This window comes from Eulemur rufifrons, chromosome 23 (genome assembly GCF_041146395.1).
Source record: "Eulemur rufifrons isolate Redbay chromosome 23, OSU_ERuf_1, whole genome shotgun sequence".
In the NCBI taxonomy this organism is placed as follows: Eukaryota; Metazoa; Chordata; class Mammalia; order Primates; family Lemuridae; genus Eulemur; species Eulemur rufifrons.
Genome location: NC_091005.1, coordinates 26,052,789 through 26,341,146, shown reverse-complemented (window position 1 = coordinate 26,341,146; position 288,358 = coordinate 26,052,789). Strand labels below are relative to the sequence as shown.

General features: G+C 38.2%; 2 protein-coding genes and 2 pseudogenes across 9 annotated transcripts; 2 read left to right on the top strand and 2 right to left on the bottom strand.

Annotated features, from left to right (window-relative positions):
- Positions 1-18,763: 18,763 nt before the first annotated feature.
- On the bottom strand, positions 18,764-19,232 carry LOC138373921 (mitochondrial carrier homolog 2 pseudogene; annotated as a pseudogene).
- Positions 19,233-43,646: 24,414 nt separating this feature from the next.
- CHD9NB (CHD9 neighbor) lies at positions 43,647-43,873 on the bottom strand. Its single transcript, XM_069497748.1, has one exon. The coding sequence runs from the start codon at positions 43,853-43,855 to the stop codon at positions 43,697-43,699; it is 159 nt and encodes a 52-aa protein (XP_069353849.1). The 5' UTR covers positions 43,856-43,873; the 3' UTR covers positions 43,647-43,696.
- Positions 43,874-52,172: 8,299 nt separating this feature from the next.
- On the top strand, positions 52,173-283,953 carry LOC138373898 (chromodomain-helicase-DNA-binding protein 9). 8 transcript variants are annotated; one of them, XM_069456533.1, is made up of 39 exons: positions 52,173-52,246; positions 138,370-139,985; positions 172,866-173,197; positions 186,169-186,280; positions 190,037-190,183; positions 191,899-191,967; positions 192,051-192,106; positions 193,092-193,209; positions 196,416-196,502; positions 196,680-196,817; positions 203,059-203,180; positions 206,653-206,896; positions 210,725-210,901; positions 212,530-212,673; positions 212,777-213,032; positions 214,007-214,217; positions 216,310-216,505; positions 218,924-219,091; positions 219,807-219,986; positions 225,835-225,945; positions 230,791-230,987; positions 231,428-231,627; positions 236,495-236,654; positions 237,082-237,171; positions 242,710-242,813; positions 243,665-243,782; positions 244,639-244,696; positions 247,674-247,716; positions 248,643-248,862; positions 251,475-251,677; positions 257,425-258,333; positions 259,219-259,379; positions 260,129-260,353; positions 261,141-261,309; positions 270,012-270,151; positions 270,464-270,685; positions 276,546-276,674; positions 279,703-279,807; positions 280,476-283,953. In XM_069456533.1, exons 2-39 carry the CDS (start codon positions 138,531-138,533, stop codon positions 281,349-281,351), a joined length of 8,652 nt encoding a protein of 2,883 aa, XP_069312634.1. In that variant the 5' UTR covers positions 52,173-52,246; positions 138,370-138,530; the 3' UTR covers positions 281,352-283,953. The 8 variants fall into 8 exon arrangements, with proteins under 8 accessions (XP_069312634.1, XP_069312633.1, XP_069312632.1 ...); XM_069456532.1 differs by having other exon boundaries at positions 260,129-260,401; XM_069456531.1 differs by lacking the exon at positions 52,173-52,246 and adding an exon at positions 103,927-103,959 and having other exon boundaries at positions 259,216-259,379; positions 260,129-260,401; positions 280,476-282,929.
- LOC138373985 (pachytene checkpoint protein 2 homolog pseudogene) lies at positions 252,175-254,055 on the top strand (annotated as a pseudogene).
- Positions 283,954-288,358: the final 4,405 nt, after the last annotated feature.

Sequence of the window (288,358 nt, the reverse complement as noted above, 5' to 3'; positions counted from 1 at the left end):
TTTGATAATAACCTATCAAATTTTACACACCTTTACGTATGGCCCAGCAATCCCAGCTCCAGGAATTTATCCAATCCTGCGTCCATGTGAAATGACATATGTACAAGATAGTCATTGCAATATCTAGCTTTTAATTACAAACCCTAGAAATACCCCTAATGTTCTCCATACAATGCAGCTGTGAACAAGAACCAAGAAATTATGTGCTAATATGAAAAGATCTCTAATATAAATTGTTCAGTGAAAAACACAGGATGCAGAACACGTATATAATTTGCTACCTTTAGGTTAAAAAAAAAAAGAAGAAGGGAAAATAAGAACAGATTTGCTTAAAGAAAATGTAAGAACATGTAGTAAACCAGTAAAAGTGGGTTCTTTTGTTTTTAAGGATTGGGAACTGGGGAGATGGTGACAGAGGGCAAGACATTTTGCCATATAGTTTTTTGTGTTTTTATTTTAAATTGTAGGAATGTATTCAAAACTTAATCTTTAAGAAAAGACAATACATGTAGAAAGAGCATTCATGGCACATGGTACAGAAATAAATGGAAGTCATTTTAACAGCATCATCCTCTAGACCTGCAGCGTCCAACACAGGAGCCACCAGCCACATCTGAAATGTGCCGGGTCCACATGGAGAGGTGCTGTCGGGGACAAAGACACAGCAGAAAATTAAAGACCTACCAAGAAGAACAGGCACTAAAACTATCACAGAAACAATTTGTATGTTGATTACACATTGAACTGAAAATATTTTTGGTAGATTGTCTTAAATAAAATATCATTGCAATTCATTTCACCTTTTACATTTTTAACAGGCCTACTAGGAAATTTTAAATAGCCTGCATGGCTCACAACTGTGGCTTGTCCTGTATTTCTATCAGAGAGCACGGCTTTATTCAGTCGAATACTGGGACTCATACATGGGAGAAGCTTCAGATATGTTTGTTAAGACAATGAGTGAATACCTATCCGGCGACAATCCTGTAATACGTAACAGGAGCATGGCAGGGAAGACTCAGTGCCGCTCAGATTGCCTCTTTAGGTTACCCATGAAAGCAAAAGCAAACTCTCCTCTCTGTCAGGGCCACCAAGGGCTGTCACCACGGGTATACACGTGGGACTTTAATTGAACACATTTAAATGTTCTCTCAATTATAATCAGCAATTACTCAGTGGGAAGATTACGTGTTTGCTTCTTTCACCCTGGATTGTTTGGAGTTGTTCAAGCGCAGCTGCTTGGAGAAAACGCTCACCTTCCTCTAGGGGTTTGTGACAGCGGAAAGTACCTACAGAATCCCATCCAGAAACACATTTTACTTTCCAGTTCAGAAAATGAATCCATCTTGTAAAACTCAGCTGGCAACACACATTACCACGTGGTGGAGCAGTGCGGTACAGGAGAAAGAACGGCAACTTTGGAGTCAGACGGGCCTGAACTCAAATTTGGGCTCTATGTTAGGTCCTTAGGGCCCCTGCAACAAAGTACCACAAGGTGGGTGGCTTAGGCAACAGAAATGTATCGTCTCACAGTTCTGGAGGTTAGAAGTTCAAAATCAAGGTGTTGGCAGGGGCTGGTCGAGGTGGCTCTCGCCTATAATCCTAGCACTCTGGGAGACCAAGCTGGGAGGATCATTTGAGGTCAGAAGTTTGAGACCAGCCTTGAGCAAGAGCGAGACTGCATCTCTACTAAAAACAGAAAAATGTGCCAGGCGTGGTGGTGTGTAGTCCCAGCGACTCGGGAGGCTGAGGCAGGAGGATCGCTTGAGCCCAGGAGTTTGAGGTTGCTGTGAGCTATGATGGTGCCACTGCACTCCAGCCTGGGCAACAGAGCGAGACTCTGTCTGAAAAAATAAGTGTCAACAGGGTTGGTTGCTTTTTTTTTAAGGCTAGTTAACTGAAGCTGTGGGAGTGAAGAAGGAACAAAGAAAGCTGGTTGTGATCAATTAGTTGTAACAACACTGCACTGAGACCAGCCAGGGTTGGTTCCTTCTGAGGGCTGTGAGGGAAGATTTCTGTTCTAGGCCTTTCTCCTTAGTTCATAGGTGGCCGTCTCCTCCCTATGTCTCTTCACATCATCTTTGCCCTGTGCATGTCTCCAAGTTTTCCTTTTTTATAAATACACCAGTCACATTGGATTAAGGCTCACCCCAATGGCTTTATTTTAATTTAATTACCTATGAAAAGAACTTATCTCCAAATAAGTTCACATTCCGAAATACTGGGGGTTAGGGCTTCAACATAGGAATATTGGAGGAGATAGAATTCAATCCATAATAGGCTCTGCCTTTCCATGCTAGCTGACCTTTACTAAACTTTTCTGAGCCTCAGTTTGTTCACCTGTAAAATGGGGATGATAATAGGTACCTGGCAAACTTGCACTGAGAACGGGAGATTATATATGCAAAGCTAAGCTGATAACCCTGGGACAGGCAGTAGTCATCTTCGCCACCACTTGGGGTCATCCTGTTTGAAAATGAAGCCAACATCAAGAAAACCAGAGATGGAGAGAGACGGTTCCTCATATCAAGCCCCTGAATCCTGCTATGACTGACGTGTGACTCCATGGAGTGCTCAAGTATATAAGCAAATATGTCTTTTTGGCTTAAAATAAAAATTAACAAATGTTTGGGAAAAAAGAATTTCCCAGCCTTTATAAAATGACATGTATTTTTCATGCCTGAAAACCCATTATTTCTCAGAAGCTGTTATAAGAACAGGAGTATCCTTGTCAGGCCCTCCAGAGAGGCGGTTAGGGAGTGACTTATGATAATTAAACTATACTTTTAAGGCAAAACTCCTCACTGTGGTGTGGCTCCACAATGGCACCAATGTTATTTGCGTTTCAGACACCCTTCAGAGGACCCAAAACCTTTGCCTGGAAAAGCGGATTATTTGTCTCTATTTGATGCCTTTCTCTTCCTTCAACACACCCTCCACGGCATTCAGGAACATGCCATCTGACCTCTCACCCTAATCAAAATCTGCTTACTCCCCTCTTTCATGGATCCTAACAAATAAATCACTGCTAGCCACTTCAAATTTTCATGGAAGTGTAAATGACCAATAGATCCTCTAGAGATATGTGTATCTTCCTAAGAATCAAATCCCTGAGTCTCTAGTGAGAGACCTGAAGGCAAAGACTGGGGGAAACCACTGATGCATCAAGAACTTCCTGGTTTCAAAAGAAAAGGTAAACAAAATTAACCAGCGTTCTGCACTGTCTGTGAGCCACGCCCCAGGATGTTTCACAAACATTCTCCAATTCCATTTTCACACACACATTTTTTTAAAGAATCCACAAAGTAGCTATTATGCCCATTTTACAGGTATAGAAACAGCCTAGATTACATAGTAGAAGAGCAAGGATTTGCTATCGTCAGATCTTTCTGACTACAAAGAGCATCTCAGCTCATTGCCCAACTCTGATGGTTTCATGGCATCGTGGCCCCTGCTCAGCTCCCTAAAAGACAGCCTTTGTCCTGAGTATCTGGAGCATTCTGAAAACGTGCAAATGCAAGACACCCATATAAGACCACAAATCAATTTCTCAGATCACATGGCATCTCTGTTGGAATTGGTGGCACCGCTATTGGAATTGGTGACCCTTAAAGTCTCTCATAGGCCTGAAATTCTAGAGCTGTAAAGTATATACTTGCAAAGAAAAATCCTGTAACCATGAAACCTACTTCTTTCAGGATGCTTTCAACTGTAAGCAACAATGATTTCAACAACAGAAGGAATTTATTAGCTCCTGTAATGAAAAGGCCCAAATGTAGATTCAGGAGAGACTTGATGCTGGGATTCAGCCCTGTCACCAAGATCTGCTGTCCTTCTGTCTCTCAGTTCTGCTTTCTTCCGTTCAATTTTGTCCTAAGACTGGCTTCCCCTCTGGGCCTACGTCTTCATTCATAGCCAAAATAAAAAAAGAGTCTTGTTCCAGAATTCCCTGAAAGGGTCCTGAGATTCATTGTAATTGGACAGCCTTAGGTCGCAGACTCACCTCCTCACAGATCACGATGGGCAGAAAGAAGAAATGCAGGCCGGGCGCGGTGGCTCACGCCTGTAATCCTAGCACTCTGGGAGGCCGAGGCAGGAGGATCGCTTGAGCTCAGAAGTTCGAGACCAGCCTGAGCAAGAGCGAGACCCCCGTCTCTACTAAAAATAGAAAAAAATTAGCCAAACAACTAAAAATAGAAAAAATTAGCCGGGCATGGTGGTGCGTGCCTGTAGTCCCAAATACCCAGGAGGCTGAGACAGGAGGATGGCTTAAGCCCAAGAGTTTGAGGTTGCTGTGAGCTAGGCTGAAGCCACGGCACTCTAGCCCAGGCAAGAGAGTGAGACTTTGTCTCAAAAAAAAAAAAAGAAGAAGAAGAAGAAATGCAGCAGTTGGCTTAGCAGGTAGGAAGGAGTCTTTGACCTCAAAATTGCCAAATAGAAATTAGGGGCTGTTGGAAAGGGGGGAAGGAAAAGATGATAGAAAAGCATTAAGTATCCATTAAGTATCCTTTGTGCCCCTGTGTGTCCGCTCTGAAGCCTTTAAGGGTTAGCCCTTCCTATCCCATATACCTGATTTGGCAACTGGTTTGGAGCATCCAGAACACCCTGCTCTCGCCCCTAATTAGCTGGATTGCACCAGATTTTACCATCTAGACTTCTGTTCACTGAGCACATCAATCCTCCACTTACTAATTTTATGATTCAAATTAGTAAGACCCTTTCAATAGCTTAAATCTCTCCGCTGAACAAGCTTGTCTGTTATCTGGAAATATATGGTCACATGAACTTATTCAAAACACAACATTTTCTCATTATAATGAGACATGGTTATTAATGGCAGAGTGCCCATCAGAAATGAAACTAATCCTTCATTTTGTTCAAAATAAATGTACTCAAAAAGGTACAGAGATGGTAAAATTAATTTGAGAGTAATCAATTCCTGCATTTTAAATGAATGTAATTATGTAATCATTAAATTATTTAATGGGCTTCATTAAGCTTATTTCTGGCTTGGGTGTCACATTTTTCATCCCAATTAGCTCAAGTGCTAGAATTAATTTTTTATTACTGGTAAGAGTACTAATCCGAGTCAGGATGAGCATAGCTGGGGTCTGCCCAGCTCAACCTGGAGAGTAAGATAGGCCATCCTTCCCCTAACAATGGGGTTTGCTGAGTCAGTACAAAGACAGCTGACCAGGTTCAAAGAAACAGCCCAGGTGAGTCCCTGGCAAATGTCTGAGCTGCTCCTAACCAGACAGGACACTCTGCCAGATCCGACTGGGTATTCCAAGCCTTACAAAGGAGACGTCTCCCAGAGGAAACGTGCATGGAAGCTACATCAATGCTATAGCCCAGAATGGGCCTAAGCACTAATTAGAACAAGAAAAATCGGGGCATCTCACAGACCTGGGTTCAAATCCCAGTTTTGCTAGTGGTAGACTGTGTGACCCAAAGTTATTTATGTAACCTCTCTGAGCCTCAGTTTCCTCATCTGTAAATGGGGATGATGAAGTAACTAATTATTTCTCAGAGTTGTTTGTAAGGATTAGCAACAATATGTACAAAGTGTCTGGTATAAATATTCACTCACTAGGTGGTAGTTGTATTCTTGTTGTCACAATCAGACATCCACAGATTTAATCTTTCAGGATATTAAGGTTAAGACACAGACTAACTTTTTCAGCACGAATGCTGACAATAACCCCATAGATAGCAAGGGATTCTGCTGGGTGAGAGTGTTGTAAAAAAAAAAGAAGAGATACTCCAAAAATTATTATTTTAAGAAGACATTATACAATAGAGGTGTTTACGATATGAAAAACAGAGAAGCAGTAATGCTTGGGGTTTAAGAACATGGGATCTAGAAGCAGACTGCCCGGGTTCAAGTAAAATAACTACTTTTTAGCCATGCGTCTTGGTGCATGACAATCTCTCCAAGCCTTGGTTACCACAGCTAAAATTGAGGACATACATCCTTTCCATTGTAAGGCTAACAAAAACAAAAATAAAAAAAATAAAATTGAAGATAATAATAGAATTGAGTTGTGATGATTAAATTATATAACATTTAGGCCGGGCGCGGTGGCTCACGCCTGTAATCCTAGCACTCTGGGAGGCCGAGGCGGGTGGATTGCTCAAGGTCAAGAGTTCGAGACCAGCCTGAGCGAGACCCCGTCTCTACTAAAAATAGAAAGACATTATATGGACACCTAAAAATCTATATAGAAAAAAATTAGCCGGGCATAGTGGCGCATGCCTGTAGTCCCAGCTACTCGGGAGGCTGAGGCAGTAGGATCGCTTAAGCCCAGGAGTTTGAGGTTGCTGTGAGCTAAGCTGACGCCACGGCACTCACTCTAGCCTGGGCAACAAAGTGAGACTCTGTCTCAACAAAAAAAAAAAAAAAAAAAAAAAAAAAAAATTATATAACATTTAGAAAGCTGAACAACTAGCACAGGGTAAACACTTAATACTTGTTATCTATTGTCATTATTAATTAGCAGCAGCAATATTATGGAAATGCAGGACACCATGAGATACGTTTCTTTAACTTTAAGAAAACAAAGATTTTAAAATTCAGACAACAGATTTGATCCATTAGCTTAAATCCTAAAACAAACTTCATTCATTTAACGAACATTTATTGCTACCCACTATGTGAAAAACACCGAATTTACACCTGCAACACGAGAAATATTGTGGAATTTTTCAAGCTTAGTATGCTAATCTGGTTTTTTATACCAAACAAGTTAGAAAACTTTTCCTAACATCTTCTCGGGAGGAGGTGACAGAAAAAGGTCGTGAGCACATCATTCAGGTGGGAAGCTACCTTCCCTGCTCACACATCAGTTCAGTCCTCGGGTCACAGCTAGAAATGTAAATGAGGGGCTCGGTGTCACAGCCAGCGTGGCCTTTCAGGAACTTGACATAGCCACACCAGGGACCAAGTACCTCTGTGTTCCTGCACAGGCTCTCTGTTTGTCTTGCCATATTGCATCCATTATGGATGTCTACCATTGAAGAGCTCCATCAAAATTAAAATTACACACAGAAGCCTAAATAGTAATAGTCAATCTCTTCTTTCTTTCTCTTTCTTTTTTTCCCCCTTTTGTCCTTTTTTTTTTTTTTTTTTTTATGTTTTTACAGCCAGAACTGCTCTTGGAACTCAGATGAGATTCCCTGAATCAAATCAGATGCAGATCTTGGACGGGCTGGCTCGTCCTTGTACTCAGAGACAATGCACAGCCAGACAGACATTGCCTAACACGGGCTCACCCCTCCGCAGACTCCACTGTGATCTGTGATTTAGCAGAAGAAAGACTGAAGCTCTGTCCAGTTGACCTGGGTTGCCAGCAGTCACATCTACCAGCATTAATCAAATAGACATTCATTAACAAAGCAGGCACTAAGCACTTCATCTGATCAATTCTAGGGCTTGAAGAAGCCATAGCTTTCTGACATTTCTGGTGCTCCGATCTGTCCCTGTATGAAAGTTTATTCAAAGCAGATTAGAGCAGGATTCTATGATTGCTGGTTAGAATCCTGCAATCAGAAACCTCCTAAACCAATGGTTGGACACAGGACTGATTAAGGATCCCTTTCCAGTTCAAGTAATGTCCCTAAAGACACAGGCTACAAGCCTTGCTAGGTTCATGCAAGGCAGGAGAATGTCTCTAAGCTACATATTTTAGCCCAAACTGCAAATCTGAAGCTCATTTTGAGCATTCATCAAAATTAACAGTCACTAAATTTGCCAATAAAAATCCATTTTTGATACCAGTGTGCTAATTAGCAAATCCTTTGCTGGTGATCTAGAAAGGACGGAAGAAAGATTGCAGTAGCCCCGTCTGTCAGGAGTCTGGTTCCACGTGATGGAATGGCAGCTGTCCACCACAGACTGTGCGTGCTGCTGGTGTGTTACCTGACCATCAGGTAAATTAACGGGCACCTGCCTACTCTCACACTAATTGTTCTAAAGTATTTTAAAAGGCATTATAATCACTGTAACACGCTATAAGGAAGAATGTTGAAATTAGCATGGAGCAAACCAGGTAGAGAGAATAAGCCCCAAGATCAACTCCATCTGTGAAATCTGAAGTCACCAAGTTGTAATGGCAGAGAAAAAAATGTCCCTGCAGCTTCTTGAGGGATTCAAGAACTCACGCAAGTTTGGAAAGGAACCTGGGGCCTTTTTCTACTGGGCAGACATGGCATCTGTTACTGTCCTACCACGGGATTTGGGGAAGGGCACCACGTTCACAGATCGGCTTCAGAGGCTCTTTCCTATTGGATTCATAACCTAAATCCTTGTGTTGCCAAATGAAAAGTCACCGGGATGGTTCTAAAGAGGTTCCCTGAGGACAGGCCCTACTGCTCAGCCCCCAGGTACTTTTCCTAGCCTGATGGAACAAAGTCCACAAACACCGCCCTATGATCACTGTGTTAGAGAACAGAGTCAGCTGAAAGGAGGGTGTCTCGGTCTGTTTGCGCTGCTATAACAAAACACCGTAGACTGGGCAACGTATGAAGAACAGAAATTTATTTCCTGACAGTTCTGGAGGCTGGGAAGTCTAAGTTCAAGGTGCTGGCAGGTTCAGTGTCTGGTGAAGGTCCAGGATGGTGCTTTCTTGCTGCGTCCTCCAGAGGGGAGGGACACTGTGTCCTCACACGGCAGAGGAGCAAAAAAGAACAAACCCCTCCCGCAAGCCCTTTTATGGGGGCCCTAATCCCATCCATGAGTGCTCTGCCCTCAACGACTTCATCACTTCCTAAAGGCCTCACCTTTTAATACTGTCACAGTGGTAATTAAGTTTCAACACATGAATTTTGGGGGACACATTCAGACCTTAACAGTGGGTCACATCAGAACTAAAAGACATTTTTTTCTCTTGTTCCACTTTTATATGTAAATACTCTGGCTTATTTTAGCCCTGTTCTTATTCCTGCATCCTTTGTTTTTCAGGAAAGCCTTTTCTATGGGAGACGCTGAGATATTCCATTAATTTAAAAGCCACATAGATTGTCACTTTTTTTTACTTTCTTCTAATTTTTAGAGACAGGGTCTAGCTCTGTCGCCCAGGCTGGAGTGCAGTGGTGCTATCATAGCTCACTATGACTTTGAATCTGTCTCAAGAAATGTTAAGTAAACATTTGTCTATGGACGTGTTCCTCACACTTTTATTGATAATCATGACAAATTAGGAACATTTCAAATATCCAATAATAGGAAGCTTGGTAAATCAAGTATGGCACATTTATATTATAGAGCCTTAGGCACTCATTAAAATCATCTTTTTAAAAAAAAATAATGACATGAGAAAAATGCTTATGAGGTAATATATGAAAAAAATCAGTATATAAAACTACAAACTTGGCACGTTCCCTATTTTGTACTAATAATTTTTGCACACATGGTACAGATAATTTTTTAAATATTAGAAAAGAAAATATCCCCACATGTAAACAGTGATCAATCTGGAGTTATTGGCGATCTCTCTTTTCTTCTTATGTTGTTCTGTATGTTCCAAATTTTCTCCCATGACATGCATTTTATCATTTTGTATATATTATATACATATGTGTATGTTTGTGTGCCCGTGTGTGTGCATGTGTAAAATATCTTGTTGAAATGGTTATTCCCTTCGATGGAATAATTCTAGGTCTAAAAACACATTCTGAAAAAAAATAAGAGATACAGACAAAGCTTATGTCTCCCTAGGTCACACCCTGCATTGCTATGAACAAAGACTATTGTGCTGCAGATAAATTATACGGACATTTTTAATAACAGAGGACTCTGGCTAAATAGAAAGCCAGATAGTAGAAACAAGTGATATCTTCAGAAGGCCGTTGAATTTGCTGAAACATAAAAATTATACACCTTGGAACTGACCGAGGCCCTAGAGATCACCTACTCCAGTGGTTTCGAATATTTTTTAACCATAGAATCCTTAGAATCTTTAATGCACAAAACGAACAACAGAGTGGCTGCTTCTGTTGAAGTGAGGGAGGCAGATCTAGAACTCCACCCGTGAGATCTCGCTCTGAGGAACCGAGCGGTTCTGCAGAATAGCATTTGAAAACTGTTGGAGGCAGGATAATTCATCGATCCGTTCACTTGCACTTGTTCAATTAATATTTTTTCTGTTTAGCTGTTTTAAGCAGAGAGGCAGATCCTTTTGCTTCCATGGGAGTAGATGTTGGAAAGCCCAAAGCTGACGTTGCCCAAAAGACACTTCTCTTCCTGGACTTTGTATAATAAAAAGCCCTTTGACAAAGTTACACCGAGAGTAGCAGGAGGGAAGTACCAAGAGAGGGTCCCCAGACTGGGGACCAGGTGGAGGTCCTGGGTCCAGGGCCTCAGATCCTGTTAAACCCCAAAGAGGAAGGGCTATGAGGGTGCACCAGGGCGCCTGGGTACCAGGCACAGGGGTTATCAAGACCACCAAGATTCCCTGGCTGCATGCATGGCACCACAGGGACCACACTGGCTGGGACAATGGACATCTCAAAGGGGGCATTAGAGACCGATGCTGTGAAAACCGGAGCAGGCTGCCTGAGGAGTGTGCATTCTGGGATGCCCTGAGCTTGGAACAATCGGGAACGGAGAAACCTCCACCTAGCAGAGTGAGAGCGATTTTCCCCCAGCGAGCAAGGTGGGGGCTCAGCAGCTTCCGAGTCAGATCAATTGAATGAGCTCAATTAAAAGAAAACCAAGGAAATGGTGATTTTGCACATCTGAGGTTGGGTGCCGCATGGTAAGTCCAACCCCTTGTGTTACAGGTGTGGGCTAGTTCTTACCCAGGATGACACATGGGGCACGTCCGTGGCAGTGACAGGCCTGGAACCAAGCTCCCCCCATGCTCCACACCGGCTCAGGGAAGTTCATGAACAGGACAAGCATTTTTTAAAAGAAGGAAAGGAGTAAACAGTGTGGTAGGCAGGATAATGGCCCCCCAATAACCACGTCCGAACCCTGGGACCTGGGGATGTGCCACCTTCTATGGCAAAAGGCCCTTTGCAGATTTTGAGACGGAGGGATTTCCTGGACTACCCCGTTGGGCCCAAGGTAATCACAAAGGGCTTTTATGGGAAAGAGGGAGGCAAGAGAGTCAGCGAAGACGTGACAATGGAAGCAGAGTGATATGAAGGGAACCCCGAGTCAAGGAATGGGAGAAGCTTCTAGAAGCTGAAAAAGGCAAGGAAACAAATTCTCCCCCAGAACCTCCAGAGAGGAACACATCCTGCTGACACCTTGACTTTTTAGCCCAGTGAGACGCCTGACCCACACTGTAGGACAATAAATTTGTGTCGTTTTAAGCCAGAAAGTTGGTGATCATTTGTTACAGCAACAACAGGAAACGAATACAGAGAGGAAGAAAGAGGGAGGGAGGGAACATGGGAAGGGAGGAAGATGAGGAAAAGGAAAAGTCCGTCATGTCTCCTTGGGGCTCTGCAAATGTGAGACGTACCCAACACCCAGCCTAGAGCCCGTGCTCGGGCCACAGCAGGCACCGGGTCCCCTCAGAGAAATTAGCCAGCGCCTGCATGGCCCTCCTGACTCGCCAGGCGCTGTCCTAAGTGCTTTATTTACACGAACCAGGTTAGTCCTCTCAACAACACTATGAAGTAGGTGCCATTGTTATTCCCGGTTTACAGATGAGGAGACTGAGGCAGTGGCATTCTGAGAAGCTTGGCCAAGGTTCTGCAGGAAGGGGGTGGCAAAGCCAGGTTCACACCCAAGCAATTTGTATCATGTATTACTATTGCTTCTAAACTGAGAATGGAGGAAGGAAATGAGGGGAAGAGGGAGGTAAAAAGGGAGAAAAGATGGAGCCTTTTTTCCACCGGTATTTCCCACTGTCCACCTGGTTTCGAGGGCAGTCTCCACACTAGGCCCGGTCCACCCAGCGGTGCTCAGAGTACGCAGGTAGGCCAGCCACCTCCGAGGGTCCCACCTCGGCACCAGCTAGTATGCACTGCCTCTGTCCGGCTGCCTGCCAGGGACTGAAGAGACCCCAGCACCCAGCTCTAACGAGCATGGCAAAATGGATGGGTCACATATAAGCCAATTACAGCTGGCCGCCAACTTTGGGGAAATCACTTTCCCTGGAACCAATTGGGAGCCCGTTCTGGAGATAAAAGGGACAGCACATTAGTCTCTGTGGTCAGAAGCAGCTTTCATGCATTTCACGGAGCAAAGGAAATCTGAAACGTTTTGAAATGGGAAGATAGGGTCCGGCCAAATTGCTCAGTCAAGGCATTTAAGGGGTCTTTAGTGTGACATTTCATGCAGGACCTAGTAGCTCGTTCAAGCATGCAGGTAGAAACTAACATCAGTGTGTCCAGAACGTGTGTGCATCACCTCCCCTACATGCCTCCACATGCATTTAATACTATCATCATTAAGGCAACCCATCATGTATCCATAGAAATGAGGAGTAGGGAAAGCCTGAACTATGGAAATTCCCAAATAAACTGAAATCTCATTATTTGCAATTAGTTAAACCTCCTTTTCCATTCAAGTTTTTTTACCAGCATCAGTTTCAGGAAGTTAAATGCTAGCACCTTAGAAAGAAGTCTATGTCACAAGAGTCATGGAATCAGAGAATCTAATACTTGGAAGGAGTTTAGAAATCACAGAATCTAACCTAAAGGTACACCCAGACTAAAATGCAAATCTGGTACAGGACCAAAATGTTTGGCTTAGACACGGTTTTTCGTCTGGGAACACTGCAACATCTATAAGAAGTAGTCAAACAGCCTCTGCTCGAATGCAGCCAGTAACAGGGAACTCACTACTAAAGATGACTCAATTCAATTCCATGTATGTCTAACCCAAAGAAGAAATAAAAAGCCTTTCTTATATTAGACCCACATCTACCACCTTGGATGCCTCCAGTGAGGCTGTGACTCCCTGAGGACCAACTGGCTTTCCAAGGGTGTCTCTAAGATGTGCCTTCAGTGCATCAGCCGACTCAAGGCCAGCAGCGCAGCCCTCAAAACACACACGCACGTGCGCACACACGATCTATTCACTGGCCTGACATCTTTGCAAATGACCGGCTCAATTATAATATCAAAAGAAGAGAAAGAGATGAGAAAAAGGAGAAGGGGAAAGAATAGAAAGAGGAAGGAAGAGAAGAAAGAAGGAAAGGAAGAAAAGAAGAGCCAAGAGGAAGAGGGAAAAAAGGAGGAGGAGAAAGAAAAGGAGATGGAAAGGAGGTGGGACGGTTGGGCACTAGCTGTTTTGCCCCACGGAGGAGGAAAGTTACATCTGAAAGTGCTGCCGCTGTACACAGTCAATGGAACGCCTTCCAGTCTTTTAAAAAAATCAAGTCGTTGAAGAGCAAATGCTGAAAATATTCACAATATATTACCAAGTGAAAGGAGGTTATAAACCATGTAGGGCATGATTTCATTTCTCATTGTGTTAGTTATTCCTCTCTATAGACAAAATAGATATTATTTATCAATGAGTGTAGATTCATCTATATATGTAGTGGCTACCTCCACGTGGGGTAATAATACAACGATCTGAGTTTTACATACACATACACACACACACACACACACACAGTCATACACCACATAATGACATTTCAGTCAATGACGGATCACATATACAACAGTGGTCCTGTAAGATTTTTTTACTGTACCTTTTCTATGGTTAGGTATATGTTTAGACACACAAATACTTACCATTGTGTTGTTAATGTACAGTAACATGCCATGCAGGTTTGTAGCCTAGGAGCAATAGGCTGCATCATACAGCCTAGGTGTTTAGTAGGCTGTATCATCTAGGTTAGTGTAAGTACACCCTATGATGTTCACACAACTATGAAATTGCCTAATCATGCATTTCTTAGCACATATCACCATCGTTAAGCAACTCATGACTGTATATGTGTGTGTGTTTAGTATTGCTGTTCTTTGTTTTCCAAATTTTCTGCATTGATTATAATAGTATTACTTTTATAAATAACTTCTAAAAAAACAAATTTAAAAATTATACCAAATATCTCTCTGGTCCTGAGACAGACATTCTGGTCTTCTATCCTACTTGCAAAGACGATTTTGAAATAGGAAAGTGGGGTATGACCATTTGGGGTCATTTCTAAAAAAAATTGAAGAATTTTAGTGGTGCAAGAATTTTTAATTAGATCATTATGATCTGCATGCCAGCTCATGATGATCTAATTGAACCCTTTCATTAGAAACATTGGGAAACTGCATCCTAGAAAGATAAATGTTGTGCCCAACTTACAGCTACAGTGACTGGCGAGTCTGTTGTGAAACCAAGGCTGCAGGTACAGAAAGCCAAAATAATTCTCCCAACCAAGAAACTTGTCATAAATTGGATTCATTAGGTATAGAGAAGGCTGTAAACTCCAAAAGACAGAGATCATGTCTCTCCTGTACACCATGATAGATGAATCAATGGATGGATGGATGGATAAATAGATTGATGGATGTATGAATGGGCTTCCCCAAGGTTACAGGGCATATAATGTCAGAGCAGAGACTGAAATCCAAACCCTCCAACTACCATCCCAGTTGTTCCCATTATTTTAGAGTCAAACCTCATTTATATTCAGGAACAACGTCACACATGTTGATAATTCACTGTGTCAAAACATTGACTTCAAATGACTATTGGCTATTTCCAAAAATGAAATCTACCTGGATAAAGAATTCCTACTCACTAGATTTCCAAAAGAAATATACTTTTATTCATTCATTCAACAAATCCTTGACTGAACAGCCGGGTTCTGTAATAGGCACTTGCCACGTTTTGTCCCAACAAATGTGCCAGTGCCCCACAGGTAGCTGACGCCTCATGACTATTTGGAAGGGTATGTCCTAGGGGAAGATCCCTGTCACCTGGGTATCACCCACACTAATGACCTGCAGCACTGGACTTTCTCTGAAGAGTGGAGCTGGCACCGTGAGGTCCCAACCCTGCCTGCTTGGCTCCCATCCTCCTAAGACTGACTTACACTATCCCACCCACACCTTCCAATTTCCCTAGCTGCCTTTTACCCAAAGTAGACTTTTTCTTGCCTGGCAAAATGTCCACATGGTTTATAGCAACCTACCTGAACAAAGCTATGCAAGAGATAATAGGAATATATGTGTCATGTTTTCAAGACTGGGTAATAGTATTAGGATTACATATGATGTTGTTTTCATTTCTTTGTTTTCTAAAAATTCTATAATGTAATGTGTTGCATTTATAAATGAGAAAAAACCTTTAAAAGAACATTCCATATGCTCTGACATTTAAAAATTTTTCAGAGTAATAGCAATATCTTGAGAGTGGTAAGATTTCCAAGTAACTATTTTGGAAGGCAAAATTCATGTTGATCAGTAGGTACTGATTTGAGTGTAGAAAATAGATTTCATGATTTTAGACATATTTATTAACATAATGTTCTGAGTGCACATTACAGCACTAATGTCTTTCTTGCACTTAAGACCAGTCCTTCCTAATTCTATAGAAAGAGCCTCTCTCAGAAGGTGCCAGCTTGAAGCCAACAGCAGGAGCGTTAGGACTCTTAAAGGGAGCAGCAACTGCTGCCATTGACCCCGAGCGGTCAGTGCCTATTCTTGCTCACAGAGATCTGACAGAGGGAACGTGCATTTTTCAATCAATGGTTTAAGCAATGAATTAATGAATAAATAAATGAACAAGTGAATTTCAAGAAAATCAAAAGTGATTTAAGGATGCCAGAGAGGTCTTCTGACCAACTGAATTCCACTAATCTCCTAAAAAATAATCTCTCCCTGCATTTCTTCCTTGATATCTGACATCCCACCATTATAGCCCCATTGCTTTAGGTAACGGTTCGGCAGACAACAGCCCGCAGGCCAAGTTCATCCCACTTCTTGCTTTGTAAATAAAGTTTTATCAGAACACAGCCATGCCATGTGTTTCCTTATTGTCCACGGCCGCTTTCACATAATACAGAAGAGATTCTGTGATCTGCAAAGCTGAAAACATTTACTAGCTGGTTCTTTACAGAAAAAGTTTGCCAACCCCTAGTTTATTTTCTTCCTGTTTTTTTCCAGCTCTATTGAAGTATAACTGACAAATAAAAATTGTATATATTAAATGTGCACAATGTGGTGTTTTCATGTACATATATATTGTGAAACAATTACCACAATCAAGGTAATTAACATATTTATCACTCATATAGTTACTGAGTTTATGCACGTGTGTGCATGCTTGTGTTGTGAGAATGAAGACTGAGATCTACCCTCTTTGCAAATTTTGGGTATACATTATTATTAACTATAGTCCCCATGCTGTACATTAGTTCTCCAGACTGATTCATGGGAGAAGTGCAAGTTTGTGCCCTTTGACCAATGTCTCACCAATCCCCCCACCCTCCACTCCTGGTAACCACCCTTCGACTCTGTTTCTATGAGTTCAGTTTTCTTAGATTTCAATGTAAGTGAGATCATGCTATATCTGTGTTCCCATATTGGGCTTATTTCATTTAATATAATGTCTTCCAGATTCATTCCTGTTGCCATATATGACAGGATTTCCTTCTTTATTAAGCCCAAATAATATTCTATCATATATAATATATTTTATATCATATATTATATATAGCATATATGTTATGTAATACATGTTATATGTTATATATGTTAAATGTTATATAATATGTGTGTTAAATATTATATGTAATATTATATATGTGTCATATATTATATGTAAATATACATATTATATTTGTATTTATATATATATATATATATATATATATATAAACACTCACCCATTCATGGACACTTCAGTTGTTTCCATATCTTAGCTATTGTGGATAATGCTCCAATGAACATAGGAATGCAGATATCGCTTCAAGATAGTGATTTTATTTCCTTTGGGTCTATCCCCAGATCTTTCTTTTTTTTCTTCATGAAGATGTTTGTCACTATAAACATCCCTCTTAGAACTGCTTTTACTGTATCCCACAAGTTTTGATGTGATGTGCTTCCATTTTCATTTGTCTCAATATATTTTTCATTTCCCTTTTGATTTCTTCTTTGACTCATTGGTTGTTCAGGAGTATGCTTAATTTGCACAATTTGTGAATTTTCCTGGTTTCCTCATGTTATTGATTTCTAGTTTCATATCATCATGGTCAGAAAAGATACTTGATATGATATCAATCTCCTTAAAGTTGTTAAGACTTGTTTTGTAGTGTAACATATGATCTATCCTGGAGAATGTTCTATGTGCGCTTAAGAAGAATGTGTATTTGCTGCAGTTGGATGGAATGTTCTATACATGTCTGATGGGTCCATTTGGTCTAAAGTGTAGTTCAAGTCCAATGTTTCTTTATTGATTTCCTGTCTAGATGATCTATTCATTGTTAAAAGTCGGGTATTGAACTCTCCTACTATTATTTTATTGCTGTCTATTTCTCCTTTCAGATCAATTAATATTTACATCACATATTTAGGCCCTCAAATGTTGGGTGTATACATATTTACAAATGTTATATCCTTCTGATGAATTAGCCCCCTTTATTACTATATAATGACCTTTTTGTCTCTTTTTACAGCTTTTTACTTAAAGACGATTGTCTGATATAAGCATAGTCAGCCCTACTCTCTTTTGGTTTCTATTTGCATGGAATATCTTTTTTCATCCCTTCACTTTCAGTCTACATGTGTCCTTAAATCTGAACTAAGTTTCCTGTAGGCAGCATATCTGGGTCTTGCTTCTTTAATTCCCTTCAGCCACTCTATGTGCTTTTATTGGAGAATTTAATTCATTTACATTCAAGGTAATTATTGAGAGGTAAGAACTTACAATTGCCATTTTGTTATTTGTTTCCTGGCTGTTTTGTTGATTCTTTGCTCCTTTTTTCCTCTCTTTTGTCTTCCTTTGTGATTTGATGATTTTTCTTATGCTTTGATTCCTTTCTCTTTATCTTTTGTGTATCTACTACAGGTTTTTGATTTGTGGTTACCATGAAGCTTACATTAAACAATTTATGGTTATAACAGTCTATTTTAAGCTAATAACAACTTAACTTCAATCACATACAAAAACTCCACACTTTTACTCCATACACACTCTTTTGATGTTTATAATGTCACAGCTTACATCTTTTTATATTGTGTATCCATTAACAAATTATTTTAGCTATTGTTATTTTTAATATTTTTGTCATTTAACCTTTTTACTAGAGTTACAAATGATTTACACAACACTATGATGGCATTAAGTATTCTGAATTTGACTGTACACTTATTTTTACCAGTGAGTTTCATACTTTTATGTTTTTTGTTACTAATTAGCATCCTTTCATTCCAGCTTGAAGAACTCCCTTTAACATTTCTTGTAGGCAGGTCTAATGGTGATGAACTCCCTCAGCTTTTGTTTGTCTGGGAAAGTCTTCATCTCTCCTTCATTTCTGAAAGACAGCTTTGCCAGGTAAAGTATTTTGCTTGGCAATTTTTTCTTTCAGCACTTTAAATATATCATCCTATTCTCTCCTGGTCTGCAAAATTTCTGCTAAGAAACTCACTGAAAGCTTTATAAGGCTATAGTATAAGGAGTTTCCTTATACATAAGGACCTTCTTTTTTCTTACAGCTTTCAAAAGTCTTTGTCTTTGATATTTTTCCCAATATTAAGTGATTATTTTAAAAGTGTGCCACATTGTATAAAAATCAGCCTTCTCTCCCATAATTCTGTGCACATGGGACTATAGAAATGACACTGTCCCTGCCCCACATCTTCAAATTAACATTCTCAGGTCACAACAATAAGTCTTCCTGAAGAAGACCTTCCAGAAAAACAAAACATTTCTTCAGCTCATATTTCCTCTTTTTGTAGCATGCACCAGCAATCTATCCAAGAAGTATACATTGGGGGGTAAGGAGGAGATTCACCAGCAAGCCCATCATTGTTGACAGCCATAAGATTAGAGACAAGCACAAAGAGATAGGTCAATATACTAGCAAAAAAAAATCCTGTGACAGCTTAGGAATAAGTCTTTATTTCATTCATGGTAGAAATTCCACTGTCCAGTGCATAGATGTAGTGAGGTAAACCAGTGAGTTACAGAGCCACAGAGAAAAGATGTCACCTAAAGGGTAAGGAACAAGACCTATAAAAAATCCTAGGATGCCCTCTTCCTGATAGATGGTTACTATAAAGTCACAAAGTCCACAATACTTGGATTCTGTACCAATGAATTGTACCATAGATCTCAGAGTGTTCACCTGGAAGGAATTTGTGATGAGGGTAGCAGCAGAATGAGCAATCACTTCTTGAGTTGTCACCTTGATAACTCGACCAAAAGAAGATGAGATTTCTTTCTGTATATTTCAAGGTCTTAACTCCTCAATCTTGTCACCTCCTGGTAATGCTGTAAAACTTTACCATCGGGCATAGTTCCAAGAACTCCTAAACACAGTCTTGCCGTTAAGCCTATGAACAACCCATGCCTCCCATCAATGTTCTCCACATGCTGAGTGTAACAAAAGAGACCAGGAAGTTGACATACTTGCTACTCCAAAATATGTTGTCCTATCGTTGGAAGAAGGGGCTTATATCCCACCTGGAAGAGCACTTCCACATACGTGAGAGGTGAGACCAGAGCCCAGAAGCACCTGACTGTCTGCATCCACTGTAACAGTATCTGCAGATGGACTTGTCTTTGATTTTTGACAGGTTGATTATAATGTGTCTTGGTGAAGTCTTCTTTGGGTTTAACCTGATTGGAAATCTTTCAGCTTCATGTACCTGGTTGTCCATATATCTCCTCAGATTCGGGAAGAGAACAAATGATGCCTCATTTGTCACGATTTCTATCTCTTTTTTGAACTTCTCATTTGCTAATATATTATTTTTCTGATTTTGTTAAAGTGTCTATCTGTGTTCTCTTGTAGCACACTGAGCTCCCCTAACACAATTATTTTGAATTCTTTGTCAGACAATTCGTATATCTCCATTTCTTTAGGGTTGGTTGCTGGAAAATTATTGTGCTAATTTGGTGGTGTCATGTTTCTTTGATTTTTTGTTTCTTATTCCCTTGCATTGATACCTGTGCATTTGATAGAGTTGTTACCTCTGTCAGGCTTTACCAACTGGTTTTAGTGGGGGAAGATCTTCACCTGTGGGTGGGTGCTTGGGCTCTAGCTGAGTGGGGTGCAGAACTTCCAGATCTGGTGAGGGCACAGCAACATAGTTTTTGTGCAGCTCTGTCACCTGAAGTCAGTGTTGGCAAAGACTGCAGGAGTCCTTAACAACCAAGGCTGTGGGTATCCACAGCAGCAACAAGGACTGCTGAGATTTTCAGTGGCAAAGGCTTCTGGGGTCCTCATAATCTCTTTTTCTCCCGTGGAGGAAATCATGGCTAAGGGGATCCCTCTTGGCACTGGGTTCAGTTCATGGGTGCGCTCCCATTGGAGGTGGCACCAGTGGTTGATGTACAATGCCAATGGAGCAGCCACAGATCTGGGTCTGGAACATGAGCACATGTTGAGAAACTGTGGCTCCAGGGTCTAGGACACCACGCTAGCCCATAGCAGTGGTGGCTCCAGTGTCGGAGGCATAGGCATGTGCAGAGTTGCTACAGCTCCAGAATGCAAGGCATGCATAGGCTTGGGGGGAGGGGACCCTCAGTCCTGGGGCAGCACAACGGTAGCTCATTCTTGGGGGGAGGGTTACAGCAGCATCTCCCTCTCCAAAGGGTGTGTGGCAGTGATGGCTATAGGTTACCTCAATAGCAAAATTTGCCAGTGTTCTCTATGGATCAGGCTGCTGAGGTCCACAATGACAAACGCTAAAGGGATCTCCACTGTGAAAGCTACAAGGAATTTTTGGCTGCTGCAGGGATTATTGAGGTCCTCAGTGGCAAAGGTTGCCTGGGTCTTCTGCAGAGCAGGTCACTAGGGATTGCAGTGGCACCTACTGTGTGGCTAAAACTGGTAGCCCCCACCATTCATCTTTGTTCCTAGCCATCTCCAGATGTATCAGTTGTGCTGATCTCCTTAGTGATCCTGTCTGTACAGTTATTCTCTGTTTTTTCTCCACTGTGTTGCTATAGGTTCTATAGCAGCAATATATACTCAGGGCTATTTTTATTCATGGGTAGCTAAATGGTGTGTGTGTGTGTGTGTGTGTGTGTGTGTGTGTTTGAGAGGAGGGTGGAGGCTGGTATTTCCTACTCTTTACCATATTACTCTGTTAACCTCTGCTTTATCCTTGGAAATGGTAACACTTTGAGCCTATCAGTCAATTGCACCCCAGTATAAATTAGTTTATCCCAAGGGCACTTATCTGTTTGGTAGATAAAAGGTAAAAGGACCTGAAGGATGCTAGGCTTTTGGTGTGTCAGGGAGAACATCTCAGGGCAGAAAATGAGCACAGAAAGGAAAAAAATGGGAGAGAGGTAAATAGACTTCATTTATTTTGCAGTTCATCTTGACCTGTGATTAAAATGGAGATGAGGCTAAGGACTAAGGACTGACAAGTTTTGAATAGTGAGAGTGTCAGACTTTCGAATCAACCCAAATAGTTCTCTTTTTCAATTAAAAGAAAACTCAATATTCTAATTTTTCCTCCACCTAGCAGTTTCCTCTGCTTTCAGACATGTCACTTTGCCTTCCTTTCTCTGTGGTCTGAAGAGTTAGAGGAATTGTTTTAGATTCCACCCAACCCAAGTTATGCACTTCTGATTTTTTTTTCTCAACTGACCTCATTTAGCAGGGTGGAAGGCAGCTTTTCCTAGTCTATTAAGACTTCAATAAAATCATCCATTTCTAGTTAACTGGAATAGTATTCACATTTAGACCTGCATATTAATTGGCTGATAACGAGATGATAAAGCTGCTTTTCTCTGCAGGTGTACCAATCAATTTCAATGAAACAGAAAAAATGAGTTCTTTTCTTGTTGCATCTGAAATTAAAAAGTGATTTATATTTTCTAATAAAGTGGTTTTCATTGATCTCCTTCTGAAAATGTATGGTTTCATTTGCACCCTTTTAAATTATAATAGTTTCCGTTTGTAAAATAATGATTTTCCAATATCATTTCTGGCTTCCAATTGATGATTAACTTTAATATGAATTTGAAGGGGAGTGTTTGGGGGGTATTAAGAGTCTCCATCTCCCAGCCCCCCGAAAAAGCCTGCTCCTTTTAATGACCTCAATATCCTCAAACTGCAGAATTTTTTTCCTAAATACAGTGTTGTCAAAGGAAGTTATGTTTTTTCCCCCAAGAAATCTATTTTTCTATTTCACAAGTTTCCTTTTGTCATAGAATTTTATGCCTGTGCCAATTGTTTTCCATTTCTGTTGTGTCAGCCTGACTGCAGGGCAAATGTGGAAAGGAGAGTTTTGTTTCTTTCTTCCCCCGTCACCAACAGCAAATTCTTACTTGGAGATGCTCACAGAATCCTGTTGTTATCAGCTGAATTCTGGCAGTGTGAAAACTGGCAGAGCAATTACATTTCACTTTAATTTAGTATTATGGTCTTCTAAGCCATAATATTTAAGCAGCCATGAAAGGAAGCTATATTCTGAACATGTGATGGAAAACTGCAGAGTCCAGGGTCGGTGTGGAGGGAGCAGTATCATCTCATTTCTCTGTCACCCAGAGGCATCTGGATTCACACTTCAGCTGCAAACAGGTGTTGAGTGGAGTTAAGGGACCATGTGGGCATTAGACCTAATTTAAAACAGATACCAGGGGCTTTGTCTATTTAACCACACAGGAGATGAATGTGGGCTGATAAATGAATTAATGGATGGATGGATGGATGGGTGGGTGGCGATGAATAAATGGATAGATGGATGGATTTATGGACAGGCAATTTGCAGCTCTCGTGCAAAGATCACCTTTGTGGTAAGATTTGGATGCCCCCTACACAAAAATATTTTCCTCCCTGTAAGCCCCACAGTGCCTGAATATTCTCCAGCAGTACCAAATGTGTTTGTCTGGATTAAATATTACCCTCTTCTAAATTATTTTGTTACATGTACTCTGAAGGGGCAAGACTTGGGTGGATAACAACACTGCAGCGTGGACTGGTTCATCACCTGCGTCCCCATGTCTCAGGAAACTGAGGACTTCATAATGACATGGGCTTGCTGGCATAGCCAGACCAGGGTAAATAAGGCTAGAAAAAGTGTTGTGTGCGGTGGGGGGTGATGAAGGGAAGCCCCTCAGCTCTGCAGAGGACCCTGTTTTTAGTCACACTCCCAGGTACGTATTTCTCAGGTCTCCAGCCCAGCCAACTTCCCCTTCCTTAAACTTGCAAAGAATAATTTTTCAAGACCAGCCAGGGTTGAGGATTGCTGACTTTTCCCTTAGCTTGAAAATAAAAATAATGATAAAAATAAAAAGGTGGATTGCGCACCTTGTGTATGCCACGCACTTTCCATGCGTTACCTAACCCACCTCTGTGCCCATTTTACAGTGGAGGACACTGAGGCCTGAGGGAGATGGGCTGCTTTCCCAGGGATACACAGCAAGTAAGGGGCAGAGCCGGGATTCAAACCCACGATACGCGTGACTCCCCAAAGTCCACACTGTATACTTCACTCTACCTTCTACTTTGGGCTGCTAGTAAAAATAAATGCTTTGGGGAAATTCTACAAGGCCAATAACTCAATCTCTTCAAAAACTAAATTGCAATGAAAAAAAGAGGAAGGAGAAACTTGTAAGTGAAAGAGACTTTAGAGACCTATCATCAACCAAATGCGATATATGTATTTTGCTTGGATTCTGATTCAAACCAATGAATTGATTTTTAAAAAAAAGAAAAAGAGGCTGAGCACAGTGGCTCCTGCCTATAATCCCAGCTACTTGGAAGGCTGAGGAGGGAGGATCACTTGAGCCCATGTGTTTGAGGCTGTAGTGAGCTATGATCTTGCCACTGCACTCCAGCCTGGGTAACAGAGTGAGACCCCATCTCTAAATAAATAAATAAAATTAAAAGAGAGAAATTTATAGTATGGGAATTATATCTTAGTAACGTTTTATTTAATGATCTAAACAAAAGATGTTAAAGTAGATTAAAGTACAGCCAATTACATCATTTTCCTAATTTTTCATGGAATACCATTTAGTAGATGACTTTTAATACAGGAGCACACACATACTTGGGGACAGAGTAAAGAAACCAACTTTGTCCTACTCTGGCCTTTTTATCAGTTCTGGAATGTTACTCAGATGCTTTGGCACACACCGTCAGGATTGTCTTCAGGAACGTCATGTAAAACATTTTTAAACCACAAAAGCAAATGAAATGAGTAAAAGCATATTCCCCTTTCCTTCCTCTTCTAGAAGGGAAAAACTGGTGGAGACTTGCTGTGCTGTCCCTGAGATTCTGTGAGGAGAGCTGAGACAAGGAGGAGACACCGTCCAGTGCATGAGGCCTCCGTCCCCAGAAGAGCTGCACACGTACCCGGCCTCGAGAGAAGCGCCCAGCCTGCTGGAGGAGGGAGTTGGCCTTTGTCTGGTACAGCCTCTCCTGAGGTTCCCATCTCCTGCCCAGGGACAAGAAGAACCTCCTGACATGTGTGTCCAGTTGTGGCCGGAGTGCTCACGTTCCGCACCATTGCACTCCAGGCTAATGAACGCCCTTCGGAGGGTCTTTATTGCTCCCAAGATAAAGACCAACAGCACAACTGTGGCCTAAAAGACCCAGCCTGGTGTGACCACTGTCTCTCCAGCCTCATCTCACTCCCAGGCCTGTCTCTGAGCTCCAGGAACGCTGACTTTCTTCTCCCAGTAGTTAAAGGTCCTTCCACTACAGGGCCTTTGCACACGCTGACGCCTCCATCTGCTTAATACCTACTCATCCTTGAAATCTTGAGATCTCAACTCACACAAATCTTTCCTTAGAACCATCTTCTGTGATGTGTCAGAGTCAAACTCCCTATTACTATCAATAATCCCAAAGCACAGTTGGAATTTTACATTTATTTGATTTCATCAGAGTCCCAACTGGGCTATGTGCTCCATAAAGAATGAGACTGTGTGTTTTATTGCTGACCACTGGATCCCCCAGAGTCTCCCCACAAAACCTGGTATACAGTAGACAAATGACACTGGTCAAATAAAAAAAAATGAATTTATGAAAGAAGAATGAATGACGAGATGGATCCATGAAACCTCCAAATTCACTGACCTTTGCAATCACTGTTTAGGAACTGTATAAGTTCTGTACAGGCTCCATGAAAGTGTGTCCTCTTGCAAATTTGAGAGTGTTTTTCAAAGATACCTTTTATAAAAATCCACCTACAAAACAATGCACTTAAGAAGAATTTACCAGCTGAGTGTGGTGGCTCATGCCTGTAATCCCAGCACTTTGGGAGGCCAAGGCAGGAGAATCACTTGAGGCCAGGAGTTTGAGATCAACCTGGGCAACATAGCAAGACCCCATCTCTAGAAAAAAATTTCAAAATTAGCCAGTTGTGGTGGCATGCACCTGTATGTAGTTCCAGCTACTTGGGAGGCTGAGGCAGGAGGATCACTTAAGGCCAGGAGTTCAACACTGCAGTGAGCTATGATTGGGCCATTGCCCTGCAGCCTGGGAGACAGAGCAAGACCCTATTTCAAAAAAAAAATATATATATATATATATATATATAGCCTCTCTAGCACAAATCCATTTCATGGAAAGAATTTTTAGTATTTTAATGATGCCTTTCTGCCCTACAGCATATGACAATAAGGAGCAATTAGCTCTACGACTAGAATATGAAAAGGGTGCAATGCATTTAAATTAGAATTGATTTTTGAGTAATCTCTGTTTTCATGGGCAGCAATCAAGTTTTTCTCAGCCAGCTCATTATAAAGGACAAGCTGATGGGGCTGAGAGGATGTTGAAACTCCTCTTTTCCAGTAGAAGGGCCAGAACTCACCTTCATCCTAGCATGACTTTCCCTAGAGTTATTGTTTTCCCCACAGGTGTCCCCTGAACTTGGATCTCAACCCAGCTCAGATGTAAATGTCTGGTCTCAGGTGTGTACACCCCTTCCATCATGTATATGCCCTGCCAGTGACTTACGTCCTGCCCAGGGTCATTGGCCTCAGGAAGTATATCTTTGTCTATAAATTCCAGAGTATGGCACTGACACAATTGAGTACTTTAATACAGGCTGGTTTCTGCCAAGAATGATGACCAGGGAATAGCTGTGTGGTCAGGAGTCATGGCCTCAGCTCTGCAAATAGTTTCTCTTTGATCATCTGGGTAATAAAAATTTCATTTTTATTTTAAGAGACAGGATATGGCTCTGTTGCCCAGTCTGGAGTGCAGTGGCGCAATCATAGCTTGCTGCAGCCTCAAACTCCTGGGCTTAAGCGATCCTCCCATCTCAGCCTCCCAAGTAGCTGGGACTACAGGTGCACACCACCACACTCAGCTAATTTTCTTATTTTTTGTAGAGATGGGATCTCGCTATGTTGCTCAGGCTGGTCTTGAACTTCAGGCCTCAAGGGAAGCTCCTGCCTCAGCTTCCCAAAGTGCTAGGATTACAGGCATCACCCATTGTACCTGTCCTAAAAGTACCATTATGTGCAGAGGTTTTTAACTCAGCATGTGCCATGGAATCACTTATGGAACATCTTGAATATGTCACAGAGCTCCAAACCAGACTTTCCAGGGACAAGGACTGGGCATCTGTGTTTTTAAAGTACCACGGTCGTGCTGATGCAAAGGTAAGATTGAGAGCCTCTGATGCAACAGCACCCTACAACTTGCAAAGAGCTTTTGCTCTAATCCTAAAGAGTTAGGCGAGGAAAGTAATAATCACCCCCAACATACAGAGAGGCTTAGTGACTTGCCCAAGGACACACAGTACACAAGTAACTAACCTAGACTCAAACAAAGGTGTCAACCTCAAAGTCCCTTAATCCAGAATGAATGGAAGGTGATGTATACTTGGTGGCCAAAAAGAATGATGATTAAAGGCAATGTAGCCTGAGACTACTTAGCTGAGTTGGGAATGGGTTGGTAGTGCTTTTCATTTATTTTCAAATATTTTGGAGAATAATCCAGTGCATCCTTCTGAGGCGATTCCTTCCATAAAGTTGTGGTTAGTGTTGTGTGGCCTTGCTACCCTGTCCACACTGCTGATCGCAGCAGGCAAACAGAAGGCTGACCAATGGCCTCTAAAAAGGCCACTTATAGCCAGATGCATGGCAGATAATGTCCTGATCACTACCTGGTCAGCAGCTCGAAACAAACCTTTAGTAAGGTGTCTAGGGGTGGGGCTCTGGCGAGGGGCGGGGGAAGTGAAGAGGCAGCAGCTGGAGGTCAAAACCACAGGGAAAGCCACTGTAAGTCCAACAGCATCGCGAGATTAGGGGCAGCAGATGCCCATTTAAAGGACAACGAGATTGCCTGGTCACTATTGCTGCTTTGAATCCTGAACCCATTGCAGATATTCATTTTGTGCAGCTTCTTGGACAACTTTCTCTCTCCTTCACATCCCTGGGTATTTCCTGAGCTGTCCTCCTTGCACCTGAAAAGCACAGTGACGGAATGGCAATAACGAGGCATCTCCCTGCTTGCTGGGTGTCCTCAAAGGACATTTCTCTGGCCTCTGGCCTCCAGAAAGACGCCTGGATGGCTCTGGAGCTTCCCAGAATCCTCTGCACGTCTGAGAAACTGCGGGGCGTCCTCTGTTCTCCCGGACCGCTGCCTGCTGGAGCTGCTCTTCATTCCTTTGCCTCTGTTGCCCTCTAGTGCTCACTTCCTGTAGTTGTCTTTAGATAACATTTCTTTTTTGCTAGTAAGTTTAAGAATTTAAAACCAGGGTGCGGGGAACTACTTACAAGTTTATCCATTACTTCATGGAAACTCATCTAGCGATAGCCATATGATGTGTTCACTTTTCTGTGTGCTCATTAAGCTTCAGTTAAAAGTATTTTAAAAGCCTGTCCATGCATGCATCTATCAAATATTCACTGAGTGCCTACCACGGAGTAGATAGGCCCCCTTTTAGATGCTACAAAATACAGGCCTTGCCTTCGCGGAGACCTGGCTAAGGATACTGACAATAGATTTCATAAACAAATGTGAAATGACAATACGACAGTTGTGGTGGTGCTGCAAAGGACAGGTACGTGAGGAATCCACTTGGTAGGGAGGTCAGGGGAAGCTTCCCTACGTAAGCGAGAACGGCCTGAAATATGAAGGAGGCCCAGAGTTACAGTGTCAAAAAGCCCAAGGTGAGTGGCAAGTGCAAGACCTCTGGGTCAAAACAGTGTGGGACGTGTTTGAAGATGTGAAAACAGGCGGTGAAGCTGGACTGTTAAAAGGAGTCTGGGGCATGGCAGGAGAACTGAGGAACAGTCCTTATGTGGGCCTTGTCCGCTACACAAGAATTTTGGTCTTTATTGAAACAAAGAGTGCTTGTTTTGTTTTGTTTTGTTTGGAGAAGAAGGTAGGTGATCAGATTTGTGTTTTGAAAAGATCCCACTGCTTGTGGGTAGAAGATGGATTGAAGCTGGACCATAGCTTTGCAGGAGACTCGATCAAAGGCAATTGTGAATGTAGCCCTGGTGGAAGATGATAGGGACTTGGCCTTGGTGACAGTGACAGAAGTGGAAAATAAGAGATGGAGTCAAGGGATATAGAGGATAACTCGACCTAGAGGTAGGATGGATATGGGAGGATGGAAAAGGACAGGGATGTGTCAAGGATGATTTATGATTCTGGTTTGAGTAACAGGATGGATAGAGGGTCATTTCCGATGGTGGGGAACACCAGCAGAAAACATATTTCAGAGGGTCGGGGATGAGAAAAGCATGAATCTGGTTTTGGACAAGTTAAGGTTAATGTGCCTTTGTGACATTCAAATGAATATATCAGCCCATTAATTTATTCAACAAATACTGAGCACTTAATATGTTTCAGGCACTGTTCTAGGGTTTTCGCTTCATGGAGTTTACATTATAGCTCATCTTTTGCCTCTGTGTAGAGCCCTGCCTACCTGTCCTAGCCAGAAAAAAATCCACTTAGTATTCAATAAGCTTATGCTGAGAGCTGACTACATATGAGACACTGAGCTCGGCGCTCTCTTGATTGGGAGACTCTATTTCTCACCTTCACTTACTGCCTTGCCAAAGTAACCCTGTCCTGGTGCCCTCCCTGACGTTACTCAAAAACCAAACTGGGTTATGCTGGGTGGGGACACCGTCGTGGTGGCTATCTCCATTTATCCGGACATTCCAGTAAAACTGTTCACGTGGGAAGCAGAAGAAATATGTTTTCCTATTTTCTCGTCTATTCAACTGATGGTCTGACCTAGAGAAGCATTTCTCCCAGCCGATCTTCAGGTCCTAAGATTCAAGAACTTTGAGGAGCTGATGAAGAAAGCCCTGAGCATCCTTAAGCAGAGGAACCAGAGAAACAGAATCTTGAGGAGGAAGGAAATGTAGAATCCATCTAACCAGTCCTTCCCAAAATGAATTCCACGGAACACTGGCTCCTAAAGATGACCAGAAATAAAATGATACCACGATTCAGAAAGTTGGAAAAATATTTCATGCTTTATTGCCCTCTTGGAATTTTATGATTGAATGGGAGTGGTGAAAGGGGGAGGAGGAATGCCAGGTATGGTGGGTCATCCCTGTAATCCCAGTGCTTTGGGAGGCTGAGGTGAGAGGATGGCTTGAGGCCAGAAGTTAAGTACCAGCCTGGGCAATGTAGCAAGACCCCACCCTTACAAAAAATAAAATTATCCAGGCATGGTGGCATGAACCCGTAATCCCAGCTACTCAGGAGGCTGATGCAGGAGGATCAGTTGAGTCCAGGAGTTCAAGGCTGCAGTGAGCTATGGTCATGCAGGAGGATCAGTTGAGCCCAGGAGTTCAAAGCTGCAGTGATGCAGTGAGCTATGATCATACCACTGCACTCCAGCCTGGGCGACAGAGTCAGACCCTCTCACTGAAAAGAAAAAAAAAGTACTTCATGATATACATTAGAACATTAAAGAATTTGAAAAGTCCTACAGCAAAGGAATCTGTTTAAATTCCGTGGAACATGTGTTCCCAAACTTATTTGATCACCCAACCCTTTTTCTCATAACAGCTATCAACATGCCTGGCATTATATTCTGTTAAATATATTCACTGATATAATGGTTATAAAAATGGCCATTATTACTTATTACGTATTCTATGTTATATACATCTCATCATCTCATTTTAATACTCAAACAACCTGATATTATTACATAATATTATATTTGTATATCTGAAATTAAATAATTCAAACTTAAACCTGTTAGAACTTTAAATTATTCTGAGCCTTGAGGGCAATGTGGCTATGCAGCCTGTGTCACAGAGCATACAGCTGCAACTTTTGCTTCTCTGATTGTAGATTAACTCTGACAACCCAAAATAAGTGACTGAGGCAAAGATCTCGATCAATGAAGGTTTATTAAACCAAAATTTGAAGATGCACCTGGGAAAAACACAAATCACGACAAATCTGTGACTATTCTTCCAAAGGGGAATCTGGAAATTTAGGTAGTTAAGGGAAGGCATATGGGGGGGGAAAGGAGACCAGGTGCAGTGGCTCACGCCTGTAACCCTAGCACTCTGGGAGGCTGAGGTGGGAGGATCACTTGAGGCCAGGAATTCAAGACCAACCTGAGCAAGAGCAAGACCCTGTCTCAAAAAAGGGGGGAGGGCAAAAGTGGGGGGTGAGGTAAATGGTTACATTCTTGTGAGGCCCAGAAAATCTACATTTTACATGAGATAAGATAACTTGTTAGAAGAGAAAAAGGGAGTGAAGTAAGCATCAATAATGTAGATGTCCTTGCGTAGGTGAAAGAATGTTTAATCCTGTCTTGTCTCTGTTTAGCACCTGAGAAGATAAACTTATAATCAACATTATTAGTGTGGAATTGAACAGACTTTAGTTTTAGGAACTAGACTTAGCCTGCAGACCCGAAGTTACAACTTGCACGCTCTTGTTTATGGGAAGCCAGTAAAAAACTTCCTTATGAATGATCTGTGGGGGCAGTCATTTGCATAAGTAGTTGGGAGAGTAGTCCTGAGATTTTTATTTTCCTTTACAACTCTCTTTCTTATTCTTGTACTGTACTGAGAATTAGGAAGGCCAAGTAGCACCAAAGATAAGACCCTCTCAGATTATTGGCACTCTTCACAGAGTAACAAAGAAATCTTTATTTCTTGGAATGTAGCAATCTGTAACCAATCAAATTGCTGTAATGTATGCACTGGTCTTAAATTGAAAATGTTGCAATCCCACTAAAATTACTCTGTCTCTGCCTATATAAGTAAAACATTAACTTCTCCATTTTGGAACACTGACCCCATTCATTTGGAGTTGGTGTTCCCTGGTTGGCTATCTTTAAGCTTTGCGCTTGAATAAACTCTATACTTAAGCATATTTTATGAATCTTATTATTTAAGGTTGACATGTACATATAGTGCATATATGTATATTATGCAACATTTAACAGGTGAGAAAACTGAGGCTCAGAATAGATACGTAATTTCTCCAAGGCCACATAGCCGGTAAATGGTGATAAGGTTCAGGACACATCACCCAAAATATGACTATAGGAGACCAGATTATGCCACCCCAAACATGGCTTTTTGGCATAAAGATTATTTTGAGTTGATTATTTTTGGAAACAGAAGACACAGGAGAAGTTATCCTTTTATAAGAGATATTTACATGTATAGAGTAAATCTCCATTTGTGTGTCTCCCTCTCTGCACCAGGAAGAGAAGGATGACTAAATCACCAGAGACTCTCATCAGTGAAGAAAGCATTGGCTTGATCTGGGTAATAAACCTTGCTCTTATTTACCCTACTTTTCCTGACCATCTTCCCATAACCAGCTTTTCCCAACACCCTTCTTTCTTTGTTTCAGCAAACTATGGTATTTAAGCCTGAAGTTTAAACTACCCCTTTGAGATTTACTCTTGACAATTTTAGTCTTTGAGAATTTCCTGAGTATCTCACATATACACAGGAGGTATAGATGTTATTAAACTTGTTTGCTTTTCTCTTAATAATCTGTCTTTTGTTACAGAAAGTCCCAGCTAATAACTATAGAGGATAGAGAGAATATTATTCACACACACACACACACACACACACACACAGAGTGGTCAAGTCATGCTTTGAATGCAGGTCTGAACCATTGCTCTATACTGCTTCCCATCTAGTCCAAATCCTATCCAAGGCTTGAACAGACTCACACTATCATGGCAAAGAATTATCCAATCTTGGGAAGTTTAAATATCCCCAAGACAGGAAACTCATTATTTCTCAAGCTAACATGTTTTATTATTAAATATCTTTAAGTATTTAGGAAGTCCTTTATATTGAGTTAAAATCTGCTTTTTTGTAACTTCTACTCATTATTTCTGATTTCTACTTCAGGAATGATAGAGATTAAGCCTAATGCATTTCTGTTACTGAAAGATTGGCACTTGTCCTCCAGACCGTGTCAGAAGAACAAGAACAAGTGGTTTGGATAGAAAGAAAGAGAAGTTTATTACTTTGCCGGCAAAGGAGGAAAATGGCAAAGTATTATCTGAAAATCCAAATTCCTCTACATAAGCAGAAATACAGAGCTTTTAAAGGGAGGGCCCTCAATTCTAGGCTATTGTTGTTGTACTACAGTTAATGATTCTAATCTCCCATCTCTGCCAAAGACAAAGCTGTGATCTCCGCCCACCTGAGAGCCAGGCACCCGGCCTCCTCGTCCATCTCCCTTCCTGTAGTGTAAAGAGCAAAACACCCTGACCCTCCTGACCACTGGCCTGAGACAGTGATGCAGGTCTCAGTTTCCCAAAAGAGTGTGGGAAGTTTTAAAGAAACGGAAAATATCTTTTGCCATTTTTTTTTAACCCAGGCCATTCCCTCTGTTACATACGCCCCACTGTCAATTTTATGCTTCTATATCTATGGGAGGAGGAGAGACTACTCTGTTACATTTCCATAAGGGCACGATTCAAATATTTGAAGACAGCTATTAATATTTCATCTGCTTTCAAAAAGATAACCAAATTATGATTACATTTTTAGAAATGGACTGTAGTTAGTGTGTAAACTGGGACTTGAACTTGGTCTCCAAAATGTTTTGTGTAATTCACATTGTCTTGAAAGATTTTCTAATTTCCATGGTGGCAAAAAGATTTTTGCTTTAATCATGGGGAGACGAGAGAGAGAACGACATTGAGAGCGTGTGTATGTGATGTATGTATTCAGATGCACTTTGGAATAATTGTATACAAATGCATTTGATATTTAGCAATGTTTAAAAAGAAAGAAAGTAATCTTGGAACAAAGACAAATTATATAATTGTGTGACAGGAGCAAAGTTATGGAAGTGTGAGCACTCCCAACATTTCTCCAGTGGAGAATTCTTTGACAGATTGGTTTTGGGGATTTTTTTTTGTCATATAGAGTCATAAAAATGATGCTACAGCAGAGGAGTGGGGATGGAACCGTGTCTTACTTGCTCTTTTTTGTTATAAAGAATTGTTAATGAGCCAAGGAGAAAAGAAACTTTTTTTAATGGCAAGGCAAAATTGATCTACATAATAAAGAACAAGGAGGGGGATAGGAAGAGGCAAGGAACTGAACAGCCACAGGGGCTGGAAGTTGGGGAAAGGGTTTGAGGGGCTTTGATAAGAAGCTTATAGGCAGTTCTGGGTGTGAGAGAATTGGGGAGGAGAAGGAAAGGAATTTTGATAAGTTTTGCTGTGGGTTTTGAAATGGATCCTGTTTCATGTTCTTTAAGAAAGGAAGAAATGATTGAAATTCCCCCTTAATTAATTTTGATTGGTAGATTGTGGTTCTGAGGCTGCAGAATTTAGAAGGATTACAGTTGCTTTTGACGTTCCTGTTTTCAAGTCCTGTATGCACTGCAGATGGACATTAGTCCAGAGCATTAACAACAAAAAACTGCACGCTACAGTCTGAAACAATATTTACCAGGATATTGTAAATGACTAATATTAAATGGTGGGATTTAGGATAATTTCATTTTCTCTTTTGTTTATCTATTTCTCTGAATTCTTCATAATGAACATGTATTATTTTTAACGAAAAGAAATTTAAGTTCATGTAATAATGGAGAATCTGAACATTTTCCTTGGCATGGTGAGGGTGTTTCCCCATGTTTTCTTTAGGTGCTGTTGGGGGGTGAGGAGGGAGTGGGGACAGGGAGGTGTTCCAAAAGGATTCAGAAGGAAAAAAAGAAGAGTCAGGAAGGTCTATGAGATTTTTAAGTATCTCTGTTCTGAAGCTTAATTGCTTTGCTGCTGCTTAATTCAGGATGTCAACCAGGCACCACGGTATGTTCACCTTACTCTATTGAAGGCTAGCAGGATATGTTACCCCAAAATATGCCACTGTGGCATATTGATTGTTTTGAGCTTTAGACAATGGAGAAGAAAGAGATATAAGAAAAACTCTCTGTCCTCCCCCTATTTGCCTCAAAGCAGGACATAAATTTGTAAAGATATCCCCCTCTTCTCTCTCTACCAGAAAGGACAGAAATTAATCACTGGAGACAACTCTAGAAACTTTAACCCAATGAGGGCACCAGAGGAATCTACATAAATCTTGCTTACTGGCCCTTATCTTCCATTAATATCCCCCATATTTTTATCTTCCCTCAATTTGCCACCCTAAACACTCAGAGTCCTTTTTCTTTGTCTTGTCATTTCTCAAAAACTTATTATTCTCTTGTTAAGATGCTGTATAAGCCCAAGTTCTATCCACCGCTTGTAGTTACTTATCAATGAATACACCCACGTGTATGTGGGATGCGTGCATTAATAAATTTTTACTTGTTTTCTCTCATTAATCTATCTTTTGTCAATGTCCATGAAATAAAGATGGTAAGGAAGATTTTTATTCAGGGGGATTACTATGATAGGATTTTGTAGTAGGGGAGAGAGATTAGGCTCAACTCAGAACACAACAAGGAAAAGTGGAAATTCATAGCCAAGGAGCAGGTTGGGGGTCCGCGCATGGAAAATTACTGAGAGGAAACATCAGAGGCGAGTGAGTAGTCTCGCCAGACCAACTCCACGGCTTCTTGCTGAAAGCAGGTCAGGGTGATCAGATATTGAGGATGGGGGAGGAAGAATTTGATCAGATACTGAGGGTGGCGGATTTTTTGCTAAACTAGACTCAACAGGCCAAAAACAGAGTCCAAGTGCAGGCCCTTGAGGACTTAGAGGAGCCTGACCAGAGTTAGGTCAAATTAGTCTTTGTTACAGTTGTTCTTTGGTTTGTGGCAGTGAAGCTCCAATCTCTGCCTCCATCATCCCATGGTATCTTCCCCTACGTCTTCGTGTTCCAAGCTTCCCCTCCTTTCTCTTATGAAAATTCCAGTCATTGGATTTAGGGCTCACCATATCCAGCATGACCTCAACTTGATCACATCTTCAACTCCTATTGACAAATAAGGGCATATTCTGATGTCCCCAGTAGACATGAATTTTTGTGGGGATACTATTCAACCCACTATTGTGGTTGAAACCATGGCCTCTAGTGCTTAAATTCTTATTCTGCCACTAACTAGGCGTGTGAACTTGGGCAGTCCGTGCAACCTTCATAAATGTGTCATCTCACTCATCATGTGTGGATTTCACCTTCTTGTGGAGCTACTGTGAGGAGCAACTTAGATAACATTTGCAAAGCATCTTTGAGCACAATGCTTGGTTGGCGCTCAGAGAACGATGACCCAAAATGAAGCCTCAGAAGCAGCCTCAGAAGCAAAAGGTTTTTTTCCTGAAATTCTCCTGTCCTCCTGCCTCGCAGTCCCACTCTCCCCTGAGGCTAGCCATAAAAACTAGGACCTCTCTTCCCCAAGGCAGGTCATAAAAACCAGAACCCCTTTTCCCAAAAGCCAGCCACAGAAACCTAAAATTATGCTGTGTAAAAAGTGGCCATAAAGAAATTATCTGACCTACCTTGTTTGACTGTAGGTCATAAGACCCCCATTCCAGTGAGGGCCCTGCCCTCCACCGAGAAGGAAGGAATGCATGCTTGGAGAGGCCAAGAAGAATCTAGACAGGCCAGGCATAGTGGCTCATGCCTTTAATCCTAGCACTTTAGGAGGCCAAGGCGGGAGGATTGTTTGAAACCAAGAGTTCAAGACCGGCCTGGGCAATATAGTGAGACCCCATCTCTACAAAAAAAAAAAAATTAAAAGTTAGCCAGGTGTACTGACATGGGCCTGTAGTCCCAGCTACTCTGGAGGCTGAGGCATGAGTATCACTTGAGCCTAGGAGCTTGAGGTTGCAATGAGCTATGAGCATGCCACTGCACTCTGGCCTGGGAGACAGAGTGAGACCCTATCTCTAAAAAAAAAAAGAATCTAGACAGATAGGACTTGCTGTGCTCCCCACCCAGTCGATTAGCATTAGATAATACCCTTTTGTCCAATCGTATTTCTATACTGCAGTCCATACTTTATTGAACCTAAACATAAAAAAATGGACAATTTTCTCCAAATCTTTGGGTCTTTATTCTGAAGTCTCCCGTGCATACGCATTAAACAAATTCTTACGCCTTTTCTCCCACTAATCAATCCGCTTCATGTCAGTGATTTTTTCAGTGAACCTAAAGGAGGCTAAGGGCCTTGGTCCCTTCACCTGGCACGTGGTAAGTGCCCCACAAGTGGAAGCCACTGGGCACCATAGCCCATCATCTGACCCCTAGCCCTTCGCTGGCTCCTTTGTGGCTTATCCACCCCACCTGCCCTGCACCTCTCGTTTTTTCCAGAGCTTTGTCCTTGACGGGGGCTCTTCCACTTTGGGCAGCCCCTCCCCTCAGGGTACCCGTGTGTGGGGAGAGGATGCAGGCACCTCATCTACTGCAGGGTGAGAAAGAAAAGAAACTTTTTATCTGAAGAGTGTGGGCCCTTTAAATTATCAGGCCCAGAGAGGCATTGAAAGGTGACAACAGTCACATTTGACTTGCACCTTGGGCTAAGTAATGACTTCTTGAAGCCACTTGCTAAGTGGACTCGAGACTCACTGGACACGTAACTCACACCCTGTAGTTCAACAACGTACAGCAAATCATAATCTCTGTTATTTCTGTAAACCAATGAGAATGTCTGTCGAATGACTTTGTGTCATCCCCTTCCTTGTTCCCTTTGCCTTTAAAAACCTGCCCGTAACACAGGCTGAAGGGAACACCTCCCATGGCAACTTGGAGGGGTTTCCCTGGCAGCTGCCCTCACTTTTGCTCAACTCTTTAAAATATATTTTGTGCCTCAGCTTCTTCCTTTAGATGACTCTGTTGGGAGGAAAATTCTTCTTCCAACTTGGGTCCAAGGGTTGGGGGCCTCCAAATTTAACTGACAAAGGACAGATCAACAAGGTTTTTCCACACTTCATACAGGAGCTTCCAGTAATGGGAAACTCATGTAAAGTAAAGGTTTATATTACCAGTGTAACAGAAGAGAAAAGTTTTTGGGGCTTTAATGGGAGAGTATGGAAAGTTCTATTTGGATTTTTGATAATATTGGATGGGCAATCTGTCTTCTTGGCAGCTGAATCTGCAGGAAACTCCTCCAGAGGCAGATTAATGGAGCTGTATTTTTGGGGAGCTCTGCTTTAGTCAGATAAGGGAAGTTCAGATAAGATTTCCTTCTGCATCTTTTGTAGGTCAAATGTTTTCACTTTAAAATTACCTGGATACCAACTCAAGGTCAAGAGAGTCCCCACAATTCCCAAATGAATTTTCCAAGTCTCAGCTTCTAAAGCCCAACTGTCCAGTTCATGCTCCTGCTCTGTCCTTGAGAGCTGAAAGGCCTGGTGTGAGTTACTTCACCATCTGTGTCAGTCAGGGTCCTCCAGAGAAACAGACCCAATAGGATACATGGAGATGTGTCAGAGGAGATATTGATGGGAAACGGCTCACCTGGTTGTGGAGCCCAAGAAGCTGCACGGTATGCCTCTGTGAGCTGGAGACCCGGGAAAGCCAGTATAATCCAGCCTGAGTCTGAAAGCCGGGAACCGGGGGAAGCTACAGTGTAACTTCCAATCTGAGGCCAAAGGCCTGAGAAGCAAGGAGGATGCTGACCTAAGTCCTAGAGTCTAAAGGCCCACATACCAGGAGCTCCAATATCTGAGGGCACGAGAAGATGGAGGTCCCGGCTCAAGAAGAGTTTAGAGAGTGAATTCTCCTTTCCTCCACCATTTGGTTCTCTTAGGGCCTTCAACTGATTGGATGATGCCAATCCACGTTGATGAGGGCGGCTCAGTCTACTAATGGAAATGCTGATCTCTTCCAGAAACACTCTCACAGACACACCCAAAAATCTACAAAATGAGGAGGATAGGGCGGTGATGAGAATTAAAGGAGCCTATATGTAATGCATTTGGAATAGTGCTTGGACATAGTAAGTGTGGTGGAGATGTTTACTATCATTATTTGTATTTTGTCCCTTGAGCACCTCAAACTGGACTCCTTCAAAACTCAACCCCTCATCCTCCCTTTAAACTTGTCACCCCTTATACCTTTCTCCCCTAGGTTGCCTCCTAAGTGGTATTCATGCTCCTAGCTTTATTCCCCCCTCCATCCTCCAAACAGCTACCAGGATGCGCTACCTGCTGTATAATACGAATCTAAACTGATCTGTCTTGCTCAGGACTCTTTGAAAATGACAGACACTAAATTCAAGCCACTCTAAACAAAAACGCGTGAATTTATTGGTTCACATAAATCATCTAGGGGTGGTATTAGCTTCTGGCATGGCTGGATCCAGTTGCCCAAACAAGTTCATCAGGAAGATGTCGCTCCTCTCGGCTCCACTCTGCTCTGTGGCTTCATTCTCAGGCAGGCCCTCCCGGTGGCTAAGAGTTTCCAGGCTTAAATCCTACAATTTTATTAATTCCAAAATAAGGTGAATATTTCTTTCTTAATTTCTTCAATAAAAAGTGCAAGGAAGATTCTCACTGGACTAGTTTGGGGTGTACGCCTGCCCTTGAACCTGCTGCTTGGACTGGGGCTACACAGTGCACTCGGCCTGAAGTTCAAAAATGGGATCAGCCCCAGCCAATCTTGTCAACTCAGAGCGGATAAGAAAAGGAGCCCCACAAGGGGTAAAGATGGGATTTGTTACCAGAAAGCAGGATACCAGGCAGTCAAAATCAACTGATGTCCTGGCATTATTGTTCTGCCTAAAGCCCCTCAGTGGAGTTTACACTAAGTCCATTGAGGATAAACTCTCAGCCTCTTGGTATAAAATCCAAGGCTCTTCACAATTTGATCCTTTTGCCTTGTCTAGCCTCACTTCCCTGACACTTTGTGATGTGCACTTCGGGCTCCTGTAACATTGCATATCATGCCCCACGTAGCTCCTTGCATCCAACCCTGAACCATGCATTCCCTTTCTGAAATACCCATCCTCTTTCCCTGGCTAGTTCCAACTTGAAGGCTAAACGTGGGTCTCACCTAGACTGGGACAATCTCTCTGGAACACCCTGTTCCAGCCTGTGCTTCCTCAAATACAGCACTTCAAACTTGTATTAACACTAAAGAGGTTGGCATAGAGTAGTTACCCAGTAACTCCTGAATTAATGAATGAATAAAGGAATGAATGATAGCGTAGGAGCTCAACAAGTATTTGTTGAATGAATGAATTGGTTTAAAAGGAGAAAGTTATTGCCTCATATAACTGAAAAATTCAGAGTAAGAGCTGAATATATGAATAAATGGATAGATGAATGGATGGATGAAAGGAGGAATGGATGGAAGGAAAAATGGATGAGTAAGAGGAAGGATAAAAAAAAACAAACTTTGTAAAATAATTGAAAGGTTTATTCTGAGCTGAATATGAGTGACCACTGCCAGGAGCTATGCAAAAATCTCAAGAATTCCTGAGAAAGTGCACCCAGGTGGTCGGATTACAGTTTCTTTCATACATTTTAGGAAGACAGGAATTACAGGTAAAATCATAAATCAGTACATGGAAGATATACATTGGTTTGGCCCAGAAAGGCAGGACATCTTGAAGTGAGGGGAAGCTTACAGGTTATAGATGGATTCAGAGATTCTTTGATTTATAATTGGCTAAAGAAATAAAGCTTTGTCTAAAGGCTTGAAATCGGTAGAAAGGAATGTTTTAAGTTAAAATAAGGAAATCTGCTAATCAGAGAGCAAGCCACAATATACCAATTGGAAGTGAGCTGTTAAGCAAATTGATGGCCTGCAGGCCTGATACCTTTTGCCTTGCATGGCTGTAGGTCTTGTTTGTAAGTCAGTGCCTTATTGCCACACAGAGTCTGTTTTGTCAGTCTTATGATCTCTATTTTAACATTAATGCTGGTCAGTTGTGGTGTCTAAACTCCAAAAGGGAGGAGGTATAAGGAGGTGTGTCCAACCTCCCTTCCCTTCCAGGCCAGAGAACTCAGTTTTAAGGTTTCTCTGGGATCCCCTTGGCCAAGGGGGGGTCCATTCAGTCAGTGGGGAGCTTAGGACTTTAAGTTTATAGAAGAAAGGATGGATGAATGGAAAGATAGATGCATAGATAACTTAAATAATAAGCAAACCCCTCCTCTTCCAGCAGTTTGGGAAGTGGGCTACACCAATGAATTTCAAATCAAGGACACAGTCTTTGCAGACCTGTTTTTCCAGAGGTTAAAGCTATATTTGAGGCCGGGCGCGGTGGCTCACACCTGTAATCCTAGCACTCTGGGAGGCCTAGGCAGGCGGATTGTTTGAGCTCAGGAGTTCGAGACCAGCCTGAGCAAGAGCGAGACACTCCCCCCCTCCCCGTCTCTACTAAAAATAGAAAGAAATTATATGGACAACTAAAAATATATATAGAAAAATTAGCCAGGCATGGGGGCGCATGCCTGTGGTCCCAGCTACTTGGGAGGCTGAGGCAGGAGAATTGCTTGAGCCCAGGAGTTTGAGATTGCTGTGAGCTAGGCTGACGCCATGGCACTCTAGCCTGGGCAACAGAGTGAGACTCTGTCTCAAAAAAAAAAAAGCAGCTATATTTGAGTTGACATAAACCTAAGCACTTTTTCCAGGCACGAGGAATTCCTGAGCCTCACAGGGAGACAGATGAGTGATATCAGGCCCCAGTGGAATAACTGGAACGTCCTTAAAAAGAAAGTGGGTGCTTTTTCCTGTTACAGATTAACTTCCTGGCAAATTGCAGCATGCCTGCCACAGCTGGAGGTGGATGAAGAATTCTGTTTTTAATAGCCCTCAGAGACCTTGAATTTAATTAAATGAGCATTTTATTTCATTCCAAAAGGAAGCAAAACAAACCACCCTGTTTCTGAACTTGTAAGGACCCGGAGCTTCCTTCATTTGATTTGGTGAGAAGCTGAGTGAGTTCTGCCCCTCAGGAGCTAGTGAAATAAGTGCAGCCTCACCACCAGCTGAGAACTCTCTCCACAGAGGCCTAAGTGTGGATGTTGTAAGCAGCTCTCACCAGGCACAGTCCTGTTTTGCAAGGTGAATTTCCATTAGGAGGGAGGAGGGAGAAAAAGAGTTGTCTGGAAAAAAAAAATTGAGCGCAGTTCCCAGAACTTGGCCTGTCCCCAGTAAACTGTAGAAAGAGGCCCCAAACTTCCTGATCCCCAGCTGCAAGCCCAGGCCCATTTCCTGGCCCGCTGAAAGCTTAGCAGCCCCAGGGACAGGGCAGGGCTTTGGGCCAGCTGAGGGAGGCCCCCATCTCTCCTGCTCCTTCAGGCTCTGCTGAAGCAAAAGTAACCTTTGTAGTCAACTCCAGGCTGCATTGCTTTATTTTTTGTCCATCCTTCCTGCTTTTCTTCTTCTTTACCACCGTCTAAGCTCAAAAGAATCCTATGTAGTTTCTCAGGTTTTTATGGCCAAAAAGAAGGGTTTTTCCAATAGCTTAGTGCTTCTCTCCCCCTCCCTCCCTCCTCTCTCTGCCCCCTACTCCCTCCCTCCTCCTTCTCTCCCTCTCTTCTCCCTCTCTCCCCCTCCCTCCTTCCCACTCCCCTCCCCTCCCCCACCACTAGAATAAGAATAAAAAGGCCCTGGGTGCATCACCCAACCTGCAGTGGGGCAACTCGAGCTGACCAGTTACCTCCTTCTCAACAGGCAGGTAGGTCCACATGAGTAAAGAGAAATGGCCCCCACTAATCACAGGCAATAAAGGGATTTGGATTTCAGTTTACTGAGACACTTTGCTTTAAGCAAGACTCTCTGCATGCGTTCAGAAGCCACATTGCAGCTGGGCTCCGTGGCTCCCTCCTATAATCCTGGTAATCTGGAAGGCCAGGTGGGAGGATTGCTTGAGCTCAGGAGTTCGGGACCAGCCAGCCTGCGCAAGAGTAAGACCCTGTCTCTAGTAAAAATAGAAAAATTAGCCAGGCTTCATGGCACATGCCTATAGTCCAAGCTACTCGGGAGGCTGAGGCAAGAGGATCTCTTGAGCCTAGAAGTTTGAGGTTGCAGTGAGCTACAATGACGTCACTTACACTTTACCCAGGGTGACAGAGCAAGACTCTGTATCAAAAAAAAAAAAAAACAAAAAAACAAAAAAACAAAACCACCACATTGCTTTTTTTCAGTGTGGCTCAAATCCAAGTTCAAATCTTAGTTCTGCTCCTTCCTGGCTGGCCATCCTCAGGCAAGTGACTGAATCTCCTCCATTTCCTCATCTATAAAATGGGGGCAGCTGGGTTGCATGGAACCATCTAGATAGGAAGCTCTCAGCATGGTGCCTGGCTCTCTTTTCTCACTTCTGTTGTACAGAATTACACCCACCCTTCCCTGCTGATCCTCTAATCTCAGATCCCCAATTCTGTCTTTCAAATGTGTTGTGTCATCATTTATTTGCAAACATGTCTATTTGATTTCAAATGAAAATTCTTTTGAGTCGAATTCAAAACAAACCACAGGCAGCGGGGAAGAAAGAAAGGCTGACAGACGTGTTAGTAAACAGCGAAATATTTTTGAAGGCTGGATGCAGATATAGCTCAGAGGCTGGGAGGTTCAAATTGACAGACTTTTGATATGAGGAGACGTGTGACTATTAGACAGAGGCACATTTTTCAGAAGATTAGAGAACCAGGAGCGTGAATCCCTCCTCCTTTCCCGCCAGGGCTCCACTTCCCGGGTGACCGAGGCCTTGCTGCCTTCCATGCGTGTGATCCCAGCCTGATCCCGATCATCCTATAATTCATTAACAACACTCCAAGTTGGCTATTAAATTATTCATACAAACAGCACAGAGCGGGCCAAATGCAAAGCCTTCCCATGGGGATGTTGGCTATGCATCCAGCCGTGGGGGAAAAACGGAGAGAAAGACAGAGAACAAACTGAAATTCACACACCCCAAACCACCTCTGGCCACAGTGCCTTCAGAGTATGTTCCGGAAAGGGAGGCAGATAAGCATCACTGGATGTTCACAGCTCAGCAGCAAACAGTCCCTGGAGCGAGAACAGTCTGCTCTCAGGCTCGTCCAGGTCCAGCAGTGGTCCCAGGCTGTGAAGACTTCTGCCCTCTCTGCGGGGAGAGCTGGCCAGACAGGACCCGCACAGCCTTCTCCTGCTGGAGGTAACTGCTCAAACCTCGGTCCCAAAGCAGGGACTTCTCTCTCCTCCCTCTATTCGTAGCTTCTCAGGACGGGGATTATCTTATGTGTCACAGGCCAAAGGCAGTTCCAGGAACAAGGTGAGGGTCTGACTCCAGAGAAAAGCATCTCAGCTCTCCGACTCCTGGCTTCCGTCCTTCAGTGAGACGTCCTCGCTGGCCGCTGCCTCCGTGCAGGCCTCCAGATTGCGCTCTTCTCCCTCCTGCTCTTCTCCAGGCTTCTGAGACTCATCTGCCACCTTGGTGCTCTTGCTGGAGTGGCACCCCATCTTGGTGGGACGCAGAGGGCCTAGTGCCCTTGGACAGACTTCTGAGAGGAAGAAGGTGTGTGGGGCTGATCCTCAGGTGCCAGCGTTAAATAACCCCCCTCGGAGCACTGTTGAAAAGAGAGCCGGCTCTGTTCCCATGGCCACAGGGAGCTGCCCCTGGTGCACACAGAGCTCCTGTGGGGTGGGCAGGGCCTGGAGGGCTGCCCTTCCTGCTAACCTTGGTAATTCCAGGCACTGTGCCCCATTCATTACAGCAGAAGAATTCCCTTTTGTTTAACCTATAACTTCGGTACAGATAACTTCCCCCAACACCTAGTAACCTGTAAACACCAGCCCCTATCTTCGCATGCACAGAAAGACATGTTACCATGCAACGAGCTGTGGCCTCCCTCTGTATCCCAGGGCCACATTCAGTTCCCAGAACTCACAGACCCCCCGCTTGGAGGCCACCCCTACCCTAGAATGTCGACTCCACCCCGTGTTGAAGAATAGGGAGTTCTGAGACCATGGACTCCTGGGGTTACCCAAGCATGTAAATAACTAAAAGAACCCATAGATACTGGCTGCTACTCTGTGCCAAGTGGAGTTCACATTCATTATCTTGTTCATAACTCTAAGAAGTAGGTTGTATTATTTAATCCTCATTTAACAGATGGGAGACACTGAGGCCCAGAGAGACTGAGTAATTTATCTGAGTTAGTTTCTTTCTTTCTTTTCTTTTTTTTTTTTTTTTTTGAGACAGAGTCTCTGTTGCCCAGGCTAGAGTGCCGTGGCATCAGCCTAGCTCACAGCAACCTCAAACTGCTGGGCTCAAGCAATCCTCCTGCCTCAGCTTCCCGAGTAGCTGGGATTACAAGCATGCACCACTATGCCTGGCTAATTTTTTATATATTTTTTTTTTAGTTGTCCAAATAATTTCTTTCTATTTTTTTTAGTAGAGACAGGGTCTTGCTCTTGCTCAGGCTGGTCTCAAACTTTTGAGCTCAAAGGATCTGCCCGCCTTGGCCTTCCAGAGTGCTAGGATTACAGGCGTGAGCCACCACACCCAGCCAGTTTATTTTTATTATTATTATTATGTTTTAGAGACAGGGTCTAGCTCTGTCACCCAGGCTAGAATGCAATGGCCCAATCATAGGTCACTGTAACCTTGGACTCCTGGGCTCAAGCAATCTTCCCACCTCAGCCTGCCAAGTAGTTAGGACTACAGGTGCAAGCCACCACACCTGGCTAATTTTTTTTTTTTTGGTAGAGACAGGGGTTGGGTCTTGCTATGTTGGCCAGGTTGGTCTTGAATTCCTGGCCTCAAGCAATCCTATCCAAGGTAGTTTCTAGCAGCCACAAAATAGTATAGCTGAGATTCAAACCCAAGTCATCTGACTTCTGCTCTTTATCACTAAGCTAATCTCATCTATTTTAAAGGCCCCATGGAGCCATCTTCACACACCATTACAGATGTTATCAGCTGAGCAGGCTGTCACTGCTTTTATCTGGGACACAAGGGTAAAGGTTTCAAAGCTGTGAGTGATCTCTGATGTGAACGCTTCTGGAGTGAAGTCTCACGTGCTACGGAACTGGAGTTAGGAACTCCTGTGCTCTATATTTGACCCCTATTTTATTTTCTGATCACCTGTCTTTCCTTTTCTTAACTCTACCAGGGGCCTGATAATCTTGACCCAGCTCCTGGGAAGCCGGAGGGAGGATCAAGCAGGTCTGTGAAGTGGCTTTTCAGAGAAGTAAAAAATATACATTGATTTTTGTGCATGCACATGGCAGTCAAAGGTGACAGACATCAACTCCGGTTCACTCGTACCTAACTCCTTACAATCACACAGCTTTATAAGGAAGTATTATTATTCCCACTTTAGAGTTGAAATCATTGAGTCCAGAGTGCTTAGGCCTATCCAAGGTCATGAACCTGGTAAACAGCCAGGTCAGGAGCAAACCCAGGTCTTGCTATCTCCAAAGCCTGTGCTATCTCCGTGCTGAGCCCCCTTCTGTCCCTGTCTCCAGTTAATACCATTCCTCCTCCCTGGACCAGGACATTCAGTGATCTGCAAGAATGTGGTAAAACTCCCCTGTAAATCATCGTTCTTTAAATAAGCCTCTTGCCAACTGGGCCTGGCAGAATGACAATTAGGAAGACATTGTGATGCCATCTATTTACCTCTCCTATATAAATGCCAAAGTACACTTTGGGGCTGTCAGGGTAGAAGAGGGAGGTTCATTTACCATCCAATTAAGATGCCCTAATTAAGGCAAATCCACATTTGGATATTGGGATCCTGGACCAACAATCCTCTCGTGAAGCCTCCAAATTAATCATGCTTAACCCAAATCAGCCCAAGAGGCTGCAGCAAAACCCAGGAGCCAGGTGAGAAACTCTCAGACTGGGCTTGGATCAGTGTCAAGGCATGGTCCTAGTGCAAAATACAAATGTGGGCCCCTTGTTCAAAACTTACTGGGAATTTCAAGATGGCAGCAGCAGAACTTTGAATGAAGCACAGGGCCCATGAAGCCAGCCCTGCCCACACCTAGCCTCTTCCCTGACTCCCAGAAATGGATTTGCCTCTGATGAGGATTGTTATTTGCCAGATCCACTAGCTGGCTCAGCTCAGGGGACGCTGCCCTAGGAACAGAATGAGGCCAGAGGACAAGAAAAGAGAAATGGGGCATAAACAACCCAAAGGTGGATGGGACCTCGGTAGAACACATTTAAAATGTTTTCAGCTTTAAACTATGATATTACCACCTACAAAACATAGCATGTGCACACACACACACACACAATCAACATAAAAAACACAAAAACTACTTGGAAAAAATATTGACAATGCCATATGTTGGCAAGGATGCGGGGGAAAACAGTTTGGCAGTTTCTTAAGAATTAAACATACACTTACCGTAGGGCATTTACCTATGTTGGTTGGCTCCGGATACCATAAGAAAATACCGCAGACTGGGTGGTTCACACAACAGATATTTATTTTATCCCAGTTCTGGAGGCTAGAAGTCCACAATCAAGGTGCTGGCAAACTCGGTTTCTGGTGAGGGCTCTCTTCATGGCTTGTCGATGGCTGCCTTCTCACTGTATCCCACGTGGCCTCTTCTCAGCACTCTTGGAAAGAGAGAGCTTTAATATCCCTTCCTCTTCTTATAAGGACACCAGTTCTATGGGATTTGGGCCCCACCCTTATGACCTCATTTAACCTTAGTTACCTCCATACAGGCCCTGTCTCCACACACAGTCACATTGGGGTTTGGGACATCAACATATAACTTTGGGAGTGGGGGAACCACAAAATTCAGTTTATAATGTTACCCAAAGGAAACGAACCCCTGTGTTCACACAAAAACCTGTACACACATACTGACAGCGGCTCTATTCATAATCAAAAACTGGAAACAACTCAAATGTAAAAGAACAAATAAACTGTGATCCATTCACACAATGGAACACTATTCAGCAAGAAAAAAGCAATGAACTATTTATACATGCAACAAATTAGACGAAACTCAAAGGCATTATGTTAGATGAAAGAAGTCAAGGTTGCCTACCGTTTGATTCCATTTATAATAATATGATATTCTTAAAAAGACACAACTATATGGATGGAGAGCAAATGGTATCACTACAAAGTGATACTTGGAGAGTTTCTGGAGCGAGGAAACCATTCTGTATCCTAAATCATGGTGGCAGTTACACACACTATGTGAAATAAAATCCATAGAACTGAACATCGAAAAATTTAAATTTACTGTATACTAAGAAAATTTAAAAAATTTTTAAAGCTCAAACAAAAAAATAAATAAAAACAGTTTGCCAGGAGCCTAGGGGCTTATTTGCCATCTGGTTCTAGTTTTCAAGATCATTTAAAATCCTTTTTCTCTGACTTCTAACTCACTCACTCACTCACTCACTCAAACAAACAAACAAATAAAAACACCTGCCTCCAATTTACCTCAACAGCTCTTTACTGAACCACACCATACAAGGTTCCATTTGGGGTATTGTGTGCAGTTTACAGAAACTTAATGTATCCAGTTAAAGAGGCCTGGACCTGGTGGCAAGGAGGGGCTTGTGTGCAGAGGGTAACCTTGTAGCTAGAACTGTAGGTCAGGAGAGTGGCCGACCAAGACACCCTGCAGAAGGGGAGCTGGGGACACACCCACCCAACCTCACTCTCCTCCCTCCCTTTGGTCTTGCCCAGGGCTCCCACTGGCCACACCCAACTTGAAGCCAGTGGTCATATAAGCCATTGGTATTGCCCATTCAGGTCAGCCTCCAGGAGCACAGAGCAGACTAGAAGTAAATACAGAGAAGCAAATGGAAGATATCTAACACCATCCACCTGGCCCCTGTCCACAAGGGGCATAGAATCTGTTGGGGGATTCTTACAGCAAATTATACTATGTAGCGGCATGCAGTAAATGCTCTAATACAGAGAAGGAGTCACACTGGAAATAAGGGTCGGGAGGCCTTTCTAGAGCAGGCCACAATTGAGCCAGACCTAGAAGGACGACCAGAATATTCAGTGGTAAAGGAGGGAAGGACATAGTGGCCAAAATGAACAAATACACATCCCTCCCTAGGAGTTCAATTTAATTCACCAATCATTTATGAAAAGTCAGGAAATGGTCATGGTTAGAAGCATCAGTTTCAGCATGAGAGGAACCCGGGATTGAACACCAACTCTACAGTGTCTATGCTGTGTGGCCCTCAGCAAGTTGCTTAATGTTTCTGCCTCTGTTTCCTTAATCTGTAAGGTGCAATTAATAACTGTTTTCTGGGACTCGAGGAAAGAGTCAATGAGACAGCATCAGCATCATCCTGCTATTACACCTCATAACATCCCAGAGGGTTTGTGGGTACAACCCTGGACTAGAAAATGACCAGTCTTATTCCTGCCAAACATAGACACACTGTGACCCCTGCCATTCAGTGACAGGGCCAGCCTCACAAGACCAAGTGTCCTTCCTGGGATGGGCACCCAACCCCTTCCCCCTTGGTCTCCTTGGCATTCCTGCCACCTTCCTTCTCCACGCCTCCTGCCACGGTCCTGACACCATCCTGCCCATGACCCTGTTGCCCCCATTTCTAGCTCCATCCGCTCTGGACAATAGAGGAACCTCACTGTCTTGAATGGAGCATCATTCTACAAGATAAATACACCCTTTCCTACTAAACAATAGGTCATGTCTCATAACATACCTTTGTGAATTTATTTTAAAAACCAAAATGAGGCTGGGCGCTATGGCTCACGCCTGTAATCCTAGCACTTTGGGAGGATGAGGCGGGAGGATCGCTTGAGGCCAGGAGTTTAGACCAGCCTGAGCAAGAGCGAGGCCCCCTCTCTGCAAAAACAGAAAAATTAGCTGGGTGTGGTGGTGTGCTCCTGTAGTCTCAGCTACTCAGGAGGCTGAGGCAGGAGTGCTTAAGCCCAGGAGGTTGAGGTTGCAGTGAGCTATGATGAGGCTGCTGCCCTTCAGCCTGGGTGACAGAGGTCTCCCTTTCTCCAAAAAAACAAAAAAAAGGGAAGAGGAAGAAAGAAATAAAATTTTCCCTTTCAATGAAAGGATGGCTAGAACAAGTAAGCAAAAGCAATAAAAAGGAGAGGACGTTGTCTATCCTGTCCCAAATATAAAGCACAGTGTTCTGCAAACAGTAGTAAACAGTGAACAGTAGTGAGGTGCTCCAGGGCGTGTGCTGTGAATTAGGTAATCCAGATTCAAGTCCTGGGTCTCTCTCTTGCTAACTCTTCCACCTACGACAATTTACTTAAACATTATGAGTCTCAGTTTCTTCATTGATAAAATGGGAAAAATAATAGTGATAAGGAAAACCCCCATCTATTACTTAGCACAGCAGCCACCTGAGACCCCCACCCGTCACGGAAGACCCGCATCAGCATAATACTAACCTAACACCTGGCCCATCAACTGATCTATTACCTGGCACATCAGCGTAACACTAAATCTATTACCTGGCGCATCAGCATAACACTAAACCTATTCCCTGGTGCATCAACTACCCTATTACCTGGTGCATCAACATAATACTAACCTATTCCCTGACACATCAACTAACCTATTACCCGGCAGGCATTAGTCACCTGAGACCCCGCCCCTTGGCTCACCCCAACTTAATGAAACTGGGAAAATTTGGGTAGACGGGGCTCAGAATTTGGTGGCGAGACCCCTCTGAGCCCGCCGTCGAATAAACCTTGATTCTCCCACTCTCCGTGTGCCGCTCAGTTTGTCCTTGCGACCACTCGCTGTAACAATAGTTACACTAAATAGTCAACCTAAAATTCTTAGTGCCTAACACATTATAAAATCTTAACAATAATATTATTATTATTAACGCTACTTCTGCCTGTCAAACACTGTGCTGTGCCCCCAGGAGACCACAATTTACGGGGAAAACAGACTTGCTGATAACTGCAGTTTCTAAAACACTGCGACCAGCAGAATGAGAAAAATGCTACAACTCAGAAGACAAAGTCATTAAGAAGACTTTAACCTCATCAGGTGATGTCAGGATCTCCAGCCTGTAATCCAGGACTTTGCATGGGCCTGCTCTGGGGCACAGTGGGAGGGAGGGAGTTGTTCCAAGGACGAGGCAAGAGTGATCTGGAAGTGACTCAGAGACACCCATTCACCTTCACCAGGGCACTAGCCTGCAATGAGTAGGCAGGGGCTGGCTCCTGTCAGTGACACCCACCACCCCTTGCCCTTCCAGGCATTGCCCACAGGTGACACCACTTCCTCCTCCTCCTCTGCCCTTGATGTTCACTTTGACCAGATTACCTGCCCCAGGACACAGAGTCCACAGATTAAGCAGGCGCACACACATACACACACACACACACACACACACACTGGGTGAGCTAGAACAATCACCTTCTTTTGGGGGGAAGAGGGGGAGGCAAGCCTCATCTTCACAAATAACCTCAAATTTCCACTGGTGACCTCATCTCCAAATATTGGCATAAACTACCAGGGTTCAAAGAAGTTCCCCACGTAATTTTGCAACACTTGTATCCATCACCCGGCCTCTCTACCTTCAGTGCCCTATAAATAGATATTTTTTATTTATTTATTTTTTTCCCCACGCCCGGTAAATAGATTTTTTAAAAATAAATCCTGTACTGATTCCACAAAGAGCTCAATTACACTTGTGTATGTGTTAAAAGTATTACTGTGTTACATTCAATGCAAATCCAACAAGGGCAGAGATTTTTGTGTTTTGTTCTTCATTGTATCCCTTATTTGTAGAAAAGTGGCACATAGTAGGTCCTCAGTTAATATCTGTTGAATGAAGAAATAAATGAAATGTAAACACGCTAAATACTCCACCGTTTGTGCATCCGTTTTGGCACGTCATCGTGTAATAAAAAAATACTGGGAAACTCAGAAAAGGGAAGTGGCTAGGGGTCCCCACGGCTCTGAAAAGCCTGACAATGAGACTCTCCTGGACATTACACTTCCTTAAGTGTCATGTGATGTTGAGTACCAGCTAAGAAGGTCTCAGCCTGGAGCAGCTCTCCCTCCATCCTGGGAGACAACTGGAAATATCAAGAGGTGCTTTGGGGGGTCACAACGAGGAAGGGCGGCTGCTGGCCTTTCCTGCGAAGGAGTTGGGGATGCTAAGTGACCCGCAGGACCAGAACAGCCCCATCCAAACAAAGGCAATGGCACAAGGGCGAGAAACACTACCTGGCTTGCCAACTCCTGACAGATCTGACTGTCTCTGTGACTCTGCGCGGGGTCTGACCAGACCGGATGTGCAGAGGGGATGGATGGAGCTCGGCCAGAGTGAACGGGGAGAGATCAGCACAGGGGCAAGGGGTTTGGGGTCGGCCAGAAGAAAGGGTTGCGGGCAACCCTGGGCTTGAGACAAACTCAGTCCTTTCCATCATTTGATGGTCCCTGCGTATCTAAAAGAGAAACTGCCAATCTGGGGTGCATCGGAAGCTGCTGGATGAAAGAAAAGAATCCTGAGTCAAGCCAGGAAAATCCCACCTTGGGTCCCAAGCCAAGGGCCTGACAGTCCCCCTCCTCCTTCCCTCCCCCCACCCGCGTGCCCCCAAGAGAAAGTTCAGCAAGATCAGGTCCCAGTGCCCTGCAGGGGATCAGGGCGACCCCGCCCCAGGCCGGATCCGAGCCCTGGGGCTCCCCGCGTGTGGGGAGGCCGCCCACGTGCGCAGCCCTGTCCTGTCTGCATTTCCGCCCAGCCGCGCTCCCGCTGCCAGGCCTGGCCCTGCGCCGCCACCACGCGCCCACTAGGTGGCGCCTGCGCTCCAGTGGGCGCCGCTCCGGCGCAGGCAAAGGCGACAACTCCAACCTGAGCACCAGGATTCCGGGGACTGGAGGGCACCGCCGGCAGCCAAGGTAGGATTCCTGAGCCCTGGGCGTTTCCCCGGAAGCTGCGTGGTGGGGGTGGGCAGCTGGGCGGCCGCGGAGCACCGCTCGCGGTCTGCAGAGATAACCCGAGAAGTCGGAGCAGCCGCACGTGTCATTGCCGCCTAAGGGGGCCCGGAGACCCGCAGTCTCCAAGCTGGGCCTAGGAGCAGAGCAGAGCAGAGCACCAGGTCGCTGGCACACAAACATCTTCCACTGGTCTTTGCCTCTGGAAAGCGTGCCCAAACCCCCAAGACAACAAGTCCTAAAAGCAGAAGGAGCTGCGTTGCTGATAAGATCCAAAACACCACTTCTTAAACTTGTCTGCACGGTGGCATTGCTTGGGGAGCCTTAAAAAAACGCTCATGCCCCACTTCCACCCCCCAGAGACTCAGACGTAACTGGTCTGGGTTGAGCACTGGGCGTATGGATATTAAAATGTTCCAGGAGATTCCAGCTTGCAGCCAATTTTGAGGACCCTTGATCTAAAGAGTTAGAGAAAAGCTGAGGACATTTGTTTGTTATGGCCCAAAATGCTGATGACTCCCTCCTCCTTTCCCCCCTCCCCTCCCCCCACTATTCCTCCTCCTGCCCCTCCTCCTCTTTCTCTTTTTCCTCCTCCTCCTCCTTTTTCTTGTGCCTGTGCCTTTGTGAGGTCAAACCCAAGATAACAAACCAACACCCCTCCTTCCCCTCCCCCCAAAGGGCTGGTTCTGAAGGGACTGAACTGGAAAGTGAGCAGAGAACAGAGAGACACAAGTGTGGAATGTGAGAGAAGACTATTTATATAACAGCACTATTACCAGCATGGGCTTGGAGTCCCTGATGGTCCCTGATGATCCCCGATGCCCACTGAACCACCCTCAGCTTCAGTTTCTTATCTGCAAAATGGTTATGGCAGTATAAAACCCTAAGGGGCGTCATGGGAATTGTTAACAATGAAAGCTAGAGTTTACTAAGGGTTTGCCGTGTGCCAGGCACTGTGCTAAATGCTTTCTGTGCATTGCCACATTGACTTTTTTTTTTTTTTTTTTTTTGAGACAGGTCTTCCTCTGTTACCCAGGTAGAGTCCCGTGGTGTCAGCCTAGCTCACAGCAATCTCACGCTCCTGGGCTCAAGCGATCCTCCTACCTCTGCCTCCCAAGTAGCTGGGACTACAGGCGTGTGCCACCATGCCCAGCTAATTTTTTCTATTTTTAGTAGAGATGGGGTCTCACTCTTGCTCAGGCTGGTCTCGAACTTCTGAGGTCAAGCCATCCTCCCGCCTTGGCCTCCCAGAGTGCTAGGATGACAGGTGTGGGCCACTGCGCCCCACGTCTGCTGCCACACTGACTTCTGACCAAAACCCACAAGCAGCACTATAAGTACCCCATTTGACAGCTGAGGAAGCCGAGCCTCAGAGAGACCCAGGAACTTGCTCAAGGTTATATAATTAATAAGAGGCAGATGCCATGCTTGAACCCAGGCAGTCTGATCCAGAATGTGCAAAAGAACAATACTCTCCTGTCTCCCTTGTTGACGGAGAACATGGAGAAGGCACTAGCACAGGGGCAGGCACGTGGTGTGTCTCTGTAAACACTAGCTATCATCATTGCTGGGAACAAAGCGCTTCCACTGAATTGACTCACTCATTCCATATATAGTTATTATTGAGCGCCTACTGTGTGCCAGGCAGTCTTCCAAATGCTGGAGCTAAAACGGTAAGACAGAGGTAAGGCAGCCCTCAGTGAACGCCCATTCTAGGGAATGAGAGAAACAGGATGAAAGTACCTTGGATTCTCATTATTTGCAAGCTCCGCATTTGCAAATTCATCTACTTGCTAAAACGTGTTTGTGACCCTAAAACCAATCTCCATGGCATGTTCGCAGTCATATATGGACGTGTGCAGAGCAGTGAAAACGTTGAGTGGCCCAATGTGCATGTTCCCAGCTGAGGTCAAACGGACAGACCTCTGCCTTTTTGTTTCAGCGCTTATACTATAAACAAGTGTTCTTTCTGTGATCTATGTAGTGCCACATTTTTTTTTTTTTTGAATTTTTGTGTTTTTTGTTTGTGATTTGGCTGCATAAAATGGCCCCTAAGCATCGTGCTAAATGCTGTCTAGTGTTCCTAAGCATAAGAAAAGGCTGTGGTGTGCCCTATGCAGAAAATATGTGGGTGTTACATAAGCTTCATTGGGGCATGAGTTGTAGTGCCATTGGCTGAGTTCAATATATCAACTACAAGACGTAGTGAGTAAGGTGTCTTTAAAGGGAAACACACATAAACCAAGGTTATGTATTGATCTGCCAGGCAGTGGGTGTGATAAGGAAAAAGTGTTTTGGCCAGAAAGTGCAGCATGTGCAAAGGTGGCCAAGAGCTTGGCAAGGTCAGGGAACTCAAGGAGAGCCAGTGGGCAGGGAGTGTGGTGGTCAAAGGGAGCAGAGGTGCAATAATGCAATAATAGGCTGGACAGAGAGGCTGGGGCCAGGTGGCATAATGTTTTGTGGGCAGCTCTCATTTCATCCAATTAGCACAGTAATCCTGGCAGGCTGGACAGGATCGTTTCCGCCTTTGACAGATGACAAAATTGATGTTCCGTGCCATTAAATGACTTGCCCAGAGTTACACTGTTGGTAAACAGCAAAACTCACTCCACCCCACCCCTTCATCTTAACCTGATGTTGAACAGACATTTAGTTATCGAACAGAGATCTCAGGACACGGTCCTGGGCTGGAGATTTGGTTTGTTTGGGGGAGGAAGTCAGTAACCAAGTGGCAGCAAAACCCATCAAGTGTAGATGAAACCACCTGGGACAGTGGCAGGGTGTGGAGATGAAAGTTCTCATGTCCTTTAACTCAGTGGTCCCCAACCATTTTGGCATCAGCGACCAGTTTCATGGAAGATAATTTTTCCATGGGCTGGGGATGGGGTGGCAAGGGGATGGTTTCAGAATGATTCAAGCACATTACATTTATTGTGCAGTCAAAGCTCTCTGCTAATGATAATCTGTATTTGCGGCTACTTCCCAGCACTAGCATCACCGCCTCAGCTCCACCTCAGATCATCAGGCCTTAGATTCTCATAAGGAGCGCACAACCTAGATCCCGCGCATGCGCAGTTTTAGAGTAGGATTTGAGGTCCTATGAAAATCTCATGCCGCTGCTGATCTGAGAGGAGGCGGAGCTCAAATGGTGATGTGAGCAATGGGGATGGCTGTAAATACAGATGAAGCTTGGCTGGCCGGCTGCTCACCTCCTGCTGTGCAGCCCAGTTCCTAACAGGGCATAGACCAGCCTGCAGCCCAGGAGTTGGGGACGCGGCTTTAAAACATAAAAATATTCCTAGTACAAAGACATTAATGCATCAATGAAAGAGTCTCAGAAACTGCTACAGAGGGCAGGAGGAGTGAGAGTGATCATAAAGATGTAGAAAAAGGGATGTGAAGTTCTGATCCAAACCACCCCCTGAATGCTGGGTCTGACGATTGGCTTCTGCATTCTTGGGGCAGCCAGGCCTCAGCCTGCCTCTTGTCCCTTGAGCAGGGATCAGCAAACTTGTTCTGTGAAGGTCCAGATAGTAAGTATGTTGAGCTTTGTGGACCAGATGTTGTCAGTTGCAACTGAAAAGTCTCACTTAACGTTGTCAGTAGGATCTTGGAGACTTTGATGACGTACAGCAGGTCCTTAAATAATGTCATTTTGTTATAATGCTGATGGGAAACTCTGCCATTGTAAACACAGCCACAGATGGTATGTAAACAAATGAGTATATCTGTATTCCAATAAAACTTTATGGACACTGAAGTTTGAATTTCACATAATTTTTATGTGTCACAAAATGTTATTCCTTTAATTTTTTTCAACCATTTAAAAGTATACATAAAAAAAAAAATCTTAGCTCACAGGTTGTACAAAAACAGGCAGTGGCCCAGATGTGGGCCATGGGCTGTCATTTGCTGACTCTTGATCCTCCACAACATAGGACCGAAGGATCAGAAGGATACTATGTGTCCATCTATAACAGTTGAATCCCTACCTAACCCTCGAATCTCCACTGAACATGCTCAGCCATTTCTTGAGTGCCCCAGTAGAATGGAACTTACCTTCTCACCCAGCAACTTGTTCCATTGTCGGAAGTTTAAAACTGTGCCATAGTTAGGGTTTCCCCCAAAACAGATCATGAGGCAAGGATTCGGGTGCCAGAATTTTATCTGGGAAGTGATCCCGGAAAGCCCAGTGAGAATGAAGTGAACTGAGGAAGGGAGAGAAGGCAATAAAGGATGTGTTGATGAGCGAGTTACCACTGGGCCGTGGGGGCTCAATCCCTCGGGGACCCTTGGAGAGACTGTGGAGCACATTTCAGAAATGTCCCACAAGGAGACAGGGAAGTGGGGCTATTTCCCCAGCTCCTGCCCCTCATCGGCTGAGGGTTGCTCCTAAGCCCTTCCCTCCCTGACAGGGCTGGCCTGTCCCACTCACTGGCTGCTCTGCACACCCTGTGGCCTGAAAATGACTTAATGCAAATCAAAGTAAGAGCCAGCCAGTGCATCTAGAAACCCTCTGCAGGTAACCTCCGGGGTGCGCTGAGGAGTATGGGTGGGGCACCCACAGCATCTGCTACAAAATGTTTCTGTCTTTGCTTTCTGAGATGTGCTACTCGAGCCACTGGGGGCCATGAGAGATGGTTTAATGCAGCACAGAGGGAGATGAGGCGCTAAAGAGCATGAAGTCTTAGACTAGGAAAAATATTCCCTTTTGAACCGGCTCTTTGATCCTACCCTGCCTGCAGCTCAGCACCCTCAGGCGGCCCTCTCTCCCCAGAGCAGGTGCTCCACCCACACTGGCCTTTCACTTCCTTGAACTTGCCAGACTCTTCCTTCTGACTAGAGTCAACAGAAGTCTCAGTGAAGTACTAGAATGCTTTGTAACACTTGCTTGTCTCCCTTTTAATTGAAAAGACAGCAGTCTTCCAATTCAGGGCACTTAACAGGCAGTAGTAAGTGTGACCATTTGATAACATTGTTAAAATGGTAACAATCTAATGACATTGTTTCATTTTATGTTTATCTGTACAGTTTCTACCGTTACTAACTTTGCATGTACAGTAGTAATAAGTTTCCTTTAAAATAAATTTATATAAATCATGTGTCCATTTAAAGAAAAATATTAAATAATAGGATAGGTAGGCCAGGCGTGGTGGCTCATGCCTATAATCCTAACACTTTTGGAGGCCGTCACAGGAGGATTGCTTAAGCTCAGGAGTTCGAGACCAGCCTGAGCAAGAGTGAGTCCCCTTCTCTACTAAAAATAGAAATAAATTATCTGGCCAACTAAAATACATACACAGAAAAAAGTAGCCGGGCATGGTGGCACATGCCTGTAGTTCCAGCTACTCGGGAGGCTGAGGCAGGAGGATTGCCTGAGCCCAGGAGTTTGAGGTTGCTGTGAGCTAGGCTGACGCCACGGCACTCTAGCCCGGGCAACAGAGTGAGACTCTGTCTCAAATAATAATAAGAAGAAGAAGATAGGTGGTATGAGAATATAATGAAATATCATAGCCACCGCTTATTGAGCACTTGCTTTGTACTAGATGCTTTTCTAGGCACTTTTTGTGTATAATTCCATCAATCCTCACCAATATGGGTAAAGTACTATTTGAAGTAAGCACTACCATTAGCCCCATTTTACTACTGAGAAAACAGACATGGGAAGTTGAGTAACTTGCCCAAAGTTATATAGCCAGTAAGTGACAAGCTGGAAAATCAACCCAGGCGGCCCTGCTCCAGAGTTTGTGCTCTGAACTGCAGGATTACACTGCTTCTCACAAACTTGACAAAATAGAAAGGAAAAAAAAAAAATATGTGAAGGCGATATTTGAGTAACTAAAGTTAGAGGAAAACTGCATTTAAAGGTTCCTCTGTTTTATCTATATTCCTATATCTGTATGGTACCCCTTGGTTGCCACACTTCCTTCTAGAGCCTCAGAGAATAGATTTATCCCCTTTTCATTATGACGGTCCTTTAGATATTTGATGACAAGGAACTGGTTGGCCCTCCCAGATCCTCCTTACTCTAGATTAAACATCGCCCATGCCTTCCTTCTGCTTGTTCTCTATTGCATGTTCTTGGCATCTTCCCCCAAGCACAGGGGGGCTATTTATTCCTTTTATTGTTTTGTTTTGTTTTGTTTTGAGACAGAGTCTCACTCTGCAGCCTCAAACTCCTGGGGTTAAGCAGTCCTCCTGCCTCAGCCTCCCAAAGTGCTGGGATTACGGGCATGAGCCACCATGCCCAGCTCTTCCTTATTCTTGCTTATTCAGCGGAACCTATAAAGTTAGTTTTGTTGCTGTAGCACTTTTTTTTTTGCTGGTCTCCCACAGCTCATTCTGGGCTCAGGGTAGATAGTTGCAGTTGGGGTGACTGAGGTGGCAAAGGGCAGCTACACAGTGACGTGCAAGGGGGGGAGGCCAGCTGGTCCATGGAGGGGAAACGCGTCAGGGCCAGCTCTGCAGGAGGTGGTGATCCTGGTTCTTCGCCAGCCAAAGATGGAGGTTCTTTAGTGCATTGGAGCTAACCAGGCTGAAAGCGACGGAATAACCGAATTCACAGGAGCCTGGTGAGGAATCCAGGCCACAGATGTGTTAAGTCACAGTGGGAGACGCAACTGCAAAGCAGCCTGAAACCTTTATGCGAGCTTGTCAGCACATTCTTTCTCCTGTGGGAAAGTCTGCACGGCAAGCCAAATTCTAGTTAGAAGGTTAGTATTTGTAGAATCAAAGCAAGGTTAGCAAGATGAATGAGTTTAATAGCTAGGGTAGCCTAAGGTATTTGTATCCTCTGAGGGCTAGAAGAGTCTAGCACGGCAGCACTGCCGGTATAATTCCCCATCCCTGTGCTCCTGGTAGACACGACTAATCAATTACCGTACCTTCTCCTTCCTCCTGCTTTCTGAACCAGCGGTAAGATTCTTATCCAGAGAGGATTCCAGGGAGCTCTGGCCGGACCTCTGAGCTGCCTATAATATTCGAGGAGGTTTTCAGAGCTCCCACTACTCTGGACGACGTGGAAGACAAGACAGACTCTCAAAGACTTGCTCTTTGCTATTGCTTTTTCTGAGCTCCTCACATACCACCATTTCTCTCTACCTATTATTCCTTCAGCTTATAGTAATACAATTGGCTTGCTTTTTTTTTTTTTTTTTTTCCCTTGGTGAAGTCTTGATTTGGTTTCCAGGCCTTGATCTCCCAGCTTTGTCCAGAGACACATCCTGTCCCGTCCTTAAGGATTTCTGCAGATCAGTATTCACAGATGTTGTGTGCATTCCACTGATAGATACTCTCCTTGTGTTTTGGGGTGACTTATTTTGTACCGCCCCCCCCCCCCCGAAGCAGTTTGCTGGGATGTTGGATTTTGTTCTATTACAGAATTGCAAAGCATCACAATTTTAAGTTGTCACTACTGTTGTCACTCAGCTACAACTGGGGCCTGGAATACAAGAGGTGCTAGAGAACAGTGACACACAGGAGTGTCACTAAACCCAGCAAATCATTGAATTTGCTGCTTTTGAACGCTGGTAATGCTTAACCAAAGAGTTAGAGTCAGCCTCCCAAAGTGCTAGGATTACAGGCGTGAGCCACTGCGCCCGGCCTGAATTTGTATTTTTAAACTAGCTCCCAAGGCATATCTTATATGTTTTAAGGTTTGAAACCCATGTAGGCCGGGGTGCATACCCAGCTCCACCACTTACTGGCTGTGTGTGCCCTTGGGTAAACTGCTTAACCTCTAGAGCTTCAGTTTTCTCAGCTGAAAAATGGAGCTAATATTGCTACCTACCATTTAAGGTTATGGAATAAGATGCACATAGTAAGTCCTCTATGAATAGAAGTTGTTGTTATTGTTAGTCTGGCATTCAAATTCCTTCTGGATCTGGCTCCAAATCCAGACTTAGCTTCCAAGGTAACAAGACAACTGGCTTGTGTGGCAGATGTTCCCACACTGAGTCACCTTCTCGCTAATCACCTCCTCTCCCCTGCTCTGCCAATCCAGCATTCTCTCCCACCTTCTGCCTCTCAGCCATACCACACTTCAGCCGAACACATGGCCTGCCTAAAGTGCCGTCCCCCAATGCACACATCCGCACATCCTCATTCCCTCAAACCCACACAAGCACTACTTCCTCTGTGACACCACCTGAGAGCCAAGCAAGAAGTCCCCTCTCCTCCTGGGAACTGCCACAGCACCCACAGCCCTTACTCTCTAGACCCTGTGTCAAAGCAAGGTGCACTGGCCTGGCGCGGTGGCTCACGCCTGTAATGCTGGCACTCTGGGAGGCCAAGGCGGGAGGATCGCTTGAGCTCAGGAGTTGGAGACCAGCCTGAGCAAGAGCGAGACCCATCTCTACTAAAAATAGAAAAAATTAGCTGCGTGTGGTGGCACACACTTGTAGTCCCCCAGCTACCTGGGAGGCTGAGGCAGGAGGATGGCTTGAGCCCAGGAGTTTGAGGTTGCTGTGAGCTAGGCCGACGCCACGGCACTCTAGCCCTGGCAACAGAGCGAGACTCCGTCTCAAGAAAAAAAAAAAAAAAAAAAGCAAGATGCACTGTCCTCCCCCCTGATCAATCCTCAGCTCTCCCACCTGCACACACTGGGCTCCCGTACAAGCCTGTAGTCTTGTTTGCACCTGTGGTAGGTTTTGACAGACAAAGGAAATGGGGAAAAGGCCATATCCGGGGTGCTAACTGGGTCTACCTGGGCAGCCTATGAGGGCAGAACTTCTCAGAGATTGAGAGGCTGAGCCTGGGTCACTTACAGTATTTTGCACATATATCTACATATTTTTTCTTGTCTTCTTTTTATTTGTTCTTTACCTTGAAGCTTCACCTCAAAGAATATCTATGTGTTTTATTATGGTAAAATATGCATGATATAAATTTACCATTTTAACCATTTTGTGCATTTCCTTTAGTTCAGTGCATTAAGTACATCACATTGTTGTACACCCATCACCTCCATCCATTTCCAGAACGCTTTTCATCTCCCCAAACTGTCATCCCCATTAAACTCCCCATTCCCCCTCCCCCCAGCTCCTGGCAACCACCATTCTACTTTCTGTCTCTGAATTTGACTACCCTAGGGACCTCTTATAAGTGGAATCATACAGTATGTATCCTTTTGTGACTGGCTTATTTCACTTAGCAGAATGTCCTCAAGGTTCATCCATGTTGTAGCATGTGCCAGAATTTCATTCCTTTTTAAGGCTGAATAATACTCTGTTGTATATATATAATACATTTTGTTTATCCATTCATCTGCTGATAGACACTTGGATTGCTTCTACCTTTTGGCTATTGTGAACAATACTGCTGTGAACATGGTGTATAAATATCTGTTTAAGTCCCTGTTTTCAGTACTTTTGAGTATATACCTAAAGTGGAATTGCTGGGTCATATGGTGATTCTGTGTGTAATTTTTTGAGGAATCACCATATCATTTTCCATAGCTACTACACTTTTACATTCCTACCAGCAATGCACAAAGGTTCTAGTTTCTACACATCCTTGTCAATACTTATTATTTTCTGTTTTTTTTTTTTTGTTTTTGATTTGATCATAGTTATCCTATCCTAGTGTGAAGTAGTATCTTCTTGCGGTTTTTATTTCCATTTTCCTTATGATTGTTGGTGTCAAGCATCTTTTCATGTGCTTACCGGCCATTTGTATATCTTCTATGGAGAAATGTTCATTCAAGTCCTTTGACCATGGGTTGTTTTTGTTTATTTGTTTGTTTGTTTTGACAGAATCTAGCTCTGTCACCTGGGCTAGAGTGCAGTGGCCTCATCATAGCTCACTGCAACCTCAAACTCCTGGGCTCAAGTGATCCTCCTGCCTCAGCCTCCCGAGTAGCTCTGACTACAGGTGTGCACCACCACACCCTGCTAATTTTTCTATTTTTTGTAGAGATGTGGTCTCATTCTTCCTCAGGCTGGTCTAGAACTCCTGGCCTCAAGCAATTCTCCTGCCTTAGCCTCCCAGAGTGCTAGGATTATAAGTGTGAGCCACTGTGCCCAGCCACCCATGTTATTTTTTAATCAGGCAGCCTCCTAAACCAGAATGTGTTCAAAGAGACTCTCCCTTTGCCCATTTTTTAAAGCAAGCTGAGTTGTTTGTTCGTTATTGAGTTGTAGGAGGGTTTTTTTTTTTAAAAAATATTTTTTTTTTTTTTTTTTTGAGACAGAGTCTCACTCTGTTGCTCAGGCTAGAGTGAGTGCCGTGGCGTCAGCCTAGCTCACAGCAACCTCAAACTCCTGAGCTCAAGCGATCCTCCTGTCTCAGCCTCCCGAGTAGCTGGGACTACAGGCATGCGCCACCATGCCCGGCTAATTTTTTCTATATATATTTTTAGCTGTCCGTATAATTTCTTTCTATTTTTAGTAGAGGTGGGGTCTCGCTCTTGCTCAGGCTGGTCTCGAACTCCTGAGCTCAAACGATCCGCCCACCTCGGCCTCCCAGAGTGCTAGGATTACAGGCGTGAGCCACCGCGCCCGGCCTAAAAAAATATTTTGGATATCAGTCCCTTTCCAGATACATGATTGCAAATATTTTCTTCTATCTGTGGGTTGCCTTTTCACTCTGTTGATTGTGTCCTTTGATGCACAGAAGTTTTTGATTTTGATTAAGTTCAGTTTACCAATTTTTTTCTTTTGTTGTCAGTGCTTTTGGTGTTGTATCCAAGAAATCATTGCCAAATCTAATGTCATAAAGCTTTTCCCTTATGTTTTCTTCTAAGAGTTTTATGGTTTGAGCTCTTACGTTTAGGTCTTTGATCTACTTTGAGTTAATTTTTATTGGTGTAAGGTAAGGGTTCAGCTTCATTGGTTTGCGTGTAAATATCCAGTTTTCTTAGCATCATGTGTTGAAAAGACTGTCCTTTCCCCACTGAATGGTCTTGGCACCCTGTCAAAAATCATTTGAACACATATGGAAGGGTTTATTTCTGGGGTCTCTATTCTCTTCCATTAGTATATCCGTCTTTATTTTGATTACTTTAGCTTTCTAGTATGTTTTGAAATCACAATGTGTGAGTCTTCCAAATGTGTTCTTTTTCATAATTATTTTGGCTCTTTGGGGTCCTTGATATTTCGTACAAAATTTTAGGATGGATTTTTCTATTTCTGCAGAAAAGTCTTTGTGATAGAGATTGCATTGAATCTGTAGATCACTTTGGGTAGTATTGACATCTTAATATTAAGTCTTCCAAGCCATGAACATGGATGTCTTTCCATTTGTTCATGTCTTCTTTAACTTCTTTCAGCAATGTTTTGCAGCTTTCAGTGTACAAGACTTTTGCCTCCTTGGTTAAGTTTATTGATAAGTATTATCTTCTTTTGAGGCTCCTGATATATTGAAAAATGAAGAAATGCACAATAGGATACCAATATGGTAGTCGATTTTAACTGTTTTATCTTCTCAGTGTGTCTCAGAAACAGAGTATGTAGAAAATGTGGGGTTATAGAGTGCCAAATGCCTGGGTGTAAGTTGTGTCACAAATGTAAGCGCCTGCCCATTTACCTCCACTGTGACCGTAGGGAAGGGTCTGGGGGCTCCTCGTACTGGGGCCAGAATGGGAATAGCGTAACATTCCCTCAGGTGGGCCCTCCTGAGGGACCCAGCACAGGTTTGTCATCACCATAGGCCTAATCAAGACATCTTCCCAGAAAGTGATGCTGAGAACATTCAGACACCTCCGAAGCCTCAGGCTAGAAGACCCCAGAGCCCCAGCGTCACGGAGACTTTCCACCTGCAGCAGAAGCAGCACGCAGAGGTACAAAAGAAAGAGACCAACCATCTTGCCCATCCCTCCTTTCTGCTAACCCTGCGGGGATTTTGTCGTCCGTGTTTCTGGCCTGCATCAGTTTGAATTTGAAGGGTTTTTCTGAGGACGAAGGTTGAGGGAACAGAGTGTGACGGTCAGTCCCTGTCTGGGCAATTCCCGTACCCCTGGAAGGCTTCTCAATGGCAGGCCTCTCCTCTTCTGTCAACCATTTGGGGGCTTTCTTGCCCTCAGGAGAGCTGATCAAACTGTTCTTTTTTCAGGCATTGGTTTTATTTTGCTGCTTGTTCTTTTGGCCTCTGGGGATACATATGCAACACACACACACACACACACACACGTACACACACTGCATTCGTTATCACTCCAAATGTCTGCAGAATTCATAGTCCCCCATGTCTGGAGACAGTCTCTGTCTCCTTTTCTCTCTTCTTTCTACCTTCTCCTCTCCTCTGCTGAAACCTGTTGTTGTCTTATTCCCAGCCGGAAGCCCCCTCTGTCACAGGGCCAGCTTCCCGGCCACTTGTTCCACTCCAGCTGCTGCTCCTGCAGGCCCCAGCCAACTCCTATTTCCATAGCAACTGAAACTCATTTTTCCATCCCTGCATTTCTACTTTAGAAAGGAAACTGTAACAGTCTTTTTTTTTTTTTTTTAAATTAGGACTCCTTTATTTTTTTACCAATTTTTTTACTGTGTTAAAATATGCATAACAAAATTTACCATCATAACCATTAAGTGTACAATTCATTGGTATTAAATACATTTATAATGTTGTGCAACCATCACCACCATCCATCTCCAGAATTCTTTTCATCTTGTAAAACTGAAACTTTGTGCCCTTTTGATTTTCTCCTCCCCACAGCCCCTGGCAACCACCATTCGACTGTCTGTCTCTATGAATTTGACTGCTCTAAGTACCCCATATAAGTGGAATCATACAGTATTTGTCTTTTTGTGACTGGCTTATTTCACTTATCATAATATCCTCAAGGTTCATCCATGTGGTAGCGTATGTCTGAATTTCCTTCCTTTTTAGCTGAATAATATTCCATTGTCTGTACATATCATACTTTGCTTATCCATTCATCTGTCAACAGGCGATTTAGTTGCTTCTGCCTCTTGACTATTATGAATAATGTGCTATGAACATGGGTATACAAATATCTCTTTGAGACCCTGTTTTCAATTCTTTTGGGTATATACCCAGAAGTAGAATTGCTGGATCATATGGTAATTCTATTTTTAACTTTTTGAAGTCCTGACATACTGTTTTCCCCAGCAGGTATATATTTTTCACATTCCTACCATCAGTGCACAAGGGTTCCAATTTCCCCACATTGTTACCAGTGCTTATTTTCTGGGTTTTTGAGAGTAGCCATCCTAGTGGGTGTGAGCTGGTAGCTCATGGTAGTTTCAGTTTGCATTTGCCTAATGATTAGTGATGTTGAGCATCTTTTCATGTGCTTATTGGCCATTCGTATATCATCTTTGGAGACATGTCTATTCAAGTCCCTTGCCTATACTTGTTTTTTTTTTTTTAACTTTTTTTTTTTTTTTTTTTTTTTTTGAGACAGAGTCTCACTTTGTTGCCCAGGCTAGAGTGAGTGCCGTGGCGTCAGCCTAGCTCACAGCAACCTCAAACTCCTGGGCTCAAGCGATCCTCCTGCCTCAGCCTCCCGAGTAGCTGGGACTACAGGCATGCGCCACTATGCCCCCTTGCCCATACTTGAATCATGTGTTTGTTGTTATTGAGTTGTAAGAGTTCTCTATATCTTGCGGATAGTAATCCCTCATCAAATATACGATTTGTGAGTATTTTCTTTCATGTGTGGGTTATCTTTTTACTCTGTTGATATTGTCTTTTGATGCACAATTTTTTTTTTTTTTTTGAGACACAGTCTCACTCTGTTGCCCGGGCTAGAGTGCCATGGCATCAGCCTAGCTCACAGCAACCTCAAACTCCTGGGCTCAAGCAGTTCTCCTGCCTCAGCCTCCCGAGTAGCTGGGACTACAGGCATGTACCACCATGCCGGGGTAATTTTTTCTACACATACTTTTAGCTGTCCATATAATTTCTTTCTATTTTTTAGTAGAGACGAGATCTCGCTCTTGCTCAGGCTGGTCTCAAACCCCTGACCTCAAGCGATCCTCCCGCCTCTGCCTCCCAGAGTGCTAGGATTACAGGCGTGAGCCACCACGCCCAGCCATTTATTTATTTTTATCATGTATTTTTTTTTTTTTTGAGACAGAGTCTTGCTTTGTTGCCCTGGCTACAGTGAGTGCTGTGGCATCAGCCTAGCTCACAGCAACCTCAAACCCCTGGGCTCAAGCGATCCTCCTGCCTCAGCCTCCCGAGTAGCTTGGACTACAGGCGCGAGCCACCATGCCCGGCTAATTTTTTGTTTCTATTTTTAGTTGACTGCCTAATTTTTTCTATTTTTAGTAGAGACAGGGTCTTGCTCTTGCTCAGGCTGGTCTCGAACCCCTGACCTTGAGCCATCCTCCCGCCTCGGCCTCCCAGAGTGCTGGAATTACAGGTGTGAGCCACTGCGCCCAGCCTATTTATTTATTTTTAAAATTTTGAATTTTTGAATAATTTTCCATTTAGCTTTTATACTGGCACATCTTTATTTAAATTGACAAATAATTGTACATATTCATGGGGTACATAGTGATGTTTTGGTGCATATAATATATAGTGAGCATAAATTTAATTTTTTTATGATATCTAATTTATCTTTTTATTATTTTGTTTAATTCACTAATTTTATTTTTAAATTTTTTAAATTTTATTTTTAATTGACAAAAATGGTTGTATATATATATATGGAGCACAATGTAAGGTTTTGGTGTATGTTTACAATGTGGGGTGATTAAAGCAGACTAATTAATGAGTCTGTTGCCTTACATACTTATCATTTTTTTGTGATGAAAACATTTGAAATCTACTCTTTTAACAATTTTGAAATATACAGTGCATTATTATTTATTATAGTCACCATTCTGTGCAGTAGATTACGAGAGTTTATTCCATCTGTCTAACTGAAACTTTTGTACCTGCTGTAATTTCAACGTTTCCTCCAAAACTAGTGTGTGAATTTAATTGCCATGGTGACAGTATTAAGAGTTGGGACCTTTAAGAGGTGATTAGTTAATGTGGGGGCCACCCTTATGAATGGATTAATGTCATTATCTCAGGAGTGGGTTAGTTATCGTGGGAGTGGGTCCCTAATAAAAGGATGCTGTTTGGTCCCCTTTCCCTCCCTCTGCCTCCTGAGCTCACTTGCCCTTCTGCCTTTCACCTTGGGATGATAGAGCACAAAGACTCTCACTGGATGCCAGCTCTGCACTATTGAACTTCCCAACCTCCAGAAGTGTGAGCCAAATAAATTTCTGCTCATTATAAATTACCAGTCTGTGGTATTCTGTTATAGCAACATAAAACAGACTAAGACAGTATTCTTTGATCTTGTCTATTTTTTTCTTTTGTTGCCTATTCCCACGATAGTCTTTTAAAAGAAAATAAAATGAGCCACATCTGGCATAGTCAACTTGGACTATGCAGAAGTCCTAGCTCCCCCAGCAGTTCCCTAAAGACCTTACCTACTTCCCCTCCCTGCCTTTACTCTCCCAGTTCCTCATGGGTCCTGGCTCAGAAGCAGGTTTGAGCAGATAAGTCTCTGTGGGTCCTTTCTCTCTTTAAATTAATGCAAGATGACTTTGTGCTTTGCCAATTCAGAGAAGAGGAGGGAATTAAAGGCTCTATTACTTTACATCAGGTGATGCTAACCTGTGTCACCAGGAGTATGTACTTATTTACCTTCCCCCTGCCTGGAGAGGTCAGAGGTTGTTTGACTATGTCATTATGTCCTCTCTGAAAATGAGGCTTTTACTCTGCAACCCTTGGGCAGCATAACTCCTACGTTGGTTGAGCAAGATTTGATGACTACACTCCCAGTATGGTTTTTTTGACTAGCAATAAACATAAAGGAACCTTGGCGTATGATGTGAAGGGGCTTGGGAAAGCTCTCCCTTCTCCCAGCCCTCAAAAGACTTTCCTTACTGACCTGGTCCATCTTTGGTGCCTAAAATTCTACCATTGGCTGTGTATGTCCTTGGGCTGACACACCATTTTCTATTAAAAATGCAAAGTGCGTGTTAAACTGTGGTGCGCTTGGACACCTCCACCCCTAGTGCTATATCTTGCACACACCAAGTACTTAATTAGTGTTTGTTTGATTGAATTAATGTTGTAGCATATATAATGATTCGGCAGATGACTTTCGAATCTGACATCTGGCCAGAAACACTTCTAGAACTGAACTCTGGTTAGGCGCTGTGGGCAGAAAATATGTTTAGTCTTTGTCTCTGGTTCTGGGCACAGAGCTCCTAAATCCCTTGGAAATTCCAGAGTGATTGGAGTATCTTTTGTTATTTATAAACAAAACCCCTTCCGATTATTATACGTCAGTTTATGTAGATAGCCTCAGAATGCAGCTGGTCACCAAAAAGACCAAGTGATTGGAGGCTTGGAACTTTCAGCCCCACCCACTGACCTCCTAGGAAGGGAGGGGAGATGCTGGAGATTTAGCCGTATAAGAATTCTTGAACCATGAGATTTGAGGAGCATCTGGGTGTTCCCAGAGGGAGCATGGAAGCTCTGCATCCCCCGGTACCTTGTCGATGCATCACTTTCATCCAGCTATTCCTGACTTGTGTCCTTTATAATGAATGATAAACATAAGGAAAGTGTTTCCCTGAGTTCTACAAGCCATCCTAGCAAATTATTGAACCTGAGAAGGGGGTTGTGGGAACCCCCTGAATTTCTAGCTATTCAGGCAGAAGTCCTGGTGGCCCAGGACTTGTGATGGCATCCGAAGTGGGGGCAGTGTGTGGGATTGAGCCCCTCACCTGTGGGATCTGATGCTAACTCCAGGTAGTTAGTGTCAGAATTGAATGAAATTGTAGGACACCAGCTGGTGCCGGGGAATTGGTTGGCATGGGGAAAAAACCCACGCACTTGTTATCAGAAGTGTTCTGTGGGTAGTAACAGATCTTAGGAGGCATGTTGTGGCAAAAAGGGATTTTCTTTTTTTTTAAATTAACCACTTTTTTTGATTATACCTCCCTTGCACACTACCCACACCTCCATCAACATGGATAACTGAGAGGTACATGTGAAGTGCAGGAATCAGTTTCTAGTATAGCAGTTTGTTATTACAGTTGCTCAAAAAAAAAAAAAAAAAGTGTGCTGGGAAAATAAGGAGTGTCACTCTACACCTCCAAGGGGGAGACGGTGTTTGTCTAAACACAGGTCTTTGTCTCTGCAACATGCTACCCCACCCACCCCTGCTGCCCAAGTGAGCTGGGCTTTTTGAGTCATTCGTGATGTGTTTTTGAACACAACATGGGGGAAGAGCTCCCACAGTCTGTTCAGCCCTCGCTATGAAAAATACAAGCTGCGTTTGACTGAATGACAAAAAGAAATCTGTTGAGCCAGGAAGCGTAGTAAATACCGTGACTCTCTGCAAATGTGCACAGCCCAAACAGCTTTTTCCAGTCTGGAAAAATGAAGAGATTTGTCTGTACAAAACCAGCCAAGTCTCCACCCCTCTCCCTTTCTACCGCTCCACCCCCACCTCCTGGCAAGGCCTCCCACCCTGCCCCAGACATTCAGTCATCAGCTTTCATCCTCTGTGACTTGTATTGCCCCAGGAAATAACATTGCCTCCCCCAAGCATCTTTTAGGGATGTCTGGCTGGCTGGGTTTTGCCAGTCATCTCTGACCTTGGCCAGAGTTGGCTCACAGCACAGCTGTGCGGTAGGCAAAGTGGGTCTTGTGTCTCTTCCCTTGTTCACTCTCTGCTTTCTCCTTCCTCCTCAATCCTTCCCCCTTTTGCTTTGCAAGAACCTTTGTGCCATCCTTACTTCCCTAAGGCAGTGTTTTATAGAGAAGACTTGCCCAGGGTGAGATTTTGAAAGCATCTGCTCTAAGCTGGTTCAGGGGGTGGTGGGGGGTTGGGAAACCCCCCAGCGACTCTCAAAGGCAACCAGATCTGGACAACCTTTGGTGGGTACAGAGTTTCTATAGGGGAGGGACTTGCAAGGAGAATCTGGTTCTGTACCTTGTCTTAAAGATACATTTGCATAACAACCATGCTGTTTTTTTCTTTGGTGGTGTGTTTCAGGGGGTGGTAGTGCTGACAAAGACTGTGGGGCATAAAGCACCCACCTAGGCCACTGGGGCCCTGGAGACAACATATCAAACCTGCAGTTCGGTGCACTGGGAAGGGCACTGGAATTGGAATCACAATTTCAAGGGGTTTGAAGCACAGCTCCTATGAGTAGGGAGTAACTATCTTATTCACCACTCTATCTGCGGTGCCTGGCCCAAGCCTGCCAACAGCAGGTGCTGTCTTAATGGTTGTTGAGTCAGTGAATGAATGAGTGACTTTCACTGCATCCTTTTCCTCTGTGAGCCTCAGTTTCCTCTATAAACAATGCTATAAAAAAATTAACAGCTATTCTACCTAGCTCACCAGGGGTGTGTGTGTGTGTGTGTGTGTGTGTGAGAGAGAGAGAGAGAGAAAGAGAACGAAATGTATGAGTGTCCTTTGTCCCCTGCAAATTGGAATTTAAAAGTCAGTTTGTCTCAGGCTCTATGCTTTACCCCTAGTGTTTGTGATTCTGAGGGGGAGGGCCCATACTCCAGAGTGTTCCCTAAACAGTTCTCCATCCTATATTCTGAGTACCCTGAAGACAGGAGAGCATTTTAAATGTTTTTAACTAAGCAGTTTAAATCTGAGAACAAAGATTTTTAAGGTTCTCAGCCTTGGCTTACGGCCACTGCCGCGTTCATCCCTCACTTGGCTCCAGAACTGTCCTAAGATCCTTCCCAGGATAGAGCTTGCCTCAGCTCCAACAGATCTTCCGGCGCTAGGGGAATCTGACCTGCAGATCTTTGCCCGTGCTGTTTCCTCTGGCCGAAGCATTCTCTGTACGGTTTTCCCTGTCCAATTGCAGCTCTTCCTTCAGATCTCTTGTCTTCAGACCTCAAGTTAGACTCACTAGCCAGGATAGGTCCCCAGCTCTTCCTCTCTGCCTTCCAGGTCATGCCTCCTCCTCCACGCCCTCTGCACGTGCCTTGAGTGCTCACTCCACTGAACTGCAGTCTCCCATCACTTGTCTGCCTCCCTTTGAAACTGTGGGCCCCTCGAGGACTAGGAGTGTGTCTTTCTTGCTCACTGATGTAACCCCAGTGTATATCACAGTGCCAGGTGTAACGAGAAGGTGCTCCATAAACACATATTGATTAAGTGAGTAACAACTGTGTTGGGGAGATGGGGAGGGAGGAAGAGACTGGAGCCACGAAGGTCTTCTTAGGAGGGTATCATGTTTACTGAAGGATGAGAAACAACACGTCTCCCTCTACCGGAGTGGCTTGCATACAAACTGAGTATGCAAGTACACACCCAGACACTCCTGCACACGCCCTGCTGCAGGCAATCGCTGGTGCAACACACTTTCCCTTGCTCTGAAATTTCTCTTCTTATCATCTCCTCCCACTCATCTTCCTTATTCCCTGTATAGAGGGAGTTACAAGACTAAAAGAACCTAACTGGCAGCAAAAAGCGACTGCCAGGGAAAGAGATTAGGTTGTCACACCTTTGCCTAAGATTTTTTTTCTCATCTCTCTGCACTTTAGATTTCTGTACGATTCCATTGCAAGGGAATTCTACTTATCTTTATTATGCACACCTGAACTTTTAAAAATACCTTAGTACATGGTTCTGCCAACTCTTTGAAGTCCTGCCAAATAGTGTCTTTTGGCAAATAGGCCTCAACTCTGTGCCTCAGTTCCCCTCTTTTGGGAGATGAAGAACAGAAGTTGTCCTTGAAACAATTTTGTTGTTCTTTCTTTTTTCTTTTTTTTAAAGAAGAGATCCTTAAATATGCAAAGTTACTGGTCATGACTTAGTCCAGCTTGAAAGAAAGGAAGGTGTCACTTGATTCTTTTAAGTTGTTATTAAGGTTGACTCAAATGTGGTCAGAGTCTGAAGTGACAGTTTGCCCTACCCAGAGAAAGAGTTCTGCACTGGCCTTGGAGAAGAAGAGAGTTTCTGAAGAGGGTGCGAGGGTTGTTGGTAAGGACCCAGCTGGCAGACTGTGTGATAAAATCACAGAAGCCTGAAAGTGTTTCGTCAGCCCCAGGAACAGCAGGCGGTCCCACCGCCTTAGGATGCTGCTCAAGGCCTTCATCTGACCTCCTCCTGGCTTCTGCTCCCCACACTCTCTGCCCTACTGCGGGCATAGAGGACCCACTTCTTAGGGTCAGGCTTGCAAACTGGGGGTGCTCCAATGAACTACAACTGCTAGACAAGTTTTGTTTGGCTCACAGTGTTGGCTTCTGCAACGCTTTTTATTTAAATCAGTTCCCAAATTGGGAGACTGCACATTAAATCCAGATCTTCACTTCTTTTGGAAAAATGGAAGATCTGGCAACCCAGGGCTCACATTCTTCCACAGCAAGAATCAGCCATACGTAAGTAGCTGCTGCCCCTTCCAGAGAGGATTTGCGATCTCCAGTCCCCACTACTCCAGGTCGCTGCCTTTGATCATCTTACCCCCCAGGACATTTATGTTGCCTGCTGGACCTCTGCAGGCATCTGAGGGTTCCTGACTTCTGCCTGGCTGACGACCTTCCATCCCCTGGGCTCTTGGTGCATCAGACATCCTTGTCTCCCTGCCCCCCATCGAAGCTGATTTGTCCACTATGTCAGCACTGAGAGCTGGGTTCTTTCTGCCTTCAAGGGGATGAGTTGCCATTACATACATGGCCACAGGCTAAGAAGCAGGCAAGAGCCTGTTCCTCAGTTCCCAGATAACATACTCCCACTTTAGCAATAACTCTCTGGGAATCATGCCTGTAACTTTCATTTTTCTATGCCATTAGTGATTTTCAAAGAGGAAGTTCCAGCCAGATAAGGGAAGCAGATGGCAGTGTATCAGGCCTCCTGCGGGATAAATATTTTGGAGGAGCCAGGGCCTTTCTGTGAGTTGTTCCTGATAAGCCTTGATCTCCCAGGTTATTGAGGTGTTTTCTCCTAAAGAAGGAATCAGGCCTTGCTTAACCTTGATAATTGAAATCACTGTTCCCCTTGCCCTTCTTTTCATAAACAAGGAAATTGGAACGGAGCTAAGAGAGGCTTTTTCATGCACTTTAGGAAAGAATGAGCAATGGAAAAAGGAAATTGAGAGCTTTGGGGAGTTTATAGCAGAGGAGCGTTTGAGTTTGAAATAGGAGCTGGGAATCCATATGTTTGGGAGGAAAGAAAAGAAAAGAACAGCCACATGCACAGAGCTTCAAGGGTACGTGCGGAAACAGTTATGGGAAAGGGGGCAGGGAAGCCCACGTGGGTCTCCCTTTATCAGACCCAGATGTTCAGGCAACAGTTCTCAAGATGCCCATGAAAGGGCCCAGAGCCTGCTGGAGCAGACTCAGTGTTTTCTTAACTACCAAGAAGCACGTGAAATCAGTGACTGGGAGCTTTCCACTGTGCGCTCAATGACTCCCTGAGGCCCCGCTGGGGTCACTGCGACATCAGCTGTACACAGGCTGGGCTGCCTCGGGGCAGGACTTGAAAGTGGATGGGATCTGGCGTACTGGGTAACTGTCCCTGCCTGTCAGCCCCTGCCAAGTAGAGGCTGCTGAACCTGCCTCTGTTGCCTCCTGCCCCAGATTAACCTTGGAATGAGGGAGGTCGAAGGCCCAGGTTCAGCTCTCAATTCTACCTTGTGTAAATGACTGAGCCTCTCTGAGCCTTAGTTTTACTGTCTTTAAAATAGGAGAAAAACAATTTGTGAGGTGCACACAAGGTAAGTGTAAACAAACTCTGCAAAGAATAAAACAAAAAACATAGTTTTTTTTTTATTATTCATTATCCTTTTAAAAATTACTAAGGAACATTTCAAATGTATGTTCAGGTAGGCAGAATAAACTCTCATAACCCAGCTTCAACAATGATCAACTCCTGGCCAAACTTACTGTATCTATATCTCCAGCTACTTTCCCCATTCTCATGTTATTTTGAAGCAAATCCCAAATATCATCGTGTTTTATCCCATTATCAAACTTATATGGCTGACTTGTCCCTCAACCAATTTTGAAACTTACTCAATCCTCAGGTGGCTCTTTCTGTACCCTTTTCCCCTCCCAGGGTGCCCTCTTCTATCCCCACCGTGCACTTGGTGCCCTGAACGCTTTCAAATCCATCATTCCTACTGACCTGTCATGACTGATAGTAGCTCAGGTTGTAAGCCCTGGGAGGCCTGAAAGATGTTTGCGTTTTATCAGGCTCCAGGATCTTTAAAGAAGAGAGTGACCCCCAACAAGTGAACACAGGAGCATAAGTCCCTGGAAGGAGCAGGAGGTATTGTGCCATTTGGAGCCCTCAAAACCTCTGACATCAAGCATAAGCCCTATAGGGACTGACTGAGGCCCTCCTCCTGTTGCTGCTTTTCTTCCAGGGAAAGGGCACATGGGGCAGAGAACACCAGTGAATTGTGTCCTTTCTCAGTTGCAGGTTGCAGGAGAATCAGGCTCTCCTTTCCCAGCTAATGCTCTACTGCTGACTTGAAATACGTGACTGAGCTATGAGTATGAGACTATTCCCAAGTCCTTGTATAGTGGATAGAATGCACGCTCCAGAGGCCAGGAGACCTGATTCAAATCCTGCCTCCACGATTTCTATCACATAGCTTCTCTGTGCCTCAGTTTCTCTTCCTCGTCTGTAAAGTACGGATTATAATGCTTACTTCACAGTTGTTGAAAGGACTATAAGATAATGCTGTATCCATTAGGATTCTTTTAGTAGCAAGTGGCAGAAAATCCAACCCAGATGCCTTTGAGCAAAAAGGGAATTTGGGGGCCCACTTCAAGATGAAAACTTGAAATGTGGATGAGTTCAGGATTCAGATGTTAAAATCAGGACTTGAATTCTCTTTACTTCTTGGCTCTATCTTTTCTCTTTTAACTTTAGTCTTGGGTTAATGTGTAACAAGCTGACAGCATCAGTTTTAGCCCCTGCGTCCTTTAGATTATATCTTAGGTCCAGAGAGATTCTTTTCCAGGAGTCCTAGCAAAAGTCTCATTGATCCTGATTGGATCATATGATCATCCCTGAAATAATCACTGTAGCCAAGGAAAATGAGATGCATTTATTTACTTAGGCTCGTGTCACTGCATCTGTGTGGACTGAGAGGGTGGGAGAAGTGTGGTCCATTAGAGGGAACTGCAGAAGGGATTGGGCATGGTTTCCCAAATGAAAGTGAATGGCTCATGGTGCAAAACTGAAGATGCTTGCTATGAATGCTTAGTAAGTCTTTGGGTACATTACAGAAGCTTATAAGACTTTAATTCCCTTCTCCTGTCTCATGGAGCATTGTTTACTCCTTTTCAAATAAGTTCCACATATTTGATCTCATTGAGCTTCATAACAGTCCTAGGAGACAAACAGGAGTACAGGTATTATTCATATCTTCCCATTTTACAGATGAGGAAATCAAAGCACAGCACAGGTAAAGACTTCACCCACAGCCACACAGAGTTATAACTGGCTCTGAATTCCCTGGCAGATCTGCTGGGACTAGAAACTAGGATATACAGGGTGTGGGTTAATCAAGGCCTGCCCTGGGGTTTGGATCAGCCGCCCAGGTTTGTTCCTGAGTAAACAGTCTGGACTGGTAGCAGTTGGATATGTCAAGGACCCATTGTTGATGCCCTGGCAGGTGGCAAGGGAAAGAACTGGTACAGAGGCAAGACACTGGCACCCCAGGAACACCCTCTTATGACTGATCTCTTGTACGCTGAGCAGCTGGGTACAGGACTTGGTTTTCCTTGTCCCAGAAAAAAATACCAATCAAAAAAGAAAAAAAAGGGAGGGGGAGGCAGTGCTGGTTGCAGGGCTAGTTCCTGGACTTCTCTCAAGGGAACTTGGTCCTGGAGCCAAGAGCATCCTTTGCCAGGATGTGGAGGGAGAGCAGGATCCCTCGGTCAAATGGGAGTGGTTTGGCCAGAGCTCTCGGCACCCTCCTAAGTGTTGTTGAGATCTCCAAAGAGTCTTCCAAAAAACAGCGTCCCTCTTCCACATCCAGGTTCCGAACACACTAAGGAAGAAGACAAAGGGATGGCAGAGAGCCAAAATGCCACCTTCATCACCACGACCGCTAGCATGGAGGAGCTAGCTTAATATGAAAACAAAATTAGCTCCCTGACCGAGCCTGGGAGAAGCATGGAACCGATCCATCATTCTGGAGAGCCTTCCCGAGTTTCCCAATCAGATAAGTCATTCCCATTGCCATGGACAGTGAGAGTAAAGACGAAAAGTGTGTTTAGGGAAAATCCCTCCTTGTGAAAACCAGAAGCAGGACAAATGTGTGGCCGTGGTAAGTTATTAATCTCTCTGTCTGTCAGTCTCTTCTTCCGTATAATAGGGATAATGACAGTTCCTCCCTCACAAGGATCGTGTGTGCGATGACCCTGGCACGCAGCGATCTCTCAGTAAAGGCCGGCTGTTTTTGTGTACAGTCCAGGTTTATGGAAGGTGGCCTTGCTTTTCTCCCCGGCATGGAGCCCAGAGCCCCAAAGTCCTGCTGTGCCTGTGTAGCGCTCTTTCTCTCCAGCTGTAAAAATTCATGAGAATGTGGGTATGCAGTGGCTTTCCAGTTTCTTGGCTTCTTCCCAGGCTGTGTTCTCCCACTCGGGGGCAGAGGGGGTGGCCAACATCCTTTTCACAGTGGTGAGTGCCACCCCACCCCAACCCCCATGCCCTGTTCCAGCAGAGCCTGGCTCAAAGTTCAAAGCCGAGGTGGCTTTGTTGAGTAATTCGGTGACACTGCCGGCCGGCCCGCCATGTAAGGGTACGTCTCACTCCCACACAGCCATTTGCCGAGCATCTGTTGCCCTGTGTTTTGCGGTGTGGAGGCTGGGAACAGGCACACCACCCCAACTGACCGCAGTGAGCCTGAGCTTCCTTCCTCTCTCCACTGCCCTTGGGCTCTAGGTCTCACACACAGCCCCACTCAGTGAGGTTTCGGATCCTCTCCCAGGCTGGTTGGCGCTGACTACATCTGGATTCCCACCAACCTCTTCCTCCTGGGAGTTCAGAGTGTTCTTGGAAGGAAGCCTGGGAAGGGAAAGGCCTTCCCCAGCATTCCCCATCCAGTGGTTGGCTGACAGCGTAGAGCTGTGCTGCCAAGAACTCCGGAGTCAGACAGACCTGAGTTCAAATCCCTGGGTGACCTTGGCCAAGCTGCTCTCTCTCTGCTGCAGTTTCCTCATCTGTAAAAAATGTGGCAGTGACAGAACCTGCCTCCTGGGATTACTGTGAGGATTGAGTGAGATACTAACTGTGGCACACTCACCCTTACATCTGGCAAGTGGGGCGTGCTTCAGAAATGACAACGCTTGACCGCCATCAGGCAGGGAGCTCCTGTCCTCCTGTGGGTGTGCTGGGGGCGGGGGGCAACACTCTCTCTTTTTGCTCATCCCACCTCCCCATGTTAGACATCTATTGTAATTACTCTTGGCATGACCAAACCGATTTGGTTTTCTGCAAGCTCTTTCTGGGCAAGGACTCTGTCTCAGTTGTCTTTTAACCCCCATGCCCAGTGTGGTCCTGGCATTTATAAAGCGCTAAATGTTTGGAGTAAATAAGTGGACAGTAAAGAAGCAGGGGAGTGCCTGGCAGGCAGCATCTGTTCGAGGACTGTTTTCTGAACTCCAGGCAGTTATTTCTGCCCCCTCCATTTTCCATCCCTCCTTTCCTTCCTCCCTTTTGATCTTCCTTCTTCAGCCCTTCCCTCCTTTTTCCTAAACGGAAAGAGCTTCCTCCTTTTCTTTTCTTGTAACATCCAAGCTGCAAAAGCATCCCTTGAGAGCCCTTCACCCAGCCGAGAGCAGCGATTCCTCTTTCAAATTGAGTCTGTCCCCTGAATCATTCATTAAAATGCATAGGGCATGTGACCGAACTGCATAATGATGCTCTCATGAGGAAGGCTTGGAGGCAGGGAGGTGCTGCCAACTGCAAAGGCAAATACTTCCCCCCAGCTGCGGATCAGGCTCACTGGCCATCGTGCCCTGGGACGGCTGGGGGCTGCCGTTCATCTCCAGTAAATCAGCCAAGCCCTGGAGAGCTGCAGCCTGGCGCAGGCTGTACAGTCTTAGAAGCTGTGTTGCTTTGGAGCGTCCAACCCGTGACCTTTTCTCAACCTTCTTCCACCCCCATTTCATTTAGTTTATCATTTATTTAAATATACTTTTAACTATATAAGTAACATATGAATACATTCTTATCATGAAAAAGTCCGACATAAAAGACAGCCCCCTTTGATAAGTCCTCCATGCTGTTTCCCTCTTGGAGACAAACTACTGTTGTCATACAGCTCTTTACCTTCCAGGGTGCTAAGTGACAGCCACCCCATGAAGGTAGTTCAGGAGCCGAAACACACTTTTGCTCTTCTGAAGTCCTAGGCCAGTTTTCAGCAAAGCAGTCAACATTCGTCTTGGACGCCTTCTCAGCTCCTGTCCTACCACCCCTGTATCTGCCGTGTGTGACCCCCACCTACCCACCCCCCATGAATCCCTCCCTGCAAAACAACCCTACTGTCCACACTGAGGAAGCAACCAGATAAACTAGATTATTCCCTCATTAGATATTTAGCTTGGACTGTTTCCCGGAGTCACCTGCACTTTAATGTTGGGTGCTTAAAGAGTGAGAAAGTTGTCAAGATCCAGTGACTTGCACCACTGCCTCTCAGGCACTGGGGCCGCCGGTGTTCCACTCTCGGGTGGTCAGCTTCTCTGAACCTGCAAATTTATATCGCTTTGGTAACGACCTATTCAGCTCACTGTGTGGCCTTGGGAAAATTACTAACTTCTCTGAATCACATTAACTCATCTGCAGAACGGGAATAACCTCCTTCATTGAGTTGTTGTGAAGCTTAGATGGGATTATCCATGCACAGCCCTAAGCACTATGCCTGGCACAGAGTCAAGATGCAATTAATATTAGTCATCATCATCATCATCATTTTTAGTCTAATCTGTAATCAAATCACCTTTTTTTTTTTTTTGAGACAGAGTCTTGTTCTGTCGCCCTCAGTAGAGTGCGATGGCATGATCATAGCTCACTGCAACCTCACAAGCGGTCTTCCTGCCTTAGCTTCCTGAGAGCTGGGACTACAGGTGCCCGCCACCACACCCAGCTAAGTTTTTCTATTTTTGGCAGAGATGGGGTCTCACTCTTGTTCAGGCTGGTCTCGAACTCCTGAGTTCGAGCAATCCTCCTGCCTCAGCCTCCCAGAGTGCTTGGATGACAGGTGTGAGCCACCGTGCCTGACCCACTTATTTAAGAACTATTTATTGAGCAGCTACTATGTGCTAGGCACATTGTCCTCAATCCTGGGAGTAGAGAAGTTGAAAGAGTCAGATAAGGTTCCTGCCTTCAAGGGGCTTATATTCTGGTACAAATGTACTGCACCTTTCTGTTCGATAAGCACTTTCATGCCCATTGTGTCATGGGGTCCTCACTAATGCCTTTAGTCAGGCAAAGGCAATACGATTGTCCTCAATGTACAGGTAAAAAGCTGAGGCTTAGAGAATTAAGCTAATGGAGACAGCTATTAATAGAAACTGACCACGTATGACTTGCTCTGGGTTCTTCCTGACTCCAGTTTCAGTGCTCTCTCGTGATAGATACTGATGATGGCTTTAGGGTGCAGAGGTGGTGGGCCTGGAAGCAGCTCCCAGAGCCTTGAGAACCCTGACCCCCCAATAGGAGCACAAAAGAGAGTCAGGAACTGCCCTTGGTGTGCCTATCAGAGTCCCAGTCAGTTCTGTCCATAAAGTCTGTCAATCGGCTGGGCCTAACACCGTGTGCCTCTGCCTGGTGTCAGCCTTGGGGGCCTGGAGGAGATTTTATCTTAAGGAGAAAGTGTTTGCTCCTGGCCATGCCAGCAGGCAGGTCAGCTGTCTGAGAATGCTTTCCCCTGGGCTCCCCACAGAGCAGGAGAGAGGATGAGGATGGCCAGGCCTGTAGGCTCGATGACCAAACAGCATGGGCTTGGGTTTCATCTTCAGTTGGACCTTGCACAACCTGCGTCTGGTTATTTGCTGTTCATCCACATGTTCATTCATTTGCTTATAATATAGTGAACCCACTGCAAATTCTTCCTTTATGTCCTTCCCTTCTTATTACTCTGCTGTCCCCACCCCATCCTGAATCTGGAGTTTATCATTCCTTTGCATTGCTAAAAAATAGTTTTATTTTATATATTTTTCTCAGAGGCATATTATTTAGATTTGTTGTTTTTCCTTGCTTAAGAGAATATCCTGCTGTATGTTGCCTTCTGGGATGTAATTGTTTCTCATAATGTGATGTTGCTAAAATCCATCCATATTGTAGCATATAGCTATGAATCCATGACTATATTATAATCCTCTCTATTACGTTCCACATGTACTTATTTAATCTCCTGTTAATGGACATTTGGGTTGTTACCAGCTTTCCACTACTTTGAACATGGTGAGCTGAACGTTCTTGTGTATGTCTTTAGGTAAACGATGTGAATTTACCAATGTACCACCAACAAATATATAAAGATCCTATTGATCTATATCCTCTCTGATGCTTGGTGTTATCAGACTTCTTCATGTTTTCCAACTGAAAGGGTACTAAGTGGTATCTCATGTGTTCTCTTCATGTTCATTGACTTTCCAGATAATGGCTTATAGTGGTCGGTGGTTCAGTGAGGATCACCCTGCAAGGGGACCATGAGGATTTAGTGAAGCACAGTATGCTTGCAAAGCCTCTCCCAATTGGGACCATTGTCTTATTCAACTCTGGGTCTGCAGTACCCAACACAGTGCCTGGTACCTCATCATTATCTTCATTGGCATCATCATAACAACAACAATACAACAATAATTATAGATAACATTTATTGACTGCTTATTAATTGCCAGATGCTATGTTAACTAACACCTTTACTTTTATTATCTCAATTAACCATTCCAGAAACACTAAAAGGTAGGTTCCATATTACTGTCATTTTGTAGAAAGGAAAGCGAAACTAAGTATCTTTCCTGGAATCACACAACTGTAAATGATAGAGCCAGGATCTCAACTCTGGCCTCTGACATCTAAGTCCTTAACCTCTATATTATAGGTGCCCAATAAATTCTTGAATGAAGCACCTTTACCTATTGCACTGGTCTGTTTTCTGTTGCTCATAGCACAATACCTGAAACTGGATAATTTATAAAGAAAAGAAATTTATTTCTTATAGTTATGGAGGCTGAGAAGTCCCAGGTCGAGGCTCTATCTCTGGCGAGAGGCTTCTTGCTAGTGCATACTCTGAAGAGTACTAAGGAGGCCCAGGGCAACAAATGGTGAGGGAGCTGCTTGTGCTGACTTGCTAGCTCAGGTCTCTTCCTTTTCTTATAAAGCCACCGGTTCCCCTACCATGATAACCCATTAATCCATTCCCATGGATGGATTAATTCATTCATAAAGACAGAGCCCTCATGATCCAATCACCTCTTAAAGACCCCAGCTCTCAATACTGCCACATTAGGGATTAAAGTTCCACATGAGTTTTGGAGGGGACAGATATTTAAACCATAGTACCTACCCACAACCAGAGGGTCACATGCCATGGCATTTTTACTTTTTATTTCCTATCAAATATGTTCAAATTGTACCCACATTTTTATTATAAACAAAACTTAAGGATTCTGATAATTTTACTGTAGTCAAATGTAACTGATCTAATTTAGGATTGGTTGTAATTTCTCAGTAATCATTATGCAGACTTGAGAACGTTCACTGTGAGAGATCTAACCTACATGCTGTTCTCAAATGTCACGAGATGTTTACCAGTTCCTCCTTTACCAACAATTCCCCTAACCCTGCTCTGTTTTTCTCTTATTAATCGTACTTACTATCTCTAACATACCATATAATTTACTTATTTTTTGCATCTAGTATTCATTTATTTATTTATTTTCGAGACAAGGTCTCTCTCTGTCACCCTAGCTAGAGTACAGTGATGTCATCATAACTCATTACAACCTCAAACTCCTGGGCTCAAGCTATCCTCCTGCCTCAGCCTCCCGAGGAGCTGGGACTACAGGCACACAACACCATGCCCAGCTAATTTTTTCTATTTTCAGTAGAGATGGGAGTTTCACTCTTGCTCAGGCTGGTCTCGAACTCCTGACCTCAAGGGATCCTCCTGCCTCAGCCTCCCAGAGGCTAGGATAACAGGCATGTGCCACCACAGCCCGCCTATTGCCTCTATTGTTGACCCACAAGGGCAGGAACATTTGTTACTTAGTTCTGTCTGCATCTTTAATTGGGTTAGCATTTGATATCCCTGGTGCCTATAACCCTGCCTGGCACAGAGAAGCCGCTCAGCAAGTATTCATTGAATGAATGAAATAAATGTATGTTTGCAGGAATGAATGAATGGATGGAGTGAAATGAATCAATGAGTACTAAAACAGTTTATGAAAATTGACTATATTATTTTGATTTTGTGGTTTTCTTGTTTATTTGGGGGCCAACTATTTTTTCAGGTTTCAAACATTTCCGTAGGCCAGTAGAAAAGTTGGGAGGCCTGAGATTTTGTGTCTGTAATGCCTAAGGGACAAAACAATCCTGACTTGAAGACCCAGAACAACGTTTTGTTGCCTTTTCCTTTCTCTCTTGTAAACCAGCAACATCAACAAGAGCAGCCAGCCTCAAGTGCAACTCTGGCAATGAGGCAGGAGGCATTAAAAACAAAACCAACCCAAAAACTCCTGGCAGCTTTAATAGAGCAATTTTTCTAGCAATCTACACTGGTGTCCAGGGCCAGTACACCCCATTACGTATGCAAAACGTCTGACATTTGTGCTACAGGCTCTTAACCCCTAGCTGTTATTCTTATTTCCAAACTAGGGTGCACTAGATAAATGCAGAAATCAGGAACCATCGCTCCTAGTCAAACGTCTGTGGCTCAGTTCTCAGAGCCGGGCCAAACGAGTAATTATAGCTTCCCTCTATGGTGTACAGGGCAGGAGGCTGATTTAATAAAGGAAGCCTGCTGTCTGTCTCCAGTCCGGCTCTGACTCATGGAACTAGGGAGTCCCAGAAGCGCTACCCACAGAGGGTGGTGAGCAGCTAGGGGTGGGAGGCGAGGGTGGCCGGCTAGCAAGGCCTGGGCCGAGAGCCCCCGAGAACGAGGAAACTCCCTGCTTGGCCAGGAGGAACCTGCAGCTGGAGCCAGAGGAAGTGAGGCTCAGACAGAGCAGCTGCCGTTCCAGCAACAGCAGCAACTGCCGCACCCTTGAAAGGAGGCCTCTGCCGTGTGGACGCGTAAAATAAAATGGGTTAGTAATTTTCACGTTCAGAATTAATTGGGGGAAGCGATCGAATTGCCTCTAATAGGGATGGCTGCCTTTGTGTGATGTACCAGTCAGTGTCTTTGCTTTCTTTTAGGGGGCCTGGGTCGATGAAGTCTGGAGTGATGAGCATTCTTTTAACTTGCTTTCTCACTTTGGCAGGGAGGCCGCTAATTAGGTCTTCACAACCACACAGACAGTTTGAGCGGGGAGTGATTTCAGCTGCATGGAGGGGGACAGCCCGCCCTGAAGTGGATTTGGATTCCACTGTAGAGAGGTCACGAGAGGTCATTTTCTCTCTCCTGTCTCTAGCAACTCCTCCTTCCTGCCCTGACAACCAGCCAGCCAGAGGCAACTTGACCTTCTCCGGCAGGCCCTGCGGGGCAGGAGATTCCGGCTCCGCCCCTTCCTTTCCCTTCCCTTCCCGCTGAGTCACACACCTCGCGGTCAGGTGATCCTCCCCTGGGCCCTTCCGAGAGCACCTTGACCTATATTCCGCACTCTCCAGGACTGCAGATGCTAATTGTCCTGAGAGAGGGCCGGCCTGGCCGGCGGGCCTGGTGCCCTGGCAGCCCCGGGCTGCAGGCGATGCGCCCCGGGAGGGGGTTGCTCCCGCTCCGAGCACGACCGGGCGGCCTGGAAATGGAAAGTTGGGAGTCTGCAGGCTGCGTGCCGGCGGTGGTGGACTGAGTCAGCTGGGAAAGCCGGCAGCCACGGGGAGCCGCGTGCTTCCCCCCTCCCTCTGCGGGCTCGGGCAGCTCCCTGCCAGCCCCTGACTGTGCAGTCTGCTGGCAGGGGAGTGGTGGAGGGCAGATGTCGCTGTGGCTGGGTGATCTTGCTGCCCGCGGGAAGGGGAGAGGTGAGGAACTCTGCCAGTAACGGGATAAACCTAGATGACTCATTCGGAGAATGTGAGCCGAGGAAAACTTCCCCCCACCACAGGGAACAAATTCCCATCTCCAAGTTATCCACAAAATGGCCTCTACTTATTCTGTCTATGGGTTCTTTGTGCAGTTGCTGCCTGTGCAGTCTTTGTGTCCTCTGAATGTGAGGATGACCGGGGCGCTGTGGGAGAGGGGATTGAAAGAGAAGTGTTCAGAGTCAAACTTCAAGCCTCATCCTTGGGTGTGGAGCCTGTAAAAAGCTGTATTAACTGAAGATTACGGTGTCTTTGCATTAGAAAGGGCTCTCAATGGAGAGTCATTCTTTATAGCCTGGCTTTAGCAGCCAGTAGCTCTGTGACCTTGACAAGTCGCTGTAGGCCTCAGTCTCCAATCTGTAATATGGGCATTTTAATAAAACCATGCTACTGCTATGTCAGATGGTGTGAACATGAAATCAGATGATATGCATAAAATATATAATTATGCATGACTACGTAACATTTTCTCTAAGTGGTTAAATCACTCTAAGTGGTTAAATCTTTTCCATCTGAGAAGATTATTTTATTTGTTCAGTGTAGTCATCATAGAAGAGCCTACCTCTGGGTGTGTTTACAAGTATAAATAGAAAACTGTAGCCTCTGGCTACATGATGATTTACCGCCTCTAAGGAGCAGCCCCACGTAGCTTGTTTGCACATCACCCACAGGTTTAGTGTACATCGTTTTGTTCTTTTATATCAAGAAAAGCTGTGAGTTTGTCATGATTTAGACAAAAGTGTGATAAACACACAATTTTTTAATCAGGATGTAAACTTATGAAGTTACTGCCTGGTACACAGACGGTGCAGAACGGTAGGCCAGGTGGAAGTTAGATAAATGGAGGCAAAGAAGAAGGGAAGAAGGAAAGAAATTGGGCAACTATATGAGCAGACCTGGATTTACCAGGAAGCTAATTATGCTTCCACTTCAGGGCCTTTCACTTGCATGTGTGCCTTTCAAGGCCTTGTACCTAATTTTTAATTCATAATTATGTATTCCTTTCCAGTATGTATACACTTTAGGCCCCACCAAACCTGGATCTGCTCCTTTACGGGAGTCTTTGAGAGACTTAACCCTTTGTTCTTGTTTAAGATTCTTTTTTTCAAGAGACAGGATATCACTCTTGTCGCCCAGGCTGGAGTGCAGTGGACCAGTCATAGCTCACTGTAACCTGGAACTCCTGGCCTCAAGTGATCCTCCCACCTCAGCCTCCCAAAGTGCTGGGATTACAAACATGAGCCACTGTACCTGGCTAACGGATTTTACTTTTAGAACAGTTTTAGATTTACAGAAAAATTGAGCAGATAGTATAGAGTTTGATGAATGAGCAAATCAACGAATGGAGTGTCACTTGAGTGAGACTGTGATTCATTACCCAAGGTACACAGAAAGGGAACTCATCCTTGTGAATTCTCTATGTGCCCGGCACTTTATGTGCATTTCTTCACTTAATTCTCACAGCCATCTTGTTAAATAGGTGGCATTAACCCCATTGTGCAGTGACAAAACTAAGGCTTGCAGAGGGGACTTTCCTTAGGTCATCTACCAGCTGAAGGCATAGGGCTAGAAAGTTCTGATCTGTCTGATTCTAAAGATCACATTTGCTCCTCTGATTGACAACTTCATAATTATCATCAAAAGGTATTTTTTCTTGTATATACCTAACATTGGTCTTTAGTGCCTTATAGTTTTAAAAATGCTTTTGTATCCTTACTATCTTTTGGTCATCACAACAGCCTGAGAAGGTGGGTGAAGCAGCTATTATAATTCCATTTTATAGAGGAGGCTACTCAGGCTTGAAAAATTAAGCACATATGGCAAGGGTTGAGGTAGCATCAGGACTGAAACACAGATAAGTTGACTTCCTGCTCCATGTTCCTCTCTTCTCACCACATCACCCCTCTGTTATAAACTACCTCATTGCACGGGGTTCTTGTTGGACCTGCACAGAGGAAATACCTTGTTTGCTGTGAGTCCTCAAGGGACTGCTCCTCTTCCCAGAGGTCGACCAGGGGAATTTTCCCAAAATTTAACCTTGGACTGCATTTAACTTCTTTCCTAAATGTTTGGAGGTAAAGGGCGAACTTTGACACTTCTTCCTCCATGTATTTAACCAACACAAAGACTTGGCCATTTTCAGTTAGAGAAGGTTGTGTCTGATTTTGATGGCACAGTCAGAAATTGCATTGCCAATGTTGAAAACCCATTTCATGAGGGCAGCAAAGAAGGGATTTCCACTCTGCCCTTGGCTCTCAGGCCAATGGAAGCATACCTCTGAAGCAAGCAAATTATCTTGGGCACTTCTTCCTGGACAGTCCCCAGTGGGAAGCAGCCAACGCAACATCCTAGAGTAGAGGTTCTTTTTAAAATTATTATAATTAATTAATCTTCATATTTTGAAAAAAACTTCAAACTACAGAAATGGTTCAAGAAAGTTACAATGAACTCCCTTCTCTATACCTCCTAGATTAAGAAGGATTTAATTGTTAAAATCTCATTTCATGTAATTTTATTTCCCTTCAAAATATTATTTGTTTTAAGTAGGAATTACATTTGTTTGCTTCAAAAATCCAAAGGATACACAGTGAGATGTCTCCCCAAACCCTATCCGTCATTATCCAGTGCCTTTTCTAGAAGAAGCCAATGATTTCAGTTTCTTGTACCCTTTCAGAGATATTTCATATGTATATAAGGAATGTATGTACGTACATATGTATACAAGGAATATGTGTGAATTCTTGTTCTGCCTTTTTTTTTTTTCATGGTAGCATACTCTCATTCCACAACTTGATTTTCTCATTTGAAATCATTCTAATTCATTTCAGTTTTTAAAATGATTTTATTGTGTTGTATTATATGAATGTTACATAATCTGGTTAACCAGTTCCCTAAGGTGATTACTTAGGTTGTTCCAAATTTTTGCCAATACTAATAGTACTGCAATGGATAACCTTGTATGTATGTTATTCTATGGGAGAGCTTGCCACTTTATAGAAACTGGAATCAAAAGTTCTACCATAAGGCTATGTCCAGGAAGTTTCATAAGTTTGGGTATTTAGAATGAGGGTCATTCCTTGTCTCCAAACTCCTTTGATCTGGGGATTAGTAACCTAATCTTGAATGCTCTTGGTCTTAAATTTTCACTGGTGATACTTCTCTTTGGTCACAACAGTGATAAGAACTTTTTTGAATAGAGTATTTTCTCGTGCTAAAATGGTCTGTTTCTCATTATTCTCCTGTGCCTCATCTCTGTTCAGCATGTTGGTCCGTTTGTGCAACACAAATCGCATCTGTGTTGCCATCACGAATCTAAAATGGTCTGGGATGCGTCCATCAATTTGTGTTCTGACCTTGGTGCCAGGTTAGAATACTTGAACCAGAAGTTCAGGTTTCATGATGTTTGTATTTGGGAAATGAACCAAAGTTTTCTAAGTGTGCTGTTTAGGGAATTCAAAGAAGCATAGTAAAAAGACATAAACACCAACAAAAAAATAATAAACCGGTATTTTCCAAAGGACAGCTGGAAGGCAGTCCTAGAGAATTAAGTAGCCAGGGATATCTCTGTTTCTTTTTCAGATTAGGTATTATTCATGTATTTACCAGGACACATTCCAGATAAAAAAACTGAACCCCATCATTGTTAGCTCAGAGGAAAAGAAGAAAGGTTCATAATCTAATTAAAGATGCACCTACACACACACACACACACACACACACACACACCCCGTACATACAGTATGTTTATGATGCAGCATTTTGAAAGAAAAAACAAAAGGTCATCCCATTCACCACCCTGCTTCCCAAATGACCTACCCTACATCTATTCTAGATTTAAAAAAAGAAGGAGGGAGGAGGAGGAGGTGGAGGATGAAGAAAAGGAGAAGAAGAAAGAGGAGAAAGAGGAATATATCTCATCCTTGAAATATTTAGGGAAGGAGATGTATATGTTCATTGCAACATATACAACTTTCCGTATACACAAAGGAAAGATGACATCCAAACTTCTGAGCTCCCTTCCAGCTTTAAAATATGTAGTCACCTTCCAGAAGTTCTACTTTGCATCTGACTATTAACTGTTGAAATCATTGTCACCTTGTTACCTGGGCTTGGGCATGGCTAGTTCATTTATTTCACAAACCTTGACTGAGTACCTCCTGTGAGCCAGGTGCTGTCACGGCACTGGGAACATAGCAGTGAACAAACAGAAATCCTCATCCCTTAGAGCTTATTTTCTAGTACAGGGAGAGAGACAGTAAACAAAACAATAAATAAAACATAGCATATCATGTGGTGCTAAGTGATAGGGAGAAAAATAAAGCAGGGAATACAATAGACAGTGTGGGGTGGAGCGGGGAGGGCTTCTCTTAGGGAAGGTCTCATTGAGAAAGTAGCATTTGAATTAAGTCCCGAAGTGGAGGTGATAAAATGGTGGCCCTTCAGGTAAAGCAATAAACCTCCTCTGTGGTATAATTTGAGGGTAAGTCTCTTTTCATCTCTAAAATGTTCTTTTCACCAACCAATCCTGCTCTCTAAAATTCTATTATCAGCAATACACACTTTTAGGTTAAAATGCTAAAATAAAAATAGACAGCTATCCACAATTAAGACCTCTGTGTGAATTTGTTCCTCTAATACTTTGGTAAGTTTTGATGAGGAAGGAGAGTAAGGTAAGGAGAAGGGGTGTATGTGGCGGTAGCCAATCTTGGGAAGTGCAGGGAGGAAGGAGGTGAGATGAGAGCCTGCATTGCCCCTGCTGGACTGAGCTGCCCCTTAAGGCTTTCCCTCTCTCTCAAGCCACCCCCGTTGCCCAGTCCTAAGGGCAGTCCTGGGCCTCTCGGCCAGCTCCAGCGCCGAGTGAGGTGCACTGGGATGCAGGAAGCAGGCTGCTGAGGCACCTCCTTGGGGGCTGGGAGTGTTTGGAGTTGTGCCGCAGAGAGTGGCATAAACGGGGACACACAGGAAAGCAGTTCTGGGGCTTGTCGTCCTGCTAGCCTCTGGTTAATTTAACAGCCCTCAGAAAAATAAACAGTTCCTGAAACCCTGAAAGTTCCCTTCTTAGCACATTGACTATCACACTAGGAAAAAAAAAAACATTTTTTCCCTGGGGCCACAGTGTTTTATTACAAAAATAGAATAAACATTTCAAAAACAAAACAATCCTTTCTAATTTAATGAAAAATGTATTTTTTATTGTTTTCTGGGTGTGAGTTATATGCAGCGCAATCCACATTTTTAGAATTAAATTGTCAATATTGATTGTAAAAGTAAGAACATCAACAAGTAAGATTTTCACACACCAACTGCAGGTTTTTGCTTCATGAGGCCCCGTTAAAGCAAACACAGATGCGATTTGTGTTGCACAAACTGCCCCAATCTTAACTGATAAGAAGGTCCCTGGATTTAAATGGCCCCTTTCAGGTCTGGATTTCTTCAAAACTAGTGAGTTAAATACAACTCACATGGCAGTTAATGTGTGAATCAATGCAGGAAAGCAGTATCATTTATGATGGCATTTACCTCATCTTTTGAAATTAGAGTGTCCCCTCCCTCTAGCTAGGATTACCTTTGTTCCTACAAATTCACTTCTCAAAAATGCTTCTTGGACATAAGCTTTAGACCATGGGTCACAAACTCAATTGGCTGAAGGGACCAGACAGGAATGGATACAAATAGGTAAAAGGCTATAGGGCCTAGTGGGGACTGTGACAAACTGAAGAAGGCATGCCTCTACTCAGCTCTTGAGATCGCTATCAATTGGGTATGGGAGGTCAACGTTCTAGAATTTCTCATTTTGCAACAGAAGCTAGAAATCCAAATTTTTAGGTAAAATACTCTGATTTTTAAATAGTGACAAATTCAAGACAGTTAAGTACACACTGCACAGACCAATTTATGATCTCTGACATAAACAGATAATTTTGGTGCAGCATGGAGCACAATAAGAAAGGTACGCAAAGGATGGATATCTGATCAACCTGACAGTTTGAATAGGTAATTTTTTTAGATAGTTGACCTTTACCAAGTTGACCCCTTTACCAAGGTCCTGCTTCACCTATTTTAACCAATAGGTTATTTTGCAGAAACAAGTGATGTCTGAGTAGTCCTGGTGGAGTGGAGGAAAATGCTAAACTAAGAAGTCATAGTCCTGGATCCTGGTGTTGGTTCTCCCACAAACTTACTGTGCAACCTTGGATACATCCCTAGCCCTTCAAGCTTTAATTTTCTCATCTGCAGAATGAGGAGGCTGGACTTCAGGGTTTTCAAAATGTGCCCCTCCAGGCTCAGAAAATCTTCAGAGATGCCTGCTAGAGGTGAGGAAGGTTGGGGAATCCCAGGGCTTGCAGGAGGGCAGCTCAGCCTTTGTTCTTTTTTCTCTTTGGGGCTTCTGCTTTTCTTTTTCTTTTTTTTTTTTGAGACAGAGTCTCACTCTGTTGCCCAGGCTAGAGTGAGTGCCGTGGCGTCAGCCTAGCTCACAGCAACCTCAAACTCCTGAGCTCAAGTGATCCTCCTGTCTCAGCCTCCCGAGTAGCTGGGACTACAGGCATGCGCCACCATGCCCGGCTAATTTTTTCTATATATATTTTTTTTAGCTGTCCATATAATTTCTTTCTATTTTTAGTAGAGGTGGGGTCTCGCTCTTGCTCAGGCTGGTCTCGAACTCCTGAGCTCAAACGATCCGCCCACCTCGGCCTCCCAGAGTGCTAGGATTACAGGCGTGAGCCACCGCGCCCGGCCCGGGCTTCTGCTTTTCTGTTTTACATCATGGGCTTCTGCCAAAGAAAAAAAATTTTAAATCTTTTTGAAGAGAAAGTTTACTTGCTTTCAAAAACATTTGAAAATCTTTGGATCAGTTGATCAGCTCTAGTGTAAGGTGTGATTAGCCCAGGGTTGTAGACTGCAATCTGCAGCCCATGAAGGCTGGAGCTAATCTGAATGTTAAGTTTTTTCTCCATTTGCCTGATGCTGCTTGTCTGCTTATAGTTGCCACTAGTTCCAACCCCAGGCATAAATCAAATGAACAGGTAGAAATATTAAGGGGAGATTCTGACATATTACCTAGTTCACTAGCTTGTTTGGGGGGATTTTCTTTCTTTGTTGTGGTGAACAGATGTGTTCTTATTTCTGGTATTATATTGCAGCCAGGTGCAGTGTCTCATGCCTATAGTCCCAGCTATTCAGGAGGCTGAGGCAGGAGGATCACTTGAGCCCAGGAGTTTAATGTTGCAGTGAGCTAGGATGACACCACTGCACTCTAGCCTGGGCAACAGAGCGAGACCCTGTCTCGAAAACAACAAAAAACAAATAAAAACAAAACAAAACAGAAAAAAACATTGCTCATAGACAATGTAGCCATATTTGCTATTAAAAAGCTTTTCTGTTTCATGTGGTTTGATACAATATATCAACATTTCATAATGATCTGCAACTTGCAGGTACTCTGCCACTACCTGAATGAGTCTAACAATTATCAGCTGGCTTTATTTTTGTCTTTGTCTTACTAATAAATAAGGAAATTACGTCTAGGTGAGGTTAAAGACTTGCCTTGACCACACAGGATTCCAACCCACGCCAGTCCCAGCATAGTCTCAACCAGACAACCTCTAAGGTTGCTTCTCGATGTGAAAATCAGGCGGCAGCAGGTTTCGTGTTTAAGCTGTCCCAGGATCACCTGCAAAACTGCTTTCAACTTTCAACTTTCCAGATCCTCTTATCTATTGAAAATGCCTAAATGGAAGCTTGTTAACTCACAACTGTTCAAGTTTTTGCCCCAATCTTAACTGATAAGAAAGTCCCTGAATTTAAATAGTCCCTTCCAAGGTCTGGATTTCTTCAGTGGAAATGAAAGAACTTGATACCTGGGGGTGACAACAGATTTTGGGCATTGAATAAGTGGATTTTTAAATGTTATTCCTGCACTGGGCTGAGCTGAGTTTCTCCTGCTGCAAAGGAAATTGCTTTCCCTGTTAATCTACCTACTGTTCTAATGGGTCAGTTTCCCTAGTGGAGGGTATATGCCAAAAGTGTGTCACAAAGCACGTATGGAGTGTGGACCATTCTTTTTGTTTAGCACTTTCTTGGGCACACAGTATATGCTAGATCAGTACTTCTAATTATTCTAATTATTGTAACCACTGGAATTTTTCATCCTTTCTTCTTCTTCTTCTTCTTTTTTTTTTTTTTTTGGTTAATGTTCACCCATAAGACAGAAGACCAGTAATTTTCATTTGCACACTATAGTATTTTCTGAGAATGCTTGTGAACATTGTAAGAAAAAATAGCAATGTGAGGCAGGCAACATGGGTGTTATGATTCTCATTTCACAGGCAAGGAAAATTGCTGATCATTCACATTCATTTATTTGGTCAGTGGCTGAGCGTGGACTACAACTCACATATTTCCACTTTTATTTTATTTAATTAATTAATTTATGTAGAGACAGAGTCTCGCTCTGTTGCCTGGGCTGGAGTGCCGTGGTGTCAGCCTAGCTCACAGCAACCTCAAACTCCTGGGCTCAAGCGATCCTCCTGCCTCAGCCTCCCAAGTAGCAGGGACTACAGGTGTGTGCCAAGATGCCTGGCTAATTTTTTCTATTTTTAGTAGAGATGGGGTCTCACTCTTGCTCAGGCTGGTCTCAAACTCTGGACCTCAAGTGATCCTCCCACCTCGGCCTCCCAGAGTGGTAGGATTACAGGCATGAGCCACCACACCTGGCCTATATTTCCACCTTTAATCCTGTGTCTTCGTTTTATTATAGTCATTTGGCTCTTCTGATTGGAGGAGGACAGTAGGTTCCATTTGACTTCCAGCATGACCATAGTTTTTGTTAACATTTCTGATTTTGGGGAACAATGGTTTATTAATTACATTGCTTGAGAAAAATATCAATAATCATTGGTTTTTCTTAAACAAACAAACAAACAGGTAGAGGCCCCAATTGTAAGTAAGGCCTTAAAGTTTAGAGTTTGCCACGACAAAAAAATATGAACCAGCATTTCTGAACCCACCACTACTTGGTCTCTATTTCTTCCAGGGAAAAGGACGGAATTTGGCCACCTCTCTCTTCTATGAACATTATTTTTTGTTTGCTTTGTAACTCAAGTACTTGATTGATTGATTGATTGCCTCCCTCTCACTTCGACAGCTAAATGAAGAGATTTGTTGATGACTTTCTTTCAAGAAGGAAGAGAGAAGTGTGCTGGAACTTTCATTTCCCCTTTAGTTTGACGATTTCAGGACAGGTACTAACAGATGAACCTAGGGTACCTGAATGCGTTTTCTCTTTCCTGAGAGGTTAATTTTTCATCTGGTTTGTGCCTGATGCTGCCCCTTTGTGATAACGAGGCAGGTATTTTTAGAAGCCAAGAGAGTGGTCTGAAGAACACTTTGAGGTGCCCTTGACCTGAGTGACACAGGAAGGACTCACCCAGAGGTTAAAACTTGATAGTAAGGTAATTACTCAGTTCTGTGTCACTTACAGCAGTACTTTTCTATGTTGGTTGCACAAGTAATTACACAAAAAGCTTTTAAAACATACTGATGCTGAGATCCATCACCTCTAGGTCTAGGCAGGGTCTGAGCAAAGATAATTTTTAAGTTTCCCGGGAGATTCTAATATGCAGTCAGGTTTGAGAACCTCTGATAGACATTTCCAGCGTCTTGTTCAAAACCAAGTGGGAGAATTCCAAACGGCGGCTGTTTTTTCTGCCAGAACGATAGCGGGATGTGGGGTGAGCAGTTCATTCAGTGCAAAATACACATTTATTGAGCACCTATATTCTGGGTGTTGGGAATACTGTGAGGAACAAGACTCAACCTGTTTGTGCCTCAAGATACTTTCTTTTTAGTGACTGGAGACAAAAAATAAATATATAAACAGGACTATGATAAGAGTTAAGAAGGAAATAAACTGGGTAATTAGGAGTCAAGGAAGATCCCTAACATGAGCAACCATTTTTGCAAGACCTGAAGGAGGAGGAGGAAGGGCAGCTGCACCAGAGCCGATGATAAGGCCGAGGGAATAGAAGGTGACAAGGTCCTGAGACAAGGAGGGTGGTGTATTTGAGGAACAGACTCCAGCAGCTTTTAGTTATCTAGAAGGAGGAGTGGCAGATAGTGCACAAGGTGCCACCCTGACATTTCTTGTAGTTTACACAAATCACTCAGTATGTTCTTGCCAAATAATACACACACTGCGAAGCAAAAGCAAAGAGAAGCATCCTCCAGGAGCCAGGGAAATGTGTGCTGGACAAAGAGGGCTCCACTTGATTAGCCAAAAATTGCTAACTATGATAAAAAGGTTAGGCAGTCCTGTATGATAGAGATAAACAATGAAAAGGAAAAAATTCAATTATGTATTTGATATACAGAGGATTTGGCCTAATCCCTTAGTCTTTTATCCTGTTGCTAATCGTTACTTGAATGCAGGTTATTAGTGTAGCAGAACTATAGAATACAGACTATCAGTATGGTAGAACTGGCCCCAGACATTTAGTTCTCTGATATACTATGTTTGAGGTCTTTGTCCAGCCAAACTTTCTGGAAGATGGCAAGTTTCTCAATCATCTATAATGTTGGAGAAATCAAATATGTGCTTATATGAGACCTAAATATTTCTATGGATTTCATGTTTTAAGAAAGCTCCCTTCCTTGTTTCCACACAAGACTTCCGCTTGAATTGTATAAGGCCATTATCTAATTGTAGCCAGAGAAAAAGGATATACTGATTTATTTTCAGCAAAACTTTCTAAGATCCTACTGCTCTTAAGTTAAATTTTTTTCAGTAATATAACCTGGAATTAATTTTCATGGTTCACACATTGATACTTATCCTCTATAAAACCATGGAGTTCAGTGCAAAGAAAGCAACTATAATTAATATATATTCTCAACCAAAATGTCCAAGAATTCCAATAATCTCCAAATGCTTTTATATGAGAGATGATAATGATGTCCTCATAAAATAGGTGTGCTTTAAGCCCAAAAAACCAAAGGGACACAGGAAAACGTGGAGGTGATAAATATGTTTATTATCTAGATTGTGGTGATGGTAATAATACAAATGTATAGATATGTCCAAACTCACCAAATGGTATACATTAATTACGTGCAGTTTTCTGCATATCTGTTATCCCCCAATAAAGCTGGGGGAGAAAGATATAATTTTAAAATTGTTTATAATAATGTCATATATTTTTGTACATTAAATATGCAAATCCATATGTGAGGTAAGAAAAAACTCACCCTGTTACAAAAAATATATATGAGACTGGTAATTGTTAGAGGAAAAAGGATTTGTTTTATTCCTAACAATAATATATGAATTTTGTAAGCTCTTCCCAAGACCTGAGTAAAGGTTTAAAACCCAGCCAACAGGATCACAGAAAGATGGTGACCAAATTATAATCATGGCTATAACAAATGAGGAAAAATGAGTCAAGAAATATTCAGGGAACTCTGATGCCATTTTCTCTTTTTTTGAAGCTTAGACGAGACAAGATGGATTTGAATTACACCAGGATGGGTTTTTTCTTCTGGAAATATGATGCCTATAATACCTATAAAACAAATCAACTGATTAGAAAACTACATGTTTACAGTTTCCATCAGTCCATAGGCTAAATGGTATAGATCTGCGGTCCCCAACCCCTATACATGGACTGGTATTGGTCAGTGGCCCAACAGGTGGTGAGAGTGAACCAAGCTTCCTCTCTATTTACAGCCGCTCCCCATTGCTCACATCACCGCCTGAGCTCTGCCTGCTGCCAGATCAGCAGCGACAGTAGATTCTCATAGGAACTCGACCCCTACTGTAAACTGCACATGCAAGGGGTCTAAGTTGTTGTTCCTTATGAGAATCTAATGCCTGATGATCTGAGGTGGAGCTGAGGTGATGATGCTAGCAGCAGGGAGTGGCTGCAAATACAGATTATCATTAGCAGAGAGGTTTACTGCACAATAAATGTAATGCACTTGAATCATTCTGAAACCATCCCTCCAACTCCCGTCTATGGAAAAATTATCTTCCATGAAACTGGTCCCTGGTGCCAAAAAGGTTGGGAAAACCACTGATATAGATCATACATGCTTTTTGAAGCATACCAATTACAGTACCTTTCAATGAAGGTCACGTTACCAAAATCAATAAAAATAATTAGTGGGTATTTATTTACTTCAGAAAATTATTTGCCATGAGGCCAAAGGACCATGTCTATCTTGTTCCTTGTTGTATTCTCAGCACCTAGTATTGTACCTGACACATCACAGATACTCTTTAAACACTTGTTGAATGAATCACTTTTTTAACAGCAGCCACATTTCATGCATTTGATCCCTCCAAACTTGATTTAGATGCAGCTTCTCCAGGAGTGCTTATATTACCCAAAGGGAAGCAGATGTGCAAAGAGAGGGGAATGAGATGCTCAGGGATGTTTTATCTAGGAAAACAGCAAAGCTTCTTTTTCCTGAAGACCTTTTAAGATTAGGACAAAAGCAACTGTTTATAAAAGCAGACAGTGTAAGATTTGAACTGTCAAGTATGATCGTGCTTTGAAGTGTATTCCTGGCTAAAAGCAGGGGCTAAACGAGATAAAACTTGGAGACTCTAAGGTCTGTACCTGATTAAATGGGCCTAGAAGTAAGAGTCTAAAGAACAGCTCCCTGGCTAAACATATCCTTAGGATGTTGTTATTATCAGCTGCCTCTGGATTTGAAAACAGTGCTGAGCATACTTTTAAATGATCTTTGAGGTGCTTTAAACTATAGCTGAAATTCTAGCTAGCCCTCCTTTCTGTTTGCTTAAACAAGAGCCTGAAAAAGAACTTTCTGGAGATATCCTTCACTCCTGTTCTATAAAGAACCTGTATTCTTCACTGGATTAAGGAAGTTTCACAACTCCCAGGGGCTAATGTGAAGTTAGTTTTTACTCACTGCTGAATCAACTAAAGTTTTTTTTTAGATTCTTCTCCTAGAGTGGAAAAGTACCTGAGCTCTTCAAGCTACTATTCATTATGGAAGAGAGATGAAAATTATGTTATATTCTATAATATAATGGGGTATAAAACAGTTAAGTTATGAATCCACATAAAATATGTAAAAGATTTAAAAAGCATTCCTTAGACGGGGCATGGTGATTCATGCCTATAATCTCAGCACTTTGGGAGGCTGAGGTGGGAGGATCACTTGAGCTCAGGAGTTTGTAACCAACATAGCAAGACCCTGTCTCTCAAGAAAAAAAAAAAAACTTAGCCGAGTGTGGTGGCACATGCCTGTAGTCCTAGCTACTCAGGAGGCTGAAGCAGGAGGATTGCTTGAGCCCAGGAGTTCGAGGATACAATGAGCTATGATCATGCCACTGCACTCCAGCCTGTGACAGAGTGAGACCCTGTCTCTATAAAAATTAAAAAAATGAAACAAAACAAATAAAAAGCATACCTTAATGTTTATAAGTACTTATAATTGGTCTGTGAAAGAACATTTTCTTTAGTGCATCAGCCTGTGAATGAATGTCGATAAAGATGAATGAGAAGCTATTTTATACACACACATTCATTCAATATTTACATAATATATTAATTATGCATAATTTGTTATTATTTATATAGGAATAATAGTCCATTCTTCTGTAGCCAACACAGCACCTACCTTAGTACATACACATGGTGTAGATATTTAAATATATGTAGATTAAGTAAATTATAAAAAAGTCACAAAATCAATGAGTTCGATATGAGAAATAAAAGTGCCACTACAACAACCTTCAGATTAAAAAAATCATTTATTATTCAACTAATTTTATGAATATAATTAAAATATATTCTTTTGTCTCAATACATATTCATATAGATTTAAGGTATACAATATAACAAAGTTGGAAGTTGCTGGCTGCAAATCACATTTTTTAATAGCTTTATTGAGATGGTATTTACTTACCACAAAATTCACACTTCAGTGGTTTCTAGTATATTCAGAGTTGTACAAGCATTACCACAATCTAATTTTAAAACAATTTCTTCACCCCAAAAAGAAGCCCTGTACCTATCAGCAATCACTCTCCATTCTTCATCTGCTTTCCCCCAATCCAGCCCTGGGCATCCACTAATTTACTTTCTGTCTCTATAGATTTGTGTATTCCAGACATTTCATATAAATGGAATTATACAGTCAAGCCTTTGAATTTGGCTTTTATCACTTAGCATTATGTTTTCAAAGTTCCTCCATGTGTAGCATGTATCAGTGCTGAATTTTTTATGGGTGAATAATATTCCATTGTGTGGATATGCCACTTTTGTTTATCCATTCATTAGTCGATAGACATTTGGGTTGTTTCCACTTTGGGGCTATTATGAATAATGCTGCTATGAATTTGTGTGCAAGTTTTTGTGTGGACATATGTTTTCATTTGTCTTGAGTTTCTGTGTCATATGGTAACTATGTTTAACTTTTGAAGAACTGCTTTCCAAAAGGACTGCATCATTTTACATTTCCACCAGCAATGTACAAGTGTTCTAATTTCTCCATATCTTTAGCAACATTTGTTTTTGTCTGTCTTTTTTATGATAGCCATCCTAATGGGTGTGAAATAGTATCACCTTGTGGTTTTGAATTTCCACTTCTCTAGCAACTAATGTGTGGAGCACCTTTTCATGTACATATTGGTTATTTGTATATTTTCTTTGGAGAAATGTCTGTTCAAATACTTTGGCCACTTTTTAATTGGATTATCTATCTTTTTATTGTTGAGTTGTAAGAGCTCTATATATTCTGCATACTAAACCCTTACAGATATAGACAATCCCTGACTCAACATGGTTCAAATTACGATTTTTGACTTAAGTGCAAAAGTGGTGTCAAAGTGATACCCATTCAGTAGAAACTACTTTGAATCTTGATCTTTTCCCAGGTTAGTAATATGTGGTGGATACTCTCTTGTAATGCCTCAGCTCCCAGTTAGCCATGTGATCATGAGGGTAAACAATCCATACTCCATGTTGTGCTGTGTTGCCAGATAATTTTCCCTAACTGTAGGCTAATGTAAGTGTTCTGAAAACATTTAAGGTAGGCTAGGCTAAACTATGATGTTTGGTAGGTTTGGTGTATTAAATGCATTTCCAGCTTAATGGTATTTTCAACTCATAGTAGGTTTATTGGGATGTAACTTCATCATAAGTCAAGGAGCACCTATATATGATTTGCAAATATTTTCTCTTTCTGTGTTTTGTCTTTGTTTTCACTTTCTTAATGGTGTCCTTTGGAGCACAAAGTTTTTCTATTTTGATGAAATTCAGTTTATCAATTTTTTCTTTTCATTTCTTTTAAAGTTTTAAAATTTTTCTTTTGTCACTTATGCTTTTGGTGTCATATATAAGAAACCATTGCCTAATCTAAGAACCTGAAGATTTACTCCTATGTTTTCTTCTTAGAGTTCTGTAGTTTTTACCACTTATATGTAGTAGTATGATCCCATTTGATTTATTGTTTTGGGTAGTGTGAGCGAGGGGTCCAACTTCATTTTCCAGTATGTGTATATCTAGTTGTCCCAGCGCCATTTATGTGTTTAAAAGACTATTTTTTTCCCAATTTAAATGTCTTGGCACCCTTGTCAAAAATCAGTTGACCATAAATGTAAGGGTTTATTTCTGCACTCTACTTTATTCCCTTGATTCATATGTCTATCCTTATGCCAGTACCACCGTGTCTTGATTACTGTACCTTTGTAGCATGTTTTGAATTCAGAATGTGTGAGTCCTCCAACTTTCTTTTTTTTCAAGGTTGTTTTGACTATTCTGTGGTTATCACTTTTGCAGGTTTCACTGAGGTAGGATCTATTCCTTAGTTTTGCGGTTTCAGGATCTTGATTATATCAGTTTTACCTCAAAGTGAACAGGTACTAAAGGATTGGTTCATATTCCTCAAACTTGCAGGAGAACTCCGTAAATTTTCATAGTGGGATATTCTTTTGGTAACCTGACCAAACATTCCTATGCAGGGAATTCTCCCTTCCTAGGTGCTAAAATAAATATGCTTGATAAACATGGACTTGGAAACTCAGGTGGAGGGGAGGGTTATAGCATAAGGGTTGAGTTACAGCCTCTAGGGCCAGACAGTTCTAAGTTTATTCAATGATTGTGTAACCAGGGCAAGATGTTGGACCTTCTTCAGCTGCAAAATGGAAAAAAATAATCCCTTCCTCATACAGTGGTTGTGAAGATAAGATGAAATAATGTTACAGCAAGTGTTACAGCGAGTGGTCGCGAGGACAAACTGAGCGGCACACAGAGAGTCGGAGAATCAAGGTTTATTCGACGGCGGGCTCAGAGGGGTCTCGCCACCAAATTCTGAGCCCTGTCTACCCAATTTTTCCCAGTTTCATTAAGTTGGGGTGAGCCAAGGGGCAAGGTCTCAGGTGACTAATGCCCGCCAGGTAATAGGTTAGTTGATGTGGCAGGGAATAGGTTAGTATTATGTTGATGCACCAGGTAATAGGGTAGTTGATGCACCAGGTAATAGGTTTAGTGTTATGCTGATGCGCCAGGTAATAGATTTAGTGTTACGCTGATGTGCCAGGTAATAGATCAGTTGATGGGCCAGGTGTTAGGTTAGTATTATGCTGATGCGGGTCTTCCTTGACTGGTGGGGGTCTCAGGTGGCTGCTGTGCTAAGTAATAGATGGGAGTTTTCCTTATCAATAAGAAATCTAAACCCTTAAAACACAGTGCCTGGGACTAGTTAAATTTCAGTAAATGACACCTATTTTAGAATGTTTCATTCAAGATATGGAGAACTACTCCATCATAGCACAGGCTTTCTGGTGACCCAATTATTGTGTCCACTGATACAGGGCCTTTTTGATTTGGAAGACATTGAGTAGGAATGGAGCCATTCTTACTCTAGAGTGGCATGGGAGGGACCTGGAGAGCCTGGCCTCCACTTGGCTTTGGACAGACCATGCCTAATGGGAATGGTAGGCCAGTGTTGTTAGATTTTGATGTTGTTCACGTTGATTCTTGCTAATGTCAGTTGCAGAGGGTGATATTTACTAATCTGGCCTGGAAATTCTGAGATTCAGAGCTATCCTCTACAATAATTTTTCCAGAGTCTACATATCCAGAAACCTGTTACTGATGATACCTCCAAAATCTGAGAAATAAGTGAAAACCGGTCACTGAGCAGTTAAAATAGATACCACAAGAACTCACGTATTTAACCCACAGGAGAACCCTACAGAAAATCTTTACTCAAACCTTGAGAGTCTAAACTAATAAAAGTTTATCTTTATTTAAGTTCATAGTAGCATAGAAGTCTCAGAAAAGTAGTAAAGAAGGTGGTTAGGTAAAAGAATTGAGAAGTGTCAACCCAGTAGTGAGGAAGGAGACATATACAAAAAACAACATAAGTTAAAAAACAAACAACCCCCCCCCCCAAAACCCTGCGCTCTAGAGGTCATTTATTACAGAGACAAATGCTACATACTTTTGAGGGCATTCATTGATCATAATGGAATACAATAATGTTGATAATTATAGTGCTATAATTATCATACAATCATATAATATACATACAATCATCAGTTGTATGTAATTTTCAGAGAGCCGTGTTCAAGAAAACATGAAAGTGTTCCATCAGATGATGTGGAGGAAAGTTCTTCAAAGTACCTGAAGTTTTTTATTTATATGGGATGTCTTATTCTGCTGTGATGCCAGATAAATGAGATGTTACCGGCCTTAAATTGGTCTCAACACGTTGAATTTTCAAACTAAAGCAGTATTCAAATAAGAAGCAGTGTAGGTGGCTCAGAGATGAACTGTTTCCGTGCATTCTTATTCTAATATGTGGTTGTTATTAAGTATCCTTGAGGGAATCAAAGCTGTAATTGTAACCTTTCTTTCAGCTGGGTTTCCTCCCAGCTGTCAGTATCTCAGCTAAATAGAGTTGTGTTGATCTGCTCTGGAGCGCCTTCACGGGGAATATAAAGAATGAAATTACTTGGTAACTACCACTACGTATACCGTAGCCGTTCCATTCTGGTCAGGCATAAACAAGCGCAGTGACACTCTTTGGTGAAGGCTGAAATTCAAGAGATTTCTGTCAACCCTAAGGTGAATGTTAAATATAACCCACACTGGATTTGAAACGGTAAACAGTTTTGCACAAACCATAAAGTAGGCTGACTGAAGTTCAAACATTTAATTATTTTGTCTATCTCGCCTTTTAATATGGATTTTAAATTTTTTATTAGGTATAAAGCCAGCTAAGGGCCTGAAAGTAGAGACCCATAGAATTTGAGAGCTGGAAGCCTTTTAGAAAACTTGTCCAGCCTCTTCATTTTACAGAAGACAAAACCGAGGCCCTGGGACACGTTTTGATTTAATGTAGGTCACTTAGTTAATTAGTGACAGAGGGGGAACCCAGGTGTCCTAACGCCTTCATAGGCCATTGGTTTTCCAATACGTCCCCTACTCCTAAAGCAGTGTCATCCTCCTCCACCATTTATTTTATTTTATTTTTTTTAATTGTTGCGTTTGTTCTTTCTTTCCCTCCCTAACTGTGCAATTTAGAACGTGAGCCTGAATCTCGGGAAGACTAGGTTTCCGCCCAGCCAAGGTGCGCTCTCGCTCCAGAGCAGGACTTGGGGACTGGGTCTGTGCTCAGCCTGGCGCCTTTTCCTCCGCAGGTGCTTAGCACCTGGCCTGAATCGCTGCATCATCGCGGCACTCAGTGCTCCCGATTTGACAGCACAGGCGTGTGTCACCAGGGTCTCAGCGAAAGGAAAACGTGGCTCTAAACCCATGGCCCTTTGAAAAGGAAGTCTCGAAACCTTCATCGTTCCCCGGAGGACCCGGGCTGACCGAGGGATGCCCCGCGTGTGAGTGACCTCGGCGCCGACCCCGCCACCGGTCAGCTCGCGGTCGGACCGCGCCTGCCAGGGCCTGACGTGGCGGCGGGGACGCGGGGCGGGCGGCGCAAGGGGAGAGGCCGCCGCGAGGGCGCGGCCTGACGTGGCGGCCGCGGAGCAGCGGCGAGGGGAGCCCGGGCCACTGCACTGCTCCGCGCTCCGGCCAGAGGGCGCCCGGCCCCAGCCCTTCCCCGCCCCGAGGCCGCCCAGGGCTTCTGGAGTAACCGCGCCGGCGATTGGGTCGGCGGCCCGGCGGGGCCATGTTGGAGCAGGGCAGCGACCCTGCCTCCCACCGCCCTCCGCCGTAGGTCGGGCCGGGCAGCTGGGGCAGGGCAGCGGCGAGGGGGATTCCCCCCTCTCTTGTAGCCCGGCGCGGCCCCAGCGGCTGCGGGAGCTGCGGCGGTCACAGCCGCCCTTCCACGCCCGGGCCAATCAGCGGCGCGGGCACAAATATGCAAATGACGCGCCGGTGCTGCCGGAGTGCCGCTCGCAGGGGCTGGTGGGGTCGCGCAGGGGGAGTGAACTGGGCCAATCAGGCGGGTGCGTGGCGGCGCGGGGGAGGCGGTGCCCCTTCACTCCTCCCTCCACTCCCTCCCGGCCCCGCGCTGACAGGGGGGCCTGGCCGCACCGCCGGTAAGTGCCGCCGCCGCCCGCCGCTGCCACCCGCCGCCTCGGGCGTGGGGAGCAAGCCCGGGGGCACCACAGGGCAGCGGCCGCTGCTCAACTGGTGGGGAGGTGCGGGGGCGGGTTGTGTCAGCCGGGTGGTCGCCTGAGGCCGCCCCCGCCCGCCCAGCCGCGCGTGTCAGTCTCGGTCGAGGCGGGGGGCGGCGGGGGCGCCTCAGTCATGGCGAAGCGCGAGAGCCAGCGAGCGGCGGTGAGTACGTGCCGCCGCCGCCGCTGCCGCCGCTCGACCGGGGGGGGGCCGGGGCAGGCGGGGCCGCGCCGCCGCCGCCTGAGGTGAGGGGCTGGGGCCCGGGGACGGGCGGGCGCGCGGGGAGGCCGGGGAGGGGGCGCTGCCCGCACGTGCGGCCCAGCCTGCAGGCGGCCCGCCCCGCGCCTGTCATGGCTGCGGGCTGCTGCCCCCGCTTCCCAGACCGCAGACCCTGGGGTCGGGACCCGGCCGCCGCGCCTGTTGCGTCGGATGGAGGTGAGGGCAGGGTGGGCAGGGCGTGGGTGAGGCGGGCCCCCTTCCCCGCCCCGCGCGAGGTCGGAGCCTCCACCCCCCGCCCCCGCTCGGTTCCTTCCCGAGGGTCGGGCTTCCCTCCATCCTGCAGCCGCTTCCCCCGCCCGCCTGCTGTCTCGCCTCCGTGACTCATGACAGGGCGTCCCGCGCGAGCACTGGACGCCCCGGAGCACGGGACGCCCCCGGCGCGTTCCCAGGCCTTGCCTTTCGGGTTCTGACCGCAATGCCTTTCCTGTGATCCTTGCCAACCCCGAGGGCCTCTGCTCGTCTGCAGTGTAACCGGGACCCCGGCAGTCCCTGTCTGTGACCGGCTGCTGCCGCTCTCTTGGTGTCTGGGTGTGGGACGTGCTGGGTGGTTCCAGGGCTCTCTTCGCAGACATCCATCTCAAAGCCCAACACGACCCGGAAAGCCTGGGTGTCTTACTTGCCCGTGGCAGCCGCCAGCTTAGAGAGTGGTTTCTGTTTGTTCTTTTTTTGGTTTTGTTTTGCTGTTTTTTTGTTTTTTTTTTTTTTTAAAGAAAAATAAAACTTTTCAGAACAAAGTAGACAAGAATTTTTTTTTTTTTTAAGTTGTGATATTAACAGTGCTACACGGTTACTTTCCTCGAAGCTTGGGATTTGATGCTATTATGACTTTTATATATTTATGTGAAATATTCATACCTCAGAATTCCCCTGTATTAAATAAAGTTTATCTTCATTAATAAAACCACTATCACAATTTAGTTTCTCAATTTTGCATGCTACTTTTCACCTTTTCTTTTTCTCTAATTTAAAATTCTCCAGTTCTACTTACCCAACTAAAATCTTGAACAGAAAAGAGGGCGGCGTATCTTGTGGGATGTTACTCTCTGCCTAAACTCTGTCCCTAACTGTACAAGTGGGTTTTTTCAAAAATTTATTTATTAGAAGTAGGGTCCTGCTCTGTTGCCCAGGCTGGAGTGCAGTGACCAAAGCATAGCTCACTGTAACCTTGAGCTCCTGGGCTCAAGTGATCCTCCTGTGGCAGCCTCCTGAGTAGCTAAGACTGTGGGTGCATGCCACCATGCCTGGCTAATTTTTTAATATTTTGTAGAGACCAGGTCTCACTGTGTTGCCCAGGGTGGTCTGGAACTCCTGTCCTCAAGCATCTTCCTTCCACCTGGGCCTCCCAAAGTGCTGGGATTACAGGCATGAGCCACTGTGCCCAGCCCTGTATAGGTGGTTTTTAAAAAAAACCACTGAGTCTACAAGCAATCCAATCTATAGAAGGTGAACTTAAGGGAGGATGTTTTCGTTTTTGGCAATCAAAAGGATGATCAAAATGTTTATTCTTTTCTCTTGGATTTAGAGAACTTGAATTTTTGCTAACAGCAGGCAGCACAGAACCTGCTGATACGATATTTGATAAGTATTTGTTAAATGAAAGACATGTATTGCTCATAACACGTTAAACCTTTATTTGTGAAGACTTAATGTTTCTTATAGTGTACTACAAAGTATTGGCAGGTCTCAGTCCTTGGGGAATTTCCTGTAAACTCCAGAGCACATAATATAGGCATGAAATGTACTGGGAAAAACAGTAGTTGCCTCCCAGATTTGGTTAAAGGTAACTGTCATCCCTGAACAGTTTAAGGGAAGTGGATAAGGTGTTGCAGTTTAAAACAAAACAAAAAAAACATGTAATTGACCAAGAGGACACACCTTCCTAAGCGCATAGGAAATAGCATTAGAAAAAAAACATAGTGCTGGTATAACCAGTAAAACTCTCTTCTTGACTTGGACAGAGTGCGGGTTGGAGAGAATCAGGACTTTGTCATTTCACTGTGTAGATACAGTCAAGTTTCCTGACCTCTGTGAGCCATAGTTTTCTCCTGTATAAAATTATTTTACCTGCAATTTTACAGTATTAGGATTCTAAGTATCCCATGAGGTCTGTCCTCTGAAGTACAAAAACTATGTTTGGATTTTAAGTGTAAAAAGGCAGAAGTTTTGAAACAAATAGTGATAGAGTTGGCCTTACTTGAACAAATCATTTTTAAAAGAAAAACCTCAAGTGGGCAGTAATGAATGCAGATAAGTTATCAAAGCAATGTTGTCAATGGAAAAAGCACATGACAAGCTAAGATTAATGAAACTGTATAATTTTCAACTTGGAAGTATCTTCAGAAACCTTTTACTCCAAACTCCTCACTTACTGCAACCGAATGCCTTCTATGAGACATTTTGCTAGGCCTGTTTTACCTATGGAAACAAGGTAGAACTGAAGGAGGAGCTTAATATATTAATTTAAGAGGCGGAAACTGAAGTAGCATTATAGATTTAAAAGTAAAATCTATTGAATCCACTATCAATAGTATAAAAATTTTGGTATTTGTGAAAATTTTACATTTTCTAAAGGGTTAGATATGTTCATCATTGATGTAATAGAACAAAAAGCCAGCAACTGTAAATAACAGAAGAAAAACAAATTGCTAAAGAAGTGGGAGACTATAAAGGAAAAAAATATGACTGAAATAATCTGGGGAAATTTCATCAAGTAATCACGTAGTACAGTGAATAAAGAGTATGGATAGGAATGTGGAAACTTGAGGCAGTTAGTAAAAAACTACGCATGTTATAGTGTTTGGAAAACTTCAGAAGCCAAGATTGGAATCAGAAGAAATTTATGGACACTGATGAGATAGAATGATATTATTTTAACCTTTTAAATGCTTTGCAGTTAGTGTAGTCTTAACATGAGATATAGATTTCTTTTCTATTATTATTATATTTTTATTTTTTATTTTGAGAGGAGGTGTGACTGTGTTGCCTAGGCTGGTCTTGAACTCCTGGGCTCAAGGGATCACAGAGTAGCTGGGATTATGGGTACATGCCACCACACTCAGGATATAGATTTTTTAATATAAGATTTAGCTTTTTTATGCTTACTTTGTAAATATAAGTTGCCACATTCCTGTTTTTTAACCATCTTCTAGCACTTTGTGTCTCTGTTTACTTCCTTATTTGGGCTTTACTCCCTTACTTTCCACCTCTTGCAGTTTTACTAGTCTGTGAATACTCAGGTCAGATTCCACCTTATGAATAAAATCATGTCTTCTCGTTGTAGCCCTTAGAGATTTCTCCTTCTCATGAGATCTTAACATTATTGTTTGTTCATTTATTTGACATATCACATACAACTTGACATTCCCTCTATTGTATTGCCTTCAAGTTTTCAGGAACACTTTTTGCTCTCCTACCTTTTAGAAACAGTTGGAAAGCTGATCAAGTGACAGTGGGAGATACAGAGAAGGGGAAACCATTTTGAGCTGTAATTTATTCTCTGGACTTGAGGTCATTCACTTCCATTCATTCATTAAACAAATGCATTAAGTGCTCCCCTAATTTATTAATTATATATGTAATATTAATATATTAAGTACATAAGTGATGCCTGCCTTCATGGAACCTACAGTCAAATAGTGGAAACAGATAAAGAACAAGTAAGTAAATGTAAAATTACAACTTATGATGAATTCAGTGAAAGAAACGTACGGAGTGGTATGAGAGAAAAATGGGTAGAATTTTAAGATTGTGTGGTCAGAGAAGGCCTCTCTCAGGTGGAAACAAAGAATAAGAAGTAAGACAGGTAAAGAGGGAAAAGAGTTTCCTGAAAGAGAGAAAAATATATTTGAAGGCTATGAGACAAGAAAGAACTTAATATGTTGGAAGAAATGAAAGTAGTTCAGGGTGGCAGGAGCATAGTAAGGAGGAAAACCATGTAAGATGAAATGAAAGAGGTAGGCAGAGAGCAGATTGCAGGGCGTGTTAAAGACTTGTGGGGCTGGGCGAGGTGGCTTATGCCTGTAATCCTAGCACTATGGGAGGCTGAGGCAGGAGGATCGCTTGAGATCAGGAGTTCGAGACCAGCCTGAGCAAGAGCGAGACCCCATCTCTACCAAAAATGGAAAAAATTAGCCAGGCATGGTGGTATGTGCCTTGTAGTCCTAGCTGCTTGGGAGGCTGTGGCGGGAGGATCCCTTGAGCCCAGGAGTTTGAGACTGCAGTGAGCTGTGATCACACCACTGCACTCTAGCCCGGGCAATAGCTAGACTCTGTCTCTAAAAAGAAAAAAAAAAAAAAGACGACTTGTTGAGTTTTACTAAGGGCGTTGCAGTCATTGAAGATTTTGAAGCAGATAAGTAATATGCTTTAAATTTTTAAAATGCCACTTTGATTGAGAATGGATTGGAGAAAGGTAAGAGTGAAAGCAAAGTTACTGTAATACCAGGATTATCCAGGTAAGTCATGATAGCCAGAACTAGGATGGCAGCTGTAGAGATGAAATAAAGTAAAAGGAAATGTGTCTATTTTCTAGAGAGAGAGAGAAGATGGTGAGGTTGGGGAAAGGGGAGCAATTGACAGCTTCATGATGGATTGGATGTTATAAGAAAGGTGTCAAAAATGATTTCTTGGTTCCTGGCTTGAGGAACTAGATAGATAGTGTTGTGTGATTTACTGAGATGAAGAAGATGAGAGAAAGGAAAGGTTTGGCAAGAAATCGAGTTTTGAACACCATCCCTAGACAAGTGCTTCAGAAGGTAAGGGCCTGCCTTTATGTGAATGAAAGGTGCCTCTGTGAGGATAGGTTTGGAAGTGTGGCATCATAGTATGTGACAGTGTGTTATTTGAGAGGAGGAAGCAAGCTTTATGTTAGAAAAACAGTAGTTGAGATGGTCTTTTTAACAATGCTCTTCTTTTTTTGTTTTGTTTTTACTTTTTATTAAAAAAATTTTACTTTTAATTTTTATTTTATATTATTTATTGAGACAAGGCCTCACTCAGTTGTCCTGGCTGGAGTGCAGTGGCACAATCATAACTTACTGCAGCCTGGAACTCCCGGGCTCAAGTGATCCTTCTGCGTCATCTTCCCTAGTAGCTAGGACTAGAGGTGCCTCCTGCTGCACCAGCTAATTTTTAATTTTTTTTTGTGGAGACAGGATCTCACTGTGTTGCTCAGGCTGGTCTTGAACTCTTGGCCTCAAGTAATCCTCCTACCTCAACTTCCCAAAGTGCTGGGCTTACAGGTGTCAGCCACCACACCCGGGCCACACTTCACTTTTTGAAAGCTTATTTGTGAATATTACATAATACAGATTATATGAGATATGAAAGTTTGAGAGAAACTCAAATATAGTGTTATATGGGTATATATAGTAGTTGGGTGATGGTGCAGAATACAAAAGTTTTGTAGTCTTGCTAGTCTCGGAACAGTAGCATTGTTTTCAGTTATTAGCTTGTAGGCAGTCTGATATTAAATTTATAACTTTTAATGAGGCTTCTCATTTAATGGTGCTTATGATGTAAAAATTATAGCTTGGGTCATTACTATTTGCAAGCTATTGCTTAGCAAATAGCTGTCGATACTGATGTTTCTGTTATAATTTGGCATTATTAAGTGAAGTTAACCAAGCAAATATTTAATTTTTGGTTTTTTTACTATAAAACTTTTTTTAAACCAGTAATTTTAAACATAGTTATTGCTATAAAAGGGCATGGTTTGAAACTAGAATAAAGATTATCTTTCATATCCAATGGTCATTTCAGATTGCTTCACTTGACTAAGTAGCAGTAGTATAAAGTATATTAAATTTTATTCTATTGGAAATCAGTGACTATGATTCTGGAAGATAACTGCTAGTATCTTGCTAGTTGAGGAAAGAAAGAATAGGTTAATGGTTAGGTTTCATATATTTTGCATACAGTTTGTTTTATCTGGAAATTTTGTGCCATATGACAGATCAAGTAAGTTAAAAATTATTTTTTTTCCCCCAGTTACGTTTCTGTCTTTGCAATGTTTATCTTTAAAAAGGCAATTGAGTATTCATTAAAGTTTTTTTCTTTCATTTAAGGAACTGAACACCTGTACCTAAAACAAATCTAGGAATTTAAAATTATAGATTTGGTGTACTTATTTAGTCTGTTTTATAGTTGAAGCAACTGAGGTACAGAGAATCTGAGTTGCCTGGAAGTTTTAGTATTAGGGAGATTCTATAACTATTTCAGAGGTTCCATACTTTAGTGAATTCATTGCATATCCAAATATAAGAATATATTTATTCTGGTTTGGTGAATGTTTGTTGAAATTAGCGGTATATAGAATTTACTGAAGTCCTTTCAAAGTTCACTCAATATTTGCTTGCCAGTTTTTCTTTTTTCAGTGACATATACTCTAAATGTTGATTTATAAATATTTATTTACTTATGCTTCATCTTTTTCAGTTAAGTTTTTTTTTTTTTTAAACTTTTTTTTTTCTTTGGAAACAAAGTCTCACTCCTTTGTCCAGGCTGGAGTGCAGTGGCATCATCATAGCTCCCTGCAACCTCAACTCCTAGGCTTAAACAATCCTCCTGCCTCAGCTTCCCAAGTAGCTGGGACTGTAGGCACGTGCCACCACACCCAGCTAATTTTTCTATTTTTCGTAGAGACAGGGGTCTCAGACTCCTGGCCTCAAGTGATCCTCACACCTTGGCCTACCAAAGTGCTAGGATTTTTAAAAACTTTCTAAAGGTATGGAAAAAAGTATGTAAATCTTATCTATAAGTCTATGATCTATTACAAAATAAACATCTCTGTTCATCTATCACTGAAGTAAAAAAATAGAACATTATTATTATTGGCACCCCAAAATCTTCCCTCATGCTCTTTTCTAATTATTATTCTCTTTCTACCTTCCCAGATAGAAACCATTATCCTGACTTCTAAAACCATAGATAAGTTTTACCTGTTTTTGAACTTTATTAAATAGAATCATATAGTATGTATTCTTTTAAGTAACATTATTTTTGTGAGACTAATCTGTGATTTTCTGTGCCAGAGTAGTTCATTCATTGTCATTGGTGTTTATTCTGATGTATGATGGACATGTTTTTAGTTTTGGACTATTATGAATAATACTGATAAGAACATTCATATATGTGTCTTTGATACACATGTGTACACATTTCTGTTGAATGTGTACTTAGCAGTAGAAAAACTGGTCCTAGGTATGCATATGTTCAACTTTAGCAATAATGCCTTATGGTTTTCTAATCTGTTGCTCCAATTTGTACTCCTTTTAGCAGCGTATGAAAGTGCCATTTACTCCACTCAGTTATGTGGTTTAATTAAAATACTGCTATATTTGAAACATCTTATGTTCTTTTTTTAATCTTGATAGATGAATATTTGATGATGATAGCTATTTCTACCTAAATTAGATATATTACAAAGGAATATGAAATAACAAATATAAAGATTTTGTTCAAAAAGAATACCCGTTGGATTACAACACATTCTGACAGAATACAATTTTATGTTCTTGAAGTGAAATTGTAAGAGGCACTATCCTTTCTTGATCCTTAAAAAAGTTTAGTTTTTAAAATAGAATGAACAATGTATCATTTTAAGCGATATGGTTTGTGAAGAATGAAAAAATACATACCCAAAGTTTAATCAAAAAAATCTAGGGACTACATATAATTACGTAAAAAGGGACCCAAGCTATTGCTTTCTTAGTATACCTTAGATCAGAGACTTTAAGAAGGGCACTAAGATGCAATATGGTCTTAAAGTATTGGGAAATTGGGTTTTATATTTTTATATCATTAGTAAAAAAAATTTAAAGAAATAATTTGTAGTATTCCAAAGAAATGGATTTGAATTTTTGAAAGATTTGAATGTGAAATCACATTTTGGTGGATATGTCGAAGAAAATATGTCAAGACTTGTTTGAATTTAAATGCTGAGTAAGTGGATTTGGTAGACATGAAATCACTATGTAGAAACTTATATCTACTATTAAACTACTTTAAATCAATTAGAAAAGCAAGGAAAACCATAGGAAAGAAAATCCAGGTAGTGTGGTGTCATAGAAGCTAAGCGAATTTCTAGTACATGAAGGGGTTAATTGAACTGAGTTCAGAAAACATTTAAACAGCTTTTATTATGGGCCAAGCAGAGTGGTAGCTGGCACCTGAGATGAATAAGTCATAGTCCTTTTAATTAATTAATTAATTTTGTTTGTTTGTTTGTTTGTTTGAGACAGGGTCTCACTCTGTTGCCCAGGCTGGAGTGCAGTGATGTGATCATAGCTCACTGCAGCCTCAAACTCCTGGGCTCAAGCGATCCCCCTGCCTCAAGGTCCCGAGTAGCTGGGACTACAGGCACACACCACCATGCCCAGATAAGTTTTTATTTTTTGTAAACACAGGGTCTCACTTTGTTGCCCAGGCTGGTCTTGAACTCCTGGGCTCAAGCAATCCTCCTGCCTTTGCCTCCCAAAGTGCTGGGATTACAGGTGTAAACCCCCAGCATTAGTCCTTATTCTTAAGGTACTCAGAATCTAAGTGTATATGGTAGATGGGAACACATAGACAATTGGAGGCTTCATATAGAAGGTAGCATTTGTGTTTGGCCTCTGTTGTCATTTTGATTAGTGGTAGCAAGTGTTAGTGTTCAAAGAGGGATTGAGAGAGCATTTGGATTTGTCTAGGAGTTTGTTAGTCACTTTTGAAGTATAGTTGCAGTAATTTTATCTGGCCAACTACAAAGTTCAAGAGGTTAACAGGCAAATCGGTATTTAGAAAATGGAGGCAGTGGACCACTTATTTTCAATATTTGTCATTGAATGAAAGAATAATAATAGAATGATTCGGTTTGTACATTTTTGTTAAGATAGGGAAAATCTGCTAATGCTCGAAGTTAGAAGGGAAGCAGGCAATTAGAAAGTGATGATTAAAGAAGCTGAAGAGAAAAAGGATATGTGTGGGTAAAAGTCCCATTGAAAGGCTTGATGGAATGATATTAAGAGGTGAAAGATTTATCTTTGGAGAATAGCTAAAATAAAAGGGTAGATGCAAAGACAAGTATAGTACTTGCTTCTGAAAAGATGATTGGTTAATTTCAACCAGAAAACCTCAGAAGACTAAGAGGTAAGATTGTCCTTGGGTGAGAGTGGGAAAGTTAGGATTGAAGGATTGAGGGGAGATAATAAAATAACTGCAGTGAGATAGTCTAGAAGCATATATAGAAATGGATTTAAAAATTTATAAGGAGCAATAACATGGATGGAACTGTAGAACGTTACGTTAAGTGAAATAAGCCAAGCACAGAAAGGCAAATCTTGCATATTCTCACTCATGTGGGAGCTAAATATTAAAACAATTGACCTCATGGAGGCAGAGCGTGGAATGATGTTTACCAGAAGCTGGGAAGGGTAATGGGGAGGAGGGATAAAGTAGGGATGGTTAATAGATGCAAAAATATAATTAGATACTTAGATAGAAGGAACAATATTTGATAGCACACCAAAGTGACTATAATCAGCAATAAGTTAGAGTATACTTTAAAAGAATGGAATTGGAATGTTCCTAACATGAAGAAATGATAAGTGCCTAAGGTGATGGATACCCCAAGTATGCTGATTTGATTAATTCATATTGTATGCTGGTATTAAAACATCGCATGTATCCTAAAGTATATACAAATATTATGTATCCATAATAATTAAAAAATTTTAAGAAGTTTCTAAGGAGGCCTCGTGCAGTGGCTCATGCCTGTAATCCTAGCACTCTGGAAGGCCAGGGCGGGTGGATTGCTCGAGACCAGCCTGAGCAAGAGCAAGAACTCGTCTTTACTAAAAAATAGAAAAATTAGCTGGGTGTCATGGCCTGCACCTGTAGTCCCAGCTACTCAGGAGGCTGAGGCAGGAGGATCACTTGAGCCCAGGAGTTTTGAGGTTGCAGTGGGCGATCATGATGCCACTGCAGTCTAACCTGTGCGACAGAGCAAGACTCTGTCTCAAAACAAACAAGTTTCTAAGGAGGGACAAGGGCCACATTGAAGGTAAGGCATATAAATTGGTATTAACCTTTTATTAATAAGATGCCAGGCATATTATAAATGTAAATATTCAGAAAATGTTAATTGAATTGGACTGGAGATAAAATTATAGTGATGTGATAATACAATATGGTGGGTTTTGTCAATGAAAAAACTAACAAGGTAATGAGGGTGATGAGAGGACAGCATTGGAGACTATTCGCAAAAGAGACTGAGGAAGGCTGGAGAAGCCTGTTGGCCATTGGAGGGTTTAAATGTTCTTGGAAAGGCAGAAAAGAAATGCTGGAGATGATGGGCATGAGAGGGAAAGCAACATTTATTAAGCACTTACTATATTTTGAATGTATTCTTTATAAATCCTACCACAACGCTGCAAGGTAGATGATGATGATAATCAATGTAGGTCTTAGTTTTTAGTTTTTATATTTCAAACCTTTGAAAATTCTGCATTCAAATCAGTTTCCTATTTTTAACATTAATCAAAATTTATGTGGCTTTAGAGTAAATATTTAGACTTAATTTCGTATGCGTGTGACTGATGTTCAGGACTTCTTCAGCTAAACAGCTTGACCTGATTCAGTAGCAACTAGAAAACTTGTTATCTGTTTTCAGTGTCAGCCCAAAATTAGTTATGCTCAATCAGTTCATGCCATAAGTAGAGATGAGATTGTGTTTTTAAGATTTTTCCTTTCTGTGAGATGCAAAGTAAAACTAAATTAAGTGTGAATGCTAACAAAGTAAATAATTGAATTTAATAAATGGCTATCTGCAGACGGAGATGTTAATAATATAAGCATTAGATGAATACTATTTTGATATATGGATTTCAATTCTTTTAAACCAAGGAATTCTTTGTTTTTTAAAAATCCTACCTGAAATCTTAATCTGTAAAATAAAAGCAGAGTATTCAGGGTGAGGTGTTATTGGGAGGAAATGGAAGAAGGGAAGTCCTCTCTTGTTTTCAGTGGCCGAAGATTACCCAGTACTCCAAGAAGCACAGTTTGAAAACACTGAGTGTTTACACAGTGCTTTATGTGGATTCTTTTACACTAGTTTTTGAGATCAGTGCTGTTACAATCCCCATTTTACAGATGAAGAAACTGAGCTTCAAAATGATTTAGTGACTTGCCTAGAATTATATAGCTAGTAAGTGATGAAGCCAGGATTCCAACCTTACTGGTCTGTTTCCAGAGCCCCTAAAACTACTGTGCTGTAGGGTCCCTTGTAGAATTCCTTCTCAATGAAAGTAGGATTATTTCGTGCAGGGAGACCTGGGAATTAAATTTTAAATTGGATCACTGGGGCTTTTTAAAAAAATTGTGATAAAATATTCATAACAAAGTTTACCACTGATTAAAGCCATTGGTTAAAACCATTTTAAATGTATAGTACAGTGGAGCCATTCTTAAAGTTATAAAAATGATATTTCATTGCTTAAAAGAATACTTTTGAATCTCAGCTTTTGAAATAGCTATAAAGGATTGAGGAGTTTTGTTTTGTTTTATGTTATGGCATTATTAAATTCCTGAAAGCATGTGAGTATTCGCTATGTGTCAGAAATTATGCTTGTAGATGTTAGGGATACACATACGGGTAGGAACTCATCTCTGCACTCAGATTGTTTAGTAGGAAAAACAGACAAGTGGACTAAGAATGATAATATAGTAAGTAAGGTATGGAGTACAAAAAATTAGTGCATAACAGCTTGAAGTGTATGTATATGTATAAAGGCTTCCTAGAGATGGTATCTGAGTTTAATCTCAAAGATGTTACTTTTATCAAGTGGAGGAAGGCTGGTGGTAGGGGGAATGTTGTAGGCCTAGAGAACTTCCTGTACGGATTAATAGAGGTATGAGAAGGTTTGATGAATTCAGGCAACATCTCAATGTGGTTGAAACATAGATTACCTATGGGGGAAGCAAATAAGGGCATAAGGGCATTGACAACTTTAGGAAGTAATAAAATAGCAAGTATATATGTTGGGAAGGCCAAAAATAAATTTAGGCATGTTATGATACTGCTGCTTAGTATAAATAATTTTAAATATCTTAGAAATGAAAATAAGTAAAATACAATCAGATATAACAGGCTTGGATCTTGGTAATATTTTAGCAAGTCAACAAAGAATCTTGATCTATGTTCCTTGTTCTATAGGTCAGTGAGAGGGAAATAATGTAATTATCAAGCACTTACTGTGCTTTACGACTTTGAATATATTCTTTATGAACTCTGCAACCTTTTAAAAGGTAGATGGTCAGATATAGATGGTCAGATGAGGAAACAGACTGAAAGGTTTTAAGAACCACTCAAGGTCGCGCAGCTTAGAGATGGTGGTTAGAATTGGAAACCATACCTGAGCTCTCTCACCTGTGTCATGATTGACTCGCATCTGCCAGATATTTTTCTAATTGATTGGCAAAACCTATTCACTTTCTAATTAAACAGTTGAATGTTGTCTTAGTCTGTTTTGTGTTGCCATAACAGAATACCACAGACTGGGTAATATATAAAGAAAATAAACTTACTTATTACGGTTCTGGTCCAAGCTTGAGTGACCCACATCTGCCAAGGGCCTTCTTGCTGCATCATCCATTGGTGGAAGGTGGAAAGGCAAGAGAGCGCTCAACAAGAGAGCAAGAGGGGGCTGAACTCTTTTATAACAAGCCCACTCTCGAGGTAACTGACTCACTCCTGTGGTAATGACATTAATCCATTCACGAGGACAGGGCCTTCACAACCTAATCACCTCTTAATTAGACCCCACTTCCCAACACTGTTGCATTGGAGGTTAAGTTTCCAATACAGTAATTTGGGGGGACACATTCAAACCATAGCAAATGTATAGATAATGCAGTTAGATTATCAGAAACATGTCAAGGATATATAGAGCAGAGTTATGGATGAAATTCAATAAAGTAGTATAAACATGGCATACACGGCATTAAAGCCTCATCATGTGGGCTTCCATAATGATTTTGTATATTATACACTAATAGAATAATAGTTGTTAATTAGCTACGGAAATAATTAAGAAGGATGTACTTCCAGATAACTATACAAATTGGATTATTTTTCTCTTAGGTTCTAATTTTTGCAAGGACTTATGCTGTTCTATGTTAAGGTCATAATAGCCTGAAAAATAAAAGAATGAGGACAGTGATACTCCCACAGTTAACATAATGACCTTCTTGAGCATAATTTTTTTTTTTTTTTGAGATATTTTAGGTGTGGAACATTATGGTTGATATCCTGAAGAGGAAAAAGTCATGATTTTTTAAAAAAATAATTTTTAAAAATTAAATCTCAGGTAAATTTTTATTTTAAAATATGAAGCCCACTACTTTGTAGCTTTCTTGCCTTTATTCCTTAATGAATAGTAAGCTTTTTTCCTAATGAAGTTTATGTTTCTGATTTGTTTTCTCTTTTAAATTCTTTTCTTGGAAATCTATAAAGTTTTTAAACATTTGTGAATATGTAAATGGAAAATAAGCTAAAATATACAGTATACTTGTTATAGGTCTGTTTAGATTTTCTATTTTGAGTCAGTTTTAGTAGTTTGGTAGTATTTTTAGAAATTCATCCCTTTCATCTATGTTATCCAATTTGTTGGTGTTTGTTCATAGTATTCTGTTATCCTTTTTATGGTTCTAAAGTCTGTGTTAATGCCCTCTCTTTTGTTTCTGTTTTTAGTCATTTGAGTCATCTATTTTTTGTTAGTCAATCTAGCTAAAGATTTGTCTGCTTTGTTAATTTTGTTGATCCTTTCAGAGAACTAATATTAGATTTCATTGTTTTTTCCTGTTTTTTCCTTTCTCTATTTCATTTATCTCTGTTCTAACCTTTGTTATTTCTTTCCTTCAGCTACTTTTGGGTGTAGTTTGCTCTTTTTCTATCTCCTTAGGTATATAGTTAGGTTATTAATTTGAGATCTGTCTTAATGTAGTAGTTTACAGGTATGTTTCCTTCAGAGCACTGCTTTCACTGCGTTTTGCTGTGTTGTGTTTTCACTTTCACTTGCCTAATAGAAGTATTTTCTAATTTCTCTTGTTGTTTCTTCTTTGACCCATTGATGAAGAATTGATGAAGAGTATGTTAATTTCCACGTATTTGTGAGTTTTCTAGTTTTGTTTTTGTTACTGATTTAGAGGTCAGAAAAGATACTTTGGATACTTGTAATATTTCAAACTGTGTTAATATTTTGACCAATCCTGGAGAATGTTTCATCTGCTCTTTGGAAAAATGTATATTTTGCTATTGTTAAGGGGAACATTGTGTATATGTATGTTAGGTCTGATTGGTTTATACTGTTGTTCAGGTCCTCTATTTTGTTCTTGATTTTCTATCCTGTTTTTGTATCTCTTATTGAAGTGGTGTATTTAAGTCTCCAACTGTTGTAGAACTGTTTACAACTATATTGTCCAACTAGATTGTAGAGCTGTCTATTTCTCCCTTCAATTCTGTGTATTTTTGCTTCATAAATTTTGTGGGTCTGTTGGGTGCGTATATGTTTATAACTGTTATGTTGTCTTGATGGATTGAATGTTTTTCGCAATATATAATGTTCTTCATTATCTCTTGTAAACTTTTTTACTTAAAATATGTTGTTTGATAATAATATAGCCACCTCAGCTCTCTTTTCATTACTATTTGCATGGAATATATTTTTAATTCTTTGTATTTAAAGTGAGCCTTTTGTAAACAGCATATAAGATGGATCATGTTTGGGGTTTTATTTTAATCCATTCTGCTAATCTATTCCTTTTAAGTAGAGAATTTAATTTATTTACATTTAGAATAAAAACTAATTTCTGTCATTTCACTGTTTGCTTTTTTATGTCTTGTATGCCCTTTTTTCTCTAATTTATCCATTATTGTCTGATTTTTTTTTTTTTTTTTTTTTTTTGAGACAGAGTCTTGCTCGGTTGCCCAGGCTAGAGTGCTGTGGTGTCAGCCTAGCTCACAGCAACCTCAAACTCCTGGGCTCAAGCAATCCTTCTGCCTCAGCCTCCTGAGTAGCTGGGACTACAGGCATGCGCCACCATGCCTGGCTAATTTTTTTCTGTATATATTTTTAGCTGTCCAGATCATTTCTTTCTATTTTTAGTAGAGATGGGGTCTCGCTCTTGCTCAGGCTGGTCTAGAACTCCTGACCTTGAGCGATCCTCCTGCCTCACCTCCCAGCCTCCCAGAATATTAGGATTACAGGCATAAGCCACTGCGCCCAGCCTATTGTCTGATTTTTTTATTGAGTTAGTTTTTTTATAGTATATCATTTTAATTAACTTCTGTCCCTTTCTGCATATTTTTTAGTTATCTTCTTAAAGGTTATATTGGGGATTACAATTAACAAAACTTTTAACAACATATTTTACATACCAACTTAGTTTCAATGGTATACACATACTTTGCTCCTAAACTCTCTATCCCTCTGGCTTTGTATTGTTATTGTCAAAGATTACATCTTTGTATATTGTATGCTCATTACTGGAGGGTTTGGGTTTTTTTGTTTGTTTGTTTGTTTGTTTTCTTTTTGGAGATAGGATCTCGCTCTGTTGCCTGGGCTACATCAGAGCTCACTGCAGTCTCAAACTCCTAGGCTCAAGCAATCCTGCTGCCTCAGCCTCTGGAGTATCTGAGACTACAGGCCTGTACAACCATGCCTGGCTAATTTTTTTCCTTTGGTAGAGATGAAGTCTCACTATGTTGGTCAGGCTGGTTTCAAACTCCTGGCCTCAAGCAATCCTCCCGTCTTGGTCTCCCAAAGTGCTGGGATTATAGGCATAAGCCACCATACCCAGCCGTTAACAGAGATTTAAAATGAATATTTTATTTGTTTGCCTTTAAGATCAAATAAGAACATCCTACCTGTTGCCTGTAAGACAAAGAAGAAAAGAGAACAAAAAAGATCATATAAGAAAAAAAAGTGTTACAAACCAAAGGTACAATAATACTGGCTTTTGTATTTATCTATGTCGCTACCATTACCAACATTCTTTGACTCTTCATGTGGCTTCAAGATGCTCTCTCATGTCCTTTCATTTCATCGTAAGGGATTCCCTTAAGCTTGTCTTTTAGAGCAGCTCTACTAATAATGAACTCCCGTAGCTTTTCTTCAAGACACTTGTACTGTCTTAATTCCTTTTCATTCTTAGAGAATAGTTTTCTGGATTTAGAATTCTTGATTAGGCTGGGCGCGGTGGCTCACGCCTGTAATCCTAGCACTCTGGGAGGCCGAGGTGGGAGGATCGCTTGAGGTCAGGAGTTTGAGACCAGCCTGAGCAAGAGCGAGATCCATGTCTATACTAAAAATAGAAAGAAATGATTTGGACAGCTAAAAATATATATAGAAAAAAAAAATTAGCCGAGCATGGTGGCGCATTCCTGTAGTCCCAGTTACTCGGGAGGCTGAGGCAGAAGGATTGCTTGAGCCTAGGAGTTTGAGGTTGCTGTGAGCTAGGCTGATGCCGCGGCACTGTAGCCCGGGCAACAGAGCAAGACTCTTTTCTCAACAACAACAAAAAGAATAGAATTCTTGGTTAACAGTTTTGTTTTGTTTTTACAGCATTTAAAATATATTATCTCACTGCATTCTGGTCTTCATAGTTTCTCATGAGAACTTTACCGTTAGTCTTCTTGAGGATCTCTTGTACTTGACAAATTTTTTCTCTCTTGCTGTTTTCAAGATTCTGTTTGTCTTTGTCTTTCAACAGTTTGACTGTAATGTGGCTTAGTGCAGATCCCTTTGAATTTTATCCTGTTTGGAGTTTTTTGAGCTTCTTGGATATGTAGATTCATGTCTTTCATCAGATTTGGGGAAATTGAGCCATTATTTCTTCAAATATTCTTTCTGCCCTTTTCTCTTTCCTCCTCCTCCTTATGGGATGCCCACAATGTTTACTTTGGTCTGCTTGATATTATCTCACATGTTCTTCAGGCTCTATTCTCTTCATTTTTTTTTTCTTTTTGAACCTCATTAGCTAATTTCAGTTGTCTTCAAGTTTGCTGACTCTTTCCTCTGTTTGCTCAAGTCTCCACTTAGTGAATTTTTTATTTTAGTTATTATACTTTTCAGCTCCCACATTTCTATTTGATTACTTTTTTTTTTTTTTTCTTTTTTCTTTTTTTGACACAGAGTCTTACTCTGTTACCAGGGCTAGAGTGCTGTGGCATCAGCCTAGCTGACAGCAACCTCAAACTCCTGGGCTCAAGCAATCCTCGTATCTCAGCCTCCTGAGGAGCTGGCACTACAGGCGCATACTTGGTTACTTTTAAGATGTTCTATCTTTGTATTGATATTCTCATTTTGTTCATATACCATTTTCCTCATTTACTGTCATTTTTAGGCCATGATTTCCTTTAGCTCTTTGAGCATATTTAAGACACTCAATTTAAAGTCTTTCTCGGCCAGGCGCGGTGGCTCAGGCCTGTAATCCTAGCACTCTGGGAGGCCAAGGCAGGAGGATCGCTTGAGGTCAGGAGTTCGAGACCAGCCTGAGCAAGACCCTGTCTCTACTAAAAATAGAAAGAAATGATTTGGACAGCTAAAAATATATACAGAAAAGAAAAATTAGCCGGGCATGGTGGCACATGCCTGTAGTCCCAGCTGCTCAGGAGGCTGAGGCAGAAGGATTGCTTAAGCCCAGGAGTTTGAGGTTGCTGTGAGCAAGGCTGACGCCATGGTACTCTAGCCAGGGCAAAAGAGCGAGACTCTGTCTCCAAAAAAAATAAATAAATAAAAATAAATAAAATCTTTCTCTATTAAGTCCAATGTCTGTCTGTCTTTCTCAGGGACAATTTGTCAAATTTTTTCCCTTTGAATGGCCTACACTTTCGTAACTTCTTTGTGTGCTTTGAGTTTTTTTGTGTGTGTCTGAGAAAACTGGACATTTGATATTAGGGTGTGGTAACTCTGGAAATAAGATTTCACCCTTCCCCAGCATTTGCTATTCTTGATTGTTCAAGGCTGGATTCATTTATTTGGTGATTTCTTCAAACTATTATATTTTCTACCATGACTGTATTTCTTGTTGTGTGTAGTCATTGAAGTCTCTGTTACTTTAGCTTATGTTTAGCCTGTGTTCTAATATACATTTCCCTGCGTGCTAGGAGTATTTTTTTTTTCCACATTGCCTTTTTTTTTTTTTTTTTTTAATTTCAGCATTCTCTTTGTTGTTGTAAATCTTTGGCTGTTTTTCAGACTTCTGATAAAGTTGGTTCTGACAGTTCCTGCCTGGTTCTTGATGTTTCTGTGGAGTGATAGATGTTTGGAGCTGCTTACTCTGCCGTTTTGCTCTCATGCCTGGCTTTTGTAGTGACCTGAAGCCATTATGGCTGAAGAAAGGGGTTGAGCAAGAGGGAAGAGTAGTCAGAAATGAAGGTAGAGAGCTGTTCATTTGGGGCTGGTGGGCTGTAATATATGAATTTACAAGTCATAGTAAGGATTTCAGCTTTTAATGTGAGTGAGATAAAGAATTATTGGAGAGTTGTGAAAAGAGTGACCTGAAATGACTTGCATTTTAATAAGATCACTCTAGCTGCTAGCTACTATTTTGAAACAGGGCAAGGGGAAAATATCAGGCTACTAGTTGCCAATCAGGTGTCCAAGAGAAGTTGAATAGTTTGTTAGGTATATAAGCCTGGACTTAAGATAGAGATATATATTTAGTAGATATAAATTTGGGAATCACCAATATATAGAGGATATTTAAAGCCATGAGACTGGATGAAATCACCTTGGAAGTGAGTACAGATAGAAGAGAGAAGAGGTTGGGTTATTCCAACATTTATATATTTGAATCTATATAAAAGAGACTGAAGATGAACAGTCAAAAAAGTAGGAAAGAAACCAGATGAATGTCATTCTAACAAGTGAAGTTAAGTGTTTCAAGGAGAAGTAGTTGAAAGCTGTACCAAATGCTGCTGATGGATGCTGTTAGGTGATATCTGAAAAATGCCCCTTGGATTTAGTGATGTGGAGGTCAGTATGGCCTTGATCAGGTCAGTTGGTGAAGTAATGGAAGTAGTACTTGATGTAAAGAGAATGGCAAAAAATACACTGAAGATAGCAAATATAAACAAGTTTCTCAAGTTTTGTTGGAAAGGGGAAGAAAGAAGGGAGGAAATTGGAGGGAAATAACAGCTTACTTGTATGCTGATGGGAATGATCTAGTAGAATGAAAGAAATTGATGACTCAGGAGAGAGAAGTAAGAATTACTAGGTGGGAGTGGGGAAGGAAAACAGAGTAAGGAGAGTAAGTTTTTTTTTACCGTTTATTACAAGAACCAACCATTTTCAACTTAAAGAAATCTGAAAGAGTAGAAGAACTTTTAAAAAAGTAATGTTGGGTGAGCATGGTGGCTCATGCCTATAATTCCAGCACTTTGGGAGGCTGAGGCAGGAGAATCACTTAAGCCCAGGAGTTTGAGACCAGCCGTGGCAACATAGTGAGACACCATTTCTGAAAAATAATAATAATAATTTTAAAATATATTAGGCAGCATAGTGGCATGGTAGTCCCAGTTGCTCAGGAAGCTGAGGCAGGAGGATTGCTTGAGCCTGAGGGTTTGAGGCTGAGGCTGCAGTGAAGTATGATTGTGCCACTGTACTCCAGCCTGGGCAAGAGAGCGAGACCCTGTCTCTAAAAAAATCTAATAATTTTAGATTTATTTGTGATGTAGTTGAGGGAAGTTGCTCAGAAATACTTCAGCACTTCAGCTTGTAGGTAGGAGACTCAGTTATTCAGGTATGTGAATATCTATATTCTGGTAGGTAAGGTCCCTAGGAAAGGAGAAATCAGGTTGAAAAATTTATATTAAAACCTGAATGGGGGGCCAGGAGTGGTGGCTCATGTCTGTAATCCTAGCACTCTGGGAAGCTAAGTTGGGAGGATGGCTTGAGCTCAGGAGTTCAAGACCAGCCTGAGCAAGAGTGAGACCTGTCTCTACTAAAAATAGAAAACTGAGCCGGGCATGGTTGCACATGCCTGTTATCCCAGCTGCTGTGGAGGCTGAGGAAGGAGGATCACTTGAGCCCAGGAGTCTGAGGTTGTGGCAAGCTATGATGAGGCCACTGCACTCTAGCCAGGGAGGCAGACTGAGACTCTGTCTCAAAAAAAAACAAAAACGAAAACCTGAATGGGAAGAGTACAGGTCCTTGCTTGCTTCAATCCTTATTGGAGACAGAATTTAGCGGTTCTTGTTGCCTTTTAAAGGGCTAGCCCTAAAAAACTAAAGAACAATATTGAATCCATCTTAATTTATATTAATATCCTTTCATTTAATATTTATTGCTCAAAAGTCTCTGGGCTTCCTGTTCTCTTTTAAAAAATATTCTAGAAAAATATTCTATTTTCAAATTCCACTTTTCACTGATATTCTAATATTTCCTGAGTTGTCATGTGACATTCTAAAGCAAACTCTTCCTCAATTCTGACATCACTTACTGCTATTAATGATAATAAACACATCTTGCTTTTGTATGGAAAGCATTTTAATATGCATTGTATCATTTAATCATTGTATCAAGTATGTAGGATAAACAGAGGATGTTTTGTTGATTGTTTGGTTTTTATTTTTCTTCAGGTCTCTAATAATAAGGAACTTTGTGGATGACAATATGCGTCTCTTAGAGTTTATCATTTGTGACAGAGTCAGTAAGGATCATTTTAGTTAAATTTTAATTTTTTTTTTTTTTTTTTTTTTTGAGACAGAGTCTCACTCTGTTGCCCGGGCTAGAGTGCCGTGGCGTCCGCCTACCTCACAGCAACCTCAAACTCTTGGGCTCAAGCAATCCTTCTGCCTCAGCCTCCCGAGCAGCTGGAACTACAGGCATGCGCCACCATGCCCGGCTAATTTTTCAACTTACATATTTTAGCTGTCCATATAATTTCCCTCCATTTTTTAGTAGAGACAGGGCCTCGCCTCTTGCTCAGGCTGGTCTCGAACTCCTGAGCTCAAACAATCCACCCGCCTCGGCCTCCCAGAGTGCTAGGATTACAGGCGTGAACCACCGTGGCCAGCCATTTTAGTTAAATTTTGAAGTTTTAAATCTTGATTGATTAATATGATCACAATAGCATACCTTTAAAAGAATTTTTTTTCAAGTCATTTAAAAAATGTTTACCCTAGAGTTTTTATTTATTTTAAAATTTTACAGGACTATAATTTTTACCATATTAGCTTATTTTAACATTGTCATAAGTTTCAAAGTTGCATTGGATAGGTAAAATATTTTATTTGAGAAGATCTATAGACTTCCACTGTCCCTTAATCAAATCTTCCAAAGTAACGGCATTTGCTTTTTCTCAGAAAAATCTACCTTGCCAAGTAAAATTAGTTGGCAATTCGGTTGAAGAAATTAAGTTTTTAAGTGACCACTATAACCTTCATCCTTATTGAAAAGATATAACAGAAGATTAGACGTTTATAATAATTTTGCCCATATAATTTTTTCTTCTTAAAATAGCTTATTGATATTTTTTGTTTGTTTTTTTTTTTTTTTTTTTTTGAGACAGAGTCTCACTTTGTCGCCCAGGCTAGAGTGAGTGCCGTGGCATCAGCCTAGCTCACAGCAACCTCAAACTCCTGGGCTCAAGGGATCCTCCTGTCTCAGCCTCCCGAGTAGTTGGGATTACAGGCATGCACCACCATGCCCGGCTAATTTTTTCTATATATATTTTTAGCTGTCCATATAATTTCTTTCTATTTTTTAGTAGAGATGGGGTCTCGCTCTCGCTCAGGCTGGCCTCGAACTCCTGAGCTCAAACGATCCGCCCACCTCGGCCTCCCAGAGTGCTAGGATTACAGGCGTGAGCCACCGCGCCCGGCCGCTTATTGATATTTTAAGAATTTTAATTCAGTTGCCATACGATTCATCCATTTAAAATGTATAAATCAATGGCTTTTAGAATATTCTGAGGTGTTTATCACAACCAATTTTAGAACATTTTCATTACCCTAAAAAAAAAGCCCATAACCTGTAGCTAACACGCACCAGTCACCAATCCCTTCACCCACGCACCCAACACCCAGCCCTAGTTTACTCCTAATCTACTTTCTGTCTATATATTTGCCTACTCTTGACCTTTCATATAAATGGAATCGTATAATATGTGGTCCTTTGTGACTGGCCTCTTTCACTTAGCATGATGTTTTCAAAGTTCATCTATGTTGTAAAATGTATCAGTACTTCATTTCTTTTTCTTGTTGAATAATATTTCATTTTATCAATATAACACATTTATCCATTCATCAGTTGGCAAACTCTTGAGCTGTTTCCTCCTTTGGACTATTGTGAATAATTTTGGAGTGAACATCGGCATACAAGTATCAGTTTGAGTCCCTGCTTTTCGTTTACTTTGGATATATACCTAGCAGTGGAATTGCTGGATCATATGGTAGTTACATGTTTAACCGTTTTGCTGGATCATATGGTAGTTACATGTTTAACCGTTTTCCTGGATCATGTGGCAACTCTATGTTTAACCTTTGGAGGAACTATCAGTCTGTTTTCCAGAGCAGCTACATTCCCACTAGTAATGTGTGAGTTACAACTTCTCCATGTCCTTGTTAACAGTTGTTGTTTTCTGGGTTTCTCTTTTCCTATCAGAGTGGTTATGAAGTGGTATGTCAGTTATAGTTTTGATTCACTTTCTCCTGATAGCTAATGATATTGTGCATTTTTTTCATGTGCTTATTGGCCATATGTATATCTTCTTTGGAGAAATGCCTGTTCAGATCCTTTGTTCATTTTTTAATTTGGGTTGTAGGAATTTTTTATATATGCTAGATACAAGTCCCCTGTGAGATTTTTCTCCCATTCTGCCTTTTCTCCCATGGGTTGTCTTTTTACTTTCTTGATGGTGTCCTTTGAAAAACAAAAGTTTTTAATTTCAGTGAAGTTGCCCATAAACTTTTTGTGTCAAAGCCTTTTCAGTTTTGCTTAAATAAAAGCTATAGTATAACCATCTGACCAATATAATAGGAGTATTTTCTGGCACATATTATATAATGTAGTGCAATCCTATAGTTAGAAGATAATATATTCTAATAGCTTTAATATATTTGCTTTTGCTAAAACTATATTGATGATGCATATTTAGATTGTGGTTAGCTATTATTTCCAAATCTTCTTTTTCTCTGCTTAATTTGTACTTTGTGAATGATTTTTTTTATTCCGTAGGTTAAGTGACAACTTTAGTACCTGGGTTTTTATCACTTGAACTTCACCTTTCTAGTACGGCATTTTATCCTATTTTTATAGGATGACTTTTTTCCCCCCGTTAGGATTATTTTGAAGTTTATTTAAGTTCTAAATATTTTTGCAATTTCCTATACAGATGCTCCTTGACTTGAGATAGGGTTACATCTCAGTAAACCCATTGTAAGCTGAAAATATTGTAAGTCAGAAATGCATTTAATACACCTAACCTACCAAACATCATAGCTTAGCCTAGCCTACAGTAAACAAGCTCAGAACACTTGCATTAGCCTACAGTGGTTAATTGGCAAAATCATCTAACACAAAGCCTGTTTTATAATAAAGTGTTGGGTATCTCATGTAATTTATTTAATATAATTGTTACAAAAGTGAAAAACAGTGGTTGTATGGGTACTTGAAGTATGATTTCTACTGAATACATATCACTTTCACACCATCATGAAGTCGGAAAATCTTGTCTAACTATCGTAAGTCGGGGACCATCTGTAATTTAATGTCATCTTCAGATTTAAGGAACACATTTTGGAATTCTTAGATCAGTTAAAGATATAGTATAAATTGCTCTATAGGCCTGTAAACCTTGTTGAAACCTAATAAGTAACTTTGGGGTACTATACTAAAGCCAAGTATTCTCATATGTCAGGATTCATAAAATATCAAAATCAGAGGGGACTTTAAAGGTTAGCCAAATCAGAGGGGACTTTAAAGGTTAGCCAATCAGTCACCAATATACTGCTAGACTCCTCTATATAGTATCTCTATTGAGGGCTTGACTAACTTGAGTGTGCAATCTTAGTGATAAGCAGCTCATTATCTTTGTCTTTGACTAGCTCTAACTATTTTAAATTTCTTTCTTATATTAAGGCAAAGCAATTTTCCTTGTAATTTTCTAGTCTCTATTATTGTAGATCTTCCATTTGGAGGCCCACAGATAGCATGGGGAATGGCATGACAAAATGAACAATAAGGACATGTTAGAAAGATAACAAGTAGATTGGTGTAATTAGATTGTAGAATATGTGGAGAGGGTGAGGCTGCTGACTGAAGACGAGAAAATTCCTGGAAGTCCAGGATGTAGCTGGAAAGATGGTACTGAACATAAAGTTTTAAAAGCTGTCGGCATATAGATGATGGAGGATAACATTACCTAGGGAGAATATCTAGAATGAGAAAAGAAGAGGACTGAGGACAGAGAAACTTTGAGAAGCGTGATTTCCAATCACTTTACAAGTCTGGTTTACTGTTCCTTGAATATGTCACATTTTGTCCACATTCTTCTTTAATGGGATACTCAGGTCTGGATATAATACCCAGATTTGGTGTGACCAGCTATATGAATAGGACATTTTGTCTAACCAGTATTCTCTTGATGGACATGTAGGTTGTATTCAGTCTTTTGCTGGAGCAAATAATGCTTCAATAAATAACCTGCTGTCATTTCACTCATATATAAGCATATTCATAGAATAAATTATTAGAACAGAATTTGGTTAGGCAAAGAGTATGAAAAATTTATGAATTTTGGGTAATTTGTCTCCTTAGAGGTTTTACCATTTAGATTCTTACCAGGAGGAGTGTATGAGAGGGTTTTTTTCCCCCTACAGCTTCACCAACATGTATTACTAAACTTTGGAATCTCTGTCAGTCTGATAGGTGAAAAATAATACATCAGTATGGTTCTAATTTGCATTTCTCTTATTTTAAATGAGTGTATAAACTGACCGTATCCTTTGCCCATTTTTCTATTAGGCTATTGGTATTTTTCTTATTTCTGATTTATAGGAAACTTTGATGTTTTATGAAATAAGTACTTCATCAGTAAGTTGCACATATTGTTTCACAGTTTGCTACTTTTCTCTTATCATCTATTTTATGAATCTTTTCATAAAGTTATTTGATATAATTTAATCCATGGATCTTTAATGACCTCCAGATCTCGTGCCATGGATGAAAACCAAGGTATCATTTTCCATATTTTCTGCTAGCGCTTTCTTGGTTTTTCATTTTTGACATTTGTACACCTTTAATCTGTTTGGAATTAATCTTGGTTTGAGAAGCAAAGTATGGGTTCTAACTATAATTTCTTTCTAAATGGTCACCCAATTGTCCTGTTTATCTTATAGTTCATTTTGCCCCCAATTTGAGCTACTAAATTACTTTCTATTGTGTATCATTTATCTGCCTGCCTTCTCATGTACTAATATCATTGTGTTTTGATATGTGAGATTTGGTAGGGTTAGTTCTTCCTCATTGCTCTTCTCTTTAAGCTCTTTTCCTGGCTTTGCTTTTTGTCCATTTTTCTCTATTAACTTTAGAAACACCTTGTCTACCTCTGAAATAAACTTAGCATTTTTATTGAGACCACATTCATTTCATAAATTAGCATAGGGAGAACTCATACATATTTATAATATGAAGTTTTCTATCCAAGAGCATGGTATATAAAGGATTTGAATTTGTTGACAACATTTTAAAATCAGAAAATTTCCCATAGAAGTCTAGATTTCCAGTTCCTCTTTAAAAATTAGAAGCAACAGTTAACTTAAGTTGACTGCTGGCTGCCTACACCTTTGTACTTTTTAGCTAGTTCTCTTCTGGCCAGCTACATTCATTCATGTTACTTTCCTTTGCAACCTGAATGTACTTGTAGAGTTGATTATCTGTGCTGAAAGCAGGACCTGATAGTTACAAATTATTAGATTTGATCCATGACTCCATCTTCTCGAGATTCTTTTGTATCTTGAGTCTATTGACTATTGTATTAATTCTCCCAACCTAAGATCACCTTGTTAAGCAAACTTCCTACACCTTCATTTAGTCTGATCATAAATACTGAGCCACACAGGTTAAGGATAGAAATTCTGTGGTACACTTCTAGAAAATTAATTTAACTAATACTATTCTAGTGTGGTTATTATTATTTACTAGCATATTTTCACATGATTTTAGCATTAAGCTAGTAAACTTTGTCCAATTCTATGCTGTCTACCAGTCATGTACTTAGAAGCCCTAGGGGAGCCATAAGGAAATGAGTAATTTAGGGGCCAGTAGCTAAAGATTCATCCCTTTAAACATTAAACCTTTTATTATGGCCCTTTTAGGTAGAATTTTTCATACCATAAACTGGAAATATTTAGCCTATAGCTTTGAAAAGAGAAGTTTTAGGAGAGACATAAGGCTTTAAGAATTTGAAGGTTTGTCGTAAGAAAAAGGGATTAGGTTTATTTTAAATAATCTCAAATGGGATGCCTTAGGGAGGCAGGGGGAAAATTGACTTGATGTAAAGAACTTTTTAATAGTATTCAAGTATAGTTAGAATGCCATAACAGGGGTTCTTTCTACAAGTTCACAGAACAGATTTTAAAAAAAAAAAAAAAAAAAAAAAAAAAAACCAAGGAAATGGTGAAGTCACTTAAGTTTGCCAGCTTTTTATTTTGCCAAGTAAGGATACAGTCTTTAAAATGACTAATATCCCCTATCATTATCATTTTATTTGAAAAAGTGTTTCTGAGTACAGCTTAGGTGTTTTGGTCACTGTCCTAGAAAGAGTTGCTATTCACTTTCTAAAAATAACTTCAAATATTAATAGCCGCCAGTGAGAATAATTTCACCATAGGAAAAATGTTAGTCAAACGTTAAGTTAGAGAAGAAATTTTAACGAGTGAAATAGCTCCCTACTGCCTCTAGGATAAAGTCCAGTTTTCTTAACAAGGCTAATAAAGCCTTGGATATCTAACCTCTGCTTACCTCTCAACTTCTCCTTCATTTGGCTAATAGAATTCTCTCACCACACTACACTATTGAGTAGTTCCCAAAATGCCATGTCCTGCCTCACCTCTGGACATTTCTACAGTGTTCTTTGTGCTCTTGCCAGTTTTAGGTACAATGCAAGAGAGTGAGGGGATTGTACTAATAAAAGCCCTGTTTCCTAACCTAAATTGGCATTACAGCTTACTGGTAGAGGCAGTAGTTTACTTTTACTATCACTTTGTAATTCACCTTTAAGGTAGACGGGACTGTAGTTAATAGATTTTCCTATTGTTACTTTATGTTTTTTGTTTGTTTGTTTGTTTTTTCTTTACAGATGAGAACAAAAATTATGTCATCTTCTCAAGGTCATACAGCTAGAAGGTGGTAGAGCCAGGACTTAGGTCTAGAGTTTTTTGTTTTGAAAAATTTAAGTCTAATCTTTTTTCTAATTCCCATGCATTCATTTAGCAAAAGTTTATTATATGACTAGTATGCTGGACAACATGCTAGGGATACAAAGATGATAAGAGTATTCCTTTTCTCTAAGGATATATAGTCTAGTAGAGAAAATAGATGATCTTATTACAATGGAATATGATTTGTGGTATTCATAGAGTACTGGACTGAGACATGAGTCAGGAGACTTTCCATGGGAGATAAATCCGAAACTGAATTTTCCCAAAGTATAGGTTTTTAAGTAACTGTGAGTAGTGCATAAACAAAGTAAAAGTTAATGTAACACAAATTTAATTCTGTATAGATGTGCTAACGGGCTATTAGAGGACTGAATAATCTGGTAGGGATCAATGATTATCAGGTGAAACAAAACTATTAATGTATAGAATATATTGGGAAGACTAATTTTTTACTAGAAAAATATTAAGGAATCTGTTTGCAGAGTACAGACATGTCTTGGAGCAAAAGCAACTCTTAGACACTGAGGAAAGTCAGTTTCCACGGAAGTAATTTTGTATATATAAATTCTGTTATAGATTGCATATTCAGTTACCTTATTTTTACTCTTCATGACCAACTCAAATGTTACCTCATCTCTATGTCTTTCCTGACCTTTTCCAGATGTATTAATTGCTATCTAATCTGTGCTATCATAATATAGTGCTTTGTATACATCTCTACTAAGCCATATATCACACTGTTTGTTTATGTGGTTTGTTTCTCTCTAGATGATGACGTTTTTGAAGGCAAGAATTTTTTTTTTTTTTTTTTTTTTTTTTTTTTGAGACAGAGTCTCACTCTGTTGCCCAGGCTAGAGTGAGTGCCGTGGCGTTAGCCTAGCTCACAGCAACCTCAAACTCCTGAGCTCAAGGGATCCTCCTGTCTCAGCCTCCCGAGTAGCTGGGACTACAGGCATGCACCACCATGCCCGGCTAATTTTTTTTTCTATATATATTTTTAGCTGTCCATATAATTTCTTTCTATTTTTAGTAGAGATGGGGTCTTGCTCTTGCTCAGGCTGGTCTCGAACTTCTGAGCTCAAACGATCCGCCCACCTCGGCCTCCCAGAGTGCTAGGATTACAGGCGTGAGCCACCGCGCCCGGCCTGAAGGCAAGAATTTTGAAATTTGAATCCATTTTGTATGATCATCATACAGTTGGCATTGAATAAATATAGAAATAAAGATAATTTGATTTTGATTCTAAATACTTGTCTGAACCTTAGAAGAATCGTCCCCCATATATACTATTTTAATGTGCATGATTGATAAGGTCCCATATAGCAATGCTTCAGTTTCTATTTCTGCTTTTATTTTCTATTGCTTTACTTTCCATTTTTCTCCCTTTATATACCCTCTACAATGGCCATATTGTTCCCTAAACATGTACTTCCTTGCTGCCATTTCTTTATTTCTGAATCTTTTACATGGGTTTCTCTTCTAATCCCTTTATAAGGACCCTCTCAAATGCTACCTATTCCAAGAAGCTTTTCCTAAGTAACTGGCCTAGTAGACTCTATTCTCTTTATGAATTACTTTATAGATGAACTTATACCTCTCTTAGGCCACACTTACCATATTTTAGTCAACATATAATGTGTTTTTCTTATGCCATCCCCTATCCCTCCCTATTTAGAGTTAACTTCCTGAGAGCAAGGACTTTTGTAGTTTATACAAAGATCCTTTGAATGTAATGGACAGTATATAAATATGTGCTTAATTAAATAAGTTAAAATTAGACTGATGTGATGTTTTTATAAAGTTGGAGAATGGTACAGACCTTTACCATAATGAATTAAGGCAATAAATCTTTTTTTTTTTTTTTTTTTTTTAAATTTTTTACTTTTCTATATTTAATCTTTATCAACTACACTGTCTCATTAAGGGCAATAAATCTTAAAGAGGAATTTGAGCATTGTAACAATTGTAGGATAACTATTCAAATAAGAAAACATGGTTTAGTGGATTTTATGGGCAATTTTTCTATAATTATCTTTTAGTCCCTATTTTTATAACTAAGATTGACTACTATCTTGTCACAAATGAAATGTAGATCTTCTTCTTATAGTATTATTATTTTTATAATACTGGTGTCTTTGTTCATTTTCGTTACCATTAGATAGATGTTCCTCCTCTGTGCTTGCCTTTATCAAAGCACAAATAACATGTGTTGGTAATGATCTGTTTGTCTGTATCCCCCTTTAAAGTTCAGTTATTATTCATCATCCTAGTAACTAGAAGTTATCTATCAATAAATATATATTGGATGCATAAATAATATTATTTTCTTAATTAAAATTACCACATCTTATATTTTGGGTAAGCCTCAGGTTATATAAATGTAGAAAACAGTCTCTGTTTTAGCTAACCTTCCATAATGTACAAAAATTCAAAGACCACACCAGTCTCTCCTGTGGTATATTACTACTGTGGTATATCATAAATTTATTTCCAGAATAGTCTTTTAAAAATTCTCTATTTTTAATGAATAAAACAAACACACAAGCCTATAGTAAATCAGTATAAATTCAGAATGTTTTATATTTATATTTTAAATTCACTGTTACCACAACAAGAATACGTAGAAATACATGAACTTATATCATTCAAGTAATCTAATCTACAGTTGGGCAATAGTTTTCTGTAGTTCTGGGTTCTGAATTCTTTTTTTTTTTTTTTTTTTCTTCAATTCAAGACCAATTTATTCTCAAGCTTTGCCAACACATAAAGAAATACTTCCTTTGAAGAAAAGTGCATTACATCTTTCAATTCACTTTAACACTTCTTCCTTAAAACTTCAACAGTAGTTCCAGTTGAAATTCTAAAACTTCAACTGTAATGCCCATGTTCCTAATGCTAATTCTTAACCTCATACTGTATTTTAAGATAACTTCCTTTTCCATCTAGATTTTCCCCCTTTGGGGAAAAAAAATCAAAAACAATATAATTTAAATACAGTAAAAAAAAAAAAAAGTTTAGGATCTTGGGTTCTAGGCAGTTAAAAAACTCTGCCAAAAGATTATATTTAGCACTAGAATACCACAATGGCAGAACTTAAGAACTGGGATACTAAAACAAAAAGTGCTAAGCAATCCAGTAGTCGAGAACTTGTGAGTCATTTCCTCACTGCAGAGGAAGGCTGCCCCCAAACAGCTGTGGTATAGTCAGGCAGCTGTAGCACACAGCTCCATCTAGGTGGAAAGGTCGAGGTCATAGCCAGGTGAGCAGACAGAGGTCAGCCTGCCCATCCTTGGAATAAAAGCAAAGCACAAACTGTGTGGTCTTGGGGATAGGCAGACCTCAGTGGAAAGCCTGACTGTGAGGCTGGGAACACTCTGGGCACTCCTGGTTTTGGAGGGGTGGAGCCCAGATCGACACCTCCATTCTGACATCCCTCTTGGCCTCTGGATCTTGATGTGTTGAGGCTGTGCCAGCCCAGTCCTTCTGGCCAATGCCCACACCATAAGGTGATCTTCACAGGTTAATGGTCACCTTCCTAGCCAAGACCCCAGCATCTCCTTACAGGGGTAGTTTCCAGCAGGCACACTCCTTCCAGACCAAGCCCACCGCAGGCAGCTGAATCACCTGAGCCGAGCTGTGCCCAGGTGAGGAGCAGCCCACACCTGCCCCAGCAGGTGAGGCTAGAGGGTGGGCTGAATTCTTGAAGTAATACATTCTAATATTCAAGAACTTATTTCAGTCAATTATAAGATACATTTTCTTTCACTTTTAATATCTCTGAAATTGGGAAGTATCTCAGGCACTGTGCCAGGTAGTCACGGAGGAGTAGTTATTGTCTGTGCCTACACAAACTTAGTCATAGCTATTTATATTGTCATCACTTCATCTGGGCTATGTACATTGTTACTACTACACATATTTAATTCCTGTTTAAAATGTCTTTGGAAATTACACTGTTCAACATTTAACCAAAAAGTTATCAAGTATGCAGAAAGGCACAGAAACAGAGCAACATAAATCTGATATTAATGAAGCAAATATTCATTGTCAAAGAAATAGAACCAATTCCACATGTTTTTGCAAAGCAACAATCAAATGTTCTATGAACTAAGCAAAGTACCTTAAAACAGAAGAAATTGTCAAATCCCATGGAATAAGTCTAAGTCTAAATAAGTTTAAAGTTATTTCATTAATAATAAAATAATTGTAAGTGACATAGTGTCATATTTTAATTGACATCATTTTTTTCCTCAAGTTATATCTTGATGCATAATCGTAAGACATTGCTTTCCTGATTAATAACTTAGGTATGCATAGATGTTCCCTAGTCTAGTGTCTGAAGCTGAATATAAGGTATGTTCTGGAGAAGTTATTTAACCTACCTTATTTTTTGGCTAATGCTATGTTCAGTTCAGACTACATTCATCCTCTACATTCTTGGTCTCACAATTATAAAATCTGGAAAAATAATTTCTTCTATTTGTATTTTACTTTTCCTAAAGTTATATTTTTATTAAAGTACTTATATACCATTATGATTGATAAGTCAGTTTCTAGGTAAAAGTAATATAGAGTTGCTATTTAATTCTCAGATTTTTAAAAATTATTTTCATTTATGGTATTATGGTTCTCTTGCTCATCTACCATGAAAGATCAGACTTCCTGACGGCCAAATGATTTCGATATCCATGAAACAAAAGTAAGCACCTTCCTATTGATAGTTCTATTCATTACTCTGTCCCTAATTTCATCGTTAAATCATTTGGAATATACATATTGCTTATTGTATTTATTTACTAAGCCATGTAAATAAATGTGTCCTTAGAATCAAGTTGATGAGAAAACAGTAGGCTTGAGCTAAGCAATAAACTTGTAGACAATTTGCTTAGGAAATTTATATTTCCTAATTGAACCTCTAAAAATAGAAATTCTGGAAAAGTGTCTTCGGTCTTTGTTCATTTTCAAATAATACATAGAGGAGCAAGAACTTCCATTTTTGACTCTCTATTGAAGACAGCGGGCACAGAACTATAAATTATCTTTGTTAAAAATATATGGACTAATACAAGCCTGGAACAATAGTAGTCAGCCATTTCATATTAGCAAGTAACCTATTAGGTCCTTTCTATATATAAATAGCATGTGTATGTATATATACACATATACAGATGCTCCACGACTTACAATGGAGTTATGTCCTGATAAACCTGTTGTAAGTTGAAAATGTTGGAAGTCAAAATATATTTAATACACCTAACTTACCCTCCCAAACATCATAGCTTTGCCTAGTCATAGCTTAGCCTAGTCTACCTTAAAAATGTGTTCAGAACACTTACATTGACCTACAGTTGGGCAAAATCATCTAGCACAGAGCCTATTTTATAATAAAGCATTGAATATCTCATGTAATTTATTGAATACTATACTGAAAGTGAAAAATAGAATGGTTGTACGGGTACTTGAAGTATGGTTTCTGCTGAAACCATACGGCTTTTATACTATCAAGTAGAAAAATTGTAAGTCGGACCACAGTAAGTCAGGGATGTCTGTTTACATAAATCATTTTTCTCTTGAGACTGTCAGAAGACAAGTTTATTGCTTAGCTCAAGCTACTGTTTTCTTATCAACTTGATTCTCAGGACACATTTATTTACATAGTTCAGTAAATATAATAAGCAACATGTATATTCCAAATGATTTAACAGGGTGGAATTAGGGACAGAGTAATGAACACAACTATTAGTAGCAAGGTGCTTGCTTTTGCTTCACGGATATCTAAATCAGTTGGCTTTCAGGAAGGCTGATCTTCCACAGTGATCATCCTTGATCACCATGAGCAAGAGGATCATGAGTGGCAATATGGGGGGATGTCCCCCAGAACATGTTTGTGCTGTCAGCTGACCCGACGGCTAACTTACCTTGTTCTGGGCCAGCTTATCGTGACCTCATATAGTTATTATTCTTGACACATTTCCACATATACCTTATGAAGTAACAGATTTATCTGCTCAAGGGGTCTAGAGCAAAAGATCACAATGTACTTACTAATTTAAGAAGGTTTGATGTCAGCTATCTAAATAAGATATAACTTTGAAGTGTAATACATATATATTTTATACATTGGCTAGAGGGGCTGGGAAGTGATGGCCATTTCATGGTATGGGAGAGAGTGTGACATACTATTCTCAGGTATACTTTACATTCTTTCATCATAATGTATGAACTTGAAAATGAAGTAGTGATTATTATTATTTTCATTTTTTTTATTTTTTATTTTTTTGGAGACAGGGTCTTTGTCACCTAGCGAGTGCAGTGGCATCATCATAGCTCACTGCAACCTCAAACTCCCAGGCTCAAGCAATCCTCCTACCTCCACCTCCCAAGCAGTTGGGACTGCAGGCGTGCGCCACCGTGCCCAGCTAATACTATTACTTTTATGTCCATATAGTTATGTCCCCTGTGGAAGCCTTTTTTTTTTTTCCCCCTCGTAGGGAATATTAATGAGCTATTTGCAATGAATTATTCTACAAAAAAATACTGTATACTGAGATGTCATTTTTTAAAATATCTAAACTTTGTTTATAAAAGTTTAATGAATACTCATTAAATTTAAATTGTTCTTATTTTTTAGGATTCTAACACTTCATGACATGTCATTGTCTAGAGCAATAATGAATATTGACCTGTTTTGGAATAGTTGACCTTTGGAAATGATCCAGTAATATCTACTACAGACAAGCTGAATATACTCTATTTGGAGTGAACAGTCCAGATTGTTACTGAATTTTCAAGATGACAGATCCAATGATGGACTTTTTCGATGATGCCAATCTTTTTGGTGAGACCTTAGAAGGTTTGTCAGATGATGCATTTGTACAACCAGGACCCGTTTCACTAGTTGATGAATTGAACTTGGGTGCAGAATTTGAACCTTTGCATATAGATTCACTGAACCATGTTCAGGGTACTCCAACGCATCAGAAGATGACTGATTACGAACAGTTAAATCAGTTTGATTCAATGAAATTTCATCAAGTTAATCAATCTTTTGGTAGTCCAGCTGAACATGTGTTATCTCCACACTCTCAGTTTAATTGTTCTCCAATCCACCCACAAAATCAACCCAATGGTTTGTTTCCAGATGTAGCAGATGGCAGTCCAATGTGGGGCCACCAGACAGCTACTAGCATTTCAAATCAGAATGGATCTCCTTTTCACCAAGGACATTCACATTCTATGCATCAGAATAAAAGCTTCGTGGCACACCATGACTTTGCCTTATTTCAGGCCAATGAACAACAAACACAGTGCACTTCACTACGATCACAACAAAACAGAAATAATCTCAATCCAGGGCAAAATTCTCTTAGCCAGTCTAAAAACTTTATGGATGTTAATGTTTCTGGTCCACACAGAGTCAATGTTAACCACCCACCACAAATTACTAATGCATCTAATTCGCAGCAATCTCTTTCAATGCAGCAATTTTCTCAAACGTCAAATCCTTCAGTACACTTCCTCAAGTGTAGCAATCATCAAGAAGGAAATTTTAATGGACCTTCCCCAAATATGACTCCTTGTTCTGTCAGTAATTCACAGCAGTTTTCTTCACATTATTCCTTTTCCAGTAATCATATATCACCAAACAGTCTCCTTCAGTCCTCTGCAGTTCTTGCACCTAATCATACAAATCAGACTTTATCCGATTTTACTGGAAGTAATTCCTTTTCACCTCATAGGGGAATCAAGCAAGAATCCACTCAGCATGTCCTAAACCCCAATACATCGTTGAATTCAAATAATTTCCAAATGTTGCATTCGTCACATCCTCAGGGTAATTACAGCAATTCAAAATTATCTCCTGTGCACATGAACTTCTCAGATCCTGTTGACTCCGGAACTCAAATGGGCCATTTCAATGATCATGTAGAAACTAATGGCTTTTCATCTTTAGAAGAGAATTTACTTCATCAAGTGGAATCTCAAACTGAGCCATTCACAGGACTTGACCCAGAGGACCTCCTTCAGGAGGGTCTTCTTCCCCAATTTGATGAGTCAACATTTGGACAAGATAATTCAAGTCACGTTTTAGATCATGACCTTGATCGGCAGTTTACTTCACATCTTGTAACAAGGCCTTCTGATATGACTCAGACTCAGTTGCAAAGTCAGGCTCGGAATTGGCATTCATCATTTTCTAATCATCAGCATTTACATGACAGAAATCGCCTGTGTTTACAACGACAGGTATGTAGCTCTTTGAGTTAATTTTGAGACATAGTTAAGACTTCTCAAATTCAGTAATTGTATTAGGTGAACATGTATATTTTGATATAGTTTTATATTGTTTTAAAAGTCTTATATTGAAAGACTTACATTGATGTGCTCAAAGCAATAGACTAACTTCTGTATTTAGAGAATTATAAGATTTCAAGACCTCTTGTAACTTTTAATTATGATTATCTTCAACAGAAGGTTATTTTATGAAAAACAAACTTAATCATAATTAAAAGGAAAAAAGACTTGGAAAATTTTATTGCAAATATGAACATAGAGTAAAGATTCTTATAAAAACTCATACAAATTGATTAGCAAATTTTAAGATCTCAGTTGATAACTAGATAAAGCATATAAATTGAAGTTCACAAAAAAGGAAATTAACAGTAAACACAACAAACATAATATACCACTTTAATGATAAATTCAATTTGGAGTGTGGTTTCGTGGTTTCTTATTACCTATTAGAAAAAAATTTTAAATGTTAATGCTGGCAAATTTATTGTGAAATTGATACCATGGCTTTGTTAATGGATACAAATATTTTGGAAAGCAATTTGGTGGTATAGTAAAGAATATAAAAGTAAACACAAATGTAGCAAAAGTAATATACTGTATTTATAAGAGGTAACTGAAAATAGAATTGCTCATTATCATATGCATTTTAGAAGGACTATTGGCATTAAAAAGACTTCGAGGACTAACACTGAGAATATGTTAATGATAAAGAGTAATTCAAAATTAAGATCACAGTAAAGTGGTTAAGGGTATAGACTCTGTTACCAGATTACCTGGGTTATAGTCTTGGCTCTTGTCTAGCTATGTGACTTTGAGCTAATTGTATAATTTCTATATGTCTCTTTTTCTTCAACTTTCATTTGTGAAATAAGTTATAACATGTAAAAGTATTTAGAACTGTGCCTAGCATGTAATAAGAAATTAATATATGTTTTTTTACTATACTTTTTAAATAATGGTATGAAAATATGCATATGAAAAAAATACTGGAAGGGAATAGGTTGTTTTCGGGTGGTGCAATTATACTTCTCTTTCGCTTGTTTTCTACAGTATTTGTCATGTGAATATATTAATTTTATAATAAAGTGAATTTTATATACTATTTTATATTTTTATGAAATTCTGTTGTTAAATTAAGGATTCATAAAATGTTTCAATTCCTTGGTTACCTGTGAGAGTCAGTGGACAATGGATATACCATGGCTCTTGAAATTAAATATTTAGAGGCCAGTGTTTCATTTCAAAACCTTTAGGTATTTGAAAAAGATAAAATCTTTGTATTTTCTACTGGGTTAATTTTAGTTCTTTTCAAATAGTATTTTCAGCATATCTTTTAAAATGTCAAGATAGACGTAGAAATTCTTAAGAGACACTTGTAAACCCTCTACCTCCACTTTTTGTGACATGAATTGAGTATTATGATTTTGCTCCCTCTGCTGGAGGAGAATCAAGCATCTTTATTATAGTTAGAAGAGCCCTGGAAAAACTCTCCATGGATTGAACCTAGGCTCCTCTAGGTTCATGTAGGTTTTTGACTAGTTACCCAATCATTTTGTCTAGTGTATAATTGAAGTTATGAGGCATAGATTTTATTAACTTTTTTCTTAAATTTTAATTTTCTAAGGCCTGTCATTTTAATTCATGTTTCCTTTTGTTATTTGTTTTTTAATTCATGTTTTTCTAAATGTTTTTCCCTGGCTTTAAAAAATAATGACTCCTGGGCCTGGCACGGTGGCTCACGTCTGTAATCCTAGCACTCTGGGAGGCTGAGGTGAGGGGATCCTTTGAGCTCAGGAGTTCGAGACCAGCCTGAGCAAGAGCGAGACCCCGTCTCTACTAAAAATAGAAAGAAATTATATGGATAACTAAAAATATATACAGAAAAAAATTAGCCGTGTATGGTGGCACATGCCTGTAGTCCCAGCTACTCGGAAGGCTGAGGCAGGAGGATTGCTTGAGCCCAAGAGTTTGAGGTTGCTGTGAGCTAGGCTGACACCACGGCACTCTAGCCTGGGCAACAGAGTGAGACTCTGTCTCAAAAAAAAATAAATGAATAAAAACAATGACTCCTTTTTATAGATTTGGGACGAAAAGACAGTAATTATAAATAACTAAAGCAGCCTCTAATGCTAGCATATAGATAGCACTCAAAAGTTGTTTTCAGACCCATCATAAGTAACCTTTCATAAATCTGCTTATTCTACATTGATAATATAGGTTAAATCACTTACCTTTTTGTTTCAGAGTTTGTTTTGTTTTGCTAACTTCTTGTTCTTTTTTTTACATGTCAAAACTGATAAAGTTCATTTGGGATACTTTTTGACTTATTGAAAGTCTGTTCTTGAGATTCCTATTACTTCTTAGTGTAAAAAGTGATATGTGGGATTGGTTGATTGTCGGGGTGAAGAGGAAAGATGGATTGGTAGAGAGGGTAGGGGATTATTATTATGGATTGCATATCAGTTTTATATGTACTGAGTTATAGGTCACATATTCTAAATATGTGAAATTCAAATGATTTAATATGTGAGGTTTATGACAAAACTTGACAGAGCATATAAGTTTTTTGCCTTAGTAATTTTTGGCATGTTCTAGATGGTTATGGTTACTATAGAGCTGAAATGTTATATTAATAAGGAGTTCTTATATTATTATGATACCTCCCCAGTTTCTATGGAAAGAAATTTTTTTCTGGGTTCTTTGTCAGATTTTTTTAGCCCTGTCTCTTAATTGCAATAATTTCCTTTTAGACTAAATTAGCATTATTACATATGTATAGAAGTTAAGAAATTTAAAAATAATAAAATATCAGAATTTTTTAGTTTATCAAAATAATTCTGAGGCTCATTTTGTTATAGCCAAAATAAGATATTCTTTAATTTAATGAAAAATCATGGATGACACTCTATTTAGAATTTGAGAAAGTGTCAGTGAGAAGGTTGGATAAAGAATATTTCTAAGCCTTACATTGTCTTGTTCTCCAACTAAAGTTGGGTTGTACAGATATCATTTCAAATATCTTAGAGTATCCTGAAATCTGTGTCAATTATTAACAACAGTGAACATTGCTGATTTGATTCTAGAATTTTACCACTTAAAAAAGAGGAGAGAGAGGAGCCTAAACACAGAAGGAAGAGACCTGAGGGAAGAGGCCAGGAGGAGATGGAGGAAGAGGATGGAGCAGGGGGAGGGAAGGTTATTGATCTGAGGAAGAGAAAAGAGAAAAAGTGAGAAGCTATAGCAAGTGTATCTAAATGTTAAGTATGTACGAGATCTAACATAAATAGAAATGATACTAGCTTATCTTCATCTCTAATTTTTGGAGCAAAGGAATTTTGAGAGGATAATGCTCTATAAACTTTTCATTGCTCTCTTATGACATATTTTCTGCTGTTTTTGTAACACAATCTTTAGTTTTTGTCATATTTGTGAAGTGGAAATAACATATGGAGCACTGTGTGATCTCTTGATGTTTGTAAATTTAGCATAAAAGTTCTGTAGCGCTGAAACATGTCATGTGGGATGGCTGAACTAGAAATCAAAACAGGAAACAGAATTTTAGAATATGCTTATACATAGTGCTTTGTTGGCTTTTGTATTCTGATGAATTTCTTACTTTGTTTACTACCTTGAATTTTTTTTTTCTGAAGGTTGAGAAATTTACTTACAAACTTTAAAAAACTTAAAGACAGGTTTGAACAGCCCACGTATGGCATATTTTAAGATATTGATTTTTTTTTCTGATAAATTTGTTTATATGAGATGGTTATTATTAAGACATTGGACTATATATGTAAAACAAACATGAAAAAATAAGTCACTTGTAATATTGCCAAAAGCTAACCACTGTTGACATTTTGTTATATAAGTTTTCAGTGAGATTTGTTGTGTCTCTTTCTGAAGGTTACATATTTTTGCACCTACATATTTTTGCATTTTTAAGAAACAAAGTTGAGACCATATAGTTTTTACTTTTTGGAAAATTGCTTTTTAACCTTCCAATTAATATGTTGCATATATTTTTCATGACATGAAATATTTTTCTGAAAATGGTTTTTTTTTTTTTTTTTTTTTTTTTTTTTGTTGAGACAGAGTCTCACTTTGTTGCCCAGGCTAGAGTGAGTGCCGTGGCGTCAGCTTTAGCTCACAGCAACCTCAGACTCCTGGGCTTAAGCGATCCTACTGCCTCAGCCTCCCGAGTAGCTGGGACTACAGGCATGCGCCACTATGCCCGGCTAATTTTTTCTATATAGATTTTTAGTTGTCCATATAATTTCTTTCTATTTTTAGTAGAGACGGGGTCTCGCTCTTGCTCAGGCTGGTCTCGAACTCCTGACCTCGAGCGATCCACCCGCCTCGGCCTCCCAGAGTGCTAGGATTACAGGCGTGAGCCACCGCGCCCGGCCTTGAAAATGGTTTTGAATGGCTGAATGGTTTGCCATTCTAAGGTTGCTAAAGTACTGTATAAAAGTAAGCTTATTATTGAGATCTGGAAAAATCTGAATCAAGGTAGTTAAAATGTCTTTATAATTTTCTTGCATATATTACCATAATAATAGAAATTAAAGCAGGCTCATAGTAATAAAAAATTATAGGTAACACACATAGCTCTTACTTTGCGCCAAACACTGCTCTAAATACTTAACATATATTAATACATTGATCCATCATAATAATTCTTTCATTTGGGTATGATTTTTTTCTTCAGTTTACATGAGAGGAAATGAGGTAGTAAGAAATTAAGTAATGAACCCCAAGTTACTCATCCAATAAGTGTCCATACTGGATTCCATTGTCTGTGGTCTTAAACCACTTTCACTTTACTTCAAAGTATGTTAATGTATTGTAATATATAACAATAATGTACTAAATGATTTTTCCTCCTTCCCATTAAAAAATCTACCTTATTGATGAGGCAAAAACTTGCTCTACAACTTTTAAGTGGAGAGGACCATTCCTCTCATGTTTTCTGGCTATATTGATGACAGTTTATGTATTAGCAGAGGGGGAAAAAAACAAAACAAAACAAAACAGCTCAAATAGATACTCCTTTCAGAAGTGTTCTGACACTTTTTATAAGATTGTTGTATAAGATGATATCAACAGATGCCCTAAAGGTAAACCCAATTATTATCTTCAAATGTTTGAAGGCCTTTAGAAGTCATTACTAGGCCTAATAAGTGGAAGTCACATAAAAGCATATTATCATTTAGTGTAAGGAAGAAGTTTGAAATAATGCTCTTTCTTTTTTTCTTTTTTTATTTTTTTTTGACACAGAGTCTCGCTCTGTTGCCTGGGCTAGAGTGCCATGGCGTCAGCGTAGCTCACAGCAACCTCAAACTCCTGGGCTCAAGTGATCCTCCTACCTCGGCCTCCCAAATAGCTGGGACTACAGGCATGCGCCACCATGCCCGGCTAATTTTTTTATATATATTTTTAATTGTCCTTATAATTTCTTTCTATTTTTTTAGTAGAGACGAAGTCTTGCTAAGGCCAGTCCTGGACTCCTGAACTCAAGCGATCCTCCTGCCATGGCCTCCCAGAGTGCTAGGATTACAGGTGTGAGCCACCACGCCTGGCCCTGAAATAATGCTCTTTCACTGAAAACAGGGAAATGGAATAGCTCGAATGTGTCACAGAAAGAATTTCTGTAGTGGGTAGAAAATAGACTAAATTGCTAGGTTATTTAAACTCTTAAAAGTCTATGGTTGTAATTTTAGGTTTCATTATAGGACATATCAAAAGGTAAAGAAATATGACAAGTCCTCCACTGTTCAACAATGTCAGGGAATTATTTGTTATAGATGAGTATATTTTCCAGCTAGTTGGAATATATTTTATTAAACATCAAAAACTTTAATTACATGGCTTCTCCCCACCGCCAATATAATGGTAATGGTGGTAGAATGCTCTGTTAGTAAAAGATGAAGACAAATCTTAGATTTTTGTAGGGAGGTCTTGTATGTTCAGAGTTTTGATAGTTATTTTTATACCTCTAGGAATGACCCTCACTTAAGTAAGACTTCATTGGAACACATTAGATATTTGGAAATCATCTTCAACAGAAACATAATTTCATGTATGTTATTATAAAAACGGGAAAATTTATGTAAGACTAAAGCAAACAATTTGTTGTACTTTGCTCATACCTGTTGAACTCAGAGCATCCCATCCTCTTTGATTTTTTTTTTTTTTTTTTTGGTAGTAACTTTTCCTAAGTCTAAAATGCACCAGATACATGCACAATTTTTAAAGCTTGTTACTTCATTTATATCCTAGACAAAAAGGAGAGGAAAAACTACCTAAGTAATATTTAGATTATTCCTTTGAATAATTAAAATTTTTATATGGTACCATCCCTTTATTTAACAGAATTTGTTTAAATCTTTATTTATTTGGCGTGGTATTATTTATAAGAAGTTTCAAAATTCTTAATTGTCTGACTAAGCCAAAGCACAAAATAGAAATTCTGTCTAGGAATTTCTTTTTTATTTGTTTTTTTAGTCAAAGGGGCCTAGACTAGCTTTTGGTTTTGACATTTCTGTCAAATCAGCTAGATTAAAATGTTCTATTTTAAGTGGGAAATTGTAGAATATTCGCTAGTTCTGAAATATGATTTTAATTATTAAATTATGTACTATATTGTAGAAGAGTTAAGCTCTGCACTGCCTGCCAGGAATCAGAGTAACAGAAACTCTAGTTGTTAACAGTAGCTTTAAGGCTGTTGACCTCTAGCACACATACTTAAGGGTTAGAGGTGAACAGGAAGTAAATTCCAGGAGTGGAGAAAACCCAGCAGTTGGTGAGAAATTTGTAGATTAGTGCAGTATGTGAAATGCCTGAGATTGAAGCCAAACTTCAAAGTAGGTCTAACAAAATTTTGTTGTATTTAATATTATTTGTGAGGTACATTCCCAAATACTTTAGGGCTACTCAGTCATTTACTTATTAATATCTGAAATTGAAAATAATGTGTTAGGACCAACAGAGTTATCAGACTTTATTCTTGTTATTATGACATGGATACAAAGCTATTTTGGAATACTTAAATAAGGGTGACCAGGTTTTTTTATTTGGGTAATTGGACTGAAATGATTTTAAATTAAGGAAATATTTTAATACAATATGGTGTAGATAATAGATGGAAAGAAATAGTAAGCACATAGGAAGCATGGACTGCAGTTTTCAATCAAATAAGATCTGATCATTTGCTGTGGTTTACTATGCAAATATATTGCACATTCACTATGCAGGGAATACCTTACAAATTATGGAAAGAGGACAATCTTTAAGAGAGATTTTTTTTTTTCCTACATGGATATGTCTGTATACCCGAAAAGAGTACAGGTTTACATAGACCATTTCATAGATTCAGACAGTTGTAGAGCTGAACAAGGTGTTACTCTATCTTCATATACAAAAATCAAACAGTTAGAAAAACGACTTTCTTACTGTCACGTAACTAGTTAGCAGGTTCTATCTTAAGTAGATATTAAGAAAAGATAAAGAAGTCATGATTTTCTAATATATAATTCAACTTTTTTTTTTTTTTTTTGGAGACAGAGTCTCGCTCTGTTGCCTGCGCTAGAGTGAGTGCCGTGGTGTCAGCCTAGCTCACAGCAACCTCAAACTCCTGGGCTCAAGCGATCCTCCTGCCTCAGCCTCCCGAGGAGCTGGGACTACAGGCATGTGCCACCATGCCTGGCTAATTTTTTCTATTTATATTTTTAGTTGGCCAGATAATTTCTTTCTATTTTTTTAGTAGAGACGGGGTCTCGCTCTTGCTCAGGCTGGTCTCGAACTCCTGACCTTGAGCGATCCACCCGCCTCAGCCTCCCAGAGTGCTAGGATTACAGGCGTGAGCCACCTCGCCCAGCCTAACATTTTTTAATTGTTTAAATAATTATATAATATTTATTATAAAATAATTTCATATGATTTCAAGTTAAATCCATAGGTCTCTTCGAGAATGTAGTCCAGCAATAAAAAAATCAGATAATCTGATTTCCAAAATGGTGTTATATTTTCTTTTGTAAAAATTTCATTGTTGACTCTGTTTCATTTTATCACGGACTTTCAGTACTTTCTTGATGTTACTCAAGTGGTTGTATCTCTTACTATAGGAAATAAGCCATAATGACTAGAAAGTTGAATTCATGAATTTTTGTCAGTAGACAAATAAGCTATTCATGAAGGAGAAGAATAGATAATTTTCCTCTTTATTCTTAGCAATAGTCATTTGTTTCTCAATTCCAGTGTTAGTAAATCTTTTGGAGTAGGTTTTCAGATGTCAGTTTCTTTGATGAAGCAGGAAGAGCACTGGATTTGGAGTCAGAATAATTGAATTCAAGTCCTGGCCCTGCCATCTATTATCATAGTCTTATGCAAGTTACTTGTGTGGTTTTCTCATCTGTGATATGTGGATTTATGTTTCTGGGATTTCTTTCTTTTCTTTTTTTTCTTTTGAAATGGAGTCTTACTCCATTGCCCAAGCTAGAGTGCTGGGGCTAGTCACGGGTATGATCATAGTACGCTGCAGCCTTGAACTCCTGGACTCCAGCGATCCTCCTGCCTCAGCTTCCTGAGTAGCTGGTACTATAGGTATATTCCACTGTACCCATTTTATTTCTGGAATTTCTGATTAATAAATGTGACAGTGATTTTGAAAATGAGCTATAAATTGCAGGGTCAATTTTTTGCTTAATAATGATGATTCCTTGCATTAAGGATTTTTAATTTAGACCTTGAAGGAGCTTTTACGCATTTAATCAATATTTTTTAATTTAACAGTTGTAGAAAACGAGGCCCAGGGAGATATAAAGTCTATATAGGCTGGAATGCAGTGGTGGGATCATAGCTCACTGCAGCCTCCAACTCAAGAAATCCTCCTGCCTCAGCCTTCCAAGTAGCCAGGACTACAGGCACATGCATGCCCAGCTAATATTTTTATTTTTTTGTAGAAACAGGATCTTGCTATATTCCCAAGGCTGGTCTCAAACTCCTGGCCTCAAGCCATCCTCCTGCCTTGGCCTCCCAAATAGCTGGGATAGACTTAAGCCATCACACCCAGCCCTTAAAGTCCATAGCTTTTTACTGGCATAATCTAAAGTGGTTCTCTGATGCTATTTCCTTTTCCATTGTTTTCTTTATTACATAGCTGTTTCTTAACTCTTTTTTTATGTAGTCTCACCCCTAATATTTGTCAGTCCTAGGGAGTTTGAGGCTGTAGTATGCTCCGATCACGTATGTGAATAGCTACTGCACTCCAGCCTGGGCAACGTGGCTGTCTCTAAAAAATAAAAATAAATGAAAAAATAAAGTGAAATTGTTCTATGAATACATATGTGTGAATCACCTAGATTCAGTAGTTGTTAACATTTTACCACGTTCGCTTTATTTGTATCTATAGAAGAATAGGTAAGATTTGGTTGTCTTTGGCTGTATGATTTGAAAGTAAATTGCAGTCATCATGAGACTTTACCTCTAAATACTTCATCATACATCTCTCAAGAATAAGGAGATTCTTCTGTACAACCAGTATCACACCTAAGATAACTATTAATTCCATGTCATCTAAAGTCTAATCCATATTCAAGTTTCCCAATTGTTAGGATGAGCTACTTCATTTTTTTAAATTATGTCACTTAAAATATCAGCTCTCTGAAATATTTTAACCCTCTAATTAAAAACATACCACTTAAAATTCTTGGAGACATACATATTATATCATTATGTATTATATTATTTTATATTAATAGTAAATTGTTTACCTGTCTTATATTAATACATATTACATACCTCTGCATCTAGCACATTGTCTTGCAGTTAAAGGGGACTCAAAAAATATTTTTCAAATTATTAATACATTAAAATGAATTATTTGTAGTTTATTTTTTCAAGCCTATTATGAGATATATAATATATCTTATACCTAGTCTTATTGTTTTGCCATTTAAAAAAATCACTAATTAAGCATGGCATACTAATTTTTCCATATTTTCTCATTGCCAGGGTATCTTTTGAGGAGCAGTGGTGTATAAAAAGCCTTTGTCACTCTCTGACATTGTTGGAACGTTACCTTACCTTTGTTTCAGTGTACTTTCCCAATTTACTTTTCCTACTGGGAAAATATTTGCTAAAACTGGGGTATATTGAAAGTATTTACATAATTTGAGGAAGACAAGTGAGATGCTAAGGATCTCCTTAAATTTCTTTTATCTTGAGCGAAGAGCAACATGAGAGGAATTGTAAATATTTGGAAACTGTTTTAGTTATATATTAAGAGGAATTATAGATGATAGTACTTTTGAAGGGGAGAATTAATGAAATGTAGAGAAGGGATATATTTAATTTTCAGCATTGTGGATTTCTTAAGTGCATATCAGCATTATTCTGGTATTTATTAATATGATTATTGCAACAGGCATCTTTAATAAGTGCCATAATTTCTCAAGTTTCTTATTTCAGAATCTTAATTTTTGGCTGAAGGTAGTGATAAGTAATCATACTTGTAAAGATTTTTTAGGAACAATAATTATTGTGGTGCAGTAATTTATATGATATACTTAAGCAAATATTAAAGTGATTATATGAAACTTATAGGACTGAGCAGACCAATATCATAAATATTAGAAACTATTAAAACTGAAAGATTATATTTTGCTCAGTTTCACTGTAAACTGATTTTTTTTTAGTAGCTCAGACTTTTGTGGGCTTAATGTAAACAAGTCGAAATGCTTTTTTAAAATTTTTCCTATATGTAAGGTAAGTGTAGTGTCTCAGCATGATATTGAATGAGTTAACATCTAAAGCACTATTTAATTTCTTTAGTTGATAGCAATAATCCTCAAAAAGTTATTGAGGATGAGTACCTCTGATTAGAAATGGTAAAACAAATATTTTACTATGCATGCTTAAGCATGTACACTATCATTGCAATTTGCTACTTTAGTTATGCAAGAGTATTTGCTTTTAGTGCAAAAAAATTGATACATTTATGAGGCTTTACTTTTTTAATTATTTTATTCTTAATTGGTTGGTCTGATTTATTTTAACTTCAAAGAATGATCTCTGGGAGACACTTCATGGAAACTGACATTGTCTGGAAAAAGTATTGGTAAGGAAGGACTCTTCATCTGGTTTAATGCCATTTGTGTTATCATTTCAATACATGTTTGAGTTAAATCATAATCATGTGTTTTAGGTGAGCCAATTTTTTTGTACATTTCTTGTTCTTAGAAAAACCCTTCATTAATTAGACTTCAGTACTTATTTAAATATACATAGGAATTTGAGCTACAAGGCGGAAATCTAGCTAATTCCTCCTGTCTGTGAAAGAGCACATTTAATTTTTATCAGTATTTTAAATGAGATTTCATATATACATGTCCTTAATTCTATTTTAAAGCTCTAAATGTTTTAGAAGACTTGCTTTTCATTAAAATTTGTTAAGTAGAATTGGAAATTCCTAAGATCAAGTATTTTAAATTAATACCATATATGTATGAATATTCATATACATATGTATATATTTGAGACTGTGATATGTTAACTAACTTTCTATTTGTTTTAGGAACACATGTCTTTTCAGCAGTTATAATACATTCAACAACCATCCACCTTCATAATACTTTTTAAAATCTGTTAGAATCACAATGATGTAGCCGTTTTAAAATACCAGTTTCTAGACTAAGTCTTGAGTCACCATTAATCTATATGTTGATACTTTTAAAGGAACGTAGCGGTGCAAAAACAGAGAAGTGTAGAAGATAGTATTCAAACACCCGTAAACCTACCACCTGGGTTTAACGAATGTAGTATTTGTGTCAAATCTTTTTGTTTTTAAAGAAAATATGGACAACTGTTGAAACCCGCAGTCCCATTCCCATTCCTTCCATAGCAAACCACTATTCTGATATTGTCACGTACCTTGTCAGTATGCATCTCTGAGAGAGCGCCGAATCCTAACCACTAGACCACCAGGGAACTCAGTATGCATCTCTGTAACTTCATCCTAGTGGTATTTATCCATAAACATCTGAAGAGGAAGGGGGAAGGAATGGGGAGGATGGTTATGTCTGTAACAGTTTATTCGTTTAAAAGAGGGATTTCACGAAAATAAGGTAAATATTAACACCTATTTAACCCCACTGGAAATATTTGGGAAGTTAGATGGGTGCCATGTGGAATGCCTTGCATGCCAGACTAAGTGAAGATTTGGACAGGGAAAATCCATGATAAAAGCTATACCAGATTGGCCAGGTGCGCTGGCTCACGCCTGTAATCCTAGCACTCTGGGAGGCCGAGGCAGGTGGATCATTTGAGCTCAGGAGTTCGAGACCAGCCTGAGCAAGAGCGAGACCCCGTCTCTACTATAAATAGAAAGAAATTAGCCAAAATAACTAAAAATAGAAAAAAGAAAAAATTAGCCGGGCATGGTGGCGCATGCCTGTAGTCCTAGCTACTCGGGAGGCTGAGGCAGAAGGATTGCTTGAGCCCAGGAGTTTGAGGTTGCTGGGAGCTAGGCTGACGCCATGGCACTCTAGCCTGGGCAACAGAGCGAGACTCTGTCTCAAAAAAAAAAAAAAAAGCTATACCAGAATAACCTGGTTTCGAAGTGGAACAAAACATAGGCAGTGTGAATACTTTAGGTGGAGAAGGTCTATAGTCAATTGAAAAATATAAACCTAAAATTCAGAAGATATGTATTTTGGGAGTATCTGCTACAAAGTGATAACTGATAGTTGAAGCGATGAGACAATATAATTGAAGTAGAAAATGTAGAGTGAGAAATGAAAGTTTGAGCCAGAATCTTGGGGAACCTGCATTTGTGAGGCAGAAGGAAAAAAGAAGAATCAAGGAATTAAAGAAAAAAATCAGATCTATACTGTCCCTGAATCCATAGAAACAGATTTCAGAAAAAATGATGAGCAGAAGTTTCAAAAATTAAAAGATGTTGAAGAGAATAAAAACAGACAAAAGATTATTGAGTAGTTATGGGAAGTATAATAATTGGTGGCCCTTTTAAAAGGACTTTTTATAGATTATGAAGAACAGTAATTGAATCAAAAGGATTTTCTAAGTAGTAGGAAAATCAAAATTTCAACTGTAGCGCACTATTTTGAGATGTCTGGTTATGGAAGGAAAAAAGAAAGAGTATTCTTGAAGATTAAAAAGCAAAAACAGCAAAAATAAGTATTTTAAATCTTACTATTATCACTTTCAAAAGAAATCCCTTAGTCATTAGCAGTCACTCTCTATTTCCTCCTACCAGCTCAAGCCCTAAGCAACTAGCAGTCTACTTTCTGTCTATGGATTTGCCTATTCTGGATCAAATAAATGGAATCATACAATATGTGATTCTTTATGATGAGCTTCTTTCACTTAGCATAAAGTTTTCATGGTTAACCTATGTTGTAGCATGTAATAATACCTCATTTTTTTTATTGCCAAATAATTTTCTGTTGTATGAATATACCACATTTTGTTAGTGATGGATATTTGAATTGCTTTCACTTTTTTGGCTGTTGTGAATAATGCTGTTGTGAATGTACAGGTTTTCATTTCTGTTGAATATATACCTGGGAATGGAATTTATGGGTTATATGATAATTCTGTGTTTAATCTTTTGGGTAACTTTCAGACTTCCAGAGCAGCTGCATCATTTTACATTCCCACTAGTAGTGTCTGAGGTATATCTCCATACTTGCCAACCCTGTTCTTGTGTGTCTTTTGTATTATAGCCACCTTAGTGAGTGTTTAGTGGTATTTCATTGTAGTTTTGATTTGTATTTCCCTGATTGATAATGATGTTGAGCATCTTTTCATGGGCTTATTGGCCATAAATCTTCTTTCAGAGAAATGCCTATTAAGATCTTTTGCCCATTTTTAAATTGAGTTATTTGTCTTTTTATTACTGAGTTGTAGGTATTCTTTATATATTTTAGATACAAGCCTCTTACCAGATATTTGGTTTGCAGATATTTTCCTTGGGATTTTTTTAAATAAAGAAGATCATGTCTTCTGCATATGAAGATAGTCTTACTTCTTGCTTTCCAATCTGGATGTTTTTTAATTCTTTTTCTTTTTCAATTGCCCTGGCTAGAAAACTGAGTACAATGTTGAATAGAAGTGGCAAGAGCAGATATCCTTGTCTTGTTCGTGATCTTAAGGAAAGCATTCAGTCTTTCACCATTAAGTACTGTAGAATTGTTAGTTGTGGAATTTTCTTAGATGACCATGATCAAGTTGTGGAAGTTCCTTTCTATTCCTAGTTTTTTGAGAGTTTTTATCATGAAAGGATGTTGAACTTTGTCAAATTCTTTTTCTTTGCCACTTGAGTTGATATGTGGCTTTTATTATTTATTCTTTTGATAAATATATTGTGCTATACTAATTTATATTCAGATATTAAATTAGCCTTGCATTCCTAAGATAAATCCCACTTGCTCATGATATGTATATATCTCTATATAAATTCCTGGGTTGGATTTGCTATTATTTTGTTGATTAACATGTCTGTATTAATAAGAGATATTGGTGTTTGTAGTTTGAATCCATGATTTAAACCAGTGCTGCTGTGTTTGTTTTTTGGTTTTAATATGTCATCTTAGATGATTGCATTAAACTGAATAATTAGCGAACTATTTTTACAGCCTTTTGTCAGACTTCAGTGCATTTGTAGACTGTAATTTCTTCTGTGTCATTTAGGATGATAGGAGAGGTATACATGAAGATAAATACATTTTTCTTTAAATGCTTAAGATCAAAAAAATAGATTACAAGTTAATATTGCAAGTATATGTGACCTATATTTATTTAAGTGTATTTGTATTTACTATTTTGTATTTGTCTTATATTTGTATCTATATTAAATTTATTATTTTCTCAACCTCTTATTTAAAATACTCTTGTGAGGCTGTGCAGATTGGTTCACGCCTGTAATCCCAAGCAGTTTGGGAGGCTGAGGAGAGAGGATCGCTTGAGGCCAGGAGTTCAAGACCAGCCTTAGCAACATAGTGAGACCCCCATCTGTAAAAAAAACAAAAATTAGCTGAGCATGATGGCACATGCCTGTAGTCCCAGGGAGGCTGAAGCAGGAGGTTCACTTGAGCCCAGGAGTTTTCTCGTATTCTTTTATAGTAACCTCTCCTTCAACTGCTAGCCGCAGCAACCACTGATTTGGTTTTTGCCACCATAGTTTTGCTTTTTTGAGAATGTCATATAAATGATACTATACGGTGTGTAGCCTTTTGAGTCTGGCTTCTTTTACTCAGCATAATGCATTTGTGATTTAGTCATGTTGTCTAGGGCAGTGGTTTGCCCCCTTTTATGACTGATTAGCATTCTAGTTTAAATAAATAAATAAATTGGTAGAGATATCACAGTTTACTGATATACCTCTTGATGGACATTTGGGTTGTTTACTAGTTTTTGGCTATTAAGAGTAAAGCTTCTATGAACATTCAAGTTCAGGGTTTTTTTTGTGTACATATGTTTTCATTTCTTTTGGGTAAGTATGTAAGAATGGGATTACTGGGTCACATGTTAAGTGTGTGTTTAACTTAATAACAAATTGCCAAGCTGTTTTCAGAAGTTTACATTCCCAAAAACAAGTGTATGAAAGTGCCAGCACTCCTTCCTCGCCATATAATTTGATGTGTTTGGGTGTCTCGTTATGGTTTTAATTTGTATTTTCCCAGTGAATAATGATGTTGAATATCTTTTCATGGGTGTGTTGGCCAAAACTACATGTCTTGTGAAGAGTCTATTAAAGTCTTTTGCACAGACATAGAAGTCAATCTATAACATGGTTAAAACCTGGAAAAGAGGTGTACGTGCCTGCATACGTGTTATGTTTATATGGTGGTGTGTTTGGAATGGGGAAGGAGAGTTGGAGTGGGAGTTGGAAGACCCAGCAGTAAGTTGTAGAAAGAAGTGTAATTAGGTAATTGTGTAGGATTAAGGAGGTCCAGCCACATATAACACAGACTCCTGAAAACAGGTGAGTGAGAAAATAGCATCAAATTATCTAGGAATAGGCACTATTTAGGGGCTTTAATAATAATCATAGGAAAAGAATTCAAGGACAGCTACTGGGATGAGGGGAAAGGAATAAATATCAAGACATTAACCTAGATTTAGAGGTCTGCTGTTATTAGCTTCTTACTATGGGAATTAAGGCCTAAAAGAAAATTAATATTTGTTAAGACAGGTTTATTGAGATGTAATTTATATCCAGTAAAGTGTATGTTTTTTCATTATACAGTTCCATGAGTTTTGAAAAATGTGTACAGTTATATAACCACACCACAATCAAGATACAGATTATTGCTATCACCTCCCAAAATTCTCTCATTCCCGTTTGTAATCAACCTTTTCCTCTAACCTCAGACCCTGACAACCAATGATTAATTTTCTTTCTGTGTAGTTTTGCATTTTTGAGAATATTGTATAGATGAAATCATACAGTATATTGCCTTATTAGTCTGACTTCTGCTTAGCATAATGCATTTTTTGTTGCATGTATTTTTCCTCCATATTCCTGAGTAGTATTCCATTGTATGAATGTACCACAAATTGTTTATGTATTCACCAAAGGTCATTTGGGTTGTTTCCAGGTTTTGACAATTATGAATAAAGGCCTCTATAAATACATATGTACACTTTTTTTGTTACCATACATTTTCATTTCTCTTGAGTAAAATATATAAGCATAGGATTGCTGGGGGTCATGTTTTAGATGTTGAACCACTACCAAACTGTTTTCCAAAATGGTGGTACCACTTTGAATTCCTGCCAGCAGGTATAAAAGTTACAATTGCTCCATATCCTCTCCAGCACTTTAATATTGTCTTTTTTATTTTTTAACCATTCAAATAGATGCATACTGGTATCTTATTGTGATCTGAATTTGCATTTCCCTCATGTCTAATAATATGAGCATCTTTTCTTGTGTTTACTTACCATCCATTCATCTTCTTTAATGAAGTGTCTGTTCAAATCTTTTGCCCAGTTTTTTAAATTGGAATATTTGTTTTCACATTATTGAGTTTTGAGACTTCTTTTTTTTTTTTTTTTAATTTAAATAATTTTTTTTTTTTTTTTTTTTTGAGACAGAGTCTCACTTTGTTGCCCAGGCTAGAGTGAGTGCCGTGGCGTCAGCCTAGCTCACAGCAACCTCAAACTCCTGGGCTCAAGCGATCCTCCTGCCTCAGCCTCCCGAGTAGCTGGGACTACAGGCATGCGCCACTATGCCCGGCTAATTTTTCTATGTATATATTTTTAGTTGTCCATATAATTTTTTTCTATTTTTAGTAGAGACGGGGTCTCGCTCTTGCTCAGGCTGGTCTCAAACTCCTGACCTTGAGCGATCCACCCGCCTCGGCCTCCCAGAGTGCTAGGATTACAGGCGTGAGCCACCGCGCCCAGCCTGAGACTTCTTTATATAAAAGGAAACTTAATCACAATAATTAACACTAGCATTTAGTGCATGCTTATATGTCAGATACTGTTCTTGTATCCTTAATTGAATTATCCCATTTAAATCACAGCAACCCTATACTATGTTTATCCTCATTGCATATATGATGAAACTGTGCCAAACACTGGCTAGATTTTAGAGATACAAATTGAATATGACTGGGGCTTATAACTACAATATACTACGGTAAATATAATAGTACAGTTACATATAGTATAAAGGAAGTGATATTCAAAAGTGAACTTTTGAATAGACATTTGCTAGGCCAACCACACTCTAGACAACTAGAACAGTAAATTCAAAGTTTTTGGTATGTCTCAAAAACTGAAATTAGTTACATATTACTATAATAGAAAGTAAAACAGGTGTTTGAGATTTGTAGATATAACTGGAGAGAGATGATGATGGTATTATTCAGAAATATGAATAACTTAAACATTCTGTTTTAGTTTTTTTTTCCTTCACATGTTGATGGTGGGTTTGAAAAAAAATTGTTTTCTTCATGCTCCTCCCTTTCTTTTCCCCACCACTAATAACATTGGTTAAAGTAACTCTTAGGCCTCTTTCAGCATTTTGTAAATTTCTCCTGGTATTAGAGGAAATATTCAATATTGTATTTCTCTTTTACTGTTTGCTTTCCAAATGAAAAATATCTAAAACGTCAGGCTAATATAATAAAGAAAAATAATTTGTCTTTAGTGTAAAGACATCATTGTGTTAGGAGAACATTTGATCTTTTTCTTAAATACCTGGATGCAAGAATTGTTTACTCAGATTAATAAGATTAAATAATAGTATTCAATTTGAGTTTTAATCTTTTAATATAGATTTTATTGAGGTGTAATATACAAACAGAAAATACACAGATTATATGTGAACAGTTTGGTTTTTAGACAACAAGCATCATCTTCATAACCAGTATCCAGCTCAAGAAATAGGACATTGTCAGGCCAGACGCAGTAGCTCATGCCTGTAATCCCAGCACTTTGGGAGGGTGAGGCAGGAGGATCACTTGAGGCCAGACTGAGCAAGGTAGTGAGACCCCATCTCTACAAAACATTTAAAAAAATTAGGCCATGGTGTTACGCACTCGTAGTCCCAGCTACTCGGGAGGCTGAGGTGGGGGAGGATTGCCTGAGCCCAGGGATTTGAGGCTGCAGTGAACTATGCACCACTGCACTTCAGCCTGGGAAATAGGCTGAAGTGTTCCTTTATACAAATTTTATCTAGACTTTTGCCTGGGAATATTTAATGAAGCAATTTTCTCAGTCCAGATTTCCTATAGATAAGTCTTTGATAGAATGGAATCATTGCCAATCCTCGTTTTCATTCTTTTATAGGTCTTATGAAATTTGAAATGCTTTTTAATTGGAGTTAGCATTTGAAGATAGCAGATCAAGATCTCTTTATTTTCCTACAAACTTTTTTTCATTGAGGAGTATTATTTCAGAGTTAGCCAAACTGCAGAGTTAGCACAGTTGCAAGACTGTCCTCACTTCTTACACCAACTGCAAATTCTGAGGGTTCCCCAAATCACCCTCAGTTTTAAGAATTGGCTAGCAGGAGCCACAGAACCCACTGAAAAGCGTTATACTCACATTTAAAGTTTTATTACAGGAGGAGGCTATTAAGTAAAATTAGCCAAAGGAAGAGATACATAAAGCAGAGTCTGGGAGGGTTTCAAACACAAAGCTTTTGTTGTCCCCTCCCTATGGAATCAGATCTCAACATTGCTGTGTGATAATATATGTGGACTGTCGCCAACCAGGGAAGCTCACCTGAGCCTCATTGTCAGAGTTTTTTTTATCAGAGCTCCATCACGTAGGCATGATTGATTAATTGATTGCCCACATGGTTGATCTCACCCTCTAGGTAATCCAAAGCCCCTACCCTAAATCACATGATTGGTCTTTCTGATGTGGCCAGCCCCTGTCCTAAACAAAGACACTCCTATCAGGGATGGCATAGGTTACCTCTGAGAAGCCAGGGGCCAAAGCCATACCTCTCTTTGGGTAAGGATAGGCTCTTTACTACACAAATAAGTATTAGAAAAATACTGCCTTTTGGAATTTTATTCATCCTTTTATTTTTTATTCTGTGTAATATGTATTGTGTTGAGCTTCAAGTATAGAGGACACAATTCCTGACCTTATGGAGCTACTTCCTAGTGTAAGTTTTGGATTTTTTTCTTTGATTCTGTAGTTATGTATTAGCCAACATCTCCAAAATAGGACAGACCAAAATAATAAGCTGTGTTGAATTGCATTACAACTCTCCTGTTACATGAAATGGAATTATTCTTAAGAGGTCAATGAATGCTATTTTAAAAATTTTTTAACTGGGACCCAGTATATAATTATCTATTTATAAGTGTTTATGAATGTATTAATATATGTAAGGGTATGTGTGTGTGTATTAAGCTATAGCCAGTGTTTCACTGGTCTATTTCATCTGTAAAGAATGTTATTGCTATGCACTCAATTGATGGCTCAAAAATGAGATTACATCTCACAGTTCAAAATCACTGCCTTAGACAATCAGACCATTGAGAATAATGATGATGGCCCATTACTAGAAGGAATAAACTTAAAATTGTAGGACCTGAACAGATAAGATCTGGAGAGAAACTGAGGTACAGAGTACTCTCTTCTACAGATAGGACAGTCACCCATCTGATGAACAGATTAGAAAGTATAGTTGGTGCAAATGTTATCCAGTAGGGAAACATTATTAAAGTATAAAACCAGTACATTAGTCATTTTGCTTTTGTAGATAATTTCTCAAACCTGCTTCTGATAATTTCTAATTCATCTTTCCTGTGATCTTTACATGGCTAACTCTTCCTTTTCATTCAGATTTTAGTTTTAATGGAACCTCTTCAGTGAGACTTTCCCTGAGTCTATTCTAAAATGGTCACTCTATCGGTTTTCATCACATCATTCTATTTTCATTCCTTGCATAATCTTTACCCTTAACTGATATTTTTCCTCTTTGCTTACCTCTCTCTCTAAAATGTTAGCTACATTAGAAAAATAATTATCTTCTTTATTGTTTTATTCCCAGCACTTATAGCAATGTCTTGCAAATAGCATGTGTTCAAATAATGTCTTGAATGAGTGCTCTAGTTCATGTTCCTCTTAAACCAAGACAGAATACATTTCTGTTGGTGAGACTATATTGCAATTACTATCTCCCTTTGTTCTATAGTCTATATTTTTGTTTGTGCAGTCTAAGATTGCATTTACTTTTTATGGCCAGCTTATTATACCATACATTCATTTAGTTCATAAGGCATAAACCATATCTTTTATACAATCATTCACTGCATAACATTTCGGTCAACAGTGGACGGCATCTATGATGGTGGTCCCATAAAATTATAATACTATATTTTTACTGTACCTTTTCTATGTTTAGATATGCAGATACTTAGCATTGTGTTACAGTTGCCTATAGTATTCAGCACAGTAACATGCCGTAGAGGTTTGTAGCCTAGGAGCAAGAGGCTATGCCATATAGCCTAGGTGTGTAGTAGTCTGTACCATCTAGGTTTGTGTAAGTACATTCTATCATGTTCACCCAATGATGAAATCATCTAATTCTGTATTTCTCAGAATGTACCCCCATCGTGAAGTGATGCATGACTGTACTTCAGTTGTTTTTTGTGCGCACACATACATGGTCGTTTATAGATTCGGCCTCATAAGTTTTTTTTTTTTTAATCAGCATGTTTTAGGGGGAGGGCTAATTAAGAACTAATGGTAGGGTTTCTAAAGAGATATTAAACTGAAACGAAAGGTCAGTAGGAACCCAGGAGGTAGGCCAGATGGCACCAGTTGACAAATTTAAACTGGAAATATTTTATTATATTAATAGAAGTTTAGTGCAAGCTAAAAAAGAAGAATCTGTTGGATAAATTTTCAAAGGGCTCAAGTTTTCTCTTCCTATTCTTAAAAGAAATGTAGTTTTGTTCTACCAGGTTCAGACCCAACATTGGAGTTTTATCCTTTTTTATCTAAATATTATTCTCTTTGGAACATGGTGTGGAAATAAGTATAATCCATACTTCAAGAATTTTTTTCTCTATTATCCATCCCCCACTTCCCTACTTTTCCTTTCTTATCCACCCCACACCCACACACCCTGCTGTCAAGATGTTAGCCCTTCTTGTTTAGAATTCAGACTTCTGAGAAAATTAAAATATTAATTACTCATAATGCATTGTATACAAAAAACAAGTGTACTTTAGTAAAACCAATTCTCATTGTCCCCTTTTAAACCCCAAAAGAAATTTTTTCCTTTGTATTTGTTATTAAGACATTTGGAAACATTGTCAAAAGAATTTAGAGCATTATGGTTAGTGTTACCAAGCCAATTAGGCAACTGTTTGGTTAATTTGCTTACACTGTTGCCCTTCTACTTATTCAGGAACTATCAAAGCTATGCCTATGGATTTTCTGAGAAACTATCAAGGCAATACCTATGGGTTTTGTCAGACTGCCTCAACACTCCAATCTGTCTCTTAGTGTGGAGAAGAATAGGTGATTGCAACTTGGTATACTACTTTGGAAAGGTTACTGATTCCTAATAGATTATCATAATTTTTTTTTAAGAGGGAAAAGAGATTTCATAGATTGTCATAAATTTAATGCTTTATGAACTTTGTATCAACAGTCACCTATGTAGGAATAGTAGGTGAAGATAATACTTAGCAAAGTGATATGTGAAGAGTTGAACTCCTTAAAGCATGATATTTCAGTGTGATAGGTTCTTGGCCTATCTATGCCTCAATTCTTTCATCTGCAAAGTTAGGAATAATATTTGGTGGGGGGGGTCGTTACTAAATAGGAATATCATGAAATCAAATTTAAAATTAAAACAAAGAAATTGTGGGAATTTGGGGGAAGAAAAATGTTTTATTGAGCAACTTATTCAATAATTTTTCTTTTTTAGTCCCTCCATCCACCCCTCAAAGCATTTTAGAAAAGATGCCATGGAGAATTTATATTATTTACCAAAGCAGTATTTATATATGTTTCAATTATTTATCTGTGATGTGATATTTTGAATTGTTGTATGGAAAGAGCTTTAAATTTTCTAATCAAATTATAGAACTCGCTCTCTAGTTTTTGTTTGTCTTTCTCTCTCTCATATTTTTTAACGCTCTGCTGACTGGTTTTCTGTGGCCCACAAACATACTCACGTTCCTGATTTGACTGTAGTACCATTTTCCCTTCATTTATTTAGGAAGAGCATTTGACATTCACTCACTGTATCTACTTCCTTTCTTCCCATTTACTTCTAAACCTACTGTAGTATGGCTTCCATCTCAACCACTTCATTAAACTATTTCTTATTTCTTGCCATTAACCTGGAATATCTTACAGTGCTATAAAGTAAAGAAGTACTTGAAATATGATGAGAGTATGTCAGATGAACACAGGAACTAACTTGTAGGAGCTGCAAATGGCCAATGCTAGGACAATTTTAACAAGTAAACAATCATAGTATTAGATTATAACCTGTAGAATAAAATAAATATCCACAATTCTGTATTGTAATTAATTAATAGATAGCTCTTATTTACCATTAGAATTCTAATTGAAAATGTGGAAGAAAAAATGGAAATAGAAATTACCCATTAGGCAAATACCACAGTAATAATTGCTATAGGCAAAAACCATCTTATATCCATGAAACAAAAGTGTACTTGTACCCCCTAACCTATAAAAAGAAAAGAAAAAAAAAAGAGCCATCAAAGCGTGCTAGAATTATTGGGCAAATGCATGTGAGAAGCAGGATATTTGCATAGTCTCAAAATATCTCCCCATAAGATATGTATTAATTAGAAAGGACATTTACAGATGAGAATCATGGCAGACACTACTTTAACCAAGTGATCAAACAACTACTTTAACCAGTCACCAGTAATAAGACATTGACATCATATACTCCCTAATATCACATACTGAAAAGAGTGCAATATCACATCACAGCAATAACAATAATAATACCTAATATCTCTGAGTATTTGTGTGCCTAGCTCCATGCTAAGCACTATCTATTAGGTTTCACAACAGCCCTATAAAGTAGATACTATTACTGTCTTCATTTTACTGTTGAGGAAGCTGAGGCCCAGGTAAATGATGAAACTTAGGACCAGGGACCAGGGCCCAGGGCCCAGGGCTGGCTGACTCCAAAGCCCATTCCCCTAATCACAAAATTATGCTAAGAGTACCTTTTAGTGTTAGAGGTTATTCATGGACTGATGAATTCAACATATTTAATGTTGTCAATAAGTAGTGAACTTGCTAAGATTTTGTGGTTTGATGTTTTAAAAATATACTTCTGACTCATTTGGAAATGTTAAAAAAGCAACATAAACTATTGTAAAATAGAAGGTTAAATTTTACTTGTTTTTATATCATGTATGGCCGTTTTCTAAGTCAAAAATTTTTCCTCAAGTATTCTGGTATTTTTATTGAAACTGCATAGCAACTCTGTATATAAAAATCTGATTCTGGGCCGGGCGCGGTGGCTCACGCCTGTAATCCTAGCACTCTGGGAGGCCGAGGCGGGTGGATCGCTCGAGGTCAGGAGTTAAGACCAGCCTGAGCAAGAGTGAGACCCCGTCTCTACTAAAAATAGAAAGAAATTATATGGACAACTAAAATACGTATATATATACAAAAAATTAGCCGGGCATGGTGGCGCATGCCTGTAGTCCCAGCTACTTGGGAGGCTGAGGCAGTAGGATTGCTTAAGCCCAGGAGTTTGAGGTTGCTGTGAGCTAGGCTGACGCCACGGCACTCACTCTAGCCTGGGCAACAGAGTGAGACTCTGTCTCAAAAAAAAAAAAAAAAAAAAAATCTGATTCTGGGCCAAACGGGGTGGCTCACACATGTAATCCTAGCACTCTGGGAGGCCAAGGCAGGAGGATTGCTTGAGGTCAGGAGTTGTAGACCATCCTGAGCAGGAGTGAGAGCCTGTCTCTACTAAAAATAGAAAAAACTGCCGGGTGTGGTGGCATGCGCCTATAGTCCCAGCTATTCAGGAGGCTGAGGCAGGAAGATTGCTCGAGCCTAGGAGTTTGAGGTTGCTGTGACCTAGGCTGATGCCACGGCACTCCAGCCCAGGCAACAGAGCGAGACTCTGTCTCAAAAACAAAAACAAAATAAATAAATAAATAAAATAAAAGTCTGATTCTAGCTGGGCATGGTCGTGCATGCCTGTACTCCGGAGCCTGAGGCCAGAGGATCACTTGAGCCCAGGACTAATCTAGCATGGGCAACATAGCGAGACCCCATATCTAATTAATACATAAATAGCGCAAAGATGGGAAGGTACAAAATAAAACTGATTATTAAAAAAATTAAAAATCTGATCCTGTTACTTCTCTATATAATCATTTATTGATTCCCTAATTCCTTTAACATAGTCTAGATATTTTAGCGTTACCTATAACACTTTTTATAAACTCATTACATTTCAGTCCTTATTGTTTATCATTCTCCCAAATGCATCTGGTTTTCCTGTCATGCCAAACTACTTGTTTTTCCAGAATATAACTGTTTGAAAATTTTCTTTATTATTTAACGTTTCAAATATACACAGTAGCTTATCTGTCCGTACCCAGCTACAATAGCCGTCAATCTGTGGCCACTGTTGCATATATACTACCCTCTATCATACCCACCCCCTCCATGGATTATTTTGAAGCACATCTCCATTATATCACTTCATCTGTAAATATTTCAGTTTATCTATCTAAAAGAGAATTTAAAACACAATCGCAAAGCCAGTCTCACACCTAAAAAAAACTATTAATTCTTCTGTAATCAAACATTTGGTCAAAGTTTATATTTCCCCAGTTGTTAAATATAAATGTGTTATTACAGTTGGCATATTCAGGTCAGTACCCAGACTTAAGACATATCAACCAAATGCAGTGGTCCACTTGTTACGTTTAGTTATGTCTGTCTTTTTTTCTTTAAGAGGTGGGGTCTTGCTACATTGCCTAGTCTAGTCATGAACTCCTGGCCTGAAGTTATCCCCTTATCTCAGCCTCCTTCCTGAGTAATTGGAACTATAGGCGTGAGCCACTGAACCTGGATATTTTTTTTAACTTTTCTTTTTTAGAAAAGGAGTCTCTTATGTTGCCCAGACTGGTCTCGACCACCTGGCCTCAAGCAATTCTCCCACCTTAACCTCCCAAGTAGCTGGAACTACAGGCTGAAGCCGCCATACCTGACTTGGTTGATGTCTCTTTTAAGTTTCTCTTTTTTTCTTCTTCTTTTTCATTTTTCAATTAATTTCTTTTAATCTATGCTTCCCCTTTTTTTTTGTTTTGTTTCTTACAATTTCTTTTTTAAAAGAAATGGAATCATTGTTGCTGTAGAGTTTCCCACATTCTGGATTTTGCTGATTGCATCCCCATTTTGCTGATTGCATCTGTATTTTGCTGATTGCTTAAACATGTTCCTTTCTCCCCTGTGTTTCCTGTAAGTTAGATAATAAATTTTTTATTTTTACAAAAAACCGAGTTTTACGAACATCTATTTTCCTGGACTGTTAAGTGGATGATTGAAATAAAGAATACTTAAACAGTATTACTATATCAATGCAAATTCAAGATTATGACACTTTAAAAAAGGGAATGTCATACTTAGCTAGAAGTGGAAAGCTGGGTACTACTGTAAGTCACAAGATGAAAATAAGCCTTTTAATTTATTAACATGGCAGTTCACAGATGTGAGGAAAGTGAAGTGAAATCATTGTTACACTTTCGTCCAAAACTTCTGAAAACAAATCTAAGGGTGAAACTCAGAAAAATACTTTAACAGATTATAATTTTCTCTTGGATCAGTTTTTTCCCCTTTTCTCTTTTATAGTAAGTATATTGGTAACTTGAAGAAAAATGTTGTGTGCAACAAATAAAAACCAAAATAAGTCAGTACACTAATGTTTGACACATATTACTAAAATTAACTATATATCCATTATTTTTAGAAAGTTGAATTAATTATGAACATTTAAGTAAATAATTATTATGGTTCTATTTTTAAAACTGCCACACTAGTTTTACTATAAATAATTTAAAAGAACTAAAATGCCTTATAAATTATCTTTATAATACCAAATTACTTCAGGTATTTACTTTCCTTTTGACTGCAGAGCTTTTAACTCTCTCCTGTTTTGACTTCCATGACACCACTCTCTCCTGATACCTCTTTCTCCTTGCATTTGTTTGTCTTCATTAGTCTCTCTTCATGCTAGCCCCTTAAACTTGAGGTTTGGGGGTTTCACTACTGGTTTTCTTTTCTTATTTCTTATTGTGTCTCTAGACAGTAAAACTCTCACTCAAAGCATGCTTTCTCTATTCTTTTATCTTGTCCACTGAAACCTTCATCTACCTGGTCCCCCAGCCTAAAGCCTGAGTCCTCCTCTTTTGAGAAAAGTTGGAAGATTTTTAGCTACAATGCGGTTATGTCTATGTGGTTGAAAATTCCTGGGTTCCTTTTTAAATTTTTGCTAAGGAATTATATCTAGTTTATTATTTGAGACCCTGTATTTCTTCATGTTATTTTGAAAATATGTCATGTAAAACTTATATTTTTCCCCCCAGTAGAGGAACTTACTCTCTATAGTTGCATGTATAGAAGCCATGTGATTATTTTCCCCTTCTCTTTTTGGAAATTTATAATTTCTGCTCATATCCACTTGTACAACTAAAATAGTTGAAATGGATGAATTCCCCAGTGTGGGTGGCTAGGTAGGTGGGAAAATTATTTTACCAGAAGAAAAGAGACCTAAGTCCCCGTTCAGATTTTAAAACTTCTAATTTCTCGCCCAGATCTCAAATCTCTTTCCCACATAAAGGAAAGAGGGAGTTACAGGTGGTGTAAAAAATTTCTAATTTCAGTAGAGGCATGAAGTGCATCCATAAGGACTAGACACTGTCCTTTTCTACTCTATTCCTTTTTTTTTTTCTAGTCTGGAGCCAATAAATTTATATCATTATAAATTGCTATTAGGTAATGACCTGTCATTCGAAAAATGCTTATACTGTAAAATCCTTGAGTTTCCCCAGTACTGAAATATGATATCCCTAGTCTTCATGTACTCCTCCCAGTTGCTGTCAAAATAATGTATTAGATGTGATATCATCTTTTTCTTTTTTATGAATATTTGGATATGATATTAATATATGTGCCTTTTATGTATTTATACCATCATTTAGTATACAGGTTCTTGGGGAGCAAGGCCTGTCACTTTATTTTAAATTTTTAAATAATTTGGTTTTTTTGTTGTTGTTCTTTTTTTTTTTTTTTTTTTTTTGAGACAGAGTCTTGCTCTGTCGCCCTGGGTAGATAGAGGGCAGTGGCATCATCATATTTCTCTACAACCTCAAACTCCTGGGCTCAAGTGATCCTCTTGCGTCAGCCTCCCGAGTAGCTGGGACTGTAAGTGCATGCCACCACGCCTGACTAATTTTTCTATTTTTAGTAGAGACAGGGTCTTGCTCTTGCTCAGGCTGGTCTCAATCTCCTGAGCTCAAGCAGTCCTCCCACCTCGGCCTACCAAAGTGCTAGGATTACAGGTGTGAGTCACTGCGCCCAGCCAATAATTTCTATTTTGAAATCACAAACTTACAGAAAAATTGCAAGTGTAGTATAAAGAAATTCTTCTACCATACTCCATTTGAGAGTAGGTTGCAGACCTGATGCTCCATCATTCCCAAAGACTTCAGTATATATTTTCTACAAATATTTTCCTACATAACCACAACATAACTTTAATAGTGGAAAATTAATACAGCAGGAGCTATGGGGGACTAAGAAGAGAAAATGAAGTACAATTAAGTAGATTTAACAATTTGATGACTGCTTAGACAAAGGGGTAAGGGGGGAGAAAAATCCATAACATTGTATGTTTGTGGGTATGGGTGAATTGGGAAATGACCAATGTGAACAATGTTTAGTTATTTAACACCTGAATGTTGATGTTCTATGGGAATATAGTTTAAAAATACTGTATTGCTGTAGTAGAAGAAACGTTTGATCATAGATTCTTTATCGTCTACTGTTGAGATTTATTGTTAAACAATTGGGATTTTGAATCAGGTAATAGAATCTACTGAAACACTTTATAGGAGAAGTGAGATATTTGGGCACTCCTCCTAGCTCTGAGAATGGAGAATGTCAGTGAATTAAGAGTAATGAAAAGGCCGGGCGCGGTGGCTCACGTCTGTAATCCTAGCACTCTGGGAGGCCGAGGCGGGTGGATTGCTCGAGGTCAGGAGTTCGAGACCAGCCTGAGCAAGAGCGAGACCCCATCTCTACTAAAAATAGAAAGAAATTATATGGCCAACTAAAAATATATAGAGGAAAAAATTAGCCGGGCATGGTGGTGCATGCCTGTAGTCCCAGCCACTCGGGAGGCTGAGGCAGTAGGATCGCTTAAGCCCAGGAATTTGAGGTTGCTGTGAGCTAGGCTGACGCCACGGCACTCACTCTAGCCCGGGCGACAGAGTGAGACTCTGTCTCAAAAAAAAAAAAAAAAAAAAAAAAAGAGTAATGAAAGAGAACAGCAGGGGAATCCACATCTTATATTCCAGCCCTGACCTCTCTCTCTAAGGATCCAGTCCCTAATTTCCAATTGCTAGAGCTTTCCATTTCAAACTCAGTATGACAAGAATTAAACTTATCATATACGTTCTTTCTTGACTAGGTTTCCTATTTCTTTTGCCTTCTCTTGGTCTAGAAACCAAGTACTGGCTCTTCCTGCTCCATAACCACACCCCACCTCTATCTAGTTGATTGCTGTATCTTTGAAAGGGCACTGGAAAAAAACAAATTTCATCCTAGCATTATTGCTAGTATCTCTGCAATTTTGAGAAAGTCACTTACTTTCTTTTGTGTTCAAATGAGTCTCTGTAAATTATGATGTTTGAACCAAATTAATAAAATATATTGGTTGAGAGCATGGTCTCCATAATGAGGCCCTCTTGTCTTTTAATCCCTGCTCAGTAGCTGTGTGATCCTGGGTGCGAGTCACTTCACTATGCCTCAGTATCCTTGACTGTAAAATGAGAATAGCAGTAGTACATATCTCACGGGGTTGTTTTGAAGATTGAGTCTATATATATGAAATATTAAGAATTGTGCCTGGCATATAGTAATCACTGTTTTAGTTCCTATTGTTACCATTAAGATTTTTGAAATTGTTTGCTCTCTCAGTTCCATTCTATCATTTTGTAATGCTGCTATAAGAGGCTCTCTCCTATTGGCTACTCCCCTTATCGCCAGTATCATTCAGGATTCGATTATTTATTAATACACATAAAATGCTTAGAATAATGCCTGGCAGTTAGTAAGTACACAGTGTTAGGTCTTATTATTATTTTCATATCAGTGACCTCTCAAGTCAGTAAGATCCTTTTCTTGCTCTTACTGGTCCTCTGCCTATAATCTCTCAAAGTATTCAGATTGGTCTTTCTAGGACACTGTTTAGATAGTGTTGTTGCTCTGTTTTGAGGCATTTGGTTCCTAAAAGGAGAAAAAAAAAATACCAAAAACAATGTTCTTTGATAGTGATATCACAAGACTAGCCAAGACCAGCTAAAAAAATGGCATCAATGAAAGCGGTAAGGCCAGGCGTAGTGGCTCACGTCTGTAATCCTAGCACTCTGGGAGGCCAAGGCGGGAGGATTGCTGGAGGTCAGGAGTTTGAGACCAGCCTGAGCAAGAGCGAGACCTCATCTCTACTAAAAAAAAAATCTGGACAACTAAAAATATATAGAAAAAATTAGCTGGGCATGGTGGCACATGCCTGTAGTCCCAACTACTCGGGAGGCTGAGGCAGAAGGATCACTTGAGCCCAGGAGTTTGAGGTTGCTGTGAGCTAGGCTGACGCCACGGCACTCTAGCCCAGGCAACAGAGTGAGACTCTGTCTCACAAAAAAAAAAAAAATGGAAAGCGGTAAACTTAAATTGTGAAGTAGTGAAATTTTGTTTAAAGGGCATTGCTTATTAAAATACTGTCAATTTTTATAGAAAGAAAAGTTGTACTGATGATCAAATTCAAGTGGACTTGCTACTTATTTATTTTTAGCCAGGGACTAAACCTAAAATTTTATCTGAAAAACTCAGCAGTTCAGTTAAAATAGAATGTGAGAGTAAAGGTCAAGAAGGTTTTATGAGTTTTTTTTTTTTTTTTAGGTTAGGAAAATAAATTAATATATTCATTTAGGTTAAGAGAATGAAAAAATTTTAATGTGGTTAGTAATTCTCTATAAATAGCTCTCATTTGTTCATTTCAAAATTTTAAGCCTCTTTTTAGAATTTAAATGAAAATAGCTTCATTTCTCTATTTTCAAAATAACACTATTAGCTTTTTGTTAGAAAAAAATCACGAGACCTTATCTAATTTCTTTAAAGAGAAGTCACTTGTTATGTGTTCATTTGCACGACCTGCTCTTTAACCCTTTACTCATCTGAGCTATTTTCATATTTTAAATATTTTGGAGTATCATGGAGAAAAGTATTTTTCTCTAGTAAAAATTGCATTGGCTTTTGCTTTTTAAATATTGATAGCCACATAATGCCATTTCACCACAGTTTTAGTTTTCAGATGATTTTTTAAAATCAGATTTTTGTGTATATTTTTTAAAACTTTACTGCAGGGAAATGGCAGAGTGAGAGTTAATGTGTTACATGGAGGGAAGAACAGTCCATTGGGGGTTAAATTGCAGAGTCTAATGGAATAATAACTGGTAGCACCATCTGCTGGCCTACTTCCGCAGAAGGAGTCAGTATTTTTAACGACATCTCTAATATTCATGCTGATGCATTTTGATGCTTTGTGCATTCATTTCTTTCTGTGCTTTGTTGGAATCTGGCTATCTGCTTACAGCTATTGAGGAAACTCAGCTTTTTAGGAGTGTTTACAGCCTTTTTCCTACCTAGATAGGATGAACAGTAGATACAAACTTGCCAAGGCAGAAATGTGTTGATAAATCAAAATGTGTATTTGTGGAGGGTTGTGCATCTCTTGGTTGCAGCTTGCTAAATAGGCCATTTAGGAATCTTCTTTCAATGCTTTTTTCTTGAGCACTGCCTGGGGTGGTGGAAAAGCAGAGGGCAAGCCTTTGTCTGACGCCAAAAATGTCTTCAGTGAAGAGGCCAAGAGGAAGGGTAAGTGAAAGCCTGAATGAGTGGGAGGAGGAGGGGTTCTTTGGGCTAAAAGGCTAATGGGATTGAATAACCTTCCTTATTACTGGCTGCTGCTGCGGGAGTCGTACTGCATCGCCATCTTGAGCTTGTTGCTGTTTTCTCGAGTCTTGGTTATTTGTTATAGCCTGTAGGCCTTAAGGTGGCATTTTAGTGAACGATTCTAAACCCTCCTTCCTTTCCCAGTGCTGCAGCACTGCTATGAAACCTTTGATGAGGCAGGTATAGAAAAGATATCCAGTAAAGCACACTGGAATCAGCATGAAAATGTGTTTGGAAATTCCTGATGTTTTTTTCCTTTGCTATAGTGAGAGGCATGTTTACGGGTAAGAACATAACAAAACTGTGATCTAAGTATATGTGGATGAATGCGTGTTTGAAGAGGAAATTCTTTTTAAAATGCTCTTGATCTGCTTCCTGTGATATTGCTAAAATATTAATAATTTTAATGTAAAACTATAAAACTTGTTTCTTTCCCGAGTTGCTTGAGCAAAATAATTATGATATAGAAAAAGAAAAAAAATTCACATTTAACTCTTTCATGGGAAAACTAAAACTTTCTCTAATTTTAAGTATGGGAATGTCTGTTTACTAACTAGCTATGTTGCTGCATTAAAATGATTTAAATGATTTCAGGTTCTAGTTCTAGTCTTAAAAGAGAAGATTTATTTTTCTAAAAATCACAATAAACTGTAAGGAGTAGTCATTCTAAATTAAAATTATTTTTAAATTTATTAATAATGTTCAGAGTTTTGGAGTAGAGACCAAAGAAAAGACTTTTATTCCAAATGCACAGAATATTTACAGGATAAAATTTTAATCAACTGTATCTACAGGACAAAATTGAATCGACTAACCAAGAATGCTGTGAAAAATATCAATGAATCTATATTATCCTTCTATAACCCTCATTTTAAAAAGTAGCATTTGAGCTGTTTATACTAATTTCTAGATAAGCAAAATGTCTTAATTTTAAATTTGTATGTAGCACTCACATAAACATTTCTCATGTAATTTTACTTCTCTATTTAAGCTTAATTTAAAAAATTTAGATATTTATGCCAGTTGTTTTAGATGTGCTTTGGTATATTCTATAAAAATATATTTTGGTTTCTCTAGCCTCCATCTTCCAAGAAGAGTGATGGTTCTGGGACATATACTAAGTTGCAGAATACCCAGGTGAGGGTCATGTCTGAGAAGAAGCAGAGAAAAAAGGTGGAATCAGAAAGCAAGCAAGAAAAGGCTAATCGCATAATATCAGAGGCCATAGCAAAAGCAAAGGAGCGTGGGGAACGCAATATTCCACGAGTAATGAGCCCTGAAAACTTTCCTAGTGCTTCAGTTGAAGGAAAAGAGGAAAAGAAAGGTAGAAGGATGAAATCCAAGCCAAAGGACAAAGACAACAAAAAAACAAAAACTTGTTCTAAGTTAAAAGAGAAGACAAAAATTGGGTAAGTTGGTTAAGAATTAAATTTAATTCCTTTCAATTTTTTCTTTCTTTTATTTTATTTTTTTCTTTCAGCATATTACAGGGGTACAAATGTTTAGGTTACATATGTTGCCTTTGCCCCACCGGAGTCAGAGCTTCAAGTGTGTCCATCCCCCAATTTGTTCTGAAAGTGCAACCTGTCTAACCGTCTGCTTTTCATTTGAATGTGATATGTTTACTCCCATATTAGCTTTAAATTGCTAGATACCATGTGTGCCTTATTTCCTTTTTGAATGAATTAGATAATATTCCAGGATCTCCTAAATTTTATTGTTCTGTGAACGTAGCTTTTTGTACATTAATATTAGTAAAAGGGATTTAAGATAGGAAAATGTTTCAGTATATGAAAATGAAACAGGAAAAAAACAAAATAAAAATCCATATTGCTATGCCAGTTCCAAATTTACTTTCTTCACAGAACGTGCATTGAAATTCTTTATAAGATTTCTTTACCTCTTAGCTGTACTTGTGCTTCACTGGGTACCTCATAGTTTGGAAACATGAAATACAGCATTATAAACCCACGACTTTTGACTAAATGGAATGGCAAGAGAACTAAGACCATATAAACAATAAGCAGCTCCCAGCTCTTACCAATTTACTTCCATACAGACTCTGATTTGCTTTATGTAATAAAGAGGCCAGGTGAGGATTAATGCTCCTAGAGAATTATAAGAACAAAGAATTGCTCTAAAAGGATACATTAATCCTATGTATTTTTATTTGACTGCTTATCTAAATACATTTTCAAAAAATAAAATACAATGTTATTTGCTTTATATGTGTGTTTTACATTATCTAAGGTCAACATAGTTTAGAATTATTTTTTCAGGACTATTTGGTCATTTCTGAAGGCTTTATGTAGAGTCTTACATGAAGTGTGTAATCTAAGTTTTCTCTTTTTCACACACACAAAAATACACAATAAAGAAAGAATTCCCTTATGAAAATCTTCATTTGCTTAAGAAATTATTGGTACATTATATAGATATTTAGAACTAAATTTATAAACCACATTAATTCTTAGCATTTTAAATGCGACCACCAGATTATTTAATTTGGTCCTGATGCCATTCATTCCAAACCATTAAATAATATGGCCTCTCTTGTTATAATATATCAATAAGTAATATTGATTTTGCATTTTATTTGCAGACAGCTAAAATGAAATTTGAAAGTTAGATTTCTACTCCTTTTATTTTTTTAAAGGTATTTAGTATGAAAGTAACTTATTTTTCCAAAATTCTATCTAGTTTTAATTTTGGAAACCCCATATTAATCTTTTGCTATACTAAAAGTTAATACAATTAAGGTTTTTCAGTTTTAACTTGGCTCAGAGATCTAGACAAAATAATATACCATTTGGAAGGGTAACATTTTGAAAAACAATGCATAAATCAAGAGGAAATTGGTGAATTTCAAAAGTTATAGTAACTATTATTTACTTTAAATTTGGGGGGAGCAAAAGATACCAGAAGTGAATCTGGTTTAAGAAAAAACATTGTACATAAGGGAAAATCAGAAAGAATTAAATTAGAGAGAAACATAGATTTTTAGAAAACATAAATTAATATGGTAGGGGATTAGTAGCACTACAGTGGAGTACTGATTGTTTTTGTGATATTTGTATTTTTATTAGAAGTTGGTAGATTATTCACAATAAATTATTTTAATATTGCACAGCATTGATCAGTTACTTTTTGTAGAGGTGCAGTCTGTACAAAACAGAGAAAACAGATGAGGATTGTACTGGAAATGATATTCTTCCCGTTTTGGCTAAATACATGGCGAGATATTGAGTAGTGGCTAGAAAAGAAAAGTTGTTGCAGTATAGGCCTTTTCAATAGAGGAATTTATAAGTGGCAGGCAGGCAAGTAAAATTAAAGCTTGACTGTGTGTTATTAAGCTGTTGGAGTAAAACAGTATCTTGACCATCTGTATCAGTCAAAGACAAAAATGATCATCATGTTGGAAGAAAAAGCATAGTTGGAATAAAATGAAATTTGCATACTGTTCAGAGTTCCAGTGTTAGCCAATTGAAATATTTCATTACTATGTGTTTCAATGAGCCTCTATACTTTGTAATTTTGAATTTGCTGAGTTTTTAATTTTTGTGTGAAGAATCATTTAAATAAAGTTCAGTTGCATCATTTTAACTAGCAGCATTTTATGATATACTAAACATTTCCTTTTAAAAATCTTATTTTTCTATTAATTTTAGCAGAATTAGGCTGTTATTAATATCAAATTATTGATATCAGTTAATTTGGAAGGCAGTGTATGATGCAGCTTAACCACCAGCAGTGAGAAATATAAATTTAAAAAGCAACTAAAATTTGTAAACAGTAATTGTGTTTATTTAACCCATAGATGTGATTTGATGTAGTCTAGGAAGACTAATTTGAAGAAAAAAATACTGCCTCTGCTTGCTAATGTGCTTGAAACCTTTTCATTATTTGTCACTTTTATGGATTGATTTTTTTTTTTTCAATGCAAGGAATATCTTTTTCAGAACACTTTCTTGTAGTCTCATTTAATTTTTACAATTTTGTGAGTTAGGTTGGGTATGCAGTATGATAATATAGTTAAATTTTTTGGCTCTGGAGCCAGTTGCATTTGTTCAAATCCTAGTTTTATCACTTACACTCAGTGTAACCCCAGAGAAAATACTTAAGTTCCTCAAGCTTTATGTTCCTCATCTGTAAAATGGGGGTAATGGTAGTGCTTGCCTTACAGTGTTATTTTGAGGATTAAATCAGTTAATAACATTTAAAGCATATAAAACAATACCTGGAATATGCTTAGTGCTCTGTAAATGTTAGCCATTATTGTTTTCTGAAAATATAAATAACATGTAGCTATTTAAGGAAACAGCCAAGGCTAGAAGTCACACCCCTTCCTTCAAGCCATTTAGCTACCTAGGTTCTCCTTCCATTAAGGCTCTGTTCCTAAAAAAAAAATCAAACAGGAAAACATGGTTGCTGCTTGTTAAGGAGGATAATCTTTGACATGAGCATGCCTCTGCTTATCAGGTTATCTAAGGTAACATTTAGGATAAATAAATTTTGTTTGAAATATGCCTGGCGTTTGAGGACTTTGTTCATGGTTGTGTGGAAGGGTGTGAGTTGAAATGGAAATGGCAGGTACAAAATGAAGGGTGAAGTAGGACTTGAAAGCAACGTTTTTCTGCTTTGATATTTTTCATGACCTTCACAGTCAGCTTCTAAAAAGCTGCCTTTCATGTAAAATAGCAGGTATTCCTTCAGTAACAGTGGGTACATAATAGATGCTCCATGAATGGAGTGGAATGAATTTTATGGAATGAATGAATGGAAAAGACAATCAAATATTAAATGATACCAAATGATTGAATTTGATTTGTTAAATTGAGAGCAAAAATGGCAAGCTAATTCATGCATAAAACCACAGGGACAAAACTAATGGTTTAGTAATAGTAGTTCTATTTTAAAATAAATTAGCAAAATTCATTCTGAGACCTCCAGTAGAATTTTCTTACGGCTCTATTTGGTTTTAGATTATATAATGAGATTTCACATGATTTGGTTGCAGCATTTTTAAATTTATGATTTATTACTGTGACATTTAAATTATGTTTCCATGTTGTCAGAATTTACTTCTTTAGGTTACTGATTATTTAACTGACATAAGTAGAATGCTTTTGGTGCTTAAAAATGTTCTCATAGTCCTATAAATTTAATCAATTATCGTTCTTCATGATTAAACTTAAACTCTTTCCTTTTTGTATTATTCATAACTATTCTTTCTGTTTGTTGCAGGAATACTAGTTATCAGGTACTAGAAACAGCTTTTCTCTTTAGTTAAAGTATAAAATATCTAAATGTAGATATATTTATCAAACTCTAGTAAAAATTACATATAAATTATGTTATGAAAAGAAACAATAAAACATTAAATTAGATCTCAATTATTTTGTGCTTTTGTTTGCTAGTCTTTTGAACCTTCGAGAAGGAAGGAAGAAAATAGCATTTATTAATCACCTGCTATCATATATACACATGTATATGTATGTATTTTTTAACAAAACTAACATGTATGTCCACATGTACGTCTTTAAAGGGACATTTCCATTTATATAGTAAAATCTAAAAGAAAAATAATAAAATCTGAGAGAAAAAATATTAGAAATTGTCACTTTATAGTTTGTTAATAAAGTTACATAGGGCTCTGCTTCAAGTTTTTCTGATAGGAATTTTGAAATAATATCTGCTTGAATAAAATATACATGTATTCATTAATTGTTAGTATATAATAAATGAAAAGCAGTTGTAAAAATGCATGGTATACATTTATTATGATTTTTAAATTAATTATATGCCATTAGTAGACATAAGTTCTGTAATTTTTCAAAACCAAGCAGATAAAATGTTTTACTGGTTTTACTGCATACTTCTAAATTATAAAACTCAGTGAAAATCTGGTTCATATTCATCTTTGGAAAGAGTTAATATATACATCACACATTATTAAGAATTTTGAATAAGATTTACAGTTCCATTTAAAAAAATTTTTCCATTACATGAAACATACAAATAAGATTTGTCATTAGCAAAAAGTTGTACATATGGCACTGAATTTAATTGATTGTGAGATACACCATTATTTTATGTGTCAGAAGGAAAGAAAAAAAAATATTGCCAGTTAAAACTATGGCATATTAAATGAATCTGATTGCAGAAATGTTAGTATTTGAAAAAAATTTATATCTTTTAAGAATTAAGCTGTGTTGATAAATATGTTGATTGATTAATGCTTAACTAATAATTGGATCCTTAGTGAAAACAACTCAGTGAATTTCACCTTTTTGTAAAACATGATATCCAACTTTAAACAGGAAGTAATGAATAGTCAAAGTTATCAAACGCTTATAATACAATGTTACTTTCACATATTTAAGGATTACAGTTTTAACTAACATAAAGAACCCTTTTATAACTTGTTTTTTCTAAATTGAGTTTAAGCTGAAGTCTTGAGTTGAACTTTAAATGGGAGTCATTTCACCAAGTTAAATGTGTTTCTTTTTAAAAAAGGTTTATATTTGAGGACTTTCAAAATTACCTCAGTACCTTTCACTTGGCTTGCAAAGCAAAAATGTGAAATAGTATTTTTGCCTGTTTTCTTCACTTATGATGAATTGGGTGTATTAATTACAACAAATGTACTAATTGGGTACAATTCATTGTCCAATTATTGCAATGAGAGAATGAACAGGGGCAATTACAGATTGGTACAGTGTAGATTGCAGCTTGTTACATAGCACCTACTAATAACATGTGGGCAGGATTTAGATGAGTGCATAAATTACATCGGGAAATCAAATATAGACATGTCAAGTATAAACACTGCAGTTTTCTAGTGCCTATACTTATCAAATGAATTAACATTTCACATTCATACCTTAGTTTGAAATTGCCCTTTGCTGTCAGAAACAACCCATCTTTTGATATTTAGTTTTTTTACTTGTCTGAATATCTGTTGTTACATTTTGCTAACACTGATAACAGATTTCTTTAATGTTTTTAAAAAACAAAACTTGGCCAGGCACAGTGGGTCATGCCTGAAGTCCCAGCTATTCAGGAGGCTGAGGCAGGAGGATCACTTGAGTCCAGGAGTTGGAGGCTGCAGTGAGCTATGACTGTGCCACTGCCCTCTAGTCCAGGTGACAGAGCAAGACCCTGTCTCCAAAAAAAGAAAAAAGCTTGCACAAAGCCTTTATTATTAATATATTCCATTTTAAATTCTGTATTACTTTGTTACTCGTTTACCTTAGAGATATTTCTCCTTAGAATAGCAAACCGTCAGTTTATTTGAAGAATGTATTCTTAACAAAATTTTATTTTCATTTATAAAGAAGTTTTATTTTAGAATTAATACAGTAAACTCTATTGGGTATTTTGCTTAACTGATTTTATTTTTTCTGCTTTTGAAACATCTGACTTCCTTCAGATAACATTTATGGCTATTTGTTATCATTGTATAGGCAATAGAGATATCCGGTTGCTTGAAAGTCAGATAAACTTAAATCTTAAAAATTTACTAAAAGATAATATAGTTTCATATTTCTCTTTAGGCATTAAACTGTATTTTCTCTTGTTTTGTTTTGTTTCGTTTTGTTTGTTTGTTTGTTGAGACAGAGTACTGCTCTGTTGACCTGGCTAGAGTGCAATGCTGTCATCATAGCTCCCTACAAACTCCAACTCCTGGGCTCAAGTGATTCTCCTACCTCAGCCTCCCGAGGACTCCTGGGACTACAGGCGCATGCCACCACGCCTGGCTAATTTTTTTTATTTCAAGTAGAGACCGTGTCTTGCTCTTGCTCAGGCTGGTCTCAAACTACTGACCTCAAACATCAAACCCTGGCCTTCCACAGTGCTAGGATTATAGGCGTGAGCCACTGTGCCCAGCCTAAGCTGTGTTTATTGATATTAAATATCTGCTGACTGGTTGAAATATATGTGTCATTTTATTTTAAAGTCAGTAAGATATGTTGGAAATAGTAATCTAGGAATAAAGAGACTTTTACTGTCTTTTACTAGATGTGTGACTTTGGTAGTTTTTTCTTTTCTTTTCTTTTCTTTCTTTCTTTCTTTTTTTTTTTTTTTTTTTTTTGAGACAGGGTCTCCCTCTGTTGCCTGGGCTAGAGTACAGTGGCATCATCATATCTCACTGTAACCTCCTGGGCTCAAGCAGTTCTCCTGCCTCAGCCTCCTGAGTAGCTGCAACTACAGGTGCACACCACCATGCCCAGCTAATTTTTCTATTTTTTTGTATAGATGGAGTCTCACTATGTTGCTTAGGCTGGTCTCAAACTCCTGACCTCAAGCAATCCTCCCGCCTTGGCTTCCCAGAGTTCTAGGATTATAGGCATGAGCTACCATGCCCAGCCCTTTTTTTCATCTTTTAGAGCTGAACTTTCATTATCTGTATGGTGTAACCAATACCTCCCTTGCCTATCTTAGAGTTTTTCTCAGAATCAACTAAGATATTGTAGCCAAAGGCACTTTGAAATTTTAAATGTTCTCTAAAATAATTTCATTATCCTAAATATTTATTCTTAGAGTTTTCTTTCTTCTTTTTTTTTTTTTTTTTTTTTGCCTCATTTGGAAATATATTCTTAGAGTTTTCTATACTAGTTAACATTCTCTGAGCTAGTGTTTCCCAAACTTGGTAGAGCATCAGAATTCATGGGGAATATTTTAAAAGTCACATTGGGGTTCCACTAAACTGGATCAGAATCCTGAGATTGGGACACACAAATCTGGTTTATTACTTTTTAAAATTTTAATCTTCAAATAATGTCAGACTTGCAAAAATAAGTCAGAGTTCCCTTAGGCTCTTTACCCAGCTTCCCAAATGTTAACATCTTGTGTAATCATAGCACAATTATCAAAACCAGGAAATAAACATTTACATAATACTATTAACTAATCTGCCTACCACATGCAAATTTTGTCAGTTCCTTTTTTTGTTGGCCAGGATCCAATTCAGGATTTTATATTGCATTTTGTCATCTCCTCCAATTTGGGATAATTGCTCAGTCTTTTTCTTTTAAGATATTTTCACTTTTGAAGCATAATGGCTAGTTATTTTGTAGCATGTCTCTCAATTTGAGTTTGTCTGATGTTTCCTCATGAGGAATCCGTATTTTAAATAGATGGCTTTCTAATAAAGCCTGCCCCACACATTTAGGAACTACTGATCTGATAACAACCTAATTAATTGTTCCCCTTTATAGTATTACGTAGATGCCATTTTAGAATGTACAACAAATTGATATGACTTTAGGGTGTTCAAGATTCAGTGTTCCATGTAAATAATCCTAGTTTTTAAATCTGTAAATAGTTGTATATATTTAAAGTGTGTGCATACACACACTTTTTTTTTTTTTTTGTATTTTTAATGATGAGATCTTGTTATGTTGCCCAGGCTGGCATCAATCTCCTAGGCTCAAGCGACCAGCCTCCCAAGTAGCTGGGACTATAGACACAAGCCACCACACTTGGCTTATACTTTTTTTTTTTTTTAAACTCACAATTATGTCAGTCAAGAATAACTTCGGAATTGGCCTCTTTTCCTATCGTGGACATGTACGCTTTTAAAATAGAAAGGGCATGTGTAACATTTTAGACTTAAAAAGGTTCAGTGGTAAACTGCTATATCTGAAATATCTCATACAAAGTTGGAATTTGAAAAAGATTTTTGCCTGAGTTGTTAAAAATGGTTAATGAGTGTTATGAAATAGGATGCTATTCCAGGCCTAGAGAACAATGTTGGAAGAAAAATACAGAATATATGGAAAATAAAATATATAAGTTCCTTTTTTATTTTTAGGTAAAATTTTCTAACAAGACAATCAAAGCTTATCTCAGGTGTGATGGGAAACATTTTTATCTAACCTATCCCCACCACCAGAGGGGGTGGGTATTTAAGATTGATTTGGTAGTTAATACCTATTAATTAGTATTTATTTTCTAGAGATTTAGGTAATATTTATCTATAAAAAATGTTTAAGCAGCTTAGTCCTTTGTCCTTAGGGAATCTTCCTTTAATCTCCTCCTACCACTATAAAGGAACAGCATTACTGCTTCATAGTCATTTATAAATTTAACAAAAATTTAAATATCTCTGCTTCTCATTTTACTGAAGTTTTTATTCAGTGGGACTTGAGCCTTTAAGCAGCCACATCGATACTATATCAGAATATGTATTTCACATAATTCATTTAGCTTATTAAACATCAAGAAAATGCCTTGTTAAGCAATGTATTAAAAGGCATTGTATTAACAGGCCTTGATTTGCATTTCATGGGAAATTGTTATTTAAGCAACTAAAGTCTCCTCTTACTAGTGGTGTTCTCATCTACAGACTAGTTGAAAATACCCATCTAGGTTGGAGAGGGATAGCAAGTAGGAAAAAGTATCATATTCCTATTTCTACTACCCAATTTTACTTAGTATTGTCTGTGACCTTGCCATTGAAAATCATCTGCACAAGTGTCCTAGGATGTAACAAATAATCACAAGCAGGTTATTGGATACCCTCAGGAGTAGATTCTTACTAGAAGAGGCATGAGAGGGGGCTTCTGGGAAGCTAATAATGTCTTATTTCTTGATTTGGAGCTGGTTAGACAGGTGTTTTCAGTTTGAGAGAATTCACTGAGTGGTACTCTTATGTGTGCACTTTTCTGAATTTACTATTATACTTTAATATTAGTAGACTGATGGACTATTAGGTTTACAGAAAATGAAGGATTGGATTTGGGGGCATATGTCTCATAAGCTATTGATTATATGGGTTTGGGGAAGTTTGGGGAAAAGGTCTGAGCTAGAGATAAATTGAGGATCTTTAACTTCTAAGTGGTAGTTAAGAATAGATTAAATTAAATCACCCAGGCACAGTTTATAGAGAGGGAAGAAGGCTGAAGACAGAACTTCGAGAAACACCAAAGTTTAAGAGACTGGCAGAGAAGAGTTGTCAATGATTGAATGCTGCTGAAAGCCAACATTGAAGGAGTAGGTAGAGAAAAAGAAGCCAAAATTTAGGGAGAGAAATTTTAGCAAGAACCAGAAGACTGTTGCATCATGGAGTCAAGAAGAGTACAGAAAGGAAACAGTGTTAGTTGTAAGTCACTAGGTAAAAATTTGTATTGGATTTGGGCTTTTAAAGGTTATTTGTGGACTTAGATGTTAGGAATTCAGGCTTTGGAGTAAAGTATACTTAATTCCTGTCTATTTTTATTATATGTACGACTTTGAGCAAGTTATTTCACTTCTCTAAACCTCAATTTCCTCTCCTTTTAAAATAATAGTGCTTGCCTCTCAGAGTTGTATGAACATCAAGTGAGAGAATGCACGTAAAGTCTGCACAGAGGCTGACTCATAGTAAACATTGAATAAGTGGAAGCTATGAACATGAAGACTAGTTTCAAGAGTTCAGATTATAGTGGGTTGAGGAATAAAACGGAAATGACTTTTTTGAGAATTTACGGATAAGAAGGAGGAGGAACAAGATCATGTGGTATCTAACAGTAAATATAGCCTCAAGGGAAATTTTTATTTTAGGAGCGAAACGAGAATAAGGAGGAAATAATGAAAGTGATGGAAGGGAATGGAGTGTAACTATGGTTGGTTCCTTAATGTTGTTTCAGAATATCTTCTTGTATGCCTCTGCTTTTTTGCTTCCAACGTAAGCTATATTTTTTACTCTTATTTGCTTTCTTCACATATTCAGAACACTACAGGTGGGACATCAAGTAAGAATTACCATTATCCTGTTGAACATGGTAATCATATCAATACAGGAATAATGTAGGGAGAAATCATTCTACAACTTTTTCTTGCCTCACATCAGTCAACAACCAAGTCCTGTTGAGTCCTCTTCCACAATAAAAAATTATATCTTTCCTCACTTCTTTATTCACATTGCCATCGCCCTAGATTACACTTTTTTTTTTCACCTGAGTTGTCATTTGCCTTATTACTGGTTTCCCTGCCTTGCATTTTACTTCCTTATAGTCACATTGTTCCCTTGCTTAAAATTCGTTTATCTTCCAATTGCTTTATTTTTTCATGTATTCAAAATATCTCAGTGTCTATTCATTAAACATTTGTTGCCAATGATGAACAAGAGAGGTTCCTTTTAAATTCCTGCCCTCGGCCGAGCACGGTGGCTCATGCCTGTCTGTAATCCTAGCACTCTGAGAGGCCGAGGGGAGAAGATCACTGAGTTCACGAGTTCAAGACCAGCCTGAGCAAGAGTGAGACCCCATCTCTACTAAAAATAGAAAAAATTAGCCAGGGGTGGTGGCAAATACGTGTCATCCCAGCTACTCAGGAGAAGGAGGATTGCTTGAGCCCAGGAGTTTGATGTTGCTGTGAGCTAGGCTGATGCCATGGCACTCTAGACCAGACAACAGAGTGAGACTGTCTCAAAACACAAACAAACAAACCAAAAAACCTCTTGCCCTATGGAGCTTAAAAGCTGGCCTTAGCCAGAAACAGTGGCCCATGCCTGTAGTCCCAGCTACTCAGGAGGCTGAGGCAGGAGGATCCCTTGAGGCCAGGAGACCAGCCCGGGCAACATAGCAAGACCCCATTTCTTAAAAATTTTAAAAGCTGACCTTAAAATGTTAGTTCTCTATATGTCATACAAGGCCTTCTGTGATCTGTACCCTATATAGCTCTCCAGCTTTCTGGTTTATCCTTCTGTGTGTACTCTGTGTGTTCGTGTCACACTGATTCTACTACATATTCTCATTTTTCTGTAGGATCACCCTCTCTGTAATGTACCCTGCCTCTTCTTTCACTACCTGTTAAACTCCTTTTCATCATACAGTTCCTATCTCAAACTTTACCTTTTCTGTAAAGCCTCTTTTATACTCTTCAGTAAACATAAATACTTTTTCCTTTGTGTTCATATTGCATCCTAAGCTAACCTCCATTGTAGCATTTTAACTATGATCATAGTCTAACTGTGATACTTTAAGGTTAGAAACTGTGTCACTTTATTTTCAAATCCTAGAACCTGGGAAAGTGCCTGGCATATAATAATTAGAAGTAATTACCATTAGTTGAAAAATTATTGTGTGTCAGGACATAGTAATAGCAAATATAAATTATCCTACTTAATTCTCAACAACAGTGGAAATAGCTACTATAATATCCCTATTTTCCAGGCAAGGAAACTAAGGCTAAAAGAGATTAATTGATTTGCCCCGTGTCTCACAAATAGGTAAATGGAGGAGTCAAGGTTTAAATCTTTGACCCTGTGATTTCGAAATGCATTCTCTTAACCTCCAGGTTCTCCCATGTAAGTAAATAATTGCTTAAAGAATTCTGATATTTTTCTGATGAATATACCCGAAAGTATTAGGTGAGTTTTCAGTTTCTGGAATACAGATAACTAAAATAGAATTTTGCTGATTAGTAATTAGCGTGGTTTATGATTAGTGTGGTGCTTTAAGATTATGCGTCTAGGTGGGAGAGGGAGGGTTGAGGGATGAAAAATTACCTACTGGGTACAATGTACACTACGCGAGTGATGAGTAATTAAAACCCCAGACCTCCCTGTTATACAGTATGTCCATGTAGCAAAACTACACCTGTACGCACAAATCTATTGAAATTTTTGAAAAAAGATTATGTCCCTGTGTCTGTTGAAGCAGATAAGGAAATGTGGAGTTCTGTACTTATATCTCTCATCAAGGAAAGAAAAAAACCTTCATTTTAGATAGTTCTATTTGATATGTATTTGTGTAAATATTAATATATGTAAACATACATATATAAAGATATACGTGTGTGTGTGTGTGTGTGTGTGTGTACATATACATATAAGAAATAATAATTTTTACTCTTCGGGAACATACAATAAGCTGAGATAAGCCTTAACATAAATGAAAGAATTAAAGAACAATTGTTAAATTCTCATACTTAAGGGAGAAATTACTGTTGGGTAGAAAGAAGTAGATGATTTTAGGGAATAGGAGGGATTCAAGGACAATAAGTGGAATTTAAATTTAATAAGAGGTAGAAAAACATGCTTCATTTCAAATCTGCAAGATAATAAATGAATTATTTTTATTATTAAATACAGTTATATCACCTGAAATTTTTCCCATGAAAAGTAATCTTGAGCCTGAAAAACAAGTGATAGGATTTGTCTGCCTATCAATGCTTAGAAATACGTTAACTGTAGTATTGGTTTATGTTTGTTCCATTAGAACAGAGTTTATGTTTTGAAAAATGTCATTATAGATTTCAGGGCAATTATCATCCTTGATTGAACATGCAAGTGATATAAAATGGAAGAAAGTTTATCATGGCAATCTTAATTTGACCAAAAATGGGAAAATGCAAAGAGTTCTTACTGTTTACTCTTTTCCTCTTGAAACAGCAAACTCATTATTACATTGGGTAAGAAACAAAAAAGAAAGAATGAGTCTTCAGATGAAATATCTGATGCAGAGCAGATGCCACAGCATACATTGAAAGATCAAGACTCTCAAGTGAGTATTAAAATTTTTTCTGAGAGAAGAAACACTGTTAGGATTACTTAGGTAGCATAATATTGCCTTATAGATATTGACACTGCAGTTTAATAGTAAAAATACATTCTGTTGTATGGTAGAACTTATAAGATAGCGTTATCACAATATGCCCCTAGTAGTATTACCATAGAATATTAGACGTGGGAGGAAACTTACATATTATCTCAGAACCCCTCATTTTTCAGATAGTGAAACTGAAGCCCAAAGAGGTTAAGTAACAATACAAAGTCCTCGATGGCTTTTAGTATGGAGAAGTATCTAGTGATATTATCCTGTATTTATAGAGTGCTTTCAAATGAACTTGATGATGGAGATATTAACTTTTTAAATCACCTACAAGTGACAAAGCAAATGGATTGACTCATTCCTAGAAATAATTCCTTTAGTCTGTGCTTCTGTTGAAGAAAAGATAAACAGTTATTCTTAAAATCCCCTAACGTAGACCTAAATACTGTACATTTTGCCTTTTTTGCTTTTGGAATAGGTGGATATTCAAAATAACTCTGTCAAGTTAAAAATTATATATAGTGAAGGTCATAATAATTCAGGCCACCCTCTGCCCTCTAATAATTAAAATACAATTGTAGGCCGTAGGGGTGGTGGCATTTGTTGAATTATGGGGCCAGAAAGCCCCTGAATGGCCTTTCTTCTTCCTTATGCAGCTTCTTATCCAATGGGAGAGTAGTGGCTCAAGGCTCCTGGGCTGCTGCAAGAGTTGAGGTAAGGGCAGTGACTGAAGCTCCTAATATTATATGGCCTGGCTTTTTCTTCATATGTTATCCTTAACTTAGGCAAACTTATATTTAACTTATTCAATATGAGAAAATTTAGTTTAATTTTTACTAGAATAATGCTGGCCATTTTTCCATTATGCCGTTACCAAACAATGAAACAGTAGGATAGTCAACATGTACATTTCTTCTGTGTATAGTATGAGGTTGCTTTGACAGGTGTGTTGTTTTAACACACACACACACAAAAAAAAATGGCGAAGGAAAGAAATATTTTCTAATAGTTATAAATCTCTAATATTGACATAGTGTCATTATATAATAATTATGTCATCATATAAATCATGGAAAGGTCTATATAGCTTTCAACCACAGCAGGGGATTGTCAAGATTTGAACTTTTAGAAACTAATTAAGCTTTGGAGTCAGGTGGAAATCTAAAAATGTGGTTTGGTATTTAATTTTGTTACCTTTAATCTTAATAGAGACTATTTCAGAAGTCCAACTATATTTAGAGATGTAAATTTTTTTTAAAAATGCCCCTGCAACAGATCATACTATTAGGATCATTATAGGAAAGAAGTGATAGGTTATCATAGAGAAGTACTATATTAGTTACTTAAAAGCATGATGCTTCTGTCTTATGCAAAGTACCATGGGCTGATATGTGGAAGCCTTTAACATATAAGAGACAAGGTAGAAATAAGAAATTAGAAGGGAGAATTTATCCGTATTTTAAATTGTGCTTTAAAAAACATTATGGAGAAAGAAAGCCAGAAAAAAGCACATTAGCCAAAAATAGGGATATCAGATTAATTTTTATATTTTTAAACTAGTAGAGATGTAGGACAGAGAAAGATCACTGGTGAGAGTGACACCTTACTTGGCTTTACCTTATTAATGTATAACTATATACTGTAGTGGCATAAAATTTATGGTAAAATCATCTATAATCTCATACTTTCATGGACCTTTTAATTAATCTGTTAGATTGATAAAGTCTTCGTAGGATAAAGGAGGAGTTTTACAATAAGTGGTCCTCGTTCTGTTTTGTGAAGAACTACCTGAGTGTGCACTTTTTGTGAGTTTGAAGGATTCTTTCAGGTCACTCATTTACTATTTACTAAAGACTAACTGAGATATTTCTAAGTACTAACAGATGCCTAAGTGACCAGAAAGGAAACTATAATGCTGAAAACATCTAACAGAATTTTCTAAAAATGTACTGAATTATTCTCAAACTTCATTATTTAGAAGTCATGCCTAGTGAGACGTTAATAAATACGTGTTATTTTTAGAACAATAAACGTCACAGTCGTTTATTAGTTTAAACTATTCTTGAACATTAAGAACTATATCATGCCCATAATAGAATTCTAAATATTCTTTTAGCTTAGTGTTAGAAATCCATAGACTTTTTCCTCACCAGGGAAAAATAAATAATACATATGTTTTTCAAAATAGGATGTGGGAAAATTTGGTTTCTAGTAGTCCTTTTATTATAATTTTTATATGCCCACCTGCCTGTCTCCTATAGAAGTGTTACTTTGAGGTTTGAAAATCTAAATGTCTTCATGGCCAAGAGACAGTGACTCATCCTAAATGAGGTGTGGAGTTGTCTAACACATTTGACTGACCATATTAGTGCCTTTGTTTCTCTTAATATTCTACCTTTCATAAGAGAAAGAGTCAGCAGCATGATGTTAAAGGCCACTGCAGTCTTACTGGATATAAATAAGAGTTTGTACCCACACTGCAGCACTGACTCAGCCAATTTTGTCATGGCTATGGAAATAAATGAAAGACCTGCCAAACAGAAGACAGGCAGAAACCAAAAGAAGAACACGTGGGTTATTTTGCTGGTTCCATTTTTGGGGAGTGTTGTGAAAGTTACTAAATATATAGAAGAAGATGGAATAGAATAAAGAAGGGATAGATTTACCAAATGTTGAGCAGTAGAACAGTTGGCTGGGCTGTCTAAATTCCCACGAGATTTTAGGGAAGTGAAAAAAAGTAAATCTAAGCCCCTTGGGATTTTCAAACCAACTTGAGATTTTGCCTTTATAGTGGAAACATCAAAAGATTTGTAACTTTGTGAGTTTTCTTTTTTTTTTGAGTTTTCCTTGCAATATAAAACTTTTGAAACAAATATTAGATATTTAGGGAGGTAAGTAAAGCCATGTGTATTTTGAGTCCCTATTTTAAATTACTTAGATTATTTAAAAATTATATTACTTTATAATACTTTGTAAAAGGCTTAATTTTGTTTGATGATAGTGATGTTCTTTATTTTCAAGGAAAGCTAGTAAGGTTAGTGAAACAGTTTCTTCCTTCATTCAAATTGAATTTATTTGGTAGATTTAATTCTTTATTATCTTGTATATTTCCTTTAAAATATTTTATATTATTTTATTTTATTCTGCTTTAAACACAGTTTCACATGTTTTGGCAAATATTATTTAATTTCTTCTTCTAGGTTCATGTCCCCAATGAATTATTTAGCCAGTATTCATCTGATACACATTTTAGATTTGGGGCAAAAACTGTGAAAGTATTAATAGTTTAAAATATGTATTGCCCAAGATGTGACATACTTAAATAAAACAGATAACTTTTTATTAACAATAGTTTCTAAAGAAAAGTAATACAGTAATAAAGGTATTACTAATAAAGCATATTTTGCCCAACCTGTGAAATAGTTTTTAAAAAGAGAGACCCCTTTATTCTTAACAATTTCCAAAGAAAGGTAATAAAGGTATTACTAATCTTTGTTATCTGAAATTATTGGAAGTAAAACTTTAGGAAGGTTGTAAGCTTGTGGCAAAGGGCAAATTATACTCCTTAGTTAAAAAGAAAGATAGGAAAAGATGAGCATTGAATGTAATTTTAAAAATTTAATGTATAAAATTGCCAACTTTAGGGGTAGTGATTTTAAAAACTGTTATTTCAAAATATATCAATCTGATCCTTGTGGTTCGTTACAGAAAAGAAGATCAAATCGACAAATTAAAAGAAAAAAATACGCAGAAGATGCTGAAGGGAAACAATCTGAAGAAGAGGTTAAATGCTCTATGAAAATAAAAAAGAATTCAGCTCCTTTACCTGGTGAACAGCCTTTACAATTATTTGTGGTAAGGCATATTTGGGATTATGACTAGAAAACATTTTAAACCAATATAAATTCTATGAAATACTTAGGTTGTTTTTCCTCCTAAAAACTGTTCCAACCTATCCTCCTGGATTCCATATTATTAGTTGACAGAGTCATTCAAATTAGAAACCTAAGGATTCATCCTTTCCTCGTTTTCCTTTGCTTCTTCATCCAAGTTGTCACCACATTTTCTACTTCCTAAATATATATTCCTAAAACTCCTCCAAACTCTATCCTTTCTGCAGAATATTTCTAAATTACAAGTCTAATCACATTAATTTTTCTACTGAAAACTCCTCTAATTTTTTTTTTTTTTCCCCCAGTAGATTTAGGAGGTACAAGTGGGATTTTTTTTTGCATGACTGAATTGGCTAATGCTGAAGTCAGGGCTTTCAGTATACCCGTCACCAGAATAGTGTACAAGGTACCCGATAGGTAGGCTTTTGTCCCTCCCCCCACTCTCCCCCTTCTTAGTTTCAGTGTCCATTACACTGCTTTATGACTGTATATATCCTTCGTTTAGCTCCCACTTATAAGTAAGAACGTGTGGTATTTGTTTTTCCATTCCTGAAATATTTCTCTTAGGATAATGGTCTTCAATTCCATCCAAGTTGCTGCAAAAGACATTATTTCATTCCTTTTTATGACTGAGAACTACTCCATGGTATACATATACCACATTTTCTTTATCTGCTCATCAGTTGATGGGTACCTAGGTTGATTCCATATCTTTGCAATTGTGAATGGTGCTGCAATAAACATTTGGGTGTAGGTGTCTTTTTTATAAAATGACTTCTTTTTCTATGGGTAGATACCTAGTAGTGGAATTGCTAGATTGAATGGGGTTTCCTAAATCTTATAAAAATAATGATGCCTTTTAAGCATAGTATATTAAAGCCCTTTGGATTTTCTGGTATCATCTCCTGCAACTTAGCCATCTGTTTTATGAACATAGTTGCCAGAATGCCATGTTTTGACACCTCTATGCCTTGCATATGCACTTTACTCTTCTATAATTGTTTTAGTCCCCCTTGTCTGCATTATAAGCCACTTATTGATAGCTGAGTGAGCCTGAGACCTTGGTGGTAATAATGGAGATGATAATAGATTAAATTAGTTAATATGTGTAAAGTGCTTAGATTAATGCCTAGCAGGTTAAAAAGCCCAATATGGGGCTAGGCGAGGTAGCTCACACCTGTAATCCTAGCACTCTGGGAGGCTGAGGCAGGAGGATTGCTTGAGACCAGGAGTTTGAGAACTACCTGAGCAAGAGCAAGAACCTGTCTCTACAAAAAATAGAAAAATTAGCCAGGTGTGGTGGCATGCGTTTGTAGTCCCAGCTAACTTGGAGGCTGAGGCAAGAGAATCGCTTGAGCCCAGGAGTTTGAGGTTATAGTGAGCTATGATGATGCCTCTGCACTCTAGCCCAGTGACAGAATGAGACTCTGACTTTAAAAAAAAAAAAAAAAAAGCACAACTGTTTACTATGATGATGATGACGTAGATAATGACAGAGACAATAACAATGGTGATGTATTTTTTCCATTTTTGTATTCCTAATATTTATCATAGTGCCCAGCACTTATGTAAATAAATTTTTGTTGAATATTAGTGTTATTCATAAACACACAAAGTGGCAACTAAAAGATTTTTCTGAATGCGTTTCATCTTGTTTTTTTCCCCTCACCCCTATAGGAGAATCCTAGTGAAGAAGATGCTGCAATTGTAGACAAAATACTGTCTTCTAGAATTGTAAAAAAGGAAGTAAGTAATGGTGTATTACATTTTACACTTTATATTCTCTGGCTTGTTTAAAAGAGTCACAATTATTGATTTTATTTTCTTAGATATCACCTGGAGTGATGATTGATACAGAAGAATTTTTTGTAAAATACAAGAATTAGTAAGTATTTGAGTTAGAAAAATAATCGAAAAATGTCAACTGAAATATAAATTAATATATTAGTAATATATAAATATGTAAAGTTAAAATTAATTATGCTTTTCATTTTTATCTACATTTTTAATGATAATTTTTATTCTTTATAATTGCATGAACCTAAAAATCATTAAAAATTGAAAAGGGTCTGTTTGAAAACCTTTCATGTTAAAACTGAATGTTTTTTCCCCCAGAAAATGTTAAATATTATCAAAATGCATGAATCTTTATAAAATATGCTTTTATAAATTAGAGACATTACTCATTGTACTTGTATTGTTTTTATAAAAGACATTTCTGATCTACCTGTAGTCCCAGCTACTCAGGAGGCTGAAACAGGAGAATTGCGTGAGCCTAGGGGTTCAAGGCCAGCCTGAGCAATATAGCAAGACCTCATCTCTTATAAAAAGAAAGCATTTCTGATCTTTAAGTTTTTTGTCAGTTGTACACAATGTGATGATTTGACATTAGAAGTTTAAATTTTAATCTTGGTCATAGGTAAATTAATTAAGAGTTGGTAATTGTGGGAAAATCATTACTCTTTTTTTTGTTCACTTTTTAACTTTTCTCTATACCTCCATGAAAGCATTTTAAATAAAATTATGTTGGTTTCAAAACAAATCAGCTTTCTAATCATGACAAAACTATTTCTGTGAAAAAAATAAAAGATAAATCACATCTTGCTATTAAACTTTTAATCATTTTATCATTCTGTTTCTATATGTCAAATTGTAGACCTTTTAGAGTACAATCTCCTTAGGATATAGTGATCACATTGACTATTTTATAATAGAAACTATATGGAGTCTATTAAAATTAAATGAAATGATAAGCTTCCTATTTGTAAGGTTGAAAGTAATATTTTGTATTGGATATTATGATTAAAATACATCTAGAAATACATGGTTTTCTGTATTATTCTAATATATTGCTTTTATAAAAATTTTAGCTCCTATCTTCACTGTGAGTGGGCCACAGAACAGCAACTTTTGAAAGATAAAAGGATCCAGCAGAAAATCAAACGATTCAAATTGAGACAAGCACAAAGAGCACATTTTTTTGCAGACGTAAGAAAAAAATAAATAAGACTATTATGTGTTGGACTCTGAACACATGTAGTATTATTTATCAAAAATTATTATTTTAATTCTTAGGCTTCCAACGTTGATATTTGAATACAAATGCTATCTACATATAGTATTTTTCTCTTCCCAAAATTAGTTTGGAGACTAGCCGGAATAGGAACACTGATAATTCAGAACAGGAGATAATGTTTATACTTTTAAGTTAGCCTGTATTTCAATAGTTAGAGTTGAATATGGGTGTGTTAATATCACAAAGAATTTATCAGCAAAGTTATTCAAGTAAAGGAAGCAATAATGTTGCAAATAAACAGAAAATAAGATTTTTCAGTACATGAAATATATTGCATATTTTCTATACCAGCCTTGTGTGTGTGAAAACAGAGCATCATTGAAAAAATTTATTTACTTTGCTAGGCCTCACTAAATGGTTCGATGTTCTTTACTGCTCTAAATTTTTTTCAAATGCACTATTTTTTTAGAGCAGTTTTAAGTTCCTCTAAATTTTTTTAATTAGAAATTTTAAAAAACTTTTTCTTTTAAACAAAATAATTATAAGACAAATTTCCATACACATTTTAACTAGATTTCCAAATGTTACTATTTTACCATGTTTTGCTTTATCATTTGTATTCTCTCTCTCTCCATCTCTCTTTCTGTTATGCACACACATTTTTTCTGAACCATTTGAAAGTGAGTTGTAAATGCTTTAGTATTTATTTCCTAAAAACAAATACATTGCTTTACATAAAAATAGTACAGTTAACATTGATGTGGTACTATTATCTCATCTACAGACCTTATTCATATTTCACTAATTGTTCCACTAGTGTTTTTTATGGTGTAAAAGTGTGTGTGTTTATGTAGTTCAGAACGTAATCCAGCATTGCATATTGCATTTAGTTGTAATGTCTTCCTTAGTCAAGTCTTTGTTTTTCATTTCTTGGACATTTTTTAAGAGTACAGCTCATTTATTTCATAAAACATTCCTCAGTTTGGGGTTGCGTAGTGTTTCCTCACAATTCAGGTTAGGCATTTTTTAAAAGAACACCATAGAAATGAAGCTTTATTCTCAGTGAATGATATCAGGCGGTACATGATACCTGTTTGCCCCATTACTGGTGGTTAACTTTGATTACTACATTAAGGTGGTACCTGCTAGATATCTCCACCATGAAATTATTGTTATCTCCTTTGTAATTATTAAATCCACCTCAAAAATATGGATATTCTAATAATTTATCAGTTGTGAATGCTGGGAGGTCCTCCCAGCTCCTCAAAAATCTCTCACCTGTTTACTGTGATCTAGAAGTTCCTAATGAGCTGAAGATTTTAGAAGGACTTAATTGGTCTTTAATTTTTCATGAAGACTAACTTTTCTTCCCTGACTAGGGTACAACATAAAAAGGAACTATGCAAATTTCCTTTTTTTCCCTTTTTTTCTTTCCATTTAACTAGTGAAGTTTCCCTTTGTATTGTTTTAGTTTTCTTATTGAGGTATATTTGATGATTGTATATTTTTAAGATATACAATTAGATGGTTTGATATACCTATACATTTTGAAATAATCACCTCAAACTAATTAACATTTCTATCACCTCAGTTACCACTTTTTTTTAATCTTAAAGTACCAAGTTACCATTCTGGTGTTCAGCATTGTACTTTGTTACCAGGTGTATCCTATATAAAACCATAGGAATGATAATATCATTCAGGAGAGGTTTAAGATAGTGAAGAGAACTAAAGTCAGAGCCATTGAGTACTACAGCATTTAGAGGATAAGCAGAGAAAGAGAGACAGCAAAGAAAGCTGAGATGGATGTTGAAGGTAAGACTTTCAGAGATGAGTAGGAATTAGCCCAACAGATAAGACAAGGGACAGCAATCTAGTCAGAAGAAAGAAGAATGAGGGTAAACACATGGAGGTGTGAAAGAACATGGAGTTTGGAAAATCATGTTTTTTACTTCTGGAGCGTGAAATCTGGGTTAAAGGTGTGACAAGCAATGGGAGATTAGGCTGGAAGAAAAGATAGGATTTCATTTATTCCACAAAAACTAATATGGGGCCAGGCGTGGTAGCTCATGCCTGTAATCCTAGCACTCCGGGAGGCCAAGGCAGGAGGATCACTTGAGCTCAGGAGTTCAGACCAGTCTGAGCAAGATTGAGACCCCATCTCTACTAAAAATAGAAAAATTAGCCAGGCACAGTAGCACACACCTGTAGTTGCAGGTACTCTAGAGGCTGAGGCAGGAGGATTGCTTGAGCCTAGGAGTTTGAGGTTGCTGTAAGCTATGCTGACGCCATAGCAACTCTAGCCTGGGTGACAGAGTGAGACTCTGTCTCAAAAAAAAAAAAAAACTAATATGGACCTGATCCCCAAACACGAGAAGTGAAGGATTTTAAGCAAGGGAACAATTTGTAAGATTTATATTTGAGAAAGATCACGCTGGGGACAATGTGAAAAACAGACTAGAGGGAGGCAAGATAGTAGTTGGGGTTATTTGTAAAGGTCCAGGTAAGAAGTGAGAATGAGGAAGGAGGAAACAATCTGAGTTACAATTAAAACTAGAATCTGTACGATTTGGTGACTTATTAGATGTGGGGGATGGTAAAAAAAAAAGAAGGACTCTAAGATGACTTGACTTCTCCAATGTAACTGAGTGTGAGCCATGGAGAGGGAGCTGTGTTACCATTAATCCAATTAGAAAATACAAGAGGACATGTGGGTTGAAGAATAATGAGTGCAATTGAGTTTGGGGTAGCTTAAGGAGAGATAAGTGGGTCGTGAGCATAGATAGGTACCATCAGGGAAAGGTAAAGAGTGTTTGATACAACTGAGAAATAAGCCTACATGTGGGATGATTGGTCTTCAATTCTTGCAACCTGAGTAAAGTAGCAAAAGGAAAGGTATAGAGGCTGCTTTCAGGGTATTTTTAAGGAATATGTCTTCTAGACTAACTTATTTGTCTGGAGTACCTTATTTTTTACTGCCATTTGGTTGGTGTTATTATTTATAACATGGTTATTCATAATATCCTCGATATCTTTGGGAAATGAAAATGGAAGAATTCCATTTACTGGAAATTTAATTGAAATTAAACTTATGTTCTGTAGTGAAACACTAGTAAATTTGTTTCTACTTGTACCTTTCCACTTCTTTGATCTCAATTAAGTTACTTTTTAATTTTAGATGGAAGAAGAACCATTTAACCCAGACTATGTTGAAGTAGACAGAGTATTAGAAGTCTCTTTTTGTGAAGATAAGGATACTGGTGAGGTAAATATTTGGTAAAATACTTTTTAAGTAAGTAAAACCTAGCACTTTTTAGAAGCTAAGGCCTAAAAAAACTAAAAAATGTTTCATTTGTTTTTATTGATGTAGTTTAATATGTTTAAGCTATTTTTTACTATTCTCTTTTTCAAAATGGTAAAATGAAAAAAAAATTTTTTACAGCCTGTTATTTACTACTTAGTAAAATGGTGCTCATTGCCGTATGAAGATAGTACTTGGGAACTAAAAGAAGATGTAGATCTTGCAAAAATAGAGGAGTTTGAACAACTGCAAGCTTCAAGGCCTGACACAAGACATTTGGTAAGCACCTGTCTTAAAAAGCTTCATAAAATCTTAGCACTTCTTAATTTAGTAGATTTAGTGTCTACTTTGAATTTTCTATTTAGTCCTTGTTTTGTAATTAATACTGTATTCTTTTTAATTGCTATATATGTATATTAATTTAGCTATTTTATTAGTGAATGTTCCAGTTTTTGCTATTATCAACAATGCTGCATTGAACATCAAGCCCCTGTACATGTTTCTGTAAGATAATGTAGAAGTGTAATTGCTTGGTCAAAGTATATGTGCATTTTCAATTTTAATGAGTACTTCTTGCCAATTTCCCTCCAGTAAAGTTGCTCCATTTAATACTTCTACTTCATCTCTGAATTTGTTTCTCATTACTCCTCTCATATCATTTATATAAATTTCAATAATACCAGTTCCAGTCCTAGTCTAATCAATTTTTTTCCTTAGTCTGTTTTATGCTGCTAGAATTATCAATTCTCTGTTAAAAGAAAAGTACATATTATGCCTACGTTTTCCTTCTTTTCTATAAACCCATTATTTCTTCAATAACTATATAGTTTATATTTCCATAGTAGCTTTATTTTTAGGAGAACCTTTTATATAGAATATTGTTAAAGGCCTACATAAATCAAGTACATTGATTTCTTACTGATTATATGCATCTCTCTCCCCACCTCTCAAAAAACAAACAAAAACCCCTTCAGTAGGTTATTGATTCTTCTAGTACAGAAACCATAGAATTCTAGAAGGTTATGGGAAGTTTGAGATTGCTAATAATTATATAGTGTTTTACTTTTATTTCTTTTAACCATGATTGCTGCTGTATGAATCTGTTATAATTTTGGGAGCCAACCAAAAGAAATTCACATTGAGACATGTGACAATTTTATTAAACATTTTTCTTGTTCTCTTTCAAATATAATTTGGTCATAGAATTTTCTTTATCCACTATTTTCCCATGTTAAGTTGGCTAAAGAAAAAAAAAAAAGAAATTTTTTTCTTCACCAAAGAGGGAATTTATGTGTAAAAAGACAGGAGCCAGATTACTTTTGGATTGACACCAGAGTGAGGGAACCTGCCCTGATAAACATATTTTTGTATATTTCTAAATATTTCATGGAAGAGATCATATTATTTTTATAATTATTTTCTGGTCTTATTATTTTATTTTCAAATAATGCCCATATGCTATTACCAAAAACATATCAGTTTACTTCCATTCTTTTTAACATCTAAATGCTATTCCTTGAACCGGAAAACAGAAGCATCAACTAGTTCAGGGAGGAGTGGGATGTTGTCAAGGGATGTTGTGGAAGGGAAAGATTTCTATTTTGGGAATGGGGACTATGCCTTGGTGGTAACCTGACCTTTAGCCTCTTCAAGTAAGCTGTTTCTTTAGGTCAGTAGTTTTTAATCAAAAGTGCACATTAGAAGCTCTTTTGGAGCTTTTCAATAATTAGAGATGCCTTAGATATATAGTGTAGTCTTTGGTAAAGGGGATACAGCCAATAGAATTAATCCCCTTAATTAATGTAAAATTGATGACAGCGATGCTAGTCTGGCTTAGGTAAATAATGTAGGAGGTAAGTGATTTTTTTGCCAGTCTATTACTGGGTTTTTTTTTTGTTTGTTTGTTTGTTTGTTTTTTTGAGACAGGGTCTCACTGTGTTGCCCAGGCTAGAGTGCCGTGGTGTCAGCCTGGCTCATAGCAACCTCAAACTCCTGGGCTCAAGCGATCCTCCTGCCTCAGCCTCCTGAGTAGCTGGGACTACAGGCATGCACCACCATGCCTGGCTAATTTTTCTATATATATTTTTAGTTGTCCATATAATTTCTTTCTATTTTTAGTAGAGGCTGGTATTGAACTCCTGAGCTCAAATGATCCACCCACTTCGGCCTCCCAGAGTGCTAGGATTGCAGGCGTGAGCCACCACGCCCGGCCTATTACAGTTAAATAAAACAGCATATAAATCATATATTTTTAGAGATTCTGTAACTAAAATTTTTCTCTCACCCAGAGTAAGGAAATATTAATGCTGATTGGGTTGCTGAAAAGAAACTATACAGAATATGATTTAATGTAGAAATTATTTAAGCAGTAATTAAAATACTATATATTAATTATTTTAAAGTTCATTGGGTATCATTTAAAAAATATTTCTTTAGTAAATCCTATTTGTATTAAGTAGCAGCAGAACTTAGTAAGCAGTTCTGTTTTCATTATACTGATAGCTTGTGTTTTAGTTTTCATTTACAGTTACTATACACTTACTGATTAGTAATGGTATAATATAATTTTAAAGCTGAAGACAATAGGAAACCTTTTGCTTGTTTCTAAGAATTTGTTTATCCTACAACCTAGACTACTAATTTGGGGATAGGATAATGTTATTTCTTTACCTGTTAAGGAATCTTGAAAAATTATGTTTTAGCTTTCCAGAATAAATTTATGACAGAGCCCTTTATTGCTGAGAAAGAAAAATTATATTTGAATAAATATAACTGTGTATATAAATGAGTAAAAATTTTTTACATATAATGTTATACTTCTATGCTTCTAGATTTCTTTTGAAAGAGATGCTTTGTACCATAAATATCAAAAGTGATATGATGGTCTAAAGTAGTAATTTGTATGTTAGATTTAAAATATATGTGAGAAAATCTGATATACATTATTCATCCTTTTTGCCTTTCTTTTTTTTTTTTTTGAGGCAGAGTCTCACTCTGTCACCCTGGCTAGAGTGCCATGGTGTCACCATAGCTCACTGCAGCCTCAAACTGTTGGGCTCAAGCGATCCTCCTCATCCTCCCGAGTAGCTAGAGTAGCTGGGACTACAAGCGCATGCCACCATGCCCGGCTAATTTTTTCTATTATTGGTAGAGATGGGGTCTTGCTTTTATTCAAGCTGTTCTCAAACTCCTGAGCTCCAGTGACCCTCCCAGAGTGCCAGTATTACAGGCATGCACCACCATGCCCAGCCAGCATGCATCCTTTTTGAAGATAGGTTTATTGAGGTCGAATTGACATAGTAAACTGTACATATTTAAGGTATACAATTTTATAAGTTTTCCTTTTTTTATTTTTAAATTTTTTAAATTTCTTATTTTCTTTCTTCTTCTTTTTTTTTTTTTTACCTTTTTAGCACTACTCTGTGATTTGCTTTTTTTTTTTTTTTTTTTTAAGACTAGTCAAGTGCAGTAGTGAGATGAGGGGAAAGTAGAAGGAGTTCAAACTGTAACTGACTGTGAACAATCAAGTGAGATAACTCATACAAGTTTTGACATATGAGACCATCACTATAATCAAGATAATAAACTACTATACCCGAAAGTGTTCTCATGTGCCCTTGTAATCCCTCCCTCATAAATCTTCCTTCTCTCTACCCACTCCCCATTTCTAAGGAACTACTGATTTTTATGTCACTATCAACTATGTTTTCATTTTCTATAATTTTATGTAAATAGACAGTATATGTTGTTTTCCATATGGCTTTTTTCGTAAGCATCATTATTTTGAGATCCATGTTGTTGCATGTTTAAATAGGTCATTCCTTTTTGTTACTGAGTAGTGTTTTAGTGTAATGTAGTATTCCATAAGTTTTGGCCCATTTGCCTTTTGATGAATATTTGTGTTTGCTCTTAGAAATAAAGCTGCAAAAAAAAAAAAAAGAAAGCTGCTATGAACATTAGTATACAAGTCTGTGTATAGACACACGCTTTCATTTTCTTGAGTAAATACCTGTGAGTAAAATGGCTGGGTCATATGGTATGTGTATGTTTAACTTTTTAAGAAACTGCCAAAATTTTTTCCAATTTGTCATACCATATTACATTCCCACCAGCAGTGAATGAGAGTTCTGTTGATTCACATCCTTGCCAAAACTTGATATCATCAGTCTTTTTAATCTTAGCAATTCTAACAGGTTTGTAATTATGTGTTATTGAGGTTTTGATTTGCATTTCCCTAGTGATTAATGATTTTCAACATCTTTTCATGTGTTTATTTACTATTAATCTTCTTTAATAAAATACTTGTTCAAATATTTTGCCTACTTTTTATTGACTTGTTTGTTTTCTTATTAAAGCTTTAAGATTTATTTACATATTCTAGGTACAAGTCTTTTATTTGATATGTGATTTGCACATATTTTCTTCCAGCCTGTGGCTTTCCTTTTCATTATCTTAGCAATATCTTTTGAAGAGCAATAGTTCTTAATTTTGGTGAAGTCTAGTTCATCTTTTCATACTTTTGGCATATTTAAGAAATCTTTACATAACCCAAGTTCACAAAGACTTTTCTCCTGCTTTCTTCTGGAAATTTTGTAGTTTTAGGTAACATTTAAGTCTGTGATCCATTTTGAGTTAATTTTGTATGTAGTGCAATTGCATGGCTCAAAGTTCATTCTTTGCTCAGCGTTATCCAATTGTTATAGCATCAGTTGTTGTGTTGAAAAACACTCCTTTCTTCACTGAATTGCCTTTCAACTTTGTCAGAAATCAATTGACTAAATAACCTATAGGTGTATTTCTGAACCAGCTATTGTGTTCCACTGGCCTGTTTTTTTTTTTTTATCATCACATCAATTCTGCATAGTCTTAATTCTGCGACTTTTACAAGTCTTGAAATCAGTCAATCTAAATCCTCCAACTTTATTCTTCTTTTTCAGAATTGTTTGGCTATTTCTGGTCCTTTGCATTTCCTTATGCTTTTAGACTTGGCTTGCCAATTTCTATAAAAACCTTGATGGGATTTTGGTTGGATTGTGTTGAATCTATTGTTTAACTTGGGAAGAATTAATAACTTAATGTTGAGTCTTTCAATCCATGAAAATGATATATCTCTTAATTTATTTAGCTCTTTTTAAATTTCAGCAGCATTTTGTAGTTTTAAATATACTGATTTTAGACAACTTTTGTCAGATACATTCCTAAATATTTGATATTTTGGATGCTATTTTAAAATGGGTATTGTTTTTTAAAAATGTATTTATGATTGAGGCCACATATAGAATACAGTTGACTTTTGTGTATTGATCTTGTATTATGCAACCTTGCTAAAGTTACTACTTAATTTAGTTTTCTTTTGTAGATTCCACAAAATTTTCTATGTAGACAAATCATGTCTTCTATGAATAAAGACAGTTTTAGTTCTTCTTTTTATTCTTGATGACTTTCATCTGTTTTTCTTTCTTGATTACACTTAGTAGAGCCTGCAGTACAATATGGAGTACAAGTTGGCACAGTGGACATCCTTTCCTTATTCCTGATGTTAGGGGGAAAGCATTCATTCAGTCTTTCACCTTTAAGTACGATGTTAGCTTCGGTTTTTTCATAGATGTGCCTTAACAGGTTGAGGAAGTTCCCTCCTATTCAAAATTTGATGAGAGTTTTTATTAGGAGTGGATGTTGAAATTTTCAAATACCTTTTCTTCATCTGTTAAGATTATCATATTATTTTTGTTTAGTCTGTTGATCAGCATTCATTAATTTTCTATTTTAAACCCACCTTCCATTCCTTGTAAAAATCCTACTTGGTCATGATTTATTGCCCCTTTTATGTATTGTTGGATTCCATTTGGTAAAATTTTGTTAAGAATATTTGCATCATGGCTGGGCGCGGTGGCTCACGCCTGTAATCCTAGCACTCTGGGAGGCCGAGGCGGGTGGATCGCTCAAGGTCAGGAGTTCGAGACCAGCCTGAGCAAGAGTGAGACCCCCCGTCTCTACTAAAAATAGAAAGAAATTATATGGACAACTAAAAATATATATATAGAAAAATTAGCCGGGCATAGTGGTGCATGCCTGTAGTCCCAGTTACTCGGGAGGCTGAGGCAGGAGGATCGCTTGAGCCCAGGAGTTTGAGGTTGCTGTGAGCTAGGCTGACGCCACGGCACTCACTCTGGCCTGGGCAACAAAGTGAGACTCTGTCTCAAAAAAAAAAAAAAAAAAAAAGAATATTTGCATCTTTGTTCATGAAGGATATTGGTGTATAGTTTTCTTTTTTTATAATGTCTTAGTCTGATTTTGTTTTCATGACTTTATAGAATGAGTTGGGAAAAATGTTTAATTTTCTGAAAGAGTTGTGTAGGAACTAATTTGACCTTTGAATGTTATATAAAATTTCATCATAACGCTATACACTGTTATGCTTCTAGGATTATTTTAAAAGCAATGTTTTTTGCCATGAGTGAGATGCATGGAAGATTCAATCATCTGATATACATAATTCATTCTTTGTTTTTCCACAAAGGACCGTCCTCCCTCTAATATATGGAAGAAAATAGATCAATCCAGGGACTATAAAAATGGCAATCAACTCAGGGAATATCAACTCGAAGGACTCAACTGGCTCTTGTTCAATTGGTATAATAGGTATGTAGTGTGTCTTCACAGAAAAAATTTTAGTGTTATTCTTTTTTTTTAAATATGTGCCAAAATACATTATGTGAAATAGATACTGATGGTGCTATATTGTTATTGTCATGAAGTCTTCATTATTTAAAGTGAGATTACCTCAGGAAAATATGTAAATTACATTTTAGGATTTTTAACTACAGTTGCTTTCTTTAGATGTGTACCAATCAGAAATAAAAGAAAGTTGGTATGTTGATTAATAATTAAATTTGAAATACCTCCTGAAACATCTTCTATGTTACAGAACATTTTCTATGTTCAGCTTCCCAATCCATGTTACTATCTGCTAACAATTGGTTCTTGTTAGTGAGTTGTGAGAAAGATACACCTGTGAGATTAGATAGATCTCTGTTATTTAATGTAAGTCTTCCAAGAAGTAGGTTGTCAGCAATTGATAAGAAATGGAGTGTAAAATATGGGGACCTAGTAATGAATTACCCCATTCTTATTAATTATTTTCCAAGTTGTTCAAAATGCTTTGTAGAACATATCTTACATTCTTTGAGATGAAAAGACAATTGCAAAATCGTGGGATCATAACTGAGAAAGAGGTATAGTAATGTATACAAAAGAGCAAATAATGGCACTATTATTAGTAATCATAGCAAAATTTGATGACACTTTTATTCAAAATCATTTTTCAGTGTTTTTACTTCTCACATGATTCTTCTGAGTTTTTTTTTTAACTTAGTAATGGTAAATCACAAGACTCAGATGGAGTGAGAGGGACCTGCAGTCCTCTTTTTCCTGGTTTATATTTTTTAAATGTTAATGATCATTTTTCCCAAGAGAAACATCCAGGTAAAATAGTTAAAACATTTTCTTTTAACTTGCCTTCCCTCATCAGTACCCATTCCCATTTCCTATACTACCTATTTTAAACTTTCACCACTTTTTTCAAGCCCTTTATCATAAGTCTGTCCCCTTCACTCTATATCTGACTGCTTCATAGAGAAACCGGAGGACAGTAAGTGAATTTCATTCAAATTCTTGCCTGCCTTCATATCCAAGCCTACAAATGTATCTCCACCAATAGCCATCGTTACCTCTATCCTCTTGTATTAGAAGTTAAAGGATCCTTCCCCAGGACCAGCATTAATGCAGCCACCTCAACTCTTGACATGCCATCTCATCCAGTCCTCTCAGAATCTCACTTCACTTATCATCCTTCTCTTTTACATTTACTTTCAAGCCATCCCTGAAGATTATTGCCATCCTGTCGGTCTATGAACAAATTTGAGTTTGACCTGTCTATAAAAAGAAAAACGAGGCTGAGTACAGTGGCTTGTGCCTGTAATCCTAGCAGGACGCCGAGGTGGGAGGATTCCTCAAGGCCAGAAATTTGAGACCAGCCTGAACAACGTAGTGAGACCCCCTACAAAAAAATAGAAAAATTGAGGTGTGGTGGCATGCGCCTGTAGTCCCAGGTACTCAGCAGGCTGTGGCAGGGGGATTGCTTGAGCCGAGGAGTTTGAGGTTGCAGTGAGCTCGGATGGCACCACTGCACTCTAGCCCGGGCAACAGAGTGAGACCCTGTCTTGAAGGAAAAAAGGAAAATACAAACCTTCTCTTGGCTTTGCTTTTTCTTCTAGCTACCTTGAGCCCTCTTGGTAACTTCCTAGGTACGTTTCTATGTAGAGTAGCCTGCACTAGCTCTTCTCATTTCCTCATCTCCCATTCTCTTTTCAACCTGTTGTAGCCTGAGTTTTGTTTCTATCTCCTTTCTGAAAGTCTTAGTTTCCCAATCTATGGGATATTTTTCAGCTCTAATTTACTTCCTCTGCTGCGTTGGATAATAGTTGATACTCCTTTCTTTTATAAACTTTCCCCCCATTCTAAAACTCAGCAACTTCCACGATGTGACTCTCTCCTAGCTCTCCAGTACCTGTGACTATTCCTTTCAATGGTCTGCTGGTTACTCTTCCTCTGCCTGCCCTTTAGATGTTATTTTTTCTTGCCCCAGTTTCTTTCTTTCGCTCTCTTCTCATATTACACGTTTGTTCTCCCTAAGTCATTTCTATACCCCCCATGCCTTCACTTAGCAATAATATTCTAATGGTACCATATTTTATTTCTAACTAAGGTCTTGAACTCTAGGCCCATATTTCTCTTTGCCTCTTGCTACCTGAATGTCTGTCTCAATGATTCTTTAAACACAACAGATTCAAAATTAATTGTTTCCTGTTGCTTCCATGTCAAACTTGTTCTTCCTCTGTTTTCCGTGTTAGTTAATAATATACAGTTCATTTAGTCACTCAAACTGAAATACGGCTGTCATCCTATACCCAGTATGTCTACTTGGTAACTAGGTCCAATTTGTTCTAACACATAATTAATTCTGGAATCAGTTCTCTGCTCTTAGTCTCTCTTCCCTTTGACCAAGTGCTCACACTTTGTTCCCTGCACTGTTAATGGTACTTTCCCAATTAGCGTTCCAACTTCTAGTCACCTCATCCTCTAATATCTACAGTAGTTAGCAGAGTAAACTTTAAAATACAAACCTAATCTCCTCGTTTCTTTTTTAATTTTCGGTGATTCCCATTGCATAGTAGAATGATGTCTAACCTCTTTTGTTAATGACCCTACTTATCTCAATAATCTCCCCCTGCCCCTCCCTCCCTTCAAAACCATATTAACCAGGTTTGGGTCCATGTTCTTTACACTTCCGCTCCTTTGCTGTGCTCTCTGGCCAAATCCTACCGATCACTGACCTCCTTTCTGAAGGAGGTCTTCTGTCATCTATTCCAGTGAAAGCTGATACTTACCCTTCTGAGCTTCCATAATAAACTATACTGATAATTCTTAACTGGCCACATGCCATAATCATCTGTGGAGCTTTTTTTTTTTTTTTTTTTTAATTACATCTGATTTCATTCTATTCTATACATCTTAAATCAGAATGTACAGGGAAGAGACCTGAGTATCTGGGTTTTTTCCACGATCTGTAAGCTCTCGTAATGCACAGCCTTGGGTGAAAACCAGTGCTTTATTTGTGCTTCTGTGATGGCACATTGCATGACTATATATTTATTTGCATGTCTGCTTCTCTGATATACGTCCCTGGAAGGCCGAGAACATGTTTTATTTCTTTTGTATCCCGTCTTCTCATGCCGTCCTAAGAGATAGAAGGTATTTAATAGATGACTCCTGAATAAATAACATATTTAGTTTGCCTTGCTCTTGCCTTCTCACTCTTTAAAAAGTCAGATATCTAATGGGTGATATCTTTATTTTGGAGTTACAAATATCTCTAGTTGTCTGTTGTCCTTTTATGATCTTGAACCTACTCTGCACTTTAGCAACTTTTACATTTTTATAAATGCAAGTATTATTATTTGATCTTTGATTATTTTTATGTATTTATCTTTTAAAACATTGTAGTATACAAAAAACCCAATGTATGCATGGATAATATATTTGTTTATTTCAGACGAAACTGCATTTTAGCAGATGAAATGGGTCTTGGCAAAACCATTCAATCAATTACATTCCTCTACGAAATCCTTCTGACTGGTATAAGAGGACCTTTCCTGATTATTGCTCCACTTTCTACTATTGCAAACTGGGAGAGAGAATTTCGTACGTGGACTGATATTAATGTTGTGGTTTATCATGGGAGCCTGATTAGCAGACAAATGATACAGCAATATGAGATGTACTTCAGGGACTCACAGGTGTGTTATTGATGATTTTGTTTATTGTTTGAAAGGCTAGGGCTTAAAAAAATAAGCTTTACATACCAATTACTTTCAAATTTAAGATAGATTTTGATTGCCTACTTAGATCTTAGTTTAAATGCGTTTATTCATCATTTTTTATTTTACAATAAATTTTAGTAGCTGAAGAGAACAATGCAAAAGGCAGTTTAATGGTTTAATACACCCTAGTGAAGTATATTGATTTATACAAATGTATAAAATTGATCATAATCCTTACATTTTCAGCTAGAATAATTATTTTAGTAATTGTTTTAAAATACACATTAGATTTATTTTTAGAATAATAACTATCTCTTTGTCCTTCAGCTTTTCTTCCTACAATTTTAAAATTGAAATCTTCATTGAACACCATTGGTTTAAATGCTTTTTGAGGTGAGACCATAGGTTCTCTTTCGTGTTCAATGGGTTTTGATTTTGGACTTTTAAAAAAATTTGGTTTGTTTTATATACCAATACAGGCATACCTGCATCTTTTTCCCCTTCGGGTTGGTTATTTCAGTACTGGGTTTTCTTCTCCCCTGTATTTTAGAGGCACATTTTCCATTTTGCTTTGGGCTGTTAACTCTTTAGGAAAGGATTTCCTATTCCTCCTAAATACACAGACCATAAAACAAAGAGATGACAGTGTAATAAAGAATTGCAAAGAGATGACAGTGTAATAAAGAATTTTCTAACAAAGTTAAGACCAGAAAATATGAAGTGCCAAGTTACAGTCTTTTTTTTTTAAATGCAAAATAGCCTTGGACAGGATACAGTCTTGAATGTTAATGTGAATCATTTTAGATAAAAATCTTTATTAAGAAATAAAATCAATAGATACAATTCACAAAGAATTATACATTTTAATTGGAAAAAGTTTATTGCCTAGCACTCTACACCAAAAGCACCTTAATAGTTTTCTTTTTACTTATTCTAAAAGTATCATTATAATGCATGGCCAAGTCATTGGATGTGATAGAAGTTGATATAAAATAATGTGTATAGCCGCCTACTTTTGCCTCCCAGGTATAACTGATTTTCTACCTATTTGAGGCTGAAAATGGAGTAACTGATTTGTTCCTGTAACCTCATTTTCCTTCTACTTCCAAGGTCGAAACAATTACTTTTATATGAAATTAAGCATCTATATAATCCTTTAATTATTCCTCACTTGAAAACTATCACTTGTGTACCTTTGGAGTCTATCATATCTTAGTTAGGTTATAGTTTGATTCACTTCGGTAATGTTTTATTATTCTTAATCATACATTTGTAGAATTTTAGAGCTGTGTGGTATCATAAAAATGATTTCATTCAACCCTTTCAATTTTTACAGAAGGCACAACTAAAATCTTGAGACTTTAAGAGATTTTTAACAAAGTCACAAGTTTACTATATTTGTCATATGAGTTTGGCATAAATATGATAGCCAAAAACCTGACAGATTCTTGATATGTAATAAACTGAATTGTATATATTAAAAATTGTATTTTGTGGTAAATGTTATAGATTCTAGAAGGATATTGTCTGAATAGATTTTAAATTTCCAAAGATAAAGATGTGTCATGTAATGAGATAATTAGATCTGTATTTCAAATTTAGAAATAACTTTTAGAGTAAACTCTCAAATATATCTTAATGTAAATTAATTGAATATTTTACTTCTCTGTGTAAGTTATCAAATAGCTTCAAATTAAAATAGTGCTAAAATTATGCTAAAACTTTTCTAATTGCCCTGGGAAAAGTAACAGAAATGATAACACTAATAATCACAAACATTTATTGAGTATTTACCATGTGCCGGGCATTCTACTTGATAGCTTACATATATTATTTCACTTAATCTTTGTAATGTCAACCTTGTAAAATAGACAATATTATCCCTGTTTGAAACATGAGGAAGCTGAGGCATAAAGTAATTATATATGTTGCCCCAAAACCACAGAGCAAAACTGGGATTAATAAACCCAAGTCAGTCAAGCTCAAGAGCACTTGTTAAACATGATATCAGCTTAACTGAATATATTATATCCCAGGTTTTTAGAGCTGTATAAATGCCAAAAATTTATAATTTATACCTATTCTACTGGAGCTATTATGCAACGTAATGCTCAGTGTATGCAATCCACATGAATTTATCTAAAATTAAGTAGCTTAATATGAGTTAAAACCTAAGTCACAATTGTTCTTAACCTTTTCTTTCTTTTACTACCCAGTAGTTTATGTTTTCAATCCTATTTAAATGCTCTCTTCACTTAGATTCCAGGACTTCATGCTGTCCTACATCACCACTTATTATTTCTCAAGCCTGCTTTATTGTTTCCTTCTTCTCTGTATCTAAACTTTGGAGTGACCCAGGGCTCAGTCTTCAAACTCTTTTATATTTATACTCATTCTTTTAGAGATTTCATTCATACACATAACTTTAAATACCATCTGTACTTCTGGAAACTCCTAAGTCTATACCACCAACTGTAAACTCTTAAATTCCAGAGTCATATCCAAATGCCTGCTTAACAACTCCATGTGGTTATAGCTAATAGACATCTCAAATTTAACATATACAAAACGAAAATCCCAAACTTCCTCTTTTTAGTAAATAGCAGCACAGACTTCCAGTTGTTCAAGCTAAAATTTTTAGAGTTAAATTTGAGACCTCTCTTTATTTCATTCCATACCTGTCTATTACAAAATCCTGTTGGCTCTACCATCAAAATATATCTAGAACTGACCACTTCTCTTGGCCTCCAAAGATGATTTCTTGCTTGAATTACTATGGCAACTTTTAAACCCGTCTCCGTGATCGTGTCCTGGGCCTCTTCAAACCATTTTCGCCACAACAACCAAAGGTACTCTAAAAACATATGTCAAATCATGGCACTTCTTCTCTCAAACCCCTTCAATAGCTTCTTGCTCAGAATGAGTGCCAGAGTTGTTATCATAGCTTTCAAGTCCCAATCCTGTCTGCCTCATCCCTTCCCCACTCACTGGGTTTCAACCACTCTGGCTTTCTTACTGTTACTGGAGTACTGCCGAAGATACTCCCACCTTAGGGCCTTCATACTTCCTACTTCTTTTACCAAGAATGCTTTCATTTATACAACATGGCTTCCTCCCTATCTTCAGATCTGTGCTCAAATGTCACTTTTCATAATGTTCTCCCAACCACCCAATATAAAATTGCAGTGATCATCTCCAACCTTATATATTCTTGTTTTATTTTACTCCACAGCCCTTATCTTCTTTCCAATTTACTTATTTTAAAAAACATTTGGTTTGTTTTCTTAATGACTATATCCTGCCTTAGAATCATTGGAATGTACGTTGCAGTTAGATATAACTATTTTTGTCTGTTTTGTTTACTGCTATGTCTCCAGCAACTAGAACAGGGTCTGGCACATAGACACTCAATAAATATTTGCTGAATAAATTATTTGGATGGCTAACTATTCACTGCTTATTTATCATTTGTGAACTCATAGGCCAGATTTTATAATGACCATTTCTTTCTTGACCAAAATGTTATTATAATTCATAAAAATTATCATAAAACATTTTACCAGAGAATACTTATTTGGATACAATTATCAATAATATAGTTATATTGGCATAATTTTTGACATTATTAAAAACAGCAATTTAACAGTTTTAATGCTAAAACTGCTCATTGTAAGGAAGTGTCTATGCATATATAAAAATTTCAGTGGAAAATGTTTTATAGCAGATGTCATTAGATGCCATGTGACAGGAATAAAAAATGCAATTAAGACATTCCAGCCAATTGTTGTCTCTGATAATTTCTAGGGGCGTATCATTCGAGGAGCTTACAGATTCCAAGCCATCATCACCACTTTTGAAATGATTCTTGGGGGCTGTGGAGAGCTTAATGCAATTGAATGGCGGTGTGTGATTATTGACGAAGCACATAGATTAAAAAATAAAAATTGTAAACTCCTAGAGGGTCTGAAACTCATGAATCTGGTAAGTAACTTGATACCATCACTATGACTTCAATTTCTTATCTATATGTTAATAGTAACAGGTCATAAAGAGTCATAGTTAATGCTAAAAACTTATTTTTAAATTTTAGAGTATAGATATATCTGAATTCTGTGATAATTGGGGGTTTTTGTCTTTAATTATTAAGGAAAATATTATACCTGCTTTCTAAGACTTAAAAATGTTTATGTTCTTTCCTCCACAAAACTTTAGCAATTAATTTCTAAAATTAAGACAAGGAAACCTCTGTAGAGTGTGTACTGTTGAAAAGAAAATAAGACCATAAATTTTAACCCATAAAAAGCCCTTTTAGGCCGGGCGCGGTAGCTCACGCCTGTAATCCTAGCACTCTGGGAGGCCAAGGTGGGTAGATTGCTCGAGTTCAGGAGTTCAAGACCAGCCTGAGCAAGAGCGAGACCCTGTCTCCACTAAAAATAGAAATAAATTATCTGGCCAACTAAAAATATATATAGAAAAAATTAGCCGGGCGTGGTGGCGCATGCCTGTGGTCCCAGCTACTCGGGAGGCTGAGGCAGGAGGATCACTTAAGCTGAGGAGTTTGAGGCTGCTGTGAGCTAGGCTGACGCCATGGCACTCACTCTAGCCCGGCCAACAAAGCGAGACTCTGTCTCAAAAAAAAAAAAAGCCCTTTTGCCAAAGTTATATTATTCAGATCATTTATGGTAAAAGAGTTCCTACATAATTCCACATGTTTAACATATGTTGGTTATAATTAATAACGGGATTTCTTAAAGTCATCTTTTTGTTAGTGTTTTTGCTCCTTTCAAATGAAAGTGGTTTTTGAAACATTTTGATTTTTAATTAATATCACATAATTAGTACATGAGCATTTGAACAAATAAATGTACAGAACAACATACAGTAAAAAATTAAAGTGCTCCCTCTCCCTCACCCAGTTTGACTACTCACGCTAGTATTTACAGTTTTGGTGTGTATCTTTCTAGATTGTTTACTAGCATATACATATATTTGCAGATATACAGATACATACACAAATATTTAGTTTGGGAATTTAGAGGTTTTGTCAAATAAAATTTTAAATGATAATTTGTACTATCATTAAAAATAGTCTTCTGTTACTATTATGTTTAATTTTTAATGACGTTCTAGTTTAGAAGCATATTGCATCCTTTACAATCTTGGACTGTGACCTCAATGATTTGACAATTTGCTCTTGCATAAAAAGTTAAATCATGGCCATCCAAATCATAAATAATGAGTACTCTTTGGTATACAAATTACTGTGCCAAGAACACTTGAGTACAAAAGAAACAAATACCCTCTTTGTTCTTATAAAGTTTATTTCTTTGCTTCTAAAATTATTTAGAATTTTTAAAGGCATGAATGAGTAAAAATTAATAGCATACAAAATGAGGTATTACAACAATGATAAAAAAAGTTTTTAAAAAGTGGTTGGGGACGTATATTACTGAGGATTTGTGGGTAGAGAGATATTTTGAGTTAACTCTTGAAAATTATGGCTAGAAAAATATTTGCTTGTCAAACACTGGAAATTTGATAACCTAAGTCAGTATTCATATAATCTTAGTATTATGATGTTTGATGTGAATCGTTCTTTCTTTATGTAGGAACACAAGGTGCTTTTGACTGGCACACCTCTCCAAAATACAGTTGAAGAACTATTTAGTCTTCTTCACTTTCTTGAACCCTTAAGATTTCCTTCAGAATCAACATTTATGCAAGAATTTGGTGATCTGAAAACAGAGGAACAGGTATCCTATTTGCTCTTTGTAAACAAGTTCATCAAATTTCTTATCATTATAATTATTTTTTTGTATAATTGAATATACACTTATTATGTATCTTTTTATTCAGGTACAGAAACTTCAAGCTATCCTGAAACCAATGATGTTGAGACGATTAAAAGAAGATGTGGAAAAGAAGTTGGCACCTAAAGAAGAAACCATCATTGAAGTAGAACTTACTAACATTCAAAAGAAATACTACCGGGCTATTTTGGAGAAAAACTTTTCATTTTTATCCAAAGGAGCAGGACAAACTAATGTACCTAACTTGGTCAATACTATGATGGAGCTCAGGAAATGTTGTAATCATCCATATCTTATCAAAGGTAGCTAAAAAGGATTACAATGAATATTTTTTTCTTTCAGCAAATACTAATGAATACAAACAAAACACCACTACAGCTGGCAGAGGTTACAACTCTGTCTTCCTGTATTCTGAGGGATTACAAATGTTTCAGAATCTGGGACAATGTGAACTACTTTGTTGCAGTGTCTGGTGTTTGCACACCAGGTTACAAGAGCATGAGTTTGTTCAATATGATTTGGACTGAAATTCCTCTTCCAGTTTAATCTTTCTCATGGACGATGACGGCAAAACTCATCTTTGGGTTTTTGTATTTACATTTCATTCCTGGTTTCCTTCCAGTCTGATTACCACAATTAGTGTTTTAGTTTTTGTGCTGTAATGATGTCATTTTTAAGGTCTTGTCAGGTTCAATACCAGTGTTCTTTCTGTATAATGCTTGTTTTTTTTTCACTTATTCCTGGGAATATACTCCTAATGTACTTACTTCATTCGAGACAACTAAAGTCTCACTTGGAATTCTTGTACTCTTTTATGGCTAGACAGGCTGAGCAAAGGAATTCAGAGAGCCTCTTTAACTCTGACCTAGACTTTCTGAAGTATGCAGCAAGAACCTATAACATGACTTCTGTTTTAATTTTTTCTTGTTTCCTTGTTTTGATGGCTACCAAGATGCTCATAGACACATCCAGATTATTTATGATCGTTCTTCTGTGATGACCACAGCTAAGATTGGTATTTAAATAATAGATGTTTGTTTTTAAAATGTAACTTGCCAGGCTTAGGACCACAGTTTCATTCATTCTTTCCCTAATAACATTCCTTAAAGATTTAGCAAACATAAATTTATGCAAGGCATTATGCTAAGTGTTTGGGAAATAAAAAGATACTTAAGACATTGTCAGTGTCGTCAATGGAATTACAGTCTGGTTTTGGTGGAGATTTAGCCAAAAACATAAATAATCCTAACAAAAGCAATGTGTATTTCATTGACAGGTGCTGAGGAGAAAATACTTGGAGAATTTAGAGATACATATAATCCAGGTGCTTCTGATTTTCATCTTCAAGCAATGATCCAGTCTGCTGGCAAACTGGTCCTTATTGATAAATTGCTTCCCAAAATGAAAGCAGGAGGTCATAAAGTGCTCATCTTCTCTCAGATGGTACGCTGCCTTGACATCCTAGAGGACTATCTCATACATAAAAGGTAAAGCATACTGTAATCCATTGAATTGTACTATGAATTACAGTAAGTATGTTATTAACATTTGTGCAGCACTGTACTATAACCCAACTTACCATCTTTCTCTTTACCTAAATAAGAATGCATTCAAATCTGTAAGTAAAGATTGCTTAGGATTATGTGTTGTGTGTTTTCCTAACCTGCATATGTTGCAAATAGTAGGTGGAGCTGATGAGACTAAGAAAACCCTACAAATTGATAGGTGCTTGTTGACCTGGGAATGGAGTTAGTAGTGTTTATTTTACTTGATTTGTAAACCTCATGGTAATAATGCACTTAAAATGGACTTATATTTAAGACAGCCATCTTCAAAATTAAAAAAATGATTTGAAGAGCGTGTTGGATCTATTTCATTGTTATAATTAGAACCTTAAGTTGTACTGTTATTCTTAGGCACTATGTAAAATTTGTTCATCCTTTACTCTTTTCCAATTTGTTTAATGTGGGTTTTTTGTTTTGTTTTGTTTATTGGTACATGACAGTAAGATAGTCTTAACTATTATCTAATGAGGCCAAGTACAGTGTTTCACACCTATTATAATCCCAGTACTTTGGGAGGCCAAGGTGGAAGGATCGCCTGAGGCTAGGACTTTCAGACCAGCATGGGCAATGTAGTCAGACCCTGTCTTGACAAAATATAGAAATAAAATATTAGCCAGGCATGGTGGCATGCACCTGTAGCCCTAGCTACTCAGAAGGCTGAGGTGGGAGAACTGCTTGAGCGAACCAGTTCCAGGTTAACAGTGAGCTATGATCACACCACTGTACTTTAGCCTGGGTGACAAAATAAGACCCTGTCTAAAAAAAAAAATATATATATATATGTGTGTGTGTGTGTGTGTGTGTATATCTAATCAGTATTTAGGCTATGACAAATAGCATATTTATCATAGGATATTTTATCATAACATTAGTATTCAATCTGATATCAACCTATTTATATATTAATAAAGGGGAATTAGAAATTTGAGCTCTAGATTTTAATTCAATAGATTTTTGACCCTTATACATAAGGAAATGTCTATACTGGTTTATATTATCAGCAATTTTATAGTCTTTTGTTTTGTTCTGTTTTGTTTCTAGTTCCATTTTTATTGTCAGTGTTCTACTCCTTTAGCCTCATTTCAAAATGTATGTTATTCTCAATTTTATACCATATAAGTGGTAGAAACATTGAATTTCAATATTTCTAAAAATAGCCATTCTTATATTTTCTTGATCTCCTTACACAATTCACTTTATACAAACATAAAACTGTACTTCCAAATTTCTATTATAATGAATTTCATGGAAAACCTCAAGTTTCTTTATTGTTATAAGCAACATTATTAGAAGTCATATCTCCATTTTGCAGGTACTAGAGATAACAGTGGAATTACTAATAAAACTAGTAAATCATATGTGGAAAGAAGTGTCTGGAACCAGAGGAAGTGTGGCAAATGTCACACGTATATCGCTCAAATTCCTCTTCTAGCTCCTAAATTTTTCTGTACTTTGTTTTTCTTGGTGTCTTGTAATTTTTGCATTTTGTATATGTTAAATGGGGAAGGATAAAAGAAATTAAAAGATAATTGCTTTATAGTAATGACTATAAAGAATTTGACAGCACTCTAGTTTGCCCTCAGTAGGTAATACTGTAGAAGCAAGTATATCAGTTGAAAGAGTAACATAGATTAAGGACAAAAATATTCATAGGTTTCTTGTATAAAGTCTTGTGAAAATCTGTACTTCATATAAGAATAATTTATTATGAGATCAGCAAAGTAGTTTTTATGGACTTTTTTGTTATTCCAACTTCTTAAAATGATATTAATTATAGTGCTGTTTTTCCCATATGTCCCGGAATGCAGAGATTTTATATCTTTATATTAGTTTGTGTTTCCTCCTTAGCACCCACACCAAAAAGTATAAAGCCATAGAAATTAATTGGGGTGATATTGCTTCTTAATTTTATAGTAAACATAATGTTGCAGGAAAACAGACTTTATATTTGATAGAATGTGTCTTCATTTTCATTATATCCATCTATCTAAATTTATTGTATTTTATTTCATAGATATTTATATGAGCGAATTGATGGCAGAGTCAGAGGGAATCTTCGACAAGCTGCTATAGATCGATTTAGTAAACCTGATTCAGATCGATTTGTTTTTCTCCTGTGTACCCGAGCTGGTGGGTTGGGCATCAACTTAACCGCAGCTGATACATGTATAATTTTTGATTCTGATTGGAATCCTCAAAATGACCTTCAGGTAAATAAATTACATGGCTAAGAAGAAATGTAATTTTTTTTAAAAATCATGCTACTATTTTTGCTAATCCATATCTTTTATTTTTATCTCAACAAACTAAGATGTATGTTTCCCTATGAAATATCTGTGCCAAATAGGTGAAATTATTTTAATTTCAATATAACAAAGTATGCTTTTTAATGATGTCTTGCTAACTTATAAGAAGGTGCACTTGAACACAGTATTTTTATTGTTTAAAGAATATTATGTAAATTTGAGAGAGACCTAAGCTCTAAGAATAACTTATTTGTAATAAAATTTTCAGAACTTTAATCCTTAAAAATAAGTACTTATCCTAGTTTTATCTTCTAGTCATCATACAGTATAGTAAGCATAGAATTAAGAGAGAATGTAGTATGCTTTTTTTATAAAATATTAGAAAACAAAGGCATACATGTCAGTTATGACTATACTTGGACTTTATAGAAACAAGAATATTAATTAGAGTGGTCAAAGAGGGTCAAAATTTGCAGAAGATAAGCATCTAGGAGGGATATGAGAAGAGAACAAAGTGTAAGAGAAATTTTTTTATTCTTTATGGTAATCTTAATGTACTGCAATTTATATTATTACTTTTTTTTTAAGACTAGTCAAGTACATCAGTGAGAAGGGGGGAAATTATAGAACAAGGAGTTTGATCTGTAACTGAACAATCAATCGAGATAATCCACTACGTTCAGACCTGTCATGTCATTACTTTAAATAGGTATGAAGCCAAATATAAATGGTCTTGAGAATATACCTGGGTTAAAACGTAAATATCTTAAATTACTCATTTGTATAACTATATGTAAGCTAGTTCAAAATGTCAAAGGTTTATCCAGAATAAATAGATTAAACCAGACACCAGCTCTTTCTGTAGAAGGCCAATTAGAAATATTTTAGGCTTTAGACCTATTTTAGACATAAGGTCTCCGTCACACATGCTTGTTTGTTTTTCACAATCCTTTAAGAATGTAAAAAAAAAAAGGCATTTTTCCTTGGCAGGCCAGAGTTGGTCCACAGGCTGTAGTTTGTCAATCTCTAGGTTAAACTGAAATCATAATTTATACCTTTGGAATGCACATTTATACTTAAAATTGCCCACAGTGCATGTGATTTTCTAAAATTTAATTTAAAATAAAATAACTCATATTATAGAACCCGAGGAGGAATTGGAAAAACTGTGCTGAACCCCCCAACTTCTCCCTCTCGCTTGGTTTTTCCTACTTAACTGTTAAAGTAGATCTAGTCTTTACAGACTAATAAAATATTTGACCTCTTATACTTTCTCTAGACCTAGAGCAAAGTTGCCCATTTATAATTCTTGGTTGCAAATGTCACAGAATGGATGTGGATAGAATAAAGATGTCAATTAAGGGATTGTTGGGCATGATGTCTGACACTTGTAATCCCAGAACTTTGGGAAGCCAAGGCTGAAGAATCATTTGAGCCCAGAAGTTCAAGATCATCCTGGGCAACATAGCAAGATTCCGTTTCTACGAAAAATAAAAAAATTAGCCAGGCATGGTGGCGTGCACCTGAAGTCCCAGATACTTGAGGGGCTGAGGCAGGAGAATCACTTGAACCCAGGAGGTCAAGGCTACAATGAGTTATGATGGCGCTACTACACTCCAGCCTGGGTGACAGAGCAAGACTCTGTCTCAAAACCACAAACAAAGAACATAGAAAGCATCAATCCCACCTATAAATTTTAAAGCCACAATTTAGGATGTAATGTGCCTGAAAACAATGGGAAGGTGATTAATAATTTGGGAGAAAGACTATAAATTCTATAACCTTTGGAGTCAAGATTTATCATCAAATTTTAAGTTTAGTAGGAACTCAAGATAAAATGTGAAGTTCTTATATATCTCTGATGTCACCACTTCAAACATGTGTACATACATATTAAATAATTAGTTTGTCCTCCATTTAAATAAAATTTAGATCTCCAGCATTATTTACCTTGGGGTTTTTTCCCCCTTAAAAATTACCCAGCTTAAGAGAAAGATACTGAAAAGATTGTCAATTATATAGTAGAAAAAGATTTAGAATTTAGGGTTGGACTTTAAATCTTTAAAGCTTGAATTACCATGAACTAAAAAATCTGTTCATAGATTTTCTCGTCTAAAATTATATTGATTACACCTCCATTAAAACACAATAATTCTTCATGGATTTATATTCTCTGAAATATAAGCTTAAATTTTGATTTAGTGCTGATTGTGGGATTATTTCTCATTCTGGTAAGCTCTACCTTAATTTCTAGAAAAAGGTTGTATCTAATTATTAAGAGTGTCTAAAAATTCATACATATGTTTATATTCCATATATATTGTTTATTATTAAATGCCTTTTGAGACAAACATTAAATCTATAACTTTGCATTTCTTATAGGCCCAAGCTCGTTGCCACAGAATTGGTCAGAACAAAGCAGTTAAAGTCTACAGACTAGTAACTCGTAACTCATATGAGAGAGAGATGTTTGACCGAGCCAGTCTGAAACTGGGCCTAGATAAGGCCGTGTTACAGAGCATGAGTGGAAGAGAAAGTAACGTTGGTGGTGTATGTGTATTTTCTTTTTTCACTTGGGGTTTTTGTGTTATTTTTTGTTTGCATTTAATTTTACCCCTGGTAGTATATCATTTAATTTTGGTCAAACTGAACATGAAATACATTGTTTTATGTGAGGGGACATTTTCAGAATAAAGCTATGTTTAGTTAATACTTTTGAATCCTGTTTCGTCTGTGTAGCTTCATAGCTTTTGAATTCTAAGAATGTGTTTTCAAGATAGAAATTCTTTGCTCTTTTTAAGACATTTGTATCATGGCATAGCAAAATAGAATTTGTGAAATTTCTGCATTATTTATATAAACACTTTCTCAAATTTTTTTTTAGTGTCAAACTGCTAGTATTGGCTTTGTCTTATTATAAATGATGATTTTTGGCATTTTTTTCCTCAAGATTCTTGTTTAATATCTTGGGCTTGTATCAGTAATAGAATCCTAGTACTAACAAAGAGCCTTGATGGGTTACATGTGCCTTACACTTAGTTTTAACTAAAGCCATTTTTAGGGAGATGGTTAATTCTTATTTTAAAGATAGCAAAGAGGAGTCAACAGCTTCAACATACTATTTCAGTGACTTCTCTCTTATGTGCATCCCAAACCCAAAAGCAATTTAAATATGACCTCTTATGTTCTTTGACATTCTTTAGGGATACTTTCTCATTTTATGAACTTTGAAAAACTATTGTTACCAAAATTATTTTCTCATTAGATTCAACAGCTTTCCAAAAAGGAAATAGAAGATTTGCTTAGAAGAGGTGCTTATGGTGCCATTATGGAGGAAGAAGATGAAGGCTCTAAATTCTGTGAAGAGGACATCGATCAGATTTTACTGCGTCGTACAAAAACTATCACAATTGAATCAGAAGGACGTGGGTCAACATTTGCTAAGGTAACAGTGAATGCTATTTTTATAAATATAGCTGTGATGTTCACATCTTCTAGTGAAAAAATTTAACTGTCTCTTACTCTAAATGTTTAAATATGCTGAATTTTATAAATTAGGAAATGATTAATTCTGTATAAAATGAAAGAGCCAGAGAATCAGGAAATCCTTTGCAGAGAAAATAACATTTAAGCTGAGTCTTGAAAGAATTTTGGATATCATTATGTTACAAAGAGAAAGAGAAAGCCACCTAAATGAATCGTACGTTGCTAAACTACAAGGAACATTTTAGGAACATAACATAGGCATATGTGGATACATGGGATGAATTACATGGAGATGAAACTGAAGAAGTTAGGGACATTGGACCCAAATTGTGAAGAGCTTTGTGTGCCATTTTGAGGAGTTTGAACCTGATCCTGAGGCAGTTAAGAAGGTTTTAAAGCATTTCAAGTAGAAATTGGACATAATGCAATCTAGTTTAGAAATTTAACTCTAGCAGCAGTATTGAGAACAGCTTGGAAAGGGGAAAGACTGGAGGCAGGGAGATCATTTAAGAGGCCTGTGTAGGAAATAATGATGGGTGAACTAGAGTAGTGGAGACCCATTTGAATTCAGTAAGATTTGATAACCAGTGAGAAATTTGTAGAAGGCAGAATCAAAAGTGACTTAAGAATTCTGGCTTGAGTAGCTAGAAAAGGGTCATGGTGCATTAAGATAGAGAATGCAAGAAAAGGATATTCCTACAGGTAAAACAAAATATTGAAGGTGTTATATTTGTGACATTTACAGGGCATCCAACTGGGAATATCCAGAAGATTTGCCTAGGACACAGATGTAGATTTGGAAGTAATAGAGAGTAAAGCAGAAGAAAGTAGTATTTTGGAAACAAAAAGAATACTGCAGAAGTAAAATATTAGGATGAAAACTAAAACTAGTCATGATTGGGTGAATATGTGCCCTGACTCTAGTTTCTTTTCTGGGAAATCTTAATTACTTTTGATTCCTTGGTTCTGTACTCTATGTACAGACATTTTTTCCTCATGTTTGAAATTATCTGAAGTCTAGTTAATATGAAAAGGTATCAGTCATTGTTATTGTCTTTGTTGATTAGGCTCACATAGAGATATTCTCCTTAAAGGTGCAAAGCATAATGGCCACGGGTGATTCTAGGCTGCCTCGTTTACAATGTTCATGATGATAATCATGGAAAGTCAGAACACCAGAATTTGAATTCTGACTCATAAGCTTAGTGACCTTGGACAATTAACCTCTGTGAGTCTTGTCTTTAAAGAGGAGATCATAATAATAATCATGCTTGGCCTTTCCTACTTTACTGTAAAGTGCTATGTCAGTATGATTTTACTTAGAGGATTCAAATGTACTCGAACCATAATGAGCTATGCTGTGAGAATCAGAAATGCTTAAGCATTTAAATATCTGTTTTAGGCCGGGCGCGGTGGCTCACGCCTGTAATCCTAGCACTCTGGGAGGCCGAGGTGGGCGGATCGTTTGAGCTCAGGAGTTCGAGACCAGCCTGAGCAAGAGCGAGACCCCATCTCTACTAAAAATAGAAAGAAATTATATGGACAGCTAAAAATATATACAGAAAAAATTAGCCGGGCATGGTGGTGCATGCCTGTAGTCCCAGCTACTCGGGAGGCTGAGACAGGAGGATTGCTTGAGCCCAGGAGTTTGAGGTTGCTGTGAGCTAGGCTGACGCCACGGCACTCACTCTAGCCTGGGCAACAGAGTGAGACTCTGTCTCAAAAAAAAAAAAAAAAAAAAATCTGTTTTAAACCTCATACCAGGGAATAACTGTTACATTTGAAAAGAGAGAGGCCTGAAGAGACTGCAATAGCTGAGGAAAAGCCAGAGAGATTGCTGTAGTTGTTTTATAATTTGTTCATTCCCCAAATGGTTTGTTCATTACCATAGTTGTGTGGGAAGGCCACTAGATGGTGGTCGTTTGGCATAATGGAATATGGAGCCACTATATAGTGGCACCAAAAGTGTAAAGTTGCTAGTGTTTTACACTTTTTCTTGGAATTTCCAAAGGCTGCAGTTGTCTTCGGTGATCTGTATAAAGTAATTCCAATCTGTGTTTCTTTACATTATCAAATAGTATTTGATAAGGAGTTACATATATTGAACAGAGTGCTTATGAGAATATTTAGACTTAGTACATACTCATCAAATAGAACTCATTATTGGTAAACTCATTTATAAGTGGTTACATCACCTAAGCCTTGTTTTGAGATACTTTCATAAAGGCAGTCAGGTGGGCTCTAAAAATAGAACTATTTCTATTCTGGTTTTTTTTTTTTTTTTTTAAGATTTGGTATACAACAAAAAACTTTGAATTGTTTAATTTACAAATAAAACAAAACCATCTGAATCATGCTTCAGGTGGATTGCTTATCTGTAAGGGCCCATCTGTGGTACTTAACTATCTTTTTGCTACTTTCTGTCATAGGAAGATGAATTTCACCATGAAAAAGTCTTCCCTTGCAAGTAATATAGGGATTTTATGGTTGAAGGAAGGCATTTTAAGAAAAATAATTGTGGTGGGGGAGGGACTAGGATATTAGGATTTAACATTTGGAAGTAGTCACTAAACCTCTACTTGCTGACATCTTCTACAACAGGCATTTCATTTCTGTAGCTGTAATCCATTATTGCCATCCTTGAGAATCATGTAAGTCATCTTGAAAATAGGTTATATGTCAATTAACAGCATCTTGAAGTATTTAGAAATCTAAAAAATTTTTTATTTGAAAAATAAATGTATCATTTTTCTTATAATGAATGTAATAAAAGCTATTTAATTATGAAGCTTAGTTTCTTACTGGCAAATTATTTTAATTATGAACAGTTGTCTGATAGCAGAATAAAAATGATTATACACTGTACCATAGAATTTTCTTTTTTTTAGGTAAGTAACCGAAAAGTAATGTGCTTTAAAATCTGTTTCCTTTTAATGACTTTTCATATTTGATGGCTTTTCATGTTAAATGTTCTCTAATTCGTATAAAGCAAATACTCATTTACTAGATTGGTTAAATCTCAAGAGACATGTATCAGTGAAACTGTAGTATGGAATTAAACCCTGTGAACTGCATTAAGTGAACTTTTTGCTGTTCCTGAAAATCGATGAGTTTATATTAACGAAGATTTTAAAGTATCATATGTCCTCAGTTATGAGAAGTTCATTTCTGAATTAACAGGACAAAGTCCCCACATAGTTAAGGAATTGAATGTAGTTAGATGTCTGTCCCTTATACTCATTCGTACCAGTTTGATGAATTGTTATCATATACTTTTATGCAATGATGATGGCTATGTTGTTTTCATTTTATCAAGCTAGTTAGCCTTTATTCTTTCAAGTTGGACATATGAGTTTTTATGATATGTGGTTTATCATTAAGAGGTGTCTCATATTATTTCCTGTTGCCACTGTAACAAATTCTCACAGATTTAGTGGCTTAAAACAACACAAATTTATTCTCTTATAGTTCTAGATGTCAGAAGTCCAACATGAGTCTTACAGAGATAAAAGCAAGGTGTCAGCAGGGCTGGTTCATTCTGGAGGCTCCAGGGGAGAATCTGTTTCTTATCTCTTCCAGTTCCTAAGACTGCCTGCATTCCTTGGCTTGTGGCCACAGTACTCCAATCTCTGCTTCTGTCGTGTCATATCCTTTTCCTTTTCTAGAGTCAGACCTCCCTGTGTCTCCCTCTTGTAAGGACACTTGTAATTACATTTAGGGCCCTCTTGGAAAATAGAAGCTTATCTCCGTATTTCAAGATTCTTAATCATATCTGCAAAGTCCCTTTTGCCATATAAGGCAACACTGACAAGGTTCCAGGGATGAGGACCAGATATCTTTGGGGGCCATTATTCAGCCTACCACACTCATGATATCAAAAAAATAAAAAATTACTGTTTTTCAGTAGTTTCGTAATATTTAAGCTATAATTTAGAGAAAGCCAAAAAACAAAAAAGGAATTTAAATTCATTTCATGAAAGCATTTATTCCTGTCACTCCTATTTCATAAATATGCCAGCAAAATACACATTTTAAACACTTATAGATTTTTTTTGTTTTGTTTTTGTCTTTGAGACAGGGTCTCACTCTGTCACCCAGGCTGGAGTGCATGGCATCATCATAGCTCACTACGGGCTTGAACTCCTGGGCTGAAGCGATCTTCCTGCTTCAGCCTCTCAAGTAGCTGGGAAAGCAGGCTATGTGCCACTACGTCTGGTTTTTTAAAAATTGTTTTGTAGAGATGGGGGGGCGGGGTCTTGCTTTGTTGCACAGGCTGGTCTGGAACTCCCAGCCTCAAGCAATCCTCTGCCTCGGCCTCCCAAAATGCTGGGATTATAGGTGTGAACCACCACGCCCTCCCAATTCTTATTTTATTCAAGCATCTTAAAAGCTGACCCTCAAAAAAATACTAGATGGAATGAATGAATGTACTTACTACTTTGTAAATAATGACATGAACAGAATCTGAAGTTCAGCAGGAGGCATTTAACATTTTAATTTTTTTCCTACTCATTTTTAGACTTTTTATAAAGTTTCAAACTACTGATATAGACAGAATATTTTAATGAAATCTTGTGTACTCATCACCCAGCTTCAACAATTATCAGCTTATGCTAAACTTGTTTCATCACTTACCACTTATTTTTTATATGGTTTTAAATCAAATTCCAGATATCATATCATCACATTTATACATTTCCATATGTATCATTAAAGATAGACTTTTTAAATATTATTCCTTGGTATTAATTAGTGCTTAAACTGTGAGTTATCTTGAATGTCATAAATGGCTTGTTTGCTTTTAACAGTTTTATTACCTTTTTAATGTGGGATTTTCTGCATTTTAACATTTTATCAAGATGGTTTTTTTAATGAAGATTTTTATCTTTTGCTTATATCCCAGGTAATTAGGCACTATCTTAAAGCCATTTACTAGTTATATTCTCCTTTGGAAGTCTTTTATGTGAGCGTATTCTTCTATTTATTTTTATAACGTTGACGTGTATTTTTCAGGCCCTTTTCTTTCTTAATGCATTGTGTATCTTCACTGCTTCTTTCATTTTTATAAAGCACTTTGAAGACATTTCTTTGATGTGGCTTATCTATTTTCAATGACTTAAGTTGTAAATAATGCTTAAGTATAACATCTAAAATTTCCTCTAACTGAAAGATTTTAATATAATTTCTACAATATTTAAGAAAATAATCACTTATATTGTCTTCTTTATTTTCCCCTCTATTTTCTTAAATTTTGATTTATGCAATATTTTTGCTGTAAAGAAAAGAATTTTTAAAATAAAGACAGAAGATGATTCATTTTTCTTTATTTCCCACATACTGTGTTGCATTTTCTTTAGGAGATATAACTGTCTGAAATTGTGATAAAAAATAATGTAGGAATACACCTGAAAATGAACTGTGTAGTGCAGGCAGGTTTTGAAATTCTTATTCTAACCTAATTTCTTAACGTTCATGTAGTATTTTTAGAAAGCATATCTCTGTCTTCTGTAGCTTCCTCACCAAAAAGATTTGCTCCTTGCTTACCAAATGTTTCAGTTAATCAACATTAATAATTTATTTAACTCTGTACCTAAACTCCAGTCTGTGTCGGCATTAAGCCTTTGCCTTAAGCAGCTGCTGTGCTATGTTTCAGACCACTGGATTTGAAACAACCTTTGAATATATGTGTATGCAGAATTCAAATTCTATCTACAGTAAATGTGAGGAGGTAATGTTTTAAGCATACTTTGATAGATTTTTCCTCTAAGCTTCAAAACATTTTGAAAAACTGCCATTATGTATTTCAGGCGAGTTTCGTGGCATCTGGAAACCGGACAGACATTTCTTTAGATGATCCCAACTTCTGGCAAAAATGGGCTAAAAAGGCAGAAATAGATATAGATGCCATCAGCGGCAGAGTAAGTATTCTTTCCCCCTAAAAAAAATTTTCTTTTGGGATGCTTTGCAATATTATTGTAATATTATAAGGTATTCAACTACACAGTTTCTGAAGTAAATTTCTACATACATAAGTTGAAGTAGGGTAGTAGAATGAACCAAGTCATGCACTGCTTCAATTTAGTACTTCTGGTATGTGTCATTATGGGTTGTAATACAGGGAAAGTGTAACTTTTGGTTATAATCAACATTCTTAAAATTATGATACGTTTTTTAAATTTTTTTTAATGTCTTCAAATCATAGGTTACATTTATTTTGCTTTATAATTTTGTTTTTTTTTTGGTGTCAGAACCCATTAATGATGATCTAGTAGAATATAAAAGAAGAAAAAATGCAGTCAAGGAAATGGCATTTTAAAATTATTTCCTTTATGACTTCCCTCAGAGCTAATAAAGAAAGGATCAAAAAACTAAAATAGAATTTATGGAGCTGATAATAATAGCATTTTTACTTTCAAGAGACCTGTTTACTTACTAGGATACCTATCTTATGATAGTATAGGAATCAATGTTTGTGAGCCTTACCTATTATCACAATAACAGCTAGACGATTAAAGGAATTTTATAGTAAGCATTGACATATGAGATCTCTTTTGATAGACAGCCTTTTAAAATGTGAAGCTTTACGATTGGGAATAACTCTACTGACATCATAATTATTAGTGTTTAATGTATGTTAGAAATATGTAATTATGTATACAACAAATAAGTTTGAAAAGATAATTATAAAATTATTTACATATAATATATTTAGATACCAAAAAAAGCAGTAGAATCTGCAAAACACTATCAAAATTCATAAATGAGTTTAGTGAATTAGCTGGATAGAAGATAAATTGCCATTTAGCCTTCCTAAATATCAGTACTAACAGAAGTAGAAAAATACAATGCAAGAGGAGATCTGCTTCACAGTGGAAAAAAGGAAATAGAACAGCTAGGAATATACCTAAAGAAAGATGTATATGATTTCAGTAAAGTGAAATTTAGTTGGGAGATTTGTCAGTTGGAAATATTTTAAACATTTTAAGAGTTAGTTTGTAAACATAGAAATTTTAATTTATAGACGTAATACAACCCAAATCAAAATGTTAAGCAATTTTTTCATATAACTGGACAAAATAATTTCAAAATTTCACTGGGAGAATATTTAATACATGCTTAGGAATCTGTCCTGCAGTACGCATACATGTACAGTGATAATGTAGTACAGTGACGCTCACTGCAGCATTTTTTTATTATAACAAAAATTTAGGAACTAAATTTCCTATAGGAGAGCAATGGTACATTTATACTGTATAAGGCCATAATTTAAAAAATAATCATGGTCATCCTTATGTACTGTATACCATATACTAACATAGAGCTCCAAGACAGAGAGAGATGCAAAACAATAGTACAATGTGATCTCCATGATTTTTAATAGAACATATTAGTAATTTACATTCTTGTCAGTAAGACAGCAATAAACAAATATATAAGATAATTTTGGAGAGTGAAGAAATTAGTAAGATGGTAGAGAATGCTGGACAAGTAGAAATAGCATTAGGTAAAGTGAACAAAGGAGATCACTCTGAGGGGACACGTGTACTGAGAATTTGATTGATGAGAAAGAGCCAACACAATGTAAAGATGTGAGTAAAAACTTTTGTGGCAGAGCAAATGGCAATGACCCATGGGTGTAAATAACTTAGTATATTCCAAAACGAGAAAGACGTTGTGGCAGAATGTTGAATTAGTGAGCGTGGTGTTACATAAAGTCAGAGACCAAAGACATGGGTCAAATCAATAGGATTTTATAAATAAATAACATTATATAAAAGCATATAGTCATTTAATACATGTGTAATAACATTTTTAATTTATACTTTGGTAGAAAAATAATTTTCTAAAAATGAAGTACAATAAAGACTAGCATTACTTACTATATGTTATAGTGTCAATATATTATAAGGCAACAGTAATTTAAATAATATAGTACTAAAGGAAAGATACAAAGAACAGGATAAGAACAAAAAGACCAAATTGTCTGGGCCTGTGGCTGGCACCAGTAATCCTAACACTCTGGATGGCTAAGGTGGTAGGATTGCTTAAGCTCAGGAGTTTGAGACCAGCCTGAGCAAGAGTCAGACCCCGTCTCTACTAAAAATAGAAAAAGTAGCCCGGCGTGGTGGTGTACGCCTATAGTCCCAGCTACTTGGGAGGCTGAGGGATGAGGATTGCTTGAGCCCAGGAGTTTGAGGTTGCTGTGAGCTAGGCTGACGCTGCAGCATTGTGCTCAGGGCAACGGAGTGAGACTCTGTCTCAAAAAAAAAAGACCAAATTATAAGGTTTTAATATAGAAATAGTATTAAAGAAAGAAGGATTACTTAATAAACAGTAATTAGGATATTGGGTTAGCTTTGGAAGGGGGTATTATAGTACTATGCTCTATGCCATGCAAACTCTAATTTGTGATTAAAAGTTTTATAATGCTTTTTAATCAAAGCATGAAAAATAGAAGAAACTAGATTTCAAATATTTGGTGGGAAAATATTCTAAATTGGAAATCACAAAGGAAATGATTGGCATGTTCAACTATGTAAGACAGAATTATGTAATGGAAAAATGAAAGCACAATGAGACTGGTGACACTGTAGCAGATATCTGTATGAAAGATGTTTTCATTTTGTAAAAGGTAATATAAGTTGATCAGAAAAATTTATCAAAATCTCAAAAGATTGGCCGGGAGCGGTGGCTCACGCCTGTAATCCTAGCACTCTGGGAGGCCGAGGTGGGCGGATCGTTTGAGCTCAGGAGTTCGAGACCAGCCTGAGCAAGAGCGAGACCCCATCTCTACTAAAAATAGAAAGAAATTATATGGACAGCTAAAAATATATATAGAAAAAATTAGCCGGGCATGGAGGTGCATGCCTGTAGTCCCAGCTACTCGGGAGGCTGAGACAGGAGGATCGCTTGAGCTCAGGAGTTTGAGGTTGCTGTGAGCTAGGCTAACGCCACGGCACTCACTCTAGCCTGGGCAACAGAGTGAGACTCTGTCTCAAAAAAAAAAAAAAAAATCTCAAAAGATTATGGGCAAAAGGCATTTGAAACTTCACTCAAGAAAAAATACTATTTTTAGGCCGGGCAAGGTGGCTCACGCCTGTAATCCTAGCACTCTGGGAGGCCGAGGCGGGTGGATCGCTCGAGGTCAGGAGTTCGAGACCAGCCTGAGCAAGAGTGAGACCCCCGTCTCTACTAAAAATAGAAAGAAATTATATGGACAACTAAAATATATATATACAAAAAATTAGCCGGGCATGGTGGCGCATGCCTGTAGTCCCAGCTACTCGGGAGGCTGAGGCAGTAGGATCGCTTAAGCCCAGGAGTTTGAGGTTGCTGTGAGCTAGACTGACGCCACGGCACTCACTCTAGCCCGGGCAACAGAGCGAGACTCTGTCTCAAAAAAAAAAAAAAAAGAAAAGAAAAAATACTATTTTTAAAAGAAACTGGGAAGAGGAAAATGGGAAAAAAGGATAACTCTTCTATTTATTAAATTCCATTTAATAAATGTAGAAGGAATGAGGGAAATAGAAAATCACCATTAATCCACCATAGTAATAATTGTAACAGACAAGATCCCTCACTGAATTCTAAGATTAGTGGGTGAAAGTTTAAGGAGAAACAGAATATTTATGTATTCTCAAAGTATATCTTCCAAAATATTTATTAGTTACAAAAGGAAAACTGGTAACTTTATAGTGGAAAAACCAGTAAGAAGACATATTAACATCATGTGCCCCCTTAAATACAATGCACTATGTATGTATTATGGTATACCAGAACCTTCATGGTCTGGTCCCTGCTTTCTCTTCTACCATTAATCCTCTTCTGCTCTAGGATGTAAGCATTTCCTGAACATCAGATGCCATTTCAGGCCCCTTGCTCCTTCCTCTACTTCTAATGCTATCTCTCATCTCGCTGCCTGGCAAACTACTTCTAATTCTTCAAGAATTCTTTCTAGTTAATACTACAAGTTTTGTGAAGTTTTTCTTTGACTTCCTTTGTACCCATCTTGTATAATAAAATATTTCCTTCTGGATAACATTTATTTACACATTTGTCTGACCCTCAAGACTATGGATTCCTTAGAAAGGAACTGTCTTACCCATCCATCTTTATGTCCACAGTCCTAATACAGTGCCTCACTTAGAGGAGTTTCTCAGTAAAGGCAAAAAGTGTGTCAACTTAAGTTGTTTTGAGTGAATTAAACTGAATTGAACATAGGTGAATAGATTTATTGCCTTGCTTTTTGTATATTAGTATAACTCTTTTGGAAAACATTGTAAAATATTCATAACTTTTGACCAATATTTCCATTCCTAGGTATTCCCTTCTTTTGGATTTATCTTTAGGATAAACTTATGTCACAAAGATTTACTTTAGCATTATTTATTTTGAAAATTGAAAACAATCTAAACTAAATTATGAATTAAGTAAAGAAAATTATGAAGCATAAATTCAGCTTAACAATATATTTTATGATTATTGTAGCACAATAACATCTATATTAGTAATAATGCAAAATACCAAATTCTTTTTATCCTATGGCTATAATGTCATAAAATTATACAAATGTGGTAGTAAGAATTTTAAAGGAATATAAGAAATCTTAAGTTGATTTCGTAGGTCGGTGAAATTGTTAGTAATTTCTTTTTTTCTCACTTTCTGTAATTATTGTTTGCACAATTTGAAAGGTGAAAATGTAGAACATTGTTATAAGCAAAATCATAAAAGAACCTTTAAGTAATAGCTGTTAAATTTTATAGAACAGCTTGGTTATTGATACTCCAAGAATTAGAAAGCAAACAAGACCCTTTAGTGCCACGAAAGATGAATTGGCTGAATTATCTGAAGCTGAAAGTGAAGGAGATGAAAAGCCCAAACTCCGGAGACCCTGTGACCGTTCCAATGGCTATGGAAGAACTGAATGCTTTAGAGTCGAGAAAAACCTGCTAGTTTATGGGTAAATATTATTTTTGATGTTTGGTATATAAAATTACAGAGAATATGTACTGTTTTCACGTGGTTTTTTTTTTATCTTGCTAGAATCAGTAAAATGTATGTTTAAAGTACCCTGAATTTCTGTGTTTACCATACACATATTTAATAGCAGAATGTTGGGATAGCCTTAAGTGTTTAAATTCTAAATGTATCACTAAAGTCAACCTCTTTGTTTTCAAATTTGCGTATTCAGTAATACTAACTGGATAATGTTTTCATACTATCCATTACGGAATAAAATATACTAGAAATGACTCTACCATGCCTCTGCATTTTACACATGTGGGGAATAACTTCATTAGCAAATTCTATTAATAAATTTTTTTTTCTAGCTTTTCATGTCTTTTATTCATGAGTTATATTCTTCTCTCTACAACTTAAATAATACTTTTTTTTAACCAGGTGGGGCCGATGGAGAGAGATTCTATCTCATGGCCGTTTTAAAAGGCAGCTAAATGAGCACGATGTAGAAATAATTTGCCGAGCCCTCTTAGCATATTGCCTTGTTCACTACCGAGGAGATGAGAAAATTAAAGGTTTCATATGGGATCTCATTACTCCAACTGAAGATGGGCAGACACGAGAGCTACAAAATCACCTAGGTAAGAACATTATTTGTTCTTAAATGTATTTTTAATTATATAAGTAATACTTAACATATTCTTCTATGAAATACTAAAGCATTACAGGTAATATCAAAGAAACTTAACCTTCACCCCCAATTCAAGCTCCAGTTTCAGAAAATGCCAGTGTTATCAGTTTGGTACGTTTTACATATTGTTGTCAAGTCAGTATGTATCAGTTTGGAAGTTGTTGACCCAACAGTGTGTCTGTCTTAGAGGCCTTTCTGTCTGTGTTCCTAGAGATCTATGTCATTTTATAAGTTCTGCTTAGTATTCCATAGTATGGATATTCTATACTTTATTTAGCATCCGCTTTAAGTATGAGCATTTAGGTTGTTTACAACTTTAGACAATTAAACAAGTTTCAGTGAAGATCCATGTGCATTCCTCTTTGTGCATATGAATGCATCTTTCACTAAAGTAGATATAAAAAAAGAATTATTAAGGTATAGCTTATATACATCTTTAATGCCTAAGATGTGATCTGTGGATCAACAACATCAGCATCTCCTGGGAGCTTCTTAGAAATACAGAATCTTAGGCCTTAGACTTACTGAATTGGAATCTACATTTTAACAGATTCTCAGGAATTAGTATGCATGTTAAAGTTTGAGAAACATTGATACACATTTTACATCTTCATACTTACTTTGCTGTCCAAAGTGGCTATACCACTTTACAATCCTATCCAAGTACTATTTTCTCCATAGCTTTGATAACAGAACATTCTTTTCTGTGTAAAGTAATTCTTTTTTTTTTTTTTTTTTTTTTTTTTTTTTTTTTTTTTTTTTTTTTTTTGAGACAGGGTCTCACTGTATTGTCCAGGCTGGAGTGCAGTGGTGTGATCATAGCTCACTGTAGCCTCATACTCCTAGGGTCAAGTGATCCTCCTGCCTCAGCCTCCCAAGTAGCTGAGACTACAGGTGCCTGCCACTACACCTGCCTAATTTTTCTATTTTTTTTTTGGTAGAGACAGAGTCTTGCTATGTTGCTCAGGCTTTACTCAAACTTCTGGCCTCAAGTGATCCTGTGACCTCAGCCCCTAAAAGTGCTAGGATTATAGGCACGAGCCACCGAAAAATTCTTTCATACAATAAAAAGTAGAATTTTCTGCAAAAATAAGAAAAGATTACTGTGCCCTTAATTTGTTACAATTTTGTTCTATTTAATCAAAAAGTATCTTGAATGCCTGCTATGTACTTCTTGTACAAGGTACTGGAAAGATAGGAAGAAACAAGATAGGCAAGATCCCTCAGCTCACAAACCTTACATTCTAGCCAAGTGGACAGACATAGTAAGAATGTAGATTAATTAATTACAGATTGTGGTAATTACTGTGAACTAAATAAACTACTGAGATGGATGGAGAACAACAATAAGTACCTATTTTATAGGCTGGTCAATGAAGTTTATCTTAATAGGAGAAAATGAACTTAATATGAAGAGCTGACTTCTGGTTAAAGATAGAACAATCACACAAACACAATTTACTCTTCCTTAAAACCTCACTTACAAAGAGGAAAAAAGTAAGGCATTAAGCTTATAAACTCTACAAAAGACCTTATTTCTTCAAATAAATTATGAGAGTGGTAGTGAATGGAGAGAGTATGTAAAAAACAATGGTTCTCAATCCCAACTCTGATCACACCCCACTGCAAACTGTCACAACTTTGAGCACGTTACTAATCTCTAGTGGGTAGATGCCAGGAGTTGCAGGGTACGGGCTTTATTTTGATCCTGATTGAAACAAACAACCCACGAGAAACTTTATATTATCTTCATTAGGTAACTGGAATTTTGAATATTGACATTTAGGAGATTATTATTGCATTCCTTAGGGCTGATAATGATATTGTAGTTTTTTGTTTTTTTTTTTTCACTGAGGCCATATCTTTTAGATAGCACTAAAAGGTAATTCAGATATTTATGAATGAAATGACTAATATTGTAGGTTTACATCAAAATAACATGAAAGGTTGGGGGGGTAAACATAGTTGGCCATGAGTTGATAATTACTGAAGGGGACATGGGGATCCATCTTACTATTCCATCTACTTTTGTATGTGCTTATGTTCCATAATTTTTAAAGAGGCATAAACTCTCAAAAACACGGAGAATGGGAGAGGAAATTGCAACAAAAATTTTGGAAGCTAGAAGCAAATATCAGTGATAACTGACTTAGCTAACTTGAGAGAGCTGAATCTTAGGTCAGCAGTGGGAAAAGGCAAAAACCAGACTGGTCTTTACAAATTTCCCAAAAGTCTCGGGAATTTGTGACATCAGGATCCTCTCTGGAAGTGGATGTGAAAGGATAGGGCATTAATTCAAAGCTATTTAAAAGGTGTCAGATCCCTAAATACACCCTCATCAACTCTTGTTCTCTGCAGAGCAAAATAGAGGAACTCTTGAGTTGCATTGGTAGTTGAGAAGTGGAGCTACTAAAGGAGGATTAAATGAATGTACACATACTGGCTGATAAGACAATAAAGGAAAAAAACTAAAAAGTTGACTTTGGTGAATCTGACCAGCTCCAAACCTAAAGATAATGACAGAAAAAATGAAAAAAACCCAGCCAATTACCTTTCAGTGACCCCGTAGTCATTAAGCTTCACCCAGACTACCTATCACCTTTTTAGTCTGTTATACTTAAATATAAGCAAACATAGCCAAGGATTATCAGACATTCAAGGCAAGTCTCGAACATGAAAGGGACTAAAAACAAACCATTAAAATGAAGTTGGAGAGGCCGGGGGCTCAGTGCCTCACGCCTATAATCCTAGCACTCTGGGAGGCCGAGGCGGGAGGATCGTTTGAGCTCAGGAGTTCAAGACCAGCCTGAACAAGAGCGAGACCCCATCTCTACCAAAAATATAGAAAGAAATTAGCTAGACAACTAAAAATATATAGAGAAAAAATTAGCCGGGCATGGCGGCACGTGTCTGTAGTCCCAGCTACTCAGGAGGCTGAGGCAGGAGGACTGCTTGAGCTCAGGAGTTTGAGGTTGCTGTGAGCTAGGCTGACGCCATGGCACTCTAGCTCGGGCAACAGAGCAAGACTCTGTCTCAAAAAAAAAATGAAGTTGGAGAAAACAAGGATTACAAAAGGGAAAAAGAACTTTTTTTGAACTATTGTTAATATCTTCAAAGATACTTCGTATATACTATAACTTTTAAAGAAGAATAAGGTACTGTAAAAACATTTGTATGTAAAAACAAACCTATAAATTATAAATGAACATGTAAGAGAAATGAAAAAGTAAAAAGGATTAATTGATGAATATGAGAAAATCTTGTTAGAAAGATTAGAAATGCAGAATATAGATTTTATTAGAAAAATTTAAGTATGTATATTTTAAAGTATACACTGTTTAGTTTCTAAGCCAGCAAGGGTGGAAAGGACTGGAATGCAGAACTATTTACCATTCTGGTAAAATACAGGAAGAAGAAGGGAATGATAGAAAACAATAAAATGGTAAAAAAAATAAATAAATAAATAGGAATATATGTTAGCAGACTATGTATATCCTCACCTGTTGGAAGATAAAAATTGTTAGATGGGGAAAAAATCAGCATTTTTATACTTCAAAGAGATATTAAACACCTATTAAGAATCCTAAAAATAGAGATTTAGCAAAAAACAATACCATGCAAATGCTAAACCAATAGAACTGTTGTAGTAATATTGACATAGAACAAAGGAATTTAAGGTGGAATGCATTAACCGGTATTAAAAAAAGACATTAATAATCAAAAGGAACAATCCATAAAAGAAAATATAATACGTATGAATGTATATGCATCTAATGAAATAGTCTCAAAATACAAAGGCCAAAAAAACCCAAAAAACGAAAAATCCTGCCAAAATTACAAGAAGAAATGAACAAATCCACATAGTGCTTTTATTTATCATTGTAATGGAGTACCTACCTGGTATAATATTGCAAAGAAAAGATAAATGAGATATAAGAATTGGAAGGAGGAGTCAAACCTTATTGTTAGTAATTGTGAAAAATTACAAGTAAAGCAATTCAAACATCAAGGAAGATTAATAAAACACGAAGGGTATAGCCATACAATAAATTATTGCACAGCAACTAAAATGGATGAAGTAGAGCCTTGTGAATCAGTATGGATAAATCTCAAAAAAAATACTGAGAATAATAAGTTGCAGGATTACATGCATAATGTAATGTCTGAACACCTAAATGCTGAGTATTTTCCAACATAAGTAGCAATAATATAAACATACATGGACTGAAAAAACAAATTTAGGGTAGTGGTGATCTCTGGGAAGGAATAAGTAAATTGGATGTGAGAGAACTACTTCCAACTATATTATTTCCTTTAATAAAAAACTGAGCAAATATGGAATATGTGAACATGAAGAGTAGCAATACTTTTTTGTATTTTTAAAATATTTCACAACAAAAATCTCAGAGAAATACAATAAAATGAATTCAGCTCTCTTGGACAGGAACCCCCAATGGCTAAAACCTAATCCATCTTATTAGTAAAATCAATTTTGAAAAGCAAGAGACCAAAACCGTTTTTATTTCAAAAAATATATATAACCTGTTTTGAAACAAAAAAGAAATCAGAACTATTACTCTTAATTTGAGATACAGAATTATTAGGTATTTGGGGGAAATTGTTTTAATATATGTAAAACCATCATCTTGACTTGTAATTGGGTCAGTATTATTATTGTTAATATTTTAAAGATATCTGTATAACCTGTACAGACCTCAGAAAGTCTCCAGAAATTTCTTTCATTGAAAAAAATCTTTCAAATTACGTATCTTTATACAAATTGCTCCTGACTTCACATGTCCTTCTCATTTTAACAGGTCTGTCAGCTCCTGTACCCCGGGGTCGGAAAGGGAAGAAAGTAAAGACTCAAACGAGCTCATTTGATATACAGAAAGCAGAATGGCTTCGAAAATATAATCCTGAGCAGCTACTTCAAGATGAAGGCTACAAAAAACATATAAAACACCACTGTAATAAGTAGGTAGTAGGATATTTTGGACACAACTCTTTAAATGTTTACCTTTCTGAATTTATTAACAATCTTAAAGCATGCTGATTTTGAGTACAGAGACAGCATGGTCTAGTTCCAGTCCTAATCTTAATTTTATAAAGTATCCTTCAGCAAACTTTGTCCCTGTTTTCTCACTGTTTTTTTACCAAGAGATAGTAAAACTGCCTTCCAAGTGATCTCATTATATCTTGCTTTAATATGAAGTCATAATGATTGTGAAGATTTTGGAGAAACCTTTTTTATATATGGTAATAATAAGATTCATTTAATCAAGTAATTATTTTATTATGAAAAATCTGTATATAACTTCCTTCCTAATTTTATCCCCATGGATGAATTTTTTTTTTTAATCAATATCTTTGTGCCTTTTGATTTCTTTTCCCTTGTTTTTAGGGTTTTGCTTCGTGTAAGAATGCTGTATTATCTAAAGCAAGAAGTCATTGGAAATGAGTGTCAGAAAGTATTTGATGGGGTTGATGCAAGGTAAATTAAATAAATTATTTATTTATTTATTTATTTTTATAGGGACATGGTCTTGCTGTGGTCCCCAGGCTGGCCTCAAAATCCTGAGCTCAAGCAATCCTCCTTCCTCTGCCTCCCAGGTAGCTGGGACTACGGGTGCACACGACCCCACCCAGCTTAAATAATATATTTATTTTTCAGTAACATGATAAGGCACAAATTATATGATCAGAATATTGTATATTATTAGGTGGCTCCTTATTCAGTGAAATTTGCAACAAGGAAAATCCATCAAACTTGTAACCCTTTCCAATTTGTTGCCTTTCTTATATTACTTTCATCTTTTGCCTGTCACTAAAAGTCATAACATAACAACAATAGTAGTAGTAGCAATATTAAGAGTGACATCTAACCTACATGCCATTAAAGCAGACACAAATTTAATAACTGATTCATTCCTTCCTACAGAAACACTTTTTGAGTACCACTAGGCACCAGGCACTGTGAATCACTAGGAATACAAATACAAAACACAACCTTTATCCTTAAGGAGTTTATGGTCTCAGTGAGGAGGAAGTAGACAGACAAAACTACAGCGCAATGTAATAAGTGCCTTGTTGTATGTATAGGTTACCAGGGAGGTGCCACTAGGAGTTTTCTGTTTCTGATCTCATCTTGCCTCTTAATACTACAAAGTAATCTTTCCCAAATTTCTTCTCCATTCTCCATAAGTGTCTATGTTCTACAAGTGTCTATTTTGAAAACCTCTCACCCTCTGTACACATTAAACCCACTACTCAACCCCCCCATTCTCAGCAACTGATAATCCCTCTGTGTAAGCAAGCCATCAAGCAGAAATTCCTTCAGCTTCCTGCCACCGGTCTAAAACTTAACTTTTCTGTGCTCATTCTTTTCTTCCTCCTTCCTATTACAGTGGAAGAAGTTTTATGGTGACTGACTTCTCTATCCACATATGAACCGTTCAGCAGCCTGGTCTCTCAGTTCCTTGACCTTTATCTATAGTCATCTTTCTTTTTCTCCCCACAACAGCCACATGCTCACCTGGTCATACACTTGGTCTTGCCATCACCAGGAACAGCTCTACTTCTCAAGTCTGAATTTTGATCACTACCTCTTTCCTTCCAACTCACTTGAGTAATTCTCAAAATTCTCTAACCTCATCATGATGTCCCCACATCTCACCACTTAACTCACTAGCCACCACCACTTTCATGCCCCCTCTCTCCTCATTATTTAACCCGGATTCCATAGTGCAGCACTCTACTTACTAAGTAGAATCCTTCACTCCCTCTGCCTGCCTTTCCCTCTGTGCTCCATATCTGTCACAACCCCATCTCAGGTTAAACCCAAATATCCATTCACTTCTTGCCTGTACCTAAGCAGGTGAACATTTGTGGAGAAAATCAAGCTATGCTGAATGGACTCACTTCAAATTTATGAGCATTGATCTCAAATGAGATTAAGCATAGACTGCTCAACTACTGTGGCTAGTAAATTCATTTTCCTGCTCTTTAAGAGGACCATTTGGTACCTCTTTCCTCAAACCGTCTTTCTACCCTGTCACCACTCTCCAATAATGACCTTGCTACATATTTCCTGGGAAAAAATAAACACAATCAAACAAGCTGCCTTCAGTTCTACTTGCAAATATGTCACCTAATCCTTTCTTCAGGATGTAATAGAAATGTCCCTCCTCCTAAGGCAAACCTGATGCCGTGGAGCTTGTCTCTTCTTACCTTTAAGGGCTTTTATAGTAATCACTTTCCTTTCTTGGATCATTTCTTCTCCCTCTTTATTGGATCATTCTTCTGACAGACAGACATACATGCCTTAATGTCATTCACTTAACAAAGAAAGGAAAAGAAACTCCCTTAATATATATATATATCTCCTCTGCCGAATCCCTAGTCCAAGCCACCATGATCTCACGGTCAGACTTTTGCAGTGGCCTCCTAATTGAGTCTCGTTGCCTCCAGTTGTGCCTCTCTGCAGCCTGTCCCTCATACAGCAGCCAGCCCCTCATACAGCAGCCAGCATCATCTTTCTAAAGTAAAAATCAGGTGATGGTATTCCTCTTCTTAAAGCTCTCCAGATGCTTCTCATTTCTGTTAGCATAAAATCCAAATTCCCTGTGGCCTACAAGGCCCTACCTAAGTCTGTGACCTCTTCTTACACTCTGTCCCTCACCTGCCATGCCCCTGCCACACTGGTATTTTTATTTCTCCAACATGTCAAGCTCAGTCTATACTGTTCCTCCTGGTCTGAATATTCTTTCCCCAGATCTTCCACACATCTGCCCCTTCAAATCATTCAGGTCCCAACTCAAGTCTTTCCTTCTCAGATAGGCCTTCCCTGCCCACCCCATCTTAAGTAGCCCACCAGTCACTCACTGCTACTTACCCTTATTTTATCTCATTCATAATGCTGAGTGCTATTTAAAAATTACTTTTGTATCATCTTTCTCCTTCCACCACAAGTTAAGCTGCTTGAAGTTAAGCATACCACCTGCCTTACTGATCATTGTATTCTCAGCACCTAGAATAGGGGACATATGGAGCACTCAGTAAATACTTGTTGACTCCTTGAGTCCTTTCCCTTGGCCTGACTGGATCTGACCTGCTCGTATGATTTCCCAGGGACTGCCCTTGGTGGGTTATCCCTCCTTTCCTCTGTCATTAATCTCTCCCTTCTGGCTTCTCGTTTGGATTTTAACATGTTTGCACCTCCCTCGTCTTAGCGTACACACTCACACGGACACTTGACACTTGTGGCCCCAGTGTCCCCTCAAACTACCATGTTATTACTCTCCTTCATTTCACAGGCAGACTGACTTTAGAAGTGTCTGTATTTGTCTTCTTTATCTTCCCTCCCGTTCTCTGTTTACTGCACTACAGTGCAGCTTCTGTCTCCTCACTCGACCACCCACTCTAGAGATGACGGCTGTACCATCATGTTTACTCACTTTACCTTTGCTGACCAAGTCCTTCTTTTAAAATGCTGCTGTGATACCATTCTCCTCTGGTTTTTCTATTTAGCTTTCTGCTTGCTGATTTTTAGGCTCCTTTTCCATCTCTCTTAAATGTTAAAGAGTATTCACATGGGCCCTTTCTTGTCACTTACTCTTGCACGTTCTCATCTCTGTGGCTTCAATTTTTGTCTGTATGTTGATATTTTCCAAATCCCTATCTCCGTCCCTCGCCTTTGTATGAACTTAAGATCCGTATTTCACAAATGTGCTGTGATTAATTAATTAGTCTCGCCTTCAGTTCTTTGAATTCTTGCTGGAATATTTTCTTTCCCCTTCCCCCCCTTGTCCACTTCTCCTTCTTTCTCAGCTGACATTGACTCAGACTTTAGCGACCTCTCAAGTCTGGGTTAGGTACATACAGATACACTGTCACGGCACCCATCACATATTATTGCAGGTACCTCTTTATAAAGGCAGGGGCATGTCTGTCTTAATTTATTATTGCAATTATTGGCACATAGCGAGTGCTGTTTACGTATCTTTTGAACGAATGTTCTAGTCTGGGGAAGTCAAAGGAGGCTTCATGCAGGAGATGGCACATGAACTAAGTCTTTAAAACAGAAATCAACAACAGGTACACATCCACCTTATTATATCCTTTTCCCTAGCAGTTCACAGACACCTTAAGTGCACATGGCACTTACACTTGAACCATGAGTTATGTACTTACTGCCTTTCCTCTTAGCAGGAAAACTGACTGCCTCAGATGATAATCACAATGTTTTGAACTTTGAGTGCCACCTGGTGGTTGGCAGAGGGAACTATCTGACCCACTTTTTTCCCCCCTCTGGGATTCTATCTCCAATCTTCTTTCCTCTTTTTATTATCTTTCAGTGCTAATGGTTTGTTTAGTTCTAGTTAGGAATTCATTCAAAAATATTTCCTTTAACTGTATTTCTCTTCATCTCTCTTGTCCAACTTTGCCGTATCACAGAAAATCGTTCTTCCTTTTTCTGTTTTTCTGCACTAAGCTTAAAAATATGTCAATTGTGATGCTGTTGTGTTAAAGCAGAATTAGATAAAATAAGGTAGGTGTTCATTTAAAGTGCTTACGAATTACTTTAGAATCTAAAGAAAGATCTCTTCATCCACATCCTCAGAGTCCTTGGGTTAAAAACTTTTTCTTCTAGCAAAACATTTGTGAAAAATAAAAAGTGAATTCTTATTCATTTTTTATTTACTTTATAAATCTTATAATTTTTTTTTATTGCCAGTGTGTTCTATCTCAACCATATTAGTGGTTAAATATTGGATTCTTGGCCTAGTCTAGAAACATGTTGATGATCATTTATCAGTTGATTTTTATATGAAAATTTATCTTGAGTTTCCAAAGACAACCAAATTATAAATAAACTTTTGCCACATAACTTAAATAGGAAATTCCCAGTTTCTTCAAATCTATAGATCTTTGTTAATTAATTTGTGAAATTATGGTACCAAGACAAAGAGATGAGATTCTAATTAGTATTGCTTTGTATAATTTTTTTACTATGTATGATTCTTTGAAAATCATAATTCATTCATATCAAGTAGGGAAATTCTCAACTGTAGTATTTGATTTTCTGCAGTAATTTACCCTATCCAGTCTCTGCCTCTTCATTGTTGAATATAAGAAAATGTAAATATATATATAAGTGAATGATACTTACTTGGTAATGATTATCAGACATTAACTATATGCTAGGCTAAAGGAGACAATGGCTTAAATCACTATGGTAAAAAGTGAATATTTCACTCCTTCTATACATAACATCTTTATCTCTTTAGAGATATTACTTGCAAAAGATTTCTGGGAAAATAGTTTCAAGTGATGAGCAAAGAAAAAGAGTATTATGTTTGCAAAATTGCCAGTGCTGTAGTTATTTCTTACTCATACGAACAGCCAAATTACCAAAGCATTATGGATTTGTTATTTTAGTCTTTAGTACTCCATTATGTTGTTATTTTATGGCACAGTATTATTTATATACAGCACAATAATAGCACTTGAGTCTTTTAATCAGATTATGAATCGAACTTTGCCATTTTCAGTGTGATTTTCTTAGCAGTGGTAGTCTAGAGGAGGCATTGCTGGTTTTGCAGCCTAAAGCTTTTCATTTACCCTTTTAGGGCCTTACTCTCATCATATGCATAATGAAATATCTGAACCAGATGATTTTTGCCAAGTTGTTGGGTGACCTAAGTCTCTGCTTTCCAATAGAATCCTTTGTCTATAAGTAAAGCAAATCAGTGGAAAGAATAAAAGTCTTTAAGAGAATTATGTAGTAAACGTTGTTGGAACTTCTTCTGTTAAGCTTAACAATATTAGTTCATTCTATGATATCTTTGTTGTAATTGTGCAATTTTATAATTTTAATTGCTGATAATTATGGAAATTTTTTTAAATTAATGAAATAAAATCCTAACCTCTTTTTCCTAAAAGCCACAGTGCTTTAACAACTAGATAAAATTTTGCCTCCTTTTTAACTCATTTGTAGTAATTCATAATGCTGTATAATTTTTTTTTAAAGTGACATTGATGTTTGGGTACCAGAACCAGACCACTCAGAAGTTCCTGCTGAGTGGTGGGACTTTGATGCTGATAAGTCACTCCTTATTGGAGTTTTTAAACATGGTAAGTAAGAAGTAAGGTCGGTGAGATCCCCTTCTAAGTATAATGTAATTCAGCTAGTTCCCAGTCTATTGATTTCCACTTACAACTTTATTCCATTAACAGCTGTGTTATATGTACAGCATTAAAAGCATACGCTACCAAACTATATCTGTCAGTCACTACATTTCCTCATGAGAGTAGCATATGTAACTTCATCTCCTGAATGTAAGTCTCACACAACTTCCTCTCCCAGGAAGAGTTCTTTTTTTTTTTTTTTTTTGAGACAGAGTCTCACTCTGTTGCCCAGGCTAGAGTGAGTGCCGTGGCGTCAGCTTAGCTCACAGCAACCTCAGACTCCTCGGCTTAAGCGATCCTACTGCCTCAGCCTCCCGAGTAGCTGGGACTACAGGCATGCGCCACTATGCCCGGCTAATTTTTTCTATATAGATTTTTAGTTGTCCATATAATGTCTTTCCATTTTTAGTAGAGACGGGGTCTCGCTCAGGCTGGTCTCGAACTCCTGACCTTGAGCAATCCACCCGCCTCGGCCTCCCAGAGTGCTAGGATTACAGGCGTGAGCCACCGCGCCCGGCCTCCAGGAAGAGTTCTTAACGTGAAATATGTTTGTGTGTGTGTGATCAGGTTATCCTATTTTTTATATTAACTGATTAATGTAAATTTTTAGGGATACATATTACCAGATAATGTAATATTTGTGATAATTGCTAGAAAACATACTTAACCTACATCATTTTAATACATGGTCCCTTTAGTCCAGGAATATCATGTACCGTAAATATAAGGAATGTTTATGTTGACATACCCTTTCTTCTTTTTATGCTTTTTACTTTTGTAATTGGTGATGCTTCCAGGTTATGAAAAATACAACACTATTCGCGCAGACCCAGCCTTATGCTTCTTGGAGAGAGTGGGGAAACCTGATGACAAAGCAGTTGCTGCGGAACAGAGAGCAAATGATTATATGGATGGGTATGCACATTTCGGGGGCGTGAATTCGCCATATTTCTCTGTCTTCTGTGCAACATCAGCGTATTCTATGTCAGTGGTATTTATCTTTAAATGATGTAGCAGTAAAAGAATTGGAGTTTACAATCCGAAAGAGCTAATGATACTCTAATTAGTTAGTGCTTATCCAACAGAGTATGATCAAGGAAGAGACTGGACCTGTCCCACATGTGTTCTTTTGATGTGTTCTTAATTTTTTCATTCAGCAAGTCTATCATGGCCATTAAGTTTGTAAAATTCTAGGGGCATTGGGGGAAAAAGAAATTACGGTTGAGAAATGTGATGTTCTTCTTTATGTATTCATCCCTTGGTATCTGTGGGGAATTGGTTCCAGAACCTCCTGCAGATACCAAAATTCAAAGATGCTCCAGTCCCTTATATAAAATGGCATAGTATTTGCATATAACCTATGCACATACTCCTGTGTACTTTAAATCATCTTTAGATTACTTATAATACAAAATACAATGTAAATACTATTTAAGTTATTGTTATGTAAATTGTTTAGGAAATAATGACCAGAAAAATCTGTACATGTTCAGTACAGACACGATTTTTTTCTAATATTTTGATCTGCAGTTGGTGGAATCATGGATGTGAAACCCACTGATAGGGAAGGCCATCTGTACCTGATTTAAGGCCTTATATAATCTTTCTTTTCTGACCAAAAGAGAAAAGTAAGACACATGCTAGAAAACAGAGACTTCAGTCTGACCTTTAAAACAAACTAAAAAATTTTCCCAATAAGACTCCATTTGTCCTGTCAAGAGAAGTTTTAAGTCTATTATAATAATGATAGCATTTGTTGATATTTTACCAGGGATGTGGAAGATCCAGAATACAAGCCTGCCCCAGCCATCTTTAAAGATGATATAGAGGTATGCTTTGGATCATATTTTTAAATTCTCAATTTTAGGTATTCTTTGATTTCTTTTGTTTGTTTTTTGTTTTTATTACATATAAATCTTCTATTCGTCAGATTAGCTAGGTAAGTGATCAGTGGGTTGACAGACGTCACAAATAATCGTGCAGAAATTCTCCTGATCTCTAGATAAGACGGAGGCTGATTTGGACATGTGGACGGAGTGGGGCTTGCCCACATGCAGCACTTCTTAGAGCTAAGAAACAGTGTCCTGGGGCAAACTCCCAAAGCAGAGTGAGAACTAGATAGTAAAGATACACAGCAAGAGACAGAACCTATACCTACATGAAGAAGTTTGAAATAGAGGGTAGAGCCTATAAGAATTCTGAGCTGCCAAAGCATAGTTCTAAGTGCTCTGTTTATAGAATGTCAAAAGGTAGAAGAGTTGGATGAAAATTCAGAAAATAACCTGTGGAGTGGGGAAAAGGATGTTAAAGGAGATGAGGAATTTCTATAATATTTATGAGAGCATGGTAAAAGACCACATGATGCAGGTAGGGTTTGCTGGTCTTGGTAGCTAAGGGGCTTGGATATTGATGCCTATATGAGGACTAGAGACAAGGCTTACTCCAGTGTCTGGGCAGTGAGAACAGAAATCCTGTATAAGGTTAGGACTCTCAAAGGCCAGTACTTTCTGATAAACAGCACAGGGAAATAACAAGGAAATCTATCTCATCATGGGCTCTGGGTAGGAAAAATACTGTCTTGCCTGAGAATTTATAACCATAGCCCTGCCTTCTCTCGAGTTCATGGTTTGATTCTTTTATTTCATCTGTGTGGTCCAGTATCCCTCATTGTAACATAAAAAGCAGTCCATCCTTGGCTGGTAATATATCTGAGGTGCCTGGTATACACAAAAAGGGAAAAAGAAAAAGAACTCGAGAAGAAAAAATTCAGTTCAGATTATGCAGGAGTCCTAAAGATGAAGCCCTACATAAAATGAAGTCAGAATCCAAAATTTAAAAATGTATGCAGAACAGTTTACCATGAGTGAATCTTACCATACAATAAAGAACAGTATTAGACCCCTGACAACTTCTGATAATTTATCTATTGAAATAAAAAATAAGTAAATTTTTAAATGATTAAATACATTAAAGAAAGAACCAAGAACATGGGAAAAGATAATGATTTTAAAAGACTAGGAAGATGTGAAAAAGAATTACATGTAACTTTAAAAATGGAAAATACATTTATTTATTGACATTTAAAACTTTAAAGATGGAAAATACATTTATTTATTGACATTTAAACCCAATAAATAAATAGCTTAACATTCTGCTGGAGAAGCAGATTAAACACAGTTCATGAGAGAAGAAATGATTTGGAAAACATATAAGGAAGTTATCCATAGTGTAGCATGATGGATCAGTTTGGGCAAATCAGGAGAGAGAAATCACAATGTAAAGAATTATTAATTAAAATAGGGGGATTGGAGTAATGAGCAATTGGCTAAAAAAAAGTAAAGAGAATGCTAACGAATATAGGAGAAGCATATAAAAGGAGCATCCACCATTCTTAGGGCCGAGGTAGAGCACCCAAGGAAGAGCCCCATCCCTACCACAGCCAAAATCCAGACTTTGCTGGGAGGACATAGCCATGTCCCACTGGATGACAGAAGAGTTGCTCTGCTGCCAAACTGGTACAACTCACTGAACTTATACCCTCTGGAACATGCGGGAAATCTGCCCTCCAAGGAAGCTTTTCCTGGCAAAGTGTCTTACTGGAAGCACTGCTTTACAAAACTGCCAAAGGGGAGGTTGCTGGGCAAAGCTCCTGGCCAGTCATTGCTAAAGAAGCTGCTCACATGGCAGGAGCCTCGGCACTGAAGAAGCAGCCCATGCTGTGGGAGCTGAGCAGCGGAGGAGCTCACCAGAACCAGGAATTAAAACCCCTTTCCTCCTGCAGGGTTTCTCCAGTGTCCTCTACTGACAAAGCTCAACGTCACATTGACTGTCAGAGGAAAAAACATGTAAAGAGCTCAGATCTTTTTCCTTAGAGCAGGCAAAAGGTTGGAGAGGTAATAAATTTGGAGCAGAGAGGCAATAAATCAATAACCTATACGATGGAGTGTGTGTGTATGTGTATGTATATATAAAATTTAGAAACAAGGGGAATAGCATGATAATGTCTGGCATATATCTACTAGGTGTTCTAGAAGAAGAGACTACAGAGAATAAGGGAGATGCACTTCGAAGAGATATCAGCTGAGAATCTTTCAGACATCATGAAAAACATGAAACCTCAGATTCAAAAAATAAAATAAACCTTGGCAGGATAAAATAAAACTAAATCCACTCCAAGAAACATCCTGGTGAATTGCAGAGACACCAAAAAGGAGATGATAATACAAGCAACCAGAGAAAAAGAACTACCTACAAAAGAAAAGGGATAATTCTAACCTCAGGCTTTTTAAAAACAGCAGTAGAAACTAGTAAAAATTGCCAAACTTCTGAATATAAAATAATGTTGCAATTCCTAATTGAAGATGCTCTGTTGACAGATAAAAACTGATTCTACAGGACAAGCAAACTGTTTAAGGCTGAAAAAGAAAAGATTTATAGGTTGTCTAATAGCCAAACATGAGAATAAATTGTCTGAGAGTTGATAAAGAGAAAAAAACACACTTGGTTAACAGTAAAACCTAGAGCATACTCACAGTTAGAGGAAGGGTGGAGGAAAAGAAACTGGCTTACAAGTGTCATAGAAAAGGAAATAATTTAAGTAAATAATGACCGGCCTAAGTTTCAAACTCAACAGAGAAGTGTGAAAGGGTAAGAATGGAGAATAGGTAATTAAGTTTTATTTTTGCTAAATTGTTTAAAATTCTATTGCAAAACAGTTCTCTATTATAAAGAAGTTTGGTTCTCTTTTCCTTTTATATGTATCTTCACCCACTTACCCTGTGACAAATTTCTATTTTCTTTTAAAAGGATGATGTTTCCTCACCAGGAGATCTTGTTATAGCAGATGGAGGTAAATTGCATTTACTTCTTCACTACTAAAGTACTGTAAATTCACACTGTAATCATCTATGAAATCAATTTTTAAATTATGTGTTCCTTCCTAATGACTTCAGAAATGTTTTGATTGTAGTTAAGTTGGGATAAATTTAATACAGAAGGCATCAATTAGAAGAGTTTACAGTATATAACTTCTCATTGATTCAGTCAGTTTGGTTTTTAATTTATTTACGTTTAGGTATTGAGTTTTTGCCAGCCAGCATGATGTATCAGACCTGGAAATCTAAGAGTTGTATTTTCTGTGCACGTGAAATTCCCTTTAAATAGATAACATTGTGGTTCTTTATTCCACTGTGTCCTACTTACTTTGAACTGCCTTTAAAGTTTGTTATGTATTCTAGAGCTGTAATTAAAAGAAAATTTTTTTTTTATGATGAGAAATTTGGTTGTTTTTATCCGACATAATCAGATTAAAGGAAAAAATTTCAAATTAGAGAAATTTATCTACTTTTGTGACCTTCATACAGCCTCTCTTTAGTTTTGGGGTTTTTTTTTTTTTTTTTTTTTTTGAGACAGAGTCTCACTCTCTTACTTGGGCTAGAGTGCCGTGGTGTCAGCCTAGCTCACAGAAACCTCAAACTCCTGGGCTGAAGCAATTCTCCTGCCTCAGCCTCCCAGGTAGCTGGGACTATAGGCACGTGCCACCATTCCCGGCTAATTTTTTCTAATTTTAGTTGTTTGGCTGATTTCTTTCTATTTTTAGTAGAGACGGGGGTCTTGCTCTTGCTCAGGCTGGTCTCGAACTCTTGAGCTCAAGTGATCCTCCCGCCTCAGCCTCCCAGAGTGCTAGGATTACAGGCGTGAGCCACCGCGCCTGGCCGGTATCTCTTTAGTTTTTAAAATTATTATTATTATTAACACGAGTTTCTTTAAATATAGATGGTCAGCTGATGGAGGGTGATAAAATTTATTGGCCTACTCAGTCAGCTTTAACCACACGTTTGAGGCGTCTCATCACTGCATATCAGCGTACTAATAAAAACAGACAAACTCAGCAGATACAGCCAACTTTCTCAGTGCCTGCCAGTGTAATGCAGCCTCTTTATGAAGAAGCCACTCTAAATCCTAAAATGGCAGCCAAGATAGAAAGACAGCAGAGGTAAGACAATAGATATTTAGATATATTTTTAATATGTATTAATAGTATCTAAATATAGTCGTTCATTCTAAAGGCTGTCAGGGTGTAATTATCATGCTTTGTGAAAAATGTAAACGTAGAGAAGTACCAGCTTGTATGTGTGCTTTGTGCACACATACACATATACACGTATGTGTGCATAAATATGGTAAAGCTTACAAAGATTATGGCATCTTATAGTTATTAGCCATACTTTAATCATTCTTTGTCTTGTTTAGGAAAGCTGAAATATTAAAAAAGGAAGGTGCAGAGCAAACTCAAGAATTGAATTATCAGTAGAACAGAAGTTTAAATTATATGAAATAAATTCCACTCTATTATATTTTACATTAAGACCTTTATGAAATATAGGGTGTATGGAAGGCAAGTCCAACTCTGCTTTATATGGAAGATGAGGCCAGAAACTACTGATGTGAAAGGGAACAAATTGCAAGAGACTTGTTAAGAAGACAGGCAAACTTCTCTCATAAGCTTTAACTTCTTAAAAAGGATAGAGTACATGGAAAAGAATAGCATGATTAGCAATAACCTGGCCTCTTTGTTAAACCTGAGTCCTTGGATGTTCTCTGGAAGATAAATCATTATTCATTTGCTGCACATTGATTGTGGCCACAATTTAGTTAATATGAAACTTAAGATTTTAGCTATCCTAGCCATAGTTTTCAAATAATACTACCTCTGTAAATATACTGTTTTGGTTATCTATTGTTATGTAACAAACCACCGCAAAACACAGTGACTTAAAACAGCGTTAATTTTTTATATTTCTTGATTCTGTGAGTTGACCAGGGGGTGGGGCTCTTCTGTTTTATATGCTGTTGGCTGGATTTCTGAGATAGCTGGAAGACTCAAAGTAGCCTCACTCACGTGGCTCGCGGTTAGTGCTAACTGCCAGCTAGGAACTGAGATCCAAGAGAGATCATTCCAAACAGCAAAGGCAGAAGCGGCAGATTTCTTAAGGCCCAGTCCCAGCGGTTACAAAGTGTCACTTCTGCCACTGACTGTAGGTCAGAAAAAGTCACAGGGCCAGCCCAGATTTAAGGGAAAGGGAAATAGATTCCACCTCTTAAGGGGAAGAGTGGAAAAGAATTTGTGGCCATCTTTAACATACTACACACATTTTCCCTCAGTCGGTCAGATCTGGATTAATCTTCCTAAAATACTAGTTTTATCATGGCATTCGATGATGACTCCTTATTTAGTAGAGGTATAAAGTCCTAGGTACCTAAGTTCCTCAGTTTAGGTTTTAGCTTGCATTTCTAACTTTACTGCTATTCCCTCAGCCAGAATGTCCTACTTATTTTTAACTCAGTACCCTAGCTTATGTTGTTCCAATCACCTAGAGTACCCTTCTTCCTACCTGTTAGTTCACACCTAGCCCATCCTTGAGCTCAGCACCTGGCCATTTCCTGTATTCATCTTTTTAACCAGTCAAGCCCACAGTATTCCCTCCATGTTCTGTACTCATATAGCGACTTACCTAGATAACCATTTCATTTGTCACAACAATATAAGATATTGTAATGACATTTATCTTTTCTACGTCTTGTCTTTCTAAGTTGTAAATACTTTTATGGTAAGCACTGTGTCATATTTTTGTGTGTGTCCTATGTAATTTCAATTAATCTTTTCCAGTTTTATTGTTATCACTGAAGATTTAATTTAAACTTTACTGCTTTGCCAGGTATTTTTTACAACATCATTACATTAATCTTCTTAATGTATCACTATGATAAAAATGGCCTGTTAACATTTTTCGAAGGTCTTTCCCATATGCTTTTTCCCATTTACACAACAATCCTATAAATTAAGCAAGGAAAAGTTTCCACAAATAGAGTGAGGTTTGGAGATCTATGGTGTATGATACTAATATTACCCTCTTAAAGTATCAGGAGCTTGCACCTGAAGAGAGATTACTGAATGATTAGCAATTAGAACATTTCATAGTCTGACCCAAACCTTATCTTGCTTTGTCTCCAATATGAGCCATATTCTTGTCAATCTGGAATACTCATCATCCCTCCAAAATGCAGAGTACTTCTCTTTGCTCATTCTGTGCTCTCTTCCTAGCATTCCCGCCCTAACCTTAGCCTTGTCCCATCTGAAATGCCACTGACTCTGTGATGCCTTTCTTGATTGCTCAAGTCTAAACTGATCCTTCCATCTTCTGTGCTCTCCTAAATCTTTTGGTTACTATAATTCTCATATAGCAATAAAATACTACCTGATACTATAAATGTGTTTGAAAACATTTTATCTTTTTTCCTGAAGGGCAGGATCATCTTATGTAATCTGGTATGTCTGCTATGCATGTTTTCTCACATAGTAAAAATGCAAAAAACTATCACTGTCTGAAGGAACAGTATACTAACAGAAATATGGTTGGATAGATGAGTCAACTAGCGTTTAAAATGTATTTACAAAGCAATAACTGTGTATTTAGTCCTTTAAAGTAGGTACTTTTTAGGTACTGGAAATGTTTTGGGTTTGTATCCTAGTCGTTATATTCAGTATTAATAAATATTTGTTTTGGTGACTAATGTGGTTTTTTTCTTTCATCTGATTCAAAATAGATGGACAAGAAGAGAAGAAGCTGACTTTTACAGGGTTGTGTCTACATTTGGAGTAGTTTTTGACCCTGAGAGAGGACAATTTGATTGGACAAAATTTAGAGCTATGGCAAGGCTACATAAGAAAACTGATGATAGTTTGGAGAAATATTTGTATGCATTTATGTCCATGTGTCGGAGGGTTTGTCGTCTTCCTTCCAAAGAAGGTATGTAAGAAATTCTTCTTTTCCTTTTTTCAGTCAAAGAAGCAAAATTACTAAAATTCAGAAATTTCCAATTTATCTCTTTTATGTGAAATTTCAATATGATCTAATTCAACTTTCCAGCAATTTTTTAGATTTATAAGCAAACTATGCTTAAAGATCCCCTATTCTTTAATTCTGCTGTTAAAATGAGACCTAAAGAGAATAAAGGTACACACTGAGTTTTAAGAAAATAGCTAGTGTGTAGTGCAGATTTATGATTAGGAGCACGTGGAAGATAAAGGACTGGTTTTGTAAACAGAACTAACCTATCTTTTGAGTCCATCTCATAAGAATTGTGCCAGAGGGATTATTTACCTAAATAATTTTGCAAGGAATAAGGCCCCCACTCATAAGACATTTTAAAGAATTTTCTAGAAAAGATCTCCACCCAGGGCCATCTTCAAAAAAGACAACTAATCAGACATGGTGTTGCAACTTGGCTAAGGAACTGTTGTGGGATGAATTTCATTGTCCTTGAAGCCCAGAAAAATAGCTCATCCTGTCAGCAGTTCCTCTTGGTAATGCTATGTTATAAGCTATTATAAGTTGGCTCCATTCTTTGTTGAATGTGATTGCTGACTGTTACACCCAGTGGCCTCCTATTCCTATTTTGTAGTCAAAATGTAAGTGGTTTATAAAGGATTTAAATTCCACATGGGTTTCTTTACTTTTTAAAATTTTATTTACTAACAGATTTGTTGTCAGTTCACTGAATAGAGTAGCCAATCACTTGATTACCCAGATACCAGGTGATTTGGAGTAGGTTTCTGTCTGCTTTCAGGTCTATTGGAAAACTATAAATGGGTTTAAGAAGACAAATAAAACAAAGTATTGCATCTTTTGTTATTTATGCTTGCCAAGAAGAGGCCCTCATTTTTTTTTCCCAATTTTCTTAATTCCCATCAGCAATATAGTGATGTGAATAAATTCATCACTTTTGATTCTAGTTTTTAAAGAAAAGAGAAAGGATTAATTACTAAATAATCATTGAAAGGTAGGGCTTCCTTATTAGAAATGTGAGTGAGGAGATTCAGAGTGGGGACAGTGACAGTGTCGCTCAGGTTGGGTCCCCACTGGAGGAGGCTGTGGGTAACCAGAAACAGGTGCTACTCTGTATGGCCAAGTCGCCAACAGGTGCATCGACGCAGAGACAATACTGCAAACAAGACATAAAGCTGAGTGTTAGAAAGCTACTCAACAGACATCATATTGTGTTTGGTGATTACACACGGACCGAGTTTGAACCTTTTCTGGCCAGAAATGTGCAGTCTGTGTCTATTGTTGACACTGAAGTAAAGGTCAAAGACCCATAGCCTATTGAATGCGTGCACTATTGCATTTCACATCTTTCAGCTGAATGAAATTGGCCGCAGCAGTGAAAATTCAGAGAAAGAGACATAAAATATAATTGCAGCAAATCACTGGGTTCTGTCTGCAGCTGGATTCCATTAGGCTTGGAGACAGCCTAATGCGTGATGTGGAGGTCAAATCACACGTCCTTGGTTATGTGATGACAACCTTACTGGTTCAGACAAGAATGTTGACAGCAACTTCACCACCTAGAACCAGGTGGTGCTGCCTCAACACAGTTCTTCAGGAACTGGAAAAACGTCCTTGTGGAAAGCATTAGCCCAGAAATTGACCATTAGACCTTCAAGCAGGTACCAGTGTGGCCAATTAACTGAAATAAACAGTCATAGCCTCTTTTCTAAGTGGTTTTCTGAGAGTGGCAAGCTGGTAACTAAGGAGTTCCAGACGATTCATGATTTGATTGATGATAAAGATGCTCTGGTGTTTGTGCTGATTGATGAGGTGGAGAGGCTCATAGCTGTCCATAATGCCTACAGGGTGAGAACCAAGTTACCAGGTAACGCTGGCGTGGTCAGTGCTGTCTTGACCCAAACTGATCAGATTAAAAGGCATTCCAATGTAGTGATTCCAGCTACTTCCAATGTCACTGAGAAGATTGCCGTGGCCTTTGTGGACAGGGCTGACATCTACCAGCACATCAGGCTACCCTCTAAGCCACCGTCAAAATATACCTCTCTTGTTTGGAAGAACAGATCATACACCCTCCTTAGCAGCTGTTGACCCTCTGAGATCTGGAGATGATCGGATTCATTGAAAACGTGTCAAAATTGAACTTCCTTTTGAGGGAAATTTCAAAGAATTCAGTCCCGAGGGCCTGAGCAACCAAGTCCTGAGGAAATTCCCGCTTTGGCTCACACACTGTACATCCAGGGGCACCCACCACCAGCATAGAGGGGTTCCTCCAGGCCCTGTCTTTGGTACTGGATAACCAGTTTGAAGAAAGAAAGAAGCTTTCAGCTTACAGTTGATCCTGGACTTCCTCATCCAGTAGCTCCATCTAATGGAGAACACACAGCAAGTGGTATTGCTTGTCTCACAACGGATGCCACTCTGGAAATCCCCTCTGCAAAAATTTGCTTAGATCTACAAGCCAGAAACCCACAAGGCCAGGCTTTGTTTAAAGAAGTGTGTTATATTAACATTATTTTTAGTCTTTTTTTTTTTTTTTTTTTTTCTTGAGACAGAGTCTCACTCTGTTGCCCACGCTAGAGTGCCGTGGCATCAGCCTAGCTCACAGCAACCTCAAACTCCTGGGCTCAAGCGATCCTACTTCCTCAGCCTCCCAAGTAGCTGGGACTACAGGCGTGCGCCACCATGCCCAGCTAATTTTTTCTATATATTTTTAGTTGTCCAGCTAATTTCTTTCTATTTTTAGCAGAGATGGGGTCTCACACTTGCTCAGGCTGGTCTCGAACTCCTGAGCTCAAGCAATCCTCCTGCCTCGGCCTCCCAGAGTGCTAGGATTAGAGGCGTGAGCCACCACACCCAGCCATATTAACATTATTTTTAAATGCATATTAGAAGACAAAAAGCTTGTCATTTTCACTGTTCCTAGCACTCTGGGAGGCTGAGGCAGGAGGATTGCTTGAGCTCAGGAGTTCGAGACCAGCCCGAGCAAGTACAAGACCCCCTCTCTACTAAAAATCGAAGAAGTAGCCAGGCATCGTGGCATGCGCCTGTAGTCTCAGATACTCAGGAGGCTGAAGCAGGAGGATCGCTTTAGCCCAGGAGTTTGAGGTTGCTGTGAGCTAGGCTGACGCCATTGCATCCTACCCAGGGCAACAGAGTGAGACTCTGTCTCAAAAAGAAAGATAATTCAACTTCTGTTTGTCTCTTTGCAAAGAACTGTCTAAACATGTTTATTTATTCCCATCCTGCCTCCAGTCAATTAGACACATAATGCTAACAAGTTTTGTTTAAAAATAAAGGAAGAGTAATATAGGTATTTTATAAACAAAAGAGAAACTGTATCACCCTAAAGAAGCATGTAATTATAGCATTTAAAAATGTGCACATCACTCAAGCTAGAAGGCAGCAGTTGCTTTCTAATATCAGCTTGTTTTATTTAGTGCAAAAATGCTTTGGCGACTATTTAGTGTCTAAGAAAAACCTATTTCTATGTTACAGAAATTGAGAAAAAAATTCTAGGTAAAGTGCTGTTTTATAATAATGAGACATGGTCCAATTTGCAGAAAGAACACAGGCCCTCAGTGTTTAAGTGAAATGAGTGCTGGACATCCCTTTTAACCCAGTGCAGGCACACGTGCGTTGCATGGCTATTTCTGCCCATTGTTTTATTTGTTCAATAACATTATTCATATCTTAAATGACGTTATTCACATAGCATTAATAGAAGGTAAAATAAATGGGTCAACAATCGGTGTATCTCAAAGAATATTATGTTTTGCTTTTATCTCATGCTAAAATAAATTTCATATTAATGCTTTGTAAAGACATGGGATTGAGGTTTTATTTAGAGTTTCCCAGACTTCCTCAGTTCACAGTGCCCTTAATGTATGTCTCAGTAATTTTTTTCAACAGTACTCAAGGCCAAAAAAAAATACTAACATTTCTGTTTAATTAATAATTAGGTACACCAACTTAATAAGTATTTATGTCCTAACAGTCTAGTAATTGTTTGAAAACATAATTACCTATATTGAAAGAAAAAATAATACTTTGAGTTCTTTCTTAAGTAACTACAGTTACTAATGGGATGTGTGTACCTGTTGGGCACTGTACAACTTTTCAAATCTCAGAAGTAGACTGGGTACTTCACCCTTGTTTCCTGTTCCATATTGATTTTTGCATGGTCCTTGTTTCCCATCACCCCAACTTTTTTGTTTTGAACTACTTTTAGACTTATAGAAAAGTTGCAAAAAACATACAAGGAGTTTCCATATATCTCACTCTGCCTCTCTTAATGTTAAAATCTTACATGATTATAGTGTAATTATCAGAACAAGAAATTAATGTTAGTACAGTGTCATTAACTAAACCAAATATCTATTTGAATTTTACCAGTTTTTCTACTAATGTCCTTTTTCTGTTCCAAGATCCACATCATATTTTGTTGTTCTTTCTCCTGCAGTCTGTAACAGGTTCTCAGTTGTTCCTTGTCTCCTATTAACTTGATACCTTTGAAAACTACTGATTATTTACTTTGCTATATATTCCTCAATTTGAGTTTGTCTTGTTTTTTGTGTGCTTAGATTTAGGCTATGCATTTTGGTCAAAAATACCACAAAAATGATGTGTCCTTCTCATAATGTAATATGTGGTTCGTGACATCAGTAATGTCTTATGACTGATGATGACTTTAATCACTTGGTTAAAGTAGTATGATACATTTCTCCACTGTAAAATTACTCTTTTCCCATGGTGTTAGCAAACATAATATCCTGAGGAGCCTCACAAACCCTGTTTTTTCTCAAACTTTAACCCATGATTATAGTACATATCAGATACTAAATCTTGTCTGTAACAGCTTTTATTGTGGAATTCTGCTGTAAGGAAAAACTGTTTGTTTTCTCTCTTTAATCAGTTATTCCTATTAGTACAGATTCATGGATATTTCTTCTATAGATTACAATCCAATATTACTATTATTTATTGTTTAAATTGTTTCATATTTAGCCATTAGGAGCTCCTCAGATTGGTCCCTGAATTATTTCAACAAGCCCATATCTTTTTCTAGTACTTCCCAAGTACCAGTAACCCACTTGCAAAGCTATAATCTCATCTAAAGGAATGTAGCATAATCCAATGGTGAAAATGAACTACTTCAGACTAGTAGTTTGTGTAGCGTTTAATAGACATACCTGTTTCTCTTGAAATTTAAGAAAGCCCTTGGTGCCCCTGTGAGTTCACGGCAATGCCCTGTTACCTCATGCAGTTTTACATATGCCAGCTTACATTTGTTTATGAGGTTTCATTTAACAGTTCTAGTTTATATTTATAAGTAAGTTTGAGCAAGTGTTTTTCTCTTCCATTAAGACGGGTACTAGTAAAGGCATAGCTCATAGGGAATTTCTAAAAGAAAATCCCTAGTTATATTAATATACTTCCAAAATAATCTTATGGTTTACATTAAGATCCAGTGTTTTATGTTACATGATTTTCAGGATTTATTTTTAAGACCTAAATTTCTCTTCATCTAAAAATATTAAAAAGAAATACTTCTTAGTATTTCTATACAAAGGGATGGGAACTATACAATGATATTACATGGAGGTGCATTTAGTAGTAGTAGTACTTTAAATATATAGTAGTTTATTTATAATTTACTTATAAATGAAAAATTTTGAGATTAATATTCTTGTCCTGTTTCAATGTAGAATTGGTGGATCCAAATATTTTTATTCAACCTATCACAGAAGAACGTGCTTCTAGGACTTTGTATCGCATTGAACTTCTAAGGAAAGTACGGGAACAAGCCCTTCGACATCCACAGTTGTTCGAACGCTTGAAGCTTTGCCATCCAAATCCAGACTTACCAGTCTGGTGGGAATGTGGCCCTCATGATAGGGATTTACTTATTGGTGCTGCCAAACACGGGGTGAGCCGAACAGACTACCACATTCTTCGTGATCCTGAACTCTCTTTTATGGCAGCTCAAAGGAACTACAGTCAAAGTAAGATGGCTCATTCAAGGACTTCTACCCCACTTTTACAGCAATATCAAGTAGCACTTTCTGCTTCTCCTCTTACCTCTCTACCTAGGCTCCTAGATGCTAAAGGTATTATTCTAGAGGATATAAAAGTTAAAAGTGAAAACCTTAAAGAGGAGCCTCAGTCTTCTGAAGAAGAATCTATGTCTTCTGTGGAAACCAGGACACTAATAAAGTCTGAGCCTGTAAGTCCAAAGAATGGTGTTTTACCGCAGGCTACTGGAGACCAGAAATCTGGTGGAAAAGGTGAAACAGACAGACGCATGGTTGCAGCCAGAACAGAACCCCTAACTCCAAACCCAGCGTCTAAGAAACAGAGAGTCCACAAAAGAGGATCAGAGTCTAGTTCTGATTCTGACTCAGATTCTGAGAGATCATCCTGTTCTTCCAGATCATCTTCTTCCTCGTCGTCCTCCTCCTCTTGTTCCCACTCCCGATCAGGCTCTAGTTCTTCTTCATCCTCATCTTGTTCTTCAGCATCTTCTTCATCCTCCTCCTCCTCCTCTTCCTCCTCATCATCCTCTTCATCTTCATCAGAAGAAAGTGACAGTGAAGAAGAAGAAGTCCAAAAGCGAGGTATTTGCATAAAGTAATTTTGCTTTTTAAGACAACTTTTCAAGTAAAAATGAAAAGAACTTGATTCAGATAACTTAAGCATGTTTAAAATTGTTAGCTTAAGTTTTGTGTGTACAGATTTTCTTAGGGAGGCACTAAGGAAGAAAACTAGAATTACTGGTACACACTCCCTATTCAATATTGAAGGTATTACAAAATAGATTAATCAAAGACAGTTGAACTAGAAATTTTACACAATAGCTTTATTTCTTTGTGATTGCCTTAAGGTTAATATTATATTTTTTTGCAGAAACAGGTCTATTAGTAAATAAATAAAAGATGATAATATATAACAGTCACCAAGAGTCTTAGATTAAACAGCCCAACAAGAATCTCATAGATAGACCATTTGTCAGCAATGACAAATGTTTGTCAGCAGAGTCGTGTTAGGCGGTCCCCTTCTGCAGATGTTCTTTCAGTGGTCTAACAGCTCAGGCGTAGGAAAATGAGTCAATGTCAAGCATGTGTAGGAGCCACTCTGGCATGAAGAGCCTTATACCCCACAGGAACCAGAATCTCTTGTAACAACTCCATAGGCATAACTTTTAGGGTTGCCATAAGCAACATGCCCAATTCTAAGAGTCACCTCATTTAGAAAATTATAGTGTCCCCACCATGTATTTGTAGTCTTCCCAGTCCAGATGAAGTCTACCAATCAGGAGTCACTTTAAAAATAATGGGTACTTTATTGTATTCTCAGTGAGTTTTTTCCCCTTTTTGACCGTTTGGTTTTACTTCTAACTTTTTCATTTTCAGATAGTTTTGGATACTTGCATAAGATTTTTAAAGTATATACAGAGTTGTTTTATGAAGTCTTTTTAAAGTGGTTGTAATTGTTCTTAGCAGAAGGTACCCCTCACATGAAAGCCTACGATGAAGAAAGCGTCGCGTCCCTGAGCACCACCCAGGATGAGACTCAGGATAGTTTTCAGATGAACAATGGGACGCCAGAGTCTGCTTATATCTTACAAGGTGGATACATGCTGGCAGCCTCATATTGGCCAAAGGTAAAGGAATCATTTCTTGTCAAGATAGGTCATTTTCTAGTACTTTTCTGTGTTGCTTTAATGGTAGATAGTCTTATGTAGAAAAATAAAAACAGGTCAGTGTAAAATGTAGGATGACATTTTATGTTGTTAGCATCAAAAGTATAAATTATTACTATCAAGTAGATTAGTTCTACTTAAATGTGTATGCTACTCAACATAACCTTAGAATGTTTAGAATGAAAGATAGTGAATCCTTATATTCAAGTTAATATTAAAGTGCCTGTTTATGAAATAGGTGCTTTCAACTGAGTCTCCTTGAAGAAATTTACTGAAGCCAGTTGTGACCTAGGAAAAAGTTCATTCAGTGGCAGAAGCTAAGATTGAATTAATACAATTTTTCCATTATGTGACTAGGCTGGTATAGGAATATTAAGCCTTTAGGAATGAGGTTGGGAAATGGAGGATACTCTTTTATATACTTCTAAGTGGTTTGAATTTTTTATAAGGAACTGTATTACCTTTGTAATTATAAAAGCAAAATGGTAGAAAACTATGGTATATATTTGAATTTCACCAAAGGGAATTTGTACTTGAATAACTTCTGACAGAATTATATATGTGAGAATATGTATGCTTGCTACATGCACATATGTTGGGGTGTGAAGTCTTGATGGTGGGTAAAATCCATCAAGGTTCTTGGGCTATTTGATCTCTAAAGGTCTGGCCTAGTTATTAAAATTATACTTGGATGTTGCATGCTTTTCTAGGATCGTGTGATGATCAATCGGCTGGACAGTATTTGTCAAACAGTTCTGAAAGGGAAGTGGCCTTCAGCTAGAAGAAGTTACGATGCTAACACAGTGGCCTCTTTCTATACCACAAAACTGCTGGACAGTCCTGGAGCAGCTACAGAATACAGTGAGCCCAGTGTACCCACTCCCCCAGGTGCCAGTGTTAAAGAAGAACATGATCAGTCAACACAGATGTCAAAGGTGAAGAAGCATGTACGAGAAAAGGAGTTTACAGTGAAAATCAAAGACGTATGTGTATTTTTATTGCCCTAGGGCCTGATTGCGATTGCGGTGTGCAGCATGCTTTTCCTGCAAATGGCTGCCTGCTCTTACTCTTCCTTCCTTCACATACTTGTTTCCTGGTATTTGGATTGTTTTCTGTCTGATATCCAGGTTATTAAACTTGAATATTCTACTAGAGGGATCATGATTAAATATTTTTCTCTCCTTATGCTTCTGAAATAGTTCTTCTGATCAAGATGTTTTCTTAAACAGTGTGACAATTTCTAACTGTTTGGTTCTTTTATATACTGTTTAAATGGTATGTCAGTATACTTTCTGTTTTAAACATTTAGCATGTCCTGTTATCAATAATGTTGAATTTTTTTAATGATTTTTGAAGCTTAATTGATTATTCACGTTCTAAAATATGGTTATTGTCCTCCAAAATGTCACATGCATAACGTACATGGAGATGTATGTCTAAATCTGAAAATGTTACAATGCACTTGTCATACGAACAACTTTGTTTTGCTCAGAAAAGTGTATAGAGTACCTATATTTTTTCCTCTAAGATAGAAAATTTAGTATTCATTATTGAAATGGATTAAAATGTTTTATTCAGTTGATTTACAAATGGGAAGAGAATTTCATTAATGTCTCAAGGGTTTTACTTCATTTTATTCTAAGTAAAAAAAATTCTCTGAATATCCTGCAGTAAGATTTTCTTTTAACAGCTTCTGTCTTAATAATGGTATTTGTTTAACAGGAAGGTGGTTTGAAGTTGACCTTTCAAAAGCAAGGGCTTGCTCAGAAAAGACCACTGGAGAGTGAAGATGGTGCTATGGGGCAGCAGCAGTACCTCACTCGACTTCGGGAGCTTCAAAGTGCGTCAGAGACCAGCCTCGCCAATTTTCCAAAATCTATGCCAGTATCAGGTGAATATGCAAATAATAACTGTCTTACTATGAAACATTCCCTGTCATTTCCAAATCTTTTATAGACTCTTATAGTAAAAATTCATTTTTCCTTTAATGTTGGGACCTCTCTTCAGTCTGTATAATAATCAATATAATTTTAAATATCAATAAGTATTTGTTGGAACTTTTAATGTAACATTTTAAAGCACAAAGGGCAGTTTAGTTTTGGGGGCTTGAATAGTGTGGAAACATCATTTTATCAAGTTGCTTTATACAGATGAAAGCTCAAACCCAATTTCAGTATGAAAGTATATTATGAATTTTAAAACAAAAAGTTAAATCACTGGCCAGGCATTGTGGGTCACGCCTGTAATCCCAGTACTTTGGGAAGCTGAGGTGGGAAAATTGCTTGAAGCCAGGTGTTTAGGACCAGCCAGGGAAACATAGCGAGACCCTATCTCTACAAAAAATGTAAAAATTAGCCAGGCATGGAAGCGCGCACCTGTATTCCCAGCTACTCTGGAGTCTGAGGTGGGAGGATCGCTTGAGCCTGGGATCGCTTGAGCATCGGTTGTGACCATGCCACCACACTCCAGCCTGGGTGACAGAGCAAACCCCTGTCTCAAAAAATAAATAAATAAATAAATCACAAAGTAATGGTGATAGGTAGAAGTAATTAAAATGAGAAGTTTTAGAAAGACTTAAGAGATTGTATAGTCCATGCATCTACAGGATACAGAAATTATTTATGACTTGATCCCTAAAAGGTGATCTTTCATCTTTGTGGAATACTTGCAGGAACAAGGTTCTTACTACCTTAAACAACCCTTTTTATTGTTGGACAGCTCTAATTGTCAGAAAATACCTTCCTGTTTGAAAGTAAATTTTGCCTGCTATAAGTTCTTCTCAATGGTTGAAGTTCTGTCTTTAACAGCAACACATTATTAACTTGGTCCTATGTCTGCATGATACATCTTAACATTTTGAAAGCAATTATCAGACCTCCCCTTCAGACTATCTCTATTTCTTCTAAGCTTTTGATAATTTGAATCAACAAGTATTTATTAAATGCCTAATTGGTGCCGTGTATTATGTGCTCTATAGGCATTGAGGAATACATTAGACATTGCTTTAGTTTTATCTTGGCCTAGTTGTGTTTTCATTTGTCTACATCGCTCTTAAAGTATGATGTCAAGAATTGAGAATGATACTCAAGATCAACTGAGTCTTAATGTGTAGAACACAGCATACTAATTCCCAAAAATGCTTGTCAATTAAAGCAGACGAATGACTTGAATTTCCATTATACCTTCCTTGTACATGAGGATAAGGACTCTATTTCAGTACTCTACTAAGTCTGGTTGCCATGCAATACTTGGAAACATTTCAGAATTCCTGTGCATGTGCACAGTGTATGGAATTCCTACAATTTGGGAAAATAATGCTGTATTATAAGTAGTGTCTTGAATTGATCACTATTTCCAAATGCTGCTGTTACCACTTTTAATTATAAATTAGTTCAGTTTCATCAGCATCTCTTTGGTCTTTTGTGCGTCCACTAACCATTCAGTATAGTTTTCCAAATACTAGACTTTCAGACATGTATAAAATGCAGTTCAAATATGAATCAACTACACTTCTTTGCTAAAATATAAATCCAGTCCCGTAAGCTATGCTGTGTGATTACAGTTTTATTATTAAGGACTTCTTTCTTTTCACCAGAAAACGGGAACAGATAGGGAAGATAGGCTGTGGGCTCTTTTTTCCCAACCTAAATGATGCTTAATAATACTACTCTTACTCTTGGAACTCCACTGTAGAGTGAGATTGATACTTCTATCATAATCATTTTGTTGCTATTACAGCTGAAGATTGTACACCCTTCACCTATAAGTAATTCTTTGGTATATAATACTGTTTTTAATAATATCAGTAGCAATTATAACACAAATTTTACAACTATACAAAATATTTAAAATCTCAAATATTCATATTAGATAGCATTATTATCTAAGCATTTTATCTTATCCATCTTAATTACTGCAAATGTGAAATCTGGATCTGTCTTCATGCATGACTTTTGGGAAATCTGTTAACATTTTTGAGCCTTACTTTTCTTGTTTATGAAATGAGGGGTGTAGGGAAGGAGAGAGGTGACATTGCTGGGTGGGTTAAATAAAGTAACATATATAAAGTGCATGGCATGGAGTTAGATGCCAAACAGATGTTAAAATTAGGTACTCATAGATTGTAGATTTAGATGCTTAACAGACGCTATTATTGAAATCCTTCATTTTCCTAAAGCTACACCTTTTTTATTCTTGTATATAACCACCTGAATTCTTGTATATTACCACCTGAATTTTATCTGAAACCCTTGAGTAATACGAGATACGAGATGTAATGTAATTTACTAATGAATGAGCATGAAATAGCATAGATTATAACAAGAGGACAAAACTCAAGAGCCCATTCCAGGCTGGGCGCGGTGGCTCACACCTGTAATCCTAGCACTCTGGGAGCCGAGGTGAGAGGATTGCTCAAGATCAGGAGTTCGAGATCAGCCTGAGCAAGAGTGAGACCTCGTCTCTACTAAAAATAGAAAGAAATTAGCTGGACAACTAAAAATACATATAGAAAAAATTAGCCGGGCATGGTGGCGCATGCCTGTAGTCCCAGCTACTTGGGAAGCTGAGGCAGAAGGATTGCTTGAGCCCAGCAGTTTGAGGTTGCTATGAGCTAGGCTGACACCACAGCACTCTAGCCCGGGCAACAGAGCAAGACTCTGTCTCAAAAAAAAAAAAAAAAAAGATCCCATTCCAGAAACTACCTGGAATAGCGGATAAAGGATGGTAGAGCCAAGCAACATGGGGTTGAATTGTCATTTTCTAGCCGTTGTAACATTTAGCAAGTGCCTTAATGTTTCTGATCTCATTTGTAAAATGGGCTTAATAATACATCTATGTTTTTGTTCTGTTTTTGATGATTTGAGGTAGCATTTGTAAAACTTAGTCCAGTGTCTAGCATTTAGTAGGTATTCAATAGAAGCTATTTTTAATGTTATTATAGTTACATCTAAGATGAAGACAATACAGACTTGATAAAATAAAGTTAAGTTTTTCATTTTGGATTCTGGTATAAAATGAATTAGTAATGCCTATTAAAGTCACCCTCAGAAATAAGTCAGGTTAGTATATAATGAAAGGAAAGAATTGGCCAAATAGGATATGTTTGTAAATGTACACTTTGGTCCAGGTGTGATGGCTCATGCCTGTAATCCCAGCTATTTGGGAGGCTGAGGCAGGAGGATTACTTGAGGCCCAAGGTTTGAAACCAGCCTGGGCGACATAGTGAGACCTCGTATCTAAAATTTAAAAAAATGTACACTTCGGTAAGAATTCCATAGGTAGTAATACTTCTCTTTTTTAGATAGCACAGAGATAGCACTAAAGGTAAAGTAAAAGAAGGACACTGTAAGACACTGTCTCTGCCTTTCAGATGCTTGGTAGACGAGACTTACACATTAAAATATTAGATAATATATTAGATAATATATTTTGCTCCACAGAACATTATTGCCAACATTAACAGATGTTGGCAAAGAGGAAAGTCACTGCTGTCTAGACACTTAGCCAAAGTGATGTGGAAGATATGGAATTGAATTTGGTAAGGATTTGATAGGAGGAAGATTACATAATTGCCTTTCTGGAAAATTGGGTTGGTGGTAGGGCTGGAAGGTAGGCAGGGAATAGCATGAACTAGAGACCAGGTGTCAGGAAAATTGTGTGGTTTTGTGATTAGACTGACCTAGCTAGTGTGTAAATGTTTACCGCAGAGAAAGAGATGTCTAGCAGATCAGATCTTGCTTAGAATCTAAGTTATGAAAAGCATCAAAAACAGATCTAGGGCAGGGTTTGGGGTTAGCGATCATGTAAGAATAGAGCTGATGCAAGGCAGTTCATTCATATCTGGACTAGGAAGCCATGAGAAGTTCTTATGAAAAGGAATGGTGCTTTCTAAAGCGGTGTTTTAGGAAAGTTATTGTTATTATAGCTAAAATGTGCTATAGCAGCGATCCCCAACCTTTTTGGCACCAGGGACCAGTTTCCTGGAAGACAGTTTTTCCATTGGGGCTGGGCGTGGTTTCGGAATGATTCAAGCACTTTATATTTACTGCGTACTTTATTTCTATTATTATTACATTGTAATATATAATGAAATAATTATACAACTTACCATAAAGCAGAATCAGTGGGAGCCCTGAGCTTGTTTTCCTTCAGCTAAGGCCCATCTGGGGGTGCTGGGAGACGGTGACACCTGAAGCGTGTTGCTTATATCCGGTCTACTCCGTAATCTCGTTTGGTTGCTGTCACTGCAGAAACCCTGCTTCACAAAGGCAGGACGTTGGAAATGGAAGCAGGCTTTTCAGTGCTTTTGTGGCAATCTCGGGACATTCCACCTTGACTTTAATCCACAACGTATGGAGATTTGAAGTTGTCTCAAACATACTTTTAAGGTCACCATCATTTGTGATCTCAAGCAGTTGATCCTCTTCTAGCATGGACAAAGTTGATTCACTTGGCCTATTCACAAGTGGGTTGTGGATCCATCCATTCCTTACCAGTTCAGGGGTCTTTGTGGTTGGGAATTAATGCTCAAACTCTTTTGAAAGCTGAGATAGGTGATCATGCACCAGCTGGGAGAAAGCAAGCCCCGGCTCAGCCTGTTTCAAAATCTCTAATGTTGGAAACATGTCAGAACTCCCAGTGTTCACTTGTCACCCCCATAATTCCAGTTTAACTTTGAATGCAGCCACTTTATCTGCCGACTTGAACACAGTTGTCATTCTCCCTTGAAGTGACAGATGGAGTTCGCTGAGTAGGTTGAGTATGTCACGGAAGTAAGTTTGGGGACCCATTCTTTGTCACTGAAATGTGCAGCCAGTGGTGACCGTTTTTCTAAAAGAAATCTCTGAAGTGGCTCTTGTAACTCAAAAACTCTGGCCAGTGATCTACCTTTAGAAAGCCATCTTGCTTCTGTGTATAAGAGAAGATGTGTGTGCTCTGTGTCCATCTCCTCACAGAGCTGCACGAAAATTATCAACCACATTAACGCACATGCCCTTAACTGTGCGTTAAGGGCATGTGCGTTAATGTGGTTGATAATTTTAATTACATCCTACAAAATGTTGTTTAGTTCAGGTGACACTTTTCAGCTAGTCAGCATTTCTCTATGGATGACACAGTGCAGACTCACATTCAGAAGTGACCTCCTTGACCCAAGTAATGAAACCAGAAACTTGACTCAAGTAGTGAAACCAGAAAGCCATCCAGTCACGGCAACTGCTCCATCCATCCATATACTGACACAAAATGACCCATTCAGTTTTCCTGATATGTAATCATTCAAAGACTTGAATAGTTCTGTAGCTGTGGTACTGGTTGACAAGAAAAGTGCACATAACATATCCTCATACACATCGTCCTGAAAAATATATGGCACAGAAACAAGCATTGTTGCCTCGTCAACAGTGGTAGACTTGTCAACCTGGATTGTGTACCATGGTGACTCATTAGTCCTCTCTAACAATTGCGCCTCAGTGTCCTCTGCAGTTTCATCAGTTCATCTAGTTATGGTGCTAACCGAAAGAGGAACACGTGCCACCTTTTGAACTGCACCCTTTCCTAAAAGTTCACGGCCATTGTCCTTAGCAGCAGGCAGGATCAACTCTTCCCCAGGAGTAAAGGACTTCTTAGCTTTAGCAATGCAGTTAGCCACTAAGAATGATGCTCTCAGGGCAGACATAGTTGATGAAGTGGTGGCCTTCAATAATTGCTTCTGTTCTTCGTGTTCATGTTTTTTTCTTTTGAAAAACTCCCAAGGCTTTTCTTTTAAAGGAGGGTGCTTGGTCTCCATGTGGCAAAGCAGTTTTGAAGTTTTCATGGCTTTGTTAGATAGCCAGTCGCCCCATATTATACAAAGCGTGCTTAGAGAATGTGAATTACCTGTTGCAATTAACCCGTCATTTAAGTAGGACTCTTGGCATTTTCTTTTAAATGTAGCTTTCATTTTGTTGGCAGTCTTAGAGTCTGCTGCTGTCTCATCACTGGGTCAAAGAAGCTCTGCAGTGACGTTTGTTTTTTACTCATCTTTGCTAGGGTTAGCTTATGGGCTTACCAAAACTGTGACTGAGACAAGCATGCAGGGTGAGAAAGAGGCACAGGTGGAAATGGTAAATAAAATAATCGGCGGGCCATGCACAGACTAAATAAGTGTGAGATTCTGACTTAAAGCCTGCCACCAGATGCAGCTTAATTGTCACTTGCCACTGACTGGTAGGGTTCTGATATGAGGATGCAAGCAATTGATTTATTATGGTCTCTGTGCAGTCAAACCTCTCTGCTAATGATAATCTGTATTTGCAGCCACTCCCCAGTGCTAGCATCACTGCCTCACCTCCACCTCAGATCATCAGGCATCAGATTCTCATAAGGAACGTACAACCTAGATCCCTCGCATGTGCAGCTTACCTTAGGGTTCGCACTCCTATGATAATCTCATGCTGCTGCTGATCTGACAGCAGGTGGAGCTCAGCCAGTGATGGGAGTGATGGGGGGAGCAGCTGTAAATACAGATGAAGCTTCACTCACTTGCCTACCACTAACGTCCTGTGCTCAACTCCTGTGCGGCCTGGTTCCTAACAGGCCATGGACCAGTACCAGTCTGCGGCCCAGGGGTTGGGTCTGCAGATTTAAAGTATACAGAAGGACGTACATATGTTATATGCAAATACTATAGCATTTTATAGAAAGGACTTAAGCATCCTTGGATTTTGGTATCCATGAGGGTCCTGGAACCAATCCCCTGTGTATACCAAGAAACAACTGTATAGTGTTCAGATTTATATATCAACATGAATAAAAGTTTAAAATGTGCATGGAAATGAAAAATGCCTAATTCAGGATAGTACTGACCATAGAGAAGAAGAACGTGGAATAGAGGATGGGGGTACACAGCGACTTTCAGGTATATCTTTTTTCCCCTAGCAGTTTCTTTTCTATTTATTTTTCTGTGACATATGTGGGTTTTTTTTTTTAATTTTTATAACTTTTTGTTTTGAGATAATTATAGATTCACAGGAAGATACAAACAAATACACAGGAAAGTCCCATGCGCCCCCTACCCCAACCACCTACCTCCACCAGCGTCTCCTACAACCACAGTATAATATCAAAAAATATCTGTGATATTTTGTTAATCTGATTATAATAAAATTCACTATATGAATATAATAAAATCTTTTCCTTTTTTCCATAGTGTTATGTCCCATTCCTATGGTACTTTCATATATGCAAAAATGGTTTTTATTTATTGTAATTAGTTTTTCCTTACCATGTGAATTAAGAAACTTTTTTGAAACTAAGATGTGAGTAAGGTAAGTGACTTCCACATGGTTACACAGTCAGACAAAGGACAACATCTTATTCAGGTATAAACAGGACTTGCTCAGTAAATTCTCCTTGAATGATTGAAAATGCATTTCTTATTACAAGCATGTAAACTATTTTAAACAAGAATCTCACCCTTAATAATATTTTCTTGTAATAAGAGAATTCAGATTGTGTACTCTTTGAGGAAAGGAACAATGTCTTATTTGTCTTTGAACCATCATATTGCCTAGTACATAGGTACTTAAAAAATACTTATCGGGAGAAAGGATGAACGTGTGGAGCTGTTTCATTCATATCGCTTAGAAACATTTTTATTGAATGCCTACTGACATGTGAAGGGTTTTTTGACAACTAAAAAGTTACTGGTAACCTTAAGGAAAATACCTTAAGTAGGCTGAGGCAGGAATGGACTATGGGAAATTGAGAAATTAGTTGCTCCTGAAAAAAAGGAACATAGTAGAGAACAATCCTTCAAAACTTTGGGGGTTATAAAAAGGTCAATGAGGTTTTTTTGTTTTTAGGTTTTTATTGAGATAGAGTCTCACTCTGTTACCTGGGCTGGAGTGCAGTGGCGTCATCATAGCTCACAGCAACCTCAAACTCCTGGGCGCAAGTGATCCTCCTGCCTCAGCCTCCCAAGTAGCTGGGACTACAGGCACGCACCACCACATCTGGCTAATTTTTTCTATTTTTTAGTAGAGATGGGGTCCGGCTCTTGCTCAGGCTGGTCTGGAACTACTGACCTCAAATGATCCTCCTGTCTCACATACCCCGACAGTCTAGGATTACAGGCGTGAGCCACCATACCCAGCTGAAGTTTATTTTTTATTTGTTTGAGTTAAGCCATATTGTTACATTTGGAAGAAGTATCTAATGTAGAAAAAAGATATTTTGGCACAAGAAAAAGCAGAGATAAATATTAAAAGCAAGCTTTTAGAAAACGTAAGAATTAATGGGTTCAAAGAAGGTGGAAAGGTTTGTCTTGGACCAGAGAAAGTCATGCTTTTTCCTCTAAAAGACAAAGGAAAAGAAGGTGTGTGAATATCATGGGGAAGAAATTGAGAAGACAAGGCAAAAGTGGAAAGAGGCCTAGATTACAGTTCTTCAAGTTTTTAAATGAGAGGTGGGGGTGATGTCTTTAATTTGAGAATTGCTTGATTAAAGATATATAAAATAACTAACATTTCTATATATTTAGGTAAGTGATTACTTTCAGTTTGTATAAGAACTAGATTTACATTATTGCTTTGCATGATTTTAATTTGACAGGTACTTCCATTCAATCAACCCTTGGTGCCAATGGGGTGATATTAGACAACCAGCCTATAGTCAAAAAAAGGCGAGGAAGGAGGAAGAATGTAGAAGGTGTTGACATCCTCTTTTTTAACAAAAGTAAACCACCTAATCATGTAAGTAAAGCCGTACTTAAAAACCACTGATCCTTGAGTCCAAAATTCAGTCCTAGTAAATACACATATTGCTTTTTGTGAATGTTTAGTATTAATAGGATAGTAGTAATAAGGAAATTAGAAGTATATGGTTTCTGTTGTATCTCAGCAGAATCCAACACTGGCCAAGATTTATGAAAATTTTAAGTTTAAAAGATTTGGCAGAATTTTAAGCAACAACTTTTTTTTTTGTCTTCAAAAAATTTTTCCATTGAACCAAAATTAGAATGATAAAGCATGCAAATAAAAATTTCATTTGGTGTTTTTCTACAGGTTACTTTAGGCTTAACCACCTCACAGATTTCCACAGGGATAAATCCAGGACTATCCTACACTCAACCTCAAGGAATTCCTGATACGGAAAGTCCAGTTCCAGTTATTAATCTTAAAGATGGGACAAGACTTGCAGGAGATGATGCACCGAAGAGAAAGGATTTGGAAAAATGGCTTAAGGAGCACCCAGGTTATGTGGAAGATTTAGGAGCTTTTATTCCTGTAGGTGATACCTTAAAAATCTTGGTATATTTTATTTCTGTGATTTGTCAGACCTATAATGATGAAGCATAAATTCTCATCCACTTATGCTAAATATGTTTTCTGCTTAAGATTTAGGAAAATTAGCAGAAAAAATAATTACTGTCTTTTCTATATCATACAGTGTCATTTTCCATTTTTCCATTGTGCATTCAACAACTATTTAATAACAAAAATCACTCTGATATAGAGTACTATGTTAGACTCAATGAAGGTTGCAAAGGTATAAAACTTTTAATCCTTTCTCTCAAGGAATTTATTTGGAAATAATAACGATCATAGTAAACATTTATTGAAACTTAATTATATGCCTGCTGTTATACTTAGCACTTAACATGCATGAACACTCAGAACAACTTTATTACTTATTAGGAGGCACTGTTATAACTATTTTACAAACAAAGAAATTGAAACACTAAAATTTTAAGTAAATAGTCCAAGTCTGCAAAGCAAATAAACTCTTAAATCCAGAGTCCAAATTCGTACCATTAAGCTTTCCTTCAAGCTTTAAGAGTACGCCTCCTATGCCTCTCCCGACGCACAAGTTACACTAATCAAAGATGAGAATCATTATGTTTTATTTGCGTTCTCCTTATCCTCTGAAATACTATCTTCTTATGGGCATATGGCTTTTTTTACTCCTAGAAATCTATTATTTGATTTTCTAGTACCTTACTATCAAATGCTAATATATGAAACTTTGGGTATCACTAACTTTGTAAGGTAAAAGAGTAAAAATACATCCTCTACACAGTGAAGTTAGCAGGCCTGTTCTGTCTGCCTCCGTTATGAAGATTAAATGGGTAACCCAAGTGAAGCTGTCTGCTACCCTAGGGGCTTCTTAAGGACTATGTCTTATTCACTTTTGTATCCCCAGAACTAGCACGTATTTCCTGATACACAGAATAGTATCCAGCTCCCTGAAAATATTTATTGAATCTATGATTTTAAAATGAAAATCTTTTTCTTTTTTTCTTTTTCTTTTTTTTTTTTTTTTTTAATTTAGACAGGGTCTCACTCTGTCACCCAGGCTAGAGCGTTGTGGCATGATCATAGCTCACTGCAGCCTTCAACTCCTGGGCTCAAGCCATCCTCCTGCCTCAGCCTCCTGAGTAGCTGGGACTACAGGCACATGCCACCATGCCCAGCTAATTTTTCTATTTTTTGTAGAGACGGGGTTTCACTCTTGTTCAGACTGGTCTCAATCTCCTGGCCTCAAGCAATCCTCCCTCCTCAGCCTCCCAAAGTGCTAGGATTACAGGCGTGAACCACCGTGCCAATGAAAATCTTTTGAAAACTAAAAAATGCTGTATAAAGGTAAAGTGATTATTTATTAACAGGAAAAAACATTAATTGCCTTGTTATTTTTTTCATGAAAAGGAAATACAAAATCTCCAGTCCCAGAATGGTCTTTGTGTCTATGATATATTAATATATTTAGATGCAGTATGTTATATTGCTGGTGTTGTCATCAGGAAACAACCCAGTAGTGTAAAACAGAGAGCCTGAGTCTTGCCTTTTAGTTGCCCTTCATATTCCTAGTTTACTCAAAGGATGCCACAAATTCTCAAGCTTTTATTTAATTCCTTTTGATTAAAAAAGAAGATGGGCCAGGCATGGTGGCTCAGGCCTGGAATCCCAGTACTTTGGGAGGCTGAGGCAGGAGGATCGCTTCTGCCCAGGAATTAAGGCTTCAGTGAGCTATGACTGTGCCACTGCAGTCCAGCCTAGGTGACAGTGAGACCTCATCTCAAAAAATAAAATTAAATTAAAAAAATAAATGCTAAGTAATTCTCTTATGAAGGGAGAGGTGTTCTCTAAATGTAATGGGCAATCACAGAGCAAATACTTCAGTTCTAAAAATAATGAGAATCATTAGTTTAACCCTATAATTTAACATATTAGAAAATAACATTCATTTACCTAGTCAACCTTTATTGCATCACTACTATGTACTATTACTATTTTAAGGGATTGAGGATGTAACAGTAAACAATATAAAGTTCTTGCCTTCATGACACTCATACCGTAGGCTTGGAAGGATTCTCATACCTTTCTCTTTTTAACTGCAAAAGAGTCTTTATTAAATTTTTATATCCATTCATCATTTTCACTTCAGATAAACCCTTTATCATAATGTTTTGTATAACTTTATTATAAGATTTTAAAAAAACCTTTTTTTAAAGGGCAGTATTTGTTCCATCTACTAAAGAATATATAATTTTTCTGCCTTCCCAAGGATACTTGACATTAATGATTTCTTAGCTCTCACACTCTATTGTAATAGCTCTGGAGCTAAATAATTATAACACGATGTAGAATATACTATAATAGAGATGTGTATAAAGTGTCATGGGAACAGATATAAAAACAACTCTGCTTAAGCAGAGTAAAATATCTGGGGAAAGATAGAAGATAGAGCTGACATTTTACTAGTGGATGAAAAAAGAGGGCATTGACCAGGCTAACACAAAAGAAGGATATTTTAGGCATTATATAAGAATTGCGTAATCATGATTTTCCTAGAAGAAATAAATATTTAAAAAAAAGAATTATGAAGAAAGTTAAAAGAATATAACTATAAGGCATATTCATAAAATGGAATAAATCTGACATTCCAGAGAACGTGGAAGAATGAGTGAGTAATAGCAAATCGATAGAAAAGGTGAGCAGAATAGGTTCAGGCTATGGCAGGACTGTTATGTCATATTGAAGAGTTTCTTGAAATGTTCTGATTGGTTGAAAATAGCCACAAACATTAAGCACTGCTTTCTTAACAGCTGTACAGATTAGTAGCGTGGTTTGTTGGAAAGAGTGTTTGCCAGCTATGAGTTCTTAATTTGGCTCTGCTGTATGTTAGCTGTATGACCTTAAGGGAGATAACCAATCTGAGCCTTGATTCCCCATTTGTAAAATAAGAATACCTTTTAGTATTGTGAGGATTACATGAGAAAAAATGATAAAAACAAGTAGTGAGATGAAGAGAAATGAAAGCCACCAGAATAAATTATAAATTGTCACAGCACAGTGAAAGTCTTATACATGGATAAAGAAAATTGGTAGGCCGGGCGCGGTGGCTCACGCCTGTAATCCTAGCACTCTGGGAGGCCGAGGCAGGTGGATTGTTTGAGCTCAGGAGTTTGAGACCAGCCTGAGCAAGAGCAAGACCCCGTCTCTACTAAAAACAGAAAGAAATTATATGGACAGCTAAAAATATATATAGAAAAAATTAGCCGGGCATGGTGGCACATGCCTGTAGTCCCAGCTACTCGGGAGGCTGAGGCAGAAGGATTGCTTGAGCCCAGGAGTTTGAGGTTGCTGTGAGCTAAGCTGACACCACGGCACTCTAGCCTGGGCAACAGAGTGAGACTCTGTCTCAAAAAAAAAAAAGGAAAGAAAAAAGAAAATTGGTATATACATACCATGGAATACTACTCAGACTTGAAAAGGAATTAAATAATGTCTTTTGCAGCAACTTGGATGGAAGTGGAGGCCATTATCCTAAGTGAAATAACCCAGGAACAAAAAAACAAACACCACATGTTCTCACTTATAAGTGGGAGCTAAGCAATGGGTATACATGGTCATACAAAGTGACATAATGGACATTAGAGACTCAGAAGGGGGAGGCTAGGAGAGGGTGCAGGATGAAAAATTACCTACTGTAGAAACTTATCAGAGGAAAAATAACTATACAATAAGTAAAGAAACTTACCAGAAGAGAAAGTAAAGAAACAGCTCCAACATCATTGGTAACCCCTTCAGGTATCACTCTAGGAATATGATGGTCTTTTAAGGAAAAAGACTAACAAAGTCTTGCTCGTCAGAAGCCAATGGAAGGACACTACTTTCATATAGAGCCATCATTGTGATGGCCTTGAATAATTTTTTAAATGCATAATTTGAAGAAAAGATTTATGCAATACTTCTTACTAAGATATTTAAAGTTTAAATTTTTTTTTAGATTTTATTTTAATAGATTTAGCAGGTACAAATGGATTTTTGTTACATGGATCAATTGTATAGTGGAGAATTCTAGGCTTTTAATGTACCTGTTACCTGAGTAGTGTACATTGTACCCAGTAGGTGATTTTTCATCAGGCACCCCTCCCATTCTCCCGCTTCTGAGTCTCCAATGTCAATTATGTCACTTTGTATGACCATGCATACCCATTCCTTAGGTCCCACTTATAACCAAACACGCAGTGTTTGGTTTTTTGTTCCTGCATTATTTCACTTAGGATAATGGCCTCCAGTTCTAGCCAAGTTGTTGCAAAAGACATTATTTAATTCCTTTTCATGGCTCAGTAGTTTTCCATGGTGTGTGTATACCACATTTTCTTTATCAACTTATCTCGGTCAATGGACACATGGTGTTGGCTCCATATCTTTGCAATTGTGAATTGCATTGCAAAAAATATATGAGTGCAGGTGTCCTTTTTATAAAATGACTTCTCCTTTGGGTAAATGCCCAGTAGTGAGATGAGATTTTTGCTGGTTTGAATACTAGATCTACTTTTAGTTCTTTGGGAAATCTCTATACTGTTTTCCATAGAGGTTGTATTTACATTCCCACCAACAGTGTATAAGCATTCTCTTTTTACTGCATCCTTGCCAACAGCTATTGTTTTTTTACTTTTCAATAATGGCCATTCTCACGGAGTAAAGGGGTATCTCATTATGGTTTTGATTTGCATTTCCCTGATGATTAGTCATATCGAGCATTTTTTCATGTTTTTTGGCTGTTTTTTCGTCTTCTTTTGAAAAGTGTCTGTTCATGTCTTTTGGCCACTTTTTAATAGGGTTTTTTTTTTCTTGATTTGTTTGAGTTCCTTATAGATTCTGGATATGAGCCCTTTGTCAGATATATAGCTTATGAATATTTTCTCCCATTCTGTAGGTTGTTTACTGTTGATTATTTCTTTTGCTGTGTGAAAGCTTTTAAGTCCCATTTATTTAATTTTGCTTTTGTGGCATTTGCCTTTGGGCTCTTAGTCATAAATTCTTTATTCTAGGTCAATGTCAAGGGTAGTTTTAAGTCTTTAATTCCTCTTGAGTTCATTTTTATGCATGGTGAGAGAGAAGGATGCAGTTGCGTTCTTCTTCATGAGTTTACATAATTTTCCCAGCACCGCTTATTGAATAGGGTATCCTTTTCCCCAGTGTTTGTTTTTGTCTGCTTTGTCAAAGATCAGTTGGTTGTAGGTGTATGGTTTTATTTCCAGGTTCTCTATTTTCGTTCCATTGTTCTATGTGTCTACTTTTCATCAGTACCATGCTCTTTTGGTTACTATCACCTTGTAGTATAATTTAAAGTTGGGTAAGGTGATGCCTCCAGATTATTCTTTTTGCTTAGGATTGCTTTGGTTATTTGTGGTCTTTCAGTTCCATGTGAATTTTAGGATTGTTTTTTCTTTTTCTTTTCTTTTCTTTTCTTTTTTTCTTCTTTTCTTCTTTCTTTTTTTCTTTTTTCTTTTTTTTTTTTTTTGAGTGCCTCATTACTGTATTTTTATTTTTTATTTATTTATTTTTTATTTCAGAATATTATGGGAGCACAAATGCTTTGGTCACAATAAATTGCCTTTGCACCACCTGAGTGCAAACTACAAGCATGCCCATCCATGTTTTTTTCTAATTCTGTGGAAAATGACATTGGTATTTTGATCAGAATTGCATCAAACCTAAAAATTTAAATATTTTTAAAGTGTAAATAACTAAAGGGTAAATGCTTCTATATAATGTAGGATTAAATTACTTGGATAGGCTCATTTGTAATATTTTGAGTAATTTTGCACAATTTTTCTTTGTCTATATATTTTAGAGAATGCAGCTTCATGAGGGAAGGCCCAAACAAAAAAGGCATCGTTGCAGAAACCCCAACAAATTAGATATTAATAGTCTCACTGGAGAAGAACGTGTTCAACTGATTAACAGAAGAAATGCTAGAAAGGTAATTAAATGTTTGTGGTTAATCTTTTATATTGAGCCACTATTTAAGAGATCTCTAGAACACTATTTCATTATGCAAGGGTATTTTCTAACAGACCTGGAAATGGGGTTGACTCTAGCAGATTTGTAGGGAAAGAGGTGGACTATAATTTTATGCCTTCTAATTTAAAATCTCACATCATTGTCTAAACCATTAAATGAAATAAATCACTTAACATATCTGTGTCTAAGCAGTGCCATTGCATATTGTACATTTGCACAAAGCACTACACCCAAGGCAGTGGTTCTCATCAGAGGTGATTTTGCCCATCAGGGGACATTTGGCAATGTTTGGAAACATTTTTGGTAGCCACAACTCAGCAGGGTGGGGAGGTGATTGGGAGGGAAGGCCGCTGGCAGCTAGTGGGTGGAAGCCAGAGATGCTGCTACACTTCCTACAATAGGACACTCCCACACACACCAATACCAATCCAAAAGGTGCAAAGGCTGAGAAACTCTCATCTATGGAGATATAGCCATCATAAATTTATATATTTATTGCTGGATTTTTCCACAAGATGGCCTTGAAGTTTCTTGTCACTTTATGTAATATGTCAAAATCAGTATATTACATAATTTTCTGGTAGATGAAAATAAAATGTCTTAAACAAAGGGTAACTTGTAGACTAATGGCACTTTTGTGCTTATCCTCTTGTTTTACTGATTGATAAATTGTAAGGGTTGAGGTTTTTCTCAAGTCTCTTTTTGAACCAGATATGGCTCAACATTTGTTTCCTCCAATCGTTTTACATTTGGATTGGTATCTATCTTTTTTACCTCACAAAGTACAGACAGAAGACTTGTGACACCATTTTACAAATGTATATTTTTGACACACTGTTATTCTCATGAGTAAGCAACAAAATAAATAAGAAAGAACAACTGGCTTCAATACAAACATCAAATTTCTCACTGAGTTCTTTTGCTCACAAACTAAATTATTAATACCTTACATAGATCATGTTAATTCCTTGGTTCTGATTTACTCTCTGTTAAATGTCCTCATTGGTAGGATAAAAGTACATAAACATTTGAATTTCTCATAAGGTATATTAGCATTAGAAGAAAACTTTTTTTTTTTTTTTAAGAGACAGGGTATTGCTCTGTTGCCCCAGGTGGATTACAGAGGGACAATCATAGCTCACTGCAACCTCAAACTCCTGGGCTCAAGGGATCCTCCCGCCTCAACCTCCTGAGTACCTGGGACTACAGGCGTGCACCATCATGTGCAGCCAATTTTTTTTTTTTATTATTATTATTTGTAGAGACCAGGTCTCACTATGGTGACCGGGCTGGTCTTGAACTCCTGTCCTCAAGTGATCCTCCTTCCCATCCTCCCAAAGTGCTGGGATCTCAGGCATGAGCCGCTGTGCCTGGCCAAGAAAACTGTTTTTAAAATAGCAGTTTTAATATTGTATACACCAACTCTTTAAAATTAATGCTAATTTTTCCCCCAATTTTGCAGAGATAGCTTATTCAGCTTTTGTTAGCATTTTAAAGTCATAACATAGATGCCTTAGAGAAAGAACAAGGTGACATTTTAGTAGCATTTTACTTAAATTTTGTGCTTGCACAGATTGTGTTACAAATCTTTGCACTTCATCTTACACCAAAAGTTCTTACTAAATATCATGAATGAATTTGTCTTAGCCAGTTTTAAGGAAATGAAACAGTTTTGGATTTTTACTTGTTAGGTTTGAAATTAAACATTCTAAATTTTATTTTTAATTATTGTAACTTCATAAGTTCTGTTCCTTCATAAGGCCTGTTCATTTCCCTTAATTTGTTAGGATTCTTTATTGTCTTGAATCTGTAGGGTAGAGGCTTACGGATTGATGAGTTACTAAGGAAAAGAATCTACCTACTAAATTCTCATAACCCCCCAAGGGGGCCTCCAGTTTAAATTGAAGCTTAATGAAGGAGATAATAAAAAGGAGAAGGCAACAGAAATTACAGAGACTAAGTAAAGAATATAAGAATACTAGATAAGAATATTTGCAGGTAATATAACTGACCATATTAAACGCCATCTATATCCTATCAAGATATAATATTAATTGATTTAATGGGGTATGGAAGAAGGAATTAAGACACTCTTTAGACTCCAAAGGGACATTAAATTGGTAACTGTAAATCATTTGTCCAAATATAATATTCTTAATTTAAACTTCAAAATAATATTTTGTCTCGATGTCATACTAATTATCATATGTAGTGCTTTTTATTTTTTTAATTTACTTATGATTGGTTGGTTTTATCACTTTTCACATACAGAGTACTTCAGGGTGTCATTATACATAATAGATAAGAACATGGGTTTTTGAGACCTGGGTTTGAATCCTGACCCTAACATTTATTAGCTGACTTTAGGCAAATTACATAAATTCTCTGAGGCTTAGTTCCTTCCTTTGAAAAATAGAAATAATATTATCTAAGAAGGATGTAGTGAGAACTAAAATAAATTATACACTTAAAGTCCTTAGCACAATACTTGGCATATAAGAATAACTTATATTTATTATGTGCCAGGCATTATGCTAAGGCACTTGAATTGTCTCACGTTATCTTGATAAAACCCTATGAGGGAAGTGTTATCGTTATCCCCGTTTTACAGATCAGAAAACTGAGGCTCTAAGGGATTTACTGATTTGCTCGAATTCACATAGCTGGTAAGTCTGACTCCACAGAGTGTACTCTTAACTAGGCTATACTGCCTATCCAACATAGGAAGTACACAGTAAATGGTAGTTATTCAGTTTAATATTCCGGTTATTGGACTCAAAACATTTAAAATTTACATCAGCGCATGTTTATATAGTATATTAATATCCCTATGGGTTGTGGTGGTCCTTTTTAATATCATAAAGATGGTTGAAAGTGGTTCAAAAAGTACATATTTTAAGGAAATTATAGAACACAGAATAAAAGCAAGAAATAGTTTCATATTTAATAGTGTTTTGAGTATTTAACAATCTATTTTTCATTTATAGGTTGGAGGTGCATTTGCTCCGCCTTTGAAAGATTTATGTAGATTTCTAAAAGAAAATTCAGAATATGGAGTAGCTCCTGAATGGGGAGATGTTGTTAAGCAATCTGTGAGTATTTCACAAATACTAATTCATACATCATTTAAAAAATTAGATGCCATTCAGTTATATCTTAGATTGAGTTTTACATTATGAATTAATAAAATATTCCATGAACCAGAAAATCATGGGAGAATTACATGAAAGTAACATAGTTTGCTCGTCCTTTTCCTGGACTCTGTGGTTCCCAATCTGCAGGTGTTACTGCTGTTCTGAGCCAGGTGATCTTTTCCCCTTTTAAGTATCTTTTTCAGCTTAGCTCTATCTCCCTTATTCCCAAAGTGACAGTCGAAAAACCCATATGAAGCATCTCATTTTAACCTTCACCTTTCACCTCCCCTATCCTTTCTTTATTGTTCTTCCCAATGAGAAGGGGGCCACTTCTTTGGTCTTCTAGAACAAGTGCTGATAGGAAACATGTAAGGGTTATGGAAGACCCATGAAAAAATTTCTTTGGACCTTATGTTTTCTAGAACTATTCTACAAACTTATGTCTCACAATATGGAGGAAGGCTAACAGCCTCTTTCTACTCTCTTATCCTATGATAAAATGGAAAGTAGATACAGAATCAATTTACATATAATTACCTATATTTAATAGGGTATTTACCTGATGAGCTAATAGCTATTGATTTTATTTTATGTAGCTATTATTAATGAATATATATTACTTCCAGGGATTTCTTCCAGAAAGTATGTATGAACGTATACTCACTGGTCCCGTTGTGAGAGAGGAAGTAAGCAGGCGGGGGAGGCGGCCTAAAAGTGGAGTCGCGAAGGCCACAGTAGCAGCAGCTGCATCTGCCACCAGTGTTTCAGGCAATCCTTTGTCAGCCAATGGATTACTTCCAGGTGTGGATCTCACAACTCTTCAGGCCTTACAACAAAACCTACAAAACTTGCAGTCACTGCAAGTAACTGCAGGGCTGATGGGAATGCCTGCTGGCCTTTCCTCTGGAGGAGAAGCTAAAAACGTGGCTGCTATGTTCCCCATGCTACTATCAGGAATGGCTGGGTTACCAAATCTGTTGGGCATGGGAGGACTCCTGACAAAGCCTACAGAATCTGGGACAGAAGAGAAAAAGGGAAATGACTCTAAGGAGCTAGAAGGAAAAAAAGAAAGGACAGAGAGCCAAAGTTCAGAGCATGGTGGAGAAAACTCTGTGTCGAGTTCTCCTTCGACATCCTCTACTGCTGCATTAAATACAGCTGCAGCTGCCAACCCGTTAGCTCTTAACCCACTATTACTATCTAACATACTTTACCCAGGGATGCTTCTCACTCCAGGCCTTAATCTTCATATTCCAACTTTGTCCCAGTCCAATACTTTTGATGTACAGAAAAACAAAAACAGCGACTTAGGCTCATCTAAGTCTGTAGAAGTAAAGGAAGAAGATTCCAGAGTTAGAGATCAGGAAGACAAAGTGGGTGCTGAACCGAGTCCTCTCAATGAAAACAGCACAGATGAGGGTTCAGAGAAAGCTGATGCTTCATCAGGCTCTGATAGTACATCATCATCATCCGAGGATTCAGATTCTAGCAATGAAGACTGATTCCCAGACTCTGCATTAAATTATGAACTGATTTTGGATCTTTTTCTTTAATTATTAATTGTAAATACCCCAGTGTTGAGTGCATCAATAACTTACTGACCGAACATTTCAGTTATTTGTTTAGAAGTGCAAACTGCTTTCAGAGACGTTTTGCATGTAATATTTCTTAAGATTCATAAGTTTCTGAACTCGTATGTACTATCAAATACATAAAGGTGTAAAATTACAACAAAAGGCATTATAATTTTGTTGGGGGTTAATTTTATGAAAATTATGCTCAATAAGAGTTGTATATTTAATATATTTGCAGTGAACACAGAATACTTTATGCATATTACTGATTTAATTTGAATATAGTTTTACAGCCTCCTTGACACCTATAATTTACAGATCAAAACTCAGCAATAATTTGGGCAGCTAATGAATGTCATGAAAGCTGTAGAATCTACATCACCATCCATTGCTTTAATTACATGAAAATGCTCTAGTGTTGTGATGCACTGCTGATGTTTCCAATTCAGGTACAAGTATGTTTTAAAGAAGAAATAAGTTTCCCAATCAGCCAATTTAACTGGCTACCTGTTACCTCAGCTGAGTTAGTTTAGGAAGTTTACATTCGTTTCTAATTCTGTACTTGTTTTCAGGGGTTTTTTAAACACATCCTATATATCATGTTAATCTGGCAAGAAATATGACTTGCTTTTTGCTGAACTTAACTCAGATATCAGTAAAGTTAAGTCATAAAATAATCCTGTGTCAAGTGACTTTGGCACCCTATAGACATACTTAGTTTTAACTTTTCAAAGTTTGGCCTCCTATTAGAAATAATTATGTCTCAGATGAGTAATGTCTGTTTCCAGGGTTCAGAAAAGGCAAACTCATGAAATGCCACTGAAAAGAACTTTCAACACAGCATACTTCATGTAAAACAAATTGTTTGTTTGCTTTATTTGTGTAGATTTCTATTTGTGTTTTACGTCATGGAAATATTCCAAAATTAACAAATAGTGGTAAAGTAATATGCAGATCGTCTAAATTCATTTTGAGTTTCTAGGTATAAGCAGACTGAATGTTGCCCAGAATCAGTGTTGGGTTATCAGTTTATATTAAATACACTGAGTTGCCCATTTTGAAATGCACTTTGAATAATCTCAAAAAGATGTACAAGTTATACCTGTAAACCACAAAAATGAAGCCCAAGGCTTCTGTTCAATTTCTTAAAACCCTTTACCATGTAAAATTTGTCTGCTAATTGATTTGTAATACAATTTCTCCTGCTAAAGCTGCTATTATTCTGACACGGTAGAGGTCCAGGTTCACCTTCATATACATTTAAAACAATTAGAACTGAATTAGACATAAAAATATTTACATTCTATGGAGAGATAAATGTTAGCATTTTTGTGGTACTCAAATAAGTCAGTGGTAACTTTTGCAAGGGGATAAATTTAGGGGGGGAAAGCACCCTGATTCTCTCCTACAGAAAAAATAACTTCAGTATGCTTTGACAGAACTGTTGCTTTGTCACGAATTAAGCAGTTGTATTAGGTTTTCCAAGACCTTTACCAGTAAATTATGTTTCTGTATGTAAAATAACTAACCCCATATTAGAGAGACAGTGTTATATGTATTTACAAAATTATATAAGTTCCATTGGGATTGTATTAATTTTGTATTTTCCCAAAATAGTACTTTGAATTGATAGTCCTTTATGCAATGTCTTAGCAATAGTCACTATAATGCCCATCCAGGAGAAGTGGGTAGCAATTCTTCATCATGGAAATGATATATTACATATTTAGTATCTTCCCTTTGCAGTATTGCACTTTTGTTTAACTAGAATACACCTATGAGATAGCCAAAGTTTTTCAAACACAGTTAACTTAGTTTGCCAGTGAAGTATTTCAGTACCATCCATATTTCTCTTCTTCCCTTTAGTTCTACCCACATGATCTTTATTCCTTTCTTTCCCCAATTAAAAAAAAAAAAAAGGAAAAAAATCTCTAGATCTTGTCACTAAAATCTAATTTATATCAAATTTATGAGATAAACTATTTTCCTAATTATGGTCAAATGAATTTGGTTAACATCCTAGTAATTCTCTTTCTATGTAATAAGGCAATTACAGTTCTCAAAGCATTAAGGCTAATATTAACTTTAAACATTCTCTTAGGTTTCAACACTTCTATTTAGTATTGATTAGGGAAAAATCCAGTTATCAGTTAAGGAAAAAAAACATGCACATATGGTTGTGTAAAGTTAAGGGTTATAAGGAAAAAAAAATCAGTAGAATTACATAATACTAAAGTTGCAGTTGAAAGGATATTCACGTATGTGTTGGTAGTTACTAAAAGAATTATAGCTGTTATTGCCTTGTATTTATAGCCCTTGTTTCAGGTTTCATGATTCAAGTCTTAGTCCAATTTTTCTTTTGGACATTTGCAATATTTACCAGTTGTGTTTTGTGTAGTCTGAATTTGCTTTCTGTAGTTGAGCAAACGTCTTAAAAAGTCATTTGTAATTTATTAAATTACTTTCTATGATGTTCTATAGAGCAAATGGAAGTTTAATTATTTTTTATTAAACATATTCTTTGACTACCCATGATGTCAGCCTCTATACATGACAATACTTTTTAAATTGAATTTGATGTATAATTTATCTTCAGTTATGAAAGAAACCATAGTCAAATCTTTAAAAGGAAAGCATGATTTGGAAGAATTTTTAAAAGACAGAAATTGAGCATAATCATAATTATATCCACAATATCTTTTTTTATTTTTTTGAGACACAGTCTTAGTCTGTCACCTGGGCTAGAGTGCAAGTGGCGTCATCATAGCTCACTGCAACCTCAAACTCCTAGGCTCAAGCCATTCTCCTGCCTCAGACTCCCAAATAGCTGGGACTATAGGCATGTGCCACTACACCCAGCTAATTTTTCTATTTTTTGTAGAAACAGGGTCTTGCTCTTGCTCAGGCTGGTCTCAAATTCCTGGCCTCAAGCAAGCGTCCTGCCTCAGCCTCCAAGAGTTCTAGAATAACAGGCCTGAGCCGCCGCACCCAGCCCACAGTATCATCTTAAATGTTGCCAATGTTTTGATTTAATTTCATTGTCGATCGATTGATACTGGTGGTTGCAAAATATAGAAAATGCTTCGTGTTGGAATTCAAATTATTAAACCCCAATCTCTACCCCATGCCAAAAAGTAAATATTATTTTATTAAGTTTACTTTTGGATGTTTAAAAAATCCAGAAAGACTCAGAGACATACCTAACCTCTAAGAAGTATATTTTGGAAATCAATAATTATTTTTCCATTGGTGTTAAGAATTTTTCCTAACTCATTGCCATTATTGGTAGTGATTTTTATAAACATTAAAGAAAATAGGGCCAGGCACGGTGGCTCACGCCTGTAATCCTAGCACTCTGGGAGGCGGCGACAGGCAGATTGTTTGAGCTCAGGAGTTTGAGACCAGCCTGAGCAAGAGCGAGACCCCATCTCTACTAAAAATAGAAGGAAATTAGCTGGACAACTAAAAATATATGGAAAGAATTAGCCTGGCATGGTGACGCATGCCTGTAGTCCCAGCTACTCAGGAGGCTGAGGCAGAAGGATTGCTTGAGCCCAGGAGTTTGAGGTTGCTGTGAGCTAGGCTGACGCCACGGCACTCTAGCCCGGGCAACAGAGTGAGACTCTGTCTCAAAAAAAAAAAAAAAAAAAGAAAGTAGTTTATCCTCCAATTACAAACATGAAATAGTGGAGTCTCATCATATCGCCATTTAACTTGAACACATTCAACTATACTTTCATGTTTAGAAAATCTTTTTTTTCTGTTTTGTACAACATAGCATATAAACACAAGCCAACTACTTCTAGTAGTTCATCTAGTACTCACCCAGAACAAGAACAGTAATCCATTCCAGTGCTGGAAGAAGAATTGCCTATGTTAGATGTTTTTGAGAGAAGGCATACTGTGTATAAATGATGTATTCTGTACTTTGTGAGCTTATAAGGAAAAGGTGATTTTTGACTACACATAATCACCCTACACAGTGAATTTAGAATTTAATCTCTATATAAATGCAGTTTCAGTACATAAGCTATTCATTTTAAAATGCAGAAAAGCATATACTTAAATTATCCATAAACCCAATCAGAGATAAACACTGTTAATATATATACATCCAGTCTTTTGTATATCTGTGTTACATACATGTAGTGGGTTAAATAATATCTTTCCAAAACATGTCAACCCAGAACCTCAGAATGTGACTTTATTATGGAAATAAGGTCTTGGCAGATGTAAGTAGTTAAGTTGTGGTCATACTGGATTAGGGTGGGCCCTAAATCCAATGACTAGTGTCCTTATGAGAGGAGAAGATACACAAACACTGGCAAGAAGGCCATGTGACAAAGGAGGCAGAGATTGGAGTGATCCAGCTGCAAGTAAGGAGCACCAAGGATTCCCAGCAACCACCAGAAGCTAGGAGAGAGGCAAGAAACATTTCTATTTCATAGCCTCCAGAATGAACCAACCCTGCCAATAGCTTGATTTTGGATTTTTGGCCTGAAATGTGGGGTAATAAATTTCTGTTGTTTTAAGTCACCTAGTTTGTGATCATTTGTTATGGCAGCCCTCGGAAACTAATATAATATGTTTTTATATTAAATCAGCATTATTATGATACATAATACTTAGTGTATTGCCCTTAATATACTGATCTTTGTCCTTTGTCAAGTAATCCTGCAGTGTGATTTTTTAATACATAGTATTAGCTCATACAGATGTAATTTATTTGTGTACTTAAAAATAGGATTTGGGTTCATATGTCCATTTTGGCATCCATCTCCAATAATTTGCTTAATTCCTGAACTGAAAATACTTCTGTTTTTAAGGATTTTGGTTTATTTTGCCAAGTTTATAATGAAGCTATTAGTAGCAATTTATACTACCATTAGCAGCATACATTTTTGCATGCCCATTTACCCCCAAATCCTTACCAATACTGTATATTGTCTTTTAAAATAATCTTTGCCAAATTAATAGGCATAAGTAATAGTTTGATAATTTTTTTAATTAACTTTTTTTCTTAGGAAAAAAAAAAGACAGAAAATCCAAGGGGGGAGGGAAGCACAAAGTAAACAAAACCCCCCATAATGCTAACAGAGATCATTGCTAACCTTTGGGTAATTTTTCTTTCCATATACATATTATATATTAATAGAATTATACTGTACATACCATTTTAACCTACCTTTCCATATCATTGAATCTTCTACAACATTTTTAAAGGCTTTCTAATATTCCAGTGTACAGATGTATTATACTTTAATGCCAGTTATTGAACATTTAGATATTTTTCAGTTTAGGGCTATTTAAACTATAGTGTGTCTATGGTTAAATCTTTGCATATATGTATGATTCTTTCATTAAAATAAATAGTCATGAAATAGTTATGTTCAAATGTTAAGACCAGTAAGATTGTACTATTTTTTACCCCAACAGCAGAACATAATACTACCTCTTTTCCTGTGTCTCTTTGCCAACACTGAGCATTATAATTTTTTTAAGTCTTTGTCAATTTAATAGTTAAAAAATAGATTGTCAGCTGGTCCGATGGTAGTGGGTTATCAGAACTTATTAACATTAGTGTCATTAAAGTTGGTATTCAACCCCCCACTGCTAAATTTGACTGGCTTTATAAAAAAGAAAAAAGAATAAAAAATAGATTGTTTTAGTTTATATTTCTTTGATTATCAATAACATGTTAATAAGGTCTTTTCATATCTTTTTATAGGCCATTTGTATTTCTTCTGTTGTGGGTTAACTATTCTTTGCATACTGTTATATAAGTGGTAAATATTTTTCCCAGTTTGCATATTAATTTCTCAGTTTGCATATTAATTTTATTTTTTAATATGCACATTTAAAATTTTTATGTGGTTTCAATTTCTATATTTTGTCTTGGTTTTTTATATTTCCACAGAAGTCTTTTCACCCCCAAATTATATATATGTTAACCTTTGTTTTCTTTATTTTAAGAAAATATTTGTCTTTGTTGACTTAGAATTTGTTTTGGTAGCGTATAGTATAAGATTGGAATTGTAATTTAAATTTTTCCAACTAGTAACTCAGTGTCCTAGTGTCATTTATTAATAGTATATAATATCTCCACTGATTTGACATACTTGGATTTATCATAATCTAAATAATGTATACATTATGAATTATACTGATCACATATATCATATAAATGCATGATATATCAAAGACACTTTTTCTGTTTTGCATATCATGCAAACAGTAGCCATAAAAAAACTGGAGTGACTTTACCAATAGCAGATAAACTTTAAAACAAAAAAAATTTATAATGATAAAAAAAAGCTTAACAATCTACCAGAAAGTATAACAATTATAAGTATATATGCACCCAACAACAGAGCTGCAAAATATATGAAGCAAAAATTAACACAACTGAAAGGAAAAATACACAATTCAACATTATTCACTTTCAATAATGGCTAGAGCAACTAGGCAATGGGTCAACAAGAATACTGAAGACTTGAACAACACTGTAAACCACCTAAATCTGAAAGAGATCTACTCAACATTCCACTCAACAATAGAATGAAATTAGAAATTAAAGACAAAGCTTGGAAATTCACAAATATGTGGAAAATAAACAACATACTCTTAAATAACAAATGGGTCAAAGAAGAAGTCTCAATGGAAATTAGAAAATATCTTGATGAATGAAAACAAAACACAACATGTCAAAACATGAGATGTAACCAAAGCAGTGTATGGAGGGAAATTTATACCTGTAACTATCTACATTAAGAAAAAAATTCGACCTGACTTTCCATTTTAATAAATTAGAAAAAGAAGATCAAACTAAACACAAAGCAAGCAGAAGAAAACTATGAAGATTAGAACAGTTACTATTAATGAAATAGAGAATAGAAAAATAGAGAAACCTAATAAAAACCAAAAGTTGGTTCTTT

Bases quoted from the DNA above. Each gene is read 5' to 3' on its own strand.
- CHD9NB (XM_069497748.1), bottom strand. From the start codon at position 43,855: ATGGGGTGCCACTCCAGCAAGAGCACCAAGGTGGCAGATGAGTCTCAG.
- LOC138373898 (XM_069456531.1), top strand. From the start codon at position 138,531: ATGACAGATCCAATGATGGACTTTTTCGATGATGCCAATCTTTTTGGT. The intron at 210,902-212,529 runs GTAAGTAACTTG...TTCTTTATGTAG, and splicing joins GTCTGAAACTCATGAATCTG to GAACACAAGGTGCTTTTGAC. The intron at 248,863-251,474 runs GTAAGACAATAG...GATTCAAAATAG, and splicing joins AAGATAGAAAGACAGCAGAG to ATGGACAAGAAGAGAAGAAG.